Here is a 230,000-nt window from a genome sequence, read left to right on the forward strand (position 1 = left end):
TTATAACTCATATATATGCCAGTGATCAGAAAAGGATGATATTCCATAAACACCTCACCACACTCGCATATTCAAAGAAGAACAGGTCAAATATTTTAGATGTGAATAATTCGTTTTCCGTCTTTGTGTTTACTGCTTCTGTCAAAGAGATTCATCAGTCTGATCATATTTAATATGCATGTGTATCTGTAGCATTGCATTTTAAGTGCTGAATTTTTTTGCCTCAAAGTCGTTTTTACAGATTATTAAACAACTGATCGCTCCGACTCTTGACATAAGAATCAGAATCAGAATCAGAATGAGCTTTATTGGCCAAGTATGTTTACACATACAAGGAATTTGTTGTAGTGACAGAAGCTCCACAGTGCAACAGAAAGACAGCAACAGGACAGGACACACATAATGAAACAAAATAACAAGAAATAGCCAATAACCAATGTACAAACCAGCAAAAAAATAAAATAAATAAATATATATATATATATATATATACATAATATAGACAACTATGTATGTACAGGTCAAGTATGTGCAAATTAGAAATTATACAAATAAAATAAGATAAGTGAGTGTGGTGAATGGATAGTGTATTATAGTTGTGTGTTCCACGTTTATTGTTGAGTGTTCATGAGATGTATTGCCTGAGGGAAGAAACTGTTCCTGTGTCTGGTCGTTCTGGTGCTCAGAGCTCTGTAGCGTCGACCAGACGGTAACAGTTCAAAGAGGGAGTGTGCTGGATGTGAGGGGTCCAGAGTGATTTTACCAGCCCTTTTGCTCACTCTGGATGAGTACAGTTCTTGGAGAGCGGGGCATGTTTTATCCATTTATCTTGGATAAAACATGCCATCCCAGCTGTGTGTTCACCGGCATCAGAATTGAATGTGCTGTGTTGCTGTGAAATCACCAACAGCCTACACTAATTAACAATATGATTTGCTGGGAGAATTGATTATCATCATTAAGGAATTTAACTATTTATAGAGCTGCCTTTCATTATATTGCTGTTTCTGTATCTAGTGCTAAAATCACTGAAATACTTCTCATTTTGTGGTTTATTGCTTTATTTTAAAGTTTATAAAAGAGTCAAGCCCATATATTAGATTGCTTCACTGCTCCCAAAATGCATTTAGGAATTTTATATAATAACAAAATAAATGTTACATTTGAAAATAAATTTCACTGATAAACAAAAAAAGTTATTAAGAGCAGCCATGTGGTCATTTAGTCTCTTTTGCGTTTATTAAATTTACTGAAGTCAAGCCTGAAGGAGTCCAAAGATCCCAGAGTGTTTCTGTACACGTGATTCTCACTAGCCGTGATCCATGGGCGGGAGAGTGTGTGTGTGTGTGTGTGTGTGTGCGCGCTGTGTTTATAGATGATTAGATTAACACAAACACCCTTAACTAACAAATATAAGATTGATGATACGTTTGTGAATTCAAGGAGAATTTTCAGGATGGTCCTGGAATTTACTCAGTTTCATTACTCAAAACATTATGCCTTAATTACATAACTTTATTCTCATAACATTATGATTCTATTCTCAGAATCTGATTTTAATTTGGCACTAACTCATGCGAGTGAAAGTATGCTCCCGCTCTCCAGAAGTGTCTAAGGTCGTTCTTCATCTCCCTCTCGGCCAGCGGGGAAGGCTGGAAACAAGCACTGCTTTGTTCATTCATGAGCTCAGACGCTTCACCAGCTCAATCCAGCACTCAATGGGCCTCATGCATGAAACTCCAGCACAATCAATGCTTTTCCGTGAAAATCACACATTAATCCATTCACAAGTGAACTGTCACACCAAATTTAGTACAATTTATATTACAGAGAAATTAAAGTGCGCTTGTGTTTAATGAATGAGGCTCATATGAGCAACTATATGCTCAGTTTATTTGTGTCCTTTACATATCAGTAGCAGATAATAATTGTTTATAAATGTATCCAGTCACAGTGAGTTGATATGGAGGAAGAACTGCAGGACAGAAAGTGTTGTTCTTAAACAGCTGAAGAACTATCAGGAGTCAGATGTGGTAAAGCATGGTAAAGCATGGTAATGTGCTGTTCCTGTCTGTGGATCATCTGTCGCTCTGAAGAATCACAGCATGTTTAGATCGGTTATGTAGTCACGTATGCAACTCATTCCATCACAGTTTGATCTGATGGCTGTGGAAACACCAGAACAGGCTCGCTTTCAAGATTTAGAAAACAATAGTCTTTAAGCGCAAACATCGTGTGTGTGTGTTGGGTTACATTGCAGTTAAAATGTAAAGTATATTTAAGAGTAATTACACTGATTTACTGACACAGCATCGTGGTTCATATTAACGGTAAATTTCAGGGACATTATTTTATGTTCGACTGTAATTAGATTTAGCACATTTACAGAAACTGGATTAGGGCTAGGGCCCTTATCCTAAAAACATTATACATTTACTGGATAATGTGTTTTCAGAGAATATATCATGACATTTATTTTTGTCCTGCCCACTGGCATATAGTTTGTCAAGTTTTAAAGAAACGCTCTGTGGAAAAAATACTGATTAAGGAAATTACGTTTTGCACTATACAACAGTAAAACTCCACCAGTTTAACTGTAAGAAAGTGAGGAAACTGAAAAACTAAGCAGAAACGCATGATACAATCCATATAAAAGTCAGGGTGAGATTAAGTGATTCATTTCCGTAACATTCTGTGACAGAGTGTCAACTTATGTCCATGTCTGCTTCAGAATGTGACAGTCAGGCATTAATGTCATTCTTACGTGAATGTGCTTTTCTTTACGGCATGTTCTAGATTGATCTGTATGCACAAAGCGACCTGAAGAAAGGCCTGCAGCTCTTCGGGACTGAAGGAAACATCGGCCTGACCAACGCCTGGAGCATCGTCCAAACAGACGTACGGCACGCCACTCATTTCTGCGCTCATGATTATTTCCTAAGAACCAGCGGTGTAGCACTTTAAGATATGATTGAATGTGTGTGTGTGTCGTAGTTTCACTGCTGTGGAGTGACCAATCACACGGACTGGTTTTACGTGTATAATGCGACGCGTGTGCCGGACTCCTGCTGTCTGGAGTACAGTGATAACTGCGGTCTGGAGAATCCTGGCACCTGGTGGACGGCGGTAAGAAGCTTCATCAGCTTTGGCCTCTGAAGAGCACAGAGAATGTTTGGCAAATGCTCTTCTGTCTCCTGTGTTGGTGTATTTTCCGAGTGAAACGGACACACAGAAAGTCTTGTGTAAGTGTGGTGTTGTCCATCTCTCTCTGCTGTGGTTTGTGTTACAGCCGTGTTACGAGCGAGTGAAGGGCTGGCTGCAGGAGAATCTAGTGGCTCTGTGGATCTTCGCTCTGTGTACAGCTCTAACACAGGTACTGAACGCTCACATCACGACAGTCCAGACACAAGAGCTCAGTGATGATCATCTTTACCTGTGTTTGCAGATCCTGGGGCTGGTGTTCTCCATGACCATATTCTGTCACGCTGTGAAAGTGGAGGCGTTCTACGCATAGAGACGCAGAACCGGACCAAACACATTCCTGCTTCTTCATCGCACACTTCTGTCTTCATTGCTGTAGCAATCAGTCGTCACCTTTCGCTAACACACTGCTATTTGCAACATGATTTTATAATCCAGATCAACTGAAAGAATGAAAATGGATCTTTATTGTGAATATGTAATGGACAGATTTTTTTCAGTCCATTTTGTGAAGAAAATACAGCAATTTTAAAGAGGGAGACCAGTAACTAATTTTATATTTGTATAATTTCATAATACGTGTGAAATAAGCAACCGCTGTTTATATTTATTCAGAGCGAGTTTTCAATAGATATTTAGATCACATTTTTGTATATTTGACTTATTTGACAGTCTTTAAAACAAAAAGTAATAAAACAGACACATACTTGAGAAAATTAAGTACTTACAGTATGTAGGAAGAAGCACAAGTCTGTTCAGCAGAGCTGATTCAGTAAAAGAGCAAAAGCACTGATTAATGTTGTGGGACTGATTGTGGGCTCAATGCGTGTCATTTCTGTGCCACCAAAACAATAAAACCTCCAAACAGATCTTTAAAGGGGTTATGAACTGAGGAACTAAAATTCCCTTTATCTTTTGACATATAAGAGGTCATTGTACTATTAAAAACATCCTGTAAGTTTCAGAACTTAAAACTTTGTCATTAGTCCAAAAGCAGCTTATACTGAAGGCAGTCTGCCAAAACAGCAACTTCTGGAATGTTCTACTATGATGTAATAGTGTGGATAAACCCCGCCCCCACAGAAGAATATCAACACCTGCCTCTACATCACTGTTTAGCCCCGCCCACTGATGCTACAGCTCTGCCTGTTTAGCCCCGCCCACTGATTCTACAGCTCTGCCTGTTTAGCCCCGCCCTCTGATTCTACAGCTCTGCCTGTTTAGCCCCGCCCACTGATTCTACAGCTCTGCCTGTTTAGCCCCGCCCACTGATTCTACAGCTCTGCCTGTTTAGCCCCGCCCTCTGATTCTACAGCTCTGCCTGTTTAGCCCCGCCCACTGATTCTACAGCTCTGCCTGTTTAGCCCCGCCCACTGATTCTACAGCTCTGCCTGTTTAGCCAGAGATAAAGATGTGAAACCAAGTGATAAAGATGCTCTGAAGACAACAAGACCCTGTTCAGTGCCAAGCTGTGGAAAAACATTGTTGCCTTCCTTCTGATCCCAACATTAGAAAGACTGAATGAACTTTATTTTTAATGAAGATCCAGACCACGTCAGTAAGAACTTGGTCCTTTGTTCACTTCATTTTACAGCGGATTCGTTCACAAACAAGACACAGTTCGACTATATTGGATCCGACAGTAATGTCACAACACAAGTGTAACTGTTTTCATTACGGGATCACTATTGCTTTGTTTATTATTACAGATCGCTTTATATGAGTATTTATGCATTTTTAACCTAAATCACAGCAGCGTCCATCTGTGAGGAATGTAGGCTGTCAATCACATACAGCTATTAACCAATCACAGCAGGGGGCGTTTACTTCTGAGGCTACAGTCCTCCACAGCTATTCAAACAGAGCGTTCTGATGAGGGGGGTCAAAACAAGACAGAAAATAGACTATTACTTCTAAATTATGATTTTTTTTATGTAAAGATCTTCATAACATTATAAGTGGAGCTCAGAGAACAGTACAAAATAAAAAGCAGAGGCAGTTCATGATCCCTTTAAAACTCAATCTGTCCAAACATATCCACCACAAACTCACGGTCGTGTCTCAAATATCTTAATTTTTAACATTATTTGTATAGTTTTATCAGTTTGAACCTAACAAGCTTCTTTTTGTGAAATGTTTCGCTTGAAAATGATGGAAGCATTTAGCTGAATTCAATTTGAAATGAAAAATGTAAAATTTCAATGTACTCCTGTATTTGAATTTACATTTCCTATACCTATGAGAAATAATGGGAATAAATATGTACAAAATTGAGAAGAATTCATTTATGTAATTTTCATTTGCCATTTGCCAACACTACTGCTAATATTATATATGAAAATGAACGTATTACGATTTCATCTGTATATGCAGCAACACTATTGTTCCAAAGCATTTGCACTAATAATTGAAGTTATATTTCATGATATTTGAGGAAGAATGTAACAGAATTCAGTGGTTTAGAGAATCCAGTGTGACTTGTATTAACAGCACACCTGTCAATCACTTAATTACACTCAGAGTATTTACAGGTTTAGGATGAGCGTCTGGCTCAGGGCTGTTTCTGCCGGGTCTGCTGATGATTGAGTCGACGGCCCGCGTACATTACGCTGCTGAAGCACAGACTTGTTTGAGACGATCTCATTCAGCAGGAGGAGCATGAAGCATCTGTGCTCTGAGAGAGTGAAGCACACAGCATCATTCCTCATTCACACACATGATTGAAACACACAGTTTATATTTTCTCAGAGACATGCACACACTAAGATCGGTTTCTGTGAGAAATAGCTCTGTCTCTGAGTGAATCTGATGAGTGATTCATTTAGTTACTTCTAACAAAATGACTGATCACCACCTACTGTAAGGATGTACTCCTGTATCTACAGAAAGAGACACTCAACAAATCCTTTCGGTCTAGTCAAGTCAAGTTGATCCAGATCTGGATACGGACTGAATCCAGATCAGATGGTGGATCAGCATCCAGAGACGACCTCTACAGCCCTGAACGTCAGCGGAGATCAGGACACCGAGATGAGCGCCAGAGACAGATCCCCAGTGAGGACCCCGCCACTTAGACAGCCATCGGGAAAGACCACTGGAACCAGTTGAGCCCTTACAATGTGACTTTGCTGCAGTTGGAATTGAACTGCTGGTTTGTTTGGCCAGAGGAGAACTGCCCCCCCGACTGAGTCTGGTTTCTCCCAAGGTTTTTTTCTCCATTCTGTCTCTGATGGAGTTTTGGTTCCTGTCGCCTCTGGCTTGCTTAGTTGGGGACACTTCATTTCCAGAGATATCGTCGACCTGATTGCAAAGACACTATTTAAACTGAACTGAGCTGGACGATGACATCACTGAATTCAATAATGAAATGCCTTTAACTGAAACTCTTTTTTTTTTATCTTTTCATTTTACATTATTGACACACTATTTTCCTTTTTTGATATTGTGCAGTTGATTTGACACAATTTACATTGTTAAAAGCGCTATATAAATAAAGGTGACTCGACTTGACTTGTGTTTTTATTCTCTGAGCGCCTTTCTTCATTTTGTGCAATCCAAATTGAATTGCGCTAACAAAATGAGTTCATGTGTGCTTTGTGCTCTCTTGAAATAAACGACACTTGCTTTATCTTCTGCAATGACATTCTCATGTCCGAATTGTGTCCCGTTGCTTTTGGGGCCACTGTTTACAGACTTTCTGTATGTTCAGATCTGGTCAATCCAGAGAATCTTACTGAACGATTGACTAATGTACGGTTACTGCTGATGCAGTGTATGCTATGAAGCAGATTGTCTGTGTGCAATAACCAGATGCAATACTGAGCCAACACTTCACTTTCACAGTGATAACCACTATTAGCTCAATCATGTTTTCCCCTCCGATCAAATAGTATTTCAGGAAGACCAGCGGACTTTACAAAAACCCACAGCAAGAGTGCAAACGTAGCCCAATTCTGCAGTAAAACCACACACCTGGCAACCCTGATGTGCAAAATAATGAGGTCATGTGACAAAGTAACACACTACTGTTTGAAACATTACTGGACAATGCTTTCAAATGTTTCAAATACTATTTTTTAATTAGTGAATTAGTTATATAGTAGTTAATTAGTTATTTAGTATACAGTATGTCATGTATATATTCAGCCTCTAGTTCTTTTAGTTTTCCATTCTGAACATACTGAACTGTGTGAATGAAACACGATTACAGTCATGTGACCGGCTCTAAATGACCGGCTGACAAATAAATCTTAAATCTTAATATAGATGCGGTCTCGGACCATTACCATCAAAACAAGTTCTTATAGCATGATCATGATGTTTTAACACCGTTATATCTGTTACTGAATATCACTGCTGCTGCGGTTTCTCTTTTCTCTTCTAGTGACAGAAGTAGTTCAGCTTCAGAACCGCATCGATTGTGTCCTGATGTTTCTGAACCCAGTAGCTGCTCTTTCTGATGCAATTGGCATCATCACATTCTCAGAGGAAAGATCTCATATATAAACATATTCACATACATGCAAGCATTCATAAATAAATGCATGCATACTAATGTGCACAGATACAGATACAGGGAAGTCGTGGCCTAATGGTTAGAGAGTTGGACTTGTAATCTAAAGGTTGTGGGTTCGAGTCTCGGGCCGGCAGGGATTGTAGGTGGGGGGAGTGAATGTCCAGCGCTCTCTCCACCCTCAATACCACGACTGAGGTGCCCTTGAGCAAGACACCGAACCCCCAACTGCTCCCCGGGCGCCGCAGCATAAATGCTGCCCACTGCTCCGGGTGTGTGTTCATGGTGTTTGTGTGTTCACTGCTGTGTGTGTGTGTGTGTGTTCACTGCTGTGTGTGTGTGTTCACTGCTGTGTGTGTGTGTGTGTGTTCACTGCTGTGTGTGTGTGTTCACTGCTGTGTGTGTGTGTTCACTGCTGTGTGTGTGTGTGTGTGTGTGTGTGTGTGTGTGTTCACTACTGTGTGTGTGTGTGTGTGTGTGTGTTCACTGCTGTGTGTGTGCACGTTGGATGGGTTAAATGCAGAGCACGAATTTCGAGTATGGGTCACCATACTTGGCTGAATGTCACTTCACTACATACATACATTCATAAATGCATAGATACTCACATACATTCCCCAAGACACATGAATGATGATTTGGCTCCATACAATAATCCTGTCTTTCTTCCATTACAGCTTCACTGATCAATAATTCATCCTGATTTCTCTTCCTCTGCAATAAAACACCTTGATCTCTGTCCTTCCTGTCCTTCCAGAATAATGAATATCCTCTGAAAGAGGCCAGATTAGCGACTTATGAGTGAAATTAGGTCGATAATGAATCGTTAGTTTTGTTTCATATATTTTTAATAACTTTCTTTTTGTGTGGTTTGCTGTGAACATGAGGAAATGGCACACGATCTCATGGGAACAGACTGAAAGACCCTCGCTTTAATCTAAGAGTCATGAAATGAGGAAATATTTCTCTAGAGTTCATAAATCTCTAGTTAGGAGACAAAGTCGAGACTCAAGTCTATTGCATACAGCAGTGTGTTATATGAAACACCTGAATGTGAAAACTCCTCTTGACGGGACATATTAATACAGCTGGAACATCTTAAATGTGTTTACATGATCACAAACATGATGACTAGTGACTGACTAATAAAGTCCAGGTACCTTCTCTTGCTGAATGTGTGTGTTCTCGTTCACAGTGTAATCAGCATGGAGATGATTCAAAGGTTTGTCGTAGAGGATCTTTGTTCATGAATCCTCAATGCAGCGCTGAAGAAGAAGAGCAGAGCATCAGCGATGAGAGTCACATCCTCACTGCAAATGAGTGTCATATACAAACTAAACTGCCTAAATATATATCAGAGCATCAGAAGCCATAATGAACAAACTGAACGTTATAGGAAAATCTATACAGACGGTGTCTGTTCCCCGAATAGCGAGGTCAAAATATAAATTTAATGCAGGATCTAGAAAAAATCTGATCGTGATTGAACAGAAAAACACAAAATAAATGAACAAAAACTATTTTTAAAGCTTGGACTCCTAAACATTAGATCACTCGCACCCAAAGCTGTTATTGTAAATGAAATGATCACAGATAATAATTTTGATGTACTCTGCCTGACTGAAACCTGGCTGAAACCAAATTAATATTTTGGTCTAAATGAGTCTACTCCACCGAGCTACTGTTATAAACATGAGCCCCGTCAGACTGGTCGTGGCAACAATATATAGTGATTAGGGCTGCATATACTGGTGTGCATTATACACACACACACACACACACACACACACACACACACACACACACACAGGTGTGCATTATACACACACACACACACACACACACTGGTGTGCATTATACACACACACACACACACACACTGGTGTGCATTATACACACACACACACACACACTGGTGTGCATTATACACACACACACACACACACACTGGTGTGCATTATACATACACACACACACACACACTGGTGTGCATTATACACACACACACACACACACACACGTGTGCATTATACACACACACACACACACACACACACACGTGTGCATTATACACACACACACACACACACACACACACACACACACACGTGTGCATTATACACACACACACACACACACACACACACATGTGTGCATTACACACACACACACACACACTGTTGTGCATTATACACACACACACACACACACACACACACACACACACACACACACACACACACACATGTGTGCATTATACACACACACAGAGCGGCACGATTCTTGCTAAAATGTGAAGCACGATTTTTCTCCATGGGAATTGAGATCACGATTCTTTTACATGATTCTCATTTTTTCAACCACAATGTATTGCACTCGAGTACAAAAACCACAGAACATTCAGTATAATAAAGCGCTGGAGTAACAGAAAATGGTCTCTTTTCTTTATTTTAGACCTCTTAAAGTCAATCATTTTAAAGAATTAAGTTGTTGAACATAAGAGAACATTAACAATAATAAATAAAAATATTCACATTCACACAGGGCGTCGGCGTCAACGCCTCTCGTTTATGGAGTGACGTCAAGCGTTGCCGAACTGAATTGTGGGTCCCTCGCGTGCTTCACTGGCATTGCACGCGGCAGAAGTTGAAAACTTTTCAACCTCAAGTCTCCAATCTTTATTAAGCAGTTTACACTATTTATACTTTGCATACAAAGAAATGTAACCGCCTTATCCTGTGTGTTGCATTGTACTTTACTCCATAGTTAAACAAGAAAAACCCATTAATATTATTTCCATTAAACTCCACAGAGAAAATGCTCCTATCAGTGTATTAAACGAATTAATCTATGGACGTTTTGTGTTAATATTTGCCGGAAAATGCTGCAAGTATACCCGCTGTTGTTGTCTGACCCGATTAATTAATCCCATTCAAACCTATGGACAGAACTATCAGGTGCGTTCGACTTCATGCAGCACTTACAGACCGATCGGCGGCTGACGTCTGACCACTGTCACGTGTGGCATCAAAGTACCGCGATAGCGTTTCGAGAGCAGCCGGCTGACTGCGGGAGCGCTGATGACGACACAGCTGTTTCACGATTGGCCAGATTCACCACATGACAACAACGACTGTATTTCGGGTTTATTCTGACAACTTCAGTCCCACTAATGCTCATATACGGACTTTCAAAAAAATTAAAATAAATTAACTTTTCATGTCATCTTCATCTCGTAAATCATGTTTATTAAAAGATTACAATTATTTTTACTGCAATCACTTTTTTGTTAATTCGTTTATATAGGTTTTGTGCACAGGTTTATTTTGGACCTTTTTCATACAGACCCTTTACAGTATTAAGCTGCATAACCTATTTAATCAGTTTTTTATGGAATAAATCAAATGTCAATCTTACAGACTTTTAATATAATGTGGTCATCATGGATTCTGATTGATACTAATGGTCTAGTTGCTGGTTCATCCATCTTCACTTGCATGCGATTACTGCCAACAACTCTGGCTGGATGTCAACTTCCATCCGAATTATTTTATCTGTAATGAAAACCACATTTAGTACATACAATTATTATCTTCATAGATTATTTTTATTAAGTTGCAGTAGCAAAAACACACGTAATGAATCATACTGCACAAGTCAAATTTTCAATAAGTTCTGTTTATTTACTTAAAACTTGTTTCTGTCGTGATGACACCCTTTCAAAATATTACATGCATCTTAAAGGTTTATTAAAACATAAACCAACATAGTAATAAAACAAGAATCACTTCTAATGAAAATTGTTAAGTGTAATTGCATTGATTGGTTAGTATTAGAAATAAGGAGTCACACTGGTGTTGGGTATGGTCCCGTCCCTTTGGAGATATAAAAACAATACTTATTACATTGAACCTTTACTCACTTTCGTTGCTCATTGTGCTCAATTTCATACAACAATAACGGCATTTCTATAGCTTCCAGTTCGTCTGCAATAAAGCAAGCAGACGCTGCACGTGATCTGCCATGACTGAGTAGATGCAGCACATACGAGCCCCGAGGTGTCCGACTAGACTCCGGCCCTGACTGCAAGAGGCTACTCTCGCTGACCGCCGTCTGCAGCCCTGCTTCAAGTCCAACGCACCTGATATCAAACGGGCTTTCTAAAAGGTCATCACATAACTAATGATATTAGACTAGTGCTTGACCTTTTGGACTATGCTGAGAGTGTAGAAGATGGTGCTATCATTCTTTTTTGGATTTATTTAAGGCATTTGACACAGTTGAACACAAATGTTTGTTTAAAACTATAGCACTTTTTGGTTTTGGGAATAATTTTCTAAATATTAAGATGTTCTACACTGATATTAGTAGCTCTGTGATTCTTACACCTCCACCACTAAAAGATTCAATATTAATCGTGGAGCCCAATTTCTTTTATTCCTCATGCTATTTCCTTCATCAATAATTTTTCAAGGGCTTCAAATCGATTTGTCTATCCCGCTTCATCACTGCATGTTAAAGACTCTAACTGCAAGAATATTAATGATTTATTCTTCTCTTTTATTTGGGAAAATAAATCCCAAAGGTTCTCACTAATAAGAAAGCTGAAGGAGGTCTGGAGATGCTTTATTTTGAGGATGTAAGGTTAACTCACCCCTGATTCTCTTTGGAACCATATTCCTCAGTCTCTTTAATCAAATTGGTGGCTTGAAATTTCTGTTAACGTGATTATAATATTTCTAAAATCCCCCTCAAATTATCCAAATTTCATCAGCAAGCTCTTCTCGCTTGGAAAATTCACAATTTCTCTCCTCACACCGCTTTCATTTGGAATAATGGAAATATAACTTTCAAATAAATCCCTATTTTTAACAAATTGGTTCAACAGAGACATTAATCATCTTATAAAAATGTTTGACAATTCTGGGAATCTTTTAACTTACGAACAATTCATGTCAACTTACAGTTTATGGAATTTAATTCAGTTATTAAAGCTATTCCTGTAACACTTTGTCAACTTGTCAAATGTCATATTTGTTACAATTCTTTATCTGTGACAAACCCAAATTTAATTTTAGAAGGTGTTGAGCTAACTGAGAAAAAATGCAATAAACATATTTGTAATATTTTCCAAAAACTAAATAAAATATCTCCTAGAGGGACATTTTTCTGGAACTCGACTGAGAATATTGACTGGAGAAGAGCTTGGTTAATTCATTTTAAATATTGCATTAATAATAAAATAAAAGAAATACACTTCATACTATTTGCCCTTCTAAATCGTTCATATCAAGATTCTCTGATATTGATGATATATGCTGTTTTTGTAATGTTTTGACTGTAATGTCGTAAACAAGTTTTGGATTGATTTGGCAGATTTTATATTTAATTTAATGAATATTAATTATTGCTTTACTTTAAAGGATGTTACCTTATATTATGAAAATAAAAGCAATAAGGATCTAGAATTTATTGTTAACCTTTTATTTTATTAGCAGAATTTCACAAACAAACATTTCTGAATGCATCTGTTCAATTTGTTTTGTTCTGACTTTGAATTTGATATTTCTTCATTAAGTCTGTTAGAAACTAAGTCTGTGAAATGTTTAAAATGCTATGATACTCTTCAATCCCACTGCTATTTTGTAATATCCTTATTGGCTAAAATTGAATATGAGCTATGCTTTTATTTATTATTTACTTTTTTGTCTTTTTCATTTATATTGTTGTGTTCTTATCTGTATGTTACTGTTTTCTGCAATAAAATAAAAAAGACAGGGAAAACATATTAGATTAAAAACAAACGCTGGATGTATTTGTATCATTATAGGATGGTTGTGTACAGGCACAGCACACATCTCATAAAAGTGGATATAGCATTATATGACCCCTTTAAGAGCTGACACGAAGCACAATAAGTTGTTTAATGTATTAACTTCTATTAGATGGTTTAGGACAGACATGATCAGCGATGGCTCTCTGGAGTCGAGTGATGATGCTAAACTGCTTTCTTGTGTCTCACATCACACTCTCTTGCTTCTCATAATAAAAGTGCACACTCAAATCAATCTATCATGTCCATTTATTTCTTCATGAAGCAGTCAGTCATGTAATACACAGGATCATGTACAGTCCGGCTCTGATTTGAGCTCTTATATCAGCCAGTCTGGGTTTATTGCACATTATCCAATAGCAGTGGCACACGGGAGAGGATATAACATGACTCCATTCGTCTCTCATGTGTGTAATGTGCTGCTTTTATTAACACACACACACAAACTTGATAAAACACAACAGGCCCAAAGTACTGAAGGAAACTTTATTAAAATAAATGAACGAACAGAGACACCACAATGATAAACGCTTCACTAAAACGATTGCGGATCATTGCTGGCAGAATCAGAATCCAGCAGACTGAGGATCTTCCTCTGGAGGCTCGCAGGACAAGCACATGAAGACGTGTGTGTGTGTGTGTGTGTGTGAGTGTGAGCGTGACTGAACTCGATTCATTCAGCTGGAGTGAAACACACACGCTCTGATTTATCTATAGTTATGTACAGATGTGTGACGCTCGCGGTTAGTGGATCCGCGTCAGCTCCTCCACGATTTTAATAACCTCGTCCACCGTCGCCTCGCGCTTCATCCCGCTGCCGTCATCAATCTGCAGCACACACACACACACACACACACACACAGGAACACGAGAGAATGAAGACCGATGTAGTTTCACAAGCACACTCCAGTATGGGAGAACATCGGAGACGCTCGGTCTGTGATACGACAGCATTGTGCGCCTCTCATCTCACATCAGCGTTTGCTGCAGAAGCATCTTTGTAGCAGGTGAATGGGAAGTTTTAAAGTATTAAATTATCTTTTAAATGAAAACATCAATCTTTGGTGAATGTATCTTTAGCTCGAGGTTTCCCAGCCCTGTTTCTGGAGGCACAGCAGCAGCAGTAAAACACTGAAGGAATCCAGCGATCGCATCACTTCCTGTCTACCGACACCTTCATCTGACGGATTCATGAAGGCCGCACAGACGTACTGCTGCGTTCATATTTAAGAGTCATAATTACACATGTTTGAGTCACTCAGGTCAGAGCATTATAGACGGGTAACTGTTATACGTTTATATAAGGGCAAGATTTTTAAACTCTGCTTCTGCAAAATGAAGAATTAAGAACACGTATCGTGTGTTTTTGCTTTGTTCTTATTCACTTTAATCAACAAATATTCTGTAAATCGAATTGAAGCGAGGCCTATATATGATTGTCATAAGCGACTCATAACTCTGCTGGCGTTCTCATAAATAACATCTTTACTGCTGGCATGGAACACACCTATTATTTCCCACAATCCTTTAAGTGCGATTACATGAAAGTTGAGCTGAAAAAAAGGTGTCTGAGCTAAAAATAAAGTGTCTGAAAATTGCAGTTGGCAGTCAGTTTGCGTATAGATGTTGGGTTTTGCCCTTTTTTTAACATTTGACTTGATGTCTAGTGAGAAATCAGTATTGTAGTAATAATTCAATATTCAATATTTGAACAGAGCCATTTTTGAACTGTTCCTAACCAAACACACCTGACAGAGACGGGTCAGATGAGTCTAAACACATCCGGTCAGCGCGGCTCCAGAAAGAGCGCTGGGACGCACCGCTTTAACCACACATCACCGTATAATACGACAGACGATTCACGAGCGCAAACCTTCATCAGGAGGGATTCTACATCATCATCATCATCAGAGCATGAATGATGAGGAAACAGGAGCGCATGATCACCTGCAGTGTGCTGACCACCTCCTGCATCTTTGCACGACCCAGATCCAGGAAGCTCTCGATTAGATCCCCATCAATGAACCCTGTGGCCTGTTCAGTCTTACGCTCCGTGTGAAATGACCTCCAGGTGGCGCTAGTCAAGGACTTCAACAACACAGAGTTCTGCCAAACTTAATACACTCACACACACACACTCGCTCTCTCTCTCTCTCGCGCACACGCACTCGCACCCTCGTGCACGCACACACAAGCGCACACACACACACACACACACACACACGCTCTCTCTCTCTCTCGCGCGCACACGCACTCGCACCCTCGTGCACGCACACACAAGCGCACACACACACACACACACACACACGCTCTCTCTCCCTCTCTCTCGCGCGCACACGCACGCACGCACACACACTCACACACACACTCGCTCTCTCTCTCTCTCTCGTGCACACACACACACTCGCACCCTCGTGCATGCACACGCAAGCGCACACACACACACACACACACAGCTGCTAAAGGATATAAGTTGTGCTCGATCTTGCCGACGCTCTTGATGACTTTGTTGAGTCTGTTCTGTAGATCCAGCAGTAAACTGTACCAGGCCTCCGACAGCGACGTCACCAAACCTCAAACACACAACAAATCATCATCAAAACTCACACAACCAACATCATAATGCTGTTTATCTAGAAATTCAACTGAATATCTAGAAATCTTACACCGTGACCTAACTACACACGACGCAACGCCACGATGAAAGGTATCTTTTCTGTTAAAATCAAATTTGTCCTAACTAGCCGCGACGGCGACAAGCAAAATTTATATTTTAGAAACGGTTTCTATTTGGAACAACAACAACAACATACAAACTAATGACAGTGAAAATAGCACATAATCACCTGATATTTATGTAAAGTTAAAATATCATAGTTGAATTTAAATATCATTTTGCGTGACCTTCAAGTGCAGAGCGCTTCCAGAGAGGCTCCGCCCACACACACTTCTGATTGGCTGTGGTATCTGATTGATTGTCGCGTGGCGTCTGGTGTGAACACAAATCGCTTGTCGCTAGACTCGTGGCGTCGGTGGAGTCAGGACACGATGTTACGAAGGAAAGCTGCTTCAGATTCTTCATAACGAGTCTGATATGAACGCAAAAACAGCTCCACAGCTAACGACTAAACTCTGCTTCACCTCGTTCCTGACAAACAGCTCTTAATAGCACTGTATTTGGACACGTCTCGCTCTGTTTCTTCATCTCTTTCACATGTAAATCAGTCCTCACAGCTACAGCAGAACGGTTCAACAGCTGTGTGTGGAGTGAACGGACAGAAGCTCACCGATCATGCCGTTGACGGTGCCGAACAGCACGGAGCCCTGTGTCGGAGTCGAGCTCTCGCCCAGATTCTGCAGCACCAGAGATCCGTGTGAAAACACGTTGACGAACTCGCCCAGGTGGAACAGACCCACCTCCTGCAGGTGCTGCCGCTCCTCGTCTGTAGTCGCCGCGCTGGAGGACACACAACCAAACAACCATCAACGACTCCTTAAAGGGATAGTTCACACAAAAATGTGAATGACCCCCTGATTTACTCACCCTGAAGCCATCTTAGGTGTATATGACTTTCTTCTTTCAGATGGATCCGATCAGAGTTATATTTAAAAGTCCAGGCTCTTCCAAGCTTTATAATGGCAGTGACTGGCTGTTATTTTTCAGTAGTCCAATAAATGGCATCCATCCATAATAAACAGTGCCTCACACCATTATTTATACAGCGCTTTTTACAATGCAGATTGTGTTAAAGCAGCTTTACAGTATTAGGCAGAGTAATAGTGTGCCGTTCTCCTCCAGCAGTTTACTTCGAGGCTGCAGCAGAGTCAGATTGGTTGCAGCTCCGGTGAGAACATGCTAGTCTCGCGAGAACCAACGTTTGTTTACAGAAGCAAAGTTTCCTTACTTTAGCAACGGAAAACCAGTCTAGCATTGTACTTCTAATTCATGGCCAGTGTATTGTTTTGCTCTCCCCTCTGTGCTTCTGTGTTCGTCACTTTTCACCGGAGCTAACGCTACGCAGACGTCCTCCGTCAGAACGCCGTTCTGTTGTAAACATGCGTACGACAGTTAGTGGGAGCTAGAGATTACGGTTTATAATGTTTGAAATGTGATTTCATGGATTTGCTACAGGAGGCCTTTATTCACCCCCCCGAGCCGTGTGAGGCGCTGTTTATTATGGATGGATGCGCTTTATTGGACTTCTTTTGGACTACTGAAAAATAACAGCCAGTCACTGCCATTATAAAGCTTGGAAGAGCCTGGACGTTTTTAAATATAACTCTGATCGGATCCATCTGAAAGAAGAAAGTCATATACAGGTCCTTCTCAAAAAATTAGCATATTGTGATAAAGATCATTATTTTCTGTAATGTACTGATAAACATTAGACTTTCATATATTTTAGATTCATTACAACACAACTGAAGTAGTTCAAGCCTTTTATTGTTTTAATATTGATGATTTTGGCATACAGCTCATGAAAACCCAAAATTCCTATCTCAAAAAATTAGCATATCATGAAAAGGTTCTCTAAACGAGCTATTAACCTAATCATCTGAATCAACTAATTAACTCTAAACACCTGCAAAAGATTCCTGAGGCTTTTAAAAACTCCCAGCCTGGTTCATTACTCAAAACCGCAATCATGGGTAAGACTGCCGACCTGACTGCTGTCCAGAAGGCCATCATTGACACCCTCAAGCAAGAGGGTAAGACACAGAAAGACATTTCTGAACGAATAGGCTGTTCCCAGAGTGCTGTATCAAGGCACCTCAGTGGGAAGTCTGTGGGAAGGAAAAAGTGTGGCAGAAAACGCAGCACAACGAGAAGAGGTGACCGGACCCTGAGGAAGATTGTGGAGAAGGACCGATTCCAGACCTTGGGGGACCTGCGGAAGCAGTGGACTGAGTCTGGAGTAGAAACATCCAGAGCCACCGTGTACAGGCGTGTGCAGGAAATGGGCTACAGGTGCCGCATTCCCCAGGTCAAGCCACTTCTGAACCAGAAACAGCGGCAGAAGCGCCTGACCTGGGCTACAGAGAAGCAGCACTGGACTGTTGCTCAGTGGTCCAAAGTACTTTTTTCGGATGAAAGCAAATGTTGCATGTCATTCGGAAATCAAGGTGCCAGAGTCTGGAGGAAGACTGGGGAGAGGGAAATGCCAAAATGCCTGAAGTCCAGTGTCAAGTACCCACAGTCAGTGATGCTGGTGTTGGTCCACTGTGTTTTATCAAGGGCAGGGTCAATGCAGCTAGCTATCAGGAGATTTTGGAGCACTTCATGCTTCCATCTGCTGAAAAGCTTTATGGAGATGATTTCATTTTTCCGCACGACCTGGCACCTGCTCACAGTGCCAAAACCACTGGTAAATGGTTTACTGACCATGGTATTACTGTGCTCAATTGGCCTGCCAACTCTCCTGACCTGAACCCCATAGAGAATCTGTGGGATATTGTGAAGAGAAAGTTGAGAGACGCAAGACCCAACACTCTGGATGAGCTTAAGGCCGCTATCGAAGCATCCTGGGCCTCCATAACACCTCAGCAGTGCCACAGGCTGATTGCCTCCATGCCACGCCGCATTGAAGCAGTCATTTCTGCAAAAGGATTCCCGACCAAGTATTGAGTGCATAACTGAACATAATTATTTGAAGGTTGACTTTTTTTTTGTATTAAAAACACTTTTCTTTTATTGGTCGGATGAAATATGCTAATTTTTTGAGATGGGAATTTTGGGTTTTCATGAGCTGTATGCCAAAATCATCAATATTAAAACAATAAAAGGCTTGAACTACTTCAGTTGTGTTGTAATGAATCTAAAATATATGAAAGTCTAATGTTTATCAGTACATTACAGAAAATAATGAACTTTATCACAATATGCTAATTTTTTGAGAAGGACCTGTACACCTAAGATGGCTTCAGGGCGAGTAAATCATGGGGTCACTCATTTTTGGGGGAACTATCCCTTTAAGTAACTAAACTCACAGCTTCATTGTTTTTAGAAAGACACACAGACGCAGGTAATTCACACACACACACACCTGTCATCTCTTTCTCTCTCAATAATTAATTCAAATAAATGTGATCATACTTCACTATTTAATCTCAGAGTCGAAGCTGACAGAATGCTGGTGCTAACGAGCCGTAACTGACAATATAACTAATTTTTATGCTTCTGGTCCAATATTGTGCTGCAAAGATCAATTCAATTTCAATTCATCTATTTATTATTTTCTCATCAGTTGATGAATTCTTTAGTTAAACTATCAATAAATAACAGTAACTTTGCTATTAATCTTAATATTTTATTCAAACGTTTTCTCATAATTAATACTTTAGAAAAATAAACAAAGAAAATAATAAGAAAAGAGAGAAAAATAATTAATAAAAATTAAAATTAAAGAAAGAAAATAAAAATAAGAAGAACAATAATAGCATTAAATTAATAAAAAAAAGAAAAAAAAAGAAAAGTGAGCAAGGGAAAAATAGGCTAACAATAAGAAGAACGAAAGAAAGAAAGAATGAAGGAAAGAATTACAGGTCAGTGCTGTAAGTACCTGTACAGTACCAGATACAATCAATAGAAATGCACATTAGAAACTGCATTCACAGTTACTGTGTGGGACTGACAGCATTGCTTACAGGTGAGAGACTTAAAGGTTTTATTTATTCAGCAGATTAAAACATCTGCTTGAATACATCTCTGTATGAATGAACAGCTGAAGTCACAACCGCATTCAGGACACTAGCGACAGAATCAAAAATGGTGTCATAACACTGGGACGTTTTATCACAGTTGACAGCCTGTTTTTAATAAAGGAGCCCAGTCGAGGCTCGTCCAATCCAACACAATTAAACAACTAACAATGACTTTAAATGCTTTGTTAGCGAGTGCAGAGAGCATGTTTGGCGCGCGCGTCTCAAATAGCTCACGCGATCACGCCCACGGCACTGACGGCAGCTCCAGTGGATCTTAAGGTGAACGCGAATCATTTCTCCGTCTCGGTTAAACCCGTCATGATTATACAGGCAACTCGATGTCCCGTGCCGTTCTGTTCATTCAGCGCAGCTTTGAATGCGGTTGTGAATCCTGACAATGTAAAGGCGTTAGTTCAGCCTAGGGCTGGGCGATATGGCTGAAAACTGTATCACGATATCAGTGTTTCATATCGGTCGATATCGATAATTATTGATATTTTTTTTATTGATATTTTTTTTAAGGTGGTACATCAAGTTCGTGGTATTACCAGTCTTGGCGGGGACGACGGTCTTGCATAATTTGCAGACGACATTTGGTCTGACTACGGTCAGACTTATAATATCCAAAAAACTGCCATACTGGCAAGTTTGGCAATAAATAAATAAATAAATAAATAATTTTAATAAAGTTCAAATTGTTTTCAGTTTGCACATCTGTTAGGCTACGTTTACATTAGTGTGTGTTCATTTTAAAACACATAGCTCAGACAGAATCATCATTTCTAGGTTGTTAAAGACTTCAAGAAATTTAAAATCTTCATCCACTTTCATAAGTGGGTGTTTTATTTTCTTTTACCATATGTTTATTGTTATTAAATTCTGGTGTAGTATGTCTAATTATTTGAATGCATAAAAACAACTTAGTTTATTTTTTCCTCAGAAATTCTGTGTTCTGTATCTGGTTTTCAAATGAAGACATAAAACATTAATTTAATTTATCTTTAAATTATTGAAAATCAAAGTTTATTTACTTTGGCAAACAAAGGGGGGTTACTATTAAAATTAAAACATGGAATAACTGTTGTGTGATCATTACTAAAAAAAAAAAGTTTTAATAATTTTAATAGTAGCCTAGTAGTAGCAGTATGTACTGTCTGCTGAACAATATTAATACCGTTAATATTAAAACCGAACTTTTATTTTGACGGGTTGCCTGGAATACCTTTACAGTTCTGTGTGTATATGAGATGAGTTAGTTTTACTCGAATCAAACGGTAAAATGCTCATGAAGTGACTTTCAGAGCAGGTCTGGAGATGTTGTTCATGTGTTTATGTCCTCATTTAGTGAGACGGCAGACGCTGAAATGACCGCGAGCGTCACACGAGCTTCAGTCTGTGTATAGTAAACAAACTGCGCGATATAGAGAGCAGACTGCTCCGTGCGCTTTAGAAACGCTCTCGCGGAGGTCAAACACTGATCAATCAGCGCCGCGCCGCTTCTAGTCACACACACCTAGTTTCTGCAGGATTATTGGCTCACTGACGGTGATGAGATTAACCCCTTAGGTATCGAAATTTGGTACCGAGCGACAAGACGTTTTTCGATACTCGGTGGTATCGGGGCAATTCGGTCGGTGCCTAAAAAGTATCGAACTCAATACCCAGCCCTACTGGCAAGCTGACTTTCTCTTTTATTTACAATTTCCTCGCTCGCTGCGGCACTCATTTTCTGCTTATGAAGAGGAATCCAGCAGACCAGCCAGGTCTGGCTGCAGACGTGCACTCTCAGCCGCGCATCAGTGTATGCAGTGAATGAAGCATAGCTTCAGAGGTCACTTTCAATCCAAGCAGCTTTCTGCTGCTCAACATGATGCACTGGAGTTAACAACCAGATGTGAAATCTGTCCCCCTCGTGCAAAATTCCCGATCACGTGGATTCCGACTGAACCATGATTTCACCGATCACGGGTAAATGTGAGCGCACCTCCAGAACCTGCCAGTCACATCAATCAATCGATCACTTCCCCGCTCGATCCATTACCTGTCCTTCTGGCAGACAAACAGATTGAAAGCGTTCTCCGCTCCGAGGAAGTTATCATCATCCAGGATTTCAACAGCACTCATCCAGTTAGGATTGAAATCACGAGCAATCTAAGGAAATGAAATCAGCGAGAGGAAATTAAGAACCACAACAGCTTTCTTACAACCAGAAATCCCAGAATTCCGGGCGGCAGCGTCACCTCCTCGAAGCTGCCCTCCATGGGTTTGTAGGCCAGCAGCAGCACGGAGCGCATCAGGTCGCCCACCAGGATGAAGTCGCCTTTAGTCTTCAGATACAGGGCCATGATGTTATTATAGTGATTACACTCCGTCCTCAGCTCCTTCTCCGCCGTCCACTCGTAGAGACGCACCTGTAGAGACACAGACGTCAGCGCCGCACAGGAAACCCATTACACTGAACAGCATGATGGGAGGAAACTCACGGTGCTGTTGATGCTGGCCAGCAGTTTGCCATTAAACTCCACCATGGAGTAAACCGCACCTTTAACCTCCTTCTCTGCCACCGTCTGCAGTTTGCCTGGAAACACAGAAAACCAGAAACACCCCATGATTCAACACACTCACACCAACCAACACAGCCATGATTTAACACACACACACACACACCCCAACACGCGCACACACACACTCACACCAACCAACACAGCCATGATTTAACACACACACACACACACACACACACACAGCCATGAGAAATGTCACGCAGAATACACCACTTCTGAATGGAAGCTGCTATTGTTTTGTGGGTCTTTGAGCAGTTTTGTTTATATTATTAATATGAAATGGTAAAAGCTTGAGACTCAAAGCAGGGCTCCAGACGAAAAAAAAAAAAACTAAGGAGCCATTGGCTCCTATAAGAATAAACGTGTTTTATTTTTATATTTTTTTAGCACTAAAATTGTAGTCATACTGTCATGTGTTTATGTCTCATCTTGTGGGAACTAAACGTCTCCAACTTGAGAACTATACACAGTCACAGAATTGTTTATTACACAGAATCTGTGCCAATGTCATGGATCATGTGTCCATGTGCGCTCCTGCTCGGTCCGATAAATGTTGTCATGTGTCTTTCACACATCCAGCCTGTCTTTCTTCATTAGTAACATACAGTATAGGTGTATCATGTTACATTAAGGAGTGCCAAGATGTATTTGTTTGAATTCACACATTAACAGAACACAGCATATAGATAAAAGATCTTGAAAACAAAAAGCCATAGATTATAAACGAGAATGTTTTAGTTTTTTCAAGTTGTGAATGAAATAGACACTGCTTTTCTGCACATGTAGCCTACATCACATGTCTCTGTCATTTCCGATCTCTCTCACGCTGCACAACGGAGCTGCGTTTAGCAGGCGTGCCGTCAGCGGACTGTTTCAAAGACTTTTTTCCACTAAAACATTGCTGCGCATCGTCTCGGTTTATAACGGCAACATGACAAAAGAACTGATCATAAAACAATCAGGGAAAAAGGAACATTTTTAAGTCGTAACGTAAATTTATATAGTCGCCAGTGGTGACCTTAGCAAAAAGTTCACTCGCAAATGAATATTTTTAGTCGCAGTCTGGAGCCCTGCAAAGTATGCTTCAGTTTTGAGCCGATCTGTTCTAATGATGAGGATGAAACCTGCATCACACACACTGCACGTATACGCTAGCAGAGCTGTAAAAAACTGAGTAAACTCATCATTGAAAAAGCCACAAGGTTTGTGGAAACACCTAGAGAAACATGTAATAACTGTGGAAGTCATCAGGGGTGTGTCTGACGGTTACCGTCTGTATAGTGAAAGACGATGATGCGGCCCTGTTTAGGCTCCGCCTCCTCCGGATACACCATGGCGGTGCCGACGATGAAGTAGACGGCAGGATCTCTGCCCAGCTTACAGGACACCATACTGAGAGCATACTCGTTCTGCAGGAACTGATGCGCGTGCAGCACTGCAGAGAGACAGAGTGTCAGACGTCACTCCTGCACACACACACTCCAGCTGACAGCGTTCACACTTACCCTCAAAAGTGTGCTGGTCCACCACCAGCAGACTGTGCACCTCCACCTCCTCTCCAAACGACGTCTCGTGAGGAGAAGTGCTGCTGGGAAACAGCTTACTGGAGCTGACGCTGCTGGAGAGCGCCTGAACACACACACGCATTACTACACAACTCTCTATACGCACACACACGCATTATTACACAACGCTCTATACACAAACACACACACTACTCAATGCTCTACACACACACACACACACACACACACCTGTGTGCTGGCGCTGGGCCGCACAGCTGCTGTGGTCCCGCTGGTGTCCTGCATTTCTACTCTACTGGATAACACTCCGAAACACTGAGACACCTCCTGATAGCAGATCCGCCTGCAACGACACACACACACACACTGACTCTGCTGATTATTCACTGAATTCTCCCATCACTGATCACTCAGTGTCTTAACCCTCAGAGAGACAAGCATGCTTTTAGGAAGCTCTTGCTCATGACACAGGCCACTAAATTAAAGCTGATGGGCTGGATTTATTACGACAATGTACTTGTCATGCTGTACTTTAACATACAATCATGCATCTATAGTGCACATCTTTAAAGATAAATGCTTGAATCTTTCTTATGACATCATACTCCAACATTTCAAGGCCGCATGTGTGTAGTGAGCATGAATTAAATGCAACAGCTCCAGTCAGCTTTCGCTCTCATAATTACACAACGACAACTGATTAGCTTAATCTAATAAATTATTAACTGTGATTAGCGATTAATCATTGACATCCCTGGTTTAGTGCACTGAGCTGCAGTCTGGATGTGTTCCTGTCGGAGGACACACACTCACTTGGGCGACTCGTGGAGAGGAACGGTTCGGATGTGGAGCTTCTGGATCTCATCAATAGTGCCGATAGTCAGAGTGCTGTTGTTGGCCAGAGCCAGACTGTGACAGAAGGAAGAGGAAATCAAAGTCACAGCTCCATCTTTCGCTCAGATGTGTTTGCTGATAAGAGGAGGCCTGATCTTTCTGGAGTCGTACCTGTCGGGGTATCCCTCAGAGTTGAGTGGGCACATGTAGTTGACCTCCTTCAGGTTGACGTTAGAGAAGACCAGTTTGTGGTTGCTGGAGTAGATGACGGTGGGCCGGTCGGAGCAGGCGAACACGTTGGAGGTGGAGAGCGAGCGGAAGGTGCGCAGAACCGTGGGCTGAGTGCCCAGAGTCACCTTCTTACGCTCACTCAGAACCCCTGCACAGAACAAACACGCCACGTCACACACTAAGAGCTCAGGCTGTGGCAATGCAATTTAAGACTCTTAATTCAGAATTACATTTGAATTTTGCAACAAAACATATACATGTATTACTTCATTCAGTCTCTAATATTTCTTACCTAAATAAAAAGAGCTAGATCTGCCTGAAAACCTTGAAGCACTGTTTATTTGATTTGTTATACTGTATTTATTTGTGCTATTGCGTGTAATTTGTTTATTTGTTCTTATTTTATTACTGTTTCCTTGTCTTTAATGATGTTTGAGCTATATTAGTTTTTGCTGTGGTATCACAATTAGAATCAAGAACTGTGAAATTGGTCACTGGTAACTAAAATCGTGGTATAGCTCGGTTAGTTTCCTCGGCAGTTTAGTTCGGCTTTAGAGAGATGTCGCCCATCAAGCTCTCTCTGGATCCGCTCCGCAACGAGAGGAACGTCTGCACTTCCTCTACAGATCACGAAACAGACATTTTTTGGTTCAGGGTTTCTGCAGGATTTTTAGCCTCAAATTTAAGACCTGCACAAATAAAACTAATACTATATGAGCGGTGTAGGGCAATATCTATAGCACCATATTAAACTGTAAAAAGCATAATTTGCAGTTCAGATACAAGTTCACACAAAAACAAACAGTTTTATAAAATTATCAACTTTACATTTCAGCCTTTAAACCATTTTTAACCAAATGGATGAGTCAAAAGTATTAAATATTATATTAAACAATTCTCATCAATAAATTATTATATCTTAAATAACAAATTAGGGGTGTGCAATAGACAAAATGATACCTCGTTAATTTTCTGGGATTTTATCGATAACGATAATTACACAATATTTTTCTGAGTGTGTTATTGTGCTGGTATCTGAAAGATTACTGTGGACAGCGGACTCCTGGGTTTTTGAGATTCTTCATATTCTGGGTGCTCAGTTCACAGCAGTGATAGAAGTTCATTTCCAACTAGTTTTATGGGCATTTTTATGGAATTATTTTTGTGTCAATAAAAATGAACATAACTTTATAAAAACAAACGTAACTTTTCCAGAAACGATCAAAAATATGCCATTACAAAAGAAGAAAAACACAATGAAAATGAAAAAAATTAACTCAGTCGCACAAATGTAACATGCTCTTCAAATAGGCTTAATTCTTTGTTAATGATTTTCATAGATTCGTTTTCTTAAATCGTGGATTCTGAATGCGTTGCTACAGATTTCGCTTACGCTTCGCACATTTCCGTTTGCTGTTTTGGCACAAACCTCTCGTGGGGCGGGCTTAACAGCGATCCACTCTGATTGGCTAGTGAGCTTTTGATGGACAGCTGCTCTCTGACCTGGAAGTACAGACGTCAGTGGCCTTGTTAATGATTTTCATAGATTCGTGCCGCGGTGATTTGTGTGCAATACGTCGTGCTTGGTTTATATTATTATTAAGATGAGCTCTCAGGAGAGACACTTTTTTATAAAGTTATGTTCATTTTTATTGACAAAAATAATTCCATACATTTTTACCTTTAAGCCATTTTTTCTAAAAGTGTGCACCATCTTTTGAGTCAAATTCTTGCATTTGGGCTATTACCAAGCAAATTAAATCAGTATCAACAAAACTGATCTTTGCAAAGCAAAGGGAAAAACACAGGTTGCATCTGAAGTGAAGTTTAGATGCATTTACACACGGTTTAATGCAGCTCAGAGGGACACGGAATACTTTAAACTGCAGCTATAAATGCATATATAATGTTTGATATTTTAAACATAAAACATTGAAAGCTGATTTTTGAAATAATTTTTGAAATGAAAAGGTACCTTAAATGTGAAATTAAAACCACCAGCAGATAGCAGCAAGTCACAGTTAAGTGAGTCATTGAGACTGAATCGAATCATTTAAACCAGGGGTTTCCTGCAGAGTTTAGCTCCACCCCTGCATCCTTTAGACTCTGATTAGCTGGTTCAGGGGTGTTTGATTAGGGTTGGAGCTCAACTCTTCAGGGACACGGGTCCTCCAGGATCAATGTTCTCCACCCCTGGTTTAAACGGCTGATTCTGGTTTAAACGGCTGATTCTGGTTTAAACGGCTGATTCATTCAGGAACGAAGCACCGTCATGTTGCTCAGAGAAGCAGAACAGTGCTGTGGCTGGGTTTGGAATTATTTTTGTTGTAGAAATAGAGCAAAAGCAGGAAATATGGTGTCTAAAATGTAAGTCTCTTAATATTAATTTCTTGTTTATTGAACTGTTGTATAAAATCAATATCACATTTGTAATCATGCTGACTTTTAGACAAGTAAAAACAAAAAAAAGGCACTCTTCGTGTGATATTAACTCTATGAAATTATATAAATTTACACATTTTCTGCCCCATATCTTGAATTGTGTGATCATTCTGAATGCATTTTAAACGGCTGATCCAGCAGTTCCCATTTAAAGCTCTGTGTTAGCACTAGCAGGGTAAAAACATGGGTCGATTCCAGTTTTATTGAAATATATAACCGTTTTCCTGGTAACGCTGTACTCAAACCAGCGCAGGATCGGACTCTGAACCTGCAGCGCTCATGTTTACTTCATGAAATCATAGCCTTTTGAAGTTTAATCGTCACATTGAGCCATATCGCAATTCTGGTCTTTCCGTCCCCAAACTTAAGACCTCTTCAAATCATAATTAAGACTTTCTTGTAGAATTAAAGACTTCCCCTTAACTGTCACCGTCCCGTATACGGACGCCTAACTTTACTTCACTATATTACATTAGATCCTAATGTAATCATGACAAACTATATATCGCTGGAAAGGTCTAAGACTCCTAAATAGATATTTTACTTTTGTTGTTACAAATGATGTAGGAACAGTAACAGAATCATTTATGACAAGAGTGCACCAAGAGTCTGATAAATCTACATCATAACAGGAGTTCTGACCTTTGTCTCAAAAAGTCTTTATTTTCCTAGCAGATGTTTCAGCAATCATCATGTTACATTACATTTGAAAGCTTAAAATCTCAAAATTCTTCCTGTGAAAACCATTTTGAAATCAGACATTGCGTTACCATAGAAATGGCACTTCAAAATGGTTTAGCGGTCTCCTCCCCCTCATATTACAAAATGTATTAGTCTTTTAGAATCAAAACTTTCTATAATCTTGACTAAATTCATATCGTTGGAAAGGTCAAGTTCAGTCTCAAGAGTCCATATTTGGTGTTTATTTTGTTATAGATGTAATATTGAGAGAGAAATTGATAGATTTGTGACAGAAATGCATGAACGGCACCCGGTGGCTGTTTGTGGTGTAACGCATTAATAAAATCGCCTATGAACCTCAATTTGGTTTATATCAACTTCAAATTTGGAACACAACTTATGTACACATATGGCTTTAATTTTATAGCAATTTCAGATTTAACTATTTTTTTTAAATATTTATTTTATATAAAATAAAAATAGTATAATACATTTGTTTTACAGTAAATTTAAACTTCAATAAATTTTTAATACTTTAATTTCATTAAATTATTTAACTTCTGTAATAATCTGCCAATTGTCTTCTTTAAAAAGAGACCAACCTTAGGTCTGTATTCAAAAGCGTTCATGAATTATAATAATTTAAGTTTGCATAGTGCACTTTTTTGTGAATTTTCAAAAATGGGGAGGACAGTTAAGGGCTTAAGACTCACGGAAACCCTCTGGCTGTAAAAAATAAATGAAATCAAAACAAATAAAAACCCGTTGCGTTTGATCCTTCACTGGCTGAGCTGATTTAAGTCTCAAGGCAGTGATGATTCTCTCCGTCCAATCAGCGATCAGCAGAGTTTACACGTCACATCTATCCCGTCAGATCTGTTCTATGACCGTGTAAACAGAACAAATACGCTTGCATTCGGCTGTAGCGAGCTCGGATTCAGGCCTCATTCATGTGTGTGAATAAATCGGATGTGAGCCGATGCGACTCATGTAAACATGCAGATCGGATTTGAGGCATCGCGTTCTGTACATCATTAAAACTTGACAATTTGTTACTTCTCCGCAGTTTAATGACGTTATATGGGACCCATGCTGGCAAAATGAGTGTAAATGTGCACGGGCTATTTTGAGCCACAGGCAAAAAACAAAAAACGAAGTCGATTTTAGTAGGCTATTTGAGGTTTTCCCAAACATTTGTTCATTAAGCCCTCGTTTAGCGATACCAATGCTCCAAATAGTAATTAAACATCTAAAAGTATCTTTAATTGTATATTTTCTGAGGATAACCTTTTCTCCACTCGCTTCTCGTGCTGACTGTCATCTGAAGAGTGCACATAGCGGCGCGAGATCCCGATAAATACACAGTATTTCAGTATTCATGCAAACAATAACCTGTTCTGTCTTAAGTGAACACTCGGGGAACTGATGGGGAAAACATCTGAGGTGTAACTTTATATGATTCGTGCATTAGTCTGTCTCTGTTATTTATCAAGAGCCTAAAAGAAAAGAATCACACGCAGCACTTAATTTAACTGCTTTTGTAGTTTTAATAATCAGTTTATTTGTAATGAACACACTGAAGTGATTTCTACATTCGATCATTTGTTTTTCGTAGGCTATATGAATGCTTTTGTTTAGATGTAAAATGATAAGGGAATGCATTATTTGTTTCTAAATATATGTATTTACTGTTTTTCTTGTGTATCTGTTCTTATTTATAATAGGAAAGATAAAATAAAAAAACAGCTATATTATGATTATTAATATGGTAGCCTAATTATTAATAAGAAAAGAACTGGAGCAAGATTTTTTAACTTTCTCATAATCAACCTTGCTGACTCTATATCGACTTTAAACGGGTGTAGCAGTCTTTTTTTTGTCCGATTCCAAAAAAAAAAAATCAAACATCATTTTGAAGGTTTTAATGGAGAATGTGAAAATAAAAATAACTAATTTTTCAAATTTGCTCGACTCGTTTTTTCGGCACAGGTCACATTCTCTGGAGGAAGCACGTGTGGAGTCGCTATATGACATCAATGCATGCAAAATGTTTCAGATGGTATGACAAGTGTAAACACATGAATCGGATATGGGTCACAACTGAAAGAACGGACAGCCAAAAAAAAACGGATATAGGCAACAAATCAGAATTGAGCGTCAAGACCTGCAGTATAAACAAGGCACATCAGAATAAAATAATGAATAAAAAACAATAAAAAGTCCTTGAATCCTGCTACAAACATTTACTGCTTAGAAAAATGTGTTCTAATGAATCATTCACAAGCCAGAAACATGTTAATAAAGTGAACAGTCCATTAGAGAGAGAGAGAACGTGTGTGTGTGTGTGTGTGAGTGAGAGAGAGAGAGAGAGAACGTGTGTGTGTGTGAGAGAGAGAGAGAGAGAGAGAGAGAGAGAGAGAGAGAGAGAGAGAACGTGTGTGTGTGTGTGAGTGAGTGAGAGAGAGAGAGAGAGAACGTGTGTGTGTGTGAGAGAGAGAGAGAGAGAGAGAGAGAGAGAGAGAGAGAGAGAGAGAGAGAGAGAGAGAGAGAGAGAACGTGTGTGTGTGTGTGTGAGTGAGAGAGAGAGAGAGAGAGAGAGAGAGAACGTGTGTGTGTGTGTGTGTGAGTGAGAGAGAGAGAGAGAGAGAACGTGTGTGTGTGTGTGTGTGTGTGAGTGAGAGAGAGAGAGAGAGAGAGAGAGAGAGAACGTGTGTGTGTGCGCTGTGTGTGTGCGCGCTGTGTGTGTGTGTGCGCTGTGTGTGTGTGTGTGTGCGCGCGAGCGAGCGAGCGTGCGAGCGAGAGAGAGAGTGAGAGTGAGTGAGAGAGAAAGAGAGAGAGAGAGAGAGAGAGAAAGCGTGTGTTGCTGTCACCTGTCTGAATGTCCAGTCCGAAATAGAAAAGCGCCCCGTCTCCCAGCGCACACAGCAGGTAATGACTGCCCTCAAACGTGGTCATGAGGATGGAGCGAGGGATGATCTCTACAGGACACAGAATCAGCGGACAGTGAGACGTGACAGGAAATGACACGTTCTTCAGCTCAGCAAACACATTCATGCTTCAGACACATTCACCATACAGCCATGTTACTGTCAGCACTGCCTTTCACATCTCATACAGGAAACAGAGCAGCAACATTATATAGATGTGTTTACATTATGCACATTTTAAGACTCACTTACACTAACTATATACTTTACTTTTTGTCATTTAGCAGACGCTTTTATCCAAAGCGACTTACAAATAAGAAAAACTAAAAGTAAAAGTTAAAACTCTGTAAATACTCTATACACACCCATTTAAGAAAATACAGAAATTAAATAAAATTGACAAATGCATACAACATTTCAATAGTAAACATAAATGAAAATAAAATAAAATAAAAAGCGATACTTCAATCCTTTGCCGGTGTCCCAGCCCGGTGGAGTCGATGGGCTTCACACGAGGGCTGCCGCGGTATAATAACCTTTTCTATTCCTAATTCAGCTGAACCCACTTTCCTATTAATCACTAAAAATGGCCAAGCAAGTGCACACACTGACAAGATACGCCATACAGTATGAGACCAAACACGATTTCAGCCCCTCTCAACACAGTAAACAAAATAAGCGTTTTTATATCCAAAAGCCCAGCAGAAATACATTCACACTGCACATCTCATGAACGTCTGACGCTCAGGCTTCTCCAGACACTTTCATTCATTAATCATACACAACAGAGAAATATCTTTCAATGAAAAGTGACCGTTAATTCAATTATTAATACAAGCACAATCTAAATAAGTACCGTTACCTTCATAAAATGCATCTCAACAGCTGCAAAGGGTAAAGATGCAGGAATAAGCCCTGCTCTGATACACCTCACTGGGACTACAGGATATAAAGTGTGCATTCCTCAAGCTTCTGATAGATGGGGAGATATTTTAAACACTCCATTTGATCATTTGAGCTAAACAGCGACTAGCGGCGTGTTTTCCAGCGATTGAACACTAGCCAGCTCATGATTACGTGGCTTGTCTTGATTTCTCTGACTGTCTTTGACCACAGCGTCACGCTGAAAGAGGATCAGCTCAATCTGACTGTTTCAGAGCACAGGAACATGTCCCGCATGACACCATACATAACCTTTACCATTAGCCTGAGAGCTGCGGGGTGGCTCTCGCACGGTCGCACCATGCTTTGTGTGTGAAATGTCCCAGACTTCAGCTTGAGTTTGGGAAAAGTGCTTTAAAAAGCTTCTTCTACAAAGGTGAATAAATAGAAATAAAGTGCGAAGGAAAGAGAAAGTGTGTTCTTCAAGCTTCTCTCTGGGGAATGTGTTCACAGCGCCTCTGTCTCTATAGTGTCATGAACATGAGCGTGCGTCTGTGTGTGTGAGTGTGTGTGTCTCACCTCCGCCCAGCATCTCTTTGTGCAGCGGGCTGAAGCAGGGTAACTTGAGCAGGCGGGCTGAGATGTCGGTCCAGAGCCCCACAGCACAGATGCTGGACTCTCCTGCGCTCTCGCCCAGAGGAGTGATGTCCAGACACGCCACCTCATGCTCCATCTCTGTAGAGCTGCACACACACACACACACACCACCCTCATCACTGTCACATCACAGCTGTTCAGCTCGTGCGCTGATGAAAACTTGCACTGACGCTCCGAGCTTATATTACACAACAGTCAGTTCTGGTCTTTCTTTGACTTTCTTTCTCTGTTCACCTTGCCTCTGAACGATGCATATTAGTGTTCATTAGTGCAGATCTGCTTTGTTTACAGCGGAAACCAAGGAAACACTATCATTGCTGTTCATAAGCGCCACCTGCTGGCAGAGAGTGACTCTGCGTCTCATTCAGCTCGTCTGCTGTTTCCTTCAGATATGTTTTATGTAGTATAGTTTCACAAAACCATAATCAGACCATTCTGTTTTTGCTTCAAATGTCAAAATGATAGTCTAATTTAGATTAAAAACTGCTCATGCTGCATGTACGCTGCATCTTTGTTTGGATGAGGATTAAAATGCAGTGGTTGATATTGGTTTTATTTGTGTAACTTATTTGATTTGGAGTTTGTTTTAAAATTTAGTTTTGTTATATTTCAATTTCACAGAGAAAAATGCAGCAATAGCCTTATAAAAACCTTATAAAATGACACCTTTCCATTTTCTGTATAATGTCTTCCATCTCATTTTGTTAAAAAAAATCGTGAGAAAATCTAATCGTGACTTGAGTGAATCGTTACATCCCTAGTGAGAATGTGTTTTGATGATTCTGGATACTGATGTGTGTGTGTGTGTGTGTGTGTCAGTGTGAGTACCTGATCTGCTTGAGTTCTCCTGTGAGTATCTGAAGGTAGTACAGCACTCGACCCACAGCCAGAACCACCTGAGTGCTGTTGCAGGACGCCACACTGATGTTCCTGCCCTGCGGCTCCTTCCACTCGCTCACCAGAGCCTTGCTGTCCTGAGTGACCAGCCTCACAGATGCCGACGTGATCTAAGCAAACACACACAGACACGTGAACACCACCACAGTACAGTATAGCTCAGGTGTGTGTGTGTGTGTGTATACACACACCTGTATGAGCTGCTGATGTGCTACATTGCCACAGAAGAATGTCTGCTGATTATCCACAAACCCCGGCAGCTCCGTCTCCTCCACCTCCTCTCCACTCAGCATCAGTACCCTACACACACACACACACACACACACACACACACACGCACAGAGACAGATGACAGTAGTGAATAAGTGAGGTGTGTGTCAGCTCTAGACTGGAGAAAACCAAACGCTCTTCTGACCTGGTCTGACCGACAAACGACAGAACCAGCATATCATCAGTGTCTTTGCCCGACTCTGAGCGGAGAGGCCACAGACCTGACAAACACACAAACACACAATATTAGCATAAGTTCGTCAGAGCCCTGCCGATGAAGCAAGAAAGAAGCCATATTTCTTCAGTGTGTCTGAAATGGTTTGGATGTCAGAAAAGCTTATGTCAAACGCATATGTATGCTATAAATCAGCAGAAACCGACAGAACCACTCATTTAATCTGATATTTGCTACAGAGAGACCAAGCCGAACAGCACAAAGTTACGCTACAAACACCATCAGTCTGGTGTGCAATGGCGCCAACTAAAACGGCAAAACACAGGCAAAATATTACATTACATTACAGTCGTCATTAAGCAGCAATCAATCTGTGGATTAGGTTTGACAGGAAGTTCAGCTCTCAGGAGGCGTCTGAGGCGTCCGAAACGACTTACTGAGGGTGAAAAGTGCTGCAAAGTGGTTTTAAATTAGATTTCTTTTTAATTATTGTACTGAATTAACTTAAGTTGAAAGACTCAATAATAAATAAAATTGATACAGAAATTTTGGATGATGCAATATTTTTTTTTAGAGTGCCTTAATTTAACAAGTTACCCGGCTGAAACATTAGCAATACTCGCACAGCAGGAAAAGGAAATATCCTGTGCATTCACAGCAGATGAGCAGCTAGTGATTAACATGAAGAGCACTGGACCGCACCTTTGATGCCGGGCAGGTCGATGCTGGCGTGCTCATGGATCCCGATGCCATTCCGAATGATCCTGAGAGAGCCTTCCTTAAACGCTCCGGAGCACGTCACCAGCTACAGGAACACAAACACATGAACTGATGACACACACTGAATCAGAGCTCTTCTGGACCGCAGCGATGTGTCGACGTCTCTCACCTGACCCTGTCCTTGTCTCTCCAGGTCCACCACACACATGTCCACTATGGGCCCCAGGTTAGTGAAGGTCTCCATTACAGCCACATACGATCCCTGGTCATTACTGTCCACATTCAGCTGCAAACACACACAAACACCACGCTGGCTTTAACAAACACGGCATTATCACAGAACGATAACAAATCTGTGAGATTACCAACCTTAACTAGTTGAGAATCTCCTAGTCTGGATCCCACAAACACCACACTGTTATCCAGATACGTCAGACACTCGGCGATTGAGGTCTAGTGAACACAAACACAGATTCTAGTCACCTCTGTATCAGATTTGAGCATTACAGCCATATCAAACCAACACCAAGCAGATAAAACAGACACATTCAGCGATCTACAGGCCGGACTGTGACTGAAAACTATTGATTTGTCTGACTGCACATCTGTACTCTCACTTCACTTTTTAATGAGTCTAATGTTCAGGTTTTGTGTTTAAAAACCACCTTGTAACTCATTTCAGAGACTAACTTTTACTCCATTTTATATATATATATAAAACATGAAGAAACAGAACAAACTGAGACAGACTAAATCCAGAAGTCTCCAAGACGCTTCAAGAAACCTCCTGCAAAGATACAGTACTGTTAAAAATGCTGTAAAATGAGGATGCTGTATAAATAGATTTTCTTTATCAATTAACTTCTATTAACTATATTACATCAACATGTGTTGTGAGCATGCTTGGTGTTTAAAGCAGCTTTTGTCCTCGGTGCACTTGAGCAGAGTTTCTCAGGAGCTTTGCAGGAGGTTTCTTGAAGCAGAGACACAGTTCTTCTGGATTGAGTCTCAGTTTGTTCTGTTTCTTCATGTTATTCCAGACAGACTGATGATGATCAGATCACATCTCAAATCTCACTGGATTATTAAGATTAATGGCTAAATGAATGTTTGGAAATGTAAACTGATATTTCCTACTGACACACTACATCAATATATAGAAATAACTAGGGCTAAACGATTAATTGCATTTGCGATAAAATCCCGATATGAAAAAACACGATTTTTCAACCGCAGAGGCTGTGATTACACTTCTGTGACGTGACACGCGAGAGTAAAGAGGTGTGTTCGACTTGAAGATCGGTGTATGACATCAAAGTGCGGCGAGAGAAAGCATAAGACGCCGCCCGCTCTCTTATAGCTCTCGCAGTATTTGATGACACACAGCGATCGGTCCAGCTGCGCTGCTTCAAGCCGAACACATCTAAGCAGTCTTCAGAGGAAGCATCAAGTTGGCACGCTATGTTGCCAAGTCTGCGGTCTTATGCAGAATTGACAAGCTACATGTAAATGATATCCTTTGTTGTATTTTCCTGTCAAAATAACGGAGTTGCTTTGGAATTCTTCAGCTTTTAAGAACTGCCGGGTTTTCCGGTAGTGGGCGGGACTAATGCGCAAACGGCAATCTCATTGGCTGGCGCTCACCTATATCCTCCCTGTTGTGATTTCAGCGAATCCGTTCGACCGAACGCAGACAACCTGATTAATATTCATGAACCCAGCAGCTAAATAATCCTTAGTGCGTTTTATATTGTTCTTAGTGGTAGAATTCGTATTAGTTTTATCTTATCAGTATTATTTGTAGCCCCCCCCCCCCCCTTTTTTTAATAGAAACACTAAATGACAAACAATATAAGCACCACCACCAGACCCAAGTTCAGTCAACATGACAAATATGCATTCATACATGATTATTCTAAATTACTAAAGTTCTATCATCATTTAATGCTAAATTATCATAATATCATATGTTTGACTGACTGATGCTAAGTGAGTTATTAAAAAAAAACATTTTCCAAACATAAACTTTATATATACTTATATACGCACACACATACATATATATATACACATACACATATATATATCAGATAATTAATATTAGTCTGGTGAGTAAACTAAAAAAAAAAATGACAAGCCAGTGGAGATTCTATTGCCAAGTAGAGGGTTGATAATATTTACAATAATTAATTGAATTTGATAGGTGCCTCACATTGTCCCACAGAAACATTCAAATAGTGTAGATTAGTGTACAATGTTTTATAATAATCATTTATTCTATTTAGTGACCATTTCATTCATTTAACATTTAAAATTGGGGGCATCCAAGTTATTTGACACATTTGAACATTTAAAAAAAAAAAAAGTAACAATAGTTACTTTCCCTGGTAATTAGTTTCTTTTATAATGATGCAACTCAGTTACTGTTTGTGAGAAGTAACTAGCAATATAACTAATTACTTTTTTAAAGTAACGTGCCCAACACTGAATACTATACAATGATTTATTACTTGTTTTTGTTGAATAATACAGAATATAAAAAGCTTAAAAAAAAAATAAATAAATAAAAATCACCTATTAAATCGCAATATTGGTTAATTTTTTTTTTTTTCGCAATTAGATTATTTTCCTAAATCGTTCAGCCCTAGATATAACTGACTTAAAACCATTTTTTAGCTGCAGAAAATACTAGTGTTCTAATCATTTTGGCCAGCACTGTATACCCACACACAGAAATACACTGAATATAATCTAAATACATAAGATGTAGTGTTCTTCAGTCTGCTGAGAGGAGAGCATAGTGTAGTGTAGTTCAGTGTATGGATGCGCAGTATACCGGTACTGGAAAAGAGATATCGCCATCGATAATGGTGTAGCTTGTCAGTGAACTACGGCTCCGTGTATTAAATGCCGCTGCATTTGAAAAGAGGTGATGGAGATTTAGCGCTAATCAAGGAACCGGCTTTACTGACGAGATGTACATGCATATCGCATGCGATATATCGCCCAGCCCTAAAGCAAATCTCTCCCGCGACCTGCCAAAATACAGACAGCACATCACATGTCCCACCAGAGACAGTAATATACTGGATCACTGTTACACAACAATAAAGGATGCATATCACTCTGTTCCACGAGCAGCTTTAGAACTCTCTGATCACTGTTTGGTTCATCTCATACCGACCTACAGGCAGAAACTTAAATCTGCTATACCTGTATTAAGATCTGTTAAACGATGGACTAATGAAACAGAGCGGGTTTTACAAGCCTGTTTCTCTCTCACGGATTGGAGTGTTTTTGAAGCTGCTGCACATGATCTGGACGAGCTCACAGAGACTGTAACATCTTATATCAGTTTCTGTGAGGATATGTGCATTCCTACCAGGACTCATCTATTCTACAACAACGACAAACCATGGTTCACTGCCAAACTCAGACAGCTCCGTCAGGCCAAAGAAGATGCTCACAGAAAGGGGGATAAAGTCTTGTATAAACAGGCCAAATACACACTGGAGAAGGAGATCAGAGTGGCAAAGAGGAATTATTCTGACAAGCTCAGGAACAAATTCTCTTCCAGTGATTCTACTTCAGTGTGGAAAGGTATGAAAGATATCACCAGTTACAAGACACCATCCCCCATAGGGCTGTGCGATTTGGGGAAAATATCTAATTGCGATTTTTTTGACAGATATTGTGATTTGATTCCTTTTTTTGTTAGGCATTTTTCCAATAGGAATTACTGTTGTTCTATTGGTTGCCACTTGCTAGATTTCATCCCACCAATAAAATGCATCAAATACCAGTAGACACCATTATAGTTTACATTAAAACCAACACAATTCCCATTATAACCCTTACATCCATTACATTTTCTATTGTGTTTTGGGAGGGGTCTACGGTTGTTGTTTTTTTCTGCAGGGAAGATGATAATGGTATTACTACATTTACAGAATTACTGAATTTCACAGGAAAGATGTGTTTATTTTTATATAAATAAAGAACTGTATTTCTTTAGTCAATTATTAAAGTATTACATGTTACACGGGCTGATTTATTTGTTTTTAAGTATTTGGGATTTTAAGAACAAGTGGGAAAAGTGCTGAATGTTTCATTTCATCCAAATGAAATTGGCGAGCCAAGCGCGAGTTGACACAGGATGTGCGCGTGCGTCAGGCCTAGGGCTGGGTATCGTTCAAAAATGTTCGATACCGGTACCGATACCGATACCTTGAGTTCGATACCGGTTCCTGAACGATACTTTTTTCGATACCAGTTTTATGAAATCAGTTTTAATAAGATTACATTATCTCAAAAAAATATTTTTTAATGTTGATATTTATACAGACTCAAAGCCTCATCTCCTGAGCCACTGCACAAAGGAACAAAATATATCCAACACAATAAATAAATAATTTTAATAAAGCTCAAATAGTTTTCAGTTTACACATCTGTTAGGCTACGTTTACATGAGTGCGTGTTCATTTTAAAACACATCATCATTTCTAGGTTGTTAAAGACTTCAAGAAATTTTAAATCTTCATCCACTTTCATAAGTGGGTGTTTTATTTTCTTTTACCATATGTTTGTTGTTATTAAATTCTGGTGTAGTATGTCTAATTATTTGAATGCATAAAAACAACTTAGTTTATTTAAATTTATTCTTAAAATAGCCTAATGGAAGGTTTTATTTTTCCTCAGAAATTCTGTGTTCTGTATCTGGTTTTCAAATGAAGACATAAACATTAATTTAATTTCTTTAAATTATTGAAAATCAAAGTTTATTTATTTTGGCAAACAAAGGGGGTTTGCTATTAAAATAAAAAAATGGAATAACTGTTGTGTGATAATTTCTAAAAAAAAAAAATGATAATAGTTTTAATTTTAATAGTAGCCTAGTAGTAGCAGTATGTACTGTCCGCAATATTTCTGCCGCAGTGTCTTCCAAGTGAAACCGAACTTTTATTTTGACAGGTTTCCGGGAATACCTTTACAGTTCTGTGTGTATATGATATGAAGTTAGTTTTACTCAAATCAAACGGTAAAATGCTCATTAATTGACTCTCACAGCAGTTCTGGAGATGTTGTTCATGTGTTTATGTCCTCATTTAGTGAGGCGGCAGACGCTCAAATCACCGCGAGGCACGAGCGTCACGCGAGCTTCAGTCTGTGTATAGTAAACAAACCGCGCGACATAGAGAGCAGACTGCTCCGTGCGCATTTGTAACGCTCTCGCGGAGGTCAAACACTGATCTATCAGCGCCGCTTCTAGTCAAACACACCTAGTGCTGCAGGATTATTGGCTCACTGACGGTGATGAGATTAACCCCTTAGGTATCGAAATTTGGTACCGAACGACAAGACGTTTTTCGATACTCGGTGGTATCGAGGCAATTCGGTCGGTGCCTAAAAAGTATCGAACCCGATACCCAGCCCTAGTCAGGCCTCATCCATATTGCCAGATGCGCTCGTGAGAGACTTGCGGAGAATAACCGGGCGCGAGACCGTGAGTATAAAACAGCATTATGAGACAGGCTGCGTGTAAACGGCTCGTCTGTGAGCGGAGCGAGTATGAGAAGCATTCAGAGACACGGGCTGTGTGTGCGGTCTTCTGAATTAGCGAACATGCATTATAAACTTATTTCAAATTAATCTGTTGGGAGATAAAATGTGTAAGATAATGTTCATGTAGCCTACTAATAAAAACATCTAAAAATGTATATTTTATTCTCCAGTACTGAAAGCAGAACCGATAAGGGAACTCTTGATATGCGTTGTGACGCATGAAGTTACATACGCTTTTTCTTTAGTTTTAATTTGCCTAACTATCCACCTTTTTAAATGGTGGGCGTTTACGCAGTTGGCTAGAGCATTGCTGATCGGGGAGAACGGAGGTCGGCTCACTCTATTGGTTAATAAGACTGTCACTCAAGGCTGGCAGTCATACATATGCTCTGGAACGGAGTTATATCGCGTCTACGTCGCAGGCTTTGCGATTAGGAAATCGCAACATCTCAAATCGTCATTGCGATTTGATTTCGATAAATCACACAACCCTAATCCCCCAGCACTCTGGAGAATCAACAACTGGCAGACGACCTGAATGAGTTCTACTGCAGGTTTGAAAAACACCATTCACACCTCCTGCAACCCCCCTCTCCCCCACACCTGCAATTCAGTGTAGTATAGCTCAGTATAGTGTAGTGTAGTGTAGTGTAGTAGTGCAGCTCTGACACACCTCTCCCAGCAGCTCCACGTGCAGGTCTTTGAGCACCACGGCTCCGTCCATCAGCTCCTCTTTCTCCAGCAGCAGCATGAAGAGTCGGCCCTCCATGTCTCCCAGCAGGTACCGCGAGCCGTTCGGATCCACGCGGTTATGACACACGATGGTGCTTTGCTGTGATGTTCAAAACACACTTTATACAGAGTACATGATAATACAAACGACAGCTAGAAACGGAGGACATCTCTTTTCTCTTATCTATTTATTATGTGGTGAGCTTGCTGTGACATGTGAACTAATAAAGTCAATCAATCAATCAGCAGATGTGTTCACCTTGATCGTTGGAGGAGCGATGGCTAAGTATTTGTCTCCGTTGTGATAAGTGATGGATTCCTGTCCAATGATTATAGCTCCTCCAAACGGCTCTGGGACTGAACATATGAGAACAAACAACACGTCACACCAATGACTCAAAGCAGCATGTCTATAACGCTCAGTCAACTTCATGAACATGAATCACAACAGTTAAGCTTGGGTGAACAAAGCCTGCAAGAATTAATTTAATGAACAATTAAATAAAAGTGTAATAGGCATGATCTGTTATGACAGAGTTAAGCAGAAGAGCTTTAAAATGGTATTTGAATAATTTTGGGCTGTAAAAATCCTTTTAACATAAACGATTCAAAAGAGTCATTTATACTTGTTAATGATTCCCTGGTTGATTAACAAATCAGAAAACACGGTTTACTTTACGATCAGATCAGATTTGTTTGTTGAAATGCATTTTTACAAGAAATACTCATGCTGCCAATTTTAGCTTAAAAAAGATGCTGCAGGTGGAGAACATTTACAAAGTTTACACGCTTAAACTCTGCGAACATGATTTATAATACCAGGCCTATCCTGTTTAGCATGTTTGTTCCAGTGCAAGTTATTATACAGTATTTTTAATGACAGGTTTCAGCTTGAGCAGCCCTAGTTCCACAGATCCGTCTGTAAGCGTCACCTCACCTGGAATGACCATCGATGCTTCAGCTTCCACATTCTCCTGCTTCCAGGGTCCTTTGTTGAACTCCTTCTCCCTGAGAGAAACCTCGTATGTTTTGACGTGCCGACCCTGAGGATCCTGGACACACACACACACACACACACACACACGGCCGCATGAGCAGACGGGAGACTCGCTCTCAAACAGCGCAGAACCGAGCAGGAACATCCAATGTGGAAAACACAGACGGATCCAGTTATAAAAACGGAATTTACAGTTTAATGCGGAATGTCACAGAATTCGTCAAAGTTGAATTAATTAAAAGCAGGTCATTACACTTCAATCAAATGACGATATGGACTAGTATTTGTAAATATAATAAAAAGAGTTTTTAAATACGAATCATGCAACTCTGAGTGTTTCTTTGTGAATGAATGGCACAGATGCGCAGGTTTGTTTACTACACACTGAAGCGTGCGACGCTTGCATGATTTCAGCATCTGCCGTCTCACTATATGAGTACATGATCTCTAGAACTGATCTGAGAGTCACTTCATGAGCAATTCCCAGTTTCTTGTGAGAAACTATCGTCATATCATATGCAGCGGGTAAAATAAGTATTGAACACGTCACCATTTTTCCGCTAACTTTTGGCGGTAACAACCCAAGTAATCCCTATATACAAAGAAAATACCTATACCTGATATATGAAGCAGACGGTGGGCGCCTGGCAGCCGTACAGGAACTGGACGTCTATGACCTGCAGCTCCTCCAGACGGATGTTGAAGGCTTTGAGCTCGCGGTTATCGCGGTCCAGAGGGATGACCTTGAACAGCCCGTCGTACAGCCGCAAGCCAATCATACGACACTCCGGATCCACGATCCCGATGATCCCGGTCTCAGACGGACGGCCGATCCGATCCTGACACAGATGCAGGGGTCAGACGAGGCGTATGATGCAGTGTGTTTGGACAGGTGTGTGCTTCACGGGCGTACCTGCACGTTTCCGTGAGCGCGCGTGATGATGTCAATGCTGTCTCCGTTCTGCTTGTACTCCAGGATACAGGCGTTGTATTTAGCAGTCAAAATGAACAGAAGATCTTTGCTCTCACCCTTCACATAAAGCAAACAGACAGCTTTTAATTACATTACGCAAATCAGATGTCTGTTTGTCCAAGTGTTGACATGCTATAATGCAGAAATCTGCGTGAATAACTCAAGTGCTCTCACAGAAACAGCATCGATCGACACGTGTCTCTCACACTAGACCCTAATGGTGTTTCTGCACTGATACTAAGGATATCAGATATTTATCATAATTATTGTATTAACGCTGACAATATCCAATAAGTCACTTTGCAAAATGCAAAACAAAAACACACCTTAATAGTGCACACTTTCACTGCCACCTACTGGAGGTTGTAGTTTCATATTTAAAGTTTCATTAAAAAACAACCTTATTTCTGCAATTGTAATGTGGCATTAATGCATTTACACTGCATTAATCTGTGTAGACATCTAAATACTGCTTTAGATGCAGCTTCTGCAGTGCAAAGTTAGAGAAAAAAGATCTTATGATAAAACACCCTTGGAGTTCATTCCTGTCTCTGCTGTACTGACCAGTGCAAAGAAAACAAAGAATATGAGTCTCCCTCCACGACAGGACAAAACCAGCACGAATATCAGCACAAAAACACTCAACAAAACACTGACAAAATCCCAGAAAAGTATCAGTGCCTTTGTTTTGTCTCAAGATGCACATCAGTAATGGTGTGTTTATAGAAATTACTCAAATGTCCTAATTGGCCCCGTCTGTGAAAGCAGGCCTATATTTGCAGACACTGAGAGCGAGTGGAGATCTGCTGCTCAGATCCTCTGGATGTGTCCAGAAGCTCAGTCCTCACACACCTTGGGTCTGAAGAGCTCCATGACCGCGATCTTGCCGTACATGCCGACCTCCTTGACCGGCCGCAGACCCTCAGCAGTGACCACATAGATCTCCAGACGAGTGTTCTTAGCGATCAGCAGGTTCAGATCCTCCGCAGATGTGAAGTGACCTGCAGGCAGACAACAGCACCGACATCAACACTACACACACCTAGCTGCTCTAATGCTAATCAGTGTCCTCACTCGTGCTAGTGCTAGTCTCATGCTAATCCAGTCACAACAACAGAGTCCTCACTCGTGTGTTTATGACTGAAGTGCATATAGCTGCCACACAGGTGTGTTTACCTGCAGCTGTGTGTCGATATCATCTTTACTTTCTTCGACAGCATCGTGTGTGTCTGAACTCGAGCAGATCTAAGAAACTAAAGTTTGTCTCATATTCACTAACGCCTCGCAGACACGCCAACGGACCCATTTCAGTTAAAAGCACGCAGAAGCACCGTGAAGTCGGTCGGTCGGTGTTACAGACACACGCTGGATCTAAACGGATTTTTCTGGTCTCTGGTCGAGGATCGGTGTTTATCCGCGGAGGCCTGAAGCGCGGGAGATAAACAACACTCACCCGTGACGCAGGCGTTCACCGCCGTGGGCTTCTGCGCCGTCACCACGTAGTTGTAGGACATGGCGTTCACTTAAATCACACGAACAGCCAGAAATGAGGAGAAATGGTGTTTAGAGCGAGATATGTTGCATGAATCCGCTGAAGAGCGCTCGGATCAGGATCAGCAGCAGCAGCAGCGCAGCGTCAGTGTGTCTGAGCGAGACAGCGCCGCCTGCGGTCCGGAGGAAGCACTGCTCTACTACACTGCGCTCGACTCGACGATCAAAATGTTACCCGAGCTGATGATGGATGGACTGGTTTTTAGGGTTCTTATTTTATTTTTTTTCGTTTTTGTCTGTCTGTTTACTATAAGAGATTATATATTGAGTATATGCTATGGCAAGCCGTTTTAGCATTTAATCTATAAGCCGTATTATTTTCATACTAGTAAAGGTAAGCCCCGTTCACACCAACGAGAACTATAAAGATATAAAATATAAAGATATAAAGATATCGATATTAGCGTCCACACCAGCGAACTAAGCGCACGCACGCCTGCCACTTTAAGATTCAAGAGTTTTATTCGTCACACACACAATTATACAGAATATAACCAGCAGTGAAGGTCAGGTCAGGTCCGCTCCAAGGACAGTACAATTATAAAGAATACAAATATTAAGAAAAATAAAAGATAAAACAATATAATAATAAAATAAAATAAAAGATTAAAAAATATAAATATAAATGTGCAGGTCAGTATGTTGTTGACATAGTAATATAACACAGGGGCCTAGAATTAGGCGGGGACGTGTCCCTACCAATATCAGCCACTACCAAACTGTCCCTAGCAATAATATGATCAAATAATTAAATATAGGTATATGTTTTCATAATTTCAGACGCATCTGAGACGTCATATCATTGATATTACCTAACAAGTTAACGTAAATAGGTTAGAAATCTGCGCGCTCTCAAGGACTAATGCATGATGTCACGCCGGACTAGAAGCGCAGCCGTGTTTAGAACAGCAGTCTAAACCCGTTCATATAAAAGCCCACTTCAGGAACGAACTAAAGTTGCATCGATGAGTTTGAAGTGGTGTTTGTTTGACAAAACAGAGCAAACGGAAAGAGAAAGCGTACGAATAGAAAGACACACGTTGTGCGGAAAGATACACAACATCTTTCAGCCTAGGATAAAGTCATGAACATCAACAATAATTTGGGACAAATATAATGTGATTTTATTTATTTACATATTTTTATTTTGTTAAACTATGTAAGTGGCACCTGAGTCTTTTACTTTAAATTAATGTTGTTCAACTGAATGTCCAAATCAAACTGTTAGCTGAAATACCCCAAAAATAAAGCACAACACTGATATAAGCGCGTGCAGTTTATCTGTCAATCAGATGGGCACGAGTTTCCTTACTACAGCAACAGCAGAGTATTCTTTCAGAATCATCCTGGCTCCAATTCAATTAATATTCAAATAAAGTGATGTGTGATTAAAGGGATAGTTCACCCACAAATGAAAATTCTGTCATCATTAATTCAAGTACTTCCAAACCTGTATGAGAGCAGACCCTGAGATGCGCTCAGCTAAGCGCACAGCTCTCTGTAGTGCTTTGCAGTCCTGATTGGAGCTGTTTCCATACCACACTGAGATGCACTGAGTCAATTTGGATGTGTGTTTGGATGTGTGTAGTCCAAGTCAGGTTCTCGGAGATGTTCCAAGTCAGATGTTCCAAGTTTCCAAGTCAGGTTCTCTTTAACCCCTGAACTGTCACCCCCCTTTTTGAAAATAGACTTGAAAGTGCACTATTTAAAGTTAAATTGTTATAATTCATGAATGCTTTTGAATAAAGACCTAAGGTTGGTCTCTTTTTAAAGAAGACAATCAGCAGATTATTGCAGAAGTGAAATCATTTAAAATAAAGTAAAATAAAGTTATAAAAGTTTAAATTTACTGTAAATAAATTTGACAAATTTCTGTAAATTCTCCTGCTCATTATAGCAGGATGTATTCTGATTGGCTGTCAATGTTTGTATCGAGCTGGAAAAAAATAGTTTTAAAAGTGATTCCAACAATATCGTTTCTCTGTGCCTTTATCGTTATACAATCCGAATTCCGGAAATGTTGGGACGTTTTTTTAAATTTGAATAAAATTAAAACTAAAAGACTTTCAAATCACACGAGCCAATATTTTATTCACAATAGAACATAGATAACTCAACAAATGTTAAAACAGAGAAATGTTACACTTTTATCCACTAAATGAGCTCATTTCAAATTTGATGCCTGCTACAGGTCTAAGAAAAGTTGGCACGGGGGCAACAAAGGGCTGAAAAAGCAAGACATTTTGAAAAGATTCAGCTGGGAGAACATCTAGCAACTAATTAAGTTAATTGACATCAGGTCTGTAACATGATTAGCTATAAAAGGGATGTCTTAGAGAGGCAGAGTCTCTCAGAAGTAAAGATGGGCAGAGGCTCTCCAATCTGTGAAAGAGTGCATTAAAAGATTGTGGAATACTTTAAAAACAACGTTCCTCAACGTCAAATCGCAAAGGCTTTGCCAATCTCATCATCTACAGTGCATAACATCATCAACAGATTCAGAGAAACTGGAGAAATCTCTGTGCGTAAGGGACAAGGCCGGAGACCTTTGTTGGATGCCCGTGGTCTTCAGGCCCTCAGACGACACTGCATCACTCATCGGCATGATTCTGTCATTGACATTACTAAATGGGCCCAGGAATACTTCCAGAAACCACTGTCAGTAAACACAATCCGCTGTGTCATCTGCAGATGCCAACTAAAGCTCTATCATGCAAAAAGGAAGCCATATGTGAACATGGTCCAGAAGCGCCGTCGTGTCCTGTGGGCCAAGGCTCATTTAAAATGGACTGTTTCAAAGTGGAAAAGTGTTCTATGGTCAGACGGACACCGTGTCCTCCGGGCTAAAGAGGAGGGAGACCTTCCAGCGTGTTATCAGCGTTCAGTTCAAAAGCCAGCATCTCTGATGGTGTGGGGGTGCATAAGTGCATACGGTATGGGCAGCTTGCATGTTTTGGAAGGCATTATGAATGCTGAAAGGTATATAAAGGTTTTAGAGCCACACATGCTCCCCTCCAGATGACGTATATTTCAGCAGGACAATCCAAAACCACATACTGCAGCTATTACAACAGCATGGCTTCGTAGTAGAAGAGTCCAGGAGCTGAATTGGTCTGCCTGCAGTCCAGATCTTTCACCTATAGAGAACGTTTGAAGCATCATTAAACGACAAATACGTCAAAGACGACCACAAACTCTTCAGCAGCTGGAAACCTATATCAGGCAAGAATGGGACCAAAACCAAAACTCCAGAAACTCATAACCTCGATGCCCAGACTTCTTCAAACTGTTTTGAAAAGAAGAGGAGATGCTGCACCCTGGTAAACATGCCCCCGTCACAACTACTTTGAGACTTGGAGCAGGCATCAAATTTGAAAATTTTGTGCATAAAATTCTAAAATGTCTCAGTTTTAACATTTGTTGAGTTATCTATGTTCTATTGTGAATAAAACATTGGCTCATGTGACCTGAAAGTCTTTTAGTTTTCATTTGATTAAAATTTAAAATATGTCCCAACATTTCTGGAATTCTCTCTCCCTCACAGACGCACATAAGTTTCATACAGTTTGCATACAAGTGTTAATGTTTTTAGCGCTACTCTGACGATTTTATCAGTAACATCAACTTAAAAACTACACGACTTCCCACAAACGAGGTAACAACAACACTGTTTGTGAAGAAAATGAACTTAAAGTTTCACTATTACTGGAGACATTGCTGCCGAACACTTTTGAGAGACGCACAGACTCACAGAGGTAACTCAAGAGCTTAATCTCTCTCTCTCTCTCTCTTAACTTAGTTATTAACTGCATTAGTCTGCTATCAGCAAACCAATCCCACTCACAATAGCATTATCTGAGAAATATATCATCTGATCGATGTCTTGAGGTGTGGTGACCGTAGTATAAGCGGAATAATTGACTTCGGTCTGTTTAGTTCTTAGAATTAGTTTTCTAAGAATTCAACGGGCCGTTGTCAATTATTCCTTACATATCTAATGATTAAGTACTATCTAAAACAAGTACTAGTACCTAATGAATAACTACTAGTACATCAAAATTATGTACTAGTCACAATTCAAATACAGACTAGTCAAAACTGAATAGTTGATATCTCAATGACAGATCCCCATAGAAGTCAATGGCAAAAAAAATGAATACATTTGTTACTAGTAACAACATAGTTACTAGTCACTATTGAAATACTGTAAGTACAAGTATCTAATAAATAAGTACTAATGTCTATTTAATAGGTACTAGTGTCTAATGAATGAGTACTAGCATCTAATAAATAAGTTCAAGTTAGGGTTTATTTGAGACGCAGTAGAATCTACATTTGTTATTGTATTTCTGATGTTATCTATTTTATCAGTGAAGAAATTCATAAATCATTACTATTAAACTGTGAGGGAATATTTAGATCGGGTGGTGTCTGTTTATTTGTTAATCTAGCCACTGTGCTAAATAAGAACCTTGGATTGTTTTGGTTATTATCTGTGAGTTTGTGGATATGCTCTGCCCTGCAGCTTGAGAGAATGGGTATAACTGTTGTACCATGGCGCAGTATGTTTTCCTCTAACCTTTTTCAATTTGAGGGGGGCAATGGCTTCTAATGTATTAGAGAAGATAGTGCCCATGTTGCTAGTCATTTAGCAAAACTTTTGCGTTCCCTCGCAAAGATGTTTGCTTTGCGAGAGAACGCAAAAGATTTGAAAAATATTTTTTCCTCCCACCCCGATTTTTTTTCACCCACCCCAAAGTTTTTCCACCACCATGAGCTCTAAGGGGCTCCGTACAATGGCAATGTGTGTGAATAGAGTATTAGCAGTGTAAGCGAGATTAGCGGCAGCCACGCTGGCGATGCTAACGGGCTATAAGCTAATAGCAGACTCAAGAAATCTAAATAAAACTAGTGATAAGGCGCTCTGATTGGTTTTGTTTTAGAATGCTATAGGGGATATATTCACACGTTATAGAAACGAAAATGATAGAGAATAAAATAGTTTTTAAGATAGAAAATAGACGATAAAGAATAAACTTGATGGAGCTCAAACTCAAAACACGCAGTCACAAATCAGCGCATGCGTAGATTGGATCTACTAGTTATAAATAAAAACTAGTATCTAATGAATAAGTACTAGTATCTTTTAAAAAGGTACTAAGACCTAAAGAATAAGCATTAGTAGCTAATGAATAAGTAGCAGTACTTAATGGAAAAGATACTAGTAGTATCTAAAAAAAAAAGTACTAGTAGCATGAAGATATAGATACTAGTATGATTTATAGATTAAATGTTAAAATGGCTTGCCATATATATATGCTGTCAATGATTATATTGAGAGGATTCAAAACAAAGAAGGATAATTATTTGTGTGTGTGAGAGTGTGCGCGCATGTGTGTGACATGAGAATAATAAGAAGTTTCAAAGAAATCTAAACCGATGGAATGTGTTTTTATGTGAGGTGATAAAATACGCAAATCACGCTGCTCCGCGCATGCGCAGTGAGGATGTCAGGCTCCGCTCCGCGCATGCGCAGTGAAGATGCCAGGCTCCGCTGATCTGCCGCTGTAGTAAAGTTACTCTGCTGATCTGCAGCTGTAGTAAAGTTACTCTCGGCTCTTACACAGCACACATCAAATCAATCATCTGATCAGATCTGAGTGCTTTAGCAGCTGTCTGCAGGTATGTGTGTCTGTAATGAGACGGATGGTGTTTAGCTCGTATCTCTCGAGTTTGTCCTTCAACAGAATCGCGTTCCTGAATAAATTAATCTCTGAGCTCGTTATTTCAGGACAAACACAGCTGATTAGAGAGAAATACTCGTGTTTTGATCGTGTTTTACTGAAGGAATCTCCTCAGGCCTCAAGCTAACGGCTAACATGACGATACATTACTAAATAAAAGCATAAAACACGGTGAAAGGTGATATACAGTGACATCTATAAACAACAAATCTGATTAATATTAATCACACGGTAATAGTTCCTGTTCATTTGATCTGCCGTTCGTTTAATGTTCATTAATTCGCTTTTAAGTTAATTGTAGAAAGTAGCAGAAGTGTCACACATGAAGCGATCATAATAATAATAATAATAATAATGTGTTTGTGGTAATCTCCGTTAAACACACTGTGTGTAAATGTTTCGCAGTTTGTACATAAACGCATTGTTTTAATCGTCAGTTTGTGTAATTAAAGCATTAATCTGTGAATCTGCTGGAGTTCAGACGAAGGATCTGTTCTCTCTGTGTGTGTGGGTTTGGGTTGTGTGTGTGTGGGTTTGGGTTGTGTGTGTGTGTGTGTGTGGGTGTGTGTGTGGGTGGGTTAGGGTTGTGTGTGTGTGTGTGTGTGTGTGTGTGTGTGTGGGTGGGTTAGGGTTGTGTGTGTGTGTGTGTGTGTGCGTGGGTGGGTGTGTGTGTGGGTGGGTTAGGGTTGTGTGTGTGTGTGTGACCAAATGTCCCCTCAAGGATAGTAAAACCTGATGTTTTTGAAGTGGTGGGGACTGGCCTGTGGTCCCCAGGAGGGAAAGATTATTACAAAAGTAAATTATGTTTATCTGAAAGTATAAGAAAGCAAACAGGTTTTCTGTAAGGGGTAGGTTTAGGGGATAGAAAATATCGTTTGGTCAGTATAAAAGTAATAGAAGTATATGGAAAGTCCCCACAATTCACAGAAACAAGCGTGTGTGTGTGTGTGTGTGTGTGTTCCAGCAGCAGTGCAGTCATGCACAGTGGAGCCTGCAGTATCCGGGCTCTGGCCCCGGTTCTTCTGCCCCGCTGGTTCTGTGGCACCGGGGCCCGTCTCGCTCGTCCGCACGGATCGCTGCGGTTCTCCAGCTCAGACTCTGCGTCCGCGGCTCTGCCCGCTCGTGCTCGAGTGGTCATCTGTGGAGGAGGCGTCGTGGGCACATCGGTGGCGTATCATCTGGCCAAGCTGGGCTGGACGGAGATCGTGCTGCTGGAGCAGGGCAGGTGAGCTCACACACATCTGTCATATATATGCATATCTGAAATATCTGAGTCCATATAGAGTCCATATGCTGTGTGTTTGTGTCTGTTGCAGACTCGGAGCTGGCACAACGCGGTTTTGTGCAGGAATCGTAAGCGTCGCCAAACCTCTTTCTATTGAGAGTAAGATGGCAGATTACTCGATCGCACTCTACGAGCGTTTGGAAGAGGAGACAGGCGTTAAAACGGGTGAGAAATCACCATCACAGCACGACACACTGATTATCAAAGACAGAGCATGGTACTGGTCTTCAGTCTGGGTGTGTGTGTTGCAGGTTTCGTTCGGACCGGCTCTCTGTGTTTGGCTCAGAATCAGGACCGGCTCCTGTCTCTGAAGCGTCTGGCGTCTAGACTGAAGTGAGCTGCTCTCTTGTATCTCTTTCTCAGGACAGATCAGATCAGATCGTAGTTTGCAGTGAAGAAGAAATCACAGTGTGCTTTCTGTAGCTGTGTCCCAAATCGCTCACTCATTCACTGATCCCTTTATAGTGTGCCAGCTGAGTGCACTATATCAGAGAGGAGTGAGCATGCCGTGTACACTGTGCGTGAGACTTGATCGTCACATATGTACTTTTCTTACGTGTACCTTATTTAGAAAATATTATTGACAGCAATAACACTGAAAATGTCTTTATATTGTAATTATACGTACCTCCGCGTCAGCTTTGTGGTTTCATCGATGGTATTAATTTGTCTTGTAATGCTTATGTTCATAATCATTAAATACTATTAAAATACTGTTAACAAAATTAAACGCACTTTAATAATTTATGTATTTATTATTTGTAGTATCTTGAATGTCTCCCGAGCAGTGTTTTGCGCTCAGATAAGATATTGCCGTAGAGCGGCTTCAGGCGACCGTTAGACATCAGAAGGAAAACCAAACATTTTTAAATCATACACCAAATTATCATCATTTTTGTAAGTTAACAAAAATGCCACCTCAGTAAACCAGTAAAATATTAAACCCAGTTAATGTCTACATAATATATTTTAATATAGACAATGTATGAAGTAAACGTTAAAGCAGAAATAAACGGCATCTCTCCTTCAAACTCTCGCTCTCTCTTCCAGCTCGTCACTTCTCCGCATTGCATTGTGGGTAAAAACTAGTGAACGAATGTAGGGAATAAAGTCGTTCACTCAGAATTCGGACAGCACTACAAAATGGCTGACACCCGATGTAGTGCACTATATAGGGGATAGGGAGCGGTTTGGGACGGTTTGTGTTTTGATTTCTTGTTCGTTAGATTCAGATTCTCTGTTCCTGAATAACTGAAGTCTTACACTGTGGCCACATTTACCTTCGCTCGCCCAAAATTCTCAGGAGAGGATGTGATCAAATAACATGAATCAGATACTGGAATAATAACAGCAAAGTTAATATCTAAAGCTGTTCTGCTGTTAGCAAATGATGCAGCCCTAGAACTGCTCTCCAGACAGCCTTCTGTTTGTGGATCACTGCTGAAGCCAGAGCTCTGATGTGTGTCTGCAGGGTTCTGGGCGTCAGCTGTAACGTCATCAAGCCCAGAGATGTGGCGAAGCTGCACCCGCTGGTGAACATGCATGACCTGGTGGGAGCGCTGCATCTGCCCGGAGACAGCGTGGTGTCCCCGCCGGAGGTCACTCGCGCGCTCGCTGTGGCCGCCGCGGCTCATGGTATGACTGACTGCACACACGCTTCAGGGCCGCTGATGCTCATCACCTGCTCACGCTGTGTTTCATGTGTCAGGAGTGCAGATGTACGAGCACACCAGTGTTAATCATGTGGTGGTGAAGAAGGGTCACGTCACGGCTGTAGAGACCGACCGCGGATCCATCGAGTGTGAATACTTCATCAACTGTGCTGGACAGGTCAGTCTCTGAACAACACGCCATGCAGATCTGGAAATAAGCAGATCTGTCTTCATTAGATTTGCTATTTAGACTTGATAGTTGTATTTTACAGTGTTATTACAGATGGGTCTGTGGTGTGTTTTTCAGTGGGCCTATGAGCTCGGTCAGAGCGGCGAGGTCAAAGTGTCTGTTCCCTTACACGGCTGTGAACATTTCTACCTGCTCACCAAACCCTTATCTGAGCCGGTTCAGAACGACAGCCCAGGTGACGCATCGCACCGCATCACTAATCAGCACAAATCAGTCGCACACACAAGGTTTCTGTGGCTCCAAAATACACTTGCTAACAATAGATACATATAAATATACATACACAATATATTTATTCGGGATGTCCCAATCAGGTCTTTTGTCCCCGATCCGATCCGAATCGTTCTTGTGCTCTCAGCACTGATTATCACCGTGTGCTCTCATTATAAACGAACCGCAGTCAGTCTCAGTGTGAGTGTCCAGCTCATAAAGCACTGCAGTAACCGCTGATCGTCTCTGTGTGTGTGTGCAGTGGTGATAGACATGGATGGGCGGATCTACGCTCGGGCCTGGCACGGAGGGATCCTGTCGGGTGGCTTTGAGAAAAACCCTAAACCCATCTTCACTGAGGGACGCAACCAGCTGGAGATTCAGAACATGCAGGAAGACTGGGATCATTTCGGTGAGCTGAACTCGATGATGATCATGATGCGTGTGTGAGTTTCTGTCATTGTCAGAGTCATCGTTGCTCAACCGCTGAGATCGGCGGCTAATTTTAGCTAGAGAGGACAGTCAGCTCCTGTGAGAAGGTTGAGAATGTTTGTTCTGTCAGACCGTTTTTCTTCTGTTTGTCATCCTGGTATTTAGCAAACGAGTGACACGAGGAGGAATAAGATCAGGGTCTGAATCTAACTTTAGAAACTACCTGCAAAGGTGGTTGATGGATGAAAAATTACCAGCCTGTCAGATTTATTACCAGTCAATTTATTTAAAACACGATTTGTGTGCTCTACACAGTAAACCTTATATATAAAACATTTGTGATTATGGTAAAATCTGAGTGATTTATGTGAAAAATGGACCTTCCTGAAAACTCTGGATTCAAACGCTTTGTAAGTCTCAGATGTGATGTGTTAATGGATTTGGCACGCACAGTTAGCGTAGTCCTGCATTAGCTTCTTTGATTATTTCTGGAGTGGTGGTGACGCTTCAGCGGTTATCAGGGAAGCATTCTAGAACTGCATCGTTGATTCATTTATTCAGGATTGAGTTTTGTTTTCTGCATTTCTTCTATCAGTCGATACGATGATGGGCAGGTTCATCTGTGTGTCGCTGCCTAATACCAGCTGTGTGTGAACAGAAAGCACACGGATACGGTTACTCTCTAGTAGACTAAGGCCCAATCCTAATTCTGTTTTATGCCCCTTCCTCTCACTCCTGGAAACAGAGTGTTATGGGGTAGAGGTGAACATATTAATAGAGTATTAATAATAATAATAGAAATAGGACACCACTACGACTCCGTCACACATCATCATACATCGTCTAGCTCCTACAACACACACACACACATACTGGTGTGCATTATACACACGCACACACACACACACACACACACATACACATATACTGGTGTGCATTATACAAGCACACATACTGGTGTGCATTATACACACACACACACACACACACATACTGGTGTGCATTATACAAACACACACACACACACACACACACACACACATACTGGTGTGCATTATACACACACACACACACACACACACACACACATACTGGTGTGCATTATACACACACACACACACACACACACACACACACATACTGGTGTGCATTATACACACACACACACACACACACACACACATACTGGTGTGCATTATACACACACACACACACACACACACACATACTGGTGTGCATTATACACACACACACACACACACACACACATACTGGTGTGCATTATACACACACACACACACACACACACACACACACACACACAGGTGTGCATTATACACACACACACACACACACACACACATACTGGTGTGCATTATACACACACACACACATACATACTGGTGTGCATTATACACACACACACACACACACACACACACACACATACTGGTGTGCATTATACACACACACACACACACACACACATACTGGTGTGCATTATACACACACACACACACACACACACACATACTGGTGTGCATTATACACACACACACACATACTGGTGTGCATTATACACACACACATACTGGTGTGCATTATACACACACACACACACACACACACACACACACACTGGTGTGCATTATACACACACACACACACACACACACACACACACACACATACTGGTGTGCATTATACACACACACACACACACACACACACACATACTGGTGTGCGTTATACACACACACACACACACACACACACACACACATACTGGTGTGCATTACACACACACACACACACACACACACATACTGGTGTGCATTATACACACACACACACACACACACGTGTGCATTATACACACACACACACACACACACGTGTGCATTACACACACACACACACACACACACACTGAGGATTGGGATTTACCCTGATGTCTTGTGTTTGAGAGCGTCTTGTTTTCTCGGCTGTCTCTGCAGAGCCCATGCTGAGCGCTCTGCTGCGCCGGATGCCTGGTCTGGAGGCCTGTGAGATCCAGCAGCTGGTCAACTGCCCAGAATCCTTCACTCCGGACATGCGCTGCCTGATGGGAGAGACTCCGGACGTGAGCGGGTACTTCGTGCTAGCGGGCATGAACTCGTCCGGCCTGTCGTTTGCCGGCGGAGCGGGGAGGTCAGCAAGCAGCTCGGCTGGAGGTTTGTGGAGCTCGGTGTTTGATCAGTTCATAAGCCTCTCTGTTTCTGCAGGTATTTGGCGGAGTGGATCACGTACGGATACCCCAGCGCTAGCGTCTGGCCTCTGGACATCAAGCGCTTCGGGAATCTGCAGAGCAGCCGCACGTTCCTGCGGCACCGCGTGATGGAGGTCATGCGTGAGTAACTCCCAGAACAAGACCAATACCTTCTGACTACTTATCATCAGTAGCATTTATCATCAATCATTTATTAGCAACATATTAAACTGAAACCACTCTTTTATCTGAGAAACAATAACAGAAGTTATTTTACAAAAATCAGCAAACTGCAATGAAGCAGGAAGACAACTCGTCTCCGGTCACCTGTGAGCAGAATAGCATTGGAGAGATGGAGGAAGAGAAAAACAGGAGAAGGAGAGCTCTAGCCACATATTTATAGCCTAATAAAACATATCTGAAACAAATGTATATACTGTTAGTATTAGCCTGCTTGTTTTTTTTATTATAGCTCATGATAATTAATATATTACACTAACATTGTAAAAATTAAACAGTTACCTAATAAAAGAAAGCCATCCCACTATTACGTCTACTACTGTTGGCTGCATTACAGCGTCAGGCGCCTTCATGCTGAACATGATTTTTACATTTTAGCACTGATTGGTTATTAACTGTGAGCAGACAGAGTGTCAATCAATGCAAAAACGGCAAACAAAAGTAAAGAAACAAAGTTGCTAGTCAGATTTTCCTAACAAGCAAACTTTTTTTTTTTTAAATAAGCCCAAAAAACCGCAACCCACGACCTGGAATTATTTTATGCAACTTAACAAAAAAAGAAGCCCAAAGTGGCGTATAATAAGGGGACTTGGCTCCTCTGATTAGCACTGCTACAAACAGATTGATCTCAGAATGAATATGAGAGAAGAGTTTGATAGACTCCAAACAAAGCCTTAGGACACGTTCATGAACTGTGATGTTGTTGCTAATTGTTCAGCTGATGAAACGGCTTTCCAAAACACTTCTATTAGACAGCAACTACATAAAACTCACAAAACACAGCATCCCTTTAGTGTATCTTTATTTGAAGAAGTGTGTGTTCCTGATCTCCGTCAGAGCGCTGAGGTTCATCACATGTTTCTCGGGTCTGTAGGGATGTTTACTTGTTGTTTGTTCTGTGTGTGGTCCGTCAGCGCTCCTGTACGAGCTGAAGGTTCCTCGCTGGGACTTCCAGACGGGTCGGCAGCTGCGTACCAGTCCGCTGTACGACCGCTTGGACACGCAGGGAGCGCGCTGGATGGAGAAGCACGGCTTCGAGCGAGCCAAGTACTTTGTTCCAGCCGGGAAAGGTGAGAGAACACGTCTGATCAGCGTGTGTTCATTTCAGCTTTGACTGTTTCTGTCACACATACATGATGATTACTGCTGTGCTCAGATCAGATATGAGTTATGCTTTTACCAGAAATTGTTTTTAAACACTCTTACATTGGCCCCTCTATAATGTGGCAAAAATATTGAAATATCAATATGTGACCATGGACCACAAAACCAGTCATGAGTCAATTTTAATTGAAGCTGAATAAATAATCTTTCCATTGATGTATGGTTTGTTATGATAGGACAATATTTGTCTGAGATACAACTATTTGAAAATCTGGAATCTGAGGGAGCAAAAAAATCTAAATATTGAGAAAATCTCCTTTAAAGTTGTTCAAATGAAGTTCTTAGCAATGCATATTACTAATCAAAAATGAAGTTTTGATATATTTACGGTAGGAAATTCACTAAATATCTTCATGGAACATGATCTTAATATCCTAATGATTTTTGTCATAAAAGAGAAATGTATAATTTTGATCCATACAATGTATTGTTGGCTCTTGCTACAGATATACCTGTGTTACTCATGACTGCTTCTGTGCTGCAGGGACATTTTTTTCATGTAGCAAAAATATTGAAACATGACAATGACAAAGACAAGACACATCATTACAATAAATATGTTAATAAAAACATGCTGTAGATGATAATATGATGAAAAACAGTAACACTGCAGTGCATGTAGTTTAGTTACAGGTTTCAGGGCAGCTTCTCACTCCCTCCTGATATAAAAACAGGACAGTGGCGCCATCATGTGTTCACTTCGCATATTTGAAACACAGTTTCTCACTGGTTTGTGGACTTGTGTGTTTCACAGACTTCTGCCAGGTTTGCGACACCTTTAAGTTTGTGTCCTAGCCTTGAACTAGAAGTGTACGTCATCAAGATCTAATAGATCAGTATGGACTCTCTGTCCCATAATGCACCATGTCTTCATCCACACAGATTTGCTGGCGCTGGATCAGAGCAAGACCTTCTACAAGCCGGACTGGTTTGATATCGTGGGCGCAGAGGTGAAGTGCTGTAAGGAGGCGGTGTGTGTCATCGACATGTCCTCCTTCACCAAGTTTGAGCTCACAGTGAGTCCTGATTGTGTTCTGTGAGAGCTAGCAGAGGTCTGCCGTCTACGGTGTGTGACTGCTGTCTGTGTTTGTGTCAGTCTGCCGGAGATCAGGCCCTGGAGCTGCTGCAGAGACTGTGTGCCAATGATCTGGACGTTCCTGTCGGTCACATCGTCCACACGGGCATGCTGAACCACAGGGGAGGCTACGAGAACGACTGCAGCGTTGTGCGTCTCAGCAAAAACAGGTGCGCTGGGGAGGGATTCGTCTGTGACCTCTCTGTGAAATCCAGGCTTAAGCCTCAAAATCCAATAGTGAGATAACAAACATCAAAGTTTGATTTCAACCATTAATTCCACTATGATTTCAATTTTTGACATGGTCTTACACAGTCAAGATATCAAGCTTACATTTTTACGGAATGTTCTTTACCTAATGAAGGATGATTTTACTGTTTGTAGTAAACAGTAAATCACAAAAAAAAGAAAAAAGTCAGCCAGGGTCACATTTTGAGTTTCTGACATGAAACTCCTTCAGGTTTATGCATTCTAGTACAATAGATTTATATGATAATATATTGCAATCAGAGAGCTGCAGCAATGAATAAGATCTGTGTTTCTGAAATCAGAGTTCAGTTTGGCAGTCGGCAGCCTTAAAGAGCAGGTCATATGGTATTTGAACGTGTCCTAATATTGTGTTGGAGTCTCCTACAGCAGCTTTAAATGTATCTATGCATTATACAAGGTCAAAAGGTCAAGGTCAAAAAATAAAAGGTATAAAAGGTCAAAAAACATATTCAGAAAACAATATACGTTTAATATTAGAATCATTTGTCAGTGATTTCTAAGTGATTCGTTCGAAGCAGTTCTGAGCTCAAGGTCTGTAAACCCCTCCCTTCCATAAGCCTACTCTGCTCTGATTGGTCAGCTGGCCAAGTCCGTTGTGATTAGTCTTTCTGTATTACAATGCATGTCCGAAATGCAACTTTACAACAATTACATTTTTTGCTTCGATGGGTTACTTGTAAATAAAGATCCTAGAAGGTTATAAAAATGGCATCGATATTAATTCAGAGGATGATACCGATGCAGTCGCTCCGCTGAAAAGATGCGCTAATATGACGACTCGTTAAGACAGTTCAGAGTCAACTCTTTCTTCTGAGAGACAATCTTTATTTATCATGCACTTTTTTTGATTAACAATTTTGCAGATTGTTTACATTGAAGGATAGCTACATTACAAACGGCAAAAAATATATTTTTCAAAAACCCATAGGACCTGTTTAAGCAGCTAGTGTTTAGGAGTCAGAGCGCTGTTTAACATGCTGGGATTATTACTCCATATAACCAAATCCAGCAAAACCGCTCGTTTCTGAAAATGCAGTAATGCATTCACAAACAGTTCAGTTCTCAGCTGATTAGATTAGATTCAGTTAGATCTTCAAATCAGTTCTTTATTATTGACATCCACCGGTTCTCTTGTTTATTCTCCGTCTTCAGTTTCTTCATCATTTCTCCCACCGATCAGCAAGTTCACTGCTGGTCTTGGATTAAGAAACACATGCCCAATGATCCCCAGCTCCACCTGGAGGACGTCAGCTGGAAGTACACAGGTCAGACCATGTCAAAGTTTTAACATTTTTAAGTGTTATGAAATCTTCAAAACATGAAATCTGTAAAACACGGTCTAGCCTTGTAACTAGACCCCATTAGATAAAGGCCTATAGCACAGGTTTGTAGAGCTGATGGCGGTGATCTCTGACTCCTGTGTTTTCCTCAGCTCTGAATCTGATCGGTCCTCGAGCCATGGACGTGTTATCTGAGCTCTCGTATGTGTCCATGACTCCAGAACACTTCCCGTCGCTCTTCTGTAAGGTGAGACCAGCACGTCTGCTGCAGTACTGGAGATATTTGCATTAAACCTTCACTGCACTGGTGTTTCACGCCGCTGTGCTCACGGCTGATGCTGCTGCAGAATGTTATCTGAGTTCACATGAGGACTAGCTGTGCTGTGTTTTGCAGGAGATGAGTGTGGGTTACGCTAACGGCATCAGGGTCATGAGTATGACGCACACCGGAGAGCCAGGGTTCATGCTGTATATTCCCATAGAGGTACATCACTCCGACTCACATCTACTAGTACCATATACACTGTACTAAAATGAACAAAATATAATCATTGTACAAAAACTGTAAAAATAGGGATGTGCTGTAAGGGGCTGTTGACGCTGGAGAGTTCATGCCTCTCAAAACAGCCAAACACAGTGTGTCCAAATCATACAGATCACAGGACACGCTTTTAAAAGCTGATAAAATCTTAGCGCAAGGATTTCAGGATGCTGAGAAAGAGATGAGTGTGAATGCTGTAGTCTTCTGTAGTGATGAGACGCTGCTCTCCTTCTCCCAGTATGCACTGCACGTGTATAATGAAGTGATGTCCGTGGGGCAGAAGTACGGCATCAGGAACGCGGGATACTACGCCCTGCGCAGTCTGCGGATTGAGAAGTTCTTTGCGTTTTGGGGGCAGGATCTGGACTCGTTCACCACGCCGCTGGAGTGCGGACGGGAGTTCAGGGTCAAGTTTGACAAGGTCAGTTTCTTCACTTCTTCCAACTTGGACCAGTTAGCAACCCCATACAGCTACCCAGAGTGCTCTAACAACCACATAATACCAGGTGAAACAGCTCTCAGAACGACTCCTAGCAAACTCCCTGTGTAGCACCACACATACAGTAAACAGTACCGGAGATCTCAGTTGATTAGTGCACTGGCCAGTAACACCGCAAGAACTAATCATGTTTTTGGCCTGTTTACATTAGGGCTGTGCATTTAATGGCATGCGATTGTCATGCGCATCTCGTCAGTAAAGCCGGTTCCGTGATTGGCGGTAAATCTCCATCACCTGCTTTCAGATGGAGAGGCAGTTAATACACAGAGCCGTAGTTCACTGAACACTAGTTTCTGTGCTCCGCTGGGTTTCTCACGACCCTGTCAGAGTCGGCCTCGGTGAAACATGGATCACTGGATCAGCGCTCGAAGCCACGATGATTAGGGTCCTAAGAAATCGGTTTTATTTATTATTTTTTTTTTTTTCAAATTCAGTTTTATTTTTTCTGGATTCCGTTATTTTTTCTCTCATTTAAATTATTTCTAGCCTCTGTTTTAATGGTTAAATTAAATTGTATTAATCAAAAAGCATGTCTGATTAATTGAAATCATCAAACTTGCACAATTTAACAGCAATTTATAAAAATGATAACAAATTACATTTCTAAGGCCCTATGAAATAATTTTTCTTTAAATTTTTTTTTTTTACCAAATTCTGTTTTCCATTAATTTTCTGGATTCCATTTTAATGGTTGCATTAAATTTTAATAATCAAAAGCACCTGTGAATAAATGAGTTTATTTTTATTATTATTTATTTTTCAGAAGTACTGTGTTGTGTATTTACATTTTTCTGATAAATAAATTCTGGTAAGTTGTTTTTCTGGTAAATAGTCCTTAAAAATAATGTTTTAATAATCATTTTATTAGTAATAGAAATAGTATCATTACAGCAAGTAAAATATTTCTGTCACAGTTTCTTCAATTTAAACCAAACTTTTATTTTGATGGGTTTTTGTGAAGATAGGCTTCTGTTTGTATATGATATGACGATAGTTTTTCTCACAAGAAACGGTGAAATGCTGATGAAGTGACTCGGATCAGTTCTAGAGATCATATGTACTCGTATAGCGAGGCGGCAGAGCGTCGCGCACCATTCATTCACACAGGAACATGCAGGATTCATATTTAAATAGTATTTCTGCACCTTAATATTTACAGACTCTAATCCATATCGTGTTTTGATTTAGATGTACTGACCTACTTTTGATGTATCCATCCAAAAAGTGGCAAATTCCGTGAGATCTGGCGTTGTACAGTGCATTGTTTTTCCGACTGACTCGGCGATGCTTCCCCAGATGAGTGTTGTGTTGTTCCCTGATCTCTCTCAGGACACAGATTTCCTGGGCCGGGACGCTCTGCTGCGGCAGCGGCTGGAGGGAGTCTCGCGGCGCTTCGTGATGCTGGTTCTGGAGGATCACGACACGGAGCTGGACGTCTGGCCCTGGTGGGGCGAGCCCATCTACCGCAGCGGAGAGCTGGTCGGAGTCACCACCAGCAGCGCCTACAGCTACACGCTCCAGCGCCACGTGTGTCTGGGCTTCCTGAGCCCCGTCAACTCCGACGGCTCTCCGGCTGCGGTCACCACCGACTTCATCAACCGCGGAGACTACGAGCTGGACATCGCCGGACAGAGGTTCCCTGCCAAAGCCAAGCTCTACCCCTTCAGCTCGCTCTTCACGCAGCAGAAGCGGCGCAAGAACGACGTGGAGCTCAGCAACTTCCAGAGCAAGTGAAGACGAGCTGCAGTGGATGTTTCTCTACAGCAGTCGCTCGTTGTGTGTGCTTCACCGCTCTGTAAATGTGTGTTTTTGGGCTGTTGGTGTTATAGTGTGTGTCAGGAAGCACCTGCCATGTCCAGTTTTGCCAGCTGACAGTTATTTGAAAGCATAATTGACTTTAGAAAGAAAGGCTTTCTATGTTTCTTACTGAATAGTTGAACTTTTGCTGTGTTGCTAGTCCGGTCACGTCGTCTTCAAGAAGTCCTGTTCTGCTCATCATTGTCAAGGTTTGGCTTTTTGCCACGTCACATGGTTTAAAATAAAGCAATGGATGTCAGATTGCCACTAGACAATCAGTGTCTGTTTGAAGCGTTGGATTTGAATTGGAGAGAACTGGAGAATTTCACACTCCGTGCCACACTGTTTTTTAATGAAACTATAATACTAAATGAGGGACATGCAAATTATGTGACATTAATGAGAAACCGTCTGAACAGAGATCCTGGAGCGACGCTTTATGAAGTGCCTTGCAGCATTAGCAGCGTGAAGCACATGAAGTCGTCTGGTGTTCCTGATTCTTTATGCTCGTGTATCTCTAGTAAAGGCTGTGTTTATAGTGTCGTCTGATCAGGATGGCGTTGTTACTCTATCGTTCTGAATCACGTGATCTGTTGGTTGTGAATCTGTCGTGAGATGTTCAGTATAATATTTACATTATCTGTATGTTAAAAGTTATTTAAAAGCTTACAGTCGGATCATATTTAAATGCACTAAGAATTGCACGTCATGTTTAAATGAAGCAGCTTTGCACAGTAAGGATCAGTAGTGTGTTTGAAAGATGCACAAAACACCACCCAATAATTACAACAAGGGGAATTTCATAAAAACATGTTCAAGAGACCGTTCTTTCTTTTGATTTTGAGGTGAAATAAGAGTAAAGCATTGCACACGATGCAAGTAAATCACTAAAGTTTATTCAGCCACAATTACTTTGTACTTTTCACTGCTCATCTCTTGCTTTTACGTTGTCTTGTGAGTGTGTGCGAGACAGAATAGTGTAAGCATTGGTTGTAACAGGGTTTTGTGTAGAGGATGTAAGGAATGATCTGATTGTGATGTGATTCAGAGATCAGATGTGCACATTACGCTTCGCTTGTACCTGCTGTGTTTTTTAAATGTCAGACAAAGATAACAGGACTATTATACAGTAAACATGATCCTTCTGATCTTTGTATTTATATCATTATATTGTACAAATGTTTGATTAATTTTCATAAATAAAATATGTAATCAAGGTTTGACTCATTTGGATTCATAGGCTTTATGTATTTGTTGTCTCTATTTTCTTACATAAGTGTTATTTTTATGCACTAGCTTAAGAGTAGACTTTCACAAGCCAGACCTTTGATTATTAGTCTTCTGCATATTTAAGCCACTCAACAGGAATCTGTTTAAACGCATGGACCGAGAGATCTCAGAAAACATCTTAACAGCGGATCCGAGTACTAGAATAATTCAGAGGCTCATTAAATTTAGATGTTAACAGTCCTAGACTCATGGACATGATAAACGACTAACGTGTGTACATTAGAATGAAACATTACAACGATAGGTATATTAATTATTGGTCCAAGCTCAAAATAAATACAGACTACACCAGATGATTATGGTCTCTCTTCTATTAATCATGTTGTATGACAATATTCATTATGATAAATATGTCCAACTACACACATTTAGCTTCAAGGACAGTTATGATTGCACCAGTGATTGTTGCTGGATCTGATCTGATTGGTTTTCCAGAGTAAGAGAAACCCAGAGTGGAGCTGAGAAGCACTGTTTCAGTCTGTGTTTCAAAATATATGCAAGAATGCGTTAACTAGCGACTAACTAGCCGGACTTCTTCTGAATGCAAGTAACTTGATATTAGCGTCTCATACGGTGAGACGAAGATGGTGATTTTGGTGATGTAGCGCCCCAGCAGTTCTCTTCTGTCCAGTTCAGTCATCTCCAGCGCGGCCGGACCCTGGACAGGACTGGTCAACAGCAGTTCCCCCGTCTGGCGATCGGAGCGTGTCTCCTGTGACCCTGACGGCCGACAGACAGAACATGATGCGCGGCGTGAGCTTGGACACCACAGACATGTAGTGGAAGGACACGGGTTCCTCTCGCAGGGCCTGCACACGCAAAACCTTTAGGGCTGGCCGATAAAACCATAACAATAATTATCTCCATATAATTTCCCTTGATAAAACCATATGAAGAGTTCAATAAATGTTTATGCGGCAAAAGTGGAAGGAAACCTGCTCGGGTCAGAGTTCAAGCGGCAGAGCTTCACTAGACTGAACAGCCCTGTGAGATCCAGCGTGAAGCTTGAATTCAGCAAAGAACACATAACTCTGTGATTTAAGCTAGTTTACAGCTGGATGAAATAGGGCTGCTGCGCAGCGAGACCGAAGACTACAAATCACCATCGTTTACCATGGATTTACTGTAGTAACACTAACTGCACCATGCTATTGTGGCAGAATTGTATGGAAGCATATGTGTAGCAAAATTCTATTTGCAATGTAATATGCAAAATGGCAATTATTTCTGTATTTAAATGGACATTTTCCAAAATTTTTGTGCAACATTTAGTGCAAAATGTAAATTCAATTATATAATTTAAGTTTGCCATTTTCTACACTAGTTTTAGTATGCATATTTTAAAGCTTTATAAGTTGCAAAATTAAAATGAAAATGTTTTACCCAAATTGATTAGATATGTTTAACATGTCCACGCAAAAACTGTAGCAAAATTATAATTTCAGTGCTGTTTTTCCTACATGCATTTAGATTTAGGGGTAGGACACTTGGGATTACATTTTCATCGTGAGACCGCAGGATAATTGTAGCAAAATTCAATGAGAGTTTCATAATGCACCTAAATTGACTAAAAAAGTAATATTATTATTAACATTATCAGGCAACACAAACCTGTTTCTTGATTTGAAACAATATCACATGCAGAAACGAAGACATTAATTTTTCTATAAAGCAATTTCTTTTAACCTTTTTGTTAAGGAAAATTGTTTCTACAGCTTTCACTTTGGAGTAAAAATCTGGCTTGAAAGAAATAAAGATTCTACATTTATGGTGTTATTGATAATACAATTATGAATATCAACAGATTTGAAAAAAAATATTTTTTTTTTTGGCCAGCCCTATTTTCACGTTCCCTTTAGTTTTAAGTAAGATGCTTTGTTACTTACACTGGAGCTGTTTTGACGTAGGTGGCGTTCCGTATCGGAGGACACTCGACTGTGACGCACTGGAAGCCTCCGTAGGTGTTGATGCAGAGCTGCTCGCGCCTGCAGATGTTCTGCCGGCTGCTGCACTCGTCAATATCTGAGAGCAAAAGCAGAAGGGTCAGAACCAAAGCGGACTGTTTTGTTTCCTAAGTGCATATTCTCCTATTCATGAATGACCTTTGCAGTTGCGGCCGTCAGGGGTCACGCTGTAGCCAGCAGGGCAGCTGCATCGGTATCCTCCAGCGGTGTTAACACATGCATGCAAACACAGACGGCAGGCCGGCCCATTGTGGAACAGTTTACACTCATCAATGTCTAGGGAAAAAACCAAAGAGAAGCGTTTCTGTCTCTATTGAGAAGAGCAGCATAGCCATTCCCAATGAGTCGCCTAAAATCACAGGCTGGTACAGAATAAAGTGTGAAGAGACACTAGAGTAGCAGGTCAAGAGTCCTGCTACTCGTCCCCTGCTGCTTCCAGAGTAGATTAAGGGCTCATCCACACGAACCCAGACCTTTCTCTCTTTTCTTTTATTTCCCCTCGTCTCTAGAAATATCTGGGAACACACGAAACCGAAACAAAAGGATGTAGTATACATGCCAGATCAGTATGTTGCGCTGGAATTCTGCCACAGAGATACGCTAAAAACAGAGAAGAAGACTTGGAGCATGCACGTAAAGCTTGTGCGCTGTATACAAACCCGACACACGAAGACGAACATGGAACAATACATTTATTCATCTGTGTTAATGTTAGTTAATAAAAATATAGTTGTTCGGTGTTTGTTCATGTTGTTGTTGCTGTTACGTGACATAGGGTTGAGACATGGGGTGAAGACAACATTGTTTCATAAAATACAGAGATTTCTGTACACACGAAAATGCAAGGCTGTCGGTTTCAGATTTATCCACTTTGGGACCCGGTTTCAAAAAATAGCCGTATGGATTATGCTCTATTTTGATAGTTCACTTTAGACTTTCTACTAATTATAAGTAACTTTGCAACTACATGTATACTAACTCTCAGAGTATACTGTTAGGGGTAGGTTTAGGGTTAGTAGAATAAGTTGACATATACTTACAATTTACTGACTATAAGCAATTTTGCATGTTGTGGACCCATCAAAATAAAGTGTTAGAAGATATGAAGCACACACTCTACTAATACTCTACATGTCAACTAGCAGTCATTAGTTGCAAAGTTACTTACTGTTAGTAGAATGTCTAAAGTGGACAATCAAAATAAAGTGTTACCCAATGTAATGCCTTGAAGAGCAGGACACACACACAAAATAATTTCAAGACAGCACATTCCCTAGCAGGAGTTAAGACTTCCACTCCCAGCATCTGCATTTGACTGGCTGGCCGATTTCCTGCCCTAAATCGCCTTATCTCAGGAGACCTCTAAACACCAGGATAAATTTGAGGGAACATCTGGAATGGATTTAGAACAGAACCTTCAATGTTGTTCCTGACCGGTTTACCATAAATACAAGTTGCATAATCAACAGAACAAAGCATGTGGCATCTGGAAAGGCTCCAGCACAGACCCTCCCTGATATCTCCTGATCGTTTAATGCAGTAATTCAATGATGGCATCAGCAAAGATGATGGTTTTACAACAGACGTCCGATCTAAGAAAATCACCAGATCTTCATTCGGAGTGGCATTCCCATGACCTCCCGTTTCTCCCCAGCAGAGAAACGCGCCTTTTCTTCTTTTTGGCAGAACAAAGAAAATCAGACCTTTATGGATGTTCCAAAAGACTAATAATAATTGTTGCTGCTACCAAAAGCAACATATATATAGACAATATATATTGAGGTTGTGTGTTTATTTTATGTCTTTCATATGCTTGGTGTGATTATTTAGAGGGTAGGATGTTAATCGATGCATTAACCCATGTACGCGAAAGGAACTCAAAGACGAACTTTGAGCGTCATCACGTCACAAAGAAGCCAACCAACCACCGAAGGGCATTCCTTGAAACGCGTCAGACGACGACACATCAGCAGCCAATCAGTCTGAGGTTCCCTCCGACCCCGTGGACACCGCGTGGAAACACCCGATCAGCTGTCAAACTCAACTTAAGCAAGTAATCAAATAATTCTCCTGGAAACTGGTTGAAGTAATTAAGAATAAAGACAAGTTCTCTGCTCGAAACTCCCTCAGGGAAGGTTCAGCACCTAGCAAAAGTGCTAGTTTAAGCTTTCTTCAAGTTCATTGCCTGCAATGTTTGTGTGTACGTATTCTGTTTTGTGTTATTTTAGCTTGTGTTATTTTTCAGCTTTGATCTATAAAGAGATCTTTTGTCTGGTGCTATGGGATTTTCAAGTCTGAAACTATTTGCCAAAAGATTGCGTTACCTATGCTAAAAATTACCTAATCAATTCTGTATTACTGTGGCCACGGGAATAATCTGAATTGTTAAGACATACTGGTTTTAATGCTTGCTGGACAAGTCGTTAATGAGGTATTGTTAATAAGGTATAAGTTGGACGTTTTGATTAATATCCATTAATCATACGAATATGAAATCAACACGACTCGATTTCCAGAAACTAAAATTAAATGAATTAGTTCTAAAATTACTACACCAAAATGTTAACATATACAGCTAAACGTGTCTCTGTGTGGACGGGCCCTAAACATAATGTGAGAAATGTAGTTTTGAGTAGGACAACTCTTCACCGGTGATCTTCCACAGCTGTGGAGAGTGTCTGGATCGCACCTGTGCAGACGCTGCTGTCGCGGTCGGAGATGGTGAATCCAGGCTCGCAGGTGCAGTGGGTCATTCCCTGAACCAGACTGCATCTGGACGGACGGATGAACGCAGACGCAGCTCCAGCGCTGACAGGAGACGAGTTCGCTACAGTGACAAAAACTGCAGAAAGATTCAGGGTTCAACAGCAAGCAGCACAGGAACAATGGTAGGATTCCAGCATAAAGCCTGGTTTATGCTGGACCCGTCTGTGTGAGCAAGAGCTGCATGCCTCAAACTTGCTGTAAACAAGTGCAACTGTTCTTTCTGAGGCCAAACAGAATCATATTAAAAGCACTGAATGAAAATATCCAAACAATACACTGACGTTTGACAATGATTTCACTAAAACATTCACGTTATTGTACAAGGACAAGTATAAGCACCTCGAGATCACATCCCAGATAGCAACATAGTGTTGGCCCAGATCCGGCCCACATCTGGCACATGTGGAATGATGATCCGGCCCACATCTGGCACATGTGGAATGATGATCCGGCCCACATCTGGCACATGTGGAATGATGATCCGGCCCACATCTGGCACGTGGAATGATGATCCGGCCCACATCTGGCACATGTGGAATGATGATCCGGCCCACATCTGGCACATGTGGAATGATGATCCGGCCCACATCTGGCACATGTGGAATGATGATCCGGCCCACATCTGGCACATGTGGAATGATGATCCGGCCCACATCTGGCACGTGGAATGATGATCCGGCCCACATCTGGCACATGTGGAATGATGATCCGGCCCACATCTGGCACATGTGGAATGATGATCCGGCCCACATCTGGCACGTGGAATGATGATCCGGCCCACATCTGGCACATGTGGAATGATGATCCGGCCCACATCTGGCACATGTGGAATGATGATCCGGCCCACATCTGGCACATGTGGAATGATGATCCGGCCCACATGTAGCGTGGAATGATGTGGTGGACATGCTGTGATGCATGCTGGGTATTTTGTACTATGGTACCCAGCATGCATTGCGACATAACTTTTTATTGTCATCATTGTTGAGGTTCATGTGTTGATTTATGATGACTTTGGGTGTTACTTATCTTACACTGCAGTTTTATACAAGAAATGTAGGTCACACTTTATATTAGGTGGCCTTAACTACTATGTACATACATCAAAAAACAAGTACAATGTACTTATTGTGTTCATATTCTATTGCAAAACACTTCTGCTGCTATTGAGGTGGGATACGGGTAAGGTTAGGGACAGGTTTGGTGGTATGGGTAGGTTTAAAGGTGGGTTAAGGTTTAAGGGATGGGTCAACAGTGTAATTATAAATGTAATTACTTAAATTAATTACAGATGTAATTATATATAGGTATTTTTAAAAATATAAGTACAATGTAAAAACATGTACGTACACAATAAGTGCATTGTACCAAATGATTAATTTAAATGTAAGTACATAGTAGTTAAGGCCACCTAATATAAAATGGGACCGAAATGTATTATTGGCACCACACAATCATTACAGTCAAACCATATTAGTAATTCAAGCTATTTCATAATGATAGTAGAACCATCACCTGATCTCATTTTGGCTTTATTTGCTACTGTAAATGTGTTTGATAAACACACCATCATAGCGGCCAGCAAAAAAGAGTTATGAGCCCAATTAATGGAAACACTAATCACTATTGTGGTGACTTCAAATGAAACACGTTAGATTTAAACCCCTGTTAATTCTCAATAACAACTTCTGTAGACCTCTAACATAAGTCAATCTGGCTAGTAATAAGTGAAGCTGGCAATGTTGTTTGTGGAGTTGTTTAATCCTCCTCTGCTGAGATCTTCAGAGATTTAATGTCTGTCTTCAGTTGATTTCATCTAAGGCTGTTGTTGTGTTTCTGTTCGTCTCTTTTTTTCTGTTCTCTTTTTCCTTCAGTGATTCTGCTTGTTAATGGGCTTATTAAGACTGAGATGACTCCATATTTAACATACACAAATTTTGTTGCTCAGATAAGGTCCAGTGTGGTTATTTCTTCACTCTGTGGCATTGCTATGGCCTGATTGTGGCCCAGATCTGGCAAACAGGAGCGCTACATGAGGGTCAGATCATTATTCCACATGTGCCCAGATGTGGGCCGGGTCTGGGCCGACACTATGTTGCTGTCTGGGATTAATGTCAGGCAGATGTATGATTGAGGCTTTATCAAACCTTGTGATTGTTGGTCTAGTACAGATTGGCGGTGTTGGAGTATTAGAGGTTGCAGGCTTTGAAACTTGTCACAGAACATTTTCTAACAATCTGATTCAAATTGCAGCTGTTGTCAGAGCATGTATATCAGGAACAAGTGCGTTTGATTGCACATTGTTTTGTAATTTATGGTGCACAAGCTGTGGATGAGTGACTGGGAATTAGGAGCACTACTGCTTGATCCACCGCTGACTATAGAGGCAATCACAAATAATAATTAAAAATTGTAGAGGTGTTTTTTGTGCAAGTTCTGGAATAAACAACAACTTACAAGAGCAAACGCTTTTTTTAATGTCTCCCCAATTTTTCAGATGTTTCTACATCTTTGATCGTAGATGAAAGTTACCACCCAAATATAGTCTGGAACAGCCTTTGTTTGAAGAATATGGACTGACGTCAGCCTTATGTGATTAATCAGCAGATATGTCTTTAGAAATATCTCATTTGGAAATGGGACAAATTGTCTACTATAAGCTTTTAGTTGATTTTTGAGGGTTTAAAAGTGTGTCTTACAGTTTGGCAAAATGTTACTGGCTGTTTTGACAGCAGCTATAACTACATAGAATGCTCTATCCGTGTATTTAGTGAAGATGAATGTGGCTGGAGTGTTGGAAACCATCAGAGGAGGCCATTAACACTTCAGCATCCATACTGAGGTGCGGTACAGAACTGTATACTTTGATAGGTCTGATAGCATCATTTTTTGCTCGTCGTCAAACTCTACATCTGTAAATGTGATTCTGAGCAGATTCAAACCCACATGTTGGAGTTGGAGACTGACAGGTAAGTCCGGCCCAGCCCTTGGCACAGATGCAGATGAATCCATTGACCTTGTCTGCCCACGTCCCTCTGTTGACACACGGTGCTGAAAGACACTCGTCGATATCTGAGAGAGGAGAGTAACTCAGTGAAGAGATATATATATATATATATATATATATATATATATATATACACATACACTATACCCAAGGAGGTCAGACTGTTTGCTGAGTCTAGTTCTGTCACAGACGTGTGATTTCTCACTGCTCCCGTTCCACTGATACGCTAAAAGTCTGTTGATGTGAATGAAAGTTAAATTTCTGTGAGCTCAAGTCTTGATGCTACACATATGATGACAATCCGGTGCTTCCAGCTTTGCAGCAACAGCTTGGGGAAGGTGCTTTTCTGCTGACATGTGCACAAAGCAAAGGTCATACTCGTGTGGTTTACAGCAGGGATTTGCAACCTGTGGGACGCGAGCATCTGTTAATTCAGAGGCATACACTCCAGTATTTTTTTAATATGAACCCTGCTAATCAGTCGACAGTTAGAGCAGTGCTGGTTTGAGTATCGGTCAGGTTTATTGACAGTGTAAGATGATTTACGGTTAGCCGGGTCGGGAATCCAACCACAGATTGGCATGTTGCTATCTCAGAAACAGGCTCAGCCATCACATTGAATCATGTAAACTTGTTATATATTTATGTTTCAATATAATTACGCACACTATACCACTGGCGGTTCCAAACCCTTTTTAGGTGGGCTTCAGTCCCACTATCTGTCATTGTTACGGAAGAGGTTCCTGTACCGCCTCCCTCACACCACCAGAGGGAGCCATCTCCCGAATATTAGCACTCTCATGAACTCCAATTCCCATCATACCTCATACCTGGGACTGATTGCACATCACACCTGCACCTCATTTACACACACACATAAAAGCCACTCACACACAACACATCCCTGCGAAGTCTTGATTTGCCCCGGCTGTCACTACTGAGCGTTTTCTACCTGTGTTTGATTTATATCTCGACCTTGGACTGTTTACGTTTCTGATTGTTCTCTGCCTGCCCCGACCCGGATTGTTTATTGGACTCTGATTCTCGCTGCCTGCCTCGACTCTTTGCCTGACTCCCGACTCTGCCTCGCCTCTATTTCACTGTTTTGCTGGTATTTGACCCTGCCTGTTTGATTATTCTAATAAAAGCTGCAAATGGATCTAACCCAGTCTGATCCTGTCTTAACGATCGGGCCAGTGCTGCTTCCTCAAGAACGTTTTTCATTTTCACGTGTTTTAAAAGGGTCATATAATGCTATATCCACTTTTACAAGTTGATTGTACTGAGATGTGTGTTGGCAGTGCCTGTACACAACCAACCTATAATAATAAAAATCCATCAAGTGTTTTTTTTTTTAAATCTCCTAATATGTTTTCCCCTGTCTCAAATAGAGCTGTTCCTCTTGTGACGTCACAAGATCGGAGGCCCCTCCCATGATTGTTGATTGACAGGAGCGTTTCAACACAGACTCCGCCCTGAGCGAGCTGTCATCATAGTCCGCCATTGTTTATACGAGCAGAATGGTCTTCTGTTCTTGGGTGTAATAACGAACACAGCAGTCGTTTTGATGTTCCTAAATGAGTTTTGTTTTCGAAGGGAACAGTTCCCAGATCAAGCTCAATTCTTTCATCATTTCTCACCAGACTGCTTTATAAACGAGGCTCAGTTTAAAGCTGGTTTTGCCAAGAAGCTGCTCCTGAAAAAAGGATCTTTACCAACTATTCGTGTTCCTGCTGCACCTCCAGAAGAAATTAGTTTTATTAACCTTTATATTAATCCTTGCATGTTTCACCATGAATGTGGCTAAAGTTTACACTAACTCATTACGGCATGTTTTCTATGTACGACGTTCTCAATATAATTCATAATTCCATGGTTATTGTGTCATTATAAACTGTGTACGCTGTGGTAAAGTTAACGTGGGATATAGTACAGTACATTAACTTACTTTTGTAGATGGTTTATAACGGTGTCTGTTACTGATTAATAAGTAATAAAAAAATGTGTTGCAACAGTTATAACTGCATGAAGATGAATGGTAACTTTAACACAATACCTGCAAAATACTGTTTACATCCTGCAAATGCATACGATTCAAGACTATAAATACTCTCATTTATGTTTTCCAATATAACAGCATAAGTTATGTTATCTGATCACTTATTTGCTTTAGTATAGGCTAGCACATCAGAACAATTGGACATGGCGCCAAAAGATACCCTCAACTGTTGGTCAAGGCAACACTCCACATGTGTTGTGTCACGCCCAAGTGTGTCTCACAAAACTGAAGCTGCGGGCTCTTTGATCGCCCCCTGGTGGCTGGCTGCAGTACAGGTGATAAACCCCGCCCTCTCCATGTAAACGAATGGGACTTGAGTCATAACAAATAAAAATTAATTACACTTCCAATATAATTTTCCGAAAGATGATTTTGGTCATTTAAGGTATATCACGCTTATATATGTTCAATTGTTCGTTTTTGTGATAAGTTTGATTTTAGCTAGTAATTGATGCTGTAAAAACGGGGCGTGTCATTATGACTGACAGCTGTGATTGACAGCTTCTCCGAGCGGACTGTTGGAGCTTCGAGAGGAGATTGAAGATATAGCCAACTAATAATTTTCGATTTCTGTGTTCTTTCACACCGACAAAATGGGTTGTTCAGCAGTAAACTGTATGATGCTAACTTTTTTTTTTTTATTAACCAACTAGCCTGAATTAACTAAAGATCGTTGATTTTGCTGTCCCACACATTGTGGTACCACTACTTGTTTATTTTAAGTAATTTAAAAAAAATAGCCTACCTCACTACTCTTTTTCAATATATAGTATTTTATTGTGTGTTTTTAAATTTATGTCGTTAGTTGTTGTATTTACCTTATTTTAGCAAGCCTGCTTTGGGGAGTCGAATGAGAAGTTCAGGGGGCGTGGTTGATTGAGTCTGCGCTGCGTGAGTTTCATTCCGCGGCTCCACCTCACGACTGTACTGCGCAGACTCGGGCTCCAAACAAATCAAACAAATCTCTACTGCGCAGACTCGGGCTCCAAACAAATCTCTACTGCGCAGACTCGGGCTCCAAACAAATCAAACAAATCTCTACTGCGCAGACTCGGGCTCCAAACAAATCTCTACTGCACAGACTCGGGCTCCAAACGAATCTCTACTGCACAGACTCGGGCTCCAAACGAATCTCTACTGCACAGACTCGGGCTCCAAACAAATCTCTACTGCACAGACTCGGGCTCCAAACAAATCTCTACTGCACAGACTCGGGCTCCAAACAAATCTCTACTGCGCAGACTCGGGCTCCAAACAAATCAAACAAATCTCTACTGCGCAGACTCAGGCTCCAAACAAATCAAACAAATCTCTACTGCGCAGACTCGGGCTCCAAACAAATCAAACGAATCTCTACTGCGCAGACTCGGGCTCCAAACGAATCTCTACTGTACAGACTCGGGCTCCAAACGAATCTCTACTGCGCAGACTCGGGCTCCAAACGAATCTCTACTGCGCAGACTCAGGCTCCAAACAAATCAAACAAATCTCTACTGCGCAGACTCGGGCTCCAAACGAATCTCTAGTGCGCAGACTCGGGCTCCAAACGAATCTCTACTGCGCAGACTCGGGCTCCAAACAAATCAAACAAATCTCTACTGCGCAGACTCGGGCTCCAAACAAATCTCTACTGTGCAGACTCAGGCTCCAAACAAATCAAACAAATCTCTACTGCGCAGACTCGGGCTCCAAACAAATCTCTACTGCGCAGACTCGGGCTCCAAACAAATCAAACAAATCTCTACTGCGCAGACTCGGGCTCCAAACAAATCTCTACTGCGCAGACTCGGGCTCCAAACGAATCTCTACTGCGCAGACTCGGGCTCCAAACAAATCTCTACTGCGCAGACTCGGGCTCCAAACAAATCTCTACTGCACAGACTCGGGCTCCAAACGAATCTCTACTGCGCAGACTCGGGCTCCAAACAAATCAAACAAATCTCTACTGCGCAGACTCGGGCTCCAAACAAATCTCTACTGCGCAGACTCGGGCTCCAAACGAATCTCTACTGCGCAGACTCGGGCTCCAAACTAATCTCTACTGCGCAGACTCGGGCTCCAAACGAATCTCTACTGCGCAGACTCGGGCTCCAAACGAATCTCTACTGCGCAGACTCGGGCTCCAAACGAATCTCTACTGCGCAGACTCGGGCTCCAAACGAATCTCTACTGCGCAGACTCGGGCTCCAAACAAATCTCTACTGTACAGACTCGGGCTCCAAACGAATCTCTACTGCGCAGACTCGGGCTCCAAACGAATCTCTACTGCGCAGACTCAGGCTCCAAACAAATCAAACAAATCTCTACTGCGCAGACTCGGGCTCCAAACGAATCTCTAGTGCGCAGACTCGGGCTTCAAACGAATCTCTACTGCGCAGACTCGGGCTCCAAACAAATCAAACAAATCTCTACTGCGCAGACTCGGGCTCCAAACAAATCTCTACTGTGCAGACTCAGGCTCCAAACAAATCAAACAAATCTCTACTGCGCAGACTCGGGCTCCAAACAAATCTCTACTGCGCAGACTCGGGCTCCAAACAAATCAAACAAATCTCTACTGCGCAGACTCGGGCTCCAAACAAATCTCTACTGCGCAGACTCGGGCTCCAAACGAATCTCTACTGCGCAGACTCGGGCTCCAAACGAATCTCTACTGCGCAGACTCGGGCTCCAAACAAATCTCTACTGCGCAGACTCGGGCTCCAAACAAATCTCTACTGCACAGACTCGGGCTCCAAACGAATCTCTACTGCGCAGACTCGGGCTCCAAACAAATCAAACAAATCTCTACTGTGCAGACTCGGGCTCCAAACAAATCTCTACTGCGCAGACTCGGGCTCCAAACTAATCTCTACTGCGCAGACTCGGGCTCCAAACGAATCTCTACTGCGCAGACTCGGGCTCCAAACAAATCAAACAAATCTCTACTGCGCAGACTCGGGCTCCAAACAAATCTCTACTGCGCAGACTCGGGCTCCAAACAAATCTCTACTGCGCAGACTCGGGCTCCAAACTAATCTCTACTGCGCAGACTCGGGCTCCAAGCGAATCTCTACTGCGCAGACTCGGGCTCCAAACGAATCTCTACTGCGCAGACTCGGGCTCCAAACGAATCTCTGCTGCGCAGACTCGGGCTCCAAACGAATCTCTCTCCAAACAAATCTCTACTGTGCAGACTCGGGCTCCAAATTAATCTCTACTGCGCAGACTCGGGCTCCAAACGAATCTCTACTGCGCAGACTCGGGCTCCAAACAAATCTCTACTGCACAGACTCGGGATCCAAACGAATCTCTACTGCGCAGACTCGGGCTCCAAACAAATCAAACAAATCTCTACTGCGCAGACTCGGGCTCCAAACGAATCTCTACTGCGCAGACTCGGACTCCAAACGAATCTCTACTGCGCAGACTCAGGCTCCAAACAAATCTCTACTCCGCAGACTCGGGCTCCAAACGAATCTCTACTGCGCAGACTCAGGCTCCAAACAAATCTCTACTGCGCAGACTCGGGCTCCAAACAAATCTCTACTGCGCAGACTCAGGTTCCAAACGAATCTCTACTGCCCAGACTCGGGCTCCAAACGAATCTCTACTCCGCAGACTCGGGCTCCAAACGAATCTCTACTGCGCAGACTCGGGCTCCAAACGAATCTCTACTCCGCAGACTCGGGCTCCAAAAGAATCTCTACTGCGCAGACTCAGGCTCCAAACAAATCTCTACTGCGCAGACTCGGGCTCCAAACAAATCTCTACTGCGCAGACTCGGGCTCCAAACAAATCTCTACTGCGCAGACTCGGCTCCAAACAAATCTCTACTGCGCAGACTCAGGCTCCAAACAAATCTCTACTGCGCAGACTCGGCTCCAAACGAATCTCTACTGCGCAGACTCGGGCTCCAAACAAATCTCTACTGCGCAGACTCGGGCTCCAAACAAATCTCTACTGCGCAGACTCGGGCTCCAAACAAATCTCTACTGCGCAGACTCGGCTCCAAACGAATCTCTACTGCGCAGACTCGGGCTCCAAACAAATCTCTACTGCGCAGACTCGGGCTCCAAACAAATCTCTACTGCGCAGACTCGGGCTCCAAACAAATCTCTACTGCGCAGACTCGGCTCCAAACAAATCTCTACTGCGCAGACTCGGCTCCAAACAAATCTCTACTGCGCAGACTCGGGCTCCAAACAAATCTCTACTGCGCAGACTCAGGCTCCAAACAAATCTCGATCCTGTCAAATCCTCTGTGGTTTGAGTTCTGCAGCACAATAATTTTCTCTTTAATTTTTTTCATACACTTTGATAATCAACATTTTGAACATATGTGAACATTGCATTCTTAATCCATTATCATGACAATCAATAGTAATGACTGTAATATGATCCTTTCTTCTTATTGGCTGTAACTGAGGGGAAGGGCACCATGTTTAACTTTTTTCCATTTCATGTTTTCATCTTGCAAGACTTATGTAAGCTGGATAAATATTTGAGGTTCCTGTAAAAGCAGCTGGTGAAGTGATAGAGTGTTAGAGACACATTAGCTGCTGATGTTCAGTTTAACAGTGTTCTCTTTAAGGAACATCAGATCCCTCTGAATCGAATACTTGTGTAGACTAGTTCAGTATTGCGGGGTAAAAAATAAGTGCAATAGTCAGACAGTACACCTACAGTCTGTCAGAATCCAAATACTTTTCATAATTGGGTTTCAAAATTTTATATTGCCCCTATTTCAATTACAGGAACTTAAAATATAGGGGCTTATTTTGGTATATTTTATCATACAAGAAAAAAAAAAAAATACTTGACTAGTTCTGCTGTTGGGCTTTTACAAAATCAGGTGCATTTACAATGAAAGACAGCTTCGCAGAAGCTCAGAGAATATCATCAGATACCATCATCTCTTTCTGCATTATAATAATCAGGAGTAAGCACAATCACTACGATGATGTAAACGGCGTTTAGCTTCAACCCTTGACCTGCGACTCTGAATAAACTCACTTGTACTGAAACATGTCTTGAGCAGTTGAATTTAACATCTTTAACCGCAGTAGACTTTAACAGAACTTAACAGTAGAATTTTCGTGTTATTAGACAGCTCTGTTAGTTGGCTTGCAGTAAAATATCAGTGAACTCTTACACTTTTACAGCTTACAAGAGCTTAAATGACACAAAAACAAAGCACTTTTTTTCATAACACTACTGTACTTTGTTATTTATATGAATATCACTTACCTGAGCCAGCATGGTATAAACTTGACAGATGAATACTGAAAGGAGCACAGCATATCTTCGATCCATCATCTTCATTAAATCGTTGAGTGGATACATTGATTATGTTATTAAATGCCTTTGTGTAGTGAATTCCCTCAAGAAAAGGCTCTGTTCCAGTCAAGCACTATATACTTTACTGGCTCAGCATTAAAATGCCGTCAGAACGAGGCTGCTGCTATAACAGCATTTCAGGAAAGCAAGCACAGGACTTTTTTCCCCATAAACCACAGGTCAGTTGAGGAATTTACTGAATGGACAGAAAAAAACCCTGGCGTTTCTAAGCAGGTGTGAAATCAGTTTATTTACCTGTGTTTAGCATTAAACTAGTTCTTAATACATGTTTTTGGTGTTATGCATGATTCATCAGTCAGGGCCAAAGTAAGAAATTCTATATCCCAGTACAAAATGTACGCTGTTTTTATACGTGCCCAATAATAAACATGTTAATTCCACAAATAAATGTAAAATTTTATCAAAACACAAGACTGAGATAAGAATTCCAAGATAAGAGAGGAGAAAAAAACAATCATGGAAATGTGGAGAAAGTAAGAGGAAATAAAAAGTAAAAGTACATTTCAAAATACAGTAGTCAACATTTGAAGTGGATCAAAACGTTTCATTAAAGTTGTCCTAAAACCAAAATATGTTCTTGTCTTAGGACAATTTTGATGAACTGTTTTGATCAACTTCAAATGTTGACTACTATAGATGGAAAGTGTTTAGGAAAGTTATTTAGGATCTGAAGGAGCACTTGATAATTACAGACAGGTGTGTTTGATCAGGGTTGGAGCTGAACTCTGCAGGAAGGTAGATCTCCAGGAACAACCCTTACCAAAAAGTAGTATACTTCAAGTTTATTTAAAGTATACTTAAGTAAAGTTGAAGTATATTTTAAGTATAATTTATGCAGTAAGTATACAAATATCAGTATACTAGTAGTATACTTGTAAGTGTACTATTTCAAACTCCTTGGTACTAAATTGGCCCACTTTCTAGTATATAAAAGTATACTTTTAAGTATACTTTAAGTATAACAGTAGTAAACTTTGAGTACAAAACTAGTTTACAACAAAGTTGTTAGCTTGTACTGCAACGACACTAAAAGTGAACTTATAGGTATACTGATAGTTAAATACTTGTAGTAGCATTTTTAGTACACTTTGAAGTATAGTCTCAGTAAACTACTAGCTTAGTAGTTTTATACTGAAAGTATACTCGTGTTTTTTAAGTGAACTTTACATCATACTTTAAGTATAACTATAAATACTTTAAGTATATACTATGTATGTACTTATATAGGGATATTTAGGTATTAATTTTTATATATTTTGTTATATGAATATCTGAACATACAAAACATCAAAAGAAAGAACAGAATATCTGCTTGTAAACAAAAACATTTTATTCTAGCTTCATGCATTCTTTTTTTTTTAAAACACTTGAATGTGGGTAAGTTTCATAAATAAAAAATAAAGAAATAAACAACATTTTGAACAAAAAGCTGAAAAAAGAATTGGATTCAGAATTATAATCAAAACATAGATGGAGTCGACCAACACCCCAAAGCTTGAGAGTCATTATTATCTCTTCATTGGTCGACATTTTATTCCGTAACGTTACACAGTTTTGACGCGTTGATGTTTTATGTCTGATGATCTGTTAGATTACATGTGGAAGCATCTGTTGGCTCGGCTTCTTCTTCACTTGTGTTTTTTTGGAAATTCTGTACAGAAGATGTGTACTAGCGCCCCCTACCATATAACAATGAAAACACGGATTCTAGGAGCACAATAGCTCAAATATATTTAGACTTTTTCGAAGTATAAGTCAAGTATAATAAAAAGTCATTTTTTAGGCCATTTCTGAGAAGTACATGAAAAGTAGACTAAAAGTATACTTTCCTATTATTAATTTAAAAGAAGTATAATAATAGCACACTTGAATAAACTACTTTTTCGTAAAGGAAGGTTGGGCACGCCTGGTTTAAATGGTCTTCTTTATGTGCAGCTACCCTACTTAAACTCAGCAGACAGCAGCCCATACAGAACAGCAGTTTTGTGAGGAGACTGTTAGCATCGGCCACCTTCGAGCAAGATTCAGTTCCTGTAAAGGGTCAGTTAATACAAGGCCTTCCATGTGGTCTGATGGTTAGGATTCGGCCCGCTCACTGCCATGGGCCGGGTTCAATTCCCAGTCAGGTAATGTGATTTTGTCATTCAATGGTGAGTGTAATGCAAAACAGGATCTGTTTCCAAAAGCATCATTAGCCAACTACGGTCACAAGTTCTGTTAAACTCTGTTGCTAACAATGGAACTTGCGACCATAGTTAGTTTTTTGAAACGCACCCCTGCAAGGGTTTCCTGTACCAGGAGTCCAGTCTGGTCCTGTGGGAAACCCAGGAGTCCAAGGGACGTTTTGCTTCTAGAAGCAGCTCAGCACCGGTGTAGTGCACAGGACCTCGTGGGTCTTCTGTGCTCGGCTGAACCCGTTTGTGACGTCACGTGCTGCAGAATTTCTACCTGTTGCAACAAACAATATGTTAAAAATAAAAAGGCCTTTTGCACAAACAACTAGACTAAGGTCGCATTTACATTGGTTCAAATGACCCAATTCCAATTTTTTCCCTCCCAGGTGGTACAGATCGGATACGACCCACAAACATGTAAGCAGGAAAAATCACGTGGATTCCAATATTCTCTGATCAGTTTCAGGTCTTATTCATATGTGTCCCTGGAGCACAAAAGCAGTCATGAGTAACACAGGTATATTTGTAGCAATAGCCAACAATACATTGTATGGCTCAAAATTATACATTTCTCTTTTATGACAAAAATCATTAGGATATTAAGATCATGTTCCATGAAGATATTTTGTAAATTTCTTACCATAAATATATCAAAACTTAATTTTTGATTAGTAATATGCATTGCTAAGAACTTCATTTGAACAACTTTAAAGGAGATTTTCTCAATATTTAGATTTTTTTGCACCCTCAGATTCCAGATTTTCTAATAGTTGTATCTCAGACAAATATTGTCCTATCATAACAAACCATACATCAATGGAAAGATTATTTATTCAGCTTTCATGTTGACTCCTGAAAAAATTTACTCTTATGACTGGTTTTGTGGTCCAGGGTCACATATGGGGATATAAATCTGATATGAATTGGATACGAGTATTTGTGTGCATGCCCTAACACCTTAATAAATCACCACTCTTCTGCTGGAGGTTTTGACAGTTCTTTATTTCCCTTTTATAAGGTGGATGGATCCCTGCATATATATATTTATATACAATATATATATACAAGAACTTGCTATATTGGAGAGCTACACCAAGAAGGGGAGAAGGTAACATCATAAACAACACTGACAGGTCATCAAAGAAAGAGGGGAATGAGAAGATGTCTAACAGCACAACCGGATGACTCTGAATGAGAAAGCAAGGGTGTCGATCGATCGCAACCAAGAACCTGACCTAATAACCTAACAAAACAAACTCAAACCAAAAACAAACAACAACACAGATTTCACCCACAGTGTATTTTAAATAGGTTTAGTGGAGAACCATTTACCATAAATATTCTTAAGGAACCAAGATATATAAAAAAGTGATTTATCAACAACAACAAAACATCGTTAGTCTCTCTTTTTAAATGTATTCTTTCTTTTCATTCTCTGCTTGACTCATTTTTCCCTCTCCAAGGCTGACTTCTCCACATGCCTTGTTTCACAAAGGAAAAATGATCCAAGCCCAAAAGATACAAGTTAGTATAATACTAACAAACGATTGAACAGCACAATCAACGCATCACAAAATGAACCCACGGACACACAACAGCAAAACACATTGTCATTATCTTCATCCAAGAAACGAGTCTTCTTCGGTTCTCCTCTTCAGAACTTTATCAGCACGAGTAATGATCATCATAACCATCAGAATAACTTCACAGTGTGGTAGAAAGTGAGGTGAGAGCAGGAGAGCTTTGTAGCCGTTCACATCAGGAGAATTCAAACAAGGTTATAATAAACAGAATTAGGAAACCCAATAGTTCATAGATAAGTATACAAAAATCGCCACATTTAGGTGCTTGTCTTTCCCATCACACTGCTCTGGGAAGGCATTGATTGGCTAGAAATGGGACTAGATGGTCCAAGGTATCGTTCAGATGAGAGAGTATGGCCAGATGCTGACAGAAGTGACCTGACATGGTGTTTTCTCATCAGGGAAAGCGGATTGTAGCCAGCAGAGTAATGTGTAAGCGGCGGCTTTTTCTCTCGAAGCGGTTAGGTTCGTTGCCGCAATGCCCGTCTCTTCCTGTTGTAGTAGTGATGTAGGCCGGTCTGTCTGGAGTAATTCATCATGTAGTTTTGTTTACGGGTGCTGTGAAGAGGAAAGCAGACAGCGGTTTAACAATGCGAGGAAAGAGTTCTCGTGCGCAATCGCTATTCTAATTCGGAACTAGGCTTCTTTAAGAAATCACATAGCACTGAATCCACAAACTACAGAATCAAACAGATCGTTCACTCGTAACCTCAAACACTGTCATCGTTTCATTTCATGGTCTTTTGGAGCTAGTGCATCGTAATTGTTTGGTAAGTGACAAAGACAACAATTCGGTTTTGAGTGAAGACATCTAGAGTAGTGCTTGAGGTTGGAGCTTGAGGACAGACTGACAGATGGAAAAAGATCAAGAGACCAAACGTAATAACAGCGAGAGGTTGTGAAGAGGACAGACAGACAGAGTCAAAAAATGTGGAAAAAATTCTGAGAGTTGCTATTGCTTAGCCTGTCATTGCCTCTTCTGTCCGTCAGGTTGGGACCAATGAGCCAGGAACGCAGCCAGGACAGGAATGGGCGTCTGCAAAGCATGAAGGGACAGGAGGGTGGGAGATGGTGCTGTGATGAGGGTGAAGGACCGGTGAAAGGGATCTGTGCTTATCTGTGAGTCTCTGGACTACTGGAGATACAGCCACGACACACAACGTTAGCAATGGCTTATGAACAAATACAATCACAATTAATGGACCTGGGATGGGGGAACCGGCTCTTTACCAAGCATGCACACACATGTAATGTTTGACTGCATTTTAATCGTATTAGGGTTTTGGCAACATCATAATACACGTTAAAAACATTAAAGCAACTTTGTTACTATGTTAAATATTTTGGAAACCCAGTTCATTTTGTGAAGCAGTACTTTTTAGGTTACCAGACGAATTTTTTTTTAAACTGCAGGTTGCATATGCAAGCCATTTTCTTTATTAAAAGACTGAGTTTCACAATGACATGGCACACTAACTTTTCCATTCATTCCACTCCTCCAGGCAGCTTCAAGTTGTATAACGACAGAGATGAGATTAAAGGAATAGTTCACCCAAAAAGGACCGTTTTGTCACTCACCCTCATGTCGTCCCAAACCTGTATGAGCTTCTCTCTTATGTTGAACACAAAGGAAGATATTTTGAAGAATTCTGGTGATCAAACAGTTGATGGTCCCCACTGATTTTCTTAGTATTTCTTTTTCTACTATGTTTGGTTCGTCAAAATTCTTCAAAATATCTTCTTTTGTGTCCAACATAAGAAAGAAATTTATACAGGTTTGGGACCACATGAGGGTGAGTAAATGATGACAAAATGTTCATTTTTGGACCACGACCACAGACCACGATAGGACGCATTGTGGGAACTGACTCCCCGATGGTGTGAAGTGTGATCACTGTGTAAATTAAGGTTCAGAAAAGAATGGCTTCTTTCTCTCCATTCTCAAGTCATCTGGGGGTGGTGATGGCGCAGTGGATAAGACACATGCCTTTGGTGTGAGAGACCCGGGTTCGAATCCACTATGAGACACCAATGTGTCCCTGAGCAAGACACTTAACCCCTAGTTGCTCCAGAGGCGTGCGACCTCTGACATATATAGCAATTGTAAGTCGCTTTGGATAAAAGCGTCAGCTAAATGAATAAATGTAAATGTAAATGTAATCTGTTCACCCTGTTCAGAGTATCTACATCATTGCCACTTTTGCCCTTGGATGTTCGAGTTGTGTCCAGAAGGGTTCACTCTTATATACTCAGTATCCATTTTTTAGGGACAGCTGTACATCTGCATGCTAATGCAAGTGTCTAATCAGCCAATCATGATTCAGGGTATTCTGGGGGCAAAGAGTGTCCGACCCAGAATTAGAAAGGCGCACATGATAAAGTGACCAGTGAGCGTACGTTGAGTCTTTCATTTTACTTCTACACTATTTTGCTTTATGTTGGCTTGAGTACATCCTTTGGCATACAGTGTTGTGCTTGGTTTGTTTCTGACACTTCAGCTGTATATAGGAAGGGTTATTACTATAGACTGTAAACAAAATGGACATAGTGTCCGTGATGCCACCCATAGGTTTCTGAAGAGCATTTTTGAAGCTCAAAATGCGCGGAACCGGCCGTTGCCATCTTAGCTGCGCATCACTCCCGGATGATCGAAAATGGGCAAAAAGGCGGGACGTGGGTGGAGCTGGTTGCTGAAACCACACCCACCTAGCACGACAGCAGCGGCAATCCACCTGTCACTCAAGTGGCCATGCCCTTAATTATGCAGACATTTAAGGCTTAATATAATTTAAACGGATGAGTTATAAAAGAAATTCACCCCCTCACAGTTGTCATGAAGGACATAATTAGCTATATAGTCCAAAATAATTTTTTTAACCAGGCTGTAAACATGTTTTTTTCTGCTGTAAAGTTGGGCATTTTCTATGAGATTGACTCCCTTTTGCAGCCAGCCTCTAGAGGCCAGTTAACGAATTACAGTTTAAGTCACTTCCGTGTTGGTTTCACAAGAGAGACCGGAAGGTTGCCACTTGGTTATTACTGTAACATTCTCCAGTGACCTGGATGACTGATTTGACCTGTCTCTGGCCATAATATTTTCAAGCATATGATTACTGTACAAAACCAAAAACGAAATGATAGATCTCTATTGGGAGACATTAGCCTCCAGTTGTGTAGAGGAAAGAGTCTTTAGATTAGATGGGTAGGATACAGGGGATAACAACAATGGAAACAACAGACAGTTTGACATGCACACAGTACTGGGCAAAAACAATATGTCACACTAAAGCAAAAGATATCATCTTAAAATAAAAATGTTGACTTTTTTCACAGAACTGTATATTGACACACTGTTATAACTTTAGTTTCAGTGCTTCTTGAAATTTGGTCCTACTGATTTAACAGCTGTTGCATATTCTTCAAGATGACAATGTATTGCTAACAGCTAATGAACGTGCTGTGCTGCATTTGCAATTTTAATTGATTTACCTAAATTATAATGAACTTTAGTTAACTTTTTCATGTGCTGTTTCCTTTATTTTTTCCACCTGTATGGGGTGATGAGGTCTACAGTGATGTACAAGAAAGGTTCAATGAGGGAAGACCAAAGGCAGGGAACACTGGTGCATTCTGGGAACAGCAAAGCACTTACCTGACACTACAGCCATGCCATAGGGAGCAGAATACAGAAGAGAGGAAAGGTTATAAGATGCAGGACAGGGCTGTTGCTGGCTTGCACAAAGGTCTGGGGGTGGAAGAACCCTGACCTGCACCAGCAGTAGCAGAGCAACGGAAGGAATGCAGTGCCAACAGAGTTGAAAGTTAGGAGTGAAAACAGCGGGGTTCCAAAGAGGAGCACACATTTAAGTGGAGGTCAGGAAAGGGAAAGGTTATTGCAGAACAGCGGAGGATGGTGGAGGCAGACGGGTGAGTGGAGGGTACATGTGGAGGGCAGTGATGAGAGAGAGAGAGAGAGAGAGAGAGAGAGACCAGACCTTGAGTGAGAGAGACGGGGACTTAGGTGTGTGTAGGATGAGAACGGGGAGTATTTAATGTCTATCAGCAATGCAGCGCTATGTAGAAACTATGCTATTAATAATGAGTGTACTTCATTATAAGCCTAACAGGTGAATTTCCTGGCAAATCTAAGCACTTTTCTCACAGGTGTCAGCTTGCTGGAAGATTTTACTGATGTGAAGGAGAAATTATTATCATAAGGCTGGTTTGATGTCTGCAGGCTGGAGTACTCACAGAATGACTTCCACATGGTCAAGAGCCCATTGATCGTGCCCTGTGCCCTCGTGCCGCAGCTGCCACCATCGCAACTGTACCCCTCTGACACGAGCCTCACTGCAACAGAGAAACCACCACACCAATCAATACTCTTCCATAGTGATGCTGTTACAATCACTACGAGCTCCGCTAGAGGGCACTCTATCCTGTACCTTTGCCATTCACCCCGGATTCCATTTCCCATAATCCTTTGCCTGGACTCATCAAATCTCATCATCAGTTCACAACTGTCTCATATTAAGAGGACTATAAAGATTGCACTCACACACACACACACACACACCGCTGTTTATTGTTAGCCTGTAATATTTCCTTGTACACATGTTTTCTTGCCTTGCCTTTGTATTTTTGATCTTGGACTGTTTGCCTGGTTTTTGCTGCCTGCCCTGACCTTTGCCTGTTTTTGGATTACTCTTTTGCCTCTGCCTTGCATTATATGACCTTTGCCTGTTTTTGGATTACTCGTTTGTCTTTGCCTTGGATTATATTGTGTTCTGGAGTTCGACCCTGCCTGTCTGACTACATTTTAAATAAATCCTGCATGTGGATCCACACCTCACTTGTCACGAGTCCCTCATGTTACAGATGCAGTCCAGATGTAAGTCAGAAGAACATTTTGGTACAATTTTAAATCTTAAAGGGGTCATTGGATGCCCATTTTACACAAGTTGATATGATTCTTTAGGGTCTTAATAAAAGTTCTGTAAAATACTGTGGTTAAAATTTCTCAATGGTAGTGTAACAAAACACTTTCTTTACCCTGTCAAAATCAGCTCTGTCTTTAGAACGCTGATCTAGTCCATGTTACATTAAACATAGTCCATTAGCCAGTGACCCTTCTGAGGCAAACAGGTACAGTGCATGTTATGTATGAATGTAACTGAAACACTGAAAAGCCCATGGATCAGCTCCATCAAAGCCACAGATTCTGCATTTCCAGAAACAGAATGACATCTCCAAGTTCAACACTTACCCCATGCCCAGAGTGGATGAACTGATGGGCTGCCTAGGTAAGGTCCATATAAACATAATAGACAGCAGGCAGAAAGGATGACAAACGTCTAAGTTCCCTTTCCACACATTTTCATTTGAATGGGATTTAATGTGATAGTAACAGCACGCCCACAAGGCTACTGACTCCAACAAACAGATATACCTTTTGCCTTTAAGACTCCACCATCTTTTGGGAAGAGCAAGGGGTGTTAACACGAGCACATTGTGACTCCAATAACATGAACTGCTTTGTTCCCCCTGATTCCCCCAGGAAAAACAAGTACCTAACTTACCTGATCATGCAGCTGAGATAGGAGAGAAGGCCTGAATACACTTTTTACATTTTACTTGCTCTAGTGTCAAATGAGTGTGCAAGACCTTCTAAAACTTGCTAAGTCATGTTTGCAGACTCACAGTGGGATGTTGTAGGACACTCTCTGGGCTTTGATGAAATCTTTTGGCTGGTGTTGAGCAATGACGTGCCAACTAACTCCGTTATTGACGCTGTACTGGAGAAGCACGGCCCGGTCGACTGTATCCGCCTGATCCAGTACAGCGTTACAGCTGTCCGTTTGCGACACGCTGCCTATCTGCAGCACGAACATGATCTTACTGGAGGAGAGAGATGTGGAGAGGATGGTGACAGATTGCATTAATGACTGAAATGAGCAAGAAAACCAAAGGATGTCTTGAAGAGTTTTTTTGCTTTACCTAGCACGGGTCAGATCCAGAGGTCTAGTGATGGCTTGTCTGATCTTGCAGCCGTTGAAATACAGCGAGTCACCGTGAGCGTGAGGAGAGAGCTGACCACATCCGCTGCCCACGCCACCACCCTGAATCAAGCTCCAGCTCTCCTGAGACACCGAACCAGACTCAAAGTTATCCTTTATCGAGCTGGGCAGCTCACTGCTGGACAAAGAACAGTCATCACCTGAGAAAGAGAAAAGCTGTTCCTGTTTGTTCTGTTGTAAACTTCACGGAATCACAGAGCTATAGAAAATTGACGCCCACCGTGATAGCCTTCATCACAGATGCAGACGGGTCCGCTGGTACAGTAGCCGTGACCGCTGCACAGTCCAGGACACGCTTCCCCGATGTACACGTGATCCACGGCCCAGCTGTAGCGCTCGCCAGAGGCCTCGTGCTGGATCCAGCGAAACTGTGTCGCACTGAACACATGAAGGAGAGTCCGATATTTATAGACATGTGCATTAATGCCTGAAAACCTGAAACTGTCTTATGGATAAGTCCTTTTAACTACTAACTACCTCCACACATCATAATGATAATGCAATAGGGATGTAATGCTATTATCAATATTGTGGTATCGCAATAGCTGTCTCGATATTATCGTGTTCACATGACGATATGAAACGATAGGTCTTCCGGGCAAAAAGTGTAGACTTTTAAAATATATTTAAAGTTGAATGCAGTGAACTCATTTATTGCATGTGCTGCTGTGAGTTTAGCACGTGTTAGGGAACGCAACAGCCACAGTTAGGCTTTATTTTCACATTCACATAATTCCCAACATTTTAATGGGCAGATGATTACAGCATTTCACTAGATTTGTAGTAAGACGCGTTTTTGTAAGCCTGTTTTCACTGAAGCTGAAGTTTTCCTTCAAGATAAAAGCTCTACTGCCGTTTCCATCAAAATAAAAGCTTAAAAGTGCAGAATGAATTACTGACAGCTAGCGGTTTAAATGCAGTCCAAATTCAAAATATCTCTTTCAAGTGTAGAAATTAGTGAGAGAGTGAGTGAGTGAAGTGACATACTGCCAAGTATGGTGACCCATACTTGGAATTCGTGCTCTGCATTTAACCCATCCAACATGAACACACACACACCGTGAACACACACCCGGAGCAGTGGGCAGCATTTATGCTGCAGCGCCCGGGGAGCAGTTGGGGGTTTGGTGCCTTGCTCAAGGGAACCTCAGTCGTGGTATTGAGGGTGGAGAGAGTGCTGGACATTCACTCCCCCCACCTACAATTCCTGCCGGCCCGAGACTCGAACCCACAACCTTTGTATTACGAGTCCGACTCGCTAACCATTAGGCCACGACTTCCCTAAGTTAGGCAAGAAGTATTGTATTTTCCCTACTGTAGAGTAAAGCAAAAATAATATAGCTATGATATATTCATTTTCATTTATTTTACAGTGCAATTGTTTTACAATATATAGGTATTACTTGTCATAGGAATGACAATAATATAAAATTGTTAATATTAATATACTGTAATTTATTTGGCTTCCGGTGTGAATGTAATTTAGACTGCGACAGTATACCACAACTAAAAGGAGGGTTGAGTCCCCCTTAAAGTACAGGTACAAGTCAATTCACTGACTTTTTTCTGACTAGTTAAGAACATGGGTTGGAGCTCTTCATTTTGAGCTCTTCATTAAGAGCATTAGATGGAATAATTTAACTTTAAAAAGTACAAGATTTTCTTTTTTTCCCCAAGTCTTCATTTGTCTTTTTTTAAATATCGCAATAAATATCGTATCATGGACTTCATATCGTTATATTATCATATCTTAACATTTTGATATTTTTTCATTCCTATAATGCAATCTCTCAAAAAGACCATTTAAGGGATCATTTAGGGAGCCTATAACGCATACCCAGATGACACATGGTCAGGCAGCTGAATGGTGACTCTGGTCCACACTGAACTGTTGACAGGACTGTAGATAGTGGACTCGTGGAACTGGAAAGGTGAGCAGCCCACATTGTTGACAGAAGAAGGGAGACAGGCGGACTGGACTAACTGCCACACGTCTGACCTGTGGAAGAAAGGAACTTCATTACTAGACAACATATTACCACTTGCTTTCTTTTTCCACTCCCCTTTCTCTTTCTCACAAGATAACTGTGCGTTCGACACTATAGACCATGACACACTCATATATCGATTCCAAAACTATACTGGTATTCAAGGGCAGGCTTTAAGATGGTTTAGATCCTACCTGTCCGATCACTACCACTTTGTTCATTTAAATGGAGAGTCATCACAATTATCACCAGTAAAGTATGGAGTATCACAAGGATCTGTCCTAGGTCCTCTGCTATTTTCAATATACATGTTGCCTCTTGTTAATATTATTAGAAAATACGGGATTAGTTTTCATTGTTATGCTGATGATACTAAACTATATATCTCAACAAGACCAGATGAAACTTCTCAACTATCTAAGCTAATAGATTGTGTAAAAAATGTAAAAGATTGGATGACCAATAATTTCCTCCTATTAAATTCAGATAAAACAGAGATATACAACGGACAGTTAGGACTGCTGAGAGAATTATCGGTGCCCCTCTGCCCAGCCTCCAAGAACTTTACACCTCCAGAGTGAGGAAAAGGGCTAAGAAAGTCACTCTGGACCCCTCACACCCAGCTCACTCTCTCTTTGTACTGTTGCCCTCTGGCCGGCGCTACAGATCACTGAGCACCAGAACAGCCAGACACAAGAACAGTTTTTTCCCCCAGGCCGTATCCCACCTGAACAACACATAACACACCCCGGTACTGTACATCTGTAAATAACCCATCAAACCTTCATCTGTACATAGGACACATGCACATTCACAGTTCTGTCTATGGTCATGTCTCTTTTCTGTATATTTTTATTTTTATTACTATTGTTATCCTTAATCATTGTATATTCTCTTCATTAGTGTTCTTTATCACCTTAATTATATGTTGTCTGCACTATGTTTGTACTTTCTGTACTGGTAGCTCATAACACCAAGACAAATTCCTTGTGTGTGCAAACACACTTGGCAATAAAGCTCTTTCTGATTCTGATTCTGATTCTGAGATATAACGTATTGGACCAAAAAACAGTACATAGAATCTCTTTGATTACAATTTGCAACTAGACGGATGCACTGTTACGTCCTCTAAAGTAAAAAATCTGGGTGTTATATCAGACAGCAACTTGTCCTTTGAAAATCATATTTCCCATGTTACAAAAACAGCATTCTTCCATCTCAGGAACATTGCTAAGCTTCGAAGCATGCTACCTGTTTCTGATGCAGAAAAGCTAGTTCATGCATTCATGACCTCTAGACTGTACTATTGTAATGCACTGCTAGCTGGTTGTCCTGCATCTTCAATAAACAAGCTACAGATACCAAAATGCAGCGGCTAGAGTTCTTACCAGGTCAAGAAAATATGATCATATTACCCCAATTTTACAGTCTCTGCACTGGCTACCTATTCAGTTCTGTATCATTTACAAAATATTATTACTTGCCTATAAGGCCCTAAATGGTTTAGCTCCTGCGTACCTAACTTGTCTTCTACCACGCTATAATCCAACCCGCTCCCTAAGGTCGCAAAACTCTGGACTTTTGGTAGTACCTAGGATAGCAAAGTCCACTAAAGAAGGTAGAGCTTTTTCACATTTGGCTCCCAAACTCTGGAATAGCCTTCCTGATAACGTTCGGGGTTCAGACACACTCTCTCTGTTTAAATCTAGATTAAAGACACATCTCTTTAGCCAAGCATTCACATAATGCATCTTATAATCTTGTACTGCAGTTATATCTGATCAAATGTACATTACTATTATTCTTTAGCTTGGGTTGAACAAATCATATTTGCTTAGATGGAACAGCAGCTACGCTAATTATGTCTCTATTTGTTTCTCTGTTGATTAACATCCCGTGGTAACTAGGAATGACAGAAGCTTCAGTCTGGATCCAACCCTTAAATGATCTGAGATGACTGAACACCTGAGAAAAGATAATGCTAACCCCTCAGAGGATGCCAAAGCTCAGACAACATACAGAATTACCAAATTTTGCCATAAGTGAAATATATTAAGGTTCTGCAATATATTTAAAATATTTTGTGGAAAGTTAATTTCCTGTAGAGCTGCTTTGCAACGATTTGTATCGTAAAAAGCACTATACAAATAAACTGGAACTTGAACTGTCATTGACACTGGGCTTTGAAAATAGATCAGGGTGTCCAATCCTGCGCCTTCAGGGCCATTGTCCTGCAGAGCTCAGCTCCAACCCCAATTAAACACACCTGAACCAAGTTCTTCAGGATTACTAGAATCTTCCAGGTAGTTGCTGGGACAAGTTGAAGCTAAATTCTGCAGGACCAGGATTGAACATCCATGCAATAGATAAAACGAGGAGAAAGTTACATACAGATAATCTTGCAAAAATAAAGGAGTGAAGGAGGCTTCACATGCACATCTGTTGTCTGTACTCACCTGGCATCCTTCCTGTATTGTAAAAGCACTGAATGACGGTCATCACATCGGTCTGCCTCACAGCCAACCACAATCTAAAGTGGACAAAGACCAGACTCACTGTATATCTGTGTGTTTCTGTGTGAAAGCTGAATGATCTCAAACAGGGGTGGTAATAGGTTGAGTAGATATCCAGGGCTTAGCCTAGAGACATCCATGTGTCAGAATACATGGGATAAACTTATAAATGTAAGTATAATTAAACATGCAGGGCTCAATACACTTATTTTTGGCACTTGTACATGCATTTACACTGCACACAAAAATTTAATAAATAATGTTATAAATATAAAACGTGGACTATATAAATATGAAATGAGAGAAAAAAATAGAATTATACTTTTAAATATGAAACTAAAATTGCCAGTAGTCTTAATAAGTGAGTCACTGAGTCATTAATTCAATAAATTCTTTCAAAACGGCTGATTCATTCAGGAATGAAGGAACACTCATTCATATCTCACATGCTATTTAGCATGGATAGTATGAACATTGGGACGCAAGGTAAGAAATCGTTTTTACGAATGGATCGGTGAATCATTGAATCAACCAATTTGTTTAAAAACGCAAAATTCATTCAGTAAGGAAACACTGCTGTGTGTTGCTGCAGAGATGCACAACATGGCTTTGTTTGCAACCATTTTTGTTAGTGAAATAGAGCAAAAAAGGCAATATTGTCTCTACAATTTAAGACATTTAATATTTGTTGCCTTGACACAAAGAAAAGTTTGCCACTGACCATGCATGCTGAACAAACCGTTCATATAATTGCTCCAAATCCGTGTGTGTCTATGGAAGACTGCATATAATTATGTGATTAAATATCTATATTTGTTGCTTCACAGTGACAGTTCTCAGTAACAAATAACCTAATTTGACAAATGGCGAGATCGGTATTATGATGTGTACAGTGCTTGGTAATAAAACATTCAGGGGTTCAGCCCCCTTAGCGCCGCCTCTGATCTCAAACATCTTGTGCTCAAACCTTGAACTGTAAGATGTATCCAGGCTGAACAATGAGTTCTCGGGTCGCCAGGATATTGTGCGACCCGTCTTGGTTCTTGTTGGGCCAATACAAGTGGAACGACGGGTTTCCGCAGAAGCCGGCCGTACGGACAGCATTGGGATAGAAGCTCCAACTCTCTTCGTGAGAGACACCCTCTGGAAGAAGGAGAACATTAGTGCAGCTCTATAATATGGACAGTAGCTCATTTAATTTCATGGTTCCAGGATCATATTTCACTGCTCCAGACTTCAGGATATCGCAGTGCCACTGATGATAGTGGAGTAACACGTGACTCACCGTCATCAAAGGTGTCCAGGAGGGTGCTGGGGTTGATGTCAGAGCCTCCCACGAGGATGTTGTCTAAAGCCCACTGAGCGCGCTCCGCACTCGACCGGACCAGGCCCGACAGCAGCGAGAACGGCTGCCACCATCGCAGGCGTGTGGCGTTGGTCAGCGCTGTCTCTGGCAGCACGATGTAATCTCTCCTCACTGATATGTACTTCAGATAGTCCATCTCATGGAGCAATGTCCAAGACACACCTTACAGAGGGAACAACTCAATCAATTTATATGACTTGTGTTTTCATAAAAGGAAAGATGAGAATGATTTTGCATTTGTGTTATTATTAAAGAAACATACCTCCATCAGTAGAATAATCCAATAACACACCCTCTTTCCGACAGGTTGGACGATGACACAGAGTAATGTTCTCCTCGCTGCCGATTTTAGCCCAGTACTCCACAAACCTGAACAGCAGCACAGCCATATGTTATTAATATGAGGATACACACAGATTTTGGCAGCATTAAGAATAGCATTTAATTAGAATAGGGATGTTCATTTCGGTTATTTCTCCTAACTGACAACCGACGCTCGTTTATTATCCGCGTCACCCTTTAGCGCCATTTTGGAGAGTATCACAACGTATGCGTGTGCTTTGATCTGAACGTTAACAACGAATGTGTCAGCGTGCGTGGTGCTGCTGACAGAACAGATACTCTCCAAAATGGCGCCAGGGTGACGCAGAGGAGATGAATTGTTGAATAAAGTCATTATTTTTGTTTTCTTTGCACACAAAAAGTATTCTCGTAGCTTCATACAATTCCGATTGAACCACTGATGTCACATGGGCTACTTTGATGATGTTTTTGGTACCTTTCTGGGCCTTGAACGTGTAAGGACCCTTGCTGTCTATGGAGGATCAGAAAGCTCTCAGAAATTAATCAAAAATATCTTAACTTGTGTTAAGACCTGCAAATTCACATCACGTGAAGCCATGTGACCAACAGCAGATCGATACGTCACAGCATGACCTCATAACTGAATTAAAAGAACATAAATTTAAAACTGCGGCACTGTAAGAAATTGGAGTAGATTGTATATTTTTACATTTTAGATGTATTATAATTTGTTATGTGTTGAATTTAAGTTTTTAAAAAGACGCTACATGTCATATCAAGACCGTTGCAGCATGCTCAAAGTCTAGTGTGACCGCGGCTTAAAGGCCTTTGATGTCTGTGAGACCATGAAGGGTTTGACATACAGTATGGTATGTGTGTGGCAGAACTTAGAAAGAAACATGCTCAGTGTAGTTACTTTGTCCCACGCAGGTCCAGATCACTGGTGACCGCCTGTCTGGCCTCTGCACCATTGAAGTACAGAGCCGTTCCCTCCACCAGCACCCTGCAGTTGGTACAGGGGTATCCACCTTCCAGCATCTGCCACTGTGGCCCGCGGGCCCCGTCCCAGTCAAAGCGCTCCTTCAGAGACGCCTGCTGGGGACACAAGGAAAGCCTGATGTTTGCAGAGCTTGCGTTCACATGTGTGTAGTGTTGTCAAAAGTACCGACCTTCATACTAGTTGGTACTGAAATTTTAAAAACGTCCATTTCCCGCTAAGATCTGAGCGATGTTGAGCCGATTCTTAAACAGCGCTGATTGGTCATAGTGTTCACACGCTCAAGAGATAGGACTGTGATCGGCTACAATGATCATGGTTTCACGCTCTTCACCGAGCAGAGCGCTTACACAGAAACACACGGGAGCATTTGAGAGCTGCGTTTAAGAATCGGCTCAACATCGCTCAGATCTTAGCGGGAAATGGACGTTTTAAAATTTCAGTACCAATTGGTACCGAAGTCGGTATTTTTGACAACACTACATGTCTGCTGTGTGGCACTGGGCTCTGGTTTACCTTCAGCGTGGTGCTGGCGTAGCAGTTGGGTCCAGTGAAGCCCGGGTCACAGAGACAGTGCTGGTCCAGACAGTCTCCATGACCTCCACAGTGGTTTTCACAAGCAGGTCCGATGTAGAAGTTCTCCACCGCCCACTGTGTATCTGAATGCCTCTGATAGAAGCGGAAGCGCACCGTTCTGTGAACGACACCAGAATATCCATCACTCATCTGAAGATAATAGAGAACTCCCTTCCCTACATGTGCAAAAAAGACTTTTCAAAGCATATAAAACTGGTTTATTCTCCTGTCTGAACACATCACATCTCCTTGAGAAATGACTCTAGCATTGGAAGAACTCAGCAACTGAGCAGTGTTCTAAAAAGCAGTGTCTGCTATATCTCACGTGTCTGCGAGACTGTCTGGTAGAGGATAAACCGCTCGCTTCCAGCCGTCGGCCGGGAAGAACACAGACGGCTGCGACACCTGCCCGGCACAGCGAGGATCTGCAGGTAAACACTGAAGTACCAGGTACTTCCAGGTCACACCGAAGTTCACGGAGTACTGGACGTGAACCTGTCTCTCTGCAGGCTTCTCCGGCACACTGCAGCCAACCGCAATCTAACAAACAACACACATACTTATCCATCTGCGTTCACAAATAATCACAATTATGACAACAACCCGCCATAGAAACCGATGCCTAAACAAATGAGTGATTGACGGAGAGCATGCGTGCATCAGTGAGAGTTTACCTTGAACTGCATGACCCAGCCTTTGGCAGGAACTATGTCATGTGTGACGGCATAAACTTCCTGTCCATCTGTGTTGCCGCACACCATGACGCCGTCTGGAGAGCTGCAGAAACGCTTCACGGAGCAATCTTCAGAAAACAGCCAGTGATCGCTTACTGAAATGAAAGAAATTCAGATGAATATAGAAAAGAAGTGAGAATAAGAATGAGTTACGGTTACAGTGATCCTGTACCTTTGACTGATGGAGGTTTGCACTGCACATGTAAAAATAATTTAGAAAGACAAACATCCACATAGATATATAATACAACACAATAGTTTGATGGCTTGATCCAAAAAAAAAACTAAAAAACTAAAAATAAAACATGCAATGTAAAATTAGTTTGATTTTTCCCCTCTAAGACCCATTTCTCAATATTTAGGTACATTTTTCAGAACTCTTCACACACAGTGAGCACAGCAGCATCTACAGTCAAACCAAAAATTATTCAGACACCAGATATAATTTTTGAGATATTTACTATTCAGACACTTTGACCTGATCATGTTTTGCTGAAGTGTTTTTCTTTAATTGCTAAAGTGATGTTTCTCCACCACAGACTGGACAAAATGAAGCATTGCTTGGTGATTGGTTGAGCTAAATTGGTTTTATCTTACTTTACTTACTTTACTTTTGTCATTTAGCAGACGCTTTTGTCCAAAGCGACTTACAAATAAGAAAAAGTAACTAAAACTAAAAGTTACAACTCTATAAATACTATATACCCACATATTTAAGAAAATAAAGAAATTAAATAAAATTGACACATACATATAACAACATTTCAATAATAAACATATAAATGAAAAAACTAAAATAAAAGCGATACTTCTATCCCTTGCCGGTGTCCCAGCCCGGTGGAGTCGCACGGTAGAGTTGATGGTCTTTACACTCTTTACATTTACTTTTGTCATTTAGCAGACGCTTTTGTCCAAATCTAATTGTGTTTTTAAATTTAACAACTGATTATTCAACCCAATTCATTACACACCTTTCTATCAATGTTATCTGACATTATCAAGATCAATTTGTTCTGACGCAGTTTAACTCTGAGTTCTTCTCATATTTTATTACCATTTTCTAAACTATAGTGAATAAACCGTGATAATGTGAGAAGTGTTGAAGGTGTCTGAATAATGTTTAGTTTAACTGTATGGGGCTAAACTGTGACTATTTCCATTGCATTGGCACTAAATTCATTCAGTGAATGAATCTCTCAAATTACATTGAAATATAATAGAAATTAAAAAAATGAAATAGTATCACAAACATTATATGTAGCTGAACACCAACAGTGTTAGTATTTCAATTTCATTGCCATCTGTATACAGTGCCCTCCACTAATATTGGCACCCACTGTAAATATGAGCAAAGGGCGGCTGTGAAAATAAATCTGCATTTGTTTATCCTTTTGATCTTTCATTCAAAATATTCACAAAATTCTAACCTTTCATTGAAGTAAAACAATTCACGTGGAAAATCTCATTGTGAAATAAATGCTTTCTCTGGTTCATGTTGGCCACAATTATTGGCACCCAATTATTGCCTCGTCCTTTTCCCAAGATAACAGCTCTGAGTTTTCTCCTATAATGTCTGAAGAGTTTGGAGAACACCTGATAAGAGATCAGAGACCATTTTCTTCATCCAGAATCTCTCCAGATTCACAGCTTCTTCTCTTCAGTTCACCTCACTCATTGTCTACAGGGTTCAGGTCAGAGGACTGGAAGGCCATGGCAGAAGCTTCATTTTGAGCTCAGTGAGCTTCTGTGTTTATTTTGGATCATTGCTCTGGTGGAAGATCCAAACACGGCCCATTATGAGATTTCCAACAGAGGCAGTCAGGTTTAGATATTTTATCTGTTGGTATTTGATAGAATACATGATGCCATGCGTCTAAACAAGAAATCCAGGGGCCTGTTTCATAAAACATGTTTACCAAATAAGCCAGGCTTATTTCAGTTAGTCTGACTTATTTTTAACCAAATCAACTGGCAAAAGGTCAGACTAACTGAAATAAACCTGGCTTATTTGGTAAACTTGTTTTATGAAACAGGCCCCAGGACCTCCAGCAGAAATATAGGCCCAAAACCTCAAAAATACAGCAGTATATTTCATTGTACACATGGGGTACTTTTTTATCCCTGTGTTCACCAAACCCATCTTGAGTGTTTGCTGCTAAAAAGCTCATTTTTTAGTTTCATCTGACCATAGAGGCCAGTCCCATTTATAGGTTTTGGATGAGCGACGAGAATTTTTCTTGAATCCCTCCCGAACAACATGTGGTGATGTAGGGGCCGTTTGATATATTTTTTTAGGTTTCTGACCCCAAGACTCAACTAATCTCTGCAGTTCTCCAGCTGTGATGCTCGGTGAGTCTTTGGCCACTCAAACTCTCCTCCTCAGCATGCATTAGGACGATATAGACACACGTCCTCCTCCAGGCAGATCTGTAACGTCTTTAGTTGATTGGAATCTCTTAATTATTACCCTGATGGTGGAAATGGGGATTTTCAATGCTTTAACTCTTTTCTTTAAGCCACTTTCTATTTTGTGAAGCTCAACAATCTTGTTCTGCACGTTTTACTCCGTGTGATGGATGATTAAGGGAATTTGGGCTTTGTGTTCCTCATATTTATAATCCTGTGGAACAGAAGTCATGGCTGGATAATTTCATAGTCACCCTGGTGTGCTAAAAATTTTTAATATGAATGGCAATACACATCAGTACGGAAGTTCTCAGCGGCCATGCATTATTAGAATTTTTCTGTCTTGTTTTCTCGTGATCTCGACATAACGAAAGTTGTTTTGTCGTTATCTGGACATAACGAAAGTTTTGATCTCAACGTAAAAACCGTTTTCTCACGACGTAATTGTAGCTATCGTGAGAAAATCAGGGTCGCTATATTGTCTTCGACGATAAAGTTGCAGACCCGACAGCCTCCTTCTCAAGTGTCCAACACTTATGTGTAAGTCGTCAATCACTGACAGACACAGAGCTAAAATGGCCGAGTATGAATATGCATGAAAAGTATTCTATCATGGATCAATGTAGTCGGTCACACACACAACACCTTCAATATTTGGGATGGTACTTATACCATATTTTTATTTTTATTATTTCAGTTTGAGTGAGTCCCTGTAAAAGTGAATACGATCATCCATGATGCTGCGATGATGCTGCTTCTATAGCATTTTCTCATGCCGAATACACAGAGAAAATTAAGTCGTGATAACGACAAAACAACTTTCGTTATGTCGAGATCAAGAGAAAACAAGACAGAAAAATTATAATAATGCATGGCTGCTTAGAACTTCCGTACTTCAGAAATATTTTACTCATAAGAATTTCTAGGAGTGCCAATAATTGTGTCCAACATTCATTGGAGAAAAACATTTATTTCACCATGAGATTTTATATCGCCACTTTTAATGGTTTTACTTCAATGATATGTTAGAATTTTGTGATTTTTTTGAATGAAAGATTAAAAGGATAAACAATGCGGATTTATTTTCACAGTCGCCCTTTGCTCATATTTACCAAGAGTGCCAATATTAGTGGAGGGCACTGTAAAAGGGGAAACATTTGTTGATCCCTCATAAGGTGTGTGTGTGTATAAATGTCTCGTACCTCGTGGAAGGAGACTGAGCTGCTGTAGTGTGTGTGTGTGTGTGTGTGTGTGAGTGTATGCATGTATGTATGTGTGCGTGATCTTGTACCGATGGTCTCCTCGTGGATGGTGGATGAGCTGCTGTGTCGTTCATATGTGTGTGTGTGTGTGTGTGTGTGTGTGACTGTGAGTGTGAGTGTGTATGTATCTGTATATGTGCTCTTGTACCGATGGTCTCCTCATGGATGGTGGATGAGGTGTTGTGTTGTGTCGTGTGTGTGTGTGTGTGAGTATCTGTATATGTGATCTTGTACCGATGGTCTCCTCGTGGATGGTGGATGAGCTGCTGTGTCGTGTGTGTGTGCCGTCGGCCGGCGCTCTCTCATGGCTGGGCAGCGCCGGTCCTCCAAACGTGTCTGTGATCTGAGCGTGAGCATCTGAGCCGGAGATCAGCACATTATCCAGAGCCCAGTCACTCCGATCGGCCCCGTCATGTTGCGGCTGCCACCAGCGGATCCGGATGCCCACTGCCCGCGCAGCAGGGGGCAGCAGAACATTCACAAACCTACAGGAGAAAACCTTTCCAGTTACAGTGTGAATGCACTACATCTGAACACTCCAACCAGAGGACCTTTAATTCATTACATTAAAAACGTTTCCAACTTGACTGTTCTAACATGGAAAACACTAGAGAAGTTCTGCCCTTCCCTCTTGCTAATTCTGTGCTCAGAATAAAACAGCAGCATGCTGATTACTGTGCACTATACACAATTTGAAAAACAGCGTAAGGAACAGTGCATGTAAGGATAAGTATTTCAAGCAGTTCTACGCTGCACTGTTGTCTCGTGATATTATTATGTTACATGTTTACGTTTAATTGAGTGAGAGGACTCCCCAGCATATGCTGGTTAGGTATGTTTTGAAGCATGGCAGCTGGTTTGAGCTGGTCATGTGTTGGTCCTAAGCAACTAGCTCCTGCTCAAAACATACCTAACCAGCATATGCTGTTTTTTTTCAACAGGGTCCAGTTACTCGACATTGCAGAGAGATGAGCTGTACGCATGCAGAGCTGGATAATGTGCATGGAGCACAAGGTCGATCTGGGAATTGTAAGAATGGTTATTGGAATGGTTCAAATCAAGAAGATCACAGTTCTAGCAGAGAGACTCACTCAGGCTTGCTGTACTGATCGTAGAAGATCTCAGTCAGCAGATTCCAGCTGATCCCCGCGTTCACACTGAACTCCAGCAGAACGCCCTGATTTCGATTGCTGGGTGCGATCATACAGCCGTACATGAAGTAGAACTGGATGAATTCAGCACTGGTCAGATTCAAATCCACCGTCACCAGCTGACGAGAGCAGCTCTGGCCATTGGACAAACAACAGCAACGACACATGACATCTACCATCGCTTACAAACAGCTCTGTAGAAATACTGTCATGTACACTGAAACATTATTACAACAGACAGGTACGTGGAAAGAAAGCTAGACAGAGACAGATTTTCCTTCAACATATTTGAGATGGAGTTTGCTCAGAGGCTGTTGAGAAGCAGCTAACTGCAGGAAGATTTCACGGTCTGATGATAGTAAAATTGAGCTTTTGTGCCTCATTCTTAAGCTCACATCGCAGTGAGAACAGCATCCCTACGGTGAAAGACAGCAGGGATGGGAAACTCATAAACAGAGAATGAAAAATAGATGGGCCAACGATTAAAAAAGCCTTTGAGGAAAACAAGTTGCAATCCTGCAAGACTCCTGGGACACAATCTAAAGGAAAATAAGCTCTTTGCCAAAGGTCATCCTCAGTATTAACTCTGGGAGCTGGATTACTTATGAATTTGGTTATTTTGTTTTTAGTTTTTATCTATAGTTAGTAAACTTCCATATTTTTCTGACTTCATGATATTATAATTTCATGCTGCAATAGTGTCATTTAAAGACTGTGAATCACTGAATGTGAGAAACTCCTCAAACTGAAAGAGAGACTGAAGGACGGACGGTTTTACCCCGCTGAAGTGCAGCGCTGATCCTGAGGCCACGGCTCCACAGACGTTGCTGATCTTGCCGCCGGTCAGCAGGTGCCAGTGATTGAGCGCTGGAGCTCGACTGAAACTGTCCTTGAGCTGAGCGGGCAGAGAGAGCAGAGGCTCATTGCAGAACTCGGCGCCCCACTCAGGGTCACATCTGAAAGACAAGAGCCGTGAGGAACAGGAAAGACTTACAGCAGCAGGCATTACGTGGTGAACATGAGAGTGACTTACACACAGGAGCTCTGTCTGCATTGGCCGTGGCCGGAGCACATCTCAGGACAGCCGTCACCGATGTACAGGTTATCCAGAGCCCACGTCTGCTGCTTATCGAATGGCGCTGGCTGGAACCAGCGGAAGCGCGTGGCCGTGGACCTGAGCGTTTGACACAAAAGACAACAAAATACCTTTCAATTCTTAGAAATCATTATACCACAGGCTGTTGAATGCTTGATTCTGATTGGTTGATGGATATTCTAATGTGTGCAATTATTTTCCAGGAAACGCGCAGCTATGAAGTAGTTTAATTTTATTTTAATTTCAGTTATTTCAAAGATCCTTACAACCTAGCAAAACAACCAAAAAAGAAACAAAGACACTGAACAAAGCAAACAAATATGACCAAAAAAAAGTGTTAAAAATAGGGCTGCACGAATAATCGAATGCGATATTCATGCGCATCTCGTCAGTAAATCCGGTTCTGTGATCAGTAGTAAATCTCCATCACATGCTTTCAGATGGAGCAGCATTTACTACACAGAGTCGTAGTTCACTGACAAACTACGCAAAAAAAAAAAAAAGATATCACAGATTATATAATCACGCGATTATGAAATCGAAGAAATCGTTCTACGATAATGACAGCTGTTTGCGTAACTTCTCAGTGAACTAAGGCTCTGTGTAGTAAATGCTGTTCCATCTGAACGCATGTGAAAATATCACATTTAATTACGTTTTTACTCCAAACTCACTCCATAACGTCAGTCGAGTGTTTGAAATAAATCCTTCTGTGATGATGTGGCTTCTTACACAGAATAAGGCACGCAACATATTTCATAGTAATCTAAGCAGTGATCTAAGCATTGAATAATTATATGCTTTATTATAATGAAAATTATAAGAAGAAGAGCTCAGAAAAACCATATATTGTCGTAGTTGTGTGTTTATTAGTCACGTTGAATCAATGAAAGCAGTCAAATCTTCGGTTTATTCAGCTAGCGCTATAGGGATCTCCTGGATTTCTTCTGCGGGGCACATTTGGAGTTTCTCTGGCCTTCGGATGGAGATTTACTGCTGTTCACAGAACGCTGCTTCACTGAAAGATACACATGACTATCGCAACTTTTGCCTAATCATGATTGCGATTTCATTTCGATTTATCGTGCAGCCCTAGTTGAAAATTTCCATGTTTTCCCAAGTAAATTACCTTTTATTATCTATGCAAAGCACACTTTCTTTATTTGCTCTCCCTCTGCAAGCACACACACCTTGTTGTCAGCACTACTCTGCAAATGAATTTTTCAGTAGTATAGTATAGTATCGCAACTGAAAAGTTAAATGACATTGCACAGTATGGAGGCGGTAACGTTGCTGTTCTTGAAGCGGATGAACTTACAGTTTTGCTGTTAGTAGACACGCTGCTGCCGAACACCATAGAGAGATGATACTAACTCTACAATGTCGGAGGCTTGGGAGGAGATGCGTAAGAAATGAGTACTATCTAAAAAATGTCTTGAGGGGTTGTAACAGTAGTATAAGTGGAATAATTGTCTCCAGTCCTTTGAATTATTAAAAAATAATGCACACCTGAGGTGTAACAGCATTACCACCTCTGCATTATTTTTCAATAATTTTATGCCTTGTTGTCAATTATAAGATGTAAGATGGCGCCGCGCATGGCAGCCATTGTGCATGACTCTCCAGTTGTTTTAGTGTTTTTGTTAGTTTTTCCTGTTTTTTATTTGTCTAACACGATCAGTTTCACCAAGGAAGAACTGCTGAACATTCGGCAGAACACACCACAAAATCTCCAACCGGTTTTCGATTATTCGGATGCTTTGCTGAACATAGTAGTCGGCGGAGCTGCGGCGCTTGTTTAGGCGCTTTAGGACGTGCAGACGGGGGAAGAGAGCCAGCGTGCTTGTGAAGCTCAGACAGCGTGGATTTCAAATGCTGTTGCCTAGCATCCATCTGGCAAATCTCCACTCTCTATCCAACAAAACGGACGAACTCCTTCTACTTTCCCGGTTAAACAAAGACTTTTCAAACTCTGCTGCTCTGTGTTTCACGGAAACCTGGCTGAACGACACCATTCCAGACAGCTCCTTACATCTGCCTAATTTCCAGCTGATCAGAGCAGATTGCGACATGGATTCAACGGGGGAATCGCGCAGCGGCGGCACATGCTTCTACATCAATGAGAGGTGGTGTACAGATGTAACTGTGTTAAAGAAGATGTGCTGTTCAGACCTAGAAACGCTTTTCATCAACTGTAAACCTTTCGATTCGCCGCGGGAGTTCTGCTAGTTCATTCGCGTGAGTGTCTACATTCCACCGCAAGCGCACGCGAACTCAGCTTTACAGAAACTCGCTGATCTGATCACAGACACAGAACAACAACACCCAGACTCTGTTTTAATCATTCTCGGGGACTTTAATAAAGCAAATCTTTCCCGCGAACTGCCAAAATACAGACAGCATGTTACATGTCCCACCAGAGACAGTAATATACTGGATCACTGTTACACAGCGATAAAGGACGCATATCACTCTGTTCCACGAGCAGCTTTAGGACTCTCTGATCACTGTTTGGCTCATCTTATTCCAACCTACAGGCAAAAACTTAAATCTGTTAAACCTGTATTAAGGACTGTAAAGAGATGGACTAATGAGACAGAGCGGGTTTTACAAGCCTGTCTCGAGCTTACTGATTGGAGTGTTTTTGAAGCTGCTGATGATCTGGACGAGCTCACAGAGACTGTGACATCATATATCAGTTTCTGTGAGGATATGTGCATTCCTACCAGGACTCATCTAATTTATAACAACAACAAACCGTGGTTCACTGCAAAACTCAGACAGCTCCGTCAGGCCAAAGAAGATGCTTACAGGAATGAGTCTTGTATAAACAGGCCAAATACACACTGGAAAAGGAGATCAGAGTGGCAAAGAGGAATTATTCCGATAAGTTAAGGATCCAATTCTCTTCCAGTGACACGGCTTCAGTGTGGAAAGGTCTGAAAGACATCACCAATTAAAAGACACCATCTCCCAGCACTGTGGAGAATCAACAACTGGCAGACGATCTGAATGAGTTCTATTGTAGGTTTGAAAAAACACCATTCACTCCTCCTGCAACCCCCCTCTCCCCCACACCTGAACTGCAGATAAGAGAAGATGACGTGCGTCAGGTCTTCAGAAAGAACAAGAGAAGGAAGGCACCAGGCCCAGATGGTGTGACAACAGCCTGTCTGAAATCCTGTGCTGACAGCTGGCCCCCATCTTCATACAGATCTTCAACAGATCACTGGAGCTGTGTGAAGTCCCCTCATGCTTCAAACGCTCCACCATCATCCCCGTCCCAAAGAAACTCAAGATTACAGGACTTAACGACTACAGACCTGTGGCTCTAATATCTGTGGTCATGAAGTCATTTGAAAAACTGGTTTTGGCTTATCTGAAGGACATCACTGGACCCTTACTGGACCCCCTGCAGTTTGCCTACAGAGCAAACCGGTCTGTGGATGATGCAGTCAACATGGGACTGCACTTCATCCTGCAGCATCTGGACAGACCAGGGACTTATGCGAGGATCCTGTTTGTGGACTTCAGCTCCGCTTTTAACACTATCATTCCAAACCTCCTCCTGCCCAAACTAACTCAGCTCTCCGTGCCCACCTCCGTCTGTCAGTGGATCAACAGCTTCCTGACAGACAGGCAGCAGTTAGTGAGGCTGGGAAAATTCTCATCCAGCACCCGCACCATCAGCACTGAAGCTCCTCAGGGCTGCGTTCTCTCCCCACTGCTCTTCTCCCTCTACACAAACGACTGCACCTCTAAAGACCCCTCTGTCAAGCTCCTGAAATTTGCAGACGACACCACACTGATCGGCGGCATCCAGGATGGTGATGAGTCTGCTTACAGACAGGAGGTTAAGGAGCTTCAATCTCATGAACACTTGAACTCTTAACAATAAACATGAAACACACAAAACTATCATACTTTTTATTTTCTTTTACACACATACTTATTACATTTCAAGTTTGCACCTAACATACCTGTACATACCGAATTGTCTATTTTGTATATTGTGTTTGTGCTATTTGGCACATTGTCCATTTTTGTATATTTGTACATTATTTATTTTATTTTTATTTTTTATTATCTGTGTCCTGTCTTGAGGTGTCATTGTCACACTGTGGAGCTACTGTCACTACAACAAATTCCTTGTATGTGCAAACATACCTGGTAATAAAGCTCATTCTGATTCTGATATTGATTATTCCTTACTTGATTTACATGCTGGTGTCAAGTCAAGTCAAGTCTTTATACAATACAGATTGTGTCAAAGCAGCTTTACAGTGTTAAACAGGAAAATAGTGTGGGTGGGTGCTTACCTGGCATAGTGTGGTATGGGTAATGTAACTCTGCCCCACTTGTTGTAAGTATCTGACACCAGTAATCTCTGCAGTGTGTATGAAGAACAGTCTGGACTTGTGGGTAAACAATCCCTGACCAGCGGCAGCCACGTGAGACCCAGATCCAAAGAGTACTCCAGCTCCACCGCTGCGGACACATGAACAGCGGTCAGATGAAAACCCTTCTATTCATGACAAAGACAGAAGCGCCCACTTGTGTCAGGGAACGTACTGTAGCAGGAGGAGGTGACGGAGCAGGAGGCAGAGAAATCAAACTGGATGAAGGCATCTGGGCCCAGACTGATGTCGGTGGTGATGCCGTAGCGCGTGTTTGACTTCTCGATGAAGGCGAAAGCTTCACCATCAGAGCCGCACACCGGCATCCGCGTGCCACCGGGGTGTAGCAGCCAAGAGCGTCCATTTGTGGAGGAGAAGTCATCCTCCAGAGGCCCCCAACCGCTGGCACTGCCACCCACAACCAACTGCACACACACACACACACACCGATCACAGAGATCACATATCCACTCTACATACAGATCCAAAACCAACACAACAGCCAAAATATACATGTTCACTGTCTGTATAAACAGTGCCTTGCAAAACCACTCAGACACCTGGCCTGTGTTTCCCAAAACCATTGTAGGCCTTAGAAGTTTGTAGAACCATTAGCTGAGGATGCTTTTGAGAAATGCAACCTGAATTTTACTGGATTTAAAATCTTTAGTTATAATATATTTTTTAAATGGCTGAAACTGTAACTGACCAGGTAGAATGCATGTTTGAAATGTATGTTAAAACCAGCTGGAAAATTTAACCCATCCAACGTGCATACACACAGCAGTGAACACACACCTGGAGCAGTGGGCAGCATTTATGCTGCGGCGCCCGGGGAGCAGTTGGGGGTTCGGTGCCTTGCTCAAGGGAACCTCAGTCGTGGTATTGAGGGTGGAGAGAGCGCTGGACATTCACTCCCCCCACCTACAATCCCTGCCGGCCCGAGACTCGAACCCGCAACCTTTGGATTACGAGTCCGACTCTCTAACCATTAGGCCACAACTTCCCCTTTGCAAGAACATGTCAATTTATTCTACTCACCCTAACCCAACAGTCGACTAATACTCTAATGAGAGTTAGTTGACGTAGTTGAAAAGTTACTTCTAGTTAGTAGAATGTCTAAAGTAAACTATCAAAATAAAATATAATCAAATAGCTGTGAGTTTCAGTGGAGTTAAAATATCAGCTTATATAACAGCTTTAATAATGGAGTAAAATGGGAAAATGGCTTAATGGTTCTGAATTGCCTTTGCAAGGCACTTTTTTAAAATGTTTATGACTAAATATTTATTACAGTGTTAATGAGTGCATTGCAGTAATGTCACGCATGTCTTGGTGTAGCAGCTCTTTACTTTATCAATAACCCAGGGGCTGTGGAAGTGTCCGTTCTCAGATGGCTGCCACCAGCGCAGGCGTGTGGCTGAGGTTCGCGCTCGGAGAGGGATCTCCAGGGCCACCAGGTGAGCCTGGTTACTGCTGTTGCTGTAGAGGAACTCCTGCAGAAGAGCCCAGTTCAGCCCTCCATCCACAGAGAACTGCAGGAGCACCGGCTGGGAGCGCGGGTCAGGAGCCGCTTTACCGCAGCCCAGTCTCAGGAAGAACTGGATAAACCTGATCGGGACACACACATCTCCAACATTACTAATAGTGTGAAGGACATTTTTCACGGTGAACCATCTGATGTGTTTGTGGAATACCTAGCGTTAGACAGGTCCAGATCTAATGTCTCCAGCATTCGCAAACCGTCATCACTGAAGAACAGGTGGTTCCCGCTGGTGGTGATGCCGCACTTTCTGGAAGGCTTTCCTCCACTCATCAACTTGAAATGTTCAGACTCCAAAACCCCCCCTATGTGACACAATCAATAAAATTGACAATTTTTGTACACAGATAAATCCCAAAGAATCTGCTCTAGTCAATCACCATGAAGATACTTCCTGTTTACTGTACGGTTACAAAACACAGAATAAAGAGTAACATACAAGCAGTTCGACATAGCGGCAAAACAGATAAATAAATAAGCAGTAGAAAGTATATTGCACAATCACGTGTGTTACATGTATTGCACCAACAAGCTTTCATGAGAACAGGGATTCGCAGTCCAACACTGCAGAAAGAGAAAACATCAACTAAATGTCTTGTTGCTTCTTGTGTCAAAGTAGTTTCTTATGATGAAAACCTTGGAAGAGCCAGTTGTTATTCATTTTCACTGTTTAAGACACAATGTTAAAGTAACTAAACACCACACGTCTGCTGGAGGGACAAGAGCACCCTAAGGAAAAACATATATACTAAAATGTATTTGAAATACATTTATTGCATGCTAAGTATACTATAAAAACATTCACATATTTATGTACTTAGTTTTTTCAACTGCTTACATTTTCAAAACTTTGCCTCTTTTTTTCAAAACTTTACACACAAATCCAAGAATTGCACACAAAATGCCTCACATCTCTTGCAAAATGAAGCACTGCATTAAAATATATCACAAACACATCTCAAAAGTAAACATTTGCAAACACTTTTGCCATAATATTAATTCCTGTTAGATTTATGTGTTACACAGAGATTTGTGTGTTGTGTTTTGCAAAAAAGTGTTTTATGAAATTGAAAACTGAGTCAAAGGCTGTGAATTAGTGTCTGGTTTTGGAGATTTGGTGTGTGCTTCTGCTGTTTGAGTGACAGCTTTCAGAAACTGTGACAAGTAAAGATTTTGTGTGTAAGCTGTTGAAAAAATACCCTGCAACCGTACTCTTAGTATACTGAACTGGTATACTTAGTGTTCTAAATTGGAACTACTATTTTTGTACTTAAAGCACTTTAATTGTGCTGAGGTAGGGCTGAAGTCCAACTAAATATCGTTGTCCAACTAAATATCAACAATCGTTGTGGAAGCAATTCAAGGAGAGATTCCTACACTCGTTTTTAAGCGAAGACTACCGGGAGGTGGTAGCCAGGAAACTGTTGGAAAGAAAGCAAGGTGCTAAAGAGAGTTTCAGGGACTTTGCTTTTCAATATCGTGCTTTATGTCTACGATGGAAAAACGATATGTCTGAGAAGGAAGTGGTACAATCCATCTTGAGGAACTGCAATCCGCGACTCGCCAGCTTATTACGAGGAACTGTCAAGGACGTGGGAGAGTTAGTTAGGATTGGAACACAAATTGAAAGAGACTTTGATGAGTCTAGGAGGTATTGGAGTCAAGTCAATGGGGAGGAACAGAAAAGGAAAATGTCCACTGTTCAAGAACCTCAGCGCAAGTTACCACAGGCTGGCAGTCGAATTGTGCTACTTGATCAAAGCCCAGACCATCATGCCTACAAGAACATCTCCCTTCCCATAATCATCAGAGACAGTTATATCATTGCTATAGTTGACACTGGAAGCACATTCTCACTAATTCAACAATCGTTGTGGAAGCAGTTAAGTCCTCTGGAAGCATGTCAACCGAGTGGAGGTCAATCATTCCTGTTGGCTAATGGGCAGAGACAAAATTCCTTAGGCAAAGTGAGTTGGAGATGTGAGATTCAAGGACAGTCTGTGTATGTGACTTTCTTCATTATGCAAGATTCCGATCTAACTGTTCCAGTTCTTCTAGGAATCGACTTTCTGTTGGAGTCCAGGATGGTGTTGGATTTCCACAAAGCAGAGTACAGAATACCTGCAATACCAGAACCAAAAACATTTCCTTTTCAACAGTACGATATTCAACCCTCTGCCTATTTCTATCTTGCACTACCTGGGCCTACCTGTGATGACGAAACTCTCCAACAGATTCACAAGTTAGCTCAAGCAGCAGATGCAGATCTCACCACTCAGAAGGAGTTAAAGGATCTTATGGTACATTGGTCTACGGTGTGCACTCAGCAGATTGGTCGAACAAATTACATCCAGCACAGCATCATAACTGTCGACGAAATTCCCGTAAGAAAACGTGCTTACAAGGTCTCTATGGAGAAGCAGAAATTCATTGATTCACAAGTACAAGAACTTTTAGACAAAGGCATCATCCAACCGTCTATTTCACCATGGGCTTCGCCTGTGGTTATAGTTCAGAAGAAGGATGGAGGTTCCAGATTCTGTATAGATTATCGAGGCCTTAACTCCAAAACACATCTGGATGCCTACCCCATGCCTCAAATACAGGATATCCTAGAGAGTCTCCATGAATCCACCGTCTTCAGTACACTAGATTTAAAAAGTGGCTACTGGCAACTAGAAATGGATCAGGACAGCATTAAAAAAACGGCTTTTGTCACATCCGCAGGGTTATATGAATTTCTGTGTCTACCGTTCGGCCTGAAAAACGCTGCAGCATCCTTCCAGCGGTTGATGGAACAGGTACTACGTGGAGTGCGAGGAAAATGTTGCATGGTATACATTGATGATATCATTGTTTATTCAAAAACCATTCCAGAACATCTTCAGCATCTCCAACAAGTTTTTACTTGCCTCCATAAAGCGGGTCTCACCCTCAATCTGAAAAAATGCAACTTTATCCAGAAATCACTTTCATTCCTTGGACATATCATGACATCTGAAGGAATAAAAACTGACCCAGCCAAAATTTCAGCAGTTGAATAATTTCCCATACCCCAAACCATCAAAGACGTGCAAAGGTTCCTAGGTTTAGCAGGATGGTATCATCGTTTCATTCCCCAATTCTCTGAAAAAGCAGCCCCGTTACATGCCCTGAAACAGAAGAATGCTTCATGGGAATGGACGGAGCAATGTCAACAAGCTTTTAACACAATTAAACAAGATCTTGTACAAGCACCAGTTTTAATCACTCCTGACTTCTCTAAATCTTTCAGAGTACAAACCGATGCCAGTAATATTGGTGTGGGAGCTGTTCTCACCCAGGAAGTGGATGGAGAAGAACATGTCATTGCCTATGCGTCTCGTTTGCTGAGAGGAGCAGAGAAAGCTTATTCTGTTTCAGAAAAAGAGTGTCTGGCAGTAGTGTGGGCCGTCGAGAAATGGAGACAGTATCTGGAGGGACGGATGTTTGAAGTAATAACAGATCATGCAGCCTTGACCTGGGCATTTCAGCATCCGAAACCCTCCTCACGCCTCATACGATGGACCATAAGACTACAAGGTTTTCATTTCACGGTGAGATATAGGAAAGGCCAGTGTAATGTGGTACCAGACGTGCTATCAAGAAGTCTTAACACTCCTCAAGACACGTTACTCATCGCTACGGCAACCAAAAACATTTTACCACCATGTGACCTACCAGTCGACCTCTCACAAATTGCCACAGCTCAACAGCACGATGATGAGGTTCGAGACTTAGTCACTAAGGCAAGCAAAAAGACCCTTGATGTGGCCAGAGTTCACTATGTTCTTGAAAATGGCTTGCTATTTCGCAGTGTACCTGATGGTAAAAAAGGACAAAAACTTCAACTATTCATTCCCTCTGCCCTAAGACAACCATTCTTACAATATGCTCATGACAATCCACTGAGTGGTCATTTGGGAAAGCTCAAAACCTTATTTAGGCTCCTTGAGACAGTGTATTGGCCTAGCATCAGAGCAGATGTCTGGAAATGTTGTAAAGAGTGTCAAACCTGCCAAAAACACAAGCCATCTATGACCAAAACATCAGGTTTTCTACAAAGCACTCCTGTAGTTGAACCTGGATTCATGTTGGGAGTAGATCTCATGGGTCCCTTCCCGAAGAGCATTAAACAACATGAGTATCTTTTAGTTGTTGTTGATTATTTCACCAAATGGGTAGAGTTGTTTCCTTTGAGGACTGCCAAAGCACCTCATATTGCAAAGATTTTGATAGATGAAGTCTTTACCAGATGGGGAACTCCAGCTCATCTTGTATCAGATAGAGGTACACAGTTTACCTCTCATCTTATTGCCCTAGTATGTAAACAATGGGGGGTAGTTCAAAAATTAACCACCGCCTACCACCCTCAGACAAATCTAACGGAACGTGTCAACAGAAACTTGAAAACAATGATTGCGTCCTATGTGGGGGCTCAACACCGACAGTGGGATAAGTGGTTGGCTGAATTCAGGTATGCCATTAACTCTGCCTGGCATGAGAGCACGGGATTTACACCTGCAGAAGTAGCATTAGGACGTAAATTGAAAGGACCGATGGAAAGAGCCCTTCAACCGTTGCCTGACCCTGACAGCCCAGCCTACCCTATATTGGAAAGGCAGAAGGAACTCTTTAGTCTGGTGAGGGAGAATGTAAAGCGAGCTCAGACTAAACAGAAAAAATACTACGACCAACATCACAAACCTGCTCAATTCCAAGATGGAGACGTGGTATGGGTACGAACTCATCCCCTGTCCAGAGCAGATGACGGTTTTATGGCAAAACTGTCCCCTAGGTGGAAAGGTCCCGCCAAGATTGTAAAGAAATTGGGCCCAGTTAATTATCAAGTCTCTCTTGTGTCTAATCCAGATACTTTTGATACATATCATGTTCAACACCTGAAGCTTTGTCATGGGTATGTCAAATCTTCCACTGAGGGAGGAGGTATGTAACCACCCAGAGTTTGGTTATCATGTTTTCTGCTGTTTTCGTTGTTTTTGTATGTCATACTACTCCTGTGCTCTAGGGGAACTAGGTAGCCTGCTCCTCAGTATTTAGCCAGGTAAGAGGGGAGAAGTTAGGATGGTTTGGTGAAGGGAAGCATGGTTTGTCTCTCATGGTGCACCCAAGATGCACAGAGTCCAGACTGAGAAACTGTGGTTTTAAGCTCAGTCAAAAGGACTTTTTATATATATGCACATCAATTTGTCCACTTTATGGATATGATGCTGATGTGGTGCTTGGAACCGGTGGGCTCAGTTTCAGAGGACAGCGGTAACAAGGCTTTACCTCATCGTTTGGATTCTTTTGGATTAACTGTCCCTTTGGATTACTCTACTTACCGCACACTTCATCATTGCACTGGACAATTGACTCTGAGCTACAACTCATAGGGATTGCTCTACAAACTACATGGCAATGGTCATATAAGGTTTTCTTTTCACGGCAAGGCTGAACGTCAGTGCTAGTATTGTGTTTGTGTGTATTTGTTATTTTGCTTGCTATTTCAGTTTCTTTGGATGGGTTTTGTTTATATAAATATTTTTCCTGCTCTTTCAAATTTTTTGTTTGATTTATTTGTTTAAATACAAGTTTGGTCGGTGGGTCCCTCCCTCTAATTATCTTGTAGCTCGCCTCTCTAGGGTGTTCTTAGGGAGACCGTTACAGATTGGCGCCCGAACAGGGACCATCAGGCCCAAAAAAAAAAAAAAAAAAAAAAAAAAAAAAAAAATCTTTAACTTGAGTTTTTTTTTCACAGTTTTATTGTCACATAGAGCCCCGATGTCGTCATCTGCAATGGATGGGGATGAAGTCATACCTAGTGCAAGTTTCACTTCTGAGTCTTTTACTGCCAGAAGAGAACCAATGAGAGATTTGATAAACACCTTCAGCGATTTGTATATTGACTCTGATGAGGGAAGCGAAAGAGCTATGGATAATGTTCTTGAGGATGATTCTTCTTTCCCTCCTCCACTGCCACCACCGGAAGAAAATGGAGAAACTGAACACAATGCAAACTTTTCAGCTACAGCCCTGAATGATCGAGTCACAGCTTTGGAAAATCAGATGGCAAACATATGTCAGGTGGTGAGTGAGCAAGTTTCTTGTGACGAGTTTGTTAAGCAATGTAAAAAGATTGAAGATAGGATGTCATATCATGTTCAACGTGAGTGTGAAAGGGTTAAACAGCAGATGGAAATGATAGTCAAGGATCTGGGTCAATCTATGATAGATTGCTTGAAAAGAAGAGATCGGCAACTGGAGCAAAAGTTTCAAGTGTTGAGACTATCTTCATCTACCCCAGTAATCTCAAAAATTGATCCTCTAGTTCGTGATGATGCCACACTACCTAGTAACATGACATATAATTTACCGACCAACCATGTTCATAACCAGACCAACCAGTCTGCAATTCAGTATAACCCTCCAGTAAAACTTGACTTCCCTAGTTTCAGCAATACCCTTGAAGATGATCCAGTTTCATTCATTGAACGTTGTGAGGAATACCTTGATGTTCGCCCCCTCAGTGATGATGAAATTTTGGCCTCACTCTCAGCTGTACTGAAAGGAACTGCCAAAGATTGGTGGATGGCAGAGAGGAGAAGTGTGGCCAAATGGAAGCAATTCAAGGAGAGATTCCTACACTCGTTTTTAAGCGAAGACTACCGGGAGGTGGTAGCCAGGAAACTGTTGGAAAGAAAGCAAGGTGCTAAAGAGAGTTTCAGGGACTTTGCTTTTCAATATCGTGCTTTATGTCTACGATGGAAAAACGATATGTCTGAGAAGGAAGTGGTACAATCCATCTTGAGGAACTGCAATCCGCGACTCGCCAGCTTATTACGAGGAACTGTCAAGGACGTGGGAGAGTTAGTTAGGATTGGAACACAAATTGAAAGAGACTTTGATGAGTCTAGGAGGTATTGGAGTCAAGTCAATGGGGAGGAACAGAAAAGGAAAATGTCCACTGTTCAAGAACCTCAGCGCAAGTTACCACAGGCTGGCAGTCGAATTGTGCTACTTGATCAAAGCCCAGACCATCATGCCTACAAGAACATCTCCCTTCCCATAATCATCAGAGACAGTTATATCATTGCTATAGTTGACACTGGAAGCACATTCTCACTAATTCAACAATCGTTGTGGAAGCAGTTAAGTCCTCTGGAAGCATGTCAACCGAGTGGAGGTCAATCATTCCTGTTGGCTAATGGGCAGAGACAAAATTCCTTAGGCAAAGTGAGTTGGAGATGTGAGATTCAAGGACAGTCTGTGTATGTGACTTTCTTCATTATGCAAGATTCCGATCTAACTGTTCCAGTTCTTCTAGGAATCGACTTTCTGTTGGAGTCCAGGATGGTGTTGGATTTCCACAAAGCAGAGTACAGAATACCTGCAATACCAGAACCAAAAACATTTCCTTTTCAACAGTACGATATTCAACCCTCTGCCTATTTCTATCTTGCACTACCTGGGCCTACCTGTGATGACGAAACTCTCCAACAGATTCACAAGTTAGCTCAAGCAGCAGATGCAGATCTCACCACTCAGAAGGAGTTAAAGGATCTTATGGTACATTGGTCTACGGTGTGCACTCAGCAGATTGGTCGAACAAATTACATCCAGCACAGCATCATAACTGTCGACGAAATTCCCGTAAGAAAACGTGCTTACAAGGTCTCTATGGAGAAGCAGAAATTCATTGATTCACAAGTACAAGAACTTTTAGACAAAGGCATCATCCAACCGTCTATTTCACCATGGGCTTCGCCTGTGGTTATAGTTCAGAAGAAGGATGGAGGTTCCAGATTCTGTATAGATTATCGAGGCCTTAACTCCAAAACACATCTGGATGCCTACCCCATGCCTCAAATACAGGATATCCTAGAGAGTCTCCATGAATCCACCGTCTTCAGTACACTAGATTTAAAAAGTGGCTACTGGCAACTAGAAATGGATCAGGACAGCATTAAAAAAACGGCTTTTGTCACATCCGCAGGGTTATATGAATTTCTGTGTCTACCGTTCGGCCTGAAAAACGCTGCAGCATCCTTCCAGCGGTTGATGGAACAGGTACTACGTGGAGTGCGAGGAAAATGTTGCATGGTATACATTGATGATATCATTGTTTATTCAAAAACCATTCCAGAACATCTTCAGCATCTCCAACAAGTTTTTACTTGCCTCCATAAAGCGGGTCTCACCCTCAATCTGAAAAAATGCAACTTTATCCAGAAATCACTTTCATTCCTTGGACATATCATGACATCTGAAGGAATAAAAACTGACCCAGCCAAAATTTCAGCAGTTGAATAATTTCCCATACCCCAAACCATCAAAGACGTGCAAAGGTTCCTAGGTTTAGCAGGATGGTATCATCGTTTCATTCCCCAATTCTCTGAAAAAGCAGCCCCGTTACATGCCCTGAAACAGAAGAATGCTTCATGGGAATGGACGGAGCAATGTCAACAAGCTTTTAACACAATTAAACAAGATCTTGTACAAGCACCAGTTTTAATCACTCCTGACTTCTCTAAATCTTTCAGAGTACAAACCGATGCCAGTAATATTGGTGTGGGAGCTGTTCTCACCCAGGAAGTGGATGGAGAAGAACATGTCATTGCCTATGCGTCTCGTTTGCTGAGAGGAGCAGAGAAAGCTTATTCTGTTTCAGAAAAAGAGTGTCTGGCAGTAGTGTGGGCCGTCGAGAAATGGAGACAGTATCTGGAGGGACGGATGTTTGAAGTAATAACAGATCATGCAGCCTTGACCTGGGCATTTCAGCATCCGAAACCCTCCTCACGCCTCATACGATGGACCATAAGACTACAAGGTTTTCATTTCACGGTGAGATATAGGAAAGGCCAGTGTAATGTGGTACCAGACGTGCTATCAAGAAGTCTTAACACTCCTCAAGACACGTTACTCATCGCTACGGCAACCAAAAACATTTTACCACCATGTGACCTACCAGTCGACCTCTCACAAATTGCCACAGCTCAACAGCACGATGATGAGGTTCGAGACTTAGTCACTAAGGCAAGCAAAAAGACCCTTGATGTGGCCAGAGTTCACTATGTTCTTGAAAATGGCTTGCTATTTCGCAGTGTACCTGATGGTAAAAAAGGACAAAAACTTCAACTATTCATTCCCTCTGCCCTAAGACAACCATTCTTACAATATGCTCATGACAATCCACTGAGTGGTCATTTGGGAAAGCTCAAAACCTTATTTAGGCTCCTTGAGACAGTGTATTGGCCTAGCATCAGAGCAGATGTCTGGAAATGTTGTAAAGAGTGTCAAACCTGCCAAAAACACAAGCCATCTATGACCAAAACATCAGGTTTTCTACAAAGCACTCCTGTAGTTGAACCTGGATTCATGTTGGGAGTAGATCTCATGGGTCCCTTCCCGAAGAGCATTAAACAACATGAGTATCTTTTAGTTGTTGTTGATTATTTCACCAAATGGGTAGAGTTGTTTCCTTTGAGGACTGCCAAAGCACCTCATATTGCAAAGATTTTGATAGATGAAGTCTTTACCAGATGGGGAACTCCAGCTCATCTTGTATCAGATAGAGGTACACAGTTTACCTCTCATCTTATTGCCCTAGTATGTAAACAATGGGGGGTAGTTCAAAAATTAACCACCGCCTACCACCCTCAGACAAATCTAACGGAACGTGTCAACAGAAACTTGAAAACAATGATTGCGTCCTATGTGGGGGCTCAACACCGACAGTGGGATAAGTGGTTGGCTGAATTCAGGTATGCCATTAACTCTGCCTGGCATGAGAGCACGGGATTTACACCTGCAGAAGTAGCATTAGGACGTAAATTGAAAGGACCGATGGAAAGAGCCCTTCAACCGTTGCCTGACCCTGACAGCCCAGCCTACCCTATATTGGAAAGGCAGAAGGAACTCTTTAGTCTGGTGAGGGAGAATGTAAAGCGAGCTCAGACTAAACAGAAAAAATACTACGACCAACATCACAAACCTGCTCAATTCCAAGATGGAGACGTGGTATGGGTACGAACTCATCCCCTGTCCAGAGCAGATGACGGTTTTATGGCAAAACTGTCCCCTAGGTGGAAAGGTCCCGCCAAGATTGTAAAGAAATTGGGCCCAGTTAATTATCAAGTCTCTCTTGTGTCTAATCCAGATACTTTTGATACATATCATGTTCAACACCTGAAGCTTTGTCATGGGTATGTCAAATCTTCCACTGAGGGAGGAGGTATGTAACCACCCAGAGTTTGGTTATCATGTTTTCTGCTGTTTTCGTTGTTTTTGTATGTCATACTACTCCTGTGCTCTAGGGGAACTAGGTAGCCTGCTCCTCAGTATTTAGCCAGGTAAGAGGGGAGAAGTTAGTATGGTTTGGTGAAGGGAAGCATGGTTTGTCTCTCATGGTGCACCCAAGATGCACAGAGTCCAGACTGAGAAACTGTGGTTTTAAGCTCAGTCAAAAGGACTTTTTATATATATGCACATCAATTTGTCCACTTTATGGATATGATGCTGATGTGGTGCTTGGAACCGGTGGGCTCAGTTTCAGAGGACAGCGGTAACAAGGCTTTACCTCATCGTTTGGATTCTTTTGGATTAACTGTCCCTTTGGATTACTCTACTTACCGCACACTTCATCATTGCACTGGACAATTGACTCTGAGCTACAACTCATAGGGATTGCTCTACAAACTACATGGCAATGGTCATATAAGGTTTTCTTTTCACGGCAAGGCTGAACGTCAGTGCTAGTATTGTGTTTGTGTGTATTTGTTATTTTGCTTGCTATTTCAGTTTCTTTGGATGGGTTTTGTTTATATAAATATTTTTCCTGCTCTTTCAAATTTTTTGTTTGATTTATTTGTTTAAATACAAGTTTGGTCGGTGGGTCCCTCCCTCTAATTATCTTGTAGCTCGCCTCTCTAGGGTGTTCTTAGGGAGACCGTTACAATACCTAAGTATATTTGATTGGGCTAAAGTGGAACTACTGCAAGTATACTTCAGGTAAACTTTTAATATCTTGCATTTAAAGACATATTACTCAAAGACCATACAATCCTCACCAATAGTGACATTAAAACACATTTTAGGCTTAATATTAAGAAATGTGCATTGTGCATGAGTAGTACTCCAAATAAAGTTTAATTATCATTTTTTTATATAAGTAAGTCTCAAGCGATATGTCAGTAGATATATTAGTAGATTTGAACTATACTTACTATGAAATGTATTTTAAATATATTACTTTTTTACTAGAGCAGACATTTTCAGTGTGACTAAGTGTCCAAATACTTTTTGCAGCCACTATAATGTTTGAAATATCATGAGTCTATTCTTACAAATGTGTTTCAAAAGCAAACATATCATGAAATCTGTCAGATAACAACATCCTATAAAACATCTGTTTGCTTCTTTACCCTCGAAATCCTCCTTCAGGAAATCCGGGTTCGGCACATCTGGAACGGAGCAGTCAGGACCAGAGAAGCCCGGATCGCAGCTGCAGTGAGTGCCGTGCACACATACGCCGTGGCCATTACACATGCTCTGGCACTGAGGGCTGATGTAAACGCTGTCCAGGGCCCATGTGGCCGGAGCCGTGCCGCCTGAATAAAACCCCTGATACCAGCGGAACCTCACTGAGCTGCAGAGCATAGAAACACCGTCACACACCCAACACACAACAGTGAAGTGCAACAACACACAAGCAAGCGCCTCTCACTGACCCGCACAACCGCAGCTTGCCGAACTGGATCATTTCTCTTCTCCAGCCCTGCGTGGTGCCGGGATAGTAGACGCTGGCTGGGTGGAGCTCAGTCGAGCACAGAGAGCTGAGTCTGGGCCCTCCGGCACACAGAGGAACCAGCAGGTGCCACGTGGCTCCGAAATCTCGAGAAAACTCCAGACGCACAGGGTTCAAGGAAGAGCTTTCCGTTGTGCAGCCCACATTAATCTAGAACAGGAATCAAACAGTAGCTAATGATATTTCTTACCACAACTTACAGTTATGAAGATGCCAACAACATCTATCGCACAAAGCCCTACCTCGAACTGGATGACGGTGTTCTCATTGACATCAATATCTCTGGTGGTGATGGAGTGCTCACCCAGCTCATTGGACCTGAACACCATGGCTGTGTCCTCTTCGCTGCAAACACAGTGAGACTAAGATAATGCCATCACTCTCTCTCAACACTGAGATCAAAACATCAAGAGCTCAGTGGCTTAACATGCAGAATCCTGTTGAGTTTGGATGACAGAAGCTGGGCTGATACTGCTTAAATCCAAAGGCATGAGCTGACTATGGTTTATATCCTTGAACATCGGTGTACATGGCGTGCTGATATGAGCTGAACACTATGCAGATACTCACAGTCCTGCCCTCTGATAGGGGCAGTAGAATCCAGTGTTTCCTCCAGGATAAAACAGCCAGTTCCCCTCCTGAGGACCTCCCTCAAAACGGTCTAATATAACCGGCAAGCTATTGATGGTGTTGCCATCTATGATGAGGTCATCAATCACCCACACCTCTTCCTTCTTCCCTGCAGGTTTGACAAATGACAAGTGTAACAATTATAGCAATGACAATAAGACATATATGCTCTGTTAGACACTGATTAGAACAAGAGCATCGTGTCACTTGCTTGCACATGTTTGAGGTATTTATACGACAACAGGCTTTGGAATCAAATGCACATTTGATTGTCATCTTAATGCTGAAATACATAACATGACTTTTAAAACACTGGGCATCATACCCTTGTCGACTTTGTAAACATTTACAGAGAAAACTGAGCATCATAAAATACCAGACTCACACAGAAACATGTGCTTTATTGCAAGGATATGTGCAACAAATTAAAATAATGTCTTCTAAAATCAGCTCAAAATATCAAGCATGTTTGATTTACAACTGGATGGAACCAGAGTCTGAAGCTCAAAGAATCGGAGTCTGTGGCCGTCATACTCTATGCAATTTTCTATTAAATAGGTCAACTCAAATCTGTAGACTGGGTTTGACTTTTAGCTTCTAGCATCGACTCCTCCAGGCTGTAAATCAGTGCAAAATTCTGGGCAAATGTGTAGTGTATTCCAGCCTTTATGCATTAAAATTCTTCTGACAGAACCAATTATCCTGTTATGGTTCTCACTTTCAATAATGGAAAAACACAAACTCATCTCGATATATTAGTGATTGTTACGCTCTGCGACCTTTTGTGCTGTATGTTATTGCCTTTTTGTCTTTTTACTGTTCTTACACTCATGCTCTTAGGTACCACCTTCCTTGGATTCTATTGGCCATCTTTGCTGTCATTCATCCCTGGTCAACTATGACGACATGTTTCTCTTGCCAATCACGTTCTCGTCCGAGAGGTTTAAAAGGAGAACGTCAGCGAGGAGAGGGATTGTGATTGATGTGTGCATCCGCGGAATGTCTGTTGCGCTCTTTGTTTGGCTCACTTTAGTTGGCAGAGTTTCAGAGCTTTAATGGTTTTGGTAATGATCTTGTTAATGTTTTAGTCCCAACCTCCGATGTTAATGGCTAGTTTTTTGTCAGCTTGTCGCTGGTTTGGAAGACGAGGAAGGAGTGGAAGAGTTTAGTAAGTCACGTGACCTACATACCCGCACGTGGAGATCTTTGATGTATTAGACACATTAGTTTATTAGTGTGTGCTTTTCCTGTATGTTTTGCTTTGTATATTTAGTGTAGTTCATGACGCTTTTGCGTTGAAGCCTTTTCTTTTATATCTTTAATAGTTTAGGGGATTTGGGAATTAGTTAGTATGTGGGATTCTTTTATTATTTTTATTTTATGATTTAAGCGCCACTTTAACTTCCCTTCTTTTCCTTTGTCTTGGTTGTTTAATTACTGATTTCTTGGGAACAATAAACTTTTCTTGAGGTGTAATTTGTGTCACGTGTTCCATTGCCATCTATTTCCCTGGCTTATTTCTTTAATATGTCATCTTAATGTTACCTCTTTCAAATCCTAGACTAAATTTACATCAGAGACGTAACAGTGATGTATTTGTGATTGAGTGAGGTGAATGTGGGTAAGTTTGAAGGACTATGTTTTCTTACCACTGTTGTAGGGCTGCCACAATCTGAAGCGCGTAGCGTTCGTCTGTGCGCTGGGAGGCAAAGACATGTGAACAAACAGTGTGTCTGTGGAAGTGGGGAAATAAAACTCATCTATAAGCAGCCAGCTGATCCCTCCATTCACCGAGTACTGCAGCAGTACGGAGTGAGAGCGCTCAGGTACGCCTGCGAGTAAAACACACAGAAAATAATGTGTTTACAAGCAATGCATTCATTCCCATTAGCTAACAGAAGACAAGCAGAAAAGTTGGCGATACAACACACTTCACGTCAGACTCACCCTTCGTTATGAACTTGAATGAAAACTGGATGTACATGGTGTTTGTGCAGTCCAGATCTGCAGAGACTAGCATACGCAGCCCTTCCTGCAGGAACACAGCAAAGTCAGGAAAATAGAGAAACTGGTTTCTTTTCATTTACTCATAAAACTCCATTACAGAAAAGTTCTATGAAAGTTTATTATGCAGTTATACTTGTAAAACCAACGTATAATTACATGAAATGTTGACACTTTATTTCGAGAGCCCACTTTAGACATTCTTCTAACTATAACTTTGGAACTCTGTCAACTAGCTCTCTTCAGAGTATTATCAGACTTTACTTATTTAATTACCTTTTAATTTTTACTGTATCCCCCATATGTTCTTTTTCTAATGTTTATCTGTTTCTTTCTGATGTTGTTAATAAAAAAGCTGCTGTGACGATGACGAAAGACGATTTGATGCATAAGGCAGTGCAGCAATGCGCTACTGGAAGATCACTGCTGTAATACTCACTCCTTTAAAGATGAGGGCCGTTCCTGATTTCAGAGGCTCTCCGCTCAGCGTGCCTCTCTCTGCCCCATACACCTCCGGCCAGACATCAGCCCTCAGGTTCTCATTGAAATCTTCCTTCAGAATGGACGGCAAAGCGACTAGAGGCACGCAGTGAGGCCCGCCGAAGCCCTTATCACAGCTGAGAGAGAGAAAAACCAGCGTGACTGCAGGATCTCTGAGGAGCATGAGAGGCATATGAAGCTATCAGGAGCTAAAGCAGCTGGTGTCCACACTCACACACAGTGTCCGCTGTCACACAGTCCATGACCGGAGCACATCCACGGGCAGCCGGGCGTCAGCAGCACACTGTCCAGCGCCCAGCCATCAGCTCCAGGAGCAAAGTGAGGCTGGATCCAGCGGAACCGCGTTCTGGGTGAACTACAGGATTAGGAACAACATTCAAAAATGCAAACTTGCATTAAATAGAGTGCTGCAGCTGTGATGATTCCTTCCAGATATTCCTATGAGGTTTTATAATGGGGTTTGTACCGTTTATGAGTAAAACAAGGTCTGTGGTAAGTACTTAGATGATTTACTCTACAACGTAAATCATACACACCTATACTGAAAATACACATTTGAAGCAGTTATGCCCATTTTTAAAATGTATGTTTTTAATAAGTCTGAAGTGTGAGTGTGTGCAATTTATGTTTACCACACACCTTTTTTCTTGCTTGAACTGAAAAACACCATTAAAAACCATAGAACATTCTTGATGAAACCCATGGTGAATAAATGTCAGGATTAACTAAAGACATGCAGAGAAACATTAGCTATGAAAAGGTGTGGATGCAGTTATGTTTGCAGCTGATCTTATTGCATTTACGTTTGTAGGAGTTTCTCTTTCAGACGCAGTATTTATGAGAGGAGAGAATTAAAATAAATCAAGGTGATTTACTAAGGTTTGTGCTTTGAAGTTTACTGCTATCTGTGCCATCATCACTTCGTCTTAACCCGTTTTGCGCACGTGATGTTAGTAGACGCACTGATTATCATTGGACACATACCAAGGCATATAAGCAAAATGTAAAGTATCATGGTACATACCAAAGTACCACATTATTATCATTTAATACTATCACTGTTGCTGCCACAGAATGTTTTTTGCAGTGGCTGTACAAATGTATAGCGTGGGACTGAAATGTGTGTATAAATCATCTGAGACACAGTCACAGCATCATCTGTGTAAGAGTGGGAGCGGGTCCTACATGGCAACGCTGGGCAGGTAGACGGTGACTCTCCTCCACTGCAGGAACTGAGGAGCGCTGAACACGGACCGCTGCGTGTATCCGGAGCAGCCGATGGCTGGAGGCACACACTCGGGCATGATGAGCGTCCAGTGTCTCCCGCAGTCTGTGGAGAACTCCAGATGGACACCATGGGCCGGAGACGCAGCCTTACTGCAGCCCATGCTCAGATCAAACTGTAGGAACGAAGATCCAGACACCTCGAAGTCCCAGCTTTCAGCGTAACGCGGCCTCTCTAGAGAGAGAGCATTCATCACCTTAAACCCAGCTGCATTCAGATCACACTGATTCTGTGATGCAAGTGTGATTCATTCAGATCTGAAGGGGTGAATCTTTCTATAAGGGTTTGTATGTATACTGTAAAATCACTTTTATAGAAATGCTTTAAAGATAGAACTACAGTGGTGGCCAAAATTATTAGAACACTAGTATTTTCTGCAGCTAAAAAATGGTGTTAAGTCAGTTATTTCTATCTTTTGCTGTAGTATGTCAGTAGGAGATATCAATTTACATTTCCAAACATTCATTTTGCCATTAATCTTAATAATCCAGTGAGATTTTTGAGATGTGATCTGATCATCATCAGTCTGTCTGGAATAACATGGAGAAACAGAACAAACTGAGACTCAATCCAGAAGAACTGTGTCTCCAAGACGCTTCAAGAAACCTCCTGCAAAGCTCCTGAGAAACTCTGCTCAAGTGCACCGAGGACAAAAGCTGCTTTAAGCACAAAGGATGCTCACAACAAATGTTGATTTAATATAGTTAATAGAAGTTAATTGATAAAGAAAATCTATTTATGACATTATTTTGACAGCATCCTCATTTTACAGCATTTTTACACAAATGCCAAAAACTTTTAACAGTGCTGCAGCTTTGCAGGTAGCTTTCATCCTACTGACACACTACAGCAAAAGATAGAAATAACTGATTCAAAAACATTTTTTTAGCTGGGGAAAATACTAGTGTTCTAATCATTATGGCCACCACTGTATGCAAATACAAACTGCCCCTTAATGAAGTCTGAGCAACTTGGTATTGTGCCAACCTTCGTACATACTGTCAAGTTATGTTATCTAAATTCTGTATTTAAATGCATTATTTTGTACACACATCTGATAAACATGTTCAAAGGAGCCAATTCACACTCCTTCGACATCACACACATCATAAAATGTTGTTGCAACATAATGCAGATGAGTAAATGTCTCATTTTCCAGATGAAAATGCACATATAAATGTCTGTGATGAACATGACGTTATGGGTGTGTTGGAGATTAACTCACTGTCCATGATCTCGGAGTTGAAGTTCAACACTGAGTCTCGGCTCAGACAGTCTGCGGTCACCTCTCCACCTACGACTCGATACCAGTTGTGTCTCAATGGAGACGTGCCATCAAACGTTTCAAAGAACCCACTTCTAGCGCTGTCGTTCATTCCGATCAGAACGTTATCCAGACCCCACTGGGCCGAGTGTTTACCTGAGACAGAGGAACACATGAGGTCTTGTTTGTGTCCTATCAGGCAGTGTGTTGTGATGACGCTGGTCTATTCTCACCCTGCTGCGGCTGCCACCAGCGGAACACGGTGTGAGGCATCTTGGCTGCGGGCGGGAGCTCGATCGTCACCACCTGAGGCTCCAGGAACGAGCCAAAGTCCAGCTCTCGCAGGAGCTGCCACTGAACGCCATTGTTTATGGAAAACTGCACAATCACACCTGTCAAACATAAGCAAGGAATAATTGCTGAATTACTGAGAAAATGAGAAAAAGGAACAAGCTGCAGTATTTTTGGTACATGATCGTCTCATCCAGCTGATGTGATTTACATACGTAGACGTCAAATGACATAAAAACACTGTAAAAAAATTATTGTGATTGAAGACTGTAAAAATGCTACAGTAAAAACCTATTCATTGGTTAACGGTAAGTTCCCTTACTATATACAGTGAAAACCCATAAATGGACAATCTCAGAATTCCCAGTGTTACATTTCACATTTGATGTTTTATGTTGAAATAACTATGTTTCTTCTTAGTTTTTTCTTATGTTCATTAGGGTTGTATGTTGTATGTATGTTGTTAAATTAATGTCTGTTGCATTATTTCAGTATCATGTGTGTTAACATGATGGTGTTTAGTATTTGTGTGAATGACATTGTGCACCTTCAAGATTCAAGATTTTTATTTGTCACATAAACAATTATACAGAGTATAACCAGCAGTGAAATGTAAGTAAGGTCCGCTCCAAGGTCCGCAATTATAAAGTATACAAATATTAAGAAAAATAAAAGTAGAAAAAATAAAAGAATAAAATAAAATAAAAGATAAGATAAGATAAGATAAGATAAGATAAGATAAGATAAGATAAGATAAGATAAGATAAGATAAGATAAGATAAGATAAGATAAGATAAGATAAGATAAGATAAGATAAGATAAGATAAGATAAGATAAGAAAATATAAATATAAATGTGTAGGTCAGTATGTTGTTGACATAAATAGTAATATAACAGGAATGTGCAAAAGAATGTGCAAAAAAGTTGTACAGGGTATTTAAATAGCAGCAATATGATATATAGATATACAGTATATAGCTTATAGATATATTGATATTAACATGGAGTCAAGTGATGTTATGACACAGAGTTAGAGTTTAGGAGCCTGATGGCCTGGGGGAAGAAGCTCTCAGTCTCTCAGTTTTTGCCATCAGGCTACGGAAGCACTTACCAGATGGAAGCAAAGTGAATAGATGGTTACCAGGGTGATTAGAGTCCTTGATGATTTTGACAGCTCTATTTTTGCAGCGTTTGAGGTAGATGTCCTGCAGAGAGGGGAGAGCAGACCCTGAGATGCGCTCAGCTAAGCGCACAACTCTCTGTAGTGCTTTGCAGTTCTGATTGGAGCCATACCACACTGAGATGCACTGAGTCAATACACTTTCTATGGTCCCTGAATAGAAAGTTTTCAGGATTGCTGGTGAGACCCTGAATTTCCTCAGCTGTCGCAGATGGTACAGTCTTTGTCTGGCTTTCTTAACCTGTGTTTGGATGTGTGTAGTCCAAGTCAGGTTCTCGGAGATGTTTACACCGAGGTACTTGAAGCTACTCACCCTCTCCACAGGGGTCCCACTGATCATAAGAGGAGTGTAGGGCTGCTGCTGTCTCTTCCTAAAGTCCATGATCAGCTCTTTAGTTTTCCCCACATTCAGAGAGAGACAGTTGTCCTGGCACCATGATGTGAGTCTCTCTACCTCATCCAAGTATGCAGTCTCATCGTTGTTGGAGATGAGGCCCAGAACCACAGTATCATCAGCGAATTTAATAATAGATGTGGAGCTGTGAGAGGACACGCAGTCATGCGTGTAGAGAGAGTAGAGCAAGGGGACTCAGGACACAGCCCTGTGGGGCTTCTATGTTCAGAGTGATGGAGTTTGAGGTGAACTGGCCAACTTTCACCGCTTGAGGTCTGCCGGTGAGGAAGTCTTGAATCCAGTCACAGAGTGAGGAGTTTAGGCCGAGGTCTGTGAGTTTAGATGCCAGCTTGATGGGGACTATAGTATTGAAAGCTGAGCTATAGTCAATGAATAGCAGCCTTACATAATTCCCATTGTTGCTGTCCAAGTGTGTGAGGGAAGAGTGGAGGACGTGAGAGATGGCATCGTCAGTAGATCTGTTTGGGCAAACTGAAGAGGGTCCAAAGTTACGGGTATGGAGGAGCAAATGTGGCTCTTTACAAGTCTCTCAAAAACCTTCATGACTATAGATGTGAGGGCAACTGGGCGATAGTCATTCAGGCAAGAGGGTTTATTGTTCTTTGGCACAGGGATTATGACGGATTTTTTAAATGAGGTGGGAACCACGGAGGTAGCAAGGGACTCATTAAAGATGGAAGTGAACAAACCAGCGAGCTGATCGGCGCAGGACCTCAGAACACGGCCGGTTATCCCATCAGGTCCAGCTGCTTTCCTGACATTCACTTTCTTTAGTGCCCTCCGAACCTCATCCTCCAACACGGTGATTACAGGATCATCGCTGCTCTGCCTGCTGCTTCCTGACGCGCTGGACGGCAGAGACGCGCCACCGCCGTTGCAATCAAAGCAGCCGTAGAAGATGTTTAACTCGTCGGCCAGCAACGGATCTGCTCTCACCTCTGCAGAGGATTTGTTTCCGAAGTCACAGATGGTCCTCAGTCCCTGCCACATCCGTCGAGAGTCATTGAGCTGGAAATGAGACTCAATTCTCTCTCTGTATCTGTGTTTAGCGGCTCTTACTGCGCGTCGGAGAGCATAGCACGATGCTTTGTACTCGCTCATATTCCTGGTCAGAAGAGCCTCATTGTAAGCGGCAGTGCGTGTGTTAACCGCAGCACGGATTGTTCTGTCCACCCACGGTTTCTGATTGGAGAATGTCCTTATATTTATTGTTTCTGTAGCTTGCTCGGTTAGCGTGTTTACAAAGCTTAATGCTACATCTGTGAACTCGCTGACGTCAGAAGAACTCGCCCGGAACATGTCCCAGTCAGTCGATGTCATCAAGAGCCGACTGTAGCATAGCCTCTGAGTGGGAGGACCAGCGCGTCACTACTCTCTGCACCGGAGGATCCTGAACGAACCTTTGTTTATATTCCGGTGTGAGGAAAATGGCGGCATGGTCCGATTTGCCGGTAGTGAGCGGGCTTTGTAGGCATTCTTGAACTGAGTGTAGCAATGATCCAGTGTATTTGGTCCTCTAGTTGGACAGGATACATGTTGATAAAAGTTTGGCATGACCTGTCTGAGGTTAGCTTTGTTAAAGTCCCCCGCGATGATGAAGGCAGCGTCAGGATGTTTGTTAATGTAGCCGCTGAGCACATCGTGAAGTTTAGACAAAGCCAAGCCGGTGTCCGCCTGTGGTGGAATGTACACAGCAGAAACAATGATCGATGAAAACTCCTGGGGCAGATAAAATGGGCGGCAAATAATGGAAAGATGTTCCAGATGAGGAAGCAGGAACGCGACAGAATGGAGATATTCCTGGGATCACACCATTTCTTGTTAATCATGAAACGCACTCCTCCACCCCTGGATTTACCGGCCTCTGCTGTTCTGTCCATCCGAAAAACAGAGAAGTTATCCCTTGGCATTACAGCAGTGTCCGGGACCAAGGAAGCCACGTTTCAGACAAACAAAGGATGTTACAGTCCCTAATGTCCCGTTGGAAACTAATCCTGGCTCTAAGATCGTCCATCTTATTCTCCAAGGATTGGATATTTGTGAGCAGAATGCTCGGAAGAGGAGGACTGCGAGCCCTTTTCCTGAGTCTATCCCTTTTCTTGATCCGTCGCCTGGGGGGTTATTGTTCATCTCTGTGTTCCGAAGAATCTCCAGAGGCCATGCTGGATTCCTGGATAAAGTGTCCTGAAACAGGTTGGTGTAGCGGTTTCCAATGTCTAAATGTGTTTCTTTGTTATAGGTGATCAGTGCAGACGTGAGATGTGTAAAAAGAGAAAGTAAAACTAAGTAAAAAAGTAAATAAAAACACAATCTTAGCGGAGCGACCTGGACAGCGTCCGAACAAAGCAGCGCCATCTTGAACGACACCTTCTATATATATTAGTATTTTCTTTCTCAGTTTGTGGAAAAGCTATTTGTGATGAGCTTTGGTTCATCATGTGACTTTCTCATCACCACCTGCTTTTAGTGGTTATCAGTGTACTACAAAGGTACTAAACAGATTTCAGTACTTTAATAGGTTGGTATATTAACACTAAATCAGTGAAATGCGAAATTTCAATTTAAGTTAAATCCTAAAATGTTGCTACCGTATTTTTTACAGTAAAATTCTGGCAACCACAGCTGCCGTTTTTTTACCGAAAATTTTACAGAAGATATTTTTTACAATGTACTGCAGATCAGCAGCTGAACTTATATATCACAATATTCACCTTCGTTTCGGGAGCGGGGCCGAGTGCAGGTGGAGCCAATGTTCTTCGCTCCGATACGAATGTAGAACTGAACCAAACTGTGCAGAAGAAGAAAACAGAAGACGACAGAGTGTTCTACATGAGTTAGGGAGAAAACAAACACAAGCAGTGAACGTGAAACACATGGCTGGCGTCGCATGGAGGTCTAAAGCCTCGTTGTTTGCGAGCATCCAGCAGTGTTGTGGCACTGACCGGGTGTTGGTGGTGTCCAGCGGCGTGGTGCGAGCCTCTCGTCTGCCCAGGCTGCTGAAGTACAGCGCTTTACCTTCGCTGATGCTCCCGCAGCCGTCTCCAATCTGTCCTCCGCTCAGGCTCTGCCACAGCGGGCTCAGCTTCCCCTCGAAATCCTCCACCAGTTCAGTGGGACTCGGAGCAGACGGGACACAGCTGGACCGGTCCACCTCCACTGACCCCCGCAAACACAAGCATAACCATTCATTAACGAACATGGAAACAATCTATAACATCACATATAGTGGTGCCCAGTGTTGGGGGTAATGCATTACAAATAACGTGAGTTACAGAATCAGATTACTTTTTTAATGTAACTAGTAAAGTAACGCATTACTTTTTAATTTAGAAGGAAATATCGGAGATACTTTTTCAAATAAGTAACTGCAGTCTCTGTGTTTCTGATGAATTGACTGACAGCTCTGGTGTTGCCACGTTGAGAGAAATCAGGAGTAAGTGCAGAGCGTTGTGTGTGAACATGATCTTACTGTAGTTCTAGACTAAATATCTACATGATCTTACTGTAGTTCTAGACTAAATATCTACACGATCTTACTGTAGTTCTAGACTAAATATCAACATGATCTTACTGTAGTTCTAGACTAAATATCTACATGATCTTACTGTAGTTCTAGACTAAATATCTACATGATCTTACTGTAGTTCTAGACTAAATATCTACATGATCTTACTGTAGTTCTAGACTAAATATCAACATGATCTTACTGTACTTCCAGACTAAATATCTACACGATCTTACTGTAGTTCTAGACTAAATATCTACATGATCTTACTGTAGTTCTAGACTAAATATCAACATGATCTTACTGTAGTTCTAGACTAAATATCAACATGATCTTACTGTAGTTCTAGACTAAATATCATCATGATCTTACTGTAGATCTAAACTAAATATCATCATGATCTTACTGTAGTTCTAGACTAAATATCAACATGATCTTACTGTAGTTCCAGACTAAATATCTACACGATCTTACTGTAGTTCTAGACTAAATATCAACATGATCTTACTGTAGTTCTAGACTAAATATCTACATGATCTTACTGTAGTTCTAGACTAAATATCTACATGATCTTACTGTAGTTCTAGACTAAATATCAACATGATCTTACTGTAGTTCCAGACTAAATATCTACACGATCTTACTGTAGTTCTAGACTAAATATCTACATGATCTTACTGTAGTTCCAGACTAAATATCAACATGATCTTACTGTAGTTCTAGACTAAATATCAACATGATCTTACTGTAGTTCTAGACTAAATATCTACATGATCTTACTGTAGTTCTAGACTAAATATCTACATGATCTTACTGTAGTTCTAGACTAAATATCAACATGATCTTACTGTAGTTCTAGACTAAATATCAACATGATCTTACTGTAGTTCTAGACTAAATATCATCATGATCTTACTGTAGATCTAAACTAAATATCATCATGATCTTACTGTAGTTCTAGACTAAATATCAACATGATCTTACTGTAGTTCCAGACTAAATATCTACACGATCTTACTGTAGTTCTAGACTAAATATCAACATGATCTTACTGTAGTTCTAGACTAAATATCTACATGATCTTACTGTAGTTCTAGACTAAATATCTACATGATCTTACTGTAGTTCTAGACTAAATATCTACATGATCTTACTGTAGTTCCAGACTAAATATCTACACGATCTTACTGTAGTTCTAGACTAAATATCTACATGATCTTACTGTAGTTCTAGACTAAATATCTACATGATCTTACTGTAGTTCTAGACTAAATATCTACATGATCTTACTGTAGTTCTAGACTAAATATCAACATGATCTTACTGTAGTTCTAGACTAAATATCTACATGATCTTACTGTAGTTCTAGACTAAATATCTACATGATCTTACTGTAGTTCTAGACTAAATATCTACATGATCTTACTGTAGTTCCAGACTAAATATCAACATGATCTTACTGTAGTTCTAGACTAAATATCAACATGATCTTACTGTAGATCTAGACTAAATATCATCATGTATTTACTCATCTCACCTGCACTAAAACACATTCAGTGTTCCTCACAATCAATAAAACAGTCAAACGCAAACTCAGAATATTATACAAACCTACAATAATTAAATATGTTAAATAAGACTATATCATTTATGTATTTAATCCCAATTTATTAAACAATGTCATTGCTACTGGCCGTCGATGATCCAGTTCAACCATACTAATAAGCATAAATGAGACATTTGTCTTTCATTTTTGTTATTGCTGAACTTTCTTCATATTTCATCATATTCTTCATGCAATTTGTTTGAGCAGGGCCCTCTTAATTTACATTTCCTTCAGCCTGAGGCATATTCATTTCACTTTTGGTGTGAAAGGGCTTTACGTTTGTAAAAGAAGAACTTTTTATATTACCAAACAAACAAGCAAACCTGCCCAGATTTAAAAAGTTACTCAAAAGTAACATAACACATTTTTTCTATAAAAAGTAACTATGTAAAGTAATTAGTTACTTTTGTAGGGAGTAATGCAATATTGTAATGCATTACTTTTAAAAGTAACTTTACCCAATACTGGTGGTGCCTCACCAAAATAGAGACAAAGAGACATTCAACATGTACAGTGCTGAAGGAACAGGGTTGGGAACCACTGACACTGATATGATCAACATTTCTTGTGCAATATTACCATATCAACCAAAAAATACTATACACGTACCAATCCCAGGACAACGTTAGTAATGAATCTGAATGAAGACGAACGCAGGGTGAATGAGTGTTACCTGTGTATCCCATATCGCAGAAGCAGACGCCTGAGATACAGTCTCCATGACCGCCACAGTGATTGGGACAGGGCTCAGAGATGTAAACGCCATCCAGCGCAAACGCAGGGGCGTCCCGATAGACACTGCTCTCCTGGAACCAGCGGAAGCGTGTCTTGCTGAAAATGACACGGGAATATAAAGAGCACACACCGGAGCTCATCACTGAGACTATAATCATTATCATAATCATTACCTTGAAAAAAAAATAAATCAACCCCTGGGATATTTGCCTGAGGCATAAAGAAATGCCTATAAAGGATTTCTAAAATCTTACAAAAATGTAAAAAAAAAAACTGTTCTTTAGAAATATCCCCATGTCTCTGACCGTATGAGTCCATGTTTGGACCCCGTTCTCAAAACAGTCCCAGGGTCCAGTTACCTGGCGGTCACAATCCGCGGCAGTACGACCGTGATTCTGGTCCAGCGCTCGTAGTCTCCCGTGTGGTGCACAGTGGGCTCTCTGAGTTCACGCCCGCTGCCCTCGCAGCTTGTGGCCCCAGGGGATGCTGGGTAACAGCCCTCCCGCACCAGAGCCCATGTGCGGCCCGCGTCATGAGAGTACTGGAGGAGCACGGGCGCCGACGCACTAAAGACTGACTCGCAGCCGATGTTCAGCTGAAGGAGAAACAGCACAAAGTTACTGCGCTGTCTACACTGCAGAAATATGAAACAAATTATGTGCCAATCAAGTCAAATAAAAAGAGTAGTGTTGTGTTTCCATGTTTTATGGGGACACTGCCTAGTCGTAATGGTGTTTATACTGTACAAACTGTATTTTCTATTGCCCTACACCAACACTACACCTAAACCTACCCCTTACAGGAAACTTTCTGCATTTTTAGATTTTCAAAAAACATTCTGTATAATTTATAAGCTTGTTTCCTCATGGGAACTTAAAAAATGTCCCCACAAGGTCAAAATTTACTGGTATTACTATCTTTGTGGGGACATTTGGTCCCCATAACGTGATAAATACCAGGTACACACACACACATTCTGTGCATCGGTTGTTGATTGGATGTTGAGAGGTGGGCTTGGCACTCAAAAGTGTATGCAGATGTGCAGATAAGCTTTAAGAGCGCTAAATGATTGGAGGAATTCTGCACACGTCACCAGAGAGAAGATCCAGTTATGACATTCTGATGAAAAATGATGGGGGCCAATTAAAAATGGATTGCTTGTTCATAATAAGATCTATAATACGGGGCAGTCGTGGCCTAATGGATAGAGAGTTGGACTTGTAACCTGAAGGTCGAGGGTTCGAGTCTCAGGTCCGGCAGGGATTGTAGGTGGGGGAGTGAATAACCAACACTCTCTCCACCCTCAATACCACGACTGAGGTGAGACCTTTGAGCAAGGCACCAAACCCCCAACTGCTCCCCGGGCGCCGCAGCATTGGCTGCCCACTGCTCCGGGTGTATGTTCACTACTGTCACCATACTTGGCCACACACCACTTCCCTTTCCCCTTCCTTTATAACATGCATTTAGAAAATGGATTCAACTTTATTCAGTCAATTTGAATTTGTCAATGTTAAAAAACAGCGCAGAAAAAAAACTCCATATGAAGTCATGTTGTGCGCCAGTGTTTGATGATTTGGGGTCTTCTCTTAGCAAAATGATAAAAATTATAAAAATTTGCAATTAATTGGGTTAATTAATCAGTTTATTATATAATTAATGTGATTGCATTTTTTTAATCAGTTGAAAGCTTTACAAAGTATTTCACACTTGTGAAAAAGAAGAATTCCTCCGCACAGCCTTACATCAGTACCTTGAACTGCAGTGTGTATCCAGGACGGAGCGCCAGGTCTCGAGTCACTGCCATCCGGTCCCCGTCCGATCGGCCGAACACTATGGCAGAGGGAGTGGGAGCGCAGAAACTCCCATTACGGTCCTTGTCCATTCCTTCATTTCCCAGCATCAGCCACACGCTCATCTGGTTGAGCGGATGATCGAAAGCCGGTTTCTCGTAGAAGTTCTGCAGGGAGACGTGAAGCACAGGAGAATCAGAGCTCTGTCGTATCTTCACGAGCGCTGCAGCAGAATCCGCTTGTGTCCGTCTCACCTGAGGCAGTGTCGGATCAGCCATGGGGATGATGTGCTTCTCTCGCTCAGACAGGATGATCACGTCATCAATGGCCCACTGATCGTAGCCCTCGCCCGAGTGCAGTGGCTGCCACCAGCGGAAACGCGTGTTGGGCGTTTTAGAGGCCAGAGGGAGTTCATAATGAACAAACCTGAGACAAACAACATCATACAGTCACAAACACTCAGAATACATTCGCATAAAGATGCTAAATACGCAGTACGGTGGACGTGACACTCACAGAAACATATCAGATGTTAGATAAAATAACTAGCTGCTATTTAAATCATTAATCTGGCTGGGTCACACAGAATGTGTTATTGCATTCCACTGCATGACTGCATGACTAGTAATTTCTTACTGTTAAATTCTGAAAAACACGAGGTCTTATTTATAGGACCAAAAAACTCTGCATGTAATAACCTAGATCACTGTCTAATACTTGATGGCTGCTCTGTTAATTCTTTGTCATCAGTTAAGAACCTAGGTGTGCTATTTGATAGCAATCTCTCCTTCAAAAGCCACGTTTCTAGCATTTGTAAAACTGCATTTTTCCAGCTCAAAAATATATCTAAATTATGACCTATGCTCTCAATGTCAAATGCAGAAACATTAATTCATGCGTTCATGACCTCAAGGTTAGATTATTGTAATGCTTTATTGGGTGGTTGCTCTGCACGTTTAATAAACAAACTCCAGCTGGTTCAAAATGCAGCAGCTAGAGTTCTTACTAGAACCAGGAAGTATGACCACATTAGCCCGGTTCTGTCAACACTGCACTGGCTCCCTATTAAACATCATAAACATTTTAAGATCTTGCTAATTACCTATAAAGCCCTGAATGGTTTGGCACCTCAGTATTTGAGTGAGCTCTTATCGCATTATAGTCCTCCACGTCCGCTGCGATCTCAAAACTCTGGCCATTTGATAATACCTAGAATATCAAAATCAACTGCGGGCGGGAGATCGTTTTCCTATTTAGCTCCCAAACTCTGGAACAATCTACCTAACACTGTTCGGGAAGCAGACACACTGTCAGTTTAAATCTAGATTAAAGACACATTTCTTTAACCTGGCTGGATTGTTAGGCAAGGCAAGGTAAGTTTATTTATATAGCACATTTCATTCACAGTGGTAATTCAAAGTGCTTTACATAAAAGTAAAATAGTCATAAGGAATTTAAAAAATAATAATAATAATCACAACAATAAAAACAAGGAATTTTAAAACAAACATTCTCAAGCTTTGTTCAAACTCTTCTGCACTAAGTGAAAAAAAAACACCTAACTATTCCACTACTTCACCCCCTACTTACTTTACCATCATCAACCAAACAAACAGAACTCAGAGGTCCTACTTTCAACTGATTAACCAACACACTTGTCTTTCTTTGCCCACATTCTCTTTACCATCACAGCACTTACTTTAACCTTCTGCTTAAACTTTTAAAATGATATAAAAATTGATTTAAAATGAATTTAAAACAGTTAAGAATAGAAAATGATTATACATAAAATACAGTGCAGTCAGTTCGGACGTAGCACGGTGCTCATTCAAAAATGCACAGCTAAACAGATTTACATGTGGCTAATGTTTTAGCACATCTGATCTCTTCTGGAAGCTGGTTTCAACTGCGGGCCGCATAATAGCTAAAAGCAGACTCCCCTGGTTTTGTGTGAACCCTTGGTGTTTCTAACTGACTCGATCCTAATGATCTGATTGGTCTGTAAGGTTTATATTCAGTGAGTATATCTGCAATATATTTAGGTCCTGGGCCATTGAGTGACTTTAAAATCAATCCTAAATGTAACTGGAAGCCAGTGTAAGGACCTGAGGACTGGTGTGATATGCTCAGATTTTCTGGTTCTAGTCAGAATCCTGGCAGCAGTGTTCTGGATGAGCTGCAGCTGTCTAATGGTCTTCTTGGGAAGGCCGGTGAGGAGACCATTACAGTAATCCACCCTGCTGGTGATAAAGGCATGAACAAGTTTCTCCAAGTCTTGACTGGAAACAAAACATCTAATTCTTTAGGATTGTTAGGCTGCATTAATTAGGTCAACCGGAACCGGGAACACTTCCCAAAACACACAATGTACTTGTTACATCGTAAGAAGAATGGCATCTACGCTAATATTACTCTCTTTCATTCTTATTCTGAGGTCACCGTAGCCACCAGATCCAGTCCGTATCCAGATCAGATGGTGCATCAGCACCTAGAGATGACCTCTACAGCCCTGAATGTCAGCGGAGACCACGACAACTAGATGAGCCCCAGTGAAGACCTTGTCTCCTAGACATCCATCGGGACAAGACCACAGGAACCAGATGAGTCCTCTGCACAATCTGACTTTGTTGCAGCCTAGAATTAAACTACTGGTTCGTCTGACCAGAGGAGAACGGCACACAATTTCCCTGTTTAATACTGTAAAGCTGCTTTGACACAATCTCATTGTGGCCTAATGGATAGAGAGTTGGACTTGTAACCCGAAGGTCACAGGTTCAAGTCTCAAGTCCGGCAGGGATTGTAGGTGGGGGGAGTAAGTGTCCAGCGCTCTCAATACCACGACTGAGGTGAGACCCTTGAGCAAGGCACCGAATCCCCAACTGCTCCCCGGGCGCCGCAGCATTGGCTGCCCACTGCTCCAGGTGTGTGTGTGTGTGTGTGTGTGTGTTTGTTCACTTCTCACTGTTGTGTGTGTGCACTTAGATGGGTTAAATGCAGAGCACAAATTCCAAGCATGGGACGCCACACTTCCTTTCCGTACCATACCGTACAAAGAGCTATATAAATAACGGTGACTTGACTTGACTGCACTGCTCTTTGAAAAAATAAGCATCTCAACATCCCTGAGTTCATTCCTACTTCCATTCCGCTGCATCGCACGCCTGTTTTAAACACCAGAACTTGTTCTGCATGAATGGATCCTTAGTTTAAATAGGTGTTTTCTATTGCCAATTGTGTTGCATTAAAGACCTGTGGTTGGGCGCTGTGTAATGCCCGCTCATTTACTTTCAAATGACTCCAGGCAAAAAATAAAGAGAGAAAGAATTGTTTGGATGTATTACATGTAGTTTGATCCTGGAATTCCTCATATTTAAAATAAAAATCTTAAATAAACAGAGCATTATTGACTGAGTTGTTCTGCGGTGTTCTCACCGTGGTTTGGTGAAGTCAGTGAAGTACATCTCTGCGATCAGACCCCAGCTGATTCCGCCGTCGTTGCTGTACTGCAGCAGAAGCCCCTCCTCTCTGCTGTCGGCCTGGTTACACGCCGCCCCATCTCCGCCCATCCGCAGGTAGAACTGCACAAACTCCGCCCACTCTGTGTCCAGATCCCAGCTGACCAGCTGCCGCAGCCCAGCCTGATGACCAACAACAGTTACACAGCCTCTGTGACATAATATCAGCGACCTAATACTGTTCGGGAGGCAGACACACTCTGTCAGTTTAAATCTAGATTAAAGACACATTTCTTTAACCTGGCTTACACATAACACACTAATACACTTATATTATTCAAATCCGTTAAAGGATTGTTAGGCTGCATTAATTAGATCAACCGGAACCAGGAACACTCCCCATAACACATGATGTACTCGTTACATCGTAAGAAGAATGGCATCTACGCTAATATTAGTCTGTTTCTTTCTTATTCTGTTTCTCAGTCTGTGTCTGGATCAGATGGTGGATCGGCGCCGGGAGATGATGTCTCCCTGATCATCGGCAGAGGCCGGACACATGGATGAGCCCGGGGACATATCCCCAGTGAAGACCTCGACTTAAATACAATAAAACTAAAACTAAAAGAAAAGAAAATAACTAAAAAATAATAAAATGCCTAACTACATAATACTATTATTGTTAGAAATTGCAACAATATGAAATAGAAATAAATACATTTATACATTTAAAAGTTTAATTAAAACAATAAGTAAACAATAAATAAACAATAATATCCTGGCCAGAGGAGAACTGCCCCCCCGACTGAGCCTGGTTTCTCCCAGGGTTTTTCTCCATTCTGTCTCAGAGGGAGTTCTGGTTCTTTGCCGCTGTCGCCTCTGGTTTGCTCAGCTGGGGACACTTCATTTCTAGCGATTATCACCAATTGGTCTCGCAGATACTATTTAAACTAAACTGAGCTAGACAAGGACATCTCTGAATTCAATAATGAAATGCCTTTAACTGAAAATTGAGTGTTTAATCTTATTTTTATACATTACTGACACTCTATCCTCCAATTTGATACTGTTAAGTGCTTTGACACAATCTGTATTATTAAAAGCACCATATAAATAAAGCTGACTTGACTTGACATCTCTCTCTTTCATTCCAGCTGGATGTTCCGATGGATGCTGCTTGCATCTCTGTCTCCTGGACAGAAATGTCTTGCTGGATGTTGAATGACCATCAACTCAACCTGGCCAAGACAGAATTGCGCAGGTTTTCAGTCAACCCAACCTTAATGTTACAGTTGACACATATAAACTTCACTGACCACATTGCACTGGCCCGATCCTGCAGATTTGCCCTGAACAACATTAGGAAGATCAGACCCTTCCTTACGGGGTATGCTACAGAACTCCTTGTCCAAGCTCTTGTTCTCTCCAGACTGGACTATTGTACTGCTCTCTTGGCAGATCTTCCAGCATGTACTATCAAGCCTTTGCAACTAATCCAGCATGTGGCACTGAGAGTGGTGTTTAACGAGCTGAAGAGAGTGCACGTCACTCACCTCATCACTTTGCTTTGGTTGCTAGTGGCCGCTTACATCACATCCCAAAGAGGTATAAATTCACTTTCACAGACCTATACTTTTACCGTTTGTTGCTGTTGCCTAACTCTGCCAATTTTCAAGAAATGGCTAAAAATGAACACTTGACCCATTAAAGGGATAGATCACCCAAAAATGAAAATGACCCCACAAAGCCATCTTATGTGTATATGACTTTCTTCTTTCAGACAAACACAATCGGAGTTATATCAATAAGCATCTGGGCTCTTCCAGGCTTTATAATGGCAATAAATGGCTGTCATGACATTGAAGCTCAAAAAAGTGCATCCATACGTAAACGTACTCAACATGGCTCCAGTGGGTTTTTTAAAGGCCCTCTGAAGCAAAGCATATTTTACACTTTATAAAGTAAAATAACTAACTTTCAGGTCAAACAGCCATACAGATTTGACTTAAGCATAACTTGCTCGATGTAGCTTTGTATGTCATGACGTAGTGTTTTTTTACTTTATAAAGTGTAAAATATGCTTCGCCTTTATTAACCCCTGGAGCCATATGGAGTATGTTTATGAAGGATGGATGCCCTTTTGTGAGCTTCAAACTCATGGCAGCCATTCACTGCCATTACAAAGCCTGGAAGAGCCAGGATGTTTATTGATATAACTTGGATTGTGTTCATCTGAAAGAAGAAAGTCATATACTGCACACCGAGGATGGCTTGAGGGAGAGTAAATCATAGGGAAATTTTCTTTTTTTGGTGAGCTATCCCTTTAATACTAACTCTTTCAGATTATAAAAAAACCCCTGATATGTCTACTGTGTTAGACTAACTGGTACTTTGTATGTTGCTTCGGATAAAGTGTCATTGTAAATGTACAAAGGTATACAGCAATTGCCTTTTAATGTAGGTATTTTTGTATGTTCTAAATTATGTACTAAATGTATTTCCTGTCATTTTTTTTTATTCATTTAACTTGACATACAATGCTTCTGTACAATGACTAATACTGTGAATGTGCAGGTTCCTTTTAATAGGTACAAAATACATTGTTCATTTTACAGAAATTGGCTGACAATGTTGCTATTTGTTTATTTGTTACATATTTCTAAGTAACTATGCTCACTTCTCTACTGTCTAAACATTTTAAACTTTAATATTTCTGGAAAATGAACAATTCAAATGTATATCTACAGACATCTGTCTTTGTATTACAAATTTACTACATTTTTATACAACATTTCTTGGTTTTTGTAGTTAATAATATCTGTATTTTAACTAAATTATTCTAGGTAGACATAAAATAACTTCTAAATAACTTTTAATTTACAGAGATTGGTTGAAGTTGTGAGATTGTTTCTGTAAAAAGAAGGATTAATCCTGTAAATATACAAGCATTTTTTTTATTTGATTTTTAAACGTGTTTACTGCATTTTTATAAATTATTTCTTAGTTATTGTACATGGAAAAACTGAACTTTAAAAGAGCAGTTTTATAAAATAACTTGTTAAAACCTTAAATTTATAGCGATTAACCTGAAAGTTGGTTATTTTTACTGTTTTTGCTTGTAATTTTGTGAAATGGTTATTTTCTGTAATTTAACGGAATATGTCTGGAAGCCCTGCTGCCAGGCTTTTTACCATTTTGTTTTTACAGTTTTTTTTTTTTTTTTTTTACAGTGTGGTTTTATGCACTATCATATTTTTGTGACATTTTCATTCATTCATTCATTAATTCATTCATTCACTTTCACTCATTCTAGGGATTCATATTTTTTTTTTTTTTTTTTTTTTTTTGTCAAGTATGGTGACCCATACTCGAAATTGGTGCTCTGCGTTTAACCCATCCAAGTGCACACACACAGCAGTGAGTAGTGAACAAATGCACACACACACACACACACCGTGAACACACACCCGGAGCAGTGGGCAGCCATGCTGCGGCGCCCGGGGAGCAATTTGGGGTTCGGTGCCTTGCTCAAGGGCACCTCAGTCGTGGTATTGAGGGTGGAGAGAGCGCTGCACATTCACTCCCTCCACCTACAATCCCTGCCGGCCGGGGACTCGAACCCGCAACCTTTCGATTACGAGTCCGACTCTCTAACCATTAGGCCACGACTTCCCACATATCCCATATATTCAGGGATATTTATCTTTGATATCTTTTACATTATTTTGTGTCTACTTTTTTCTGTATGTTTAAATGTGACCCTGGACCACAAAACCAGTCATAAGTTGAAAAGCTGAGTAAATGATCTTTCCATTGATGTATGGTTTGTTATGATAGGACAATATTTGTCTGAGATACAACTATTTGAAAATCTGGAATCCGAGGGAGGAAAAAAATCTAAATATTGAGAAAATCTTAGCAATGAAAGAGTTGAAAAAGTTCTTAGCAATGCATATTACTAATCAAAAATTAAGTTTTGAAATATTTATGGTTAGAAATTTACAAAATATCTTCATGGAACATGATCTTAATATCCTAATGATTTTTGGCATAAAAGAGAAATGTATAATTTTGAGCCAAACAATGTATTGTTGGCTATTGCTACAAATATACCTGTTACTGATGACTGCTTTTGTGCTGCAGGGACACAGATGTACTGTAGTGTTGTTTGTACTGTGCCTCACATTTGTTGAAGTGTTTGCCTTATCAGAAAACTAAATAAAGTTGAGCAAAAATCCTTTACATTTTTCCTTTACAAAAGGGAGACTTGGAGAAGCAAAACAAGCAGAAAGAGTCCAGCTGTAACTGTGCATCATGGCTGTTATTGTACCTTACTGAAATACAGAGAGGACCCGGAGGAAACCACCCCACAGCCCTGGTCGGGCGGCACGATCTCGCCTCCGGTCACCTCCTGCCACGCTGACATCAGGGTCTCCTGGGACTCGAAGTCTGAGAGCACACTGGAGGCCAGAGTGTTGAGCGGCTGGCAGTCTGAGCTGGCGAAGCCTTCATCACACCTGGAACAGAGCAAACGCATGACCTTTCATCTCCAGCGGCTGATTCACGAGCAGCCGTTAGACGCAGTGACCCAACAAATCATCCCCGCTTGCCTTGAGCCGTCACACATATCTGAACCTGAGCCGCCCATGAAGGTGATCATCCACCGTAAGAATCAATTTGACAAAAGAATATAAAAGTGGAATGCATCACATAAAACACTAAATGATTCCATATTAATTAGCTAAAACCTCACATAAATGCTGCACTGTTACTAGCACCACTGTCATTTTATCTAGTATATCTAACTATATGTGCTCCATCATAAATATTTTTCAACCAATAGCACTAAAATTACTGACTAAAGCACTACATATCAGGACATATTCACAAATATTCATGTTTTCTCTTATCACTATAGGGATTCTCTAAAGGATTCTAAATAATGATAAATACTAAATAATGTTTTAATGAATATGTAAAATAAAAATGTAAATTAAAATATACATTTAATGTGATGATAAAATGCAGAATTAAGTTGAAATCTATCAAAAGTGATAAGCAAAAAACAAACAAACTGTTCATTTAATGCCTAATAGCATTTACAAAAATGAAAATAGTCATCAGTAATCTTTACTTTTAGGCTGTGAGCACTCCTCACAGTTCTTTTGTGAAACACACACCCATGCTTTACATTTACAGTTTGAAATGAAATGAAAGGTCATTTGAGTCGCATCAGCTCATGTCATTTACGTGCGGTAATAAAGCAGTTTGTTCTGAATTGTTGTCCGGACAAAAAAATCCCACAAACAAGAAAATATTCACTCAACACTGCATAAGATATTCAGATTTGTTTTAAGAGATTGGATGTTATTAATACAAGTGTCTTACTGCACATTACAGATTTTTAATTTGTTTATAATTAAAGCAAGTGAAAAAAACTGTGCAGTCAGACAATAGAACTCATTAAAATACAGTCTGTGAAAATAAGTCTTAATTTTTTTTAAACATTCTGCTTCTTCAGTAAATTATTGTTTCTAAGATTTTTTGATGTTTCAAATGGAAAATGAAACAGAAATATATGATCAAAAGTTTGAAAATGTGAATCAGTCCTTTCTGAGTGACAGTAAGTGACAGCGACTGACCTGCAGTGACCGTGGTCACACCATCCGTGTCCACGGCACATCTGAGGACACTGCTGCCCGATGTAAATGTCATCCAGAGCCCACTCGTCCTGCTCCTGATAGTAACTCTGGATCCATCGGAAGCGCGTCGCACTCGACCTACAGCCAGAAAACAGTATGAAACCAGAAAACACTGCAAATGCATAGCAGTCTATGAAGATGCACGGACACTGGTAAAATACGACCATTTCCAGAAATACTGCCATAAATATGAGCAAAACAGGTCATGGGAAAATGCCTTTGGTGTTTATCCTCTTTAAATATTTGCCATGCATTGTTTGTAATATAATATAAGACTTTAAACATCTCTTTATGGAAGTAGTATTCTAGTTATAAAAGGAGTCAAATGTATACATATTCACTTTTAAAAATAAAGTAACATTTGTCTTGCTCCTGTAGCACAGGAGGGCCCAGAGCACTGCAGTCGGTGAATCTGTGTGCAGCGTTTGTGTCTCACCAGGTTTTGTATGGCAGTGGAAGTGTGATGCGTCTCCAGTCTGTGAACTCAGACGGATGGTAGACGCTGGACGCAGTGAACTCAGAGCAGCTGGGCATGCCGGGGAGACAGGCCTATTACCCATAAACCACCAGAAACAGAAGTAAACCTCACAGTGGAGACTAAAGAGGAATTACAACACAAGAAATCATCTATAATCTGACTGTGAATGTGCAGTGCTTTAGATTGCTTCTACAATCCTTACAAAAAGTGATGAGGTTTCTGAGTGAAGACCCAGAGGCAGTATCAGATGGTGATACTGTCAGTACTTGAATGCATACCGTGGTCCTCAATCATTAGCATGGTATTTACATCATACTCCAAACACATGGTAACACTATGGTGCATTTAGGTACTTTTCTCTTGAAAACAAGACACATTAGAGAATATTTTGGTTTTCTCACCTCTTTGACGAGATGCCAAGTCAAGCCGTGATTGGTGGAGAACTCCAGCCGGACCTGAGTGTCGATGTGAGGAGAAGGTTCCCGTCCGCAGCCCATGACCAGCGAGAACTGGATCATGTAGGATGCGCCGATCTGCATGGATTGTGTTTCCACATAGCGGATACTGGAGGCTGAGCCGTGATCGCCTGAAAAACTGAGCAAATATTTACATAATTGTGGTTTACACTTTCATTTCAGACGGCACCTGAAGGGAAACGCTGATGCGGTTTGGATTTCAATGAATTATTAATTGCAGAAATATTCTGTTTGTTTTTTCATTGAATACGAAAGCAATTTTGTGTCTCTTTGCTGGTCTGGCAAATGGTGACGAACTTCGGGATCTGAAGCAGTTCTTTTTGTGCTTTTTTGTTCTTGGAGAGCTGGTGTCAAGTACGACTGTAGTTGGGTGGGTTGTGATATCTGAACTCATGAATATTAATTAGAATTTTTTTACTTTACATTAAAAGATCATTCAGTTCCATAAGAGTAGCTTTTATAGTATGGATTAGATGTTCTCCAAATCCTTAAATCCCAGAAAAATCATGAAAGGAGTGAAGCACAAATGCAGTGATGTTCATTCGATCAATCGGTTAGGGTTTGTTACCTGATGTTCATATGGTTAACTTCGTTAAGCATCATAAATATAAAGCGTCATGAAGCTCCCTGTTTAATCTCAAAAAACTCGTCACCAGTCACTTTCAACCACCGTAAGGACAGACATCATGATATAGTTCTTCTGTCTCTGTACGGAGATGTCAGTAATGCTTATATTTCACATTGATGCTTCAATGGCTGCTGATTGAAGTCTTAACTAATAATGAATGGTGAACATGAGGCAGGTACCTGAGGGTCCAGTCATGTTGGCAGTATGGCTGCACGTTCCCCAGATAGAAGCCCAGGCTCTGAGTCACGTCTAACACGTTACTGAAGTCCAGGCTAATGATGTTGAAGAGGATGGAGGTCATGCTGATCTCATCCAGAGCCCAGACATCCTGCCCACGGCCCGAGTGGTACGGCTGCCACCAGCGGAACTGGACCCCGAATTTACGGGCCCCAGGAGGAAGCTCCACAGAAACGATCCTAGAAAGAGTCAATTCAATCTAACCATCAACAATAACAGACAAGCTGATCACACAACATATATTAACTTATGTGCTTGACACATTGCAGTAGAAGACATGCCATGCTGCTCCACATGACCACAGTAAAGTCTAGCAGTGGTGTGTGTGTTCAGGACGGAGTACCTGGGCTCATGGAAGCCCTGATAAGAGTAATGCTGCAGCAGCGTCCAGGTGATGCCATTATCTGAAGAGTAATGCAGCAGCACTCCTTCACCCGGCTGGTCTGGAGCGGGACAGGAGCTCGACGTGCTGCGACTGCCCAGCCTCAGAGTGAACTGAAGATACCTGCAGAAGAGAAAGAAACAAGAACTGGGGCTCATTTTGAAGTAATGCTATCAGAGGAGTCAAGGTGACACGAATAGGAACAATAGCACCTTTCTGACTTGTGATAAATAAAAAGTGATCAAAATGAAAGAATGACGATCGTTGATGCTCTCTTACACTTCTAATACCAAAAGACCTCAATAAAGTGCAAATGTCTGAGTCAAACAGTCAGCTGGAGCAATGGCACATATATGTGTGCATGTTTATGTGATTTATGAGGACACAAATTTGTGTAATGACATGGGTATTACACTGGTATAACAACATAAACGTGTTTTATGAGGACATTTCCTAAATCCTCAATTAAAATAGCTCTAAAAGTATACTAAACAATGTTTTATTAAGAGTGTAAAAATGCCTGTAGTTTTGTGTGAGAGGTTTAGAGGTAGGGTAAGGATAAGGGGATTGAAAATAGAGTTTGTACAGTAGAAACACCATTACGCCTATGGAGAGTCCCCATAAAACATAATAACGTGTGTGTGTGTGTGTGTGTGTGTGTGTGTGTGTGTGTGTGTGTGTGTGTACCTGGCCTGTGAACTGTCCAGGGGGGTCGTAACAATGTGTCTTCTACTGTCTCTGTTGAAGACCAGGGCTTTTCCACTGGCCAAAACCCCACAGGCGAAGCTAACCTCTGCCCCCCGCAGTGAAGAGAAGCTGTGATAGGACGACAGCCTCACGCTGGAGAAACTCTCGGACAGAAACGCAGGGAAGGTCTGAGACGCCAGCTCACATGCCGGACCGCTGAAACCAGGGTCACACCTAAAGAAATACGAGAAAAAAAATAAAATAAATTCCAGAACTAGTAAGATGTTGCTGTTTTCACAATGTAAAGTGTGTTTCACTGCAGTTCTGACTGAAAGACGTTCATACTTGCAGCCCGTGCGTGAACAGTGTCCTCTACCGGAGCAGAAACGCAAACAGGACGGCCCGATATACACTGGAACAACAACCATAATCATCGATCCTGATCATGATTTATTGGCTCAAAATCACTGTCTAATCTGCTGATCACGCTCCGTGGGTTTGTCTACAATGTGTCAACATCTATCAGTAAATATGACCTGTATGTTGAATGAACGGCTCTTACCGTTGTCAATCGCCCACATGTTGCTGCTTCCCACAGCAGTCTGTCTCCAGCGGAAGCGAGTGCTGTCTGTGAGCGCGGCATTGGGCAGAGGAATCGTGATCCTCGTCCAACTACAGGAACACAGAGATAAAACCACACTGTTAACAGAACACACAACACGGATTTATGAAATCGTCCGACAGATGCAGTGACTGACCCGCTGTAGTTCTCTGAGGAGTAGATGCTGCTGTGAGGTAGATGTGATCCGGCACACAGTTCAGGAAGACACTCGGTGTGCAGGAGAGACCAGGAGCGACCGTGATTGGTTGAGAACTCCAGTTTGACGCTGTGAGATTCACATATGTAGGAACAAAAGAAGAGACGACACCAATCTTTAATTCAATTCAATTTTAAACAGTCCATGTTCTGAATCTTGTCTTCTTCTGTATCTGTACTGGCTACTGTTTCTGAACTATAAATACTATCACCGCTGCATACAAACACAAAGATACACAAATTACAACTTCGACCATTCCTGCGGTTCTTGTGGCAATAGAAAGTCTATTCTATTCTATTCTATTCTATTCTATTGACATCAATTGACTTTCCCAAATATAATTGCAAACACAAAAGATGATGTTTTGAAAGATATCTCAGTGTTGTTTTGTCCACTGTTGTTTGGACCTCAGTGTTCTTCAAAATGTCTTATTTTATGAGCAACAGAAGAAAGAAGTCATACAGGTTTGAATGACATGAGGGTGAGTAAGTGATCATTTTTCGGTTATCACTGTTTTCTGATCTGATCACCTGTTGGCCGGCTGATATGCTCCACACCCGAGGTTGATTGAGAACTGCACCAGGTGAGTGTTTGCTCCAGGCAGCACCGGAAGCAGCTGCAGGAAGTCCACAGCCCAAACATGACGGTTCGCTCCACCATGAAACTTCTGCTCTAGACAAAACTGAGTGGCTGGAGTCTGAAGTTCTGTCGGCAAACCAACTGAGACGACTGTAGGTGTCTGGAAGAGAAAGCCATGAGATATCAAGGTGTATACAGATGGGAACATGACACAGTAAATCATAAAAGAAATACGAGAAATAGATGAATGATAGATTCTGAACAGAACATGTCAATTGTTGAAAATGATTATGTAACCTAAATCTGACTATAGACTTTACTAGGTTTCTACCCTGTAGGCTGAGTATGGAAGTATGTCCAGAAGCACGGGATCTTTCCTGCCCTCTGAACGACCAAACAAGACCACATTATTCTTGTTGGATTCTCCAGGATCGCAGTCTCCACCCCCTGCAGTGAACACAGAGATCAGAGACTGAAAACACAGAGATCAGACACTGAACACACAGAGATCAGACACTTAACACACAGATATCAGACACTGAACACAGATCAGAAACTGAAAACACACAGAAATCAGACACTGAACACAGAGATCAGACACTGAACGCACAGGGATCAGACACTGAACACACAGGGATCAGACACTGAACACACAGGGATCAGACACTGAACACACAGGGATCAGACACTGAACACAGAGATCAGACACTGAACACACAGGGATCAGACACTGAACACACAGGGATCAGACACTGAACACAGAGATCAGACACTGAAGACACAGGGATCAGACACTGAACACACAGGGATCAGACACTGAACACACAGGGATCAGACACTGAACACAGAGATCAGACACTGAACACAGAGGGATCAGACACTGAACACACAGGGATCAGACACTGAACACAGAGATCAGACACTGAACACACAGGGATCAGACACTGAACACACAGGGATCAGACACTGAACACACAGGGATCAGACACTGAACGCACAGGGATCAGACACTGAACGCACAGGGATCAGACACTGAACACACAGGGATCAGACACTGAACACACAGAGATCCAACACTAAAAAAAAAACAGATCAGACACTGAAAACACAGAGATCAGTCAATGAACACAGAGATCAGACACTGAACACACAGGGATCAGACACTGAAAACACACAGATCAGACACTGAACACAGAGATCAGGCACTGAACACAGATCAGACAATGAACACAGAGATCAGGCACCGAACACAGATCAGACAATGAATACAGATCAGACAATGAATACAGAGATCAGACACTGAACACAGAGATCAGGCACCGAACACAGATCAGACAATGAATACAGATCAGACACTGAACACACAGGGATCAAACACTGAACACAGGGATCAGACACTGAAAACAGAGATCAGACACTGAACACAGAGATCATACAATGAACATACGTCAGTGTCAACATAATGTGCATGTAAAAGTATAAGTCATACCCATGGTGAAGTGGAAGCGCAGGCTTCCGTAGGCAGTGGTGTTGATGTACGGTGTGCACACCTTCCTCTGTCCATCTTTGAGAAAGACGAATGCAGATCCAGACTCCACCTCTCCACACTGAACTCCATACACTGCTCCATCAACCTCCCATCTACAGGTCACACACAGCAGTTCTTCAAGAAACTGTTCCTACACTTACTTAACAGCATCTGATACACCTGTTAGTAATGCAGATGTTTGCTTTTGAAGATCAAATTTGTCTTGAGAGTTGCAAGATATCAAAACTGAATTGTCAACACCTCAATATATCACCAGTATGTTAGTCTACTGACTGACCTAAATACTGTTAAAATACTATTTCAAAAAAGCCCTCCCACTAGCACGAATCCTAATCTTATCTGCTGGCAGTTGTAAGACGCACCCACTCAGTGGACTCTCAAAGTCTTCCTCCCAGTAGCTGCGTCCCTCTTCACGGTGCAGGTCCACGTCTCGCGTGGAGGCGAAGCTGTGCTCGAATCCCTCTCCACCATGAAAGTACAAAGAGTTTCCCTCTGACTGACAAGCGTGCTGTCGAATGATTTGAGAGGAAGCATTATGGTTCTACAGGTGTTTCTGACAAAACTGAAATCTCCATGTTGCATGAATACAGGGCAGATGGAGAAGACATTAACGACAGCCTCTGCCATGGGTCATTTATGGGGAACAGACCTGTTTGCTAGTGTGGGATGGTAAACATTCGCTGGGCTGCTGTAAATAATGACCCTGTCAAAGCTGCGGCCTTGTGTTCTGACCAGTGTTGGGGAGTAACTAGTTACATGTAATGGAATTACGTAATTTAATTACTAAATAAATGTAACTGTAATTTGTTACAGTTACTGAGTAAAAAAATGTGTAATTAAATTACAGTTACTTAGGAAAATGTTAACAGTTACAAAATCTGAACATTATCATGCACATACAGATGTAATTGATTTCTTTCATAAATTGCATTGACTGCTCTAAAATATTAGACACCATTGTTTCAGGAGTTTAGGACACAGAACAGGATACATGCTTATTAGATAACTGTTTTATTTCCTATTTGGGTTTATTTCCTATTTATTTCCTTTTTAAGATTAACTGTTTTTTCCAAAGCATTGTTAGCATGTGTTTCCTGTCTTAGCTATGCAAAGATTTTATTTCAAAAACAGCATAGCTACTAAACTATTTTTTGTTTTATTAGATGTTTTGTTTCCAGTCAAGACTTGGAGAAACTTGTTCATGCCTTTATCACCAGCAGGGTGGATTACTGTAATGGTCTCCTCACCGGCCACCGGTCAGTTAGAAACACCAAGGGTTCACATAAAACAAGGGGAGTCTGCTTTTAGCTATTATGCGGCCCGCAGCTGGAACCAGCTTCCAGAAGAGATCAGATGTGCTAAAACATTAGCCACATGTAAATCTGTTTAGCTGTGCATTTTTGAATGAGCACTGTGCTACATCCGAACTGATTGAAGTGTGTTTGGTTGAAATTGTTATTGAAATAATTACATTACTTATTACATTTTAAATAGGGTAATTTGTAATCTGTACATTTCCAAAGTAACCTTCCCAACACTGATCACATGTTCTGACCCGTCATATTAGCGCTTCACTTTGTGACATTAAACCATGAACTGAACTCTGCAATGAAAGCATTCATAAGTCATACCTCATGAAAAAGAAGTGTGCTTGATTGTACTGAATGTGCGCTTGTAGTGTTCAAATTTAAAAAGTATATTTTTTTAAATGGTTCTGGCAGACAATATAATATCAATGAATTAAAAGGCCATTAAAGTGACTTAAAGAGAAACACTTTAATGAATTAATTTCTTAACACACTTTTCAAGTTAAACATTTCACTTTAAAGTACATTTTAAACCATTATGTTTTAATCATCGTGTTTTGTGTTTTAAAGAAGTTCACTTAATTTGATGCGTCGACTAACATCCTAAAGCGCATGTAAAGTACTAGATTATAATTTTAACTGTAGTGTGTTATTCAAGATTTACAGTTCATATATTTTAAATGAACTAAATTGTAAATGTGTAATTAAAGATATTTAAATACGTCAAGTTTGAATAGAATTTAAATTAAAGTATATTTTAGTTTATCATAAATGCTTGTCAGCCCATTCAGCAGTAACTTTAACCATACTTCAAAGACAATAGAAGTAATTATGAAATTATATATAAAGATGTACTGAAGTCCTACTTATGTGGGTCAAAAGGCACTCTAAAGTTCAGCTAATGAAATGAAGTCTATAACACATTTTGGTTTTATTGCAGTTAATATGCAATTAAGCATCAGAAAACATTACATTCAGTTCACACTTTAGTGTATTATTGCAAAGTACATTATTTTCATAATAAGCACTCGTTTTGAGCTTCTTCACATGGGATGGTTTCTAGTTTGCTGGATGACACTATTTGGTCATGTACCTTTACTGTGGCTCCAGGGAAGAAGAGCCAGTTGGCTGTGTCCAGAGGGTCCAGGCTGTCCTCCAGCAGCGGGGGCCGGTTGGCCGTGTTTAGCACCAGTATGTTATCGAGGCCCCAGCAGGACTCATAACCATCGGGCCCCACGGGTGGCTCCTGGCTCCAGCGCAGATGAATGGCCTCCCCTTTACAGCCTGGAGGCAATGGCAGGAGATGGACCACTGTGCTGCTGTTAGTAGGAGCCCTGCGAGACCCAATGCAAATAATAAAACAATGGAGAACTGAACATATAAGTGCTCAAGCTCATTCAGACATATGCAACAAATTATGAGTTTTTATAGCACATAATCTATGCACTGCTCGTGGCGTTTTTACATAATGGTAATAGTAATACTGTGAGTGTGTTGGAGCCATTTCCTGAAATAAAGTAAAACCTGATCTTTTCCAAGGTGATCCAGTCATCAGAGGAGTTCAGACCGCAGGAGATGATGATACTGGGGTCTGAGTAACTGAACCGACAAGAACCAGATCCTGAACAACCAACACACACACACACACACACACACACACAAGAACGTCACACATTAGAATGGATTCACTTGACTTAACGTCATACAGAAAAATACACACAGCTAAATCTGATTTGCAAAGTATTTCAGTAAAAATATCTAAGCATTCTTAAATCAAGATACATTCACTTGAGATGCAAAATGACATAAGACTTGTTTTTGAAAAATGTACCAAAAGTATTCGCTTAAAACAAAAAAGAAATATGTGGTAATAAATTTAATTGAAAGGTAAAACAAGTTTATTTTTCTTACCCCGTTAGCATAAATTTTAATCTTAATATCCTAAGTCATTTTGCATCTCAAATAAATGCATCTTGATTTAAGAATGTATAGATATTAGTTCTGGAAAAGAAGACGAAAATGCATAATTCTTTTGCAAAGTATTCAGCTGTATACCAATCGTCTATGGCTGCAGGAGATGAAGAATGGTGACCTACAGTGACCGCAGAAGGACAGTGACACTCACCAAAGGCAAACTGCAGGATTGATGCTGTGCTTGTGTTCAGAGCCACTGTAGTCTAAAAGAGACGATAAAACCATGAGCTTCTCATTTCTATTCACTGATGAGCTTGTTTCACACAGGAATAATGTGAACACAGCATACGAGACACAGCCCTGCAAAGCTACAAAAACGTCCACACCGCCAGTGTGCCAAACATGCTTTAGATGAGTCTTTAATGTGTGTGTTTTATTTTCTTGTGGAACACTTTAGTTTAATAGTCTGCATTAGTCATTCAACTAACTATCAGTAACTTTTCAACTCCATGCCAAGTCATTAGAGTATTATTGATTATCTGCTTAATATTTGCTCACACTGTATTTTGATGGACATTCTACTGGCTATAAGTCACTCAGAGGAGTTTTGTACGAGCAGAAGTGCATCTATTTGTCTGAGAAGCACAACTCACTGCCTGCTGCTGTTTGCCAACATCCAGGCAATCAGGGCAAAATGTGCTGTTTTTCACTTGATTACATCTGTTCTGTAAAAGACAATTACCAGTTCTCTCTGTCCAAAGGGCTCACAAAACGTCACTGCTTTTCCGTGCATCAGCGCACCGCACTGCTCTCCAACCTCACAGTTACTGCAGTCTGACCTGTGAGAGAACCAGACATGGACAATAAATACACCTTCTAGCCCTCTAAATGGCATGGATGCAAAATATCATATGAAAATGAAAGCAGCTTCACGGCCAAGTAAACAACTCAAAGAAAAACGAGTGTTACTCACCAGATATTGAGATTAAGCTCTTCTTGTGTGTTGTGTTCGAAGTCATCCCGGAGAACAGCATGATCACCATGAACCATGGCTTCACATCAGCGACAGATACAGAGGACAGAGACAGAGACAGGAGCACAGTGAGGAGCAGTGAGGAGTAACGTCAGCACGCGTGTGTCTGCTGATGCTTTTACTCACCTAGACTGGGCCGAAGAGGAGATTCAGTGGGAGCTAAAAGAGACAAAACAAAACTTCTTTCACTTGGAACATTTCTAATGAAAGACTTCTCATAAATAAAAAACATACAAGAAGAAAGTCTGGTAAGGATCATTTTAATAAATATACAGCACATGGAGTGAACATTTAATCCTCTTTAATTGTAATTAATACAAAGAAGTTTGCAAACATTAAATGACTTCATTTTGAAGCTTTTTGGAATGTTATGTTTCGCCATCACTGATCGGTCAAACATGACAGCTGCTGTGCATTTGACCGTGTGTCTTGTATCGCTCTATCTCTTGCTCTCTTTCATTCTACAAGTCAGAAGAACTAATTGACATGATCCTGGAGGACTTTAGTACTGATTTTTACAGTGCTCTTAAAGTTTGTAGTCGATGGCCGGAGGCTGAGGAGAGCGCTGATGATCATCACGGTCCTGATGGTTTATTTTGCCAAAATGACTCTAATGACTCTATTCTCTGCACTTCATCTAAAAACTAGGACAATGTCACTCCCATGAGTCTTTACCTCCTACTTCAACAAAACATTACTAATGTAGGAGCATTTAACACTCCTACTTCTCTCCGTCTGTGGTGTCTGGATCCTGTGACAAAACTATGAAAAATCAAGTATAGCCTGCTGTGGACATGTCTTCTTTAATAAAGGTCATTGAGGAATAATTCTTTTGATTCTTTTATTAGTTTGATAAATTCCTGTTTGAATGTTTTTGAAAGTTCTGTGCTTTGTTGCATCCCCAAAACCACATTGTAATCCATAGACAAATAACACATTTCAGTACAAACTCCCAAACTATTGAGTCTAATCACATGAGCCGTATACTGATCTAAAACAGCTGTTGCTCCAGACTGTTTTCATGAAAGAATTGAATAAATAGGTCAACTGAATGACCTAAATGAATAGGTTTTGTGGCTGAATTACTGACAGACTATTGCTCCAGATGTAAGGATCGGACCGGCATCAACTGAGATCATGACTACTTATTCTTAAACCAAAATTTATGCTGAATTAACTGAACCCCGGTTCAAAAACGCCATTACTTCTGACAGCACTTTTATGCAAAATACTGGACATTAAATCAGACATATTCATCATACAGTTATTCATGATTTTCCCTACACATCATCCTCCTGCTCACCAGAATCCGCTTATACCCTCCAGAAGCTGCTGATGGCTAACCACCATCTTATTATCTCACATGAACAAAAACCTGCTACTTTAATCAATGTCTGGTTCTGAAGATCATTATAACCACAGTAATTTAAATGTGTGAAAGACCCGACATAAAAGGTTTTATTCAACTAGACAAATGATTGTGTATGGATGTTATTCTCTAATGCCAATAGGAGTGAGGAATGTTTAACTCTTATTTACATTTGTATAGGTGTTACTATTTGTTATTTCACAGATTAAATGAACCAGCATAACAAATGAATTTATAACTGACTTTAACTCTTTAGAGAGAACATTGCAGGCTCTCTTTAATCTCACGATTGAGCTTAATGTTCAGTCTTTCCTTATCTAAAGCCTCTGACAAGTCTAGCTATAATTAACCACATTAAACCTTACACTCAGAAACCTTCATCGTCTCTGGAAAAACCTTTTTATCTTCTCAACTGTACCGATATACCAAAAATCATATAGTGCAATCTTTCCCTCAATAACCTCAGATAATCTTTACCCAAAATCCATCACATTATAATGATAAAGCAGCTGTGCTCCATTTCATTTGCTGACCTATTTCTATCAGAACTCACACACACACTGTGAAAGCGAATGTGACTATGAATGTAAGGGGTGAGTTCTGAATGTAACTGCAGTTTTCAATCAAACGTCCACTGAGTGGCGCTACTCCCATTCAGACAAATCACAGCGGAAGGTTATCAGTTACTAATGCTGTGGAATATAGTTTGCAGTCAGCTGAGCCAATACAAATATTTGTTAAATAAGTCACACATGGTTTTTCTGCATCGATGCAAAAGTCATGGGTTCAAATCCCAGAATCAGACTGAAAGATTCATTCAGCACACAGACTGGACATTCAGAGCATTCAATGCTTCAGAAAATCTGAGCTTTATAATCAGATTTAACATCCAAACAGGGTGAACTGATTTAAAAGTAAACATCATCATTTGGATATTTATTCAGCTTGTGTGTATTTAAGTCTCGTCCGTATTGGCCTGTAGTAGGAGGGACAAACTGTGCTTTTGGAAAACCATTTGCAGAGCGTTTCTCATGAGATCAGGCTAGAAACTAAACAGCAACAATGTTTTGTTGACTTGTGTGCTATGAATGCTGGGTAATGGGAGTGACGGCTCTAGCTTTCCTCATTGTCCTCCTCTGTAAGCAGTAAAAACTTATCAAGTGTTTGGATGAAGAGACAGATTTTACCAGCAGTCGTGGTGAATGTTCACTATTATCACACTGACACTGTTTACTAACATGTCAAATAGACACACACACACACAATGAATTTCTTTACTTCCAAGATCGATACTACTGTATTAGAGAGAAAATTATAACAATACAGCCATCAGCTACAGTATCATATCAGATATACTATAGATCCCCTGAGGAACAATTCCACTCCTTCTCTGCTATAGAAGAGGAAGAATTGTATACAATATATATGCTGGGTAATGGGCTGAGTATCATATATATATATATATATAAATATATATTTAAATAATCTAAACCAACAACATGTACAGTATGTTAGACCCTATACCATCTGAGCAACTATAACAGATGCTTCCAGAAGTAATAAATCCTCTTCTGAATATTATGAATTCGTCAGTGTCATTAGGATATGTCCTAGAAACCATCAAACTGGCTGTTTTTAAGCCTCTCATTAAAAAAACACAACTTGATCCTAGACAAATGGTTAATTACAGACCAATCTCAAATCTTCCTGTTCTGTCAAAAATACTAGGCAGTATCTTCACAACTATGTTCCTTCTTAGAGAAAAATGGTATCTGTGAGGATTTCCAGTGAGGATTTAGACTGTTTCATAGTACTGAGACTGCTCTCATTAGAGTTACAAATGACCTGCTCTTACCATCCGATATTGGCTGTATCTCTCTATTAGTGCTACTCGATCTATCGACACTATCGACCCCAGCATTCTTTTGAATAGACTAGAAAATTATGTTGGCATTAGTGGAATTGCATTGGCATAATTAAAATCTTACTTATCTGACCATCATCAATTTGCAGCAGTGAATGAATAATTATAGTGATCACAAGTGCAGTATGGTGTACCTCAAGGCTCAGTACTAGGACCGTTGGTTTTCACGTTTTACATGTTACCCTTGGGAGATATCATCAGGAAACATGGTGCTAGCTTTCACTGTTATGCTGATGATACTCAGTTCTATATTTCTTCTCTACCCAACGAAACATACCAATTTGGAAAAATAACTGAATGCATAGTTGATATAAAAAAACTGGATGGCTAGTAATTTCCTACTGCTAAATTCTGTTAATTATTGGACAAAAAACCTCTGCATGTAATAACCTAGAACACTGTCTAACACTTGACGGCTGCTCTGTCAATTCCTCATCATCAGTTAGGAACCTAGGTGTGCTATTTGATAGCAATCTTTCCTTTGAAATCCACGTTTCTAACAATTGTAAAACTGTATTTTTCCATCTCAAAAATATATTTAAATTATGACCTATGCTCTCAATGTCAAATGCAAAAATGTTAATTCATGCGTTTATGGCCTCAAGGTTAGATTATTGTAATGCTCTATTGGGTGGTTGTTCTGCGTACTTAATAAAATACAGCTTGTCCAAAATGCAGCAGCTAGAGTTCTTACTAGAGCCAGGAGGTCTGAACATATTAGCCCGGTTCTGTCAACAATGCTCTGGCTCCCTATTAAATATCATATACATTTGAAATTATTCTTGATTTCTTTAAAAGCCCTCAATGGTTTAACTCCTCAGTACTTGAGCCAGTTCTTATAGCATTATTAGATTAGATTAGATTCAACTTTATTGTCATTGCACATGTAAGGTACAGGGCAACGAAATGCAGTATTATAGTCCTTCTCGTCCGCTGCGATCTCAAAACTCTGGCCATTTGATGATATGGGAAGATAAAATGGTTAGAGAGTTGGACTCGTAACCCAAAGGTAGCAGGTTCGAGTCTCAGGTCCGGCAGGGATTGTAGGAGGGGGAGTGAATAACCAGCACTCTCTCCACCCTCAATACCATGACCGAGGTGCCCTTGAGCAAGGCACCAATCCCCCAACTGCCGCAGGCGCCGCAGCAAAAAATGACTGCCCACTGCTCCGGGTGTCAAGTCAATATTATTTGTATAGCGCTTTTAACAATGCAAATTGTGTCAAAGCAGCTTTACATCGGCTTGATATAAAGCTGGGTGGCTTTATATCACCTTTACAATATTTAGACGGGGAAATAATTTGTCGAAATAGTGTCATTCTCCTCTGGCCAGACAAAATCAGCAGTTTAAATGTAGACTAAAGCAGAATCAGATTGTGCAAAGGACTCATCTGGTTCCTGTGGTCTTGTCCCGATGGTCATCTTGGAGACAGGGTCTTCACTGGGGATCAGTCTCTGGGGTTCATCTAGGTGTCCTGCTGTAGAGGTCATCTCTAGGAGCTGATCCACCATCTGATCTGGATACAGTCTGGATCTGGGTGGCTACGGTGACCTCGGAATAAGAAAGAAACTGACTAATATTAGCGTAGATGCCATTCTTCTAACAATGTAACAAGTACATCAGGTGTTTTGGGAAGTGTTCCCAGTTCCGGTTGACCTAATTAATGCAGCCTAACAATCCTTTAACGGATTTGAATTATAGAAATACGATAGTGTATTATGTGTAAGCCAGGTTAAAGAGATGGGTCTTTAACCTAGATTTAAACTGACAGAGTGTGTCTGCTTCCTGAACAGTTTTAGGTAGATTGTTCCAAAGTTTGGGTGCTAAATAGGAAAACGATCTCCCGCCCGCAGTTGATTTTGATATTCTAGGTATTATCAAATGGCCAGAGTTTTGAGATTGCAGCGGATGTGAAGGACTATAATGTGATAAGAGCTCACTCAAATACTGAGGTGCCAAACCATTCAGGGCTTTATAGGTAATTAGCAAGATCTTAAAATGTATACAATGTTTAATAGGGAGCCAGTGCAGTGTTGACAGAACCGGGCTAATGTGGTCATACTTCCTGGTTCTAGTAAGAACTCTAGCTGCTGCATTTTGAACCAGCTGGAGTTTGTTTATTAAACATGCAGAGCAACCACCCAATAAAGCATTACAATAATCTAACCTCGAGATCATGAATGTATGGATTAATGTTTCTGCATTTGAGATTGAGAGCATAGGTTGTAATTTATATATATTTTTAAGATGGAAAAATGCAGTTTTACAAATGCTAGAAACATGTTTTTCGAAGGAAAGTTTGCTATCAAAAAGTACGCCTAGGTTCTTAACTGATGACAAACAATTTACAGAGCAGCCATCAGGTATTAGACAGTGATCCAGGTTATTACATGCAAAAGTTTTTTGTCCAATAATTAACACCTCTGTTTTTCAGAATTTAGCAGTAAGAAATTGCTAGTCATCCAGTTTTTGATATCAACTATACATTCCGTTAGTTTTGCAAATTGGTAAGTTTCATCAGGTCGCAAAGAAATATAGAGCTGGGTATCATCAGCATAAAAAGTAAAAGCTAACACCATGTTTCCTACTGATATCTCCCAAGGGTAACATGTAAAACGTGAAAAGTAAGGGGCCAAGTACTGAGCCTTGAGGTACTCCATACTGCACTTGTGATTGGTATGATACCTCTTCATTTACTGCCACAAATTGATGGCGGTCAGATAAGTACGATTTGAACCATGCCAGTGCACTTCCTCTAATGCCAACATAATTTTAATTGTCTATTGAAAAGAATGTTGTGGTCAATAGTGTCAAACGCAGCGCTAACATCCAGTAACACTAATGGAGAAATACAACCACGATCAGATGATAAAAGCAGGTAGTTTGTAACTCTAATGAGAGCAGTCTCAGTACTATGATATGGTCTAAAACCTGAATGGAAATCCTCACATATATAATTTTTCTCTAAGAAGGAACATAGTTGTGATGATACTACCTTTTCTAATATCGGTGTGCGTTCACTGTGTGCGTTCACTGCTGTGTGTGCACTTTGGATGGGATAAATGCAGAGTACTAATTCCGAGTATGGGTTACCATACTTGGTCACGTCACGTATCACTTGTCACTTATAATACCTAGAGAATCAAAATCAACTGTGGGCGGTAGATCCTTTTCCTAATTAGCGCCCAAACTCTGGAACAATCTACCTAGTGTTGTTCAGGAGGCAGACACACTCTTTTTAAATTTAAATAAGTTTAAATCTAGATTAAAGATCCATAATTAACCTGGTATACACATAACACACTTGTTACATCGTAAAATGAATGGCATCTACACTAATATTAGTCTGTTTCGTTCTTATTCCGAGTTCACCATAGCCACCAGATCCAGTCCGTATCCAGATCAGATGGTGGATCAACACATAGAAACGACCTCTACAGCCCTGAATGTCAGTGGAGAGCAGGACAACTAGATAAACCCTAGAGACAATTCCCTCCGAAGACCTCGTCACCTACACAGCCATCGGCACAAACCCTCAGCAAAGACCACAAGAACCAGACAAGTCCTTTGCACAGACCAGCTTCAGCTCCTTCGCGATGCGATGTTCCACGCGGAGGGAACTGGATGTATGAGTGATGCCAGTTCACAATCTGACTTTGCTGCAGCCTGGAATTAAACCTCTGGCCAGAGGAGAACTGCCCCCTGACCGAGCCTGGTTTCTCCCAAGGTTTTCTTCTCCATTTCTGTCACCAATCGAGTTTTGTTTCCTTGCCACTGTTGCCTTTGGCTTGCTTTGTTAAGGACACTTACCATTTGTCAATATTATGGCCTTGATTGCACAGACCAGGGGCAAGGCAAGGTCGGTCTAAACTCTGCAGGACAGCGGCTCTCCAGGGCCGAACTTGCCTACCCCTGGCACAGACACTTTTGGAAGAGAACCGAAGTGAGCTGGACGATGACATCACTGAATCAACAATGAACTGACTTTAACTGGAAAACTGACTGTTTACTTGTCCTCTTTTTAGAGCTGCTTTAGCAGAATTGAATTTTATTTGCGTTATTAACACACTATGTTCCTGTTTAACACTGTAAATCTGCTTTGACACCCTCTGCTTTGTATAAAGCGCTATATAAATAAAGGTGATGGGACACACACACTCACACACACATGTTGGTTTATGTGGTTTATGGGGACTCTCCATAGGCGTAATGGTTTTTATTCTGAACAAACTGTGTGTGCTATTGCCCTACACCAACCCTACACCTAAACTTAGCCCTCACAGGAGACTTTGTGCATTTTTAGATTTTCAAAAAAACACCATTTAGTATGTTTTTTAAGCCTTTTGAATTACGGGGACATAGGCAGTGTCCTCATAAACCACCTTCATATTGTAATACCTCTGTCATACCCATGTCATTATACAAATTTGTGTCCTCATAAACCACATAAACATGCACACAAACACACACACACACACACACACACACACACACACACACACACACACACACGAGTGTAATAATCTCCCCCACACATGATCTTTGTCTGTGGAGTTCTTCTCTCATTCTCTGCTGTTCATTCGTCGACCTCTTCTTCTGTCTACATCAGGCGTTCACACAGAAGACAGTCACATACGTTTCAGGCTTAGTTTAATCCTCGATCGCTTTCTTAAGAACTTTAATTACCTCCGGCGCTCTTCCTGTAGATCTGTGCTAATGCGACCGGCTTACACTGACAGTTTAACAGCCCCGCACTTCCCATGAGCCTCGGCTGTAGATTTGGAGAGGGCCAGTTCATTCTCTAACTTCTCTAATGCAAAGCCGGCCATTCAGATGAAAGTTGGCGCTGGGTGTTATTAAGTGACGCGTTTGGGTGTCTGAGGCGCAGGACATTATTTTCCAGCGGTGCATCTTTCATTTTTAGCGCGTCTCTCCATCTAAAGGCCGCGCGTCTGCGGTCATATATCTGCTCTGCTTCTGATCGTCCTCCTCTCCTCTCCTCTCCTCTGCCCAACACTGATCGCCCCCCGTGAGTTATAGTCACTTTTCGATAATCAATCCTCAGGGATACGAGTCCAGCGTGTCCCATAAAGCCCTAATTTATGGAGCTGCTGGAAATTGCAGAGTTCTCTGGTCGCCTTTCCTCATCCCGACCTGTCACAGATATCACTCTTTGATATACTAGCATCATCTGCGGCTCTCTCTCTCTCAGTGAAGTTCTGCCGCTCTTATAGTCTCTGTTTAGCATGCCTTTATGGGTTTATCTGTGGATACATGCTGTCATTTGTCTATTCATTCCAGATAGTCTTCTGGCTCGTTTCACTTTCATACACTTGATGATTTTCCTCTTTCTGCATGGAAACTAATGGTAAACAGTGGGTAATAAAATGCAGCAGTCTCTGGTTTCAGAGGTACAAATCCATTCATTTTCTCCATAGAAACAGACCTACTCTGAGCTCAGCATCTGTTAAATGATGAAATATACTTCTGGTACATGAGATTTTTAACTTTACAATATGCTGCGTTCAACACTGACTAAAATCCATCAGTCAGAATCACTAGTACCACAGAAATCACTGTCACCAATCTGAATATAAACTACTGCAAATGAGTCTCTCTAAAGTGTTAAACTACTTACATATTTGCATTTGATTCACACTATCCACAATAAAACTGCTGTCATCTCTATTGCTTTTATAAACACAGTTACTACATAAAACACAAGTACCCTTGTGAAAATGAATTGTGAGTAAGACTTAATTTTACAATGTCCTTTTTACACGTTGCATGTTTTTATTATAGTAATAACAGTAAATTATGCATAATTACATGCAACTAACTCTAAACCAAACTTTAATCCTAACCATAAAGTATGTATGGTACATGATAAAGATAAAATAGTGCTCACTATTAATGGTGTAATTACACTGTAATAAAGTGTAACTTGGTATTGAATGTGCACTGTACTGCAGTGTACGTTACATCTTAAAAGTATACATAAAAAAAAACCACCAGAAAAAAAAAAAAAAAAACTGTAATTGTAGATAATAGCAATGAAATAAAAGGCCACTTAAATAACTTAATTGTTTCTTACCACACTTAAGTCTACTTTTAAAAAGTGCACTTTGTAATAAATGTAAAATTCTGCTTTTAGGTGCATCCAAACAAGCACTCTGAAGTTTAACTATTTGCATTTAATGAAAATTTATCTGTATAATAATTTTCAGTAAGTTTCCCCCCCAAAAAACTGTACATTAAGTTCACACTTAAGCAAATTATTTTATTTCCATAATGAACACTCTTTTTTCAAAAGTGCATTTCTTTTTCACAGGGCAGACACACAAATCTTCATAAAATCATCAGGTTAATTTTATTTGACGAGTCTTTTTTCCAGCAGTATATCTATGTAAACTAAGGTCAATGTCTGCTCTCTGAAGTGACCTGTAGATGAGTGTTTCAGCTCAATACTGGTGTATGTTAGCATGACTGACACTCTCTACTGACAACTCTGTATTGACTTTTCCCTTGTACTATTGTGTTTTCACAGATTTTAAATACCCTTTTTTGCTTTGAATGTTGCCGTGTTATTCATCTCAGAGCTGGTTTTGTCTGATTGTTTGAAAATGCCTATGGAGAAGATGGGAAGCTCTCTAGAGGCCACAGCACTGCTGAAATACGCTCTATTCACTGCTTGTAGCCTTGCTAACCCTTAACCCCACATCTGCACATGCCGCTCTGAAACATTATCAGCCAGTCAAATGTCTTCGCCGTCCTCGCTCACTTTCTTAAAGCTTCAGCGCCTCTCAGTCTCAGATCTTTTCTTGAGCCGTGTGCTAATCTGCTCATGTCTCATCACTGACGGAGATTCGCCCCATTTCTCTATTTCACGTATTCAGTCTTGCTGGGATATTTATAATTCCTTTAACCACTCAAAGCTTTAAGCCCTTCAAACTTGAAATGGATTTCTTTAAAATCTTCATGTGTAAGTGCTGGAAAAACTTTCATGCCCTTATATTGTGTGTTATTCAGTAGAGTGCTTAGCAGGTTAAACGTTTGCATCAATTGTCTTTGCACACACAGATGAAGAGATTTTAGTTTTTTAGCATGTATTCAGATTTTAGTAAGAATGTCTATATTCTTATGGTCAGGTGAGCACAACATTCATACTATTCAACCTTTATTGTTACTTTAAAGGAGTGCATGTGTGTTCTGTCATTTGATGTGCTGCACATGATGAAGATCAGACTGTGTGTATATTTAGTTTCTCTGTCATTTCTTTAACACCCATCTGAAGTTTACGGATCAGAGATGCTCCTCACCTCCCTGCTCACAGAGCTGCTGCGCCAGAGCGTCCTTGAAGATGATCTGTCCTCGGTGCGTCGCTGTGGCCCTGAGGGACAACAGACAGAGAGAAAGAGAGAAATATTACAGAGCATCAGCCAGCAGAAGGAGAGGAGAGCGATAACATGCCCATTACCTAAAAGAAGATGAAGTGTTTCTGCTGGAAGTGGATTAAAGTTCTGAAGGAGGACAGAAATCTGGCTGTAGGTCTTCATGTCAGAGACAGCGATCGGAGGTCAAGAGGTCAGGAGGAGGATGAGGCTTTATGAGCTGTTAGGAGACTCTTTATAGACAGCGGTCTCATTGCATTGGTGCAAACTGGGGTACGGGATCGATTTATATACTCAAACCTACAGCGCAGACTGACAAAAATATGTTATAAAATATGTTCTAACATTTTGATAATGTTCCCATTAAGTTATGAAAACTTTATTTTGGAATGTTCTCTGAATATTCAAAACATCCAGTTTTTTTAAATATAAAGTTGTCATGAAACTCTAGATGGTGCAGTCCGATAGGTCAAACTCAATCTGACATAATGACATCATTATCACATGGCCCAACTGATTGGTTCTTTTTGTATCAGCAGCCAATGAGCTTGCTGCTCAACATTCAAATACTTGGCTAATGCTTGCTGTAGCAGTTGCAGCACTTCAGAAACCCTCCACCTTCCCCAGCTCCACCTGTATAGATCTGCTACGGGCTGATCATGTAAGCTATATGGGGGTTATTTCATATATGTTATATGTGCAGCAGCAGTATTTCTTACATGCTCACAACAACATGTTGTGGATGTATTAGCAAGTCTTAGTACTTGCTCAGCCGCAGCAGATCTATTCCACCAAGACCAAATGCATTAACATTGTCATGTACATTACCATGCCAATCCCTCTGAGAGTTGTCATGACACAAATGTTTTTAAGAAGTTTAAATGTTATATGAATGTTAAAGGAACAACCATTTTTTAATTCAACATTTTGTGAATGTTACAATTGAATGTTCTCTGAACATTCTGAAACCAATAGTAACATAAAAAGCATTCAACAAAAACATTTCAGAAATAAAATGATCAATGGGCAATATATCAATAATGTTTTTGTGCTGATGTTTTGAGAACATTACTAAAGACCAGAAAACTCCCCATCAATGTTTTACTAAGTTATGAAAACATTATTTCTGAATGTTCTCTGAAGACCACAGCTGTGATTGGTTGAGTCAGAGACCCTTCATCGGGATGACAAAACATATCCACCATAGATTCACACTCTGAGACTGAATGGATGGAGTCTGATTGCTGGAAGCTTCTAATGAAAGAATCTTTTGGTTATATATTTCAATTCACTATATTAAAACAATTATATTACCTATGTAATTATGTGTGATGAATGTTGTTGTCACAATCACCAGCTTGAGTGTCCATGAGCTCCACTAGAAGGCACACCATTCCTGACTATTGTCACTCCCCTCCAGACTGTTCTCCCATTCTCAGACTACATTAACCATAATCCTTTGCCTGGACTCATCACCAATTGCAGTCCCCTGTATCTCATTACTTCATCAAGCTCACACTATTTAAGATGCACACAGACACACGCTCTATTGCTGGATATTGTTAGCCTGTAACATTTGTGTACGCATGTTTTCTTGCCTTCATGTGTTTATCTTGGACTGTTTATCTGTTTTATGACTGTTTGCTGCCTGTCCTGACCTTCACCTGTTTTTGGATTACTGTTACAGAAGTAGGACACAGACTGAGTGACGTAATTTGAATGGGTTTTATTGACAGGCTTGAGGTGGTGGAATGAATAGGTAAGTGATGATACAAGGATACTTTGGTGTTCAGGATGGATGGTAACTTGAATATCTTTTTCCAAACAGGAGACACGGAACAGGAGTAACTGCACACCTCACCAACACAGTGGATCAGGACGAGACTCGGGAGCTGACTGACTTGGGATTGCTGGAAGACACACTTGGGATGGAACACAGCAGGTAAGTAAACAAGACGGTAAGTATCAAGCATAGAGATATGATAGCTATAGTAGTCCTCTTCATAGGAACGAGACCGGACACTGGAGTGTTGTGAGCTGTGAGTATTTGAGGAGTGCGGGATGATTGCCATTGATGACGTGCAGGTGCAGATGATTAGAATTCACGTGACGGTGTGTGCTGTGACTGGTGATTGAGCCTGGCCGGTCTGTGACAATTACCTTGTTTGCTACTGTTTGCTGGTACTGTACCTTGCCTGTCTGAATAAGTTTTTTTTTTATTAAAGCCTGCATTTGGACTCGCATCACAAAAGCATTTAATTTTCCTTAGCTTCCAAAGTTCCCAGCCAATGCTTTTGGTCAGAAAACACAGTATTCTCCCATGTCTGGTGTTGATTCCTTCACCTTTGTGTTCGTCACCAGTCTTTTCATTTTTATTAAAGAATGAATAATTTGTAACAGAAGCTTAAGCGGAGCATGTGGACATAATTCAGCCATAGAGGAGTGTATAAATAGCAGATCTTGTGACCCGCGGTCCACACGCACACACACACACACACACCCCCGCTGTGGGCTTTCACAGCCTCCTCGCTCAACATCTCACCTCATCTCCGATAAAGACCTGCAGCAGCTCCTACAGTTCAGTCTTCTGTGTTCTGTAACTCTGGTGTGACCTGCGGCTCTGCTCTGCAGCATTCGCTGATGGAGGTTTTGTGCTGCTTTCCTTCCCTCTACAGACATGAATAGCTGTTTGCTTTCAGGTCAAAGAGCTGCACAGTTTGTCCTGTAGCTCCATTAACCACATGTAAGACCGCTGGTGATCTGTTGTCTGCTACAGAACCTCGTTTTAGACTTTTACATTTCCTCATTTCATAGATGCCTTCCTCCATTTATTGATGAATAGACTTTTAATATTACTGTTACACAGAGAGTCTTACTGAGAGCAAGCGGATCATGCAGCTGTATTTAACAGAGAAAAACACTAAGATCCAAGAACAAAACCTGATATTGTAAAAAACTGTTATTGTAAATGAAATGATCACAGATAATAATTTTGATGTACTCTGCCTGACTGAAACCTGACTTAAACCAAATGAATATTTTGGTCTAAATGAGTCTACTCCACCAAGCTACTGTTATAAACATGAGCCCCGTCAGACTGGTCGTGGCGGCGGTGTTGCAACAATATATAGTGATATTCTCAATGTTACTCAGAAAACAGGATATAGGAGGTTTAACTCATTCAAAATACTTCTGCTTAATGTTACACTGTTAGATATGCAAAATAAATCTCTCCTGTCTCTTGCTCTGGCTACTGTGTATAGACCGCCAGGGCCATACAGATTTCCTAAAAGAATTTGTAGATTTCCTCTCAGATCTATTGGTTAATGTTGATAAAGTGCTAATTGTTGGAGATTTTAACATTCACGTTGATAATACAAATGATGCGTTAGGACTTGCGTTTACTGACCTAATAAACTCTTTTGGAGTCAAGCAAAACGTCACTGGGCCCACTCATCGTTTTAATCATACGCTAGATTTAATTATATCGCATGGACTTGATCTTACTGATATAGATATCGTACCTCAAAGTGATGATGTTACTGATCATTTCCTTGTATCGTGCATGCTGCGTATTACTGATATTAGTTATATGGCTCCGCGTTATCGTCTGGGCAGAACTATTGTTCCAGCCCCCAAAGACAGATTCACAAATAACCTGCCTGATTTATCTCAACTGCTCTGTGTACCCATAAATACACATGAACTAGACCAAATGACTAGTAACATGGGCACTATCTTCTCTAACACATTAGAAGCTGTTGCCCCCCTCAAATTGAAAAGGTTAGAGAAAAACGTACTGCGCCATGGTACAACAGTTATACCCATTCTCTTAAGAAAGAAACTCGTATTCTTGAGCGCAAATGGAGAAAAGCTAAATTAGAAGTTTTTAGAATTGCGTGGAAAAACAGTATGTCCAGCTAAAGACAGGCTCTAAAAGCTGCCAGGGCAGAGCATATCCACAAACTCATAGATAATAACCAAAACAATCCAAGGTTCTTATTTAGCACAGTGGCTAGATTAACAAATAAACAGACGCCACCCGATCTAAACATTCCCTCACAGTTTAATAGTAATGATTTATGAATTTCTTTATTGATAAAATAGATAACATCAGAAATACAATAACAAATGTACATATATTCTACTGCGTCTAGTATTTCAGCTTCATTCATCGCACCCAAAGAAAAACTGCAGTGCTTTACAACTATAGGACAGGAAGAGCTAAATAAACTTATCAGTGCATCTAAACCAACAACGTGTTTATTAGATCCTGTACCCACTAAACTACTGAAAGAGTTGTTACCTGTAGCAGAAGAACCGCTTCTCAATATTATTAACTCATCGTTATCTTTAGGTCACGTCCCAAAACCATTCAAGCTGGCGGTTATTAAGCCTCTTATTAAGAAACCACAACTAGATTCTAATGAACTGGCAAATTACAGACCCATTTCAAATCTTCCGTTTATGTCTAAAATTTTAGAAAATGTGTCTGCTCAATTGTGCTCCTTCATGCAAAAAAATTCTCTATGAAGAATTTCAGGTTTGAGGCCTCACCATAGCACAGACTCTGCACTTGTTAAAATGACAAATGACTTGCTTCTTGTGTCAGACCAAGGCTGCATCTCACTGCTAGTATTACTTGATCTTAGTGCTGCATTCGACACTATAGACCATGACATACTCATAGACCAATTACAAAACTATACTGGTATTCAAGGGCAGGCTTTAAGATGGTTTAGATCCTACCTGTCCGATCGCTACCACTTTGTTCATTTAAATGGGGAGTCATCTCAATTATCACCAGTAAAGTATGGAGTACCACAAGGATCTGTCCTAGGTCCTCTGCTATTTTCAATATACATGTGTAACGCCACGCCAGCAGAGGGAGCCCTCACCCGAGTACTGACTGGTACCACTCCCTCTGCTGCTTCTGTGATCACTTCCTGTTTGGGAGCCATTTAAGCATGGCCAGGCCAAACAGACCTTGCGAAGTATTGCCAGTTTCACTGCCTTACCGAGCGTTTCCATTGTCTTATTTTGTTTGCTAAGTGTATGATTTATCGCCTGTTTCTCTGGATTTTTGCCTTGTGGATTACCCTCTTGTTTGTTTGCCGATTGGACTGAATACTGTGATTTCAACTTCTTTGCCTGTGACCACGACTCTGATTTCTGCCTCACGATTTGGATTGTTGAATTGTTCCTGATTAAACTTCTGTAAATGGATTCTAACACAGCCTCAGCTTCACCCTCACTACAACATGTTGCCCCTTGGTAATATTATTAGAAAATACGGGATTAGTTTTCATTGCTATGCTGATGATACTCAACTATATATCTCAACAAGACCAGATGAAACTTCTAAACTAAGATAATAGATTGTGTAAAAAAAATGTAAAAGATTGGATGACTAATAATTTCCTCCTATTAAATTCAGATAAGACAGAGATATTATTTATTGGACCAAAAAACAGTCCACAGAATTTCTTGAATTACAATTTGTATCTAGACGGATGCACTGTTACGTCCTCTAAAGTCAAAAATCTGGGTGTTTTATTAGACAGCAACTTGTCCTTTGAAAATCCTATTTCACATGTCCTGTCCTTTCCTTTCCTTTCCTTTCCTTTCCTTTCCTTTCCTTTCCTTTCCTCTCCTCTCCTCTCCTCTCCTCTCCTCTCCTTTCCTCTCCTCTCCTCTCCTCTCCTCTCCTCTCCTCTCCTCTCCTCTCCTCTCCTGTCCTTTCCATTGTATAGAAGTATAAAACAATTATCTTAAAACGAGGATAAATGAGTATCCGGCCCAAGGCTGCACTAGTAAATGGACATGGCATTTCAAAACCAGACCGACCTAAATCGTCCGGATGACCACCTTACAAACACTCCCACCAAACACATTAATATAGATTCATAAACTCATCACAGGTTCTTAGCAGTGTCCTGAATTTAGAACTAACCCAAACCAAACACTAGAACAAGCTAATCAGCTAGTCAACTCTAAATATGAACATGAAGTGCTGATAAATATTGCATTGTTTTAATTTACTATGAAGTATTACATGTTTAAGAAAACACATTTTGGCATGAGGTCAGCAGAAGGAGTTTTGCTGGACTGTTGTTTCAGATTTAGTCTCTGACATCGAAAGCATTTATGGTTGTGAGGCATTTATGCTTCTGCTCTCATGAATAACCAAACAACATCTCACGAATAAATAACAAACTGCAAAAGGGAGAGAGGGAGAGATGTGGAAGTGGAAGGGGGAGGGGGGGTAGACAAAAACAACAAAATCGCATTCATCTTTCAGGGCTTGGTAAAGACAAAGTTGGAAATGGGATTTATGAATAAAACATCGAGCATAATGAAGAGCAGGAGGTTACGTTGGAGCAAAGCACTCCAATATTTATGAAACGAGTCCCAGACGGCTTGTTTGCTAATATGGCAACATTAGAGGAAAAACACGCAGTAATGTGCTTCATTTCATATGTTTAATGCTCTTACTCACACAAAGTCTGGTGTCAAGGAAGATAAAAATATGTGTAGTTATTTTCATACATGTTTGGTTTGACATAATACATTTAAAACAGCCTTGCTTACTGTGTTGTAAGCAGCTTCCACTGTTCACTACTGTGAAATTCTGGAGATGAATGTTTAACACAGCTTTTGTTCAAGGTTTCAGGTATGGACATAATTTCCATCTGTGATCGTTAAAGATCATTTGATTTTGGCTTCAAAAGGCACATTACTTCATGTAAAAATTCATGTTTTAGCGTAATACGTCCTGCTGTATCTCTGATTTGAGTGGACGAGCGGGCGAGTATCAGCGGTCAGACTGATTCAGTTCGTGTGTTTCTCACAGATGGCCAGCTGGCTGTGTCATGACGAGCTCTGAGGACATCATGCTTCGGCAAAGAAAGAGGTGTAGAGACAGAAAGACAAGATTCTCCAGCACACAATAACAGCTCAAGAACTGAATCCATCAGTCCAGACTAAACGTGTTTCTCTGATTGCATTACCATCGATTCTCACACAATCTACCGTCTTTCGTTTATTTGTCACGTGACACTTGAAGAGTTAATTTGCAAAAACAGATAACTCCATTTTTAACAATTCTCAGAAATCACGTTTTTTCATTGTGCATTCCAATTAATCTCAATAAAACTGCAGTTGGGTTATTTTGATTAGGTTAAAAAAATAACTAAAAAATACAGCTAACAATAAAACACAATAAAAACATGATCACATAATAAAAAACGTGATTTCTGAACATTTTAAAAAACGGAGTTATCCGTTTTTGCAAATAAACTCTTCACTTGTAGATTGAAATGCTTGTATTTATGCATGTATATTCTACAGCGGTGCAATAATAATAAAAAAAAAGAATATAAAACAATTTACTAATGAAGATATTTGTGATATTGCCATAATACTGTACGTCCACTAAAATTCACTGTGCAGTCAAAACTTTAATGCAAAACCAAAACCCAGTTCAAAAGGACATCGTAAGAGTAAGTCATATGAATGGTTTTATTCAAGTTGTCTGAAGAGATACAATCGCTTTATATTGATGAACAGATTTCATTTAGGCTTAGATTGATGTTTAAACTTTAAACAACACACATACCAAATTGTGAATAGCTTACAGTACTGTATTGTACTATATTTAATTTCTTTGTCTTGATTTAGGCCCTGTTTACAGTAGTGCGTTTTTAAAATGAAAACGATCCTCGTCTACACTGGCGTTTTCACTGCATTTCAGAAACGATCTCCGCAATACACAAATGAAAAGGTCTGTTTGATTAGCCAGGGATGACGACATTATTGAGCTTGTTCTGTTAGCGAACACCATTCTTCTGTTCCAGTGCAGTTTCGTACGGTAACTTGTAGCAGCAAGATTTAGAGTTAAGCTTATGAGAAGAAAAGAAGAACAACAGAGGAAGACAACAAAGGAATTCATTCATTTATATATATATATATATATATATATATATATATATATATATATATATATATATATATATATATACATACACATATATATATACATATATATATATATATATATAAACTCCTGCAATTTAACATCCTGATATAACTGTTTTTTATTCCATTATTGGTACATTATAAAGCATCTGTGTCCATTCACACAGTTGTATGTATGTTTTAAAGCTGTAACACTCACACACTCACATACACTCTCTCACACACACACACACACACACTCTCACACACACACACACACACACACACACACACACACACACACACACACACACACACACACACACACACACACACACTCACAAGAGCTCAAACTCAGCCTCTACCCAGCACAACATTGCACTGCTCTCTAATCATGATTAATAACAGGAATTACATCCAGTGTCGCCGCCTGTTCCACACGCTCATTTTGCACATTTGGATTTAGCCTTTAAAATAATTATTTAATTGGCTGATTGATCTCTCTTGTTGAGCACCAGCTGCGACGGCTGACGAGTAATCAATCAGAACGAGGCAAAACAATATTTAGCCTCATTTTCTCTCCTCTTATCTTATTTTGTCTGAAAGACGTGAGAGTCTAACCGCCTGCGTTGATCAAATTACGGCGTGTTGTGGAATGAATAGAGAGCGAGGAAGCGTTTGTTGTTGAGAGCGCTCCCTTGGCGCATGTAGATTTAATGAGCGTTTAGAGGAGGCTTCCAGGGAGCTGTTGGCAAATTACCTGCTCATTAAACCGGGTCACTGCAAGTCATTTAAGTAAAGGTGAAAATGAAATTACCTTGACGACAGTTAAGAGCTAATTACAAACAAGAGCATTAAGGCAGTCTGATATCATTTGGCGTCTGAAGGGACTGTAGAATGTGACTGATCTCAGTCTCTACAGATAACATAAGATTCAGCGCTTTATACTGGACATAGAGTTCATTCAGCAGACCAGCACAGATCTGAGGTCAAGAACGGCTTCATTCAGCCCCCAGCGGACCGGCCCAACAACAGCTGCAAACCTCTATCCCACCATAATGCACGCACGCACGCACACACGTTGGTTTTTGTGGTTTATGGGGACTCTCCATAGGCGTAATGTTTTTTATACTGAACAAACTGTGTGTGCTATTGCCCTACACCAACCCTACACCTAAACTTAGCCCTCACAGGAGACTTTGTGCATTTTTAGATTTTCAAAAAAACACCATTTAGTATGTTTTTTAAGCCTTTTGAATTACGGGGACATAGGCAGTGTCCTCATAAACCACCTTCATATTGTAATACCTCTGTCATACCCATGTCATTATACACATTTCTGTCCTCATAAACCATATAAACATGCACACACACACACACACACTCTCACACACACACACTCTCTCTCACACACACACACACACACACACGCCCTGGCCTGTCTCACTGAAGTACTGCTATTACAGTATTTTTCAGCTGCTTACACACATTTTCAAAACTTTACACACAAATCCAAGAATTGCACACAAAATGCCTCACTGTTAGCACTGCATTCAAAAGATCACAAACACATCTCAAAAGCAAACATTTGCAAACACCTTTTGAGGAGAATTGTGTTGTGTTTTGCAGAAAGTGTTTAATGAAACTGAAAACTGAGTCAAAGGCTGAGAATTAGTGTCTGGTTTTGCAGATTTGGTGTGTGCTTCTGCTGTTTGAGTGACAGCTTTCAGAAACTGTGTGACGAGGAAAGATTCTGTGTGGAAGCTGTTTATATAAAACTGTAAGTGTTAATCACTGGTTGCAGCTTATAATGCTTTAGCTCCTTCTAGCTGCATCAACAATTGTCCAAACATCTCATATCTCTGGAAAAGTGCTGCCCAACCTGAAGAGACATCCAGATCCTGCTTCCACACAGAATCTTTCCTCGTCACACAGTTTCTGAAAGCTGTCACTCAAACAGAAGCACACACCAAATCTGCAAAACCAGACACTAATTCACAGCCTTTGACTCAGTTTTCAGTTTCATAAAACACTTTTTGCAAAACACAATGAAACACACACAATTTTCTATTGCTAACAAGCATTGTTCAATACTGAAGCCACATTTTCAAAACTGTTCACACGTGAAACAGAGGTCTATGCTAAACAAACTGTGAATCATTTTTATTGTTTTCAGACAAAATGCATTCAATGACCACATTTCTCAAAATCCATGAGCACTTGCCCTTCATACTCTACAATCTGCAAAACACTATTCATTTTCAGCACATTTTTGTCCAAATAGCACACATTTATCCCGGTGTGAACATTCAGTAGCAAAACTGATGACACAGCAGTCAGAATCTCAGGATGATTATGCATTTTGGAAAAGGAATCCTGGTAATGGGATACAAAGAGGAATAGGAAGAGAAAAGAAAATGAAGGGGACGAGGTCAAAGGTCATTTGTTGCTGATGAAATATAAAGCATTATATTTGACCATGTTCTTGTGCGTGTAATGATCAAAAGGAAAGCTGCCTGCAGAATCATCTACAGGGTTTTACATGACTTACACATTACACTTGCAGTATATATCAGTATTTCAGATGAGAGGACTTTCACTGTTCTTTGTACTGTACCTACTGTACCACACAGCCTCGAACTCATTACTGCTGAACTGATCTGTAGCCAAGTACTTCTTACATGTATTTGTGCTGAACTGAGAGACGACTGTCGAGGTGAGGCAGAGAAGTCTTTCGTCAGAACACTTAGAAACTGCTATAACAAAAAAGGATATTACCAATACTGTAATGCAACTTGGCAGAGGATGCAGAATGTATTTGTTTATTGCTGTACAGTAACTGGCAGTATATTCCAGTGTGTGTTTGCTGTGTATCCTGTTGATGGTTTTTTGTACTTTTCTCTTCTAGTGCTTTTCATCTACTGTAAGATAACTTTACAGTAGTGTAATGAAAGTAAACTTTTCTTAAAGTTTATTGGGGAATTTTACTGTATCTGCACCGCTCTATTTATGCTGCAGACTGTAACAGTCATTAAATAGCAAGATGTTTCCTGTTTCCCAAAAGCAGGTTTTTATAGCAGTGTTTTGAATTGATCTCACTAGTGTTCACTAGTCTGTGTATTTGACAGGTTTGCGTGTAATCTGAGGCCAAAGATTAGATTCTGACAAAAGAGAATGTTTTTGACTAAAATGTTTGACTTTGACCCGGAAGTTTGAAGATTGCACAAGTTGGTGTGTAGTTTTGAGATTGGGTTAGTAGTTGTGAGAAAATGGTGAATTGTTTTATGAATTGTGTGTTAGCAATCGAGAAAAACTGTAAAAAGTGCACTTGTTTAAAGTCATAAAAGTCTCTCACTTTAATACACTTAAGTGGTATTTTATTTCATTAATAGTATATCATCTGCAAGCATAGTATTTAAAAAAATATAATTTTAGCAGCTGAAGTACACTACAAGTGCACATTCCATACAACTAAGAGCACGTCTTTTTTTCACAAAGATTGCTACCATCAGTATATAATTTAGGAAAATATTTCTGTATTATGTAGTTAGTGCCAAAATTGGCATTTTTTCAGTTGGCGTCTGTGAAGGCTAAGAGTTAAATGAATGTTTGCTCTCCGTGCAGCTGTTTGCTGGCGGTCGAGCTCGTTGTGTCTATGAACTTCTACATTTAAACAATGGAAACTCTCTCTCTGTGTGTTTGATTTGTTCAAACTGTCCTCCTCCATCTCGGTCATTTTATCGCCCCAGTTCACTCACATGACATCTGGAATTGGTTTATTTAACTAAAGACACTATATATGATTGACTCTTTCCAGGAAAGGAAAATAACAATAAGCACACAGAACATAACTGCATTGCATGCTCCAGAATCACAGGCTGCCCTGAACAGATGGTCCATCACAAACAGCCCGCACTCCATTCTACCACAATTAATCGTAATAACAGAAATGCCTAAACACTCCTCGCCTCAGAGGCAGCGGCACTTCTTTCCCATCATGCTTTCATGGCAGGGTTATGAATGAGGGCTGAACATTCGGCCTTGAACGCTCAGAAATGTTGCTCTCTGTCCGCCCGACAGAAACGCTCAAAGTGACAAACGGCGGGAAGACAGGAACGCATGCTTGTGCACAGGACCGACACACTGCCTCCTCTGACCCGTGGCCTCGCTCGCCTGACAGAGACAGAAAACCGTGAAGTATGCCAGAAACGCCACTTCATGAATCCTGAAAACCGGCTCTTAAATGAGCGTCTGCTCTCAAGGGTTTCTCTCTGACAGAAGAGCGGCATAATTGACACGCTAGTCGATCTGAGGCGCTGTCACCGTCTGTGTGCTTGTTCTCCGAGCTGTAGTAAACCACAAACATACACCTCGCCTCTGTTAGCAATGATTGTTTGCCTCCATATGAGCTGGCAAATCGGTATATTTATCCTTGAGATCGGGGTGTATTTATAAATCTGCACAAACAGACATGAAGAGCTGAGTGCCTTTGTGTGGAATTTAAAGCACAAAACAAGACATTTCTCAGCAGTCTGTCATTATTCTGAGAGCACTTTTCCTAGTGCACTAATTCCTGCACATATTCTTTTGTGTTCAGGTGTGTTATTGGAAAGTACAGGAATCATGCAGGGCATCGGGTTCAATCTTGCCTATTTCTTGAGGAATTCTTATTAAAGTCAAAATGCATTGAAGATATGTTGTTAGTATCCTACAGATTTTGAATAAAATGTAGCGTCCCATTCATTGACAGCCATATAAACACATACAGCAGTCTGATGATTCTGGAAGTTTAAATAAATGCAGTTTATGTTGTGTAAAATACAATATGCATTGGAAGGCTTCTTATATGATATTATTCATAAGGGTCAATTTTTTAAAATAAATAATAAATAATCTTTCCATGGATGTATGGTTTGTTATGAGAGGACAATATTTGTCTGAGATACAACTATTTGAAAATCTGGAATCTGAGGGAGCAAAAAAATCTAAATATTGAGAAAATCTCCTTTAAAGTTGTTCAAATGAAGTTCTTAGCAATGCATATTACTGATCAAAAATGAAGTTTAGATATATTTATGGTAGGAAATTTGTAAAATATCTTCATGGAACATGATCTTAATATCCTAATGATTTTTGTCATAAAAGAGAAATGTATAATTTTGATCCATACAATGTATTGTTGGCTATTGCTACAGATATACCTGTGTTACTGATGACTGCTTTTGTGCTCCAGGGACACATATGAAATATGTAAAAATACAAGACTGTAACGACAATGACTGTTTTAAACAGCAAAACAAAAGTGACAACAGCAATAGTGCTCTCCTCTGCCATGATTATGGCTGTCCAACGAGGAAACTTGCATCAAAACGATCTCAAGGTTTCCCATGCAGTCTTAAAAGGTGACTTGAGAGGCCGTTCATGTTCAATTTCTGACTAGGAAACTGATCGTTCTGATAACACGTGAAGGCTGCATGAATATTCACACCTGATCATGTTTGCTAACCTCATTCTTGATTCTGCAATCAGAATTGGAAGAGTGTCATCTAGATGTGAGGAGGAAAAGCTCTTCTCAGCAGGTTTTGTTTTGGTCTGACCTTCTGTTGTTCTGAAACTGCATGCAAACCTACATCAGAGAAGGGTTTGGCTTCTGGAAGTGGGCCGGGCATGTTTTACGCAAACACAACAATCTCTCAGGTGAGCCTCAGTATTCACTCGCTCGCGAAGAATGTGCCTCATGATGTCAGATTTTTTGTGAGTTGTTCCTCGTTCCTGAAATAGAGGCGTGTAGTTTGCATGAGCTGTGTATGTTGGATGCGTGACTCACATGAAGTTGACGCAGCCGGTGCCGGGCGGAGGAGCGATCCAGATGAAGCTGAGGCTGGTGGAGGGCAGGTGACTGACGTGAGACGCCACCACACTGCACACAAACTGAGTCCCGAACTGCCTGTCTGACATCACCCCTGACAAACACACACAGGAAGACAGAGTTTGACATGCGAGCTCAAAACCTCACAACTGTTTGTGGAAATCAACACAATACAAGCGGTTTGCCTGCAACATGGAAACGAAGAAGTTTTTGTTTGCAAGTTGTTTTCCCGGAAGGTATTGCATTACATTTATATTTATATGTGGAAGCAAGAGGTCATGCTAGTCCCAGCAGAGCTTCGAATTAACAATTATTGTTTTCCATTCATATGTATGACGTATAATTGTGAAACAAATGCATAAATCCTGCTATTCCTTTAAGCACCAAAATGTGAGCCGAATAAAACACAGTGCAGTTCTCTTCACATTCACACAGTCAGTGGTGTGTTTGTGCTACGGTTCCTGTCACACTTCTTTCTGAAAATACTAAAAAGAAAAACAGAATGTCAAAATACAATTAATGAGGAACAGAGAACATACACACACATGAACTCGCACGCACACACAAGTTGTGTTTCCATGTTTTATGGGTTCATTCCATAGGCGTAATTTGTTTCTACTGTACAGACTGTATTTTCTATCCCCTTACCCCTAAACCTCTCACACAAAACTACAGGCATTGTTACATTCTCTAGAAACATTCTGTATGGATTATAAGCGGTTTTCCTCATGGGGAGCAAAAAAAAAAAGTCCCCACAAAGTCAAGGATTTCAGATATCGCTATCTATGTGAGGACATTTTTCCCCATAATCTGACAGCAAAATTTCGACTTTTTGCATATCCAGTTATTATCCAGATGGGTTTCTGAAAGTCTGAACAGCAAAAAAAACACACACACACACACATGAAATGGTGTAAATCAAATCTGACTCCACATACTACATACTGTAGATGGTTTGAAATGCAGTTTGAATCAGATTTTTCCAGATGGATCTCAGTTTTGAAGCTCTGGCTGCTCAAATTAGATTTCAAGTTGTCTTTCTTAACATGACACACAACGATCACGTCAAAAACCGGTGATGGAAATGCCAGAAGTATTCATACAGTAATACTTGTTTGGAGAACGAGATGATGCACCTCCAGTTTTCCTGCATCTGTTTTAAAAGCCTCGTCACATACATATGTGCAGATAAATGGTAAATGTTACTGCATTATTGCATAAATATGGTCCGTTAATTCTCAGAAGTTAAAATTGCACTTCTAATAGTTGGTTTAAGTCAGGATAGACAGAGGATAGAGAACAGGCAGGAAGTGTCTGATATAGCTGCCAAAATGTCACAATTCTATTTCTGTATTTGTTTCAGACCCAAACACCGTGAAAAACACCCCTGATTAAACAGCATTAAAGACCGAGCGATACTGCCATCCTGAAAACTCAGAGACGTCTGTATTTCTCCAGTTCTCGGTGTTTAGTGCGGATGATCTCATGTCAGTGTTAACAGGTCTCCAGTGTGCTGATATCATCACTCACTCGAGGAGAAAACTGATTGTTTCCATTTCATTTATGATATCCAGAGTAAACTTCTCTCACAGGACTGAAATAATGGCACCAGTCAAAGCATAAACAATGTGTGCATTTTCTTTCACATGCAGATAGAAAACTAGAGAGCTGTCGGCCGTGATTAATGGCAGTCGAGCGACCTGCGATCTCCCACGGCCACCCGCACTTGAGCTGAATAAAGTCCTCTGCCCTCCCACTTCCCTGCCTTCACCTACACACACACACACACACACACACACTCCGTTCGATAGCCTCGTCTGAGATTTTCACTCCAAATGGCCTCTAAAACGAGAGGAAAGATGATTTGACGCACAACAGATGGGCACGGGGTGGCACAGACTGGCACGCATGATGCTCACTGCTGCTCATTAAAATGCAGATTCATAATTTCAACTCAACACATTTAGTACAATAAAGCACAGCCTGACTCATTACTGTTAACCTCAGTGTTGCCATATAGAAGCTCAAATCTATGGTTTTGGCAACACGTAACGAGTCATTAACAAACGTTTTCGAAAATGTGAAAACTAAACTTGTGCACATGTACTGACTGATCTCTAAACGGAAAGTGTTCGTTTCTATCGCTAATTAAATGCATTATGTAGTGTTTTCAATAGAAGTGTTGACAGTCTGTTGACACTGAGGGTTTGTAGTGATGTTTGCTCATCTATCAAGTGTCACTTCAAGAAAAGAGGCTTTCTTTTCTCCATCCTGAAACCTCCTGCACCACCCATGCGGCCTCGTCTCCGACTCTCTGAGTCTCGGTGTATAGCTTCCACTCACTCATCATCCATCATGCGACAGCAGGGTATGAATATTTATTAATCAAACATACAGTATGTGAACGGGTGGGTTAGTGAGATCTAGACGTGTCTGGCCTTCCTAGAAAGACGTACGGAGAACATCACGTCGTTGATGTAGTGTAGCGTTATATGGAATTTCTGGCCAAAAGTCACTTTGTTCCCCTGAGAAACTGACCCGAGGTCAGAAACTGGAGGTCCAGAAGCTTCTCGATCACTTGGCAACCCTTCCCTGCTTTGCCATTGGTCCATTTCATAATCTGCCAATCATCCTACACTGCCATTGTCATGCCGATGACAGAAGTGCTCTTTGTGTTGCCAGGAAGAAGCTGTGTGCCCGACTCGGAGACGCAGGAGCCCGGGGCCGCGGGAGTGGGGGTCGACACAATGCAGAGAGGATTATTGGCCAGAAGACAATTTGGCCACCTGGGAGATTCTGTGTGTGTGTGTGTGTGTGTGTGCGTGTCTATAATCACCGATCATATTATTCACTGCAGCATGCATGCACTGAGCTGCGGCTGATGCCCTTTGCACTGCACTTGTTTTGCTCTTGATCTTTTCACTTTCTGAATGTTGATCTGTGGACTTGGATCTGCACCAGCTGCCCAATGAGCCTTGATACTATAGAAATACAGTAGAAACGAGTGAAGGGTTTTCTGTGTTGGACTGGCCATCTGGAGCCGATCCCAGTGAATCTGAAAAAATAAATCATTAATCTACAGCATTCTGTTTGATAACAATAGTGTAGTCTCTAACGTGATCTTGGCGATCATTAAGTATCGTTATCATTGCTGTTACCGCACACAAACATCTACTGCAGCTGTGAGGTGACCTCTGACCCATGACCTTTAACCCCAATCGGTGCTGGGTCAATCTTGATTTGTCTTTGCACCGAAAATGATGTTGTGAAGCGTGTGGTTCAATAGTTCATTATACAGCAGTTAATTTGGGTCATTTAATTTCATTTCCTGCTGTCTCGCAGTGGAACTGGAGCATTTCTCCGTTTCTATCGCTCAACATCCCATCTGTCTCTATATCTCAAAATAATCAGCCTTAACATGCCTTCAACATAAGTTACTCAAAATGTGTAAAAGCAACAACAGAGGCAAAATGGAAGATGACTAGCATCTTTCCCAGTCAAGGAACAAGCCAATGTTGTCAAACCTTTGATAATGTGAAATCACATTTGTGACTTAAGTCAAGTGGCTTCTAGACCTCCAAAGCAGTGCTGGTGTAAAAAAAAAAAAAAAAAGTTTCCTTTCAGTAAAAAATCTGTTTTGTTGCTTTTCAAAAGATGTGGAAACTTGGGTGGATACTTTGACTTCTAATTGATGACAGTAAGAAACATATCTTCTGAAGCTCTTTGTTGTCTCGTCTCCTCTGATCTCACTTCTCTCCTCTCACTTTCTGTCTTGTCTTACGCTCTTCAGCTGAAATGCCGTTTATCCATCCATATCCGTGTCCATTCAGAAACTGTTGTGCAATGCTCAGAACTGGAAAGATTACTTACAAATTGTAGTACGTTACTGATTCCAGATTACATGACAAATATTGTAGTTAGTAATTTAATCCATTACATTACACATCTTAGGTAACATAATCAGACTACTTTTAGATTACGTTTAACGTAACCTGTTTACCACATTGATTTAAATAGGATAATATTCTACCATATTGATATCAACATGCAAAGAAAATGTTTCATTCATTGTTATTAACAACATAAAAAGAATTAAGCATTACATTGTCAAGGTTTCCCAAACTGGGGGTTATGAAGGGACTGCAGGGGCTTTCTGAGTTTAATGAAAAGCTAATAATTAATTAAGTCATAAAAATGTAAAATTTAAATAAATAATTTTAATCAAAATAAAACACATACTAAAAATGAAATATTTTGTTTACCTGGATGTCATGTAAGCATTTGAGAAAGTAAAATGTAAAAGATGAAAAAGGATTAGGGAGAATCAATAAATTATTCATAATTTATTGCTATTGTGTGAATATATGTAATCAAGCAATCAATAAAAAAGTAACTGTAGTCTGATTATGAGTATTTTGAAATGTAATTTAATCTAATTACAAGTACTCAATTTTTGGAATCTGATTACGCAAGTTACTACCCAGCACTGGAAATGCTTCTTTATCAGATTCGTGTCTTCCACTATTTTCCGCTATCTTCAGCTCAGAATGGCCGTTTCAATGACTTTCAGAAGGAATCGCGATCAGAATAAAGTTGAGATGAAAGACAGAAGCAAAGTCAAATGTCAGCCACGGCGCCAGAGGGCCTGTTCCGTCACGGACGCAGCTGAAGCTCTTTACATGGCCTCTCCTGGGAGGCATTAGCGCTAATTTGAAGTTTAATTTGACGTGACTCCTCAACTAATCGTGCGAGCTAGAAATTAATTAATCTGACTTGACTTGTACTAATTTGCGACGGCCGCGACGCTGCGTTCCCTTCGGAGGCCGCAAACAAACAGGAGCGGCGTGGCTGGCGGAGACGGGTGGGAGACACGAGCGGCTGAGACAGGTGGCACAGGGCAGGCCTGGAGAACGCCTCGCGTCTGAAGCGCTTCACCTCCGGGACAGCTTCGTGCCAGCAGCCGGAAACATGCAATTAACAAATCAGGGTCATGGTGCCAATAAGTGAAAAACTACTTTTTTTCCAACAACATTTGGGTCACTAGTGCTCTCATGGATGCCTTATATAAACCGGATGACAGGATGAGATGCTCACGACGGATGGGCTTTTAGAAGCAGAACTTTAAGGATGGTTTTGCTTTCAACCGAGCCATTTAAAGCTTGGGAAAGTGCACCTCATTCCTCCTCCATTAGGAGCCTTTCTCAAGGGCTCTTCTTCTTTTATCCTTAGAGGAACTTTAAAAATTGATCAGAAAGTGAAAGTGCATCCTAGAAAACATGTAGGAGAGGAGGAAGAGTGATGTGTGTATTGTCAGTGCACTGTGATGAATGGTAGGTCTGGATCTATACTGACTAACAGTGGCTGCGTCTCAATCACATCCTAGTTCAGTAGATCACTGTCTCAATCACAAAACACTTCCTGAACACTGGAACATTCACGTCCTAAAGATTCCACTAGAGATAAGAAAATAGAGGTATGAAAATTTCTTATCGTGATTATAGTGAATTATTAAAATTATCACGGTTATCGGTATTATCACGGTTTTGTTAAAATGCTGGACATTTTCAAAAAGTACTGACACATAAATCGTTTCACCAAGTTTTATATTTAAAATCAACCAATAAAATGAGTTTTTGTTTGCATAAACCAGTGGCTGGAGCCCCGCAGAGTTTAGATGCAATCTATTTTTGATGAAATCCGAGAGCTTTCTGAGCCTCCATAGACAGCAAGGGAACTACCACGATCAAGGCCCAGAAAGGTACCAACAGCATTGACAAAATTCTTCTCCACCGCATCACCCTAGCGCCATTTTGGAGAGAATCCCGACGTGCTTTGATCTGAACGTAAACAACGCATGTGCGTGATGCTGCTGATGAAGAACACACATGCGCTAAGCCTTGTTTACCTGCAGAGGAATGCACACGCATGCATCGTGATGTGCCAGGGTGACGCGGGGTAGAAGAGTTGTTGAATAAAGTCATTACTTTGTTTTCTTTGCGCACAAAAAGTATTCTCGTTGCTTCATAAAATTACGGTTGAATGCCTGATGTCACATGGACTATTTTAATGATGTCCTTGCTACGTTTCTGAGCCTTGATCGTGGTAGGATCCTTGCGGTCTATGGAAGGTCAGAGAGCTCTCGGATTTCATCAGAAACATCTTAAATTGTTTTCTGAAGATGAACAAATGTCTTACGGGTTTGGAACGACATCTGGGTGAGTAATTAATGAAAGAATTGTAATTTTTGGGTGAACTATCCCTTTAAATACAAAGAGACAGTTCATTTGTTTCCAGCACGAGGTGATGTGAACATTACGGGGCGCTAAACTCTCTCATGCAGTGTGTGTTTCATTCCTACTCGAAGCCGGAGGGCGCTCTCACGCTCATTTCAGAGGCTGCGTCAGTTGCATATGTCATTAAAGGATCTCATTTAGGAAAAGTAACGGTAATAAAACTGACTCTTGTTCCATGTGAGGTGTGAAATACTTAAACGAATGGTATACAAATACTTATACAAATGGTAATTAATAAGCCAAAAACGCTACACATTCTATAATAAAGCCATTGTTGACTTTCGTAAGGGTTGTGGGGTCCCCTTGAAACATTTCCATTGTTGTCTGTGCTGCTTGCAGCACGTTTCTGTATTTTGACTATTTGTAGCATGTGCTGTCAAACTGATGAAGATGTTTTCTTAATTTGCTGGTGTTTTTTCTATTTGCATGTGTTTTCTTAAGTTGCAGCGCATTGTGCTCTCACGTCCACTGTAATAAACACTGCACAATTACATTACTCTATATAGAGACAACTGAATGGAGGGGTATAATTGAATACACACATTCATGAATTACAGTTAGAAATATATTTAATGTCCGCTCCTCTGTTACATTTAGTTATTGTGTCACTTAATTGCCCTGCATATATATATATATATATATATATTATTTGTATAAAATGCAGTGGAAATCAGATACACAGCAGATATACAGTACTTTTTTTGTTACTCCCAGCTGTTCCATGACTTTGTGTGTTACTTGAAGAAATAAATTAATTACAGCATGTTTCAGATAACGCCGGCACTAATGGCTATGAGTGTCTACAGGCTATATGTGTTTTACAGCACTGAGTTACAGAGATGCATGTGTAAAATGTTCACGAGTGGGTGAGCGGTAGTGTGTGTGCGTGTGCGTGTGTGTGTGTGTGTGTGTGTGTGTAGCTGAGGGCCTGTCAGAGGAGTCAAAGAGCAGACTGATCACAGAGCTGCTGAGCTTTTGAAGTCTCTCAGGGACTGACAGCTCTTCAACCCCATGAGAGCATGAGCGCACACACACACACACACACACACACACACACACACACAATGTGAACCAAGAATGATGGCATAAAGCAGCATGCAAATGAAAGCAGAGAGTAAATACAGGAAATGGCACCCACTCCTGCTTGACAAACACTCTCTGTTTTACTCCATTTTTTTCTCCTTCACTTCATCCACTCCATTAATAATTTTTTTGTATTCTTTTATTCTTTTGTTTCTTTTCACTAGATGCGATATTCACCCTTTCAGAACCCTTTGGGAACAGATGGTGATAATGACATTGGAAGAAACTATAACTTTCGGCAAAGAAGCTGCAGTGTGTAATTAAATCTGAAACTTAAGACTGTTCACATTTAGCATTCATTTGGGTGTGAAGAATCCAGTTTGTTGTTTGTGTTAACATTCAAGTTCACTGGCTATAAATGAACCATTATTAAACTGTTTTGTTTTCATGTTAACACATTTTGCAGACACAAACTCTGGGTCCACTTTGTTTAAAAGAAGTCGAAACCTTTGCAAGATCAGCATCGCTGCGGCTTGCCATGTTTTCAAAGCACACAAACACAGCAATCCTGCAGTTATTACTACTAGCTATTACTACAGATTGAGCACACCTCACATGAACAAAAACAACATACTGGCAGGACTGGCATACTACAGAAACTGATTACATCTGGATTACACAATCAGATTCCAAAAATCAAGAACTCGTAATTACAGTTTTTTTACATTTCATAATGCTCATAATCAGATTACGGTTACTTTTTTATGGATTACATCATTATATATTACTCACAATATGCAGTAAATCATTCCTAATTGATTGATTCTCCTTAATTCTCCTTTTTAATTTTCCTTTCTAACAGTCCTACTGTGTGTCATACCATTTAGCTACCATTTGACTCTATTCGCAATATGGAATAGTCGTGTAAATGTCATAACTAAATTTATGATTTAGCTTTTTATCAACTCACAAACCCACTGCAGTTTTTGCATTAAACCCAGTTTAGGAAGACCTGGTGATGCAATGTTAAAATAAAGGAATATATCTTTGTTCTCTTTGCTTTTTTATATCAGTATGGTGTGTTTCATAGTAAATTTAAAACTAATTAGATAAAAGTAATCTAAAAGTAGTCAGAATACATTACCTAAAACAAGTAACCTAGATTACGTTACTAACTAGACTTCACTTGACTACAATTTGTAAGTAATCTACCCAGCTCTGCACACTGACATGTATCTCAAAAACACATCATTTACATTTCCTTTGAGAATGATAAAACCTGTCTTCCAGTGTCCGCATTTCTATTGTTCTTAACGTTTGTCCCAGTTCTCTTCCATCTGACACACATCAAAGATAGTGTCACTGTCCTCATCATAAATCCAGTATTTGACATCATTTATTTGACAGTCATTAGTCACAATGAAATAGAAACTGAGCAAAGGTACGAGCACACACTGTTTGACAAACACTCCTGCGTTTCTGCTTTATCAGGCGGTAATAGTGTGATGTAAACTGCTCTGAACTAACAGCATGGAATTTATGAATAAAGCCCAATCTGTAATGAGCCTAATTTACATAGAAAGGGGTGTATTTGCATGGAAACGAATGTCAATATTTTCATTTACATACTAAAGGAGCAGTTTACGCCTGCTTACACTAGATTGTGGACGATTAATGAATGAGACACAGTGTTTATGCTGAATAACTGTTTAATCATGCTTCTCTCCTCAGTGTTCAGGGGCTTTTGTGATTTCGGTGGCTCGGGTGGAGATGAAATGTGTTGATAATGGTGTGAGAGGACCTTAATGATCTGCCTGCCAGTGAATGTGTGAGACTGACCCGTACCAGACAGTCCTGATGAGGTGAAGACAGATTTAATGATGAAAAACTACAAGAGGACCTATCTATGGCAGACTGAACTTTGCACACTGGGCTGTGTCTGAAATCTCTCCCTACACTATACTGTACTGGTGTCTGAAACTATAGAGCGCATTATCAAGTGCACTCACTCATTCAGTCCCATAACGGACAACAATGAGTATACATTCAAATATACACTGAACGGCTAGTTTACAGTGAATACTGCATTCACTCGTTCAGTGCGCTGTATTAGTGCAGTAATGTAAGGAACAGTGAATGAAGGCATAAAGAGCGATTTCAGATACAGAATTCACTATCAATATGCAAACTATGGAGCACTAGTAGTGAACAAAAAATAGAAATAATAAAACACTTTTAAATTGACAAACGATAAGGAATGTTTAAAACTGTTTAATTCATGTTTTAAAATATAGCTGAACTGCGCATCTCAATAATAATAATAATAATAATAATAATAATAAAATAATAATAATTTTTAGAATAAACAATTTTTTCTGTCTTTCTTGCAAAACAATTAATTAGAAAATCATGGATAACAACAATAGTCATATTTTAGCATTAGAAAAACTATTGTGACTCAACAGCTTACACATGCTGGTGGATTAACCATTACAGAAACACAAAGATTGATCTCCAATACTGTTAGTTTAGCTGTGGCACAAACCTTACACTGAGTGCTGATGGTCTAATACATTTGTTAAGCACTGTGTATATATATATATATATGTGTATGTGTGTATATGTGTGTGTGTGACAAATTTTATGAGGACAGAAATGTGTATAATGACATGGGTATGACAGAGGTATTACAATATGAAGGTGGTTTATGAGGACACTGCCTATGTCCCCGTAATTCAAAAGGCTTAAAAAACATACTAAATGGTGTTTTTTTGAAAATCTAAAAATGCACAAAGTCTCCTGTGAGGGCTAAGTTTAAGTGTAGGGTTGGTGTAGGGCAATAGCACACACAGTTTGTTCAGTATAAAAACCATTACGCCTATGGAGAGTCCCCATAAACCACAAAAACCAACATGTGTGTGTGTGTGTGTGTGTGTGTGTGTGTGTACACCGAATGAAGGCCACATCACAGCTGCCTCTGATACAGTATCTGCGCTGGCATCATCTCTCAGCATGACTTCTAAGCTGTGTTTCATTATAACTCATTGAATCTGTAGAGGGCACAGAGATGACCTCAACAGAGAGCCAGTTTTCCCAAGCGGGACTGTAATGGAACTGGCGAGGATTCATTAGAACGTTATAGAAACATCAATGCTGAGTTAAATTAACACATTCCCTTCTGAGATTAATTAAACTTGGCATAAAATGCCATTCAGTTAATTTAATGGAGCTAACTGATCTTCTGAAAGGAAGGAAAAATGGCGCCGATGATGGCAGCTATTGTGCGTTGCTCTTCAGTGTTTGTACTGTTTTTGTTTGTTTTTCCTGTTTTTTGTTTTTCAAATACGATCAGTTTTACCAGGGATGACCTGCTGAACATTCGGCAGAACACACCACAAAATCTTTTACCGGATTTAGATTTTTCGGACGTTTTGCTGGACATTGTAGTTGGTGGAGCCGTAGCTCTGGTCAAACGCTACAGGAGGCGCAGGCGGGGAAAGAGAGCCAGAGCGCTCGTGAAGCTTCATCAGCGTGGATTTAGAACAGCGTTGCCTAGCATCCATCTGGCGAATCTCCGCTCTCTACCCAACAAAACGGACGAACTCCTTCTGCTCTCCCGGACAAACAAGGACTTTTCTAACTCTGCTGCTCTGTGTTTCACGGAAACCTGGCTAAATGGCGACATAGCGGACAGCGTGCTACATCTGCCTAGTTATCAGCTGATCAGAGCAGATCGGGACGCAGAATCAACGGGGAAATCACGCAGTGGCGGGACGTGCTTTTACATCAATGAGAGGTGCTGTTCAGATGTAACTGTGTTAAAGAAGATGTGCTGTTCAGATCTAGAAACCCTCTTCATTAACTGCAAGCCGTTCTATTCGCCACGGGAGATCTGCTCGTTCATTCTCGTGACAGTGTGTTCACACCGGTCGCGACTTGCGCGAATAAATCATTTTGGGTTTACTCGCTTCATTCGCGCGTGAAATTCACTGCACAACAGACTCGAATTCGCGTCATGGGCGGGGCTTCTGCCAGGCGGCACAGGTATGACTGCCACAGAGAGCATATGTATAGAATTTGGCAAATAAAATCAGTCCTTTATGTGCTATGGAAACACTGGACGCGTGTATTTCAGCTGAGAATGTAGTTGTTTAAAACTCAAATCTGCGGTTTATTTATAAAAACAGCGCCTATTTGAAAATGTGCTTCACCGATTTCGGAGCCGTGAGCTCCAGGCGATCACCGGGCGCTCGTGCTCATGTATCCTGAAGAGAGGAGCATAACCTCGGCTAGTCCTTCTGACATTTGCCGCTGGCTCTGATGTCTCTGTAGTGGATAAACATAAGACATAATTTGTTTTAGGTAAATCTAACAGGTAATCTTTGGTCTATGGTACAGCTCCGGGTATCCACATACAGGATGATGATTTTGTCCTCTATTGTTGTTTTGATTTCTGCCTCAGCTCGTAATCACGTCACTACTAGAGCAAGCTCCTGATTGGTTAACGTGGCGCGAATATCCGCCAAAGTTCAGATTTTTCAACTTGTGCATCAAACGCTCGAATTGCGCCATTCGCGCCGCCTCATTCGCGCGAATCGCGCCGCAGGATGTCTATTCGCATCTTTGCATTGACTTAACATGTAAATCACTCGCGCTTAACGCTTCATTCGCGTCTGGTGTGAATGCACCATGAGTGTTTACATTCCACCGCAAGCGCACGTGAGCACAGCTTTACAGAAACTCGCTGATATGATCACAGAGAGTGAGCAACAACACCCGGACTGTTTTAATCATTCTCGGGGACTTTAATAAAGCAAATCTCTCCCGCGAACTGCCAAAATACAGACAGCATGCTACATGTCCCGCCAGAGACAGTAATATATTGCATCACTGTTACACAACAATAAAGGACTCATATCACTCATATCAGTTCCACGATCAGCTTTAGGACTCTCTTATCACTGTTTGGTTCATCTTATTCCGTCCTACAGGCAGAAACTTAAATCTGCAAAGCCTGTATTAAGATCTGTTAAAATATGGACTAATGAAACAGAGCGGGATCTACAAGCCTTTTTCTCTCTCACGGATTGGAGTGTTTTTGAAGCCGCTGCCACTGATCTGGACGAGCTCACAGAGACTGTAACATCTTATATCAGTTTCTGTGAGGATATGTGCATTCCTACCAGGACTCATAGACAGCTCCGTCAGGCCAAAGAAGATGCTCACAGAAAAGGGGATAAAGTATTGTACAAACAGGCCAAATACACACTGGAAAAGGAGATCAGAGCGGCAAAGAGGAATTATTCTGACAAGCTCAGGAAAAAAATATCTTCCAGTGATCCTGCTTCAGTGTGGTTAGGAATGAAGGATATCACCAGTTACAAGTAACCATCCCCCGCACTCTGGAGATTCAACAACTGGCAGACAACTTGAACAAGTTTTATTGTCGTTTTGAAAGATCACCCCACACCCGCCCTGAACACCTCTCCAAACAACCATTCACACCTCCAACAACCCCTCTCTCTCGCACACCTACGATTCAAATCAGCGAAGAAGATGAGTGTCAGGTCTTCAGGAAGAACAAAAGAAGGAAAGCACCAGGCCCAGACGGTGTGTCACCAGCCTGTCTAAAAACCTGTGCTGATCAGCTGGCCCCCATCTTCACACAGATCTTCAACAGATCACTGGAGCTGTGTGAAGCCCCCTCATGCTTCAAACGCTCCACCATCATCCCCGTCCCAAAGAAACCCAAAATTACTGGACTTGTAATGACTACAGACCTGTGGCCCTAACGTCTGTAGTCATGAAATCATTTGAAAGACTGGTTTTGGCTTATCTGAAGGACATCACTGGACCCTTACTAGACCCCCTGCAGTTTGCCCACAGAGCAAACAGGTCTGTGGATGATGCAGTCAACATGGGACTGCACTTTATCCTGCAGCATCTGGACAGACCAGGGACTTATGTGAGGATCCCGTTTGTGGACTTCAGCTCCGCTTTTAACACCATCACCACGGAAACCCTTCAGAATAAACTAACCCAGCTCTCCGTCCCCACCTCCGTCTGCCAGTGGATCAACAGCTTCCTGACAGACAGACAGCAGTTAGTAAAGCTTGGCAAATTCACATCCAGCACTCGAACCATCAGCACTGGAGCTCCTCAGGGCTGCGTTCTCTCCCCACTGCTCTTCTCCCTCTACACCAACGACTGCACATCTAAAGACCCCTCTGTCAAGCTCCTGAAGTTCGCAGACGACACCACACTGATCGGCCTCATCCAGGACGGTGATGAGTCTGCTTACAGACAGGAGGTTAAGGAGCTGGCTGTCTGGTGCAGTCTTAACCTTAGTGGATTCAGGACAAACCCCCCTGCTCTCCCCCCACTCACCATCATGAACAGCACTGTGACTGCAGTGGAGTCATTCAGATTCCTGGGCACCACCATCTCCCAGGACCTGAAGTGGGGCAATCACATAGACTCCATTGTCAGGAAGGCCCAGCAGAGGTTGTACTTTCTTCGCCAGCTGAGGAAGTTCAACCTGCCACAAGAGCTGCTGAAACAGTTCTACACTGCCATCATTGAATCCATCCTCTGCACCTCAATAACTGTCTGGTTCAGCTCAGCTACCAAATCTGACCTCAGAAGACTACGGAGGGTAGTCCGGACTGCTGAGTGAATCATTGGTACAACTCTCCCCACTCGCCAAGAACTGTACTTATCCAGATTGAGCAAAAGGGCTGGTAAAATCACTCTGGACCCCTCACATCCAGCACACTCCCTCTTTGAACTGTTACCGTCTGGTCGACGCTACAGAGCTCTGAGCACCAGAACGACCAGACACAGGAACAGTTTCTTCCCTCAGGCAATCCATCTCATGAACACTCAACAATAAACGTGGAACACACAACTATAATACACTATCCATTCACCACACTCACTAATTTTATCTTTATTTTCTCATTTCTAATTTGCACATACTTGACCTGTACATACACAGTTGTCTGTATTATATATTGTGTTTTTGCTGTTTTGTACACTCTATTTGTATATTATTCTTTCATTACCTGTGTCCTGTCCTGTTGCTGTCTTTCTGTTGCACTGTGGAGCTTCTGTCACTACAACAAATGCCTTGTATGTGTAAACATACCTGACCAATAAAGCTCATTCTGATTCTGATTCTCATTCTGAAAGCCGGACACTGGTAAGTGGATGCTAGTTACCTGGATTGTCACCAACTACGCTTAATGCTTGGCCTATGAATATTAATAGATTATGTAGGCAGACGTACCAGGAAGGTTACCTAACAACATCACCTAATTAATATTCATGAGTCATGTCATAATTTCATAACCAGCATCAAAACTTGCATATTGAATGTTGGGTGTATTAATGCTCTGTTCTCACCTAAAGAGATTTGGAACAGTTTATTTTATGAAAAGCTCAGTGTAAATAAAAGGAAGTAAAAAAACAGGAACACTTATTTCTGATAAATGAGAAAGAGCAAGGTCTTTGCTATTTTTATTAATTCTCTCACTGTAATTATAATCAGCCCCTAACAAAATCCTGCAGCTCTTCAACAAGTATACAAAAGTTCTTCAAAGATATACTGTGGAACCGCAGTGTCAGTAATATTCCATGTTGAATAATACATCCTCAATATCTATTTGATTTCTAGACTTCACCATAAGGTCTGGATTATGTGCATGTATCTGGATCTTTTGTACCCACTCCAGCCTCTTTCAGACCCACTTTTAAGAATATAAAAGCCAATGATGTCCACATTACACAAGCTCTCACACCAAACACACAGAGGAGAATATCAGTGTTTCTTAGAATCATTAAACAAGCCTCAAACAATACTCCAGTCCATCGGTTCTGCACTCATCTAACACATGATGTGCAGTACGTTCACTCTCCTCCAAACCCTGTAATGTCAGCCCAGAATACTCGCATGGACTCATCCCAGGTTATGAACATTCATTGATATAATTAGATTTTTCTGTTAATCTAATTTTAGACTCATTCAAGATTTACCGAAGCCAAAGGCTGGAGACGCAGGGATGGGAGACGTCTGGACAGAAGTGGAGGTGTAGAGACCGGTGACCAGCAGCCCATCGAAGTAAGTACTGGTGGAGATCGTCACTGCAGATACACAGAGAGGAGAAACAGAGGGTCAGAATTCACTGATCAATGAGATCTGAGAAAAACCCAGCAAAAAATACTCCACAATGATGACAAATTACCACAAGTTAATTGTGAGAGGCCTTTGGAAACGTGCTTTGGTACTCAAAGTAAGAAAACAGTTAAATTACTACAAATACCATGGTTAAACTATGGTTAGTGTAGCAACCATGGTTAATTTGTGGTTACCATGGATTAACTATAGTAACCATGGTTTTTTGGTTTTATTTGTAGTAAAACCATGGTTAATTTTAGAAAAATCAAGATCAGAGTAAATAATATACAGTACAAAAATAAATGAAAGCAAAAATTACAAAATGAATTTGTTCTAAAATACACAGTCCAACAGGCAACAGCGGCACATAACATTTGGGAAGAGGATGCATATCTGAGCTCATGGTGCTCTCTCCGAAGTCCTATAGTGTTGGGCGAGTGACAGAAAACAGGTGTAATGTTACATGAGAGAAGGCAACGCAATGATCGGCTCATTAATCTGTCAGTTCTCACAAATGGTCTGCAAATCCACACAAAAAGCATCAAATGGAAATGGAATATGGTTTTACATTGGTTCCTCAAGTCCATCACTCACTACTCACTACCACACACTCACTACTGTTAATTACAATTTAAATTACAAGCACACATACATTCCCTAGTAAACGCATGCATTACTCCAAGCGTGTTTCTCATTGATTTGTACAAATTGAGGAACGAGGCAAAATGAATGTCTGTAGTAATCAACAGGATGGCACAGATGTGGTCCAGAGACACCGAATGGAAAATAACCCAGAATCCTCCTGAAGAGCTGAGAGAGAGCAGATGTGTGTCCAGGAGGCGAACGCAACACCTCACCAGACGGCAGCCGACAAAAAGACATGTTCGCATGGTGAAGATGTCACTAAACACTGTGTGAAAATACATCTTAAAAGAGTGTGAGATTGACAGAAAAGGGGAAAAACAGACTACCTTGACATTCTGACTCTGTAGTAACCAAACGACAGCAAACGTAACCAAGACACATGCAGTCATAATAAAAAAAAAAAAAAAAAATGCTACTTAGTCAAAATTAAAATGAAAAAGAGCTAATGAAACACCATTCTTGAACATTTTCACAACTTAGTTTCATTGCATGCTTTTGTTTCTTTTGGCATTACAATGTAGCGTTACTGAAACTGGGCAGAGTGTTTTCATTCTTGGCTTGGGAGAGTGAATGTTGAGTTTATGTGTTATTTTAATTATGTGTGTTTTTCAGCAACATGACAAAAGAGCAGACGTGTTTGTGCTGAATCTTCTATTATGTTGGAATTTCTTTAGGTTTAAGAGTGGAGCTTGTGCAGTTGAAGATGGGCTGTAAAAGTGCTCTTCGTTCAGTGAAAAGATAGAGTACTTCATGAATAGACTGGTAATTGTTGAGACAAGCATTTTTCTGACAAGAAACAAGGTTCAAAACCACAAGCCAACAGCAGATCCGCTCTGAAAGCCTGCTGCTGGTTTAACCAACTGTTTGACAAAATCCCAGGCAGACATGAAATAGTCAAAAAAATCATTATTATTAATAACATTAGTTCTAAAAACAAATTACTAGAGACTCTCTCTAATTCTTTATGAGTACTCAAGGGAGAAGCGCGAGCGCTCTGTGTGTGTAAGAGTGTGTGTAGTATGTCTAGACGTGGATACACTCCGGATTAAAAACATATCCCTCGTTCCTGCCTCTCTCCCCCTATGCCAGCTTCAATAATTCATCCTCTTACTGCCAGTGTAATATCAAGTCCTCTCACTCTCCATTTTTCCCTTTTTTTTTTTTAAACTGCATTATTCCTAACCTCGCTTTCTAACCAAGTGCAACTCAGTGTGTACAGATCCGGGTGCTGGCTGTATATACAGTTCATTCACATTAGGTCATGATACCAATGAGAGAAATACATTGTGGACATTTTGTCAGTGCATGGCAATTTCGGTCTTGTCTTCATGCAAAGCTGTCATACAGTTTCAGAAGACAGTGAATATAGCACACATAGTCGTACTGGCTGCATTTAAGTCACTTTAATAGTATTTCTATCCTCTTTGGAGTTTAAAAGCGCTTAAAAGATTTATGCAAATACAACGAGTAAATAACAAGGGAATGAATATTGGCAGAATTGTAATTTTTGAGTGAACTCTTCCTTTAAACGTCAAGAAAATGCACATGCATGTTGACAAATTCAGAGCCCGAGTAGCGTTCGCTCTCCTCACACGAGGCACCTCGAGGCTCAAAGCATCGCTCCCTCAAGAGCGCAGCGCTTTTCATGCAGGAGAAGCATTCGAAGGCGGGTGGGAGTGCAACGCCAGCGATTGGGCCAAGAGGTTATTATGAGCAACAAACAGCATGGTGGAGGAGGGAGAAAACAGGGATGGAGGGACGTCTGGAGAGGCCCGTGGAAAAACAGTGATCGATGAAAATGAAAGACGTAAATAATTCAGAAATCCATCTGAAAGGGGAGCAGAAGCGGGGGAAGGGAGGAGAAAAGAGGAGAACCTGGTAAGAGTAACTCATAAAAACAGACGTATTCACCTGCGGGGGTTTGCATGCACGAAAAGCTGTGCTTTGATGAGAACTCTTAACATTCACTCCACACCCGCACACACTCAAACTCTCCCGATGAGCAACATTTGGCTGTCTTTAGCAGAAAGAGAGATGACGTGCCGCTGGGAGATGGAGATGCGGCAGGTACGTCGACGCAACACTGATCTCTTGTCCATCCAGCCGCTCTCTCTTTGTCTCATGCCGTCCTGTCCATCATGCAATATAGATGGTGCGATGTAGTACGCCTCATTACCAACACTCACCGCCACGCTGCTGCTCAAGTATTGATAAACCTCGGGCCTGGAAAGCATCCCTGGACTCGCTGACATTAACAGAGGGGGCTGTTTTCTGTTGTAGAAGAATACCAAACAGAAAAGGAAGGGCCGTGTTGGGACAAAGCGCAGGTACGATGCTTCTCGAACCATTTTCTGAAACAGGTTCAGACGTGGATGGCTCTATATGTGTGGTGCCGTCATCTGAGCAGCACCTGGTGGCACCCTGAAGGCCAGACGCAGGAGCAGAAGAGTGAAGCGAGAGCAGTTGGCAGGGCTGTGCATTACCTCACTCCTAGTTAACAGCATGGCAGAGGAACAACGCCTGCCAGTGTGTGCCATGAATATCAAACCTTAATGGGTTTGCAACAGTCGCTCCTAGTCGAGCACAACATTTATATGATGTTTTATTAACAAAGTTCGGGAGGAGCACGTTCAGATAATTAACCTAATTAACACGAGAGGAGAGCAATCAGTGATCAACCCAGTTAACAAGATAAGAGGAGTGTATATATATATATATATATATATATATACACACAGCAGACTTACCTCTGTTCATTAGCAGTTTTCCAGCATCCCTCCGCCACCCCTTCTCCGCACGTACAACTATTCCTGTTCTAATCTGTAGGGGGGGGGGGGGGGGGGTACTCTGGGTTCGGGCCAAAAATTCAGAGCTCAGAGCCCTCCCCTCGGACAGCACGCCAAATACGCATAAACTTTATTCTATTTATTATATGTAAGTGTGAACTCGTGAAATACAGTCAAACCAAAAATTATTCAGACACTTTCAACATTTCTCACGTTATCACAGTTTATTCGCTATAGTTTAGAAAATGGTACTAAAATATGACAAGAACTCAGAGTTAAACTGTCAGAACAAATTCATCTTAATAATGTCAGATAACTTTGATAGAAAGGTATGTAATGAAATAAACTGTCAGCTGTTAAATTTAAGAACACAATTAATTTAGGTCAACCAATTACCAAGCAATGTTTCATTTTGTCCAGTCTGTGGTTTTTGCTCCCAAAATTTACTGGTAGTCCACTGTATGAAGAATTTTGGGTATAATATGTCACAGTTTACTTTATTACATAAATTAACTATAGTGTCCTGAACCCACTAGTAAAAAAATATCAAAAATTATATCTGGTGTGAATATTTTTTGGTTTGACCGTATAGCTACTCCAGTGAGCAAGGCAAAGGAAGCCAAAGAACAGAAAAAGAAAAACAACTCCACAAGATCTTTAAGCAGAGAAACCAGACTAGGATCAGCGACACAGATGAGATGAGAGTCTGGAACCAGAGAGTGATTCTGAAAACCCCGTATGAACTCCAGATTCTGTCCATCATAAACAAAGGTGTCATTCCAGCCTGACACACCTGTGACCCCTCCGCAGATTTAGGAAAATGACACGTCAGCAGCCTCACAACCACAGTGCCACACTTCCACCTCTGTGTATGTCAGAAGATACAGGCAATATGACAGAAACGTCACCCCGTGGCCATCTGAGCCACATTTGACATCCCACTGGAAACCTGGTGTGCCCTTGAGAAGCCGGAAGCGGGGAGAGACCACCAGCAGTGACTCTGACCATCTGTTTCCCCGGCCGGGCCAGTCTCAGAGCCATCTCCCTGCCGCTCCGGTCCAATGCTGCTGAACCGAGCCGGGCCGCGCCGTATCAATCAGCATCAGTGTGGAGTGTGTGATGAGTTTAGGTGTGTCAATGACAGCTGGATAGCACTTCTCAAACTGTGATGATTCTCTTGCGTAACCCTCTATCGCCTCTCTGCCCTGCTGGCCGCTCCATCTGCTGTTGCGAGGGCCTGTTGCTGTCAAACACACTCGATCGCTCTAACAAACATTAACAGGTCGGCTTCCTGAGTAACAGCTTCTTTAATTATGCTCCTAACCTCTTAATAGATGCTAACCTCCCTTCACATTTGCTCCGAACACCAGTAAAAACAAAACAGAAGGCAGAGGTGATTGTGTTATTCCATAAGGAAAACTGAAAGCTTACAACATTTAAAACAAGCAGCTTTTATGGAAAGCCAGTTTTAAATTGTGCAACCTCTGATCTGGTTAATATCTCTCTTGAAACAGAGCAGGATTCTTGCACATGTGACACTAATGAGAACTACAAAAACAACATTTCCCCAGACCGTTTGACCCAAGATAACCGCACTGAGCTAGAGACCATTTACTGGCTCTCTGACCAGTGTTAGGCTTGTTATCAACAGGCTTACAATAAGTAATAAGTAAGCAACTTATTCAGGCATCAAACTTCCCTGGTGAAAAAACAATAGAAACCGTCACAGAAATTCTAATGGTTTCCAATACAAATACCATTACAAACTATCAACTTTTAACCATTAAACCCATTGAAAAATGGTGTTTTCTACTGTGTTTTGGGACATGTTCCATTAGGATTTAGTGGTTTTAACAAGCCACCAATAGAAAGCCACCAGTTACCAGTAGAGACCCACAGGGACCATTGCAGTTTCCATTAAAACCAATACAAATTTTGTGATGGTGTCTATTGTTTTTTTCAGCAGAGTTGTTTTCCATTTCTTCAACTCTTGATACACTACATGGCCAAAAGTAGATGGAAAGTTTCCAGTAATTTCTTAATCTTACACATACAAATGCTTCAGGCTTTGTGGAGCTGGTTCTTTTCCATCATGTCAGTATCCTTGTGCACAAGAAAGAAGTGGTTTACTGAGTCTGGTGGGGAAGAACTGGCCTGCACAAAACCCCAACTAGAGTAATGAGATGGTAATGTTTACCATTTATGCCTCATAGCCCACATTGGGAAGTTCAGGGCTGGTCAAAAGGATAGTCTACCTGTAAGAGAAAGTATGTCTCCAACCCTGCTCCAGCTGTAACCTCAACGGAACACACCTGAACCTGCTAATCTTCAGGGTAACCAGGCAGGTGTGATGGAGCAGGGTCGGAGATCCAAAGCGACTTACATTGCATTCAAGTTATAGTTTTTTTACATTTTATCAGCTCTTTTTTACATTTTATCTACCCCTAAAACAGTGGTCTCAAACTCAATTCCTGGAGGGCCACAGCTCTGCAGATTTAGCTCCAACCAGCTGCTTGAAAGTTTCTAGTGATCCTGAAGACCTTGATTATCTGAATCAGGTGTGTTTGATTAGGGCTGGAGCTAAACTGTGCAGAGCTGTGGCCCTCCAGGAATTGAGTTTGAAACGAATGCCCTAAAAGGTGCACATTAGTACCTTAGAATAGTAACATGTACTCTTACCACAAACCTTTTCGGGAAGGATAAGGTACAAAATGTCCTTTCTAGGGTACTGCTCCTGTCAACAGGTCAGTGCCTGACATCACTGATGCTCTTGTATCTTAACCTTGTAATTTCAAAAGTATGACAGAAAGCATGAATGCCTCCCTGTGCTGCTCCTGGGAAAGCCTTTAACTGGATGTTGAACACAGATGCAGGGATTTGCTCACGTGCAGACACAAGAGCATCAGTGAGCTTTATTCTCGAAGCTGAAAGGTCATGTCAACAACAAAAAATTCTGACCAACGGCTGCCATTGATTTGTGAAAGTGCACAGATGCACTCTGGCAAGTTAAAAACATGAACTGAAGGTGAACTGTATTCTTTGGAATGTTTCCTGCAATCGAAAAATGAATTCATGCAATGCATTGACAATATTCAAATAAAGAGAAGAGCTACTGGAGTCAGTGGCAGTCTTCAGTCACTGAAGTTTCATCTCTGTGAGATTTCCCGTGTGTTTACGCTCCCACAGCGTGACGCTGACGGAAAGGGATTCTGGCAGCGTGATAAGCAGAGAACGTGCTGCGTTATGCAAATAAATCTACTCTAACCCCTCTTTTAAAAAAAACACCCAATCCATTTGCACTGCAGTGTTGCTTTTCTCTTTCCTCGTGATCGAAAATGACAAAACTAACAAGCATTCATGAGAGGGAAAAAATGAGAGTTTTCAGGATTATTTGGTTCAGGATCTCTGCCAGCACAAGCTTGAATGTCTGCGCTCAGCAAGACGACTCTAATCACTTCCATGTGCTCAAACGCTGCAGCAGTTTACAGTTAAAACATTCAATGCAATGACGATAGACAGACCGATGGATAATCTTACACCTGTTGATAAACCTCGCAGAAAACAGGGAATGTCTAAATGAGGTCAGTTTGGCTCTTCTCGACCCCTGACGGCCCTCCACACAAGCCAGAACATTTCCTTCTCCAGAGCTGCATCTATTCCTCACGGACAGATAAAACTTTCACATAGTCACTGAACACCCAGAGCTCTGTTGCATAAACAAGCTCCAAACTCGCTGAGGAAACTATTGGGAATTTCACTGTGAACACACAGAAACTCAGCCAGGGCTTGTTTTTTTCTTTGTTTTGTCGTGACGTATTGTCAAGTATGGTGACCCATACTCGAAATTGGTGCTCTGCGTTTAACCCATCCAAGTGCACACACACAGCAGTGAGTAGTGAACAAATGCACACACACACACACACACACACCGTGAACACACACCCGGAGCAGTGGGCAGCCATGCTGCAGCGCCCGGGGAGCAATTGGGGGTTCGGTGCCTTGCTCAAGGGCACCTCAGTCGTGGTATTGAGGGTGGAGAGAGCGCTGGACATTCCCTCCCCCCACCTACAATTCCTGCCGGCCGGGGGCTCGAACTCGCAACCTTTCGATTACGAGTCCGACTCGCTAACCATTAGGCCACGACTTCCCCACTAAAAGGGGAAGGGGGAAAGGGACGTTCAAGGGACGTTCTCTGCACTTAACCCATCCAGGTACACCTGGAGCAGCGGGCAGCCATCAATGCGGCGCCCGGGGAGCAGTTGAGGGGTTCGGTGCCTTGCTCTAGGGTTTCACCTCAGTCGTGGTTGCCGGACCTGAGACTCGAACCCACGACCTTCGGGTTACAAGTCCAACTCTCTATCCATTAGGCCACGAATGCCCCCTAAATGGTATCTTGATCTTCATGCTTGTATTTCAGTCAGCACAAAGGACAGCTGGGAAACAGCGTCATCGCCGCAGTGATTTTAGTGAAGCACATGAATTAACTTTGATTGGACAGCTGTTTTTTTTAGTGGCAATGGTTATTAACCTTGTTTTAGCTCAGTGACTAACAGGTGATTGTGGTTGTTTCTACACATGATTTTCCCAGAGCAATGTGATCGAAAATGGCTTTGACCATCACCCAGTGTGGCTTAGTTAGAGAAGATTTTGGACTTTGGTTTATTTAGCGTCTGAAACAGGTGTTAAGAGCAGGTGTACACCAGATGTTTCAGCTGATTAGTTGGTTGATAACATGTGCATCATTGTCACAAACTAATGCTAAATCTATTAGGAAATCTACCTTGGGAAATATTTGGTTTTAATATAAGTGCAATAGAACATTTTCAGTGCACACATCTAAAAAACATGATTCCTGGGAGAGAAAAGATCTGTGTATGAAACAAAAGCACAGACAAAGATAAAAGGGAATAGTAAATCGCTTTCACCTGCCTTGCTCTCGGCACGGCCCTTCTTAGGTCTGATATTTCAAACTGCAGTTTTTATGAGCTCAACGGTGCACATTAGCACATTATCTATATTCTACTCATTCACAGAGTATGCAAACATCAGCCACAGCTCAGTCACACCGGAGTACATTCCTCTAGAAAAAAATCATTCTTTTAGTGTTTCGCAAGTAAGATCCACCAACACCAGGCGGTTCTGCCACAAAACCTCCAGCATATGGAAATAATATGTTCTGTATGATTGATTGCTGTGCCACTATACAGAATGTTTCAAAGCTGAGCTGAACTCAGTGTCCAGCATTGAGTAACTCTTCATCAGGGGCTTGTGTTCAGAAGAACCCGAGTCTAAAGACAAACCTCGCTTATTTATTTTTACAGAAAAAAAATCTTCATTAAAGACTATACATTATACTCGGATTACAGTTTTTGTAAATCTAATAAGCGTCATCCAGATGCAGATGCCCCAGCTGTTAAAATAATATAATAAAAATACTCTCTACTCTCACTTTATAATAAGAGCATGAACCTGAATGAATGCTCACTTCAACGTGAACAAGTCATCAGTGAAAGCATGAACTAACAGAGACCTCACCTGATAGTAATTGCTGTTTTCTATTTATATTGTTCTTCTTTTTGTAAAAATTGTTCCTTGACATAGGCTTATCACCCAAACGTTGGTAACAATAAACAAATTGTTTAATTGAATTAAGTGTAGTTATGTTCTGTCTGTTTTAATGAGTTAATAAAGAACATATGATTAGTTTGCCATTATTTACATGCATCCTCATATTCAAACAAACCTCTCTCTCACACACACACACACACACACACACATCAGTCAGGAAGAACAGTCTCTCTAACGGGTTGTTTTCTGCTCGACTGTCAGACGTGAATCAGCAGCTCCTTTAATATTAAGCACACATCACACTCAATTTCCTAACTATTTGCCATCAAAACTGTGATTATACTACGGTATAGCAGAATCTCTGTGTATATACTGACACATTACATGACATGGCCATGGTACATATATCACGGCTCCACTGCTCATCTCCAGTAGGGCTGGCTAGAAACATGCTAATATTTGTGTAAAGTTACCTGATGACCCAGAACTCCATGTGTTTCTGCTTTTCCTGAGAACATGCATGAATTCCATTCATCATTTGCTCATACGTGTGCCTTCACAAGATATGTTTACATGCACTGCTTTTCATCAGTATCAATGAATCCAATCTGATTTCAGATTCTGTTGATATGAATCCTAAACACTGCCATCTGATTTACATATTTGTTTACGTGTGCATTCCATGTATTCTGAACAATCCTTCGGCACATGTGCAAACTGCGTTCAGAACCGGAGAAAGACAGCAACGCCACCAGAGCTACAGAGAGAATAACTGCAGTTTTGCCTTGATGACATATCTGAAAGAAAGCTGACATACTGTATACGTCAGAAGAGCATAAACATTCAAGTAAGATGTAAATAAACATACACATCCCTGCTGAAAAAAAACTATAGAAACCATCACAATGGGAAAATGGGAAATGTATTGGTTTTAATGGAAACTGTAATGGTGCTTGTGGGTCTCTACTGGTAATTTGTCACCTTCTATTGGTGGCTTGTTAAAACCACTAAATCCTAATGGAATACGTCCCAATATGCGGAAGTCATATTCAAGCATTTACACGCTGAACTTGGTCTTGCTGATCAGATTTTTTTCAGGTCTACAGCCTCACTTCCTATCGACTTCATTCAGATCGAGCTCTGCCAAACTGATCAACGTGTTTACATGAGGGCGTTTCAGTCCGATTGAGCCATAAATCTGATTATAAACATTATTTGGGTGTGTGTGCCGTTTACTCATAACAGAATGACCCAGGCCTGGATTGATGCGCAGGACTCGAGGAAAGAGCAACATGTAGCAACATCGCTTCAAGTGCAGGTCAGTTTCATCTGTAAATAAATACACTAGATAGTATGGTCTTTATTACGCTAGTTGAGTCACAGACTAATAATTCAATAGTGTGTTCAGTATTAGAATTTTTCAACACATATATTGTTCTAATTCTGACATTTAGGCACTTTAGAAAATGTATTTTAATACACTACCGGTCAAAACGTTTAGATCAGTAAGATTTTTATTTTTTTTTAAAAGAAGTCTTCTGCTCACCAAGCCTGCATTTATTTGATACAAAATACAGCAAAAAACAGTAATTAGTGAAATATTCTTATTATTTAAAATAACTGATTTCTATTTCAATATATTTTAAAATATAATTTATTCCTGTGATCAAAGCTGTATTTTCAGCATCATTACTCCAGTCTTCAGTGTCACAAGATCCTCCAGAAATCATTTTAATATGCTGATTTACTGCTCAACAAACATTTATTATCATTATGTTGAAAACAGAGTGCATTTTTTCAGGTTTCTTTGATGAATAGAAAGTTCAGAAGAACAGAATTTATCTGAAATAGAAGTCTTTTGTAACATTATAAATGTCTTTATCATCACTTTTGATCCCCTTGCTAAGTAAAAGTAATAATTTAAGAGTACTGCTCCAGTGACAAGCTGTTGTACCCTAAAAGGTACAATGTTGGCCCCTTTTTTCCCAGTGTGGCCTGGATGAGTGTGAGATTTCCCGGCCCTGGAATGACCCATGTGGGCTGATCTCGCACAAACCAGTTTTAATAACTATAACATGACCTGAGCTATTGTGATATAGAAAGCAAACAAAGTGGGAGTGCTAATTACAATAACCACTCTGGTTTCCTGCTAGTGTTGTTACACACAGAACACGGCCAGTGGAGCGTCTTGAGGTCAGCGGCTCTCAGGGCAATGTTCACGAGCTCGTGACGGATCTGGAGACTGGATTGAGACAGGTTTGAGGGCATGGAGAGGTGCGGGACGTTATTGGTGAGAAATACAACCGTTGTCATGTGGTGCGATCAGTGATGCAGACGCTCCGACAAGATTAAGTTTCTGATCTCTCTTCTCTTTCCTCTCAATAAAGCAGAAATAAAACAAATGCATCTATTGATTCTAAACAGGTTCACAGTTCAGTTTAATCTGCCAGTGAAAGGCGCTCGAAGGCTTCTGCGCTGTGGTGAAGGTCTGAATGTTATCAGCTGGAATGACACGCTGCCCGAGGCTGCGATTACAGGCGCTTCAGAATCAGCTGAGCGAAGGGTGAGGACGCTTTCGGGATCGACAAAGAACGTCAAATTACTTCACCAAATGATAATTGCTGTAATTGATACAGAAACAACGTTTCTCTGAAGTAATTGAGCCCATACAATCCCAGACACTTCACAAGTGCTGGCATTGGGAGTTTTAGAAGCTCTAGTCTGTCGTGTGTTAGGAAAACTTAAGACATACAGCATTTTTGCATTAGACTAAAACAGTTCTCACTGGTTTCAGTTTCTGGGTAGGCTGTGCGATATGTATGACTTATGATATTACTGTAATTGTTGTTTTAATGATGTGCAAGCTTACGATTTTTGAGCATGTCACTCACTTCACTAAAAAAGCATGCTTGATGCCTCATCACATCATGATGTAGACTATTAAAACGCAGACGGAGTGACACCAGAACTCAACATACAGAGGCAAAATGTCCTTGTATGAGTTTTGGTCTTATATTTACATCATAAATTAAACAGTATCACACGAGCAAGTGTGCAGTTTTCCCTGACTATCAGCACGACTGCAAGTGTAACATTGATTTTATACAATATTTGGAATGACATTTTAGACTCATAATCATTCTGTCTGTTTTTGCTCTATTTCTCTAATGAAAATGTTTGTAAACACACCCACAGAAGAAGCATGGCACGTCTCAGAGCAGCACACAGCGGCACTTCGTTACTAAACAAATCTGTGTTTTGAATGAATTAATTGCCCATTCTGAAAGAAGTCACTTAATTTCTGCATGAATAAGACATTTAACCGCCAGTGATTACTCTTTCAATGACAATAAAGAGCTTGACTTGAAAGCAAACTGATCGCAATTTTAGAGGAGCTATTCATAATCTGTAATTCAGCGCTAACAAGCAAAACAACAACGACCCCGCGTTCAGCAACCCTGAAGAACATTTCGCTCATTAGAGACCACTGGATCATTTCATTTCTAAATGCAGAGACTGAAATGATTGCTTGGAAAAGCTTACAGATGGCCTGCAGGTTGGTCTGCACACTGGCATCATTGTTGGCCATTTTGTATTGAGTTTAATGACTACCTGGCACAGTATTAGCATCTCTCTGGCATGTTATGCTGCCATCATCACTATCCAGGGTGAAGCCCATGGCCAGATGCATCGGATTAATTCTGAGCCGTGTTTCACTGTCACATTCGGAGCCAAACAGGCAGCCGTCAGTGCAGGCCCTGCCCATTAAGCAGCTATCACATTATGCAGAAAACCAGCACAATGGGCTGCAAAACAATCCATGAATTATTGCATCGTAGCTTTGGAAAGTATCTCGAGTGAATTCATTTGGTTCCACTGAGAGGAGTCATTTCTCTTTATCTAACGCCTCACAAATGTGCGGTCTGAACTTGTTCAATGTCACAGAATGGGCTCTGTAATCAAAAACGCGTTTTATAACATCTAAATTGCTCACACCTGCTATTAACATCCTCAGAAACCTTTCCTGATCAAATGACTCAAATCACTCATGACGTCAGAGGCTTGGCCTCCCGTCCATTCCATCAGATCAGAGCTCCTCGCGTGTTAATATGGTTTGTAAACAGGCCCTTAATTAGCTTCACCTTTGAGACTCTCCTGCATCAACAGATGGCAAACATGCTTCTGTTGCTCAACGATGTGCAACCTGACAAGCCAGCGCAAGAGAGTTTTACTTTATAGGGCTGCAACAAATAATGTGTGTAATTGATAATAATCAATGAGAGTAATCGCATTTTCGTGATTCGCATCTGCCAGTCTCGTTACTTTGCAGCAGCGAATAACGCACTTCTATAGACAAAACACATCTGAAATACATCGGAGGACACATAATGAGCTGGTCCTAAACAAAAGAAAGCTTGATATTTAATCAAATTCTCAAGCATTTAACACATTTAGCTGTCAAGCGTTTTGACAAAAACGAATAAGTGCCTTGTTAGGATGCAGTCAGTGGTGCATTAGACATTTCATCCATGTTTCTCAGTGAATGTGGATGAATGGTGACAAGAGTACATGAATCACACATTAGTATATCAATTCACAAAAAGCATAACCCGCTGAAATGTAGATCTGATTTCCCATGGGACATTAGAGCGTGTCAGACGGAGGTTACGGATCGGCTCAGCATCACTGATCCATTGTAAAGCTCGTCAGTAAAGGAGCACAGCATGGACAGAGTGAACAATGGCAAGTTTTCCATCATATTCAGAAAAGTGCTCAGTGTTGCCTCTGTGATGATTTTAGGGCAATCAGACCCCATTAAATATCCTCCAGCTCCCGTAGAGTGACTGAAAGATCCAGCATTTGCATCTGACCGCTCAGAAAACACCAGCACGCCTCAGCGAGACTCACGGCACGACGATCCTTACCTTTTACAGTATAAACCTGTGGGACGAGGAGAAATTTAACAAGAGCTTTGTTCATAATTCAACTCTCAGCTGTTCCTGCAACCTCAGTCCTTCTCAAGAATTCCTAGTTTTTCTCAGCTACAGCTATGTGACTATAGGTTTTCTTTACTTCTAGAAACTATTTCTGTCCATGGGCTTGCAGAACAACATGTCAAGAAGCACTGCAGCTGCTTTATTTGAGAAATAATCTCTGACTCTGATTTTGTCTCTACAGTGGATCATATGAAACACTTCTGCCTTTAGGCACAGGCTGCATTTACAGCAAAACTGAAGAGAAAACTCCATTATAATTCAGGACATGTCACAGAGCTCAGTGTGAAGATTTCTCATTAGAATATCATGCCAAACTTAAGAAGACATTTAGACAGTATAAATTATCAGTATAAATAATGCAGTATTTTAAATTGCTGCTGTATAGTTTCACACTCCCTGTACCCCCCACAGGGACTGTACCCCCCAAGATCACAGTTACAAACATGAACCGCGTCCAAAAGATAAAGGGGGAGGTGTTGCCACAATTTATATCAATATTTTCAGTATTTCTCAGAGGTCGGATTTCAAGTATAATTCATTCGAAGTAATGGTGCTTAATATAACATTATCTAGAGAAACACGTGTTAGTGATAAATCCCCTGCGATGTTTGTACTGGCTACTGTATACAGGCCACCAGGGCACCATACAGACTTTATTAAAGAATTTGCTGATTTTCTATCTGAGGCAGTGCTGGCTGCAGATAAAGTCCTAATTGTTGGTGATTTTAATATCCATGTTGATAATGAAAGAGATTAATTGGGATCAGCATTTATAGACATTCTAAACTCCATTAGTGTTAAACAACACATTTCAGGACCTACTCATTGTTGAAATCATACACTATATTAATTGATGTCAGTGGTGTTGAAATATTGCAGCAGGGTGATGATATCTCAGATCATTATCTAGTTTTGTGTATATTCCATATAGCTAAAGCTGTAAAGCCAACTCCTTGTTACAAATATGGTAGAACCATCACTTCTACCACAAAAGACTACTTTATAAATAATCTTCCTGACTTATCTCAGTTCCTCAGCATATCCAATAGCTCAGAACAGCTTGATGATGTAACAGAAACTATTGACTCTCACTTTTCTAGCACTTTAGATAAGGTTGCTCCTTTATGCTTAAGGAAGATTAAGGAAAAGAGTCCAACACCGTGGTATAATGAGCACACTCGGGCCCTAAATAGAGCAGCCCGGAAAATGGAGCGCAGCTGGAGAAAAACAAAATTAGAGGTATTTCGTATTGCTTGGCAGGAAAGTACCCTATCCTACAGAAAAGCATTACAACTGCTAGATCTGCTTACTTTACGTCTCTTTTAGAAGAAAACAAACATAACCCCAAGTATTTATTTAATACAGTGGCTAAATTAACAAAAAATATAACATCAGCAGGTGCAGACATTACCCAGCAGCACAGTAGTAATGACTTTATGAACTACTTTACTTCCAAGATCGATTTTATTAGAGATAAAATTGTAATCATGCAGCTGTCAGCCACAGTATCGCATCAGATAGTGCACTATAGATCCCCTGAGGAACAATTCCACTCATTCTCTTCTATTGGAAATTAAGAATTGTATAAACTTGTTAAATCATCTAAACCAACAACCTGTATTTTAGACCCTGTTCCATCTAAACTACTAAAAGAGCTGCTTCCAGAAGTAATAGATCCTCTTCTGAATATTATTAATTCATCACTGTCATTAGGATATGTCCCAAAAACCTTCAAATTGGCTGTTATTAAGCCTCTCATTAAAAAAACACAACTTGACCCCAAAGAATTAATTAATTACAGATCGATCTCAAATCTCCCTTTTCTGTCAAAGATAATAGAAAAGGTAGTATCATCACAACTATGTTCCTTCTTAGACCATATCCTAGTACTGAGACTGCTCTCATTAGAGTTACAAACAAGCTGCTTCTATCATCTGATCGTGGTTGTATCTCTCTATTAGTGCTACTGGATCTTAGCACTGCGTTTGACACTATAGACCACAACATTCTTTTAAATAGACTAGAAAATTATGTTGGCATTAGAGGAAGTGCACTGGCATGGTTCAAATCGTACTTATCTGACCGCCATCAATTTGTGGCAGTAAATGAAGAGGTATCATACCAATCACAAGTGCAGTATGGAGTACCTCAAGGCTCAGTACTTGGCCCCTTACTTTTCACGTTTTACATGTTACCCTTGGGAGATATCAGTAGGAAACATGGTGTTAGCTTTTACTTTTATGCTGATGATACTCAGCTCTATATTTCTTCGCGACCTGATGAAACTTACCAATTTGCGGAATGTATAGTTGATATCAAAAACTGGATGACTAGCAATTTCTTACTGCTAAATTCTGAAAAAACCGAGGTGTTAATTATTGGACCAAAAACTTTTGCATGTAATAACCTAGATCACTGTCTAATGGCTGTTCTGTAAATTCTTCATCATCAGCTAGGAACCTTTTAATTTTTGATAGCAATCTTTCCTTCAAAAAACATGTTTCTAGCATTTGTAAAACTGCATTTTTCCATCTTAAAAATATTTCTAAATTACGACCTATGCTCTCAATCTCAAATGCAGAAACATTAATTCATGCGTTCATGACCTTGAGGCTAGATTATTGTAATGATTTATTGCTCTGCACGTTTAATAAACAAACTCCAGCTGGTTCAAAATGCAGCAGCTAGAGTTCTTACTAGAACCAGGAAGTATGACCACATTAGCCCGGTTCTGTCAACACTGCACTGGCTCCCTATTAAACATCGTATACATTTTAAGATCTTGCTAATTACCTATAAAGCCCTGAATGGTTTGGCACCTCAGTATTTGAGTGAGCTCTTATCGCATTACAGTCCTTCACATCCGCTGCGATCTCAAAACTCTGGCCATTTGATAATACCTAGAATATCAAAATCAACTGCGGGCGGGAGATCGTTTTCCTATTTAGCACCCAAACTCTGGAACAATCTACCTAACACTGTTCGGGAAGCAGACACACTGTCAGTTTAAATCTAGATTAAAGACACATCTCTTTAACCTGGCTTACACATAATACACTATCACATTTCTATAATTCCTTTCATTCAAATCCGTTAAAGGATTGTTAGGCTGGATTAATTAGGTCAACCGGAACCGGGAACACTTCCCAAAACACCTGATGTACTTGTTACATTGTTAGAAGAATGGCATCTACGCTAATATTAGTCTGTTTCTTTCTTATTCCGAGGTCACTGTAGCCACCCAGATCCAGACTGAATCCAGATCAGATGGTGGATCAGCTCCTAGAGATGACCTCTACAGCCAGGACACCTAGATGAACCCCAGAGACTGACCCCCAGTGAAGACCCTGTCTCCAAGACGACCATCGGGACAAGACCACAGGAACCAGATGAGTCCTTTACACAATCTGATTCTGCTTTAGCCTAGATTTAAACTGCTGATTTTGTCTGGCCAGAGGAGAATGACACTATTTCGACAAATTATTTCCCCGTCTAAATACTGTAAAGCTTTATATCAAGCTGATGAAAAGCTGCTTTGACACAATTTGCATTGTTAAAAGCGCTATACAAATAATATTGACTTGACTTGGCTTGACACTCATTTCTGTACTATTCACATATGAAAATGTGTCCCTGCAGCACAAAAGCAGTCATGAGTAGCACAGGTATATCTGTAGCAATAGCCAACAATACATTGTATGGATCAAAATTATACATTTTTCTTTTATGCCAAAAATCATTAGGATATTAAGATCATGTTCCATGAAGATATTTTATACATGTCCTACGGTAAATATATCAACTTCATTTTTGATTAGTAATATGCATTGCTAAGAACTTCATTTGAACAACTTTAAAGGAGATTTTCTCAATATTTAGATTTTTTTGCTCCCTCAGATTCCAGATTTTCAAATAGTTGTATCTCAGACAAATATTGTCCTATCATAACAAACCATACATCAATGGAAAGATTATTTATTCAGCTTTCAGATTCTTTTGTTTTTCTGTGTAGTTGTCCAGTTCATCATTTCTGTCTGTCCTGTTCAGTCTCTCAGCATGATTATCTGCGTATTTATATCCAGAATGTTGACACTCTATCAATTTGCAGCACTTTGGCTCGTTCTCTTTGTCTTTCAGCCCTTCCATTCCCATTAATCCCCAGAATCCTCACGACCCCCGAACGCACAAAGACGCAGGCGCGTTTGAGAACCAACACGTCCCTGAAGATCTCGCAGGTCTGGATAAGGAAGATAAAGCTGAGAACACAAGACCTCACGTTTCTCTCCTCACACAAAGAACAGCGGCCGCTCTTCACAAACATCAGAACACCAGCAGAAAGTTGAAACGAAGGCTCTGGCACGCTTTACATCCAGCGCTTCAGATAGCGTGACAGTAAGAAGAAGAAAACAGAGACCTGTGGCATCCCTCTACACTTCATGTCGCAGCTTTGTGTCCAGAGAGTGTCTCTCTTATATACCGTGGCTGCGCTGCACCTGTTGTGCTCTTGTGAGTTGTTTGTGAGAATCTAGCGCTTGTGGCCTCAGGATAAAACACCCACACATGAGCGCTGGGATCACACGGCACAGAAGAACGGAGAAAAGTGGAATAGAGCAGTTCAACTTCACATCAATACTTGTGCTCAGTTACATAAACACAATCATCTCACTCACACGCAGACTGCAATCTATTTTCACATGCAGCAGCTGTGCTTTTGCATCCTTAACTGCAATCAAATGTGCTTTTAAAAACTTTTTTTCAGACCCGGGTTATTAGAGTTACCTAAAAACTAAAACAGACAACTAAAATGACAAAAAAAAAAAAAAAATACAAATATTTAAAATATGTATATTTCTGCTAGTTCTCGAGGCAACATTTCTCATTTAGCTTAACTGTACAAAAATAACTAAAACTACAACTGAAAAAACAAAAACAAAACTGTATAAACACAGATATTTATGCAAAACAAACAAAAACTACTAAAAATGACAAAAAATTACTTTAACCAAAAACAGAAAATCTAAAAATAAAAGCTGATTCAGAATATTAGTATAATTATAATAGTATCTAAATTACAGTCATGGCCAAAAGTATTGGCAGTGATATAAATTTTATGTTTTGCAAAGTTTGCTGCTTAAGCTGTTGTGGTGTTCAGTCACATTGTTTCTACAAGTATTGACAGTGACATAATCTAGAAACAATGTGACTGAACACAACAGCTTAAGCAGCAAACTTTGCAAAACATAAAATTTATATCACTGCCAATACTTTTGGCCACAACTGTATATTAAAATAACACTGTTACAGAGGGAGACCCTCATAATGATAAAAAGCCTTCACCTGCGATTATTACCTAGAAGAGCCATTGATCTACACTGAAAAGCCCTGGTTCTTCAGTTCTTCAAATTTCTCAAATAATTACAAAGAAACACTAAATTAAACATTTTGAAGTAGAAAGACTGAAATAGTGTAAAATGACTCCACTAATCTTTAATTTATTTACACCTTCCATTTCGATTCAGTGATGTTATTATTTTGACTTCACTGAGATGCGAAGCACATTTTAAACATCTGTGTACTCTTTCCCAAATTCACTGCAGAAGGAAAACGGCCCTCTTTTATTAACGAGGTGCAGACCCCCCGAGGTCACGGATCCGCCGGACCCCTGTACTCACCCTGGTACTCCTGTCCCGGGACGTAGGCGCTGGGGCTCCCGTGGATCTGGAAGGTGAGCAGCACCTCTCCTCCTCCCTCGGCCCCGGGGCCCTCCAGCTCTCCGTGGTGGGTGCAGAGGAAGAAGAAGGGATTGAAGCGCGGGTAGAAGCTGGATGGAGAGCCTCCCAAATCCCCGGCGGCCGCCGACAGCAGCAGCAGAGCGCAGGCGAGAGCGGCCCTGAACATCTCTGCTCCAGAGCTCGAGGAGAGCATGTGTGTGTGAGTGAGTGTGTGTCTGTCCTCCCTTCACACACAGGGAGTTCAGAGCCTGGTGCTCAGCCCCGCTCCCACACTTAAATAGAGCTCAGCCCTGCCTCCCTCCACCTCTCTCTCCTCCCACCGACCTCCCTCCCTCCCTCGCTCGCTCTCTCTCTCGTCTGCTTCCTCCCTGCCTCGTTTCTGTCAATCATTCTAATATGTCTGCATGTTAGTGATTTGTCTCTCTCCTTAGTGCTGTGTTTTGTCCAAAACTGCCTGCCTTTGTCTTTTTCTTCTCAACTCCCTCCATCCCCCAAAGCGGATTCCCTGCTTTTCCACCCAAAGATCACACCTCCTCCTCCTCCTCCTCCTCGTCTCCTCCTGTCTCTCCCCCATCTCCCGTCTCTGATAGGACTCTCTCTTTGTGCTCCGCTCACTCCTGCTCTTTCTTTTTGTTTTGTCTTCTCTCAGCTCTGTTTCTCCGTTTAGGTCTCATTCTCCTTCACACGAATGTTTCCTTTAAAATCAGACCTTCTCATCTTGTCTGTGTCTCTCAAACTGAGGCAGTTTGTGCCAGTAACACACACACACACACACACACTTCACACTTTCTCCATCTGTCTGCTCTTGTGTACGACTCCTTGAAATGATCCAGCCATCTGAGACGTTGAAGAAGAAAACATTCATGTTTGAATAAAGATTGCTAACAATTACTTTTAACATTCGTGATTAATTCACGCACTCGTTCTGCAAAGTTCAGAGTAAGATCCTGTGCAACTAACATGAGCAGGAGATCACAGAGAAACTCACACTATTACTCCCAGACATCTGCTCGAGTTCACCAAACCATGTCACTCGATGAATAACGCTGTGCAGGAGTTTCCTCAGATTCAGAAAGTCAAGAGCTGCGGTTTATCAAGTGAGCTGGGAAACCCTCGACGACTCTTCTGACGCTCGCATGACCACCTTTGAAGAACTGATGCCTTTCTATCATTGTCCTAATAAGCAAACACAAACCAGAGGTATGTAGAAATAATACACATGACCAGACTGAAGTGTGAACCATAAATCAAGACACAACATACAGCATTCAGCGCACATTATGAATGTAATTATTACACAGCCACACATTACAGTTACAGTGTTGGAAATACAACACAATTACGTAATTAATTACACAATAAAAGTAATTGGAATCAGTTACAGTTACTGAGAAAAAATTCAAGTGATGAAGGATTGAGTTCAACTGTAAGGTTAACCCTGCCTGCTTTAAAGCTTTCAAAATTATTAACCGTTGAAAACAGTACAATTTTAGAAACGTAATCAAATGTAATCAGTACCATTAAAAGTATTTGAAATAATTACACTACTTGTTACATTTTAAATAGAGTAACTTGTAATCTGTAACCGATTACATTTCAAAAGTAACCTTCCCAACAGTTATAACTTCATATAATCAAAGACCTAAGAAATAACTATAAGAGATCTAATGCTGCTGCTGTTCTGAACATCATCACGGCGGTGATTGAGTGTGATATTACTGTAATACAACACTTCACATTGAGTAACTAACGTTTTAGACACACTTTGTCTGTTTCTACTTCTCCAATAAAAATAGGTCCAAACCAACCAAAGCAGGATCAGCTGCTGCGTTCATGACTAACTAAATAACCGTGTTCAGTTTGAGTGATGCTGAAGTGTTTGTTGATCGCCTTTCAGCTGTAGCTCAAGAAGACTGCTGAGTGAAAAGATTTCCTGTAACTCAAGCATTAAAACATGGTGCTGGCGACACCAAGGTCATGGGTTCGACTCCCAGGGATTGCATGAACTGGTCAAATGTTGCTTGGGATAAAGGCATCTGCCAAATGCACAAATGTTAATATTGATAAACAAAAACTACACCAAGAAGACCATCAATAGGCATTATATGAACTCATTAAATGCTGCATGAATAATAATTATACAAGTGTAGTTTAAAACTGCTTTAGTTAGAGCATATGAGGATATTTAGACTCCAAAAGGATACAATTCCGACACTATAAGCCAAATCACTTCACAAGAATCAACAGATTATGTTCTGCATTTTGTTTATCATCAGCTGATTTGGAGATCAAAGCCATGTTAGGAGGCAGCGCTGGCGGGAGAGAATACTGTAATGATCATCAGCGTTAATGAGAGTCACTGGAGCTTCAGGACGAGTGTTTGCAGAAGCGCTGTGACGGTGTCTACGAGCCAGGCTGATGGAAAACTCATGCTAAACATCATGAATTTGGCTTTCTGTGCTTGAATGAAGGGCTCGATCCCGAGACTCTGAACAAAACCCCATATAACGGATAGAAAAGGAGATGAGAGGTCAGAAGAACTGTCACTTTTACGGCTCAATGACTGCTGTTATATACGCTTCGGATGGTGATTGACAGGACTCAGTGATTAGGATCCTCCCATCATTTATTAGTTTACCATCAAATTTACATATGCTTGAACATCCACATCCATTTACGAGTCACGGGAATGTGGTTTTCCTGATCTGATCCGTCTCAAATGCACCTCAGAGAGCATTTAAGTCTGCTTTTTCATGATCAGATTTCTTTCATCCGATCAGTGAAAATGCAAGAGTCTTCCAAATGTAAACCAGCCCGATGTCAAGCACTTGCAAATCATTGCTAAAAAAAACTGTCTGCCTGTTAAACTGTGAAAGATTCTGCCTGAAGCTGCACATTCAGTGTGACCTCCTCCTCGTTATGAGCAGCACTCTCCAGCACTGATACATAACTATAGATGAGGTGAGATGTCTCATGATAAGAGGGAAATAGAAAACATTGTATCTGCATGTTGTTCCGGAATGAGCCGCTGTCTGACTCTCAGCTGTCCAAAATCTAAATGTGACCCTGCAGCACAAAAGCAGTCATAAGTAGCACGGGTATATCTGTAGCAATAGCCAACTATTTTTCTTTTATGCCAAAAATATTGAGTATAGATATTAAGTAAAGATCATATTCCATGAAGATATTTTGTAAATGTCCTACCGTAAATATATCAAAACTTCATTTTTGATTAGTAATATGCATTGCTAAGAACTTCATTTGAACAACTTTAAAGGAGATTTTCTCAATATTTAGATTTTCAAATAGTTGTATCTCAGACAAATATTGTCCTATCATAACAAACCATACATCAATGGAAAGATTATTTATATATATATATATATGACTCCTGTTACAAATGAGCTACGAGAGTTTGAAATTTCTGTCTTTTCACTCACTTATCCATCTGTTTTAAAAGACAACACGTCATTCTGGTCTAATTGTTATGAAGTTAGCGCACTCACGCTTCCAGCCGGAGACAGAGCAATCGCTCTCCATTATGGAAACTAGGTCAGGAGATCTGGTCTTGGGAACGGAGGGGGTGGACGAGGCTTTGGGGCAGTAATTATTTTTATCTTCATTAAGTTCTACCTCAAGGTTGTAACAGAGCCTTTGACATCTGCGCTTTCCATTCGATCCCTCAGCCCTTGTTCCACTGGCTCTGCTGCCATCTCTCTTCTGTCTCGCTCAGGAAGCCACACAGAGACAGCAAGGAGTTTGGAGGGATATGGAGAGATATGATTATCAAGGACACACATGCGACGTATCAGACATGCCCTTGGAGCTGCGGGCTGGAGAACATGCGTGTGAGTGCTTCATCAGTGCTAATGAATTCTTAACTGATTACTTGTTTTGTGCAAGTTCTTATGCAAAAATAAAAGTAACCAGCGAAACAAAGTATCGATCTCAGAGGTTCTTTTTCTACTTTGGGCTCAACCAATACATGGTAACCAAGCAACACAAAATTGTGGCAAAAAATAAATTAATAAATATGTTTCAGATGGTTGCTGAGGGCAACAGTAAACGTTTAGCCTTGATTTCAGGAGTCTGAGAAGGGGTTAAATGGTTATTTGAAGACGATACTACAGTAAATCACATGTCCTCCAGAACAGAGAGCTGTCTTTAATATGACCTTACACTTATGGCTGAACATAAAACCAAGGACTTTTTCTTTTAATATCATTAATATTCCAGGTTCAGGACAAATTAAGCTCAGGCAACAGCATTTGGCATAAATGTTATCACTATAAGAAATAAAAAGCAGAAATGTTCAGTTCACTTTGTAAAAGGACATTGTTCTGTTAAAATGCACGTTATTTGAGATGCAAGTCTTCATTTGTACAGTTTTAGATGTTATGGCATTTTTATCATGTCGAATGAGCTGTCAAATTAGACATAACTACTTCTTTTTCACACTAAAATCATGTTAAATCACATATTGTTCACTTCTTGTGCATATAGCCTACTGTTGGAACAGTGAATGTTTTTTAATTTACTTTATTCTCTTCCACTGCGAATGTCTCACAATTTGGCTTTTTTTTTTCTTTTTTTTAAAAAAGAGGGAGAACATTTATTTTTGTGTTTTGTTATGCTGTCATGCGAAAACACTGTTGTTGTTACTAAATATTACTCAATGGAATGAACAGGGACGCACTGAGATGAAGCGGTTCATGAATCAGAGAGAATAGTGTAGCGATCATCAGCGTTAATGAGAGTCACAGGAGCTTCAGGACGAGTGTTTGCAGAAGCGCTGTGACGGTGTCTAAGACCCAGGCTGATGGAAAACTCATGCTAAATTAATAAATATGTTTGAATCAGAGCAGATTCTCCTCTCATCCACCTGAAAAATACCACCATGCTCTGCCTGACAAGAGCTTAGTTATGATTATAATTTTTTAAAGGGCTGTGTGAAAAATATAAAATCAAACATATAATTGGTTACACCACATGATAGAAAGTGGTACCAAAGTATGATGAGCTCAAAAAGACATTGATTCCATGAAACACAGAATAAATTAATCCTCAAACTATTCTGAAAACAACTCATAAATGATTGATAAATATACATAAGTATTTGAAAATATATATGAAAGGTTCTTCAGTGTGTCTTTTTCACTACGTGTCCATCTCTTGCCTACATATGTATTATAATATATAATTATTAAGGGACTATAATAACCTAATTACCCGTTACTGACAGCACAAAGAAAGAAATGTCTTCTTATTAAAGCTATAGGCATTATTCAGCCCAGAGCAGTGAGTGATTTTCTGCTTTTATATTATTGTTTAGCTCATATTAACAGCGTAGACAGCAGTAGGTGCTGTATATTGTGCTGCTGTCACTTCATACACAGATCTTATATAAACATGCGATTTCTTTCCCAGCTGTTTACCTTCACAGACACAACCCACGGTGTTTTTGACAGTTTAAGGGCAATAAGACATGAGTTTAGTTTAGTGCTCACATGCCGTGTGCAGCCGCTTTCTCTGCGTTCGCTTCTGTTTCTGCTTCCACTCAAAATAAGCATTTTCACATCGATATAATAAATGATCTGTGGGGTATCTGAGCTGAAACTTCACCGACGCTTTCTGGGGACACCTGAGACTTATATAATATCTTGTAAAAAGGGGCATAATAGGTGCTCTTTAAGGAATTCGCAGCTTTCCTGTCAGATCTAGCTGACGCTGATTGTTGGTGCCTTCACATACAATGAAAACGTTCACATTCAGGTTCAGACAAACTGTGACAGATCCACTTATCAGCGATATACGGAGTGCAGAAAGGTTCTTTTTATCCCATCACATAATTTGTGTGTTAAAAACTGCAAAAATAATCTTGATAAAGAAATAAAGCAGGTTGATTCAATGGAATGCTGGATTTTGATTCATCTCAGTGATTCAAGTCTTTTGAATCTGTTCACCAGAAAGATTTGTTTGGATTCATTCACTAATCATAACCAAAATACACAGAACAAATCCACAAAATATATTTTCATATTTGGTTAAAACATTTGTGGTGCTTAAATATACACTTACACAATCAAATCATGTATTATCATCATTATTACAGTTATCTTGGCAATATCACTCCGCACATAAACCGTTCAATAGCAGAGGAGTCATGCTGTCATGCCCTCTTTAACTCCTTGCTGATTCTGTGCGACTTGTCCTGCCTTTAGGACTGATTATATGTATTAAATATGATTGACTCACTGAAAGATTCTGGCCTGTTGCTGAACTAATGGGGTTTATATCATTCATGAAGGAAATAACAGAATTAGGCATCTCGTTCTTGAATGTGGATCTGCTGACTGAGGCCCATCACAACCAGGACTGAATTAATTAATTATAATGTGTAACTGTGACTGATGACGCTGGCAATATATTACAATGCCATTACAAATAAAGGAGGCCTAAAGCTTGTTGCATTTTGGTTCAAATCAATTTAATGAAAAGATACTCATTTGTCGCCACCTACTGGCTGACATTTGTAGCCTATTACAACATTTTAGTTTAAAGCATATTCTTCTTCTTTTTTATAAGGCATAATGCATGCATAAGAATAAGCCACCTACCTGTACAAATGTTATAAATAGGCTTCATATAAAGTGTTACCAAACTTCTTATTAGCTCATAGTAACGCAAGTGAACTTTGTCAGTTAGGCTTGGTAACCTATCCTGAAATGAATTGGACAGCTATTCATATCGATGGATGAATGAATTAATTTTATTCGGCTATCATGAAGTGAAGAGTAACTTAAACAGTATCTTCATCTATTCTGGGCCTTGAGGAATCGCCATGGTTACTGAAGAGCTGATATGATGGACTGTAGAGTATTTCTGGAATACAGACTCAAGCTCTCCTGCCATCTAGTGTCCAACTGGCCATCTGTTTTGTCTGGAGACTTTATGCATCATCAACTATTTGTGTTTGGATCAAGGCTAAAACAGTAGATCGAAATTTGATCTTAACATCCACATTGCAACATTGCATGACGTCATTATACATTATTAATTATACATAGGCCTATACTTATATTAGTCTGTAAAATCCCTCCATAAGAGCAGTCGCTCCTCAAAAAAACTATAGAATAAAACAAATGAATTCAGTGTAACTAAAGTGAGAGTAGACAGTAAGTGATCTGCTTCTCACATCAGTCATCTTATGTCTTTTTTCCTGGACAGGACAGAACCAGTCATAGCTTTCAACTGAAATACTATTACAGAACTTAATTCGCAAGAAAATCTCTTACTTTTTCAAACAAGTAACAGCAGTCCCTGTGTTTCTGATGTATTGAGTGACAGCTCTGGTGTTGAGAGAAATCAGGAGTAAGTGCAGAGCGTTGTGTGTGAACATGATCTTACTGTAGTTCTAGACTAAATATCAACACGATCTTACTGTAGTTCTAGACTAAATATCTACATGATCTTACTGTAGTTCCAGACTAAATATCTACATGATCTTACTGTAGTTCCAGACTAAATATCTACATGATCTTACTGTAGTTCCAGACTAAATATCTACATGATCTTACTGTAGATCTAGACTAAATATCATCATGATCTTACTGTAGTTCTAGACTAAATATCAACATGATCTTACTGTAGTTCTAGACTAAATATCAACATGATCTTACTGTAGTTCTAGACTAAATATCATCATGATCTTACTGTAGATCTAGACTAAATATCATCATGATCTTACTGTAGTTCTAGACTAAATATCTACATGATCTTACTGTCGTTCTAGACTAAATATCATCATGATCTTACTGTAGTTCTAGACTAAATATCTACATGATCTTACTGTAGTTCTAGACTAAATATCTACATGATCTTACTGTCGTTCTAGACTAAATATCATCATGATCTTACTGTAGTTCTAGACTAAATATCTACATGATCTTACTGTAGTTCTAGACTAAATATCTACATGATCTTACTGTAGTTCTAGACTAAATATCTACATGATCTTACCTTACTGTAGTTCTAGACTAAATATCTACATGATCTTACTGTAGTTCTAGACTAAATATCATCATGATCTTACTGTAGTTCTAGACTAAATATCTACATGATCTTACTGTAGTTCTAGACTAAATATCTACATGATCTTACCTTACTGTAGTTCTAGACTAAATATCATCATGATCTTACTGTAGTTCTAGACTAAATATCATCATGATCTTACTGTAGTTCTAGACTAAATATCTACATGATCTTACTGTAGTCCTAGACTAAATATCAACATGATCTTACTGTAGTTCTAGACTAAATATCTACATGATCTTACTGTAGTTCTAGACTAAATATCAACATGATCTTACTGTAGATCTAGACTAAATATCTACATGATCTTACTGTAGTCCTAGACTAAATATCAACATGATCTTACTGTAGTTCTAGACTAAATATCTACATGATCTTACTGTAGTTCTAGACTAAATATCAACATGATCTTACTGTAGATCTAGACTAAATATCTACATGATCTTACTGTAGTCCTAGACTAAATATCAACATGATCTTACTGTAGTTCTAGACTAAATATCTACATGTATTTACTCATCTCACCTGCACTAAAACACATTCAGTGTTCCTCACAATCAATAAAAACTGTCAAACGCAAACTCAGAACACAAAACTGCAATAAATAAATGTTAACCAAAATCTTATTTGTTTCACCATTTATGTGAAAGGGCTTTTACGTTAAAAACAAACAATCAAGCCCAGGCCAGATGAGAAAAAGTAATGCAAAAGTAATGTAACGTTACTTTCCATAAAAAGTAACTAATGCAATTATATATATGTATGGAGTGTGTTTCAGCAGGTCAAACACAAGCTGCTGGATGTCATGAACTCACTCAGCTCCTGTTTTCCACATCATTTGACATCAGCAGAGAGACGGCGCTGGTTTGGGCTGGTAATGGGTCATTCTGGCTCATCCGTCACCATCTCTCAAACAATAAATGCAAAGGTCAGCAGGTCAGATGCTGCTGCCCCCTTCAGGAGAGCAGAAAATCAATACATGATTAGAACTTCAATCCGCACCAAAGCACAGCCAGCGATATTTCAATGATGATAAAGAAGAAGGTTCACCATCATCATACTCTGTAGTTATAAATGCTGTCCCTATAACAAACCAACCAGTCATTCTTCATAGTTATATCACCATCTGACAGGCAATTATTTCAGAATCATAAGGAATAAATATTATTCATGTACAGAATGCCAGAACTTTGATTTGGAAATATTCTAATACAGCAGCGTGGACACAGGAATGGTGATGCTGGAGCCGACAGCGAGATATCAAATATCCAGGACTGTTTCAGATTGTCCACACAGTCTCTTAAGCAGCAAAAAACAAAGCTACTGAACGGTTTCAAACCACAGGATATACATGACTATGAAACAACCATTTCTATATAACAGTAGAAACACTTCACAATCAACATCAAATCATTAACATATATAAATACATATTGCATATATAGTTAGGTCCATATACAGGTACATCTAAAAAAATTAGAATGTCGTGAAAAGTTAATTTTTTCTTGTAACTTATTTCAAAAAGTGAAACTTTCATATATTTTACGTTCATTACATGTAAAGTAAAACATTTCAAAAGTTTTTTTTTTGTTTTAATTTGGATGATTAGAACTTCATTCAAAATCATTCTCAAAATATTAGAATATTTACATTTGAGTTTCATTAAATGACCATCCCTACAGTATAAATTCAGGGTATCTCTTGTTCTTTGAAACCACAATAATGGAGAAGACTGCTGACTTGGCAATGATCCAGAAGATGAACATTGACGCCCTCCACAAAGAGGGTAAGTCAAAGAGGGTCATTACTGAAAGCTGTGGCTGTTCACAGAGTGCTGTATCAAAGCATATTAAATACAAAGCCAGAGCAGTTCTGGAAAAGCATTATTTGGATGGCTGAAATTAAGATCAACCTGTACCAGAATTTCGGGAAGAAAAAAGTCTGGAGAAGGCTTGGAACAGCTCACGATTCCAATGGAACAAAACTTGGAACTCCAGGGTAGCCTGGAAACATAGGGGGACTGGGAGGGAGGAAAACAATTCCGGGGGATAGTTCAAGGCCGACCAGGGAGGTTCCGGCTCAGGGGATCCAAAAGGGCCAGGCAACAGGGAGGGTGGGATGGGGATCTTGTTGGTGGTCCTTCTGGAGACGTGGGCTCGTCTCACTGGAGGTGTCTTGGGAATAGCCTTCGTGGCCTCTGGGACCAACTCTTCACTCGTGAAGGACCTTGGAACAAACTCAGGGGCCATGACCGCACAGACAGAGAGGGTGCATCCTTGGGAAACCGGCTCAGGAGATGCAAGAACAAGCTCAAGTACAAACTTGGAAGCACTTTCCAGGGCTTCAGGGACAGACACTGGGCTTGACTGCTCCTCGCAAGTGCCCTCCAGTGCCTGCTCCTCGTAAGCGCCATCCAGTTCCAGCTCCTCACATGAGCCCTCCTATGAATCCGCTGGTCCCGTCCATCTCCGTGCTGCCAGAGCGCCCCCAAGAGCCCGTGCCTCCAGTGTGCCAGCTGGATCGAGCCCCTACTTACCCCAAGGATTTTTTTTTTGGGGGGGGGGGGGGGGGGGGTAGTAGGGCTCATGCCGAAGGGGCCGTGGTCTCGTAGGCGGACCTGCCATGGCCTCCAGAGTCCCCTGACCTGGAGGCCGGTAGTCCTGCCTTCTAGTCCCTGGAGGCCTCTAGAGCGCCATGCCCATGTTTGGTCTTCCCGTACCTGTCCTTGTTTCATGTTCTCATTAGTTTATTAGTCAAGTCACCTTTATTTATATAGCGCTTTTAACAATACAGATTGTGTCAAAGCTCTTAACAGTATCAAATTGGAGGATAGAGTGTCAGTAATGTATAAAAATAAGATTAAACACTCAATTTTCAGTTAAAGGCATTTCATTATTGAATTCAGAGATGTCATTGTCTAGATCAGTTTAGTTTAAATCAAATTGACGATAATCACAACAAAGTCTTTCAACTTTCTTGACCTATGTAAACTATTTTATTGAGAATGGTGAAAGGCCTTTGATTTTTCCATGTCTTTGAGTTAACAATGTTTGATTTGGATGAAGATCTGAATGATACTTTATTGAAAGGATTTGAAGATGTATTGTTTCACAATGTTGATAAAAAGATACTGTATTGTATGTGTGTGAAATCCCTGTTTTATACTCCATTGAAAAGACGCGTTGATACTAAATGGAGAGAATATCTATCAATTTCTTCAGAAATAACTCCATCATGGAGGTGTTTGTATAAGCCCCCTATTCCTAAAAGGTCTGGGGACCTCCAATGGAGAGTACTTCATTGTGCTGTGGCAACAAATAGTTTTGTGTCAAAAATTAATGAGATGGTTTTATCTGCATGCCCTTTTTGCAATATTCTTGATACTGTTTTTCATTTTTTTTGTGATTGTTCAAGATTAATTCCTTTGTTTGAATTGTTGGATAAAATATTTACTAAGCTTGGTTTTATGTTTACAAAAAATATGTTCATTTTGGGTGAAGTATAAGAAAGAAAAGTACAATGTACACTTGGTAATTTTCTAGTGGGACAGGCAAAGTTGGCCATTTTAAAATCCCATAAATGTAAGAATGAAGGAGAAGATGCTGATTTGCTTGGAATGTTTAAATCTCTTGTAGAGGGTCGGGTCGTTATGGAAGATGCATACTGTAAATTAACAAATAATATGCACTTTTTTGATGTGAGGTGGAGTGTGAAAAATGCTCTTGTGATAAGAGATGAGCTTGGAGAGTTATTGTTTAATTGGTGAATTGTAAAGAATGTTTTTAAATCAGTTGTTTGATTAAAAGTTAAGTGCGCGTGTCTCTCACTCTGTGTGCGCGTGCGTCTCTCTCACTCTGTGTGCGCGTGCGTCTCTCTCACTCTGTGTGCGCGTGCGTCTCTCTCACTCTGTGTGCGCGTGCGTCTCTCTCACTCTGTGTGTGCGTCTCTCTCACTCTGTGTGCGCGTGTCTCTCACTCTGTGTGCGCGTGTCTCTCACTCTGTGTGCGCGTGTCTCTCACACACTCTGTGTGCGCGTGTCTCTCACACACTCTGTGTGCGCGTGTCTCTCACTCTGTGTGCGCGTCTCTCTCACTCTGTGTGCGCGTCTCTCTCACTCTGTGTGCGCGTCTCTCTCACTCTGTGTGCGCGTCTCTCTCACTCTGTGTGCGCGTCTCTCTCACTCTGTGTGCGCGTCTCTCTCACTCTGTGTGCGCGTCTCTCTCACTCTGTGTGCGCGTCTCTCTCACTCTGTGTGCGCGTCTCTCTCACTCTGTGTGCGCGTCTCTCTCACTCTGTGTGCGCGTCTCTCTCACTCTGTGTGCGCGTCTCTCTCACTCTGTGTGTGCGTGTCTCTCACTCTGTGTGTGCGTCTCTCTCACTGTGTGCGTCTCTCTCACTGTGTGCGCGTGTGTCTCTCTCACTGTGTGTGCGTGTCTCTCTCTGTGTGTGTGTGTGTGTCTTAGAGACACTAGAATATACATATTGATACAATTGTTCAACATTAAAAACAATGCAGGGGTAAAACAATATATTGTGACACAATGTAAAAGAGAAAAACGAATGAAAAAAAAACAAAAACAAACAAACAAAAAAACTACTGCTAATTTACACAAATGCTTTTTAAAAAACAAACAAAAAAACTCCTGTAAAAAAACAATGTTAAGTACGCTCAACGTGAAAGATGAAGCTCTTAACAGAATATTGAGTTCTAAATCAGACTTCAGGGAAGGGTTTCGAAGCTAAAATTGTGTGATAATTGGAACAGTTAGTATTAAACTCAACGACTGAACAAACTGGCACCGATTACACACACATTGCAGTTTATTGCAAGCAAAATAGAGGTCATTCAATATTTTATTTTTGCTATTTTATGTATACATTTAAAAAAAAAAAACTAAACCTGGTGAATTTTGTCAAGAATTGATGTGAAAATAACTTGTTAGACTACTTTTAAAATTCCAATACTTCGCTACTTTTTAATAGAAAGTAGTTACTTCACTCATCTGGCCTGGACTTGATTGCATTTCAAAGTTTATTGATTGTGAGGAACACTGAATGTGTTTTAGTGCAGGTGAGATGAGTAAATACATGAGGATATTTAGTCTAGAACTACAGTAAGATCATGTAGATATTTAGTCTAGAACTACAGTAAGATCATGTAGATATTTAGTCTAGAACTACAGTAAGATCATGTTGATATTTAGTCTGGAACTACAGTAAGATCATGTTGATATTTAGTCTGGAACTACAGTAAGATCATGTTGATATTTAGTCTGGAACTACAGTAAGATCATGTAGATATTTAGTCTAGAACTACAGTAAGATCATGTAGATATTTAGTCTAGAACTACAGTAAGATCATGTAGATATTTAGTCTAGAACTACAGTAAGATCATGTTGATATTTAGTCTAGAACTACAGTAAGATCATGTTGATATTTAGTCTAGAACTACAGTAAGATCATGTTGATATTTCGTCTAGAACTACAGTAAGATCATGTAGATATTTAGTCTGGAACTACAGTAAGATCATGTAGCTATTTAGTCTGGAACTACAGTAAGATCATGTAGATATTTAGTCTAGAACTACAGTAAGATCATGTAGATATTTAGTCTAGAACTACAGTAAGATCATGTAGATATTTAGTCTAGAACTACAGTAAGATCATGTAGATATTTAGTCTAGAACTACAGTAAGATCATGTAGATATTTAGTCTAGAACTACAGTAAGATCATGTAGATATTTAGTCTAGATC

At 40.7% G+C, this 230,000-nt stretch overlaps 5 protein-coding genes across 6 annotated transcripts in view; 2 read left to right on the top strand and 3 right to left on the bottom strand.

The window, feature by feature from the left end:
• Positions 1-3,514, top strand: part of tspan4a (tetraspanin 4a) — a gene marked incomplete at both ends in the record, with an annotated part of 16,855 nt that extends 13,341 nt beyond the window's left edge. Inside the window, 3 exons of the mRNA XM_079446442.1 lie at positions 2,797-2,898; positions 2,995-3,126; positions 3,290-3,514. Of these exons, the coding sequence (XP_079302568.1) occupies positions 2,797-2,898; positions 2,995-3,126; positions 3,290-3,514 (459 nt within the window). The remainder of the gene's footprint in view (positions 1-2,796; positions 2,899-2,994; positions 3,127-3,289) is intronic.
• A 10,265-nt stretch (positions 3,515-13,779) lies between these two features.
• Positions 13,780-44,975, bottom strand: ddb1 (damage-specific DNA binding protein 1). Its single transcript, XM_079446923.1, has 27 exons — positions 44,770-44,975; positions 44,169-44,317; positions 43,257-43,373; positions 42,961-43,182; positions 42,284-42,398; positions 41,606-41,703; positions 41,288-41,446; positions 35,422-35,505; positions 35,222-35,338; positions 35,035-35,137; positions 34,303-34,378; positions 34,079-34,187; positions 33,819-33,997; positions 32,913-33,076; positions 31,395-31,502; positions 25,342-25,549; positions 25,150-25,245; positions 24,568-24,679; positions 24,319-24,442; positions 24,084-24,248; positions 22,733-22,827; positions 22,490-22,660; positions 22,291-22,400; positions 16,835-17,004; positions 16,018-16,120; positions 15,495-15,618; positions 13,780-14,375 (listed from the first exon to the last, which is right to left on the bottom strand). The coding sequence occupies exons 1-27, from the start codon at positions 44,828-44,830 to the stop codon at positions 14,292-14,294; spliced, it is 3,423 nt and encodes a 1,140-aa protein (XP_079303049.1). The 5' UTR covers positions 44,831-44,975; the 3' UTR covers positions 13,780-14,291.
• Positions 44,976-50,370: 5,395 nt separating this feature from the next.
• Positions 50,371-64,799, top strand: pdpr (pyruvate dehydrogenase phosphatase regulatory subunit). 2 transcript variants are annotated; one of them, XM_079446199.1, is made up of 18 exons: positions 50,371-50,549; positions 51,579-51,836; positions 51,928-52,061; positions 52,148-52,229; positions 53,368-53,531; positions 53,605-53,726; positions 53,856-53,973; positions 54,271-54,420; positions 56,438-56,630; positions 56,705-56,829; positions 57,843-57,998; positions 58,975-59,108; positions 59,189-59,337; positions 60,590-60,702; positions 60,870-60,964; positions 61,112-61,201; positions 61,497-61,679; positions 63,087-64,799. In XM_079446199.1, the coding sequence occupies exons 2-18, from the start codon at positions 51,589-51,591 to the stop codon at positions 63,489-63,491; spliced, it is 2,661 nt and encodes an 886-aa protein (XP_079302325.1). In that variant the 5' UTR covers positions 50,371-50,549; positions 51,579-51,588; the 3' UTR covers positions 63,492-64,799. The 2 variants fall into 2 exon arrangements, with proteins under 2 accessions (XP_079302325.1, XP_079302324.1); XM_079446198.1 differs by having other exon boundaries at positions 50,400-50,549; positions 51,576-51,836.
• A 556-nt stretch (positions 64,800-65,355) lies between these two features.
• LOC306888242 (fibulin-7) lies at positions 65,356-73,399 on the bottom strand (the record flags this gene model as incomplete). Its single annotated transcript, XM_079446443.1, has 6 exons — positions 65,356-65,653; positions 66,731-66,866; positions 66,947-67,084; positions 69,498-69,650; positions 72,521-72,609; positions 73,314-73,399. 6 exons carry the CDS (start codon positions 73,397-73,399, stop codon positions 65,356-65,358), a joined length of 900 nt encoding a protein of 299 aa, XP_079302569.1.
• Positions 73,400-81,296: 7,897 nt separating this feature from the next.
• On the bottom strand, positions 81,297-216,365 carry reln (reelin). Its single transcript, XM_079447181.1, has 64 exons — positions 216,094-216,365; positions 196,284-196,391; positions 180,892-181,027; positions 167,037-167,107; positions 156,551-156,583; positions 156,365-156,443; positions 156,134-156,230; positions 155,603-155,654; positions 155,002-155,098; positions 154,571-154,811; positions 152,533-152,678; positions 152,111-152,262; positions 150,953-151,068; positions 150,573-150,781; positions 149,983-150,111; positions 149,787-149,896; positions 149,570-149,636; positions 149,225-149,458; positions 148,499-148,660; positions 148,098-148,334; positions 147,216-147,408; positions 146,773-146,885; positions 146,277-146,414; positions 144,965-145,151; positions 140,612-140,817; positions 137,434-137,605; positions 137,140-137,346; positions 135,746-135,981; positions 135,325-135,482; positions 132,483-132,696; positions 132,252-132,328; positions 127,888-128,046; positions 127,616-127,810; positions 126,291-126,564; positions 125,320-125,460; positions 125,044-125,221; positions 124,548-124,632; positions 124,250-124,432; positions 122,541-122,709; positions 122,213-122,315; positions 121,894-122,120; positions 121,588-121,811; positions 110,301-110,451; positions 109,956-110,214; positions 108,779-109,028; positions 108,526-108,694; positions 104,144-104,284; positions 103,889-104,066; positions 103,051-103,244; positions 102,194-102,444; positions 98,232-98,386; positions 97,883-98,097; positions 97,498-97,675; positions 96,901-97,076; positions 95,944-96,050; positions 95,601-95,843; positions 95,283-95,458; positions 94,259-94,332; positions 91,652-91,813; positions 90,035-90,192; positions 89,735-89,954; positions 89,438-89,635; positions 87,989-88,087; positions 81,297-84,295 (listed from the first exon to the last, which is right to left on the bottom strand). The coding sequence occupies exons 1-64, from the start codon at positions 216,344-216,346 to the stop codon at positions 84,199-84,201; spliced, it is 10,419 nt and encodes a 3,472-aa protein (XP_079303307.1). The 5' UTR covers positions 216,347-216,365; the 3' UTR covers positions 81,297-84,198.
• Between the last annotated feature and the right edge of the window lie 13,635 nt (positions 216,366-230,000).

The sequence above is a fragment of the Barbus barbus genome (assembly GCF_936440315.1).
Source record: "Barbus barbus genome assembly, chromosome: 22".
NCBI classification, from domain to species: Eukaryota; Metazoa; Chordata; class Actinopteri; order Cypriniformes; family Cyprinidae; genus Barbus; species Barbus barbus.

Excerpts from the sequence above, each read along its gene's own strand:
- ddb1 (XM_079446923.1), bottom strand. The coding sequence starts at position 44,830 with ATGTCCTACAACTACGTGGTGACGGCGCAGAAGCCCACGGCGGTGAAC. Across the intron at positions 24,443-24,567 it reads GGCCCAGCGCCAGCACACAG|GCGCTCTCCAGCAGCGTCAG; the intron begins GTGTGTGTGTGT and ends GTGTGTGTTCAG. Across the intron at positions 14,376-15,494 it reads AGGTGGTCAGCACACTGCAG|ATTGATGACGGCAGCGGGAT; the intron begins GTGATCATGCGC and ends TGTGTGCTGCAG.
- pdpr (XM_079446199.1), top strand. The coding sequence starts at position 51,589 with ATGCACAGTGGAGCCTGCAGTATCCGGGCTCTGGCCCCGGTTCTTCTG. Across the intron at positions 51,837-51,927 it reads GTGCTGCTGGAGCAGGGCAG|ACTCGGAGCTGGCACAACGC; the intron begins GTGAGCTCACAC and ends TGTCTGTTGCAG. Across the intron at positions 53,532-53,604 it reads TGTGGCCGCCGCGGCTCATG|GAGTGCAGATGTACGAGCAC; the intron begins GTATGACTGACT and ends TTCATGTGTCAG.
- reln (XM_079447181.1), bottom strand. The coding sequence starts at position 216,346 with ATGCTCTCCTCGAGCTCTGGAGCAGAGATGTTCAGGGCCGCTCTCGCC. Across the intron at positions 148,661-149,224 it reads CTGGACAGTTCACAGGCCAG|GTATCTTCAGTTCACTCTGA; the intron begins GTACACACACAC and ends TCTCTTCTGCAG. Across the intron at positions 121,812-121,893 it reads GGCAAGCTGCGGTTGTGCGG|CTCAGTGAGGTTCCGCTGGT; the intron begins GTCAGTGAGAGG and ends TATGCTCTGCAG.